Source organism: Antennarius striatus, chromosome 11, assembly GCF_040054535.1.
Source record: "Antennarius striatus isolate MH-2024 chromosome 11, ASM4005453v1, whole genome shotgun sequence".
Classification (NCBI taxonomy): domain Eukaryota; kingdom Metazoa; phylum Chordata; class Actinopteri; order Lophiiformes; family Antennariidae; genus Antennarius; species Antennarius striatus.
Window position 1 is genome coordinate 11,503,359 of NC_090786.1, and position 287,681 is coordinate 11,791,039.

Below are 287,681 nucleotides of genomic sequence, written 5' to 3' on the forward strand. Positions count from 1 at the left end.
CACTTTAATACATTCATTAGGTGCTGAGCTCATTTCCAAGAGATTGAGGAAATTGAGTGTGCTTTTCCTTTTCATCTTTGGATAGGATTAGGGAAGCATGTAAGTGAGGTTTTCTTTGTTATTTACACCTGAGCCCGGGCCCCTAAGTTTATCCTGCCTCATATGGAGCTAGCTTAAGAACCGGTCGGCCCCCGTTAACAATGCCTTTTGGAAGAACCAAAATGACTCCTGTGTTTCATCTGTTGTTATGGTAAAATGTAGCAGCTCTAAATGACTACTTCTATGCATATGTGGATTGGTGTTTGCCTTTGCTCTGGCAGGGAGCCAGTGGTTTATCCTTCTGTTCTCCATATGGTCAGGCATTGTGGTGAAAATGCTGGACAATCGACCCCTCCGTGTGAGAATACCCTGAGAAGAGAAGCTGTTGGTTTCACTTTTTATTAAAACCGCCGCAGGTGACTTGACAGACAGCCTGCAGGCAAACACAGAGGCAGCATGGACTCACGTAGATTCACTGATAAATACATGGATTTGGTGCATCATAACTACGGCTGTGTTGTAGTGAGGGGACATCTGAAGGTGCTAAAAATATAATATGAAAAGAAGAGTTAGATGTTTGAACTATTTGATTAATTACTTCAGTATTTCATGAAGCACTGTTTTTAAAAAAATGCAAGTTTTTGAAGTATCTATTTATTATCCTATCATTCTGTATTAATTTACTGAAGGAGAGATTTGAGTTAAATTCAATCAGTTTATAAGCCACCTCTGTTTTCATGTGAAAAAATCACTAGTTAATTTTCTCAGTGGTTGATTTCAAAATAAAAAAAATAAAAAAATAAAATGTAGTATTAAAAGAGAGTGAGGTCCCTGTTGGAAATACCCACAGGCTCTAAGGGCTCACTTGACTAATTTGGAATGAATTTTAAAAAGTTCATTATTATATGTAAATGCATAACCACAATGAAATCTGCCATATCTGCAAATATGCTGATGATGCAGCGACAGACAATGTAGCCCGTGTTGCTTTATTTTAATGAACAATGCGCTCCCCGCATACGGATAATGTGATTACCCGTTGCGCCTCCTTGTCTCAGTTTGCTGAAGTTATCATGTCCTTGCTGTCACTTCATTCTGTTTGCATGGCTGTCACATCGGCCACCCTTAATGGAGAAATTAATTACCACTGGTGTCATCTCTCATGACACAGGAGTCAATTTGATCATGTTAACCAAATGAAAGGACCATTTGATATCCGAGCTCTTTGTAATCATGCTTTGATGGCAAGGATTAAAATGCATTTAGGCTATTTAACAGTATTCATTATATAAACCTGCTATTATGGGATGTGAACAATTGTTTAAAGAGGTCACATTGTCACTTTTTATCCTTGATAAAAGCACTGGGATTGAGATATCACACATATCAAATACTATGTAAGCATCAGAATGAAATTGAAATATCATCCAATTTATTTTGCAGAATTTGAATTTAGTAATGTGTTATATGGAAATTACACACACACACACACACACACACACACACACACACACACACACACGCACACACACACACACACACACACACACACACACACACACACACACTGTGAAACCATTTTTTTTGGACAATTTACTTTTCTTTTTTCCTCCTTTTCTATTGTTTCACAGCCCCCCCCATATTAATCAGGTGACTCTTTAGAGATGCCTGATCCTCTGGTTTGGAAGCCACTGGACAACTGGTCGGTAAACCTCGATCATCAACAGTAAAAAAATCTTCCTACACATGAATGCATCTGGACTTCTCCCATCACGGTTTCTAGTGTGAACATAACTTGCTATCTACCTCTGTCTAACTAAAGTCACCCCAAACACGCACTAAGGCCATCAGAGGAGTCCTTTGTTTCATCATTCATTTCTTTTCCTACTAAAGTTCAGTCCACTCCTAGCCGAGATTCCCTTTTCCAGATCCATCTGAACGTTGCTTAACTCATCGCTCATAAATGTTGCTGAGGGGATGGACATACTGTACAAGAGAAATGTTGCCACAAACTCTCTAATTGCCCTCAAGGTCAGAAGCATGCCAGAGTTTCAAAAGACAAAATACAGTTATTATCGGAGGATAAAAATATATCTTTCTTCTACTTCCTTGTTTCCAACCAAAACCTCAGCCCCATGTGAGCATCTACATCTATACGCAATCTGTTGTTCATTATGCGAATGCACCTAAATACTCCCCACGCTTCAGAAAGGACCCTCTACACCAACATGCTGGTTTGTGAATTGTTAAAGAGTAACAAAGCTGTTTTGTGCCCAGCAGATAAAGGACCCATGTACCAGCGAGGTCGGCCACTCCATAAATATGTTGGCTCTTCTTATTACAAGCTGTGTCCATGACAAAGGACAAACAGCTGGGGAGAGAAATGCTACATGGCAGGAATGGACAAGGGCCATTTTCAGCCTGGCTGGTCAGACACCAGCCCCAGAGCTGTCCCTGAGAAGGCTGTTTACTTGACCCATAGGAGCGAGAGAGAGAGAGAGAGAAAGAGTTGACACACTAAGCCTCTAGCTCCCCGCCCTTCATCTCATACATGCAGTCTCTCACTTTCTCCCTCTACCTCTCTGATGACAAAGATTAAGTCTTGGAACAATATCCCAATGCTGAGGAAGGGTCATCAATTACCCCATGATACTCTTCATTACCTTCCACCTGTTTCATCCACCACCTCCCTCGATGTGCCGCCTGACTGTACAATGTTAGTCCCCATCATAGGGGGAACTTCAGAGCAGCATGCAGATGTTTATTTACATGCCTCCTTAGCCATCAGCTTTTACATTATAGGGCAAATAAAACAGTGAACTGAGTTGTATCTGTTTAAAGAGTTTCCACTCCACAATTATAAATAAATTACACATGATTGATTTTGAGGGCTGACTCTCTGTCTCTCTAAATCTCTTTAATTATGAATTTATTATTTCTTAATCCTCTTCACAAAATTACGGACTTGGAAGGATTTGAAACATTGAAGTACAAATGAGAAGCTAAGAAAAACGTTTAACAATAACCATGAAACATGAATAGTTTGGTACCTGTTGTTCAATCTTTCTATGGTGTAGAGATGGAAGGAAAATCCTGAAGCTGCGTAAATGGCTGCAATAAGAAAATATTCAATCGCATAAATGAATGAACAGTTACTGTGTGAACGATTTGCGCTGATTTAATATGATAGCAATTTCTTTGTGTTATGTCAAAATATTATGTAAGATGACAGCAGATATAAAATATGTTGTGTAATTTTACGCAGCAAATCATGTTGTATTCTGTATTTCCTTTTCTGCTGTGAATTCTTTGTCTGAATTGGACTATTTCTGCTACGCGGATCAGTCATAGTGGAGAAGTCTGTTTCTATCTGATAAAGAAGATTGGTTTCTGAAAAGGAACAAATAAATTGGCAGTGTGTGAGGTGCATTCAGAAAGGGTAGAAGCAAAGCAGATTTTATTGAACTACACTATTGAAAACTGAGCCATGAGGCGACTAAATAAAATTGATTAGAAAAAACAACTTCCCAAAATGATCTTTACATCATAGGTGACTCTGTTTTTCAATAGTTCATTACTAACTTCTCATCTCTTATACTCTCATACTTTTTTAGGATTGAGAGTATGAGAGGGGGGGAATGAGCTTCAGTGGAAGTTTTATAGTATTATCCTTTTTTTCCCCCCAGAATTTATGCTTTTCACAGGACAGGATTTTTAATTAAACCAAACTACCAACAGATGTCCCCAACATAAAAACCACCCACCAATACATCTTTACATTGGTGGATGCATCTTTGGGTTTTTGCATGGTGCAGGTTCAATTGCAATGGCTAATTAAAAATAATGAACATGACATTATCTCTTTTTTGTAAAGCTTTTTTGTTATACGTTGCCTGTATGAGCAGTACTCCTGCATAGTAACATGCACACTGCACATCCACATTAAGTACACGATCTGCTGTCTGAACTGACCCTGTGTGCTTGCTGTGTGTCAGACTGGGTAGGATGGCATTTGTTAGTGGTAGTATTTGTTTAGTTGATTCTGAGAGAATTGTTCTCATTCTGTTTAGGATGATGTTTAACAGAGCAGTGTACATTTGGACATACCGTAATTTATTATTTAAAAGATGTTAGTTAATTTCAAAGCTCTTTCAAATGTTTGTATCACTGCACTGGAATCACTTTTTCTTATTTCCAATCAAATGAACTTTGTAGGAAGAGATACAGAAAAAAAAAACATCTGTCAACACATTTAATCTATTTATACCTGATTATGAAAGTACACAAGCTAATCTGTAAAACCAATAACTCTCTTGCTCTTATTGTTATTTTTCAAGCAATACAGTAGTGTGTTAATACATATATATTAGAACTTGTTTATCAATTGATTGTATGTATGCTGACACATACTTTAATTATTGAATTACTTTCCATGTGCTCTAATTGTGTCCTTTTCCTTGTCTCCATCTAACATCGATCTGTTTCAAAAGGCCTAATGCAGGATTAATTTAGTGTTAGGTGTGACACAAAACTCCTTAGGGAGGGAGGTTTGTCTAAGTGTATTTAAGAAGCTTGTAATTTATGAGTTTATATTTTTTTAATTAAGTACCACCTGAATATTTAACACCATAGAGTGGCTCTGCAGCAAAATAGACGCGATGCTGTTTGGACTATCAAGTAACTATTGTCTCACAAAATGAGATATTAACTGAATTGAAAACCATCCCCTGTCGCATTTGATAATTTATTTGCATAATTAGGTCTTAATTTTAATTCACTATGCAAATATATGCCCGTTTTAAATTGCATTTAAATGTGAACTGGATCCAATGTCAGGCCTAATGTGAATACATTTAATTTTATTATCTGGAAAGCATGAGAAATTGTTCAGGGCTAAATAGGAAAAGGGAACAGCACTGATAATTTAACAACAAATGAAATAAAATAAAGTCTACTCAAACATTTTATAGGATGTTAGTCATGTCTCAGAAAAAAAAACCCCAACCCAAATGTTTTCTTCTATTATCGTGATGTTTTCACAGAAACGCAAGAACTTTTTGTTGATTATGCAGGATCTGTTTCTATTTGATGTCTCTTCTTTTCCAGGGAGTGTTATCTCTTGTTTCAGTCTTTCTAAAAGGAGTTGTGCTTAGCAGGCATGCATTGCCATCTATTATTCTGTGAATCAAATGGGGGCAGAGACAGGGCAGCTGAGAATGGGTGAGCCTCCGGTCCAGTCCAATGGTGGCCTTTGTGGACTAAAGGAATACAAACTCCAAGACAGGACAAAGTCAGAGGAAATTGACCTGCTTGATCCTTTCCCTGGGAGGGAGGCGGCGCTTGTCCTTTCATCTTTTCCCAAGGGCCCAGATCTTTGGGCTACACTTAACAAACAAAATACTGTCTGCTCCTAACTCAAGGTTGTGCTTGTCTTTGGAGCTGGGAGATGCTGATACCCAGGGTGGCAGTGGGCTGGTAACGAGGAGGAGGGAAGTAACCTGAGACAGACAGGCCTCTGAGGCAGGGAAGTAGCCAAAAGGGACAAATTAGCTTTAGACAATGGGGGACCTTTTCCACCAGGGGGATAATTAAATGTTTCTTCATCAAAGCTGAGACAGTTTGCAAGCTGCTCATTTTGTAATTCTATCATGTTTGCCCCTAAGATATGCTTTCTGTATTTTGCCCACCCCCCGTCACTCAAGCCCCTTGCTCGATACATTGCCAGTGCCATAATTTGGATTAACTCTGTTTGGTGTGTTAATTACACAAAGTCTGCAGCAACTGAGCTCAGAGGAAAAAGAATCTGTTGGAGTAGCAACATGAGCAGCATCCTCTCTCTTAACTAACTGCCCAAGTATTTTTCTTTTGCCCATCTTGATCAATACAAGAATCATTCCCCAACTAAACATTGCAGTCATAAGGTAATGGTTTGGTTTGTTTAGGGTGCTGCTTTTCCACCGTTTAACCAATAAGTATGACAGGAAACAATAAAGAAATAAAAGAGTGTTGTGGACCTACATGCACTTTTGCTTATCCTTGGGTTGTGTGCTAGATCTCCAAATGGGGGTGATGCATAATGTGCATGCCTCTGAATGTCTATGTGGGTAAAAGACATTGTGTGATGGGTCTTTTTCCTTGGCCACTGAGCTGTGGACCACAGGGTTTGTTGTGTGCCTTGGATCACATGGAGGAAGCTGAATGATGTTGCCATGCTTGGCTGGCTCCAGAACAGACTTAACAGGATATCACAGAAGAAACTGTGGCTTTTGTCCAGCTCTCTTTTTAAAAAAAAGCTGTGTCAAAGGGACTTGGAAGGGTGTTTCCTTTACAACAGATGCTCGAATAGTGTGTAGTGACTCTCTGCAAGCCCATATCTACAATGGCTTCTATCTAACCCTGTGACATCATCAAAGAGCAGGCTGTGTGGGTCAGCTGGACTGCCGTGTAGATTCATGCCATTACAACACAAACTACATGCTTTGTATGACACCATTGAACAATGCTGGACACTTCTGCTTTTACCCATGTTGGACAAGATTTTGATTCAAATAAAACATCAGGTTTTGTTTATGTTTTTCTGTAGAGCTGTAGCTAATCATCAATAAAGAAGTCTGGGCATTTCGAGGGATGATCAAAGTCAAGAAATTATCCAACTGTACGGCACAGACAAATTGTCCTCCCTCTTTTATTGTGCAGTATTTTTTCCCCTCAGCATGTATACACCAACATGTGCAATGCAGTATGTTAACAATATGCCTTCATTCACATTGGGAGCATTATAGAATCAGCCAGAGTGTTTCTAGGGCTATAGCCATGCTGTGAGCAGCCCGTCTCTGTGAAAGCTTTAGCCTCAGGGCTATAGACAGACCCCTGGGACCAGCCGGCACTCAAGGGCCTATTTGTTCAACAGAATGTGTTATTCTATCACAGCAAGCCTGTCACAGCAGCAATCATTCAAATACCCATTCATTCCTGGAATTCTGAATCCTCGGGCCTCTAAGGACCATCAAGACCCCGTTTATTTGTTTGGTTTTGTAGTGGGCTTGTCTCTTTGATTCATAGGAGCTGAAGTTAATACCACTCAAGAAGATATTCATAAGCAAGATGTAAAGGCTAATGATGTCCCACTACAGGCATGGAAATGATACCAGCCTCTCTCTGTGTAGAAGAATAAAAAGGAATAAGGGCATTCATAATTGAGCCACAGAATAGCAAAATTCAATCATAAGTATGGGTAATGTAATTCAACTTACTGTGACCAGGTCAATTGTCTATGATCATTTAATTTTAGAATGCTGGTATTTTAGAAACTTATTTCAATACAAAAATCTATAATAATTCTGAATTCCTCACATACAAACATTTTGATGCTTCCTTCCTGCATTGTTTCCTGCCCAATGCTTAAAATAGGCTTTGTCTTATTTAAACCAGAACAGGGTGAGCGGTGCACGGATGAATTGATCAGACAAGCATCTTTTGAAATTATATATCTTTCCTCATAACTGTAAGTTATCCATGTCCACTGTATATATTTTGAGACAAAGTAACAAGTGGGAATATTGTTATCCGTCTTACTCTTTATCTTTTGTGGATGCAAAAATCTTCATGTGCCTCCTGTGAGTTGCAGCATTCATTTTAAATCCTCCTCCACTCCGGCTCATGAATGATTTTCTAATTGAAAACAATATCTTGGTGCAAGTTGTTGGTCAGAGCCTGTGAAGAGTGGTGGCACAATAGACCTGTCAGGGTTGATGGATCTCCAACACAGCTGGGATATGGGTCCTCAGATTGAAGCCAATAAGAGCAGGACTGGTATGTAGAAACAGAGCCTCAGAGCTGTCCATCCTCACCTCACACAAACGTACATAAAACACACACAGGGCCAGATCAATAGCATGTTTTTCCTGAGTTAGAGGGGGTGTGCTGAAATACATAAATGGGATTAAAGTCCAAGTGATGTGAAAGAGAAGAAAAGGAGGCTGAGAAAAACAGTTTCTCATCATCACTTGATTGTGGTGTCCAGCTGTTTTGTTTTTTCTTTAACTTTAGGTATAATCAATGACAGAGTCCATTTTGGTCTCGTCTGGTTGATGATAGTCGGTCATTACAGATTAGCCAGAGTGAGTGATGGAAACCCATGGTGCCATGTAATGCAGTTCAATAACCATGCTTGTAGGAAGGTGAGCAGTTTGTTAATCTGGCTAAACCCGCCAAAATTCACCAAAAAAAATCCACATTCAGTGCAGTGATCTATGAATAATTATAATATACATGGACAACATTACATTTATAATGTGTTTTAATTATATAACTTCAAACTGTAATACTTTATACTCTCCCTACTGCAGGCAATGATCTCTGGTCTATTTTGTTGATGTAAAATTGAAAAAGAAAACAAAGAACCCCTCCGATGCCAATTAATTAAGAGCATATGAATATTTCATTGCTCTGATACAATGGTGGCTGCATCGATATTCACAACAGTTCCTAATGGAATATTAATATTACATGACATGTCCATTTTCTCAGCTTTCACTGAAAGTGTGCATGTGGGGACAGGTCATACACTGGTCGTAGATATAGGAGTTAGCAGCTAATTTTTATGGTTTGTTTGAGGTTTATTTGTGTTACTGACACCAACATACATCCATGACTAGAACCTTTTGTCAGAAATAAGAGCTTTAACACCATTTTGTGACAAACTAGGTGGAGATTCACACATTAAATTAAAATCCTTATACCACAAAAAGTAGTTCCTCAGTAGAGGTACAGTAAGTTACCACATATTTGAACAAGCATCATAATAACCAATACACCAGTTCACTATATTAGCTAGAGAATCGCAGTATACTTGAAATTGTGAAATCCTATGTCAAAAATGGTTTATTGGCTTGTTTTTTTTTAGAAATAAAGTTACATCCCGTGATGCTGCCTCAGTTCCGCCTGTCCTGACTTAATACATACCCACATGGGAAATGTTCAAAAAAATAAACATATAACATTATTTGGTATACCTGCAGTGTTACCCTCCACTAACATTATCCTTGTACGTCTCACTTGCCCATATGAGAATAGTGGTTCTTTGGGTTTTATAATTAATGTACAATTGAACATGTAGCACGCATGTCAAAAATATGCAGTATATACATCGGTTTCCTATTTTATTCTGTCATGTAGTTATCTGTCATTTCTAGATACTCACTAACTTTTGCGTGAAGCTGCTCACAGACACCACAGGGGAAATATGTGGGAGTCGAAAAGCCTTTTCATGCCAAGAAAACATTTCAAAGCTGTTGTTTTACATTTATTCATTTAATTATTCTTCACTTTGTTGCCAAAACTGTAATTATTTTCATATTGTCACCTGCTGCATCACCACTTCTCATTCGTATGTATGTCTGTCTGTTCTATCATCCTAATCTTCATCATTAGGTGTGATAGCCTGGGCTACAGACTGGTGTCTGATAGAGTACAAAGTCAGTATCATATAGTATCGTCTGGAAAAGTGTTGCAGCATCACGATAAACTTGTAGTTATGATAACAAAGAGATGTATATTTAGTTTCCCTCCTTCGTTCTGGCAAGGATCACATTGGCAAGCTCATGATATTCATACACAGACTTCTTTCCTGCAGCAGCAGCAGCATCACGGTTCGATGGCAAAGCTGTAAAACAGTTTCAGCTAGCCATAAACACAATTGATGAAAACAAATTAGGAGCGAGAAATATAACTGACGGAAAACATAACAGCCAGCAATGGAATCACATTAGAGGGAACGCTGGATGCCGCTGCAAATAAATGTACATTTAATAAATGGATAAATACAACACATATTGCCAAAGCTCATTCATCATTTAAATGTCTCCCTCTTTTTTCCATTAAACCTCATATTAAAACACCTCACAAATAAATGTGAGGCTTTAAAAACCTGACAGATCACCCTGCAGTAACCTGTTGACACTCCTGTAACATCTCTTCAGGGGAACTTAACACCTTTCAGATAAAATCACTAATGGTAATAATGTTTTGACAACATCAGATGAAAGTTTTTCTGATTTGTTGCCATGATGTAGTACTATTCTTGTTAATGAATTTTTAATATCCTTAATGACAGGAGAGGAACGATGTAATTAAAAGAGCAAGTCAGGAAAAACGCTGACTCCAACTCTTTATGGGGCCCGTTTTAATGTTAATTTAATTGGAACTAACACATTATCTTAATGAACAGATTGCCTTCAAGGAGGCCATTTCCCCTCCCCTATAGCAAACTAAAACTAGCCAATATATAGAGAAATATATATTTCTATCAATGAAAAAAACAAAGATGAAGACACTGAAGAAAAGTTGGACTGAATTTTTTTTCCAGATGAATTTTGTCCGGTGTGGTATAATTTGTTTTCAAACTCCCACAATGCAATGCATGAATGAGAATGTTTCAGGTGGTGAGGTTTGGTGCAGGCCCAGTTGCTGCAGAAGCCTCGGGGCATGAAATACATTCATAAGGCCAAACGTGACCAACAAGCAGCCAAATTGACCACTCCAAAGCCCTGACACTGTTGACACCTGGACACCTTTCAGCATTGTGGGGTTTTTTTACAAGCTGAGCGACTGAGAGGAAGAAGACATGGGGAAGCAGGATTGGGGCGAAGGTGTTTTTTTACGCTAGGAAGCTTTGGGTAGTTGAGTTTAATTTGGGATTTACAAGTGACATTGTGCCCCCATAGCTGTCTTCTTACTGGGGCCAGGTTTATGGAGTGAGACAGTAGGGTCTTTTCCTTGTGATTAGCAGGCCTGTGACCAACCATGCACAAAGTATTATAGCCCACAGCATTATGTATCAGAGTTTACAGACCCCTCCATCACCTCAGACTTCATCAACCAATGATCGAACCCTTACTTCCACTCACACCTCTGGAAGGTCAAGCCTCTCAAACAAGTCAATAAGTAATGAAGATGTGCAATGGCTCAACCAAGGATGAGAAAAATTAAATTTTCGGAGAAAATTTGGAAGTGTAAAAACGGGACACACTTGAAATTAAAAAAACAAAAACAAAATAACAACAGATTAATATTATTAAATCATCCGGGGTTTCCAACCAAGGGAGTGAGGGAGGAGTATGAACTGTGAACAGCCACATGACGACTCGGAGGCTTATCTCACAGAGGCTGGTTGGCTTAAGCCAAGGCATTAATACACTGATAGCCTACGGAATAGCCAAGCATAAAATGAATGTGAAAGGATGAAGAAACAACAAGAAAGGGGAGGAAGAAAAAGGATGAAAGTGGTTAGGCCTCCATCTTTAACAGACCAGAAATATAGAACTACTAGAAGCATTACAGGGAGGCCCTCATTGATACGAGTGTTATTTCTGAGACATGTCTTTGTCGCTGCGTTGAAAACAAAACATTCAAAGAGTATTAGAAATAACTCTTTTAGAAAGTTCAACAGAAGTCACAACATACACAAATATATTTTTTAAAAATCAAAATAGATGAAAAGATAATAAACTTGGACACATTTATCAACAAGACAGAATAATGAGATGTTCCAAGATTGATAATTGAATTTGAACATAAGTTAAGATCTAGGAAAACACAAGAATTAAAGGAAACATATTCTACATCCTTTATACATTGGCTGTGGTGCTGAAGCTTTTATCCCTTTATTCTATTGATTAAAAAAATCCCAGAGGCACTAAAACGTACAGTCAATGATTAATGTCCCTCTCAGAAAAAGAAATTATATGGAATAAATTAAACTACTGCAGCAGCAAATTGAAAAATAAGAATGTAAATGAGCTTTGAATACTTAATATCATAGAGAAAAATAGGCAATGAGGCCCAAAAATGATGAGGGATTAGCACAGAAACATGACATTAGCTCTAATGGCAAAGAGTAGATTTTCTCGACTGTCAAAATATAACTGTCGCATCTGATTTTCTGCCAGTTAAATGAAAAATGAATAAAAACAGCAGCAATAGAAATCTCAAAGCTTATTCACCAGGTGATAAAATATGGACTCGAGCACTAACAGTCTGAAATAAGAGAAAAGAGAAATAATATGTGTTTTGAAATGCAATTATAGAGATTAAGCAGCTGCTTCATCACCAAAAATTGTGCAGGTTTTTAAAAGCGGACAGTCCTTTTCACAGGACTGTGGGCGTTTATCTCTTTGGTAATGTAGCATGTGTGTTGGAGAAAGTGTCCCTTTAATTAATGTCCACCCTTATCAATGTCAGTATTCAGTATTTAGCCAAAGACTTATAGTAGCTACTAACATTATATAAATTGGGCTTGTATGCTCTTCCTATTTCATCAGATCAGACTATTCAAAGCCCAGATCCAGACGTGGGTGGCGGGGAGGGTTTACTATGTTTGTGGAAAAAGTTGCAGCATAGTTAGGACTAATGTTAGTTAAATTAGCTTAAGAGGGAAACACGTAACAATGTCATTTGCATTAGATTTTCTAGTTGGTTAAATTAGTCTCTCTTTTTTTGAACACATATAAATTACAATAATAGAATTTTTATTTATTGAGGACGTACCATAAAACTTAACTTTTAAGTAGCTGCCTTACTAAGTAGCTGACAGCAAGTTTAAAGTGGATTTCACTGTCAAACCATTTTGCAGGGGAAACAATCTATAACGGACCTCATACAGAGAAACATTTGTAGGCCTATAGTAAAAAAGAATAGACCTGTTGTAGCTTTATGTTTTCTTTCCAGTGCCGTACTCTCATCTGCATGGGGACAAACAAGCACTTAGACAGTACTTAAAATGCAGTTTTGGCTGCTATCCTGCCTCCCACATTACTCCTCTAGTTATCCAGCAGGAGAGGGGAAAGGTGTGAACTGCATCAAGCGAGGTTCTCTCAGTTGGAACCTTTAATTATAACTTCACAGTATCACTTACAGCAACCTTGCACAGATGCTAAAACCCTCAGAGGCTTGGCTACTCTACCTTACTTAATCTGAGCGGGAGGCAGGGAGAAGCTGTACCATCAGCCAATTCAATCAGAACCCAGGACAGCACTGCATTCAGCATCAGGGTCCAATCACGGCACCAAACATTTGAAGTCACATGACCTAGCTACTTAGCATCCTTCATCAACACCTGTTTTTCTTTTTTGTGTGTGCAATATTGTTATTTGTCTCTCCCTCTCTGCCTCTAGCGAGCTGTCTCTTTCCAGAGGATATGACTGTGCGTGCAGAGCTAAAGATGCTATAAAAATTGCTGAGGTATAAAATCGAAAGTGCTCAAGCTGTCTGCGACTGGAATTGCTGGCTGGCTCAGGCCTGTTGGAGGTGGTGAAGGATCCTCGGCCAAGACCCGCTAATGTTGTAAATCACAGAAAGTTTGGGCTTGTTTGTTTACATATTACAGGCTTTACAGTGGCCTACAACAGCACACAAGGAGCTGTGCTTGGACCAGACTATTGTATGGGTCATAAAACTAAAGAATATAATGGCTGTGTGCAGCTTGACTCGCCCACTCCTGCGCTTGTTCACAAGTAATGTATTTTGTTCAGATGAGGGAAAACTTCTGTTACAAGAACAATTATTGGAGATAGAATTGCAGTGTCTTCTTTTGAATATATTGTGGATAAAAATGTTTTATTCAGAATATCTTCAGTGATTTTCTTTTTACCCTTTAAAAGTCAGAATAAAACAATATAGATGATCCAAGCCTTTTTGAAGATTTATTTTTATCCTTGTGTCACATTTCCTTTTATTAAAAGTACAAGTCTTATTATTATTATTATTATTATCATTATTATAATTATTATCATCATTATTATTATTATTATTATGATTGTTGTTGTTATTATTATTATTATTACTATTATTATTCCCATTTTTGTCTGCGAGAGAATATTTTATACAACTATGGGAAATTTTATTTCTAAGTTGCAAAAATAAATATGGGGCGAATTATTATTATGGGGAAACATTCCTTACATCATTAAAAAATCTGCACCAAACATTTCTGTGAAATAGAGAAATAACAATTTAAAAAAACATTTTTTAAACTACAATAAAGAAGTCAAAGTGCTTTCGTTGCGTAAAGACAGAATAAACCCTCGGCTTGATAAAACCATTTCTTCTGGTGGAAGGGTCGTACACTAAACATACATGTATTTATACTGTAGCAAATACTTTTTAATATTTAATATAAATATTATTTTTCTGGAAACAAAGTCGTTACTGGTAAATGTTAATTCTTTTTCCTATTAAACATAATTGTTATTTTTATTTTTCACCTTATAAATGACGTTTGGTAATGAATAATGAATGTGGAATTAACACAAACTGTTTGGTGCAGCATGCAAAAAAGTTGTGTGGCACTATTTTCTGCTGCAGCATGGTATGCAGTGCATTTTAACAACATCCAGTCAGGTGTTACTCTGTCTTTCCAAGTGCACGGTGAGCCAAAACACTTATCCTTAAGAGAGATCAAGCCTGCATGTTATCTTATCAGTGCTTACAGTTGCAAACATACAGTAGAAGTACACTCAGTTACTCATGCAGACCCTGCTTACAGGAGATCAAACGCAGGTCAGAGACTGCAACATACACTTGCTTATAATCCACACAGGTGCCTCTCTGTAAGAATGTTTCTCACTGTTTGTGTGTGTGTGTGTGTGTGTGTGTGTGTGTGTGTGTGTGTGTGTGTGTGTGTGTGTGTGTGTGTGTGTGTGTGTGTGTGTGTGTGTGTGTGTGTGTGTGTGTGTGTGTGCGTGTGTGTGTGTGTCAGAAAAAGAGAAAGAGGAAAAAGAAGCGTAAGGAGAGAGCTTTTTGGTGTGTGTCAACAGCAGCGGACTGGTTGTTTTGTGACAGTCATAGGCACAGCACAGGAAATGTACCACGATGTGGCCAGTCACAGTTGAATTTCTCCAGTGATAAGAATAGAATTTTTCTTTTTTTATCTGAGAGTCCTGACAGTCCATCCATACAGTACCATAATGCATTTCTTGAGGTTTGATCAGTACAGCAAAATACGTGAGAAAATTTAGGATATTATCTCTGGACACAGAACACAACTGATTTTAACTATACTAGGATTGTTTCCTAAGTCTAATTTATTATTCTCTTTCTTCTGGTTGGATTTAAAAGGGACCATACGTCAAAGCCTGACCTCTCAGACATGCACTCACACACACAAAGACGTGCACACAAAACGGGCAGAAAAATGAAGGATGGAGGAAGGTGACAGGTAAACAAATTCACTGTCATATTCTCCTGCTGTCTTCACTGTGCCACTTGGCATTTTAATGGAAGGGAATCTGATGTAACATATAGTGGTAACTACAACAGCAGCCACGTACCAGAGGGGAAAACTTAACTCCTCAGACCTATGCATTAAACATATTGTAGAATAGAGTGTAACATTTATCACTGTCATTCCTAGAGAGTTTGTGTAAATTTAAATGCGCTCAAGCGTGCTGATTCTCTTCCCCCCCTACCCCACACACACAATGTATGCGTACAATGCCACCCCAAAGCCCATTTTCCTGAAATCCTTCTCATTGTTCTGCACGACCATACCACCAAACAGCTATTCATCTTTGGGGAATATGCTGTGCACAAATGTCTTTGTATTTGGGGCTTTTTGCTGTTGCTCAGTTTCACATAGCACAATCTGTCTGCCTTTTTTTCATAGTATAGTAAAATAAAAAAGCACTATTGAAAGAAAATACATCCAACACAATTGCATATTTATTTCATTTCAAATCACATTTATAGTCTGATTTCAGGCATTTGTGGTTTAAAACAACTGTACAGAGAGTGTGTGTAAAATTTTTATTTAATTTTTTATAAGCAGATCTTAAATTGCTAAAATTGATGTTTCTTTGTTTTCGCTCTCATCCAAAGAAGAGAAAATCAAGCACAAAAAGAATAAAGACAATTAAATAAGACTTTTTAGATTATTTATGACAAGTACTTTTCCAGGATTATGAGCCAGAGTAAAATGGAACAATAATGCCCTTAAGTGTGGAATATATCGGGACAGTAGTGCATGGCAATACCAGCTGACACATTAAACATTAAAATAAATTACCTAACCTTTACAACTCGCAGTGCCAATAACAGGAAAAATGACAGATCATGGGTTATTATTCACTGTAAGATCCTATACATAGTAATGATGTCATCAATAATGTCCATGATATCAGAGATTTTGCACCTTTTAAAAAACATTTAAAGGAATTACTTTATTTTATACGATCAGTCCAAACTCACTCAACCAGGGAAAAAGGCCAGTCTTTATAGAACTGCAGAAGAGACAGAAAGAGAGAATGAATGGTGTAGTGTGAGGAAGACAGAAAAATGTGCCACATTATGTTTTGTTACCAAACAGCACTCATGAGTCAATTTACCAAATAATGCAAGCAGAACTTGACTGAAGAGGCGCATCGGTACTATTAAAGTGTAAGATCGTCAGTGTCCAGCAGATGATGAATATATCTAATCTGACAAATAACAGAATTATCCTGAAAGGGCTTTCCGTCAGCGGTGAGCTGTTGTGCCAGTACATATGTCATTTTGATTAAATCCAGGACATTAAGTCCAGTGAATGTGTGTGAACATGATGCTTTGATGCTTGTCACCTCCATGTTCCGCAGACAAAGGTTGCAAACCTTGACAAACTAAATGTTGGCCATCGACAGCGCTGCATGCAAAGTGTGCACATGCTGTGCTTAAGAAATGATTTGGGGAAAAAAAAGTTGTGACAGATCTGGTGGGGTTTTTTATATTATGTGATATGATATGATATGATATGATATGATATGATATGATAATTACATTTACTTTATTCCTTTGCATTTTGTGTCATTGCTAAATCAGTATCTGCTAGCTTGCCATTCTGGTCTACGCAGGGCAGAGCTGTTCATCCTCATAATCAGGGATCATCAAATTCCAGGAGTGATCGAGATAAAGGTGGATCACTTTTGTGAGATACACATTTGTCCCTCTTTTGTCCTTCACTGTGTAGGACAACTGCATCTCATATGAATGTGAAACACAAGAGTATGTTGTTTACTTTTTGATGATGGCTCCTGATTGATACCTTCTGCTCACACTGATCAAACATTATAGAACACATTACAGCATATTGTGCATTTCAGTAAGGGTCATTTCGAGAAAGCCGTTTACTCTGCCTCTGCAGAAAATCTTAAATAAATTTAATTGCCTGTATCCACCATCAGAAATGACTTTATGCATTTTGCTTCATAATTAAGAGCTTTCACATCCATAAACTTAAATCACTGTGCACAGCTGTTGAGGTGTAATTAAAGCATTAAATATGTGAACGATCAACTCCCACTAAACAAGATGACACCAACAGCACAGAACTTAGAGGTGAACTGCAAACTGGCTGGGCTTTTTCCTTAACTAAAACCTGGAGTGTTTCTTTCTTTCCTGTTTTCCAACTCAGATATCAGTCCCATAAATCTCACCGGTTCACCACAGCATTCGTAGCTGAACTGATGTTAACACCATTAGCTGATGATTTAATGACACTGCAGATGAGGACAGTCATCGTCTTTCTATCATTCCCTCTTTTTTCATCCCTGTCTGCTGGCTGAGGATACAGGGAATCTGTGTGTTTTTGAGGACGAGGGTGGTGGTGCTCGTATCTCATCACCTCCATTACACCAAGGTCACTCCATTGCTTTTCTTAATGTGATCAGGAAAAGTGTCACTTTTGCAGTTCTGTGGCAGTAAATAAGAACTGGCTCTAATTTGAATGTAGTGTACCAGAGGCCCTTTATGGGTTGTTAATTTAGTGTTTAAATACATTTAACAGTTGAGAGAGAGTACTGATTAGACCGGCTCTCCATGTGAAGGCTATTTTTCTCTCCACTATTTCCACTGACTTGCTGCAGCTTATTATTGTTATGATGTGACAGATGAATGCCATGCTTATTTTGAATTAAGGAGAACTTCAAAGGCAAAGAGGGCAATAAAATGTGTCATTTTCTTAAATCATTTCTCCTTTATTTCTCCTTTACCATCCTTATTTATTGATTTCCATTAAAAACGAAATGGTTTCGTGATATATAACAAAAACGCAAAATATTGAAACGAAGCAGCTACTCCATATACAACAACCCTTGGTTTTAAAGTCAGTCATACCTCTAACATTCAACTTTTAGCTAAAAATAAAGATTAAACCATCGAGCCATTGAATGTAACATCAGTTTAAATGTGTGTTTTCATCACTATGAATCATCTTTTAAACTGCAGTTCATTTAATTTTTATATAATATTAACTTGTATCAACTATACCACAGTATGAAGTACTGCATTCTGTTTAGGTACTCAAAGATACATATGGTTAATTAAGTATACATTGTAGTCCTGGTTAAACACATAAAACAACATTTACTCTGAAAGCTAAAAATATTATGCACAATTTACATTTCACCACAATGTAGTTGCTTAAACCTTAGAATGACCTAAGATATGAATACTGTTACCGTAGCAGCACCACTCCAGGAATCTTGCTACTCATTTTAAAGTAAGACATTTTATTCACTAAACCTTATTTGGAATGACTAATAGTGATGCATTTTCTAGAATCTAGATGATATGGGTTTTCATGAATACCATCATGACATTAGCAATATTTTAATAATAAAGAAAAAGATGTACGTTTTTAGTTTTTTGATCAAGATCCTTCTTAATGAACATCATGTGGCTACTCTGACATAAAATGTGATGCAATGGATGACCCAGTGTGCGATGCCGGGGGTGACCCTGAGGAACATGCTTTTTTTGCCTCACTAGAATAAAGTGTAATTGCACATCCACTACAGTAGTTGTCAGTGGCGCTCTCATTGTCAGGTGTGCGCAGGGAGTATTTGCTCAAGGAACTACAAAGAAGTGTCTGTAGCACTGGGCTTCACTGTGACTACAGACCGATGTGTTTACTGTGTCTAAAAATGCAGACAGCATGAAGCCTAAGAAATGAAGGCACCGCTTAAAGACATTACACCCAAATTACGCTGATAAGTCACTGGAGTTTTTTCAGGGAAAACAAGCCGAATATTGCCCGCAATCATCCCACTTTGTGAATGCTACTTCAGTAAACCAGCGAGCTCTGTTAGCATCATATAAGGTGGCGTACCAAATAGCTCAGTGCAAAAAACTCCCACCATAGCAGAGGAGCTGAAACATTGAGCAGGAGCTGAGAGTTCAGTATCCCTGCCTAAACGGGCTCATTGTAACCATTAATCCTGACTTCTTCATCACAAATGAGGAATCACAAATTGTTTTATTCAATTTTGCTTTGTAAGTTAAGGTGTTATATATATTATGCTCCTCAGTTAATGTTGCTGAACTGATATTGAATTTTTTTAAAATTTATTTATTGATTTCATTTAATTTTGTTTTTCAGTATTAAATGGTCCAATAATTTGGTCAAAATGTGTATAGTTTAAAAAAGGTTTTTTTAATTTCAGGCAAATTGATGCACTTAAAACTTTTCTGTTGTACACTAAAAAATGATGTTAATAAAATTATTCTTTGTTATAAATTGAACTATATTTCTTTTTTCCTTTTTTGTTTTTTTTATGTTAATAATACAATGTTATGCAGCGGTGTACTGAACAATTTTATAGACAATTGATATTATTTACAGTTGCTGTGAAGAGTGGAGGGCGCAAATTGTTTTCTTCTTGCCTGGGGGTGGGGTGGGGGTGCAACAGAAAATAGTTGAGAAGCACTGGTTCAACCGAAAATAGAAAACTCATTGAAATACTGTACTTTGAAATTCAAAAAATCAACCTCAGCATGTCATTGGAGGTCATAAAAGAAACTTTTCTTCTGTTGTAACATTTTTTAAAAAAAAATTCAATGTCATGTAGAAAATCAGATTACTAAAAATAGCCACTGTAGATTAAACGTACATGGCTTCACCACTGAGCTCAGCAGAGAGGGCAGACAGCGCTCATTGTTGCTCAATCTGAGCCCAGTAGTGATAACTGATCAAGTCCATGACTTCTTTTATTATATTTTTGTTACTCACTACTTTCATCCACTTCCTCCACCAGCTGAGAGTGCACGGTGGCCATGAAAACCAATAAGGCCCAACCAGTCACCACCACACTACAGATTTCTCCTGACACCTAATGCCAGTTATGAAATTGGAGGATAAGTTAATGTGTCACAGTAGCATTGATTTTTCATTTGCTTCTCACTGCCCCCAGTCCCACAGCCAGCCTGGGCCTTTCCTTCATGCTTCAGGATGGATTACTGTGGCCCCCGTTGAAACAGAGCATTGTGGGGTGACAAGAGAACCAGCGCGGGTGTTCATGAGAGGTGCCACACCTGATTACAGGTGCCACCATACCACAGTCATCTGCTGTGCCAAGAAAACTCAAAACATAAAAATCAACTCCTTTCAGTACAATTTTATTGGAGTGCATCGATACCTGTCAGTGAATATTGTCATTTTAAAGAATTCCTCAACATTACCTCCATTAAATATGTATTTGTGTTTATATTTTCTTTATAAATGTGATTTTTTTCTTTTTCCTGATCTATAAATTCTTAAATTTTTTTAATCCATTTATATAACTGATATATAGAAGAATAAGGAGACCTCCACAGTGGGAATAAAATAAGTGGTACAAGAAATCTGTGCATGGCCCCTATGAAAGGAAAAATACGCTCACGTAACAACAACACAGTGCTCAATGAGCTATGTCCTCAGTTCCATATGAGATTGGTTAATACAAAAGCTTGCTGGTGAAAAACATTGTCCTGCTCCCAGTGACAAAGACAAAGTGCCTGTGTTTGGCGTACGCGAGTCAAAGGGACAGGTGACGGCAGGGAGGGAGACCAGGGAGTGAATTTGAATTTCACATCTAGGAGGAGGCAGCATGTCATTAAAAACCCTAATTTCAGTGTCAGGTAGACTTACAGGTGATCCATCATCTTGTCAGAAGAATTTTATTTTATTTTCAAAGAAGTTCAACACAGGCTTTCCAGACTTTTTGCCTCATTTCCAATTAGATTTAAACACAATTAACAGAAAAGTCTTATCCCACGGGTACGGACAAGTGATACCTGCCCGCTCAAGCAGATCTGAGGGAAAACAACTTATAATAAAAATGAACATCAAACATTCTGATTAGATTTCTAAAAACTGCAGCTGAACTCTTCTCCTGTATAATGAAGCTACATCATGATAAACAGCTAATAGCTACTTGGAAGTTAATAAACCAATGTTACACATATAGCCTCTGTGCTGCTCTTCATATTCCAGCAGTAAACTGAATATTAGCAGCCATGAATGCCACTTATTTTTACATTTCTGAATGTTAAGGCCTGTCAACTCTAATCTGTCCAATGGAGGTGCTCTGGAAATAAAATGCATCAGAGGGGACCTGAGAGGAGGACACACGTTAACCCAGATAGGCTGTGACAAAACACCATTACCTTCTCCTGTTCACACAGCGAGGTACAGGACAGCTAGTGGTCCCCTGTCTCTAGGAGGAATCCATCTAAATGAAACACACACACACACACACACACACACACACACACACACACACACACACACACACACACACACACACACACACACACACACACACACACACACACCATCTTCTCACTATGAACAAGGACTTTAGACTTCTTGTGTATTACTATCATGAACTTACACGACTGTAAATATGCTAAAAAAAAACCATAATTAACAATGATTTATTGTTGTTTAATTTTATTTCACTCCATTTGTAGATTCACGTAGAATACAGCACTGTGAGAATCAATTTGTATTCAAATATTATTAATAAAGATAATCATTCAGACCTAGACAGTTTGAGAATAACGGACATTTTATTATTGAATTAACATGCTTGATGTTTTATTATGTTTAATTTTGCATCTGATCAATTTGGATCAATTTATCTGTTGGTAACTTGAATTCATCTTTCCAGATCATTATTTATTGTCAATACAGAGTAACTACAAAACTTATGATACTGAAATTAGTAATTAAACACTGTAAAATTGTTAACTATCACAAATGGAGACGCTAATCACCTCAAAGTGCATCACAATTGTACAAGATGGGGTTTTTTTTAAGGAAATTGGCTTTCACTACACAGTATCAACTTATACTATCAGTATTAACACCAATATGTCAAAAATATCACATACTATTAACCAATCACACCCAAGTTAAACAATATATTATCATAAAATTAACTTAAAGTATCAAAAGTAAAAATGTAGTGTCATTATGTGATGGATGCATAGCAGTATTTTTGTGTTTTAGCGGCATTAAAGCAGAGATGTTGGACTAACGGGTAATTTAACTGATGGTGGAAGAAGCATTTTCAACAATTTACATCAGAAACTAATCTTGTATACTGCTGTGTTCATCAGCACAATTTTGTTCTCATTGTTTGTTTATTTTCTTCTTCTTTTTTTATTATTTATTGTAGATGCGGTCATATCAATCTTACCGCTTTCTGTTTGTTACTTTTACATCTGTGGTTTTTTTGGAATTGCACAAATAGCCTTCATTCTTTTGAGATGTTGGGGTGCACCAGACACAATTATTTGGTTTTCTATTGCCAGCTAATATCAACTATTAAAAATATATAAATAAGAAAATAAATAAATAATATTAATTAATTAATTCATACATTAATTCATTCATTCTTTCATTCATTCATTTTCCATACTGCTTCCTCCGCTGTCACTTGTCACAGGGGTAATTTATAACAAAACATTAGTAAGTCAGTCATCTTCAGATTATCACTGCTATATCCGCCGCAACGGGTCACGGGGAGCTGGAGCCTATCTCAGCGGCATAGGGCATGAGGCGGGGGACACTCCGGGCACAATGCCAGTGCACCGCGGTAACAAAACATTAATTTAATTTAATTTACTCTTCTGATATTTTCCTTATTTGTAAAATATTTGCAAAAAACCGTGTTAATGCAGCCTGTAAAACTTAAACACTTGCTGCACCAATACTGTTTGCAGGAAATGGAAGCTGGCTTGGCAACATTTGTGTATCTTAGCAACATCAACATGATCAGTCTCTGCACCTTTCCCCCCCAAACATATACTACATGTCATCCTTAGCTCATATTAACCTTATCCTAACTGCAGCTCTCATTCACGGTATTACCTTATATGTTTGGCCGACTGTAACTTAATATTCTGAGTACAATGAAAATCTTCATTAAGTCAGTTTATTTGATTGTTTGGTCAGTTACACTTGTCTGGCATGAGTACTCTTGGTAACATAATGGTTAAATAACTATCAAAACCACAAATTAATCATATACATGCATCCCCACCTATATATTTGAATAAGCTCACTTGAAAACCTCACCCTGTGACGCTTCCGGCGTCTACCCGGAAGTTCGGGCCCCTAGCCGAGTTAGCTCCAGTCTTCACATTTGTCCTTGTCTCTCACTTATGGAGCCGTTTTTGCTTCTTCAAACATAGCGGTTTATGTTCTTTGATTGTGACGGACCTCACAGTGTCGTGTGGGGACCCCTGATGCTTTTTTCACCGGGACCGAACTCATGAAGCCAGCATCTACCCGGAAGGCCGGACCATAACGCTGAAGCGGCCTTCATATTAGCGTTCGTCCATCCCACGCACAGGGAGCCGTTATGGCTTCGGCAGACACAGCGGCTTGTTTTCACGTGACGGCAAAGAAAAAAAAGAAAACAAACATAGTCTGATGTTATTGTTTTATTGTGGAATTTCGACAGGTTCCCACTAGTATATATTTATATATATGTGTGTGTGTGTGTGTGTGTGTGTGTGTGTGTGTGTGTGTGTGTGTGTATATATATATATATATATATATATACACACACACACACACACACACTGAATGAATGAATGAATGAATGAATGAATGAATGAATGAATGAATGAATGAATGAATGAATGAATGAACAAATGAATGAAATCAATATTAATTCCCCGTATGGGAAATTATTTGTCCACTCTAGTACATTGGTTGTTGTTAGTCATACATGTATATATGTGGGTACAGACCCGTAACACACACACACACACGCACACACGCACGCACACGCACACACACACACACACACACACACACACATACACACACACACACACACACACACACACACACACACACACACATAGACACACAAGGGGCCTGCAAATAATCGGGAGGTAGAGCGGCGGGCAGCTCCTTCGTGGTGTGCCCAGTGAGCAACTTGTAGGCGGAAGGTGCCTCAAGAGTACCTCGGTAGTGCTTAGGAGGTGAACCAGCACCTCCCATCGCCAATTCCCACTCTAAATATTATGGCCCGCACAGGTCTCGAGCAGCACGTGTGTCATAGGTTCACGTCAGAACCAAAAACTCACTAAACTCCACTGAGTGGACACTTGTAGTTCCTGATTCTTAAGAGATCCTTTAATGTTATATCTAGAGATTAAGTTTCACTTTAAGAGCCCATTAACTACTGAGAGTTTAATTTATATAAATGTTTTATAAACTCTCATTGAATTTAGCTTGATAACTTTATCACATTTCACATGTAAAAAGTGACAAGAGCTATGAAATAATATTATGGAATATAAAAAGATCTCTCTATGAAATATGGTAAAAATTAAGATAATGCTGAGAAGAGAATGTGAGAAAGCGAGACCCCCCCCCACACACACACACACAAAAAGAACGTGAGACTTCGTGAATCCGTGCTTTGTGTGTAGCATACAAGCTAACTGTTTAATCTCATCCTTTTAGAGAAAAAAAACACACGGTACAAGAAAAAGACAAATCATTTACACCCTTTGCTCTGTGGGTATTGGATGGTGACAGACCTCAGATGGATGTGACACCAGCAGTCCAACCACAATGAGCTCCTGCTGGTGTCATAACGTGGATATATAACTACCGCCGTCCTTACATCAAGCTGCCTAAATGGACAAAAATGCCCCGGCAGCAGAAAATGGCGACAAAACCCTGGGCTTTATTAGCTGAACATTCCCAGCATGCTTTGCGATGACAAATGATTGACTTGGAACAATATCTAAGGTGATCAGGATAAAGTACCCGCCATTTCAAGGCTCAGCAAAATTCTAATTCTAATTAGACCTTGCACCACATTCCAAATAAAAATGGGTCCCTAGGTGGTTCAGCCTATCAGGTGTCTCTCCCAGACCACTGAAACAAAACGAATAAAGAAAATGATTAAAGCGATAACAAAGGCATAAAATTCAAATTATAGCAGCATCACATCTGGGATCTGTATGTATATATGTTTCACCACACTTACCATTCCTGCTCTCCCTCTCCTCTCTGACTCTCACTATGCTGTTGCCCCACACACACACACACACACACACACACACACACACACACACACACACACACACACACACACACAGACACACACACACACACACACACACACACACACACACACACACACACACACACACACACACACACACACACACACGGCATTCCTTTCCATCTGTATGAAGACAATCAAAGAACAGAAAAAAGACAGAGAGAAGGAGAGAGAGAGAGTGACAAATCAGGGAAATTAAAAGGTAGAGAGCGAGAACGCAAATAGGCTCTCAGCTTTAAGGTTATTAATGACTCCTCAAAAATGTGCGACTTTTCCAATCTCTCTGAGAAGCGCTTGAAGGAGCCTGCAGATGAAGCTGACCTTCACAATGTTCTTTGGTCTTTAGTTAAGAAATTCACTCACCATTATGGCATCATTAGGGAAACAAGGATAAAATTACTCCATGGTTAATGACCTATAGGATCCCCACCAAAATTTGTTTCAGATCTAATAAAACTGAGCTTAACACACTCGAATGAATTATGAGGACTGCTACGCTGGATATTAAAATGTGAGGAAATAGATTTTCTGAAGCTAGGAGGACTGGACTTTTCAAATCAGATAGTAGAATGGAATTTTCTGGGCAATAAATTCTACCATGTCTCAATTTATTTTTTTTCTTTAACTTCACAGAATTTTTCAGGCAATGATGGAATCTGAGAATGGGATGGCCTCTAAAAATTCATTTCCAATTGCGTTCTCCTCTATCCCTTTAAGGTAGATAGATTGATGGATGAATGCTTAAATTGGCGAATAAGTGGAAAAAAGTATTGACAAAAGAAAACTGAACGTACAATGGAAATAAATGATGAGTTACATACATCAGGAAATCCTAGAAGGTACATGAAAAATTACAAAAAAAGCCCCTTCAAAAGTGTCAGTAACTGTATTGATGCTGATTATCTTAGTTATAAACAAAAAACAGAGTAACAGGACAACATGAAGCTGCAGGGGACAGAGACCCTGCAGCACACCTATGAAACTTTGCATGTAACATGAGAGTATTTTAAAAAAGCCATTTTAACAGCAGCAATGGTTTGGCATGGTTTGGTAGCAGCCCCAGAGAAGAGGTTTGTGAGCTAATGGCATTTGCTCTCTTTAAACTTTAATCTTTCCTATTAATTCCCTGCAACTGGAGAATGTGCGAGAGTTAATGTTCCATGAACGTGTTTCTCACTCTGCAATCTCTTCAAGCTAATTACCTTCAGGTGCTAAATGGGGGGAAATTGCAATCCATTTGAAAGGGAGAATTTTCACCTCCCCTTTGCCTATCTAACACTGTGGGTGCAGTTAAAAAGAAAGAAAATCAAACATAAGAAGCTGGGACCGGAGTACATTTAATCAAAAATGGACACTCTGCGCTGAGCTCTGATTGGCTCTCCCTTTACAAGGTGGCTTTGGGAGAGTAAATTGCTTCCTGTAGTTTCCCGCCTCACTGCTTATTTTGCAGGTCATTTGGAGGTCAGCAGGTGCAACACCGGACAACACTGAACAGATGTTTGATTGACATGGAATTGCATATACTGGCAATCAAACTTTTCTGATGTGAAAGGAGAGGCTCACCAAATGGCCATTCTGAAGGGTGAACACAGGGGGAGACAGACAAGAATTGGAAATACAAATTAAAAGCAGATTAAGTCAACGTGACAGATTCGCGGTTGCTTGTACGGAACATTAAATCTCGGGGAGTGACACGGTATTCATCAATGACAGAATCAAGTTGCTGGTATACAAATGGTTCCCCCAGTCAATCGCTAATCAGTAACGCAGGATGGACAGGCTCATTGCAGACAAATAGCTTGGATAAGTTTTACCTTTAAAGGGCTAGCCTGTGGAGGAGGGTCATGTGAAAAGGAAGTGGAAACCTATCGGGTCAGGGTGAGTGAACAGCAGGGGTTCACCACTCCTCAGAGGAGTCTGGAGCGTGGAGAGTCACTGTGTCCCCTGTTTGATCTTTGTCTTCACATGACACGGCAGGAAATTAAAGATGAAAGGAGGTTATAACTACTGTCTAATAAACATGCATGGTGACAATTTGCCACCATGTATGCAGCTGAATCTGTGGTTGATACGGTCATGATCCTGGATTAGCTCCTCTGTACCCTGTGTCCATGTAAAAATACGCTTATAGCACTTTTAGATTTGGTTTCCCATTAATATTATTTCATTTGAATCACACAAATACTGCAATGTGAGCATTTAAATATTTCTAACTTGTTGTTAGTCGTTTAACAGCAATTCCCTGTAAACATTCCTTTTCCAGTTAAAATTAGATTTGGAGGCTATATTTCATTTGTAAGTAAACATTTTTTTGTGAACATGCTCACATGATTAAAAAAATTAGATTCTAATACATCTAACTAATTTTATAAGTTCAGAATGTAGGGGAGGTGCTATTTTGCCTTACAAGAAAAAACAAACAGGATCGCACATTTTTTCCCGGGGCCATATTTCTTGTGTGTAATAATAAATGAATTAGTAGTGAGGAGTACTGCAAACAGTCCATATCTTAGACAAACACTCGTAGTGACGGCGCAAAGCTCCCACTGTGTTGAGGAATCTCCTACCAACAGCACTCCCTCCCATTTATCTTACGTGGTTGAGACCAGGAGAAAGAGCTCAGGCTGGGAGGCTGAGGGAACATCAAAAGAGGAGCATCCCAGATAAGTGCCGCTCTGCTTTTTCTGGCGCCTTATGAAAATCACCTCGCTGGTAACTAAAACCCAAGGAGCAAGATGGCTTACTCGATAGCACTCTGTGTGGCCTTTTTGCTTGATCATTTCATGCAGATTGCCTGGGGGGCATAAGTAAACCTCAAACAGCCACTAATGTTTTATTGTATTTTTATTTATTTTTTTAACCCTGTTACTCTTCTTCAGTTTTTCCTTTGTTCCCTAAAATGCCAAAGCTATTTGGCTAAATCATTAGCTGTGTTATGGCCGTACAATGGCTCAGGCGAGTAGCATCCCTGTGTAGTACTGAAAGGTTATTTTCTTCATGAACACTTGAGGGTCCACTGATCCCTTGTAAGTGTCTGTTGGAAAATGCATTGACATTTTACATGAATGGAAAACCCTCCTCAATAGACTCGCTTTCATTGCTCTTCAAGTTTCAGGTCATTATACCTGCAATGGGGACCATTCAACCTTGTTTGGTATTACCTCTGAGAAAACCCTAATACTACCTCACAAATTGAGTTTGAAAGTGAGAGATATAACCCTTGGACCTGGAGAGAGATTTTTGACATGTAAAAGTGTTTGTCCGATGCACATCAATGAAAGGAAACGTCTTGACTGTGGGTTGTAGTAGTTTTTTTTTAGCCATCAAGTAAAATATTACATTTTATAATTCATTCATCAGTTGTTGCAAACTAACTTTGCTGAAACACTAAACTGGAATAAATATTTAATGTTAAAAAGAAGAATCATTTCAAAGGCCTGGGTGAGATACTGCTTCAAAATAAACATGCATGTATCCAAGCATCTCTTTATCCAAGCATACAAAGATGCTTGGATACAAATCATCTTTGTGCGAGTGTGTGCGTGCATGCGTGCATTCGCGTGTGTGTATATATGTGTGTGTGTGTGTATATATATATATATATATATATATATATATATATATATATATATATATATATGTGTGTGTGTGTGTGTGTGTGTGTGTGTGTGTGTATACACATATTTTATGTTACAAATTGGAAATATTTAATTATTAAAATATCTTGCTAAAATGCACTGTACTTTCTTAAATATATGAAGAAATTTAAATAAATGTCACACAGCTGCTGCTATGACGTTTTGAGCATATTTAATAAGTATGTTTCTAATTCAATAATTCAAATAATTACCAGTTAATTTTTAAGGTAATACATTGTGTTATTGGTGTGCTGACTTGCAATATGCCCCTGATATTTTTAAGAACTCCAATATTACCTTCACAAAGTGTGTTGAGGTTATTTTTTGTTGTTACTTGAGATGGTTACATGTAATAGTTTACATGCTTTGTCCTGTTCATACCAATCCTCCATGTCTCACAGGCAACAAATGTTAAAGAAAATGTTCTCTCTTCAAGCAGGATTCAGGTGTATTCATGGACACCAATCTCCATAGACAAGTACATTCAATGCAAATGCTATACCTGCCATGAGTTGTAAAAGCTTTTGCAATTTCAGTAGAAACAGGGCTCACATCATTTGGAAACGCAGACTTGCCATTTCACGCACCAGTATCCCAGCAATCCGTAAAGACCAAGAGACATTCCTCAACAGGATTAGAATTTTACGATCACCAGGAAAAAGCCCTCAGCCCCCAAAAAGTTACCCTTTCCCTTTGAGCTTGCCATACTTTGTTCCCTAAATTTTGATGTTAACTTCCTACATATTCACAGCGGGAGTAAAATGTGTCTGAGAGCAAATCCTCTAATAAATTACTGATAATTAAATAAAATAAACTGCAGCTAAATCCCAAACCACGGCAGAAGTACAGTACTGTAATGGTCAGAGACTATACAACAGTAGTTGCCCAGTCTTCCTAGTCCAGTAAGGCTGAGTGGGTTCACACTGATAACGTAGGTAATGGCGTTTCTGGAAGAGTGAGGCCAGATGAAATACACCACACGGACAGATACCACAGGCATACTGGCCCCTTCTGTTGGAAAATTTCATTTTTTCCGGCAGGAAGCCATGAATACTGAGGTTGAATCCAAATCCGGTTTTCCGCATTTTATCAGCGTGTGGCCCACCAAGTGGTGAGATGGCAGGGGAAGTGGAGGGCTGAGGAGGGGGTGTGGAGGGGATGATCCACTCAGCCGAGACCCTCCACTTTAATCCAATTTACAGCCTCCCCCAGCAAAAGATAATTACAACCCTTAAACCAGCTAGGAGAGGGGTAGAAAGAAAAAGCCTCACTCACCCAAACTGTGCCCCCAGCCCCTGAAGTCTCCACCTAGAGAAAGAGAAGGGAGGGGAGGGGGTGCTCTGTTAGCAGGACTTAAGCAAAGGCATTGTGACTAACTAAGAGTGTGTGTAGCTAATGAGGCAAAGTGATTTTTCTCCAGCATATGGTTGCCCACTGGGCAGCAGCAGAATGCACCCCAGGACTTCTTTGCTCACTGATGTTCACCTCTGATGTAGGGGAGTTGTATTTTCGGGTTGGTTTTTCAATAAGTGCTCTTGTTCCCCATTAGTCAGCGCACATCAGTTATTTGTGAAGAACTTAAGATCACATTTGAGTAAATATTTAGTGTTGTCCTGTCTATTTTGCAGCATATTTCTTACCTTAGTTGTATACGGCTTTAACTTTTTGGTTCTGTAAAATCAGGGGCAAATTTCTCAACAATGATCACCTTGGAATGCATCATAGTCAGAGGCCTTTGAAGTGAGAGGGAAGGAATGAGGTTAACTTTTGCAAAAGAATGTGGAAAAAATAATAATGAAGGGGCTCACTGGGGAGCGGAAACGCTGGCCAGTCCTAATTAATAGAAGGAGAGACACTCCCAAAGTCTCCTATTCACCAGCTCACAATGGAGATCTAAACCAAGCAGAACCTGGAATTGAATATGGTAGGAGTGAATGGAGATGGAGGTTTTTTTAAAAAGAGAGAGAGAGAGAGAGAGAAAGAGAGAGAGACACTCTGGCACATACTCTCTTTGCACCCATCTCTTTTATTGTGTTTGTATTTTACAGCATTGATCTGTGGACCAAGCTCTATTCTGACAAGAGATGCTGTGTTCAAAGAATCCCACTGGTCACTTTTAGTAAAATGGGGACAAGCAGCTCGCATTAAATTTCCATTTCCAGAACTTATCCAATGGTGGCCTCTTCCCTTTCCCTCCTTCCATCACTGTCTTCCTCACACCATCTCTCTATGTTTCAGGTGCATTAGCAGTGATCGGAGTCAAGAGCAGTGGAAGTGGGGGTGGTGTGGGGGGGGTATTTTGCCACAAGTCGAGTCAAGAGGGGAGGGGTTTGTAAGGCAACAGGAGAAGTGTGGACCCACCTGCCACTGATTATCCTCCCAGTTAGAGGGTTTATTCTTGACCTATGAACTTCAGAGCTGCCCCACACCACTAATCTGTTAATTAACCGAGAAATACCCTGGAAAAACTTTGAGCAGTCTTTGTGTGTGCGTGTGCATGTGTGCATGTAAGTGTGTAAAAGGAAGAGACAACAAGAGCAACAGTGAAAGAGAGAGAGAGAGAAAGAGAATGAGAGAGAGACAGTGTATAGAGGTTACACACTGTGGCATGTGGTTACTCTGTGTATCGCTGGCACATTCTCCCAGTACTGTTGCTGGATAAGTAGGGCAGTGCAGTCATAATTTTACACATTCAGCACTCCTCTTTGTTGCAAATGCTAGGATAAGTGGTGCCTCCATCCCAACGCCATGACGACACTTTCAACTTCTGTCCTCCTCCAAATGCATCAAAAACCTCAGAGGAAAAACTGTGTAAATGTTCTTTTATTTATCTTTTGTTAGAAACAAATTGAATTTCTTCCACTATTCTATATAATGTCCTTGAAATTTAGAAACAAAATATAATTTTAGACCTTGCTGCTATGAAAGTCACATGTCAGACTTTTTTTGATCTGATGCCATAATAAACCAATCCACTGATGTTACACCGCTGTTGGTTTCTATGTGGTTAGATAAAGGCACAGGGAAAGACTTTAGACTAACATTGTCCTACTTTCAATGTCAAGGCTGGAGACACAGAACACAGTAGCCTCTTGTGTACTTATTCGCTGACTTATCCATTCCAACTACATGATAATGTGACCTAACCTCCTCCTTTTCTCCCAACAAAATTATTAGTGGGTTTGTCACGGCGCAAAACTTTTTTTGAGCACTGTTTGGAGGACAATGATCCCTGTTTTTGTTTTGTTTGGTTTTTTTTTGGTTTTTTTAACAAATTAATACATGTTTACAGGACTTAACAAAAAAAAAAAAAAGAAAATTACTACATGTTACATAACTTAAAAATGATGATCTTTGCTTTTCGATTGTCATCATCTTCTGCCCATCATTTAAAAACATCAGTGGACATTCACCGAGTTACTTTGAAAATAACCCACATCTCCACATCACCTTAAGAAAATGCCTGTGCTGTTCATTTCATCACTCATTATAATTTTTTCTGACACACCATTCTCCAGCATAATGACCTCACAGCGCTAATATAATAAGCTATATTTTTCCTGGCTGATCAGACACACCTGGTAGTCCTGCTGTAAACAAACAAAAATCTCTGAGGTTGCTTTCAGTAGCGAGGCAGCTGATAAGTGGCGCAACAAAGTCAATTAGTTCTGTGTTTATTAGTATGTGACAGGTGCTGGGTCATGCAGATTAACTCACAACCCTTGGAGGGATGGGACAACAGTAATGGTGAAACATGTCCGTCCGACCAGAAAGTAAAGGTAGCAAAAGGAACATAGTGAAGCCTGCTCAATTAATTATGTGGATTAATGAAGTTCTGCTTGATTAAATGTTGATGCCATTAAAAACGCCTATTTTTTTTTCTCCCCAACGTGACATAATGGACACTCTTACATAAATAATCGAATCCTTCATGGTTACGGAAACCAACTCATTATATGTTATAAACCGCTCCTCCTCCTAAACCCTCCATTGATTAATTAAGGCCATTGCCCTTGATTATCCAATCAAATGTTTCATTCACGTACAACCCTTAACCTTCAACCTTCAAGATATTGATTGAGAGGCATGGTTTATTTTCAGCTTCTGGACTAACCCCACCTTTAAAAAGAGTTGCTGACAAAGTGTCCTTTCATTGACCCCCCCGGGAGCTGTTGTAGCTATTGTTTTTGCACACTTCAAGTTGAATGACCTGCTCAGACATCGAGTTGAGCCCATTTAGACAACTATTACATTAAATAATTGTCAAAATGAAAGGAGAAATCAATAACACTCACTGTTCTCTGAAAGCTACTGATGCAAAAAGTGTCCGGTCCTGTAATTCAAACACAATAATACCCTGTTTGTTTGCTTCAATACAACAAATGAATTATTTCCACTATTTTACAGTGTGTGGGTGCATGTGATTTGATTAATTTGACAGAACTGATTGTTGCATTGCTTCTGGGTAAACCCACTTCATCAAAATGTTTTATATTTCACATTTTACTTATGATGGAGGATTGTTCTCCTCTTGAAACAAATTAAGCATGAAATGTACAATTACAATGCAACCTATGCCTATGCAAATAAGGAATGCATCGAAATGATGCACTAGATCAATAGTTGACATTATTCTGACCTGAAGCTGAGCACCGATCAGTGAAGCAAAACCATGAAAGAGTAATGAGTTATAGTGTGGTCAAACTATGGTTGGCCCCAGGATGTCCCCTTCATCACAACACACTGACCTTATTAATAATCAGCCCTGAACTCATCCTGACTGTTCACTTCAGTCTGTTTAATCTCCAAGGGGTGCAAGACTGGGTTTGAACAGGAAATCTTCCTTTGCAGAGGGTTCGTCAGTGACGTTAAGGTGAGATATAAATACACAAAAAGTATTTTCAGAATTAGCTCTGCAACAGAGTATAATGAGGGTCAGACAGGACTCATGTACAATCATTATTATTACATGAAAAATTGTTATTGTTTCTGTTTGTTTGTTAAGAAGATAGACAGCTCCCACAGTGAGTCCTTTTCTTTTTCATTCTGGAGACCAACGGCATTAAGACTCTGTTAATACTTAAACACGAATGACAGTATGACACGAACAAAGTTAACTAGAACTCGCCCTCCAAATATCAGTGTTGGGTAAATTATTAACCAAAGGTTACGTTTCTTTTTGTTTGTTAAGATTAAATTTGACAAGGTGACAAAATTTAGTTCTACCTCACTTTCCCCCCACGTGGATTTGAACTGCAAGGATTCACAATTGCTCCTTGTGGCACGATTCGAACCCCATTGATGTGTCAAACTATCAAATAACCGTTGTGAAATGCCACCCCGGCGTTCCTTGTTTTGGTGCTTGCTGAACAAGGTTGCGTGGGATTGCTCTCCTCACCCTGTGGTCTGTCCTCTAGGGTGCAAGGAAGGAATCTCAGTCACTCACTGCACATCAGGTTTTCCCCCAGGGGCCCTGGCACCGGCAGAGGCAGGTTAACAAACTGTAAAAGGCTTCAACTGAGCAGCACACAAACTGTTTTCTCTCTCCACAAAGGGATTGGCTTCAACAAATGTCATAAGCCTATAATGAGATAGCTGATCTTGGTGGCAAAGAAGAAAAGAAAGGAAAAATGCTTCCCCTCTCCAGTCAGTGGCTATTAGAGTCAGCAAGAGTAAAAAGGGGGAAGCTTCCCCGTTTTCTAAAAAGCCCACAGAGGTTGGCCAACATGACAATGCTAGTCAATTAATTGGTGAAAAAGTGAAAATCCAATTAATGTGTATCAAGCTGGCACTTTTGCATGATGATGGCTCATTAGGAGTCCGAGCTGAGGGTGGAGGAGTAGATGGGTGGAGGGGCTTAAACCCCACTCATTAAAGCTCTGTCTCTCTCAGTGGGGTTTTAGGGACCGGCTTATTTATTCAACAGGTTCTAAACAAAACCTCAATGTAACGCTCATTTAGTAGATTTGAGACTGATGAATTCTTCAATGTTGTGGGTGGAAAAAAACCCAAAAAACTACACTACAGCTTCAGCCACACTCCCAAGACAAATGTCAGTTTTCCTTATGTAACAACATTTATCTGCAATTTCCCTGTTAAATAAATACATAAATAAATAAATATTCTCATAGCTGTCAGTTCCAACATGAACGATTTGCAATCCACCTTCTCTTCACATACATGCATGTGGTCTAAAGCTGGTCAGTAATAATTCTGCAGGTAAATGCATCAATCAAGGAATATATAATATAAACAAAATGAACATCAGAGATCATTTGTTTCATTATGTAACATTTATACATGAGATTGTGACTGAAATAGATTTTTAAAAGGATGGATAATGGTCAGATCAGTGCTGTACAAAATGAGATGATGTTGCTCCCTCGGCCACTTTTGAACCTCAGCATCTACTGACACAATAACGAATGTGCTCCCATACGGTTGCAGCCGGCCTGTGTTTGTCTAGCCCCTGCCTCTATGTGTAAGATTAATACTCTTGCCACACTCTCATAGAATAATGTCACTTTAATCTTGTTTGGGGCGAAATTCGAAGTGGAGTGTGTCTACTTGTTTCCTGAGATTACTTCATCTTTCTTTCGGCAGCGGTGTGTGACTCTGCCGCCTGCTGTCCCCTGGCATTGGATGTCCCATTACCCTTCACACGCCGCAACTTTCTGCTGTTTGCACAGCACTGGCCACAGGACCAAACAGGAGGCCGGTACACTATTGATGTTTTTAGTTTTTCGTTACCACTGCCAAACACATTCTGATTGTGTGCAACCCACTATAGAGGACAATCGCCAGCGGCTGAGGCATTGTGAGTGTTTTAGATGCTTTAAAATGTATCATCCAACAGAGGATGTGACTGCTTTGTGTGTTGCACTTGTTGTCTGCATGGAACAGAAAATGTGTTTTCCTGTTTGCTTTGTCTAAAAGCTGTGAGGTTTGATTGCTTCACACATCCAAGGAATATAAACACATATTATACTTTAATCAATGACATTTACTCCATTCCTTCCCAAGAGGAAGGAACCAGCATATTTTGGGGTATTCATCAATAAGGACTCAATTCAAATATGCACATTTTCTGATATAAAAACGGTTATTGCATATTTTACTACTTAGTTCATCTTTTCAGAGTTGGAGTGTATTTTTACTGTTATTGTAATTTAAGTTCCTTCCTCCTGCGTTGACCACACAATTTCTGCCTGAAAAAGCTCTAAACATCTATTTAAGCTTTATGTAAACACAACAATATAAAAATATAAGCACAAGGCAACATAAACTAAAGCACACATTCCTTTTATGACATTTAATTATTAATGTTCAGTTGAAAAACATACAAGTCCAAACCTTTGACTTAAGAGCTGCAATTGAAAATATGTTTGTTCTTTCTTAATCCTTGTCCTTTTTGTGTGTGCTGTTTGCATGCTCTTAAAATACAGCAAATAAGTCATTTGACTTGACTCAGAGTAAATTTTGATGTATATTTTTATGTTTAATATTCCTGTTAGTGAATATGAATTACAATTTATGCCTGCAAATAACTTGTGTTGCTGTTTCTATAGGGTTCCTTGATGTCTGAAGTAGACAAACACACTTTACATGGAAAGCTTTGTGCTGTTTGGAGAAGTGTTTTTCCCCTCACTTCCTAATAATCTATTCTGTTCAGCCAGCTGCATACATTGACAAATGTTTCCAGCATTAGGTATTTACGCGGTGAAAGGTAATAGATGCAAGGGCTTAAAAATGCCTGCTGCAAGAAACAGCAAACACACAGGGAAAAAAAATATTACAATGGGAACATTTGTCTCTTTTTCGCAGCAGGAAAATTGTCTATTTGTGGCAAATTTCTATCCACAATAACAAGGAAAAAATCTTTGCTATGAAAAGAAACGGGGGCATTTTGTTAGATACATCAACTCGAGGAGTTTTAAACCTCTTTGCACACACTTCGGAATTTTCCAATCGAGTCTTCACTATTTATAATTTGACAGCTCTGTAAAAATGATCCAAAAGTAAATATGGAATTATTTCATTCTTGTTGTATCCCATCAGTGACAAAACCAGCTCACAGGGAGTCAGTGAGTAGGCGGTTTAGTTTGTGTACTTTCACTCTTATCTTTCTGGAGACATTCTGGCAGTTCTCAAAAGAGACTCCAATTATTTTTAAGATACAGGCTAAATCACCACCACTCCTACCGTAAAATACACCCACATAAGATCCAGAGATTCGTGTTTCACTTTGTTTAACCTCATCATTGTCTTTTGGTTAGTTTGGTGTAATTCCTACATCTCTTTCTTTGTGATTTATATGGGTGCAGCTTGTTCTTGGAGGCTAATGAAAGCTGTGACTGTGCATTAATGAGGCTGCTTATTTCATCTGAACTCCAGTTCCTCCATTTACCTCTTGCTTATCTCGCACTTCTCTGAAATACCTTTCTTATTAAGTGACTGTTTTCATGTTCGATTCTTGAACATTAAACAATGTTGCTGAGATTAGCATCAAAATTATGTCGCGCAAACAAAGTAAAACTGTGTGTGAAACATTACACTTGTTAATGTGTGTTTTCTTGCACGAGTTCTCTTTTCTGATCATAGTAGATGTAGCAGCAATGTCTTCAACCACAATGAGGGATTTGCTATTGATTGATTTGCTGTTGATGAATGACCTGAAAATGAAAATAAAATGTAGACAAAATTTGTCTTATTTGTATGAAAATAATCAGAAAATATTTTTTAAAAATGTATTTATTAATCAGTAAGGTCAAAGTAAAATGCGCAAAGAGGACTAATACCAAAAGATACTACTGGCCCTATGATTGAAAAGATGAAAGCACGATTAAAGCAGCGTTAAGAATGAAGGAATATGTTGGTGTTGTACTGAGCCTGCTGGGATTAATGGATAACTCCTCTGAGAGACGCCTCTGTTCTTAGGCAAGACAAAATGACCACAGGCAGCTAAAGAATTCGGTGGTCAGTAACTGTAGCTGTTTCCCATACATATATTATTATAGCAATAGCAGCGGTGGTGATTGAATTTCTGACCTTTTGTTGAAATGGTAGAGAGGAGGGGTGCATTTCAATTTTTGTTGTGTCATTCATGTCTTAAAATAACTACGGGGATGAAAGATCACGGCTTGATTCAATTACAGTGTTGTGTAAAGGCTAAAGATTACTGTATTCAACATGGAATCTCACTTGTACATATCACCGTTAAATAAAGGTGCTGGTTTTACACACTCTTGATTGAAATAGGTTAACATTCTTGGATTTGTTCTTTGGAGTCTAAAAGGATTATTTTACATTGAACTTCAATTGTACAACAAAAAAAAAGAAAACAACACAGATATACTAGACAGGAATAAATCCAACTCACGGCTCAGTCAGTGAAATGAGAGCAAGATTAGTAGAGCCATTACTCCAGTTTCAGTTTAAGAATAATCTCAAGATGACAAACCTGATACCAGACTCCTCATACCACACAGTCCAATTCGAAATGCATGAAACTAGAAGTGTTCGGTGGTAGGACCTGGTCGGCTCTGCCAATCAGTAGCAAAGTTTGCATTAAAAACTGCTGACAGCTGTGGGAGAGAGTTCCCACTTTCATCTAGCGCTGTCTGGCCCTCCAGCTAACCTCATCGTCACCCTCTCCCTTTGCAGACCTGCTCTCTTTATTAATCTTTGTCGCATCCCACAGCCTGACCCAGAGAACTGCTCCAACTATATTTTCACTCATTGCTAAACTTTTGCCTCATTTCATTATTTTTTTTCTTTTACTTTTTTTTTAAATTTTTTATCAAAGAACACTTCACTTGATAGCCTTGAACTGAGGGCCTTCCACTCCTGCGGAGCAGCCCACCCAGCAGTTCGTTCTCACCGTATCAACCTGTTTGCTGAAAGGAGGAAAGTGAGCTCACAGAAGGAAGTGTGTGTCCGTGTATGTGTGTGTATGTGTGTGTGTGTGTGTGTGTGTGTATGTCCGAGAGAAAGAGGGTTGGTTTTTGCTTTAAAAACTTACCTTTTTGTTCCTTCTGCAAAGAAAAAATAAAAACAAGTGAAATAACAGAAAAAGAAAAGTTCTACAGGGCATTGATAAAGATTATAGCAGGGGATGTAAGCATACTTTGATTTTTAGTTGGTGTGTCCGGTGAACTCTTGCCTTTTTTTCCTTGCTGCTGCTTTATTGGTTACAGAGACTAAAGGGTCCCACTTGACAGGCATCGCTCAGATGGTCCTACTCTTGGAAATGCAGGCCTCTGCTGCCTCTTAGGGGCAGAATCAAGAAGAGGATGAGGGGAAAAAGTCATCTCAGTAGTTGAGGTGAGACTTAATGCTGCAAATTTACAAACTACTTTTGTGACCAAAGACCAAATGAAACTTTCATGAGTTTTAATTTGAGCACAATTACATACTATTATGGTGTGAGTTTTTGTATGAGTCAAACTTTTCTCAGCCCACAGTCTGGTGTTTGGTATGTGCATGGCTAGTTTAATCCTGTTAGTGCTGCTGATCCTGGACCTCAGGATCAGTTGTATCTCTATCAAACCTGCGTTAATTCTTTGTCCAGTGAGTCTTGTTGTGGAAGTAAACAATCTTGTGTAACGGTTGTACATTAAAAAAAACTGCAGCAAGATCTTCTTATATTGTTACACATCTCTTCCCCGTTCAGCTTTTTTTTTTAGTCAACATCAACCTGAAACTTTTTGGTATAGCTGTTGATAAAATATTTTTAAAGTATTAATATTTTCTTCTTTAGAAGTTAAAATACTATAATGTTTTAATATGCAGGAATGTTTTTTTAGTTTGATAATGTACAGACAACACTGCCCCCTGGGCATCACAAGGCTTATCTAATTTCCTTTTCTAATTTAAACATTGCATTTCAAAAATTTGAATTGTGTATACAACACTTATATTAAAAATTATCAGTGGTATTGCAACTATAAAATTAATTTCATTAATAAGGGAAATCAGGAGTTCTGTGAACAAAATAGTATAGTTTTGAATTACAATTAAATAATCAAAATTTGAAATCATTATATCATATTAATACTTGAATGGGTCTAAAACCTAAGGGGTTACATTTTCCGCTTAAGTTATTCAATGCCAATATAAACAATATTATGTAATGAGTTTTAATGCATTCAGATAAAATGAGGTACTTGTGATGCAGGATTTTTTTATTTTTTTTTACAACATGTGAAGATAAACAGGAAGCAGTGCAGTGAGGACTTGGAGCAAACTGATGATTCTGAGTGATGATCAAAATGCACAGCACATTTAATCAAATCTGCAGAACAGAGCATGAAATCTTTGCTGGGGTGGTCCATTGATGTCTTACATGAAAGTTAATTTATTAGTATCCTTGACTGGTTGCTGATAGAGTTGCATTTTGTCAGGTGTATGCAATGGGCAGTGGGGTTTACTGACCCCATGGTCTGTAGGGCAATAAAGCTACCTTCCAGATCTGAACTCAAGCTGTGCATCATAACAAGCTGTGTGTTTCTGCACAATAGGGAACATTAGAAACCCGATTTCATTCAAGTAAAGGAATGAATAGATGCACAATGGCTCCTGGTAGTTAGGAGCTGTAGAGTACCTACAGATTATAAAGGTCAAAGAGGGTTCACAGATGGTCAACCGTGCTCTTCTGTTTCTGAATGATGACGTACTTTTTATTCAATCTGATATGCATGACCTCAGATGTCTGCTGGGACAATATGCAGCCAAATTAGGAATGGTTGAACCCATGGTACGGTTATCTCCTGTTGAAGAGGTGTCCAGTCCAATTAAGATGAGGGGAGGGCAATTGGAGGAGTGGGAGTTCAGGTATCTGAATGAATAATTTATGAGACAGGTTAAAGGATATTAACCTCCAATTAGGTGCTTTAGCTCCATCAATACCAGAGATACAATTGATTCAAAAGAAGTCTGCCCTGTGGATCGCTCACATTTCTCTTGAAGTAGTTGTTTAAAATTATTAATAAAATTTACAAAATAAAAATGTAGTTAGGAAAATATAGGGGTATATTGATAGGGACAATAATTATTTATTATTTGTTTCTATAATCAAATATTCAAACAACTTTTTACTTTTTCAATCTCAGAATTTAATCCGTCTATTCCCTCCTCATCTTTTGTAACAAGGATAATATGACAGCATTTTGATTGAAAGGAAGATATGTTAACAAATGGAAGGCCAAGAGGAAATGTATGCAGTGTCATTGTATCCGAAGGTGTTAAGTTCTTTTTTGTGAGTATCAGTGCATGCACTTAACCTTCAATCCCCCGCTACAGGCCCCTGGGCTTTTGTACCTAAGAAATATGTCTCCTCTTTTCTCTCCCCGGTGAGCTTTTCCTAAAACTTGTCAGTGAGACAATGCGGAAGGAAGTGAGAGATAAAGTTGCCAGGCTCTCTTTCTTGCAGTGTTTATTTGCTGTGTCAAGGATTGAGAGATTACACTGTTTCTACGCGGTAAGGCAGGAATCTGGTCAAGCATTTCCTCGGGCTAAAAACATCACTTGAAGAGGCAAAGGAGGATTACTGACACCTGCATTAAGGATGAAAATCCTGACTTGGGCCCATTTAGAGTGAGGAGGGAGTCGTCATCAATCATTTGTGTAGTGATGCTGGAGGAGTTTTATTTTGAGCTGAAGACACTGCAAACATTGCTTGTAAAGTATTAAATAACTTTTTTCTGTCTCAAATAAATGGATGAGAGAGAATCTAATCTCTCAGACAAACATTTTTGTTTTTAGGTGAATATTACCTTCAAACTTATTTACAGCAAATCCTTTGAAATCTAAAGATGTATTTCATATTCACAGTGGAGTCAAAATGATCCATTAACTCACTTTTTCCATTAAATGCAACATTCAAGATAGTTTTTGTTCTTTTTTGAAGATCTGTCATGCTTTCAAGTTTATCTCCAAATCTTTGTTACTTTAATACATAAATAGTGAAATACTTAAAAACACAATTTACTTCAATCCACCACATGTCTTCTCATTGGCTATCAGCTATCCTTAGTAATCAATCAGACACTCATAGGCAGTAGGGATGGTAACAATAACCCTCATGCTGTCAGCATTGTGATTGATCACCAGCAGATACACATCAGATCAGCGACAGGCAACAGGACAGACATCGATCCCGAGAGGAAAAAGGACTTGTCACACAACAGCATACACAAACCTGAGAGAAACATCTGTCAAAATATCAGAGAGAACTGTATCTCTGTGACTAAAACGGGAACCCACAGACAGCTGTCAGCTGTGTTGGATGCTGGTTTCTGGCCAGAGAGTACAGATCACTCCCATTAGGATACCTATACGGTGTCCAAATAAAAGAAAGGTTGAAATAGTGCATAAACTGATTATAGAGCTTTACTGATCTGCATAATAAATTCCGAATATCCTCTTGAAATGATGATTTATCTGACAAATAGAAAATCAGTTATTTACTGCAGCACAACAGAGGTGAGCTCCTCCTGCCCTGAGGCACACCAAACAATAGAAGAGGGTGAAGGATTCCCTGTTGTTCGTTTTGGCCGCCGTGAAGAACCCCCCTGTGGCTGTTCTGTCAGAAACAGAGCGGAAAACAAAGTAAGAAATGTGTGTATGTTTTCGCCAAATGTCAATCCCAGCTGGTCACATGAAACTCTCACCTGGATGGGCGCTGAATATGTTTTTTCCTGTCATTAGCTACAGACCTCGTTCAATGCAACACTTAAAAAGAGAAGAAAGAAGAATGAAGGAAGGAGAACTGAATGGTCAGTCTGACAAAAAGGGGGCCAGTCTCGCATCAAAAAGGAAGAAAGGCTTTAGTGCTTTTTTTATGTGCATGGTGGCGGATTTCCGTGTGCTACACTGTCAGTGTGTTTTCTCTTTAATTGAAACAGTCACAAGTTTCATTAAGTGGCGCATCAAAGGGTGTGTGTGTGTGTGTGTGTGTGTGTGTGTGTGTGTGTGTGTGTGTGTGTGTGTGTGTGTGTGTGTGTGTGTGTTGGGGAGGGAATCAAGCACACACAGGGATGGAGGGGATTTAAGCTGAGTCCATTCCCATGGTTGGTCACTCAGAATTGTTCATTACTTTCCTGCTGGGAGATGAAAACACACCGTTAAAAAATTAGCAGGAGGAAACGTGGTCATTTCTCAACTTCCGCCCCAGAAGCCTAACCTCGTCAAAAAACTGTAACCGGTTTTTAATTCCCTTTTGTTTGTTTTTTTTGTGTTTTTTCCATTTGCAGTTTGTCACCGAAATTATAAAATTAAAGTCTGCTGGAAATGATCTCAAGCAGAAATTGTGTTAAATAAAATAATAATAATGATTAGACAGCAAGTCTCTGATCGCAAGTTGCTTCCCACAAGCCAATCACGCTTTTTTAATTTACCAAAAACAGATTGGCATGTTAATTTATCCCACAGCGAACCAGAGCAGGCTTCTCCAATGACAAACCATCATCATCTCTCAGCAGAATACCACAACCGGACAAAAGCAGGCTCGACCGAGGGATGGGAGAATGCTTCCTCCACTTCGGAGAGTGTATGGAATCTCTTCTCTGCTGCTTTTGTCATACTTGATCTGAGGCTCAGGAGCGCACCCGATCCCTAACAGCCTAATGACCCAACACTTTCCACATCATTTGATTTCCTTGAAGGTGGATGGACAAACCTGCACCTCCACTCATCAATTATGAAACATTCAATGTTTGGATAATTAAAAATGCAACATTATTTTTTTTTTCACTTGTACCACATGACATGCCTTCTGTGTTTTGTTGAAGAAGGGTGGGATTCCCCTCTCATGTTCCCTCCAAGAACGGAGGCCATGAAATATGTAGGGAGGATACATAATGGTAGAAATTGCTAATCGTAGCTCATGGAAGTTGAGAAGGCCGGACGAGGAGACTGACAGCGGGGTGCAGAGGAGTCAACGTATGATAAGGTAACAGTGATGTCAACTGGGTCTTATGTGGGGGCGGTTGCTGTGGAAACACTGCAAGTGGGCAAATCCATCATGTAATACTGTTGCTGTATTCTTATATTAGTCTGAAACTTCAATAGAGGCTTGGGCAAGTGAAAACAGTCAACTGTATGAAATCTGATAGCTGAGCCATTTCCCAAATCGTGTCTCGATGAGGTCACAATAGCAACTTGTTTGAGGTGGGATGGTAACATAATGTGGACGGCGGAGGCAGCAGCAAAAGGATTGTGTTGTCTGACAAAGCTACTATTCCCAGATTGAGTTTAATCCCCTCCTGTGGAACGTCAGATAGACTTTTCCTGTGGGTTGCAGCCTCACTTGCACACAGTTACCTTTTGTTAGGTGTTAGTCTAACATAACCTGGGCGCCTCTGCGAAGTTCAATAGGAGATTAGGGAGAGAATAGGAGGGTTTATTGTTTGTTAGGGGCGGCGCAGTGGCACAGTGGGTAGCGCTGTCTCCTCACAGCAAGAAGGGCAAGAAGGTTCCGGGTTCAATACCCTTGTTTGCAGAATTTGTATGTTCTCCCCGTGTCTGCATGGGTGTTCTCCGGTTTCTTCTACCTCCAAAAACATGCAACTTAGGTGAAATGGTCATTCCAAATTGTCCAAAGGTGTGAACCTGAGTGTTTGTTTGTCTTTTGTGTGGCCCAGCAATGAATTGGCATCTTATCTGGGATGTACCCCACCTTTCACCGGTAGCCAGCTGGGATAGGCTGCAGCAGACGCATGACCTGCAAGGCAGAAAAGCGGCTGTAGAAAATGGATAAATGTATGGATAATTAGTGAATGGAATGATATTTTATGTTATCAAATGGATTAACAATCAGTTTGCCTGCATCCTTTACAGTTTTTTTGTTTCTTTTATTTTTGGTGTCTTCAATGTTGACAAAATACAAATTTTAAGGAAATGTAATATATCTACTTCTTCTCCTTTTGGCTTTTCCCTTCAGAGAATGTAATGTATGCAGATATAAATGTTAACAAAGCACTGAATATTTAAAATCCATTCTGATTTAAGAGAAATATATTCTTCATTTGATACTGCTGAAGTGGTATGTATGCAAATATGCAATATGTGTGTGTGTGTGTGTGTTGTATATACATCTTTAGTTTATATGTCAGTTATACACACACACACACATACACACACACACACATATATATATATATATATATATATATTCATTCATCCGCCATATCGGGTCACGGGGAGCTGGAGCCTAACTCAACGGACGTAGGGCGTGAGGTGGGGGACACCCCGGGCTTGACGCCAGTGCACCGCGGAGCCACACAAAGATGGACAACCACGCACACACTCACTCCTCCGGGCAATTTGGGACCAGCCAATCAACCTGAAACGCATGTTTTTGGAGGTGGGAGGAAGCCGGAGAACCCGGAGAGAACCCACGCAGACACGGGGAGAGCATGGAAACTCCGCACAGAGCGGGACTCGAACCCGGACCCACCATGTTGTGAGGTGACAGCGCTACCCACTGCACCACCGTGCCGCCCATATATATAAATATATATACATCATTTTTATGTTCAACATAACAAATTAAACTAATAAAAAGAATCTTGATTCAGTTATTCTAATCTTTTAACGTGCAAATATATCTCAGAACTAAATTATTTATTATTATGATGCTTAGTTTTGTTTTTTGCACACAGCAATCTCAGAATTAAGGGAGCATGCTTTGCAACATCACAGCCACGCAGAGAAGAAAAATACTACATATGAAGTTAGAATGAGCAAAAGAAGAAACATTTCAAGAACATTAAATTGGAAAACTGAGACCCATAAACAATTTTCTGTGTAATGGCACCAACACAGAAGATGTGAGTAAATAGTAGTGAGCGCTTGTGCCGTTTGCTGTCACTCGTCTCTCTGTCAGAATGACAGAGTATCTGTGTGATGGGTGCTGTGATTTCCTTGACCCACCACTGTATTCAGACATCACAGGGTCCTCACACAGGAAGAGAAGAGAAAACAATGGTACAGGTGAGTGTGGGAGAGAATTCCCTCAATGGCTGCCCACCTAATAGTTACTGTCTAGGATTTGTGTGGTCGCATGTGGCGAGGCCGCAGTGAGGTTCATGGGATGTAATCGATGTGCAAAGAGACCGTCGCTCCCCACTAGATGGTGTCCACTGCTCAGGGCAGAAAACTTGTGAAATGAAGTGTCCTTAAATTCCTACTTTTGCTCCTCCCTCTGCAAAACATGTAACAAATCAAACTGTCTGTGGACATTCAGTCATTTTGTCCCACGATAAATCTTACATATCCGGATCCAGACTATGCTCTTCAGATCACGATGTTTCTATACCATCCACAGTTACAAAGTAAACGGTCTTGTGTGATAAGTTGACCTGTAATTTAGAAAGATAAGATAATAATTTCAAGGCTGTGACCCATCACCTGAGGGCCTTCAGACACACATGCAAACCCATGTACTGTATATATACTTTAATACAGAGCAAAAATCTACATTATGCATTTCATCACCACATTGTATACACACACACACACACACACACACACACACACACACACACACACACACACACACACACACACACACACACACAACAAACATAAAGAAAACAATCACAAATCAGAACCTGTAACGCCAACGATCCTGTGGTTTCTACTGCCCTCTGGCGGACAAACGGATAACAGACGCAGCATCTGACAGAATGACATTGACAGTCATACAGCAAGCGGCTTTTAAAATTGTCATGAAAGCAAAAGTAACATTATTTAACCTACTGCTGTCATAGAAGGTATCTATACAAAAGCAACATGTTTTGATGCATAAGATGAAGTTTAAGTGTTAATCCGTGTTTTTCGGAGCCAGCTCCTCTGTGGGTGTTCAACAGAGCAGCCTATCTGTGCATGGCCAGCTTCCACCTGAATGGATCCGCCTCACAGCACCAAACACAAGGACTCTTTCAGGGAGAGCAGAGGCATATGAGGGTACTCAGTGTTCCACCCCGACCACAGGATTTATTTACCTTGCAGTGAGGGGCGGCCTGTCAGAGGAGGTGGAGTGTGCTTAGAGAAAGGTGGGGATCCAGAGTGTGTGTGTGTGTGTGTGTGTGTGTGTGTGTGTGTGTGTGTGTGTGTGTGTGTGTGTGTGTGTGTGTGTGTGTGTGTGTGTGTGTGTGTGTGTGTGTGTGTGTGTGTGTGTGTGTGTGCTTGTATGTTTGCTTGATGGGTGGAGAGCTGGACTTTGATAGCATAGACAGTCCATCCTACTGAATCATCCCCAAAGAAAAGCATCACTACCTAGAGGTGCACCCCTAAAAAGTACACAGATATATCCCATTTCAGTTACACACCAATCAAGACAGCTTTGGGGACGGCAGTGGCTCAGTGGTAGAGCAGGTCATCCAATGATTTAAGATCGGCGGTTCAATTCCCACTCCTGCCGAGTCATTTGATGTTGTGTCCTTGGGTAAGACACTTTACCCTTCTTGCCTCCAGTGGGGCACTCACTGGTGTGTGAATGTGTGTGATTGTTCCGGTGGTGGTCGGAGGGGCCATAGGCACAGATTGGCAGCCACGTCTCCGTCAGTCTGCCCCAGGGCAGCTGTGGCTACACACGTAGTCTACCATCACCAAGTATGAATGAGGAGTGAATGAATAATGGATCCAATGTAAAAGCAACTTTGAGTGTCCAGAAAAGCATTATATGAATTTAATCCCTTATTATTATTATTTATTTACCTTTCCCTCACTGACCATCACCCAGTGTGAAGAGACTCAAGCTGGGCAGGGGATGTTTAAGACAGAAAGAAAAGGTCGATCCAGGTAGATCCAAGTAAAGGTCGATAAGGGCGCAGGCTGGGTTTCCTGTTTCCTTAGCTCGCTGCCTTCCCTCCCATTTCACAGCACAAGTAGAGTCATTCAGTATGTCTCACGAGACCATGGGCATCTGCAGGCTACTGTAATTTAAAGTCAGTGTCAACCTTTGGTGCCAAACCATATGGTATGTGTGTTCTGGTGAAGGCGAGCATTGGTGTATTGAATGTAGTTTTTAAATCATGGTGGTGAGACACTACTAAAATGGTCAATAGAATGACTGCAGTTCATGCCGGTGGAGTCTGATGCCACATAGACAACCTGCTTCAGATATCTTTTAAAGCACCTTATGAAGCATGTACAAAACTGGAATGTAGAAAACGGCAGCCAGTTTCACCATGTGGGCAGGGCCAGTGGCTTCTTTAATCATTTTTTTGTTACATAGCCACTTTAGTGGGTCTGGTGGATCCACTTTTTTTTTGCATTTTTAAAATAATACAATCAATTTTTTGTAGCAGCACAAAGTATTGCTACAATATTTATTTTATCTTCATTACAAGCAGTGTAAATAACCTTTGTGGTTGATATTTACTTTTTACCTTTTTTAAAAAATTACATTTATTAATTTAAATGCTACTCAGTTTTTTTGTCTGATTTTAAAGAAAGCATAAAAAAGAAAATTAAGATATGGGTGATACTAAATGAATACATTTGTAATCAAAGCAAGGTTTGTCTTAACTTTTGACTTAATTTAAGTATGAAAGCTGAAGGAGGAGATAGACACAGACCTCTCTCTTTCTGACTGGCTGACTTGTCTCACCAGACAAGTCGGCACTGATCATTTAAAAATTGAGACTTTCTTGCTGCATTTTTTTCCCCCTAAAATACAAGATTGATATTACGAGGTTATCAAAATATACATCTGGTTAACCTGGGCTTTAAATAGCGTTTGACTTGTGGCTAAAGGAAGCACAAAGGTAACTTATTCCATCCAACATGCACTGAATTTAGTCAAATCACCTTCTCAGGACAACTTAACACCACATATTTGAGACACCTCATCACCCTCCTTAGTAACACCACACCAAGTGCAGGGTGCACCCCAGAACAGAATCCAAACTGTATGTGTGTATGCTAAATATACAGTATAGTATATTTGTTTATGCTAAATATATACTGTACTTATACTGGTTATCCTTCAGTTATACTATTGAAACATATGATCTATTACATAAATGTCACATAACAACATCTTAATATGCTACTTTTTTTTTTTTTACCTGTGTATGAAAAGTTTTGATTAATTAAAAGACTATGTTCAGTATTACCAACCAGCAACTGTACCGTTTCAGTGTATAAACCACCATATGGAGCATGTCTCAGTCAACATCAACACTGTTTATCCTGGTCTCAATAGGCTTCTTAGATCTTCAGCAGAAAGGAACGGCACAGCCCTTTTCTCTTCTCATCCACCACCTCTTGGGCAAATGTTCTTTTTTGAAAACATCATGCAGGGTTGTATGTGAGTGGTTTGACGGTAATGTTGTGGACAGAGTGACCCACGGTGAGAGTGGGGTGACACATGGGATGATATAAGCCACAGACAAAAAAACACACGCTGCAACAGGAAAATGTTGGTGCATTTGTGTCTTATGAATGTCTTTTTTTTAAAAACACTGTATGGTTTGTCAGCCATAGGCATGCCTGTACAGTAATGACCTTGTTACATCAGCTCCTCCTTGTATATCAAGCATATCAAGACTGATAAAGATATAACCTTCTTTAAAATTTGCAACATCTGTGGAAATATAGGAACATCAGCGAAAGTGTTGGGATTCTATTTTATTGAGTAGGCTGTTCATCAAATATTTCAGGTTTGTGAAACAAAAATAGTTTCTTATATGTGAATCTTCTATCCTGACAGATCATATCCACATGTGTCAATGTCCTGAACAGAATGACCTCCCAGTGTTATGATTCATCCAGAGGAATAAAGTCAGATGAGGTTAGTTTTACTTTCTGAATGCCAAGGATTCGTGTCAGGCTTTAAGACAAACACATACTATTGTTACATAAGAGTTAATAGAATTTTTTTATTGTTTTTTTGTAATTGCTCATTTATCTGAACTAAATCACAAATGTTTTAATGTTTTTGCTTTACCTTAAAGAGTGAGTGAATATTTCTATACTTGCTAGATGATGAAGTGCTGGTGATACAGCTCACTGATCTGGTGTCATGCCCGTATGAACCAGTCTGTATCTCCCTTCCTGGATTCCACACTGCTTTCCGTTTTGGATTAAGTTTTGTTTTTTTTCCTTAATCATAATTTCTTTTTAATTATGTAAACAAATAAACCTTATTTTCAATCAATTCTAGCCATTACCACAGCAACGGCAATGGCATTTCTAGGAAATGACCAGTCAGGGTTAAAGTAATCTATTTCCTATATTCTTTATGCAACAAGGGAAGCTATCTGTCCGATAGGGAACTCTGCATTTCTCAGAAAGTTAAGGCAGCTGATGCATATCAAAAGAAAGCCAGTAAACCATTTCACCCTGAAGTACAGTCCTGTTTTTCCCATATGCTGGTGGCTCGTTATGTGTAATGCCGTAAAGTGAAGGCATTCCTTGCAGGAGGGAAAACTAAATTACAACGGCAGCAGCCACAAAGACACTATTGTCCTGTTTTAGTGATTTCTTTTCTTTCCTTGATTAGCCTCTGGTGGCTTTTAACAAACACCCAGTAAAGGCTCACAGAAATCAAACTATGACAGAGTCAAACTCTCCTTTAAACAGCAGAAATGTAACATGCAAGTCCTTCATATGAGGAGTTCAAACTCAGGGCAACAATGTCTCCCACTATCAATTTTTAAAACCTCACGTTAGGTTTCCCTACGGGGCTGTGATGCGTCTGATTAGTTATTAATTTAGCATATGATCACATATCATTATCCTCCAACAGAAACCATTACAGACAATCCTGACTCCACGAACCTTTGTCTTTGTTTCCAATCTAGGGAGTATTTTGGACATATTTTTTTATCAACCAACACTCTGGGCTTTGTGCAGCAAAATGGCCTTGACTTCTGTATCTTCATCTTCATGTGTTGCCATCTGATCACATTACAGTTATCTAGGTCATTTTAACACTGTACTGTACTGACAAAAGTTGTAATATTGCGTGATTCAAGTGTTTTCCAATTTACTCAAACTCAGTCAGATATACTGTACTTTGACTCTATGATCTGCTTTATTTTTTGTTTTCTGGTGCTCTAAATTTTGGCTTCATGGCTACGTAGTTATTCTAACCTGAGGATGGTATATTATTTTGATGGCTCAATTTCCTCGTTCAATTAAGGCAAAAAAGATTAAATAAGTGCAAGGTAAGAGGTGATTAGAGCTCATCACTTGTATTTTCAATTATTTGAGAGTTTATATAAAGAGGCAATCGGGGAATCTGTCTTCAGGGTCAAAAACATCATTGCAAGTAGAATCAGTCAACTTTATTTCATAAATTCCAAAATACCTTCATTTAAGCTTATTCAGTAATAACAGTTTGAATAATCCAGCAGATGTCAGACTTTATAGTTGTTTATCCATTCATCCAGTTCTCTATTCGTTAAGTAAGGGCGTTTCTTTTGCATGGTTGTACAGTGATGGTTACAGATTCTCTCTCTCTCTTGTCTCTCCACCCTCATGGTCACTCTGAGCATGAGTCATTTGTCACAAATGAGCCAAAGTGTAGAGAAGTTTCACTGAGAGCATTGCTGACTTTCTCAGATTTTCTATGGATATCAGTATTCTGAAATTTTTTTGTCACAATAACTTTAGTTACCAGCTGCTACTTGGTCGGTGTGATGAGACATATATACGAAGCTGGAACTCTGGCTGGTGCTACTGTATGTTCTATATGTATGTAAGTTAGTGTGTCCACTAACTTCATGATTGGCCATGTTTCCCTTTTGCAGGACAGTAACAGCTGCTGTATTGCTTTGACAATATTCATCATCAGGGCAACTATCTAGGGTAACATTAGCTTGAATAACAGCTGTGAACTCTAAAGTGCATTCTCTCATCTCTTTCTCCGTCTCTCAGCTGGGGCACGAAATGGAAAGAAAGAAAGAATGCAGACTTGAATGGGCTCCCTGTTTCTGAGTTTTTTTCCCCTTCTGTATTCCCATCCCTTTTAGGGATCCCTGGCAACAGCATGCATATGGATGTGAAGCTGGAAGGAATACAACCAAGGATATGATCCACCTTTAATTCTCATGTTATCCATGTCATCTTTAGTCTCCGTGCTATTAAAAGCAAAACCATACAGGCCAAGTCATTTAATACATAACAAACAATAAACCATACTATTAACTCAATGCCTGCATTTGTGCCACAAAAACCAGTTTGAAGGCTTTACAGTTGATGGGATTTCATATTGCTCATATACCTTGATGAATTATATTACCACTGTATTTTGGAATGTTCCAATGTTACAGTTTTATTCCTGCTGAAAAAACAATTACGTCTGACAGAAACGTTTTTTTCCTCATAAAAATCAAACTGACCTTAAAATAAACTTTTAACAGCAAATGAATCCTTTTAATCACATTTACCTGTGTTACATATTTTTTCCTTTGGCAATTTGTTTTCTTTGCAAGAAAATGTGATAAAATAAAGTTTATTCATCTAGTTGTCGAGGAAATGACCCCTAAAATCAAATATCACTTCCAAAGCAATATGTAGCTCCTTAAACAGACCTTCCACTCAACATTCCATTTGTAATTCTTCACAGAGAACAGCACATGTTCACAACTTGAACACAGTTCCTATGGTGACAGGTATTTACAATGCAACCTCCAAAATAATCCTTCAAACTCTATTATCACTGTGTATTTTGGTAAAATGTGACTAACTGCTGCAGAATTACCTGAATGTGACTTGAATATTACCTTGAGATCTGAATGTCTTAAAACCTATGATAACAATGTGCTAATTTAGTTCAGCATGGATGGGCAGAATTGTTCCTGCCTGTCAAACCTGCAACCACATTTGAATCCTGAAAAATAAGCATGCGAGCCTTGACTCCCTGAAGTCTTGATCTTTTCATAGTATAATATTCATGTTTCAGGTTTTGGTGTTAAAAATCAAGCACTGTTTTGCTACACTACTTAAAAATATGATTATTACCCATATGCTAGAAAGAATTATTAACAGTGCTACAGAAATGACTACTGATGCATATACTGTATATCATATAGCATGACAATAATAGTCAGCGTGAAAGAAATAACTGATAAAGAGTTGTGACGTAACTTGAAATATTTCTCAAGGATCTGAGACTTGAACATGCTCTAAAAGATTTAAAAGCAGCTCTGCTTCTGATGTGAGAGCTTTTAATTCACCTTGACATTAGTATCAAATCCATGAAGGCTGAACCATTAACCTTTCTGTCTTTGCATCAGATGAATAAAACTAAAGCTGTATTGCTACACTATCTGCATGATTCTAAACTCATTTCTTTGATAGACTTGGTATTTCACAGTATTCCTCAAATACTTCAGTAGTGACTCCAGTTGATCCAAACAACAACCAGTTGTAATGCAATAATATTTATATTTAAAAACACACAGTTAGCATAAGCACTCTGCTAAATGTGTTTCGATGCATATCTCATTCCAGGTGCAGCAGTTTCAGGGGTGCCTTCTCTAAGATGAACACAATGCTGCCATTGAACTAGAGTCACAGTGAATGCCTTTATATACCATCAAGTCAGCACCTGGGTTCTACTTAAAGTGACAGTGAAGCTACAAAGGTACATCTTATGTAATAGTTATCAACAGCCATTAACATGCACACGTCTCACAAATAAAAACTTTGATGGGTTTTAGGTTTTCAAATCTCTATCGATTTTTCCGTCTTTAAAGAAGAACAAGGATTTTTGTTTGTGCCTCCGTTAGCAAAGCTAACAGGTTAGAAGCACAGAGGTCACTTTGGTAAAATGAAACTAACAGCAAAGTCTATGCATTTCATTCTAACAACTATGACGGTGAGCACACATTCCGCTACTTATGCTACTACTTTTATGGTATACAGTATTGTAGTAACTCCTGAATTACATTACTAGAGAGTGTCTTTACATAGAATTTGGTTGAATGCATGGAAGAGTTTTCGTTGTTTTTTTCTGATATGGAGATAAAGTAAACACCTGATTAAGACACCATAAAAATGCAATGCAAATTCCCGTTACCTGAGTCGGACACGTCGCGTTTAAACAATTCTTTTCTGTCTCATCTAGTGCAGATCTATGAAGATACCAACCAGGATGAAAAGGCAGAATGAATTTTAACACATTTACACATTAACAGAAAGAAAAACGTTTTCACTTTCACTATTTATCCCTGAAAATCTAAACATTATAACATCTCAATGTAATGTTATATGATGGTCTCTGTTAAGTTAGGCTTGACATCTATCCTGTTTCCATTTGAAATTCAATGCAGAGTGTAACAAATTTTAAATGCCAGGCTTCTCATTGAAAACATTTTGCAAATAAATATTTCATGAAGAAACTCTTCATCGTCACAATGAGGCACTGGTGAGTATGAATATTTTTTTGGCCCAAGTCTTTGCTAGTGATAGATTTTTTGTCTTTTAAGTTAACTTTGCTTCTTAGTATTAGTATGTGCAGCATTGGCCTCTCCTCTCTCTGACTCATGGTGTGCAGGGTGTTACAGATTCACAGCTACTTTTTGACATCTCTGTTAGTGAAATGGTTTCTCTTCAAGCAAACTGACGGACTTATTGGTTAGTGTCTTTTCATCATTCACAAATCTGTACCCAAACAGCTTCATAGTGGGTCCACACACTCTCTGCACTACCTGAGCAATTGTAAATGGAATGCTATATCTCCATTTTTGTGCCTGCTCTGATGAATTCTTTTGCGTGGAGTAAATCCCACTTGCTTTTCTAGTGGTCTGTGTGTTTTTCAGAATCCACTTCCTTGCTTGGGGACTAAACGGTATCCCTGTGAACCTGTACATCTCTTCTGCCTTCTCCATTGGATAATGAGCAATATCCTCATAACGCACCAACATGTAGCGGTTCCTCAGCCAACGAGGTCGACTCAGTCCCACCTCAGCAGACATCCTAATGTGATCACAGTTTCCTTTGAGTCTCTTCACCTCCTCATCATCTTCAGGCACCTGGCCATCCTGAGCCCAGGCCTTCCACGTCTGGTACTGAGAGGAAAAAGCTACCATGCGAGATGCTAAAATGGCCCGTGGATCTCGGACTAGCTGGATCACTCTCACATCCAAGCGGAGATCCTCCAACAATGGCTGCAAAGTGTCCAGCCTGCTCACACGGACAGTCTTAATGGCATGGTGTTGTTTAGAAAGGCAGGATTCAGATGCAAGCGTCAGGTTCAGGGGCCCACAGCGACGAGTCTTACAGTGATACCTAAAACAAGAGCCGTATGGTTATTCTAAATGTCCTTCAACAATGTGCAAAGTGAGAGGACTAATTTGAAGCCTCTATGGTTTCACATTAAGATGTTCAATTTGTTTGGAGAGGTGGAAATGCTGTTGAATTTGCAAAGTTAATACAAAACTGAATTAGAAGTTCACAACATGAACTTGTTTTTTTTTAAACAAGTTTGAAGGTAAAGTTGAATATTAAAAAAATAAGAAAGGGCATTAATCATGATCTAAGGACATTTGGTAAAAACCAAAGTCGAGTTCAGTTTTAGTTCCTTTACTCACATTCAAACAACATGCCATTGGTCAGCCTGACCAAAAACACCAACATTCAGGAGAATTTACAGTACCTCTCAAAGACATCTTTGATAACGGGAGTGCAGACGGGTTCTTCACAGAGTGACAAACTAGACTCCCTACGAAAAAGAGCCGGAGTAACGTGGTTCTGAGGTCGGGGAGAAATGAACTTCTCAAGAGGAGAAAAATTGCACAAAAAGAGCCCCTTGAGTACATCCCGGTAGATTTCTGCCAACAGTGTCCCATTGCTTGCCTCTGCTTCCATGGTCAACATACGCTCAACATGCCACAAAGGCTCAAACAGGTAGAACATGTTCCCACCATGCTGGTTAAAAAATTCCCCCACAAACGAGGAACCCGTTCGGGTAGTGGCCAGGAGTAAAATGTGCTTACGGCCATCGTTGTAGCTGTACGTCCGTGAGTCCTCTAGTTCTTCATCCTCTTGCTCCTCTTCAGAGAGACTTGAGTAGTTCCCTGTCGTACCAGAGGGATTAGATAGCATCACTTTGAGCAACGTTTGGGACCCATTTTGTGTTCTGTTTCTGTAATCCAGCACAGTGTGAGGAGTCATCTGTGGGGTCTGCCTCTGGATCAGCTTGTTAGAGACCCTACAAGATACAGAGCACTGATAAATAAACATAAACGGACAACAGATGGAGTGTAAATAATTTGTTCATAGAGTGACAGCAGACTATTTCTTAAGTGCAGAAGGAAGCAGTTGTCCTGGTTCTTTCGGACAGTATGTACAGTATGTGTGAGGATTAAGTAGCAGAATCTCTACCCCAGCCTCCAATGTTTTTGCTAAGCTAAGCAGCTGCTGGACACAACTTCATCATGGTAAAGACATGGAAATGGTATCAATTTTCTCCCTATTTCTCAATACTTGTCGTTCATAAAATACTGCTGCATTCAAGACAGTCGTCTGCAGACTCCTCCATATCTGAACATCAGCATCAGATACCGAGGTAGAAGCTAGAGATAACAACAAAAACTACACAATGCTGACTGGCACTTCCTGATTCTTTTGTCTTATCTTTTTAAAAGATTATTTAGGTAACTTCCACCACTAATATATTTTACAAAAAGGCATGACGGAACAAGTGAGTACCGGTAAGTCAGGTTGTGGCTCAGCAAAGGGCACGGAGGTTTTCTGTATCTTCTACTGTAAAGTCAAGTTATAGTTTGGTCTGTGCTTTCTTACCTTGATAAGATGTTGCTTTCTTTCTCGATAATGACCAGAGCCACGATACAGATGAAGACAATTGCATACTTGGTTTTCATTCTTGAGCCGGGCTTTGTGATTGGACATCTAGGGTCTAGTGTTGGTCATAGCGTGTCATGCAGAGGTTAAAGCTTCATTCTGTATTCAGAGAGATACTTCACTAAAGACAATCAACACCACATAATGACAAAAAAATTTTAATAACTAGGTGCATACTGTACATCATAATTATGAAGAAACTGGGATTAGTATTGGGAACACGCTGATCAAATAAAATGCTATGTGATGTAATGTGGTAACCTTAGTGGAATGGAGCTATTGTATAGGCATTAATAATAGGCATAGGCATTAATAATATTTTAATATTATAGAATCAGAATGGAGAGCCATTAAGAACTGTGACAGTATGACAGGATGAAAAAGAGAATCAGAATAGTTGAATTCCAGACAACACTGAAGACACTCCGCAAATGAAAAAATAAATAATGAGAAGTAAATGATGTGACAACTTCACGCTCACAAGCCAACATGCAGTCAAAGCTGCAAAGATATGAAGACTCAGAAGTATTCGGCAGTTTGTTCAGCCACAAATTTTGTTAACGCTTTTTGCCCTGTTTCTCAGAATCCCAGAAAAAGACAGTGTTGCTTTTTGTGGATTAGGGTCAGTGACGAAGAGCACTGATGGGAGGGAGGGGGTTTATGTACACAAGAATGGTTTTCAAAGTCGGTGGAACACTTCCACATGGCACATGGGACACAGCTGGTACTCAGCAACCCGGTCTCTTTAAGGTGAAGCCTCTTTGACTCAATAGGTGAGTCTGTTGCTGCGTTTGGCCATCACACTCGTGTACTCTGAGCTTCAAGCCTCGGCGTGTAGATAGTCACGTGATCTTTGCTGCTGTTTCACCACATAAAGAACAGACAAGTCAGAACGTGGTTGTGCTGAAATCTCACTTGATTAGCTGTTATTTTATCATTACATAGTCTTGGGTGTGTTGCATTCACTACCCTTTTTCCAGAAAGTGGGAGATTTTCCACATTTATTCAACCAAAACAGCACACACAGTTCTTCTGAAAGGTGACTGGACAAACCACTATGACACATTATTTCATTTTAAATTATTGAGGGCAAAAAAAACAACAACAAAAATCCTGAATAAACTGCCTGTGGCCTCACTCTCACACATGGTAAATAACCTCTACAAAGCTTATTAAACAAAAAAGAGACACCGTTTTCAAGTCGACATGGAGTGATTGTTGGCTCTGTAAGTAAATACCACCCAATTATCTGAGCTTAATTCTCTATAGCTGTCTATCTGTCAGGCTGACGCACTTGAGCTGAGCACTTTTACATATTCAAGAGCCACTGGAGCGTTTGGCAAATCTGACTGCTCAAGCAGAAACGCACATCAGTCTGTTTATCATCTCACTACAAATTACATTAATGGCTGCCGTCACATCCTTGAAGCAGCATAGAGACGCTGAAAGCTGAATTCTCACTGCAGGCTCTGCCGTTCATCCAGGGGTAGAAGTAATTACCTCTTAGTGGCAAACATTTAAAATAGAATTGAACTTGTCTGTGTGGCTCTTCGTTTATTTCCATGCCACAGTTTGGGCATCCTGTGTGCCATTTGTAAAGAAAGCGCATACCCCCCCCTCCCCCCTGTGTGTGAGTGTGTGGTATCCGTTTAATGCTATAGCAGTATTTGGGGGGGGGGAGGGGGCATTCAATTCAGGAACCTTTCCAACATCCCCGCTGCTGAACCAGAGGGAATACACATTCATGAATACATCTGCATATCATTAACGCCTGGCGCACCCCGATAAGGGTGTGATGGTTTCAATGGCTCAAAGTTCAATCTGGGGGGGGGGGGGGGAATGCATAAGCAATCTGGTTGAACGAATTATTGATCACAGTGACTACATGCCATATAAAGCTCTTTACACTGACATCAGTTATACCCGCACCAAATGAAGTAACACGTCGACGCGCGTCGTTTTAAGGTGATGGAACCGGTGCGATGGATGAACGCTCTTCACCCCGGATGGCGTGTGACGCGCAGGGCAGAGGGATGTTCAGCAGCTCCGCCGTGCGCCCGAGGATCTGCGCGATACTTACAGCGTTCAGTCGATTCGTGAGCGCAAACATGCGATGTGCGGATGTTACCGGTCCACGTTACAAACCTGTGGCTGCTTTCTCTCTCTCTCTCTTCGCGATCCGGGGAAACGTCCGTGGTTCTGTCAGAGAAATTTGCGTGTCTTTGCCGCATCTCGCTGAGTCGCGTCGGTCCAGGGCAGACTGCTTCATTGTGTCCCCGGACGCGGGTTCCTGTCTTCCACCGGATGAATGGGAGGCAGCGCGGAGGCAGAGACGTCGGGCTCAAACATGACGATCGACAAGGGGGAAAAAATAAATGAGGTGAGGGGAAATAAAGTCTACAGGAATTTATGTAACTGTAGAAAGTCGGTGAGCGGAGGGACTGGTTTCCTTTGATGTCAGTTGGGTGTCAGGATGTTGTTGGTTCAAAACTTTGTCTCCAACTTTCTCCATGTGCTAGAACCCCCCCCAAGCTTCACGTCATCGCCCCCTTCCTTTGAATAAAGAAAACAGGTTTTCGCCCAACCCACGTTGAGCACGGTCTTTTTTTTTCTTTTTTTGAGAGAGAGATTTTTTGATTTTTGCAAAAACACTTTAATCACATTCAAACATTTTACAATTTGACATTAGATGAAAGCACTAAAGTGCTTCAGAAGAAGAAGAAGATTTTTTGCACAAAAAAAAACTTCAATCACATTCAGAACATTTAGAACATTTTACAATTATTCATTAGATGAAACTTCAAAAGCACTAAACACTCAAGAACACTAAACACCAATAAACAAAAGGAAATAAAAAATAAAAATTAGTGCATTATAACAGGAAGTTTGCAAAAATGAGGTGGTCATCAACTAAAGTGCATAGGACATTTTTGTAACACCAGATGTTCCTAAAGTTATTCAGGTCTTTTGTCATTTTATAGAAACCAAATTGTAGTTTTAAACCATATCTGATGTTACAGCAAAAAAACAGTAGCTGCTTCTTGAACAGTGTTGTTTTCAATTCTCCTCTTCCTGGTCACATAAATTGCGAGTTTTGCCTCTCCAGAGATAAAATGTAAAAGCTGCCACTTTCTCTACAGTAAAAATACAGTAAAAAAAAAAAAAACAACAACTGAAAGTTACAACTACAGGATATTGTCTTGGGTAAAATATACCCAACGTTAGTGATGGTGTTATTTATTTTAACGTTAGTGTTCTAGGGTTAAACTCTATTAGCTTCTGCTTTTATGATACCGGTGAACACAAAACAATAATGACTTATAATACAAACATGAACAATAAAAAGTAACGGGAGTTACTTTGTCGTTTTTCAGGTTTTTGTGCAATCCCGTTTTTCACCACTCGGGGGCAGCAGTGTAAAAGGATGCGGAACAACACCCCAGGACCCAGGAGCTTAACCACAGTGGTCAACGATGTTTCATGCAGTTTAAATTGTAAATTGCATTGCTAGTTTCTCAATTTTCCATTTTGAATGGAAAAACCAATTACAAAGTATTTAAAGAATCCTTCAATTATGTTTAACATGCATGTTGTTATTTTGCTTTATTTAACAGAATGTATGGTGTTGTGTTTGCAATAGATATGAGTAATAATTACAGATATAGGAGCCTTTATGCACACTATTGTGTTTGTCAATCATCTTACCTAATAAACAAAAGGCTGCTTGGGTAATTACAGCCAATGATTGTACTGCAGATCTAGAATTTGTCAGGAACAGGTTCAAACATTCTACAGGAGGGTCAGGACAGAAGACAGAACAAATGCACTCAAAACTGGTCCGATGCTTACACTGCTGAGAATGTTAACACTGCATGCTATTATTATTTCATTGGCCAAACAATCTTACCCGGATTCTACTTTTATGTTAAAAATAGGAAGATAGAGGACATGAATGAGGTTGCTAATAAATTCAATTAATTCTTTGTGTGAGCTGGCAGAAAACATTCCTGTCTTTCCCTTGCATTGGGATCACTTTGATATGCTGTACAGTAAATGGAATGAGAAAAACCCGCTCTAAGCTTTAAGCGCCAGTGAAGGACACAGAGATAAGACACCTCTGTGTCTCCATTCACATCTAATAACATGAATGGATTTGATAGGATATTAATAAAGGACATACTGGGTGGACTCTTGTTATCTTTGACACACATTTGTAATCTGTCATTTCAAACTGGGGTGTTTCCTAACAGAATGAAAATTGCCAAAGTTGTACCTTTGTGGGGATGCATGTGATTTTACAAATTATAGATCTGTCTCAATTCTGACACAGTTATCAAACTTTTACAGAAACTGTTTAATAATAGACTGGATAAATTCATAACAAAACATCATCTTCTCAATAGCAGACAGTACGTCTTCAGGAAGAATCATTCCACTGCATTAGCACTAACAGAAACAAAGGAAATTATCACTGATGCCATAGATCAAAAGATGCATAGGAATCTTTATTGAAGCTTTTGAAACAATTGACTATGAAAATTTAATTAAGAAATTGGGAAGATTTGGATTTAGGGGTACAGTACTAGAATGGATAAAGAGCTACTTACATAAGATCACAATATGTCACACTGGGGGGGAGGACATCAAAAACACTAGACATCATGTGTGGGGTACCACAGGGGTTTGTCCTGGGTCTGAAATTGTTAATACTTTACATAAATGACTTATGTAAGGTTTCAAAGGTCCTAAAAATGATACAGTACTTTTTGCTGATGACACAACTATTCTATGCAAAGGAGATGATATACGTACATAAATTAGCCCAAACAGTTCATAAAGAATTGTCCAAGCTGCAATTATGGTTCAACATAAATAAATTATTGCTGAATCTGAGTAAAACCAAATACATGTTATTTGGGAAAAGAAGCTGCCAACAAGCATAAATATCATGGTGAATGAGATAAGTATGGAACAGGTTACTGAATACAAAGTGCTAGGGGTGATCATTGATGAGATCTTAACCTGGAAACCTCACGTACAACTGCAAAATAAACTAGCCAGAAGTGCGTCCATAATGTGGAAAACTTAGAAACTACTAAATCAGAAGGAGCTTCATATAATTTATTGTGCATTAGTCCTGCCCTATCTGAACTACTGTGCTGAGGTGTGGGTAAGCACATATAAAGATGGTATACAACCTCTATTTTTGATCCACAAAAGAACCATAATAATTATCCACAATGCACATTATAGAGCTCATACAAATCAATTATTCATTACATCTAAATTACTGGAAATACATGACATCATAAGCTATGGGACCATTAAACTCATGTACAGTATAAGGCAGCCAATAATTGTTTAGCTAGAAATATACTAGCAAAACTTCAGAATAGTGAGTCCAACTACCAATTGAGAAGAAACACAGCATTTTTACAGAAGAAAGCAAGAACTACATTAAAAACATTTTCTTTGTCTTATACTGGTGTCAAACTTTGGAACCATTTGGACAAGGAAGTTAGGAGTCTAGGAACCCTGTCTGCCATTTTAAAAGTTTATAAGAACTTGGCATTGCAAGGTAACAGTTCCAATGGAAATGTTGGTTAATGTTTCAGATTGTTATTGCTTATTATAATCATAAAACTGTGTACACAGACTGTAAGAACACTGTAAGAACTTCTGTCTTGATCTGTCTTGATGATCTATAATGTAAACAACACTTATGCCTGGGGGAAATGTTATTGTGAGCATGTTCAGGGTAACATCTGAGAAGAGAGACAATATTTAGAATAGCAGTCAATACATGGATTATTAAAGGTCATTAGCAAGACAAGTCACTCCAGGAATTGATGAAGACGTGTGCAAACATACTGTTCATGTCTATTGGGACTGAATCGGTGGTTTAAAACAGCAATGTGCCAAAATGAATTAAATGTTAAATTTATTGTATTAATTTGGTTGACAACATATTGTAATGAGAGAAATGCTGCTGATTCTGGGGCCAGGAATTTTACACGCCAAATGGCTTCTACCCGTCAGCCCTTTTTTGAGGGTTGTTGCTGTTGATGTTGCAAATGTGATGAAGTATGTTATAATAACATTTCCAGAAAGAAAAATAAACTGAATAAATAAAATAAAATAGAATGTCATACCCTTTTAGAATTTTGTATAATTCTTGTGTTTGTATAAATTCTGCTCGATGTTTTGGAATGAAGAGGTTGTTAACCTACAGCATACTCGACATGGAGAGATTAAAGGGCTGACCTAGTTTTACAGTGGACCTGGACGAGAAGCAAACCTCTGCCCTTGGCAAACCATACTCCAGATTATTAATAATAATCCAAAATGGCAGAGCTGACTTGGGTATCTTGATAACAGGTGCTCTTGAGCACAGAGGTTTTGTAGTGACCCAAGTGTTATAGGTTAAAATTCTCCCTTGTTGTTGATCTTGTCAACAAGGGAGACGTTCTCAAGGATTTATTAAAGGTCCCATATTATACTCTTAAACTAAAATATAGATTCCTGTGTTGATGAGGCTCAATAGAGCCAACCTGACTCAGGCAAGGGTCCCCCTACCTCTCTTTTCATTCCTGGCTGTATACGTTCCGAGGTCCTTCATTGACTCATACCAATGGACTTACTTGTCACCCCTGTGTGGGTTGTATCTTGGCTTTCCTCCATCAGTGTTTTTGGGTGCCGGCTATGGATAGGGACACTAGAGATTTTATGACCGCTTGCTCAGTCTGCACTACGAATAAGTCCTCCACACCAGTGGCCCCCAACCTTCTGTGCACTATGGATCGGCCTTTAAGGTGTGGCAGATAAATACAACAAAATAAAATCATTCGAGCAACATAAAACCTGGCATTTTGCAGCTTTCTGTCATTTTGAAGTCATAGGCTCATCACTGGCTGTAATAACCAGTTAAAAGAAACTTTCCAAAGATGTTTGTTTTTTGTTTTGTTATTTTGGGAGTTTTAATCTAGCAGTAATGTATTCTGTTACTGACCAGAGTGTCCCCTTTAAAAAAGTAGCCATGTGACAAAGGCAAGCACGGACCAGCACTGTTTCGGTACCTGGGGGTAGGAACCACTGGCCTACAAAACCCCCCATGGACCACCTGCGCTCGCTTCGTGTACCCAGTTTTTCCAGTCGTGGTCACATATTACCTTGAACTGCCCCCTTCTAACGGCAACATGACTATCTTGACAGTCTTAAACATATTTTCCAAGGCAGCCCATTTCACTCCCCTGCCCAAGCTCCCTTCCTCCAGGAAGATTGCAGACCTCTTGGTGTCAAATGTTTTCCAGCTATACGGTATTCCAACTGATGTCGTGCCCAACAGAGAACCCCAGGTCTCTAGGGTATGGACAGCCTTCTGCACAGCTCTCGGTTGTTCTGTTTCTCTCTCCTCTGGCTTCCACCCGCAGACCAACGGCCAGACCAAGCAAGTCAACCAGGCAGGAACCGAAGGCGGCTCCACGCTGTGTGACATGGGTAAATAACTCCCAGTGGAGAACTGAGCTGCCACGGGTGGAATGGGCTAATAACACCCTGGGTATGACACAATTTGACACAATCAGTGTTGGTTACCAACCCCTTGTTCCCAGACCAGACCAGACCAGGTTCTCACCTGGCCTACTGCTGCCACCCCTGGCCCCTGGATATACATTTCAGAGACCAGGGGTGGTAGTACTTGGTATACTGGGAGGGTTATAGGCCTGAATAGCACTCCTGGGTGCCTAGTGAATTCATCTTGGGCCCCACCTTCATTTGAGAGTTCCATGACCGCGGAGTTTGCCGGGCACCACCTGGCATGCGTCAGGGGTGGAGTACTGTCACATCTGCTGTTTGGGTGTGGTGTGCCGAGTAATTCCAGATGTGCTTTATACAGAGCAGAGTTCCATCAGCTGCATCTAATCCAGTTATCAGCCTGCCTAGTTGAACTCCAGTTCTATCTGCATTTGGTTTGAAATACAGGCACTCCTTAACACACAGCACATTTTATCAACAGCATACTGCTAAGTGCTGAGACACTGAGATAAAAACGTTAAACAAAGGAACAAATATAAAAGTAATTAGTGGCCAGAAAATATGTTTTATTCCAGTTTAATATTATTGTTGATGAAGTGGCAGAGGACACAGAGAATTCCGTGCTGCTGCTGATTAATTGAATTTATTCTGTTTTTGTGTGGACGCCAAATCTTCTAAGTATCCTATCCTTTTAAAGCAGGACTGAGACTTGCATAGGTCATCTGCTTGAAGCACAGCGTGTTTTAATGCATTTCACTGTCATGTATGGCTGATTTGAAGTGAAACAAATATTTTAGGAAACAGGATCAAATGATGCACAAGCATTAGCCTGAAATGTCCTTATGTGCGGCCCCTACTAGGAACAAAGAGGTCAGCATGTGCTGCTGTGCTTGAAGGCACGGATTAGAAACTAAGACGATGACAACAGATGAGCAGTGAGCTTTTATCCGTATGATTTTTTAATGCAGTGATCATTGTGTGCACACTTGTACATATAAGCTTCAGTGCTGGGTTTTCATAGTAGGAAGTATGCACTGACACACATATGACGGTTTAAACATTGGTCAGGTTTGCTATGACAGATGATGACGGATCATCTGTTGGCAAACTCGTGCGATGCTTGTTGCACACAACGTGGTCATCACTTGACTGTCTGGCTGCTTGCAGCAGCATTGTGTGTGCTAATTGTGTTTTAGCATTTTATGTTTGATGGAGCCTGTGAAACCACAGACGGGCTCTGTGCATTACAAGATGAAGGGAGATTAGAACACAGTGGGTTAATCTTTAGGCCTGCCATCTGCCAGGACTATGAGAATTAAAGCTGAAACCCCTGCCTTGACCACAACAAACAGAGTAACCTGACAGGTGAACTTGTTTTGAGGGAGGATGTTATTTAACCACTGTGCGAAAGTGTTATGTTTTATGCTTCAAAGACCAAAAAGTTGATATAGCATTGAATATTACCAACCAGACTCATTAGCGTTCATCATCATATGCTGATGATCTTAAAAGATGAATGATATTAAAGCTACCGACCCCCCCCCACACACACACACACACACTCACACACACTCACACACACTCACACACACACACACACACACACACACACACACACCCGCACATGCAAGTATCATAAGATTAAAAATCAGAATTCATTCCCTTGCATGCAATATGTTCTAATAGTATACAAGGGATCTATTCACATGTTTGAACAGCATGCAAATGCATTTTGACTGAATTATTACTTCACAAGGAATGGCATATTACAATTGTATTGATTATATTTTAGCAGCACATTCATCCTGAATTGATTTTTAAGGAGACAAAGAGTGATTTTTTTTTCATGAGCTGGTTGAAAGACTGTTCCATTGGAATGAAGGACCATTAGGTTGATATTTCAAAATAATTTTTTACCATTCAAAAATATCCCAAACAGACATTCTTTAATCAGTTTTTTTTTAATTAAAGACACACAGCTTACAAGTGAATGTAGAAATAAAAAAAGGACATCCATCCATTCATCCATCCATCCATCCATCCATCCATCCATCCATCCATCCATCCATCCATCCATCCATGCATCTATCCATTCATTTTCTTGTAGATAAGGCCACTGTAATCGTCTCATCCACAGACACTTCTCCACTTTGCAGGTCACAGTTGTGCTGGAGCCAATCCCAACTGACTACAGACGAGAGGCGGGGTACACCTCAGACGTGTCGCCAGTTTAAGGTGAATCCTAACAATGTAAAATAAAATATGATAAAATGTCAGAGCTCCATCTTTGCCTTCATCACTCATTTACACTTGCCAGCCCAAAACAAAGTCACACACTAATATTTCGTAGCTTTGATTGCGTTGCGCATTTGCCGCGGCATTGTTTCGACAACCTCGTACAAAGTCACAGCATTTATTTCTGTCCAGAATTACATTAATTTTTGGCTGAGTTCTTGTATTGACGATAGGACTCAAACCACTCTGCAAGGTCTGTTCCAGCACATCCCATAGACTTTGAATGGGGTTCATCTCAGGACTGTGGGGGCCAATTGATGTCTCAAAATGATTCCTCATGCTCCCTGGACCACTCTTTCACAATTAGAGTCCGATAAATTTTGGCATTGTTGTCCTGGAATATGATCATGCCATCCGGGAGAAAAAAATCCATTTATGGGATAGCCTGGTCATTCAGTACATTCAGATACTCAGCTGACTTAATTTTTTTGCTGAATAATATTGCTGAGCCTAGACTTGACCAACCGAAGCAACCCCTGATCATAACACTGCAATTTGCTTATTGAAACCCAAACGGTGACTTTTTTTTTTTTGGCTGGGCAGCCTAATAAGTGTCCTGCAGTGTAGATTCCTCATTTTATATCATCAGTCCCACTTCATGATAGCTATCATAACATCCAGACAGGGAATATAAGCTCATCACTTTCACCTTTGTCATTTAAACCGTCCTCCGTTGTATGATTATCCTATTAATTGTGTAATTAGTGGACTTTTTCCTCTTTTTCCAAACATAACAGATGGTTGTGTTCATAGCAGATGGCATTGGATAGAGTATAAACAGTACAGATTCTGCAGTATTTTAATCCTTTTACTCAGAGCTGATCACAGCATTTAACAGGAAATAGATAAAAAGGGCAGACCATGAAAGTTACAGTCTAAAAAAGAATTCATAAAGCAGGAACACATTTTATTTTCATGATATTTCCGGGGACTTTTTTTTAAACACAAGCCATGTAAACATTTTACCGTAAGATTGTGATAATTTAAAAAAGTTTCTGCATTTTTAAAAGACTACATCGGGAAAATAAGACTTAAAGTAAAATTATAGTATTTACTTCAAATAAAACATTTTTATCAAGATGACGGAAAGTGCTCACCACACAATAACTGACAAGCAGAATTAGAAATTTGAAAAACAAGAAAACTTTTACAGTTTATCATTCTTACCCTCCTTGTACTGCATGTCGTTTATGAATTGTGGACAATTTATACCTCAGAAAATTGTATATTAATTATTTAATTCTCACAAAAACAAGGAGCTGATTTACTTAAATAACACAAATATTTGTCCATGAAAGGTGAAATATGCCTGTCCATCATGTGCAAAATATGTCTTTGTTGTGTCCGTCCTGCAGACAGTGCCATCCCTGTGGATTGGTGCTAAGGCCCGGTTGGACTGAAGGGGCCCGGCAGTAACTCTTAAGATGTGTCATTGGATTAGAATGTGAGCACCTGCCTTCAGCCTTCGGCGATCAAACACCTTTAGAGCTGCTTCTCATGTGCAGGACTGTTGACGGAGTCGTGTTCATGGTGCAGTTTCGTGATTTCACTCTTTAGGATGAAGAATGTGAAGATATTTTATTTGCCATTGATTTTTGTGTTTGTTCACACCTGCATTGGTAAGTTCTACTTTTTGGTTTGCCGCTTGTATTTGACTTCGCTGAAATCAGATTGTTGTTCTTTTTATACACAAGGAAGTGTTGGGTTGGTGCTTTATTTACTCAATAATTTCTTTGTGTATTTAATTCATTCATCTTTTGAACAGTTTCTAGTTTCTCCAGCAGTTTACTCTACAATTCACATAGATATTTCAAAAATTATTTTGGTGCTAAAGGTAACGTAAAATTAATCTTGGCCTCAAAAAGGTCAAATTTTCTAACTGTCATATTATAAATATATGCATTGTTTCCACAACGAGGGATCTCATGTCTATGTTTAGAGAAGGTATCTTAAGAGGTTGACGTAACTAACCTTTAATCCTAGTACAGCTACAGGTTACAGGAAAAGCAAGGCGCACAAGTGTTTGCATAGTCAATTTGGTATATACTACTCTATGAAGAACAGAGAGCATTGTTGCCAGTGATTAAAAAATCAACTAAAATTATCTGAACTGGGGAATGTGTAATCAGCAAAACAGCCACATTTATATAATTTTTGCTAAGACTGGTCATAAAAAGTAAAATAAGACTTTGAGGGGTTTTTATGGTGTTTAGGTTGCATTCTTTATTAACTGTTCACAACATTTCTCCTTTTAAATGATTGTCAGTTTTAGATGAATGATTTTTTTTTAAAATTAGCATTCAATAATGTATTTTTGATTTTGTATTTTTGTCATTGCCCGCAGCACATGCAGACTATGCTCCCTATTTCTTTGACAATGGACCCTACAGCCACAACGGGAACCTGGCACTATTCAGCCTTTCAGAGGACACAGCTGTCGGTGAGATTTACCTCTGTCATGCACACCTTTCATTGTGGGCACCTAATAAGCTGTTGCAGCAATGTTCGAGTCTAGTATGTTAAATATTGTTTGATGGATGAGCAGATGTATGGCATGTACACACTCACACTAACATTGTCATCTGCTGGTGCCACCTGTTGACTGGAGCGACAGTTTACTGGTGGTGAATGCTGTGCAGCTGTCGCTTTGCACCTTCCATCAGTCAGGACACTTATTAGGCTGTTTCCTGCTGTCTTAATATGTTAACTGTTACTACCTGCATTTGGAACTCAGGTTTCATTTTACTATTATATATATATATATATGTATACAGTATATATTTTTTAGCGCACATAAATATTTAGTATATAATACATATATTTTGGGATAAAATAGCCATTTAACCATCCAAATATGTTTGAATCAATCAAAACAAGAGACTGATTGGCTAAATGCTGATGTCTTTTTGTCAGGTACACAGATATATCGTCTCAATGGCACAGACCCTGAGGGACAGGAGGTGAGGTATGGTCTTTCATTTGATCCAGGCTCAAAGGAATACTTCAAGGTGGACCCCGTCTCCGGAAACATCACATTAGTGGAACAGCTTGACAGAGAGGTAAACATAAAAGACGGCCTTGGAGTTAGGAGAGAGTGATTGATGTGAATTCCACTAAATGTTTAACATATTATTTGTTTTGTTCATCATCGGTGCCTGAATACGAATTTTTTTTCACCTCTTGTCAGAAACAAGATTCTATTGACGTCCTTGTCAGCATCACGGATGGGCAAAGCAAGGTATAAACATCTAGTTCAGTGTGTACTTGTGTTTTAAAGTGTTACACCTTAGCATGAAGTAGCCTGTTTCATGTGTTTTTAGGAAAAATCTTTTATTTTTTAGGTTGTGGAAAGAGTTACAATATTTGTAATGGATGCAAACGATGAAAGACCTGAATTCCAAAACTTACCTGCAATCGTAGATGTAGTAGAGGTAAGTTAAAATGCAACATATCCTTTGCGCAATTTTTAAAGTTGAATTAAAATAGAAATCAGTCTCACATCACACAATAATGACTGTATATTATTGTAGATTTATGAAAATAAAGGAGTGATGCATCATTTCTTCTTTCCTTCAACTGAATTGTTTTCTTTGCTGCACATTTTAGACAACTGAATCTGGGAGCAGCATTCATAAAGTGGAGACAGTGGACCGTGACACGGGCTCAGGTGGCTCTGTTACCTACTACCTTCAGGTATCACGCAACAGTGAGAGAAATTGAACATTCATGTGACACAGACATAGAAAACATACTCCAAAAAATTCATCGCCTATGAAACTCTACTGGTTCCAATTAACATCTCCAGTGTAAATAATGAGATGTAACGGTAACAAGGTCATCACCTGTTAGATTTATTAATACTCATGTATGTATTTGTACGTGTGCCATAATATGCTCATGCAGAATGGGGATTAAACCACAATTACATTTGTGTCAGGTACTCCAGGCTTAGAAAGCTGCTTTGGCTGGCTGGGTGGGGGGTGAGTGGTGGTGTGTGTGTGTGTGTGTGTGTGTGTGTGTGTGTGTGTGTGTGTGTGTGTGTGTGTGTGTGTGTGTGTGTGTGTGTGTGTGTTGGGAGGGGGTCCGTGTTAGCTTGCACTTTGGACTATTAGTCCCAGAGAACAGCTGGTCTTGGGCGCTAGCGAGTGAGGCAGTGCACATCTGGACCCAGCAGCTTTCACCTGCCTGACTTGCCCTTGAGCATACGGGCTTTGAGTATCCAGATGGACATACTGATAGATTCTATCCAAGATGTGGCATAATTAAAGGGGCACTGAGTGGAGTGGTTTTTTTATGCTGTCGACTGACCACATGTCACAATATCTCACGTGAGTGGTTGTATATGGGGTTTAGAGGTTTCAACGACAGTTTTATTCGCGTGACCTAAAATGTGTTTAACATCCAGCTGTTTTCTCTATCACAGAATCCTCAACCTGCTTTGTTTGCCATCGACAGACACAGCGGTGTCCTTCGTATAAAAGCTGGTGAAATGTTGGACTTTGAGAAAACAAAGACACACTTAGTCACTGTCATTGCCAAGGTAACAGATGTGTCAGAATACACTGAATGTCACAACCCGTGGACTGTTTGACTTTCACTAGCAGGAGATGGTTTTGTTCCCAGAAATGCAGAAAAACAGGCACAAAAGCAGACTGCTCATAAATACAGTATATATATATGTATCAATGCATATTGTAGAAGGCATGGGGTTTCCTATTAACAGTCGTTTGGTTGACCTCAGAAGCAGTGATCATAAACAGAAGCACACTAAACATGTTTTGGTAAAAAAAAAAAAAAACATTGAATGAAAACTGAAAACTCAAAAACTGATGAGCTGCTGCTCATAAACTTTGTCTCCTCTTTCCAGGATGGTGGTGGAAATTTTAATGGCAAGGAGCAGTTCATGTCATCATCCGCTACTCTGACAATCAACGTTGTCGATGCACAGGACACGCCCCCATCTTTTATTGGGACCCCATATTTTGGTTATGTTTATGAAATCTCAGAGCCAGTGAGTATGAAATGTTTTCCTGTAGCTGCGTTTGTATTGTTGGTATTGATCTCATTAATGTTGTTTGTATAATGATAAATAATGCATTTACAGCACTTCCCTGGATTTTCACAGCATGGCAAGAGGGAAGCGAAGTTGATTTCTCTATTAACAGAAAGAAAAAAAAAAAGAAAAGAACCAATAAGAGAGCGCAGAGCAGAATTATTTCTTATCAGATAATTTCAATTGGTGGCATTTAGAATGATAATGACCCTGTTATGTTCACAGCTTTTATCACAGGAGATAAAAGCAACTATTTCATTAGTCACAAAATGTCCCTGCAGCATCACATCACAGGAGAGATCATGTGTCTCGCTTTCATCCAAATGACATAATTATGGCAGTGACATTTTAGCCTTTGAAGACAGTTTGTGTTTTATCCTCACGAGTTGTGTACCAGCCACAGGGGGACCCACTCAGTCCATCCGTTTTTTTGGTGTTCTTTTGGAAAACTTTAAACCATATTTTTCATTTTTTTTGAAAATGTGATGCAGCTATATCTGAGTTATATCATATAAAAAAGAAATACAAATATTCAAAGTTCAATTTACATGGCCGGTATGACTGCCTTATCTTTAATTTGCACAAATAATCATTAATTGATATTTGGTTTTAACAGCAGATGATCTTTTACCATAGGGATCTGAAATATTCACTGTTGTAGCCAAAGATGGTGACCTAGGAAATCCGAATCCTATCATATATTCCTTTGACAGTGGTAAGAATTTCACTCAACGAAAATCAGAATAATTTCTAACACCAAGACAAAATGTTCATACAGTTCTGTTCTGCTTCATCAGGTGACGATGGGGTTTTTTACATCAATAAAACAAGTGGCTGTATCATCCTACAAACTCTGCCCATTCATCTGAAGAGAGAAATATTTAACATTCAAGTTAGGGTAAGCTGTGGTTCATTTAATTACTTTATTTAATTGAAAAAAGCCACCTTTACAATTCATTATATAATTTAGTAAATTTGAGATCAAAGTGGGCTGATGGACTTAAATGTTACTCCCAGGCATCAGAAGTGAGTCCTGAAGGCAGACTGATGGACTACGGGGTAACCACAGTGGTGATTCGTGTGCTGGACCTCAATAATAACCCACCTACCTTCTACGGAGAACATGGCCCCCAGACCATGTTTGAGTTGACCATGTATGAGCATCCACCGGAGGGAGAGATACTGAGGGGGCTCAAAATCACAGTCAATGACTCTGATCAGGTTGGGCCAATTATTTTTGCTACTTATCTGACTTTGAATTGAATAAAATGAGAAAAGCTGCTATTTAGAGTGACTTTGGAAAGAATCATGATGAACCATGAGAGAGGAACTGTGATTATTATTGTATAATAGCAAAAATTCCCTGACTAAAATCTAATGTATTCTAACAAGAACATTTCTTTATTAATTATGTTGCATCGTCGTGTTCACGCTGGTCTCTCCCTTTCTATCCATGACAAGTTCGTAGGCGTTCTATTAACAGAGAAATCTTCATATAGTATTGAAAGTCAGCATAAGTGAAAAGTTACTTTCTTTTTTGCCATTTGTCATCTTATGCAACTTTCAGCTCCTTAAATCATCCAAATAAGTGATGATCAACAAGCCTGCTCTCTGATAATACCGTTACACCATCAGGCCAAGCGCGCTCTGTCTATTTATATTGGATTTCACCATGAATGTTGCAACTGCAACTGTTATCCTCTAGATTCCCCTGCAATAATGAAAATATATAGCTTTTACACTGATTGAATGGGCTGTATAGCAGATGGATTATGCCACGACAGACACGGGTCTACAGCAACAAAGGCAGATCACAAAATAAAGCAATTACTGTTGCCAATAAGGAGATTCTGAATGTGTGATGTGTGTTTGCAGGGTGCAAACGCTAAATTCAATCTGAAATTGATTGGACCAGGAAGGATGCTGAGAGTTGTCCCTCAGACTGTTCTCAACGAGGCCCAAGTCACAATCTTAGTCGACGACTCTGCAGCCATGGACTATGAGAAACACCATTTTCTTACATACAAGGTTAAATCACTATACATCATACTACAAAAGAAAGGGACCCAAAAACATAATTGCAGAAACGTTCTGAATAGATGCTCAAGTTGACTCCAACAGTATGTTATTTCTCTATTTCTGACCTTTAGCTACTCGCTGTTGAGATTGACACCCCTGAAAGATTCAGCGCCACCGCAGACATTGTCATTCATCTCCTCGACACCAACGACAACGCTCCCAGGTTCTCCTCTGATTACTACATCGCCAGAATTCCAGAAAACTCACCTGGTGGCTCCAATGTGGTGTCAGTCACAGTAAGCACTCTGTCATCCTGTCTAAAAATACTCACCATCGTCGTTGTACGTCACTCTTAGCTGAAGACAAATGCTGATTTGAACAAAAAAACCCAGAGGGCCGTTAATTCTCTAAATGTAGACTTTTTGGGCAGCGGGGGGGATAATATGAGAAAACATGTAGATAAAAGCCAGAGGAGGTAAGCTGCCAGATGGCTATCACTTTCATTTCGTTGTGTAACATCAATTTTTTTTTCCCAATGCCTGGTTGTACAAGGAAGATAGATAGACGGACAGACAGACCAGACAGATGGATGGATGGATGGATGGATGGATGGATGGATGGATGGATGGATGATGGATAGATGGATGGATGGATGGATGGATGGATGGATGGATGGATGGATGGATGGATGGATAGATAGATAGATAGATAGATAGATAGATAGATAGATAGATAGATAGATAGATAGATAGATAGATAGATAGATAGATAGATAGATAGATAGATAGATAGATAGATAGATAGATAGATAGATAGATAGATAGATAAATAGATGGATGGATGGATAATCCCTCCACCCAACCATACCCACCCTGCAGAGGCTCAGAACAGCAGGGAGGCTTGCTAATAAATCCTGTCCTTGCGTGAACACAGCAGAGGCTCATTTTCTTGATCCCAGGCAATTTCAATCAGATGAAAGAGCAGCCAGCAAGTGACCTTGGACACATGGAGACAGCAAACAGACATCTCTGCGGTGACCATCTAGGATGAGCTCACTCCCATGTTGATGATGACAGTGGTGGTCCTTTGACATCAAAAATACGTCTTTGTATAGATGGCCCCTGCACAGATGTATTCGGTTTACTGGGTTCATGTGGCAGACAAAGCTCTTTTTCTCATTCCTGCAAAGACATGCTATCGGATCTAGCATCTGTAATTTCAGAGTTTTTAGATGTATGGGGGGGGGGGTAAGAAATCTCACTATTTCCTGCATTACCAAAGTAATGCAAGAAATAGTGAGATAAATTGTAATAACGCCGTGAGATAGGAATCAAGGATCGACCTGTAAATATTGTGATCAACTGACCTAATTTGTGTAACAGCAACACCACAACATATTTTCTGTCTATCTACAGGCTACAGACCCTGACTCAGGACCATGGGGTGATGTGAAATACTCCATCTATGGATCAGGGGTTGACTTGTAAGTATATGAATGTAACATAATGTGGTTTTATCCAGGGACAAAACGAATACTTTTCCAAAGGAAATGAATGATGTTCCCCTTCAAATTCCTCTATGTAGCTATTATGGTGTAATATCACAATAATATATTTAGTGACATTTATTTTCCAATTCTTGAATTTGTCTGGCTATTGAAATAAGTAGTTTTGTTTTTGTTTATTCAACTGTATCCGTACACAAGAAAAAAATGAATATATTTTGCACAAACCATGTGCTATACAATATATACTTGGTGTACTGCGAATATGTATAAAGTCACATACTAACAACTGACCAAATGAGAATGAAAATACTTTCAAAAATGATCAACAACTCATGATCAGCTGAAATAGGTTTTGGGCAGTAGAAAATGCTTGCTGTCAAAAGAAAGGCATGTATGTATGATTATTTAAAAGAAATAGCCTAACTGCTCACATTGGAGCACGGTTATCCAATGCAGGTAAACACAACAGCACCTTTGGAGATTTCCTGTTATTTTCTCTAAATTATTTTTTTATTTAAAAGTTTAACTTATGAAACATTTCTGTTGTGTGGAGATTATACTATAGACTGTTAGAATGCCAGTCTTCTTTCATTGCTGCAGACAACGATCAACTACAATCAGCACAAAGTCAGAGTCTAAAACAGCCTCAATTTTACACTAAATTGCTAATACTAGTAATATGTTTTTTAATCGATGCTTTCGTTTCAGTTATGGCAATCTGAATTTTTTTCCCCAATAAACCATATGGGTTCACATCATTTTTGTGTGTCTCAGTCCAGATTTTTAACTCGGGTTGTGATGTCACATGATACTCCAGGAGTCCCTCAATAAATTGGGGATAAAGATTTGTCGATACTTGTATGACCAATGCCTTTTTAAAACGATGTTACCTCAGGCTATTCCAAAAATTACTCTTTTGCTATGGTTTTTTTGGCAGCATGGACGGGGTCATGCGGTCTGATCTTTGCCTTGATTTCCTCCGTCTTGTTTAATCCTCTAATTGGATTGGAGGAGAAAATAGACTGTTTGTTTCTGACTACCTTCACTGTAGAGTCACTACAGGGTAATATAAGACCAGTCAGTCATTGATAGATTCTCTTTCCATTTTGGCTCTGAAGTTCATGTGAACAGGGGAACACATTAACTGTTTATCCTAGCCTAGTTTCAGAATTTTGAAAGAGAAATGCAATTTTTACAAGGTGTGTTTTGTTTTTTTTGTAGTATTTTTGTAGTATTTTATCCATAAGTCAACATCTGTACAGTGTCCCCACATGCTGCTAACAATTTCAAGCCATAACTCCACATTATCGTTTCTCCAGCCTTTATTTTCCAGCTTATAAGTTCTCATTTCTGTTTCATAACAGATAAAATACAACATGTACCTCAGTAAGTTTTAAACATTCTGATGGGTTGATTGTTGAATTTTGAAGCTAGCTAAGCCGATCTCCCCTCTGTTTATAGTGTATGTGCCAAGTTAAGGTAAGGGCTTCCTGACATCCTCAAACTGCCAACTAATGTGTGAACTTATAGGTTTTTGATCCAGCCTACATCTGGGATCATCTACACCCAGCCATGGGCAAGCCTGGATGCAGAAGTGAGATCCAAATATAACTTCTATGTGAAGGCAGAGGACGCAGAGGGGAAGTACAGCCTGGCTGAAGTCTTTGTGACAGTCTTGGACCTGAACGATCATCCACCTGCATTCAATGACAACTTTGTTGAAACGACTATGGTGATTGGAGCACCAGTGAAAGTAGAGGTATGTGTCCTTTCCCCATTTACATTTACAAATAAATCCAACCCTAATTTGTAACTTAATACATCTGCTTCAATGCAGGCTGTAGACGACGATGCAGAAATACCCAACAATGTCATCGAATACGCCATCATGAAAGCTGAGCCAGATAACAACATCTTCGACATCAACGCTGACACGGGGGAGATTGTGCTGAAGTCCTACATCAAGTCGATGGCCATCATTCAAAACATTACCAAGCAGACAGACTGCACCTGGTCCCTGGTGGTGCAGGCCCGGGACCGGGGCCAGCCGTCCTTCAGCACCACCGCTGTCGTCAAGATCGACATCACTGAAGCGGTAAGTGGCAGCAAATATGATGTAATGTCTCTCCACTGCTTGATTTCTATTCAACAGTATTTTACCATGAGTACAAATAAATGGAAATGGATTGTTCTTCTAGCAAATGGAATTCATGTAGTGGGGGGATATTCTGGTAAAATATCGTAAATGTCCAAACTGACGTTTGTTTATTTAATTGCCTACTGATGCCTTCTATTCTACGTACGGGAGCCATTTTTCTGCCGACTATATCAATTGTTTGCTTAAGTAGCAATTATCCATTTGTAATCCTAAAACTATCTTACACAAATGCAACTGTCATGTTTTCAGATCAAGTCCAGATTTGTCTCATACTTCTTGGGCCTAAGAAAACGTCCTGGGGCAGTGTTTGGGATTTGTTTGACTCTTGGCACCTTCGCCATTTCACTGACAATCTTCATTTCAACTCTTATGTACTGGAACTCTGTGAAAAGGTCCCGCATACAAGCTCAGGGCAAGATCAGAAAGATTATAAGGAGGCCTATGGCATAGAGGAAGCTTGCCTTGAGACCATCAACACAACAGAACTATTGGTACCAGGAATTTGTAATATTTCACCTTCAAGGGTTTTTGTAGTAGGACAAGGCTGTGTCTGTAAAAGAGTACAGGAGAACAATACCTCTTATCAATAATACTTAACATTATTAATGTTTTTTTTTTTGTTTTCACAAAAATTCAGATATCTGTTTGCACTTTAACTGTCACACCTCTCTGATCGTGTCTTGATGAAATTAACAGTAGAAAAATGTAAAAACATCTTCTTACTTGATGTCTCCAGCCAAATGATGAATGCATGCAGTACTACAGGACATACACACGACCATCATATGAAGTAAATTGTTGTGTGACAGACTATGGCTTCAGTCCTTTAGATGTGAATTCTCCTTGTGCTCTTTTACAGACCCAAATCAATGGGGGGCCTTTGGGATCATTTTTGATGCAGAGTAGAAACAAGCCTTTGCATATCCTTGGGATGCTTGCTGGTGTCATTAGTCTCATGGTCGTTGTCACAGTCTTCATCTCCACTGCAATATTCATGCGCAACAAAAAGTCCAACCGGATTTTGCCAAACCGTCGCATCAGGAGAAGGAAGCAGAAAGCCTGGAACTTCAAAAACCCTTTCAATAAACCTGAAAATCCTGGAGAAAAATTCAGAGTGGAGGAGGAAGAACAGGAGCCGGACATTGCTGTAGAGAATGTCAACTATAACAACAATGTCAACAATGTTGTGAGACAGTGGCCTCCACCTCCGCCACCTTGTGCCCCATGTCTACCCCCTCCACCGCCTGCCTACATCCCAGGGGAGAGGCAGTGGGCGGTACCCACTGTCTCAGCAACAGTTGCAGTGAAACCCAAAAAGAAGCCAGTGATGAACAGACAAGACACTGTAAACAGAGCAATGGTTTCAGAGCTGAAGATGAGACTGGAACAGAAGAGGATGCTGAAACATCACTAGTGCTTAACAAACAATCTCAGCTTGAGGTCCATCGATGAGCTCCAGTAGCTGTTGTGCAGCTGCTATTGGAAAAATCAATGTTCAAATGTCCATTCTCTTAGAGAATTTCATGTTTTTCCTGTTGCCATGTGGACCAATTGGAAATAGAAAAATGGAATGGAAAATATCCACATATAATTTAATTCATTTGACAATGATGAAGACCATCTTGGACCTTAAGTTGCGGCTGTTCTGTTGGCTTATGTTTCTAAGATCAACAATGAACTTTGAAAGTCAGTCCTCAATAGTTCTTCATCTGTGCATTTGTGCATGTGTGTGTGTGTGTGTGTGTGTGTGTTTTCAAAAAGATTAAAATTGTTACAACGAAAAGCTTAATTCCTCCTTTATCAATGACGTCATTTTCATGTTTCCTTATTTACAATAGATCCTGATTGTAATTGCTTGTTGTTGGTTTCTGAGTCATTTTTTTTACTAGCTGAAGTCCACATTTTAAACCATTTGTTGACACATCAGTGGCTTAAAGTTTTACACTTCTCTCAGGAATGAAGTGGTTCAGTTTTCAAAAAGCAGGTCTGATAATTTGGGATGCAGCCAATCTTCTTACAGGAGATTTCATGACAGTTGAAGTGACTTAAGACTCAAGAGATTGGTCTGGAGGAAGGAAAGCAAAGTGATCACATTAGGAAGACCTTTAATCCTACTGAGTAGGTGGAAAACACTGTTTAATGTCACAATATGTTTATTTTCTGATTTAAAAAAACATTTTTATTTGTTTACTATTGTACCTGGTGGTTTCTCTGGTGTGATTTTAGAAAAGAAACCTGTCAAATAATCCTCTTGGGATTTTACACACAATATAAGATTATTTTGAATTTGAACGGGGGTGCAAGAAATATTAATAGTACCCTAACAAAAATACTGATACCACACTATGAAATTACTTCATTTCAAATAAGAGCACTGCATTTGTATTTTTTACTCTGTTAAAAGTACAGAAGTGTAAAAAATGGAGATACCTCAAGTAATAATGTTACCCTATGAATGATTACAGGCGCATGAGTCTGTCAGCAGTACTTCATTATTCAATCTTATTTACTTTCAGATAATTTAACCTATATTGGTACATTAGTATTGCTAAACTGATTGGGTTTTGTATGTAAAGCTTAATCAGATACATATTCACTACCTAAAGGGCATTAATATTTTGAATAAATATATTACAGTAAAAGTAAAGATTTCTCCCTGAAATTTAATGCAGAAGAAATGTAAAAAGAAAATGAATATGTAAGGTCTTTATTTTATTCATATACCGTATATTCAGTTGGGTTATTGACAACAACTCTTTTTAATAGCTATTTCAGATTTAAGTCGCTGTGTAGATTCTGCAGATACACATGACAGACCACCGGTCGGTGACTGTGACTGATCTGGTCTCAACCAGCTACGACTATCCAGGATTAGAATCACTGAATCCAAGACACTCACATCATTAGACTGCATCATTAGGTCAACACTTCCTCAATGAGCCTCCAAAGACACTCTGCAGCCCTCTTCAGGAGACTGGTGTCGATTCTTCACCTCAATGCTCAAATGGGAAACAAAGAGGGTAACGGTCCCCATATCCTCAAACAAAATGACCATAACTTTCATTGGCAAACAACAAACAAAGCAGTGCATCAACCACCAAAAACTGCAGAACATTACTGTATTGCCTATTATGGGAGGTGGAATAGCAAAATAAAATAATGGTCTTACACAACAATTTTTTTATTTTTATTTTTAGGAAAAGCTTACCAGATGGTCTGCAAATATGTAATATATTATCCCAATTCAAACTCCATTCCTCTCCTTAGCTCTAATATCAATGTGAACCCCATCAGTTATGAAGTTACACTGAACCACTCACTGGATATTTTTGTAGACAACATGACCAAACATACACATGTTTTCAAAGTTACATAAAACACAAAATTTGCAGATTAAACTCACTAATCCAAGGACCAACTTGTTTATTTTTGTGCAATATTGCATCCTTGGCTAAAAACCAAAAAATCCTTCAGCCTTGATCTAGATTGACCCAGAAACATGTGACAGACACAGAACTTTCTGCCGCCTCATCTGGCACATTTCACTGGGTTGTGATGATGCAGAGCGAGGTCTGGGGATAAAATAAAAACTGTTTCGTCCGATTACACCATTCATACATGTTGTAGGCTTTATCATGAATGTGCAACATGTCACATTTTCCAGGGCAGTCCAGTCATGAAGATATTTTAGGTACCAGAATAAAATTTTAGTTTGAAATCACAGCACACATTAACGCAAAAACTTGTCAGTGTTAGCGTGCTGTTAATGCCCCAAAATGAAATGAGGGAATATGAGCGGAGCCCAAATGATCATGCATTATGCCATGTTAAGAGGCAGCCAGGATTACTGGGCTATTTGACAGAGGATTACAGAGTTAAAAGTTACAAAAAGAACTGATGCTCTAGAATGAAAGACAGGCTCAAAATTGTGGTTTCTGATGTAACCGTGGTTATGACGTTAAATAAAAATTCTTGCTTATCAGAAAAAAATAATAAAGAAGGCCTGATGGGCTCGTGCTTACCTCCTGATCTTTGAATAGTGTTACTCATAAGGTTAGCAGCTGCTGTGCTTTGATGCAACATTAGGTACATAATGAGAAAAATATTTATCCAAATAAAGATGCACCTCATTCATGTTCTGTGCTGGAAAAAAATGTAACTGGGTGTTTACAGAATTCATATTGTATCATAAACACTTGATAAGGATTACAACAAATAGCAACATCAAATCCCCCTATCATAAAATATCAAATCATAAAACACATCTGAACAATCAAAACAGCAGATGTTTCTGAGCTCCAGAAAATAAGAGATGTCAATCTCAAGCCTCTCATGTAACAACCTGATCTTAAATCGATGTAAACCAGCGTCAGCAGCAACACAGGAGACAACGCTTGCGGTTGGAGTAGGAGGCTGCTGTGATCTGATCATAAAGTGATGGCATGAAGGGATATTGGAGAGGATGCCAGTGTTTGGGTATTATGTCAAATGAACAATACCATTGGCTGAGGCATATCCAGTGTGCCATCTGTCTGGGTCGGGCAGCACAGATCATGTATGACGCAGGGCTGGCGTGTGTTGTGTTCGCAGAAGTCTGGGACAAGGAACTGTGACGTACATGTACAGTGAGCAGCAGAGAGGATTAAGCATATGTCATTGAAACTTTACGTTTCATGGAAATTCTGTTCTTGTTTGTCCTGTGTCTTATGTAATCCAAACTACTACTGCATCAGATTATGAATGAGGCTGGAGGACATTTCGCAAATATGACTGTGGACGTTGTCATTGATAACCTCAGTGGAGGAGCAAGATGAAGAAACTTCTTAAAGACTATTAGAAATGTGAACTACATAAAATGGATTATTATTTGTAACTTCATTTCTCTCTGGTTTCTCACTCTGCACCCAATGCACTTTGATTCACAATTAAATTTAATTTACTTTTCATGTGAACTCTGGAACTATTTCACTGTGCACAATCATATGTTCCATCATGTTTAAGGGATTTTCAGATCCATGATGGCGTAACAAAAATAAGGTCAGTTTAATTTCACCATTCGAGTTTTCACCACAATAAGAAATACATTTTGAAAACCAAACCGCTCACAAGGGTCTTTTCTCCGAAATAAAGCATAAACAACAAATCTACTTTTTTTTAAAAATGGATCTAAGTTCAGTATTTTCCCTTCGCAAATAGTCATTTAATAGAGTTCAGCGGTGAGTCTGCTGTGATCAGGCTTTCCCTTATGCAGTCTGTCTTCTGACCGCCTCCTCACCTTTCTGTCTTCACTGGATTCTTTATTAACCAGGCCTTCATCGCTGGCGGCCTGCAGGCTGTCAAAGGTGCCTTGCCTCTCACGCTCCATTCCTGATGAGCTGTTTTCTCTCCGTCTGTTTTTCCAAGAATCCATGATGCCCTCCAGGCAGGCAAACTTGGTGTCAGTGGTGCAGGCATACATGCCTATAGGCACAGCCAGCACCATGGCTAAAACAATCACCACAATATGAATCAGCTTCTCTCGCTGTTCCATCTGGGTGACATCACTCCCTGTTACAAACACAATGCACTGGCCGTGGCGTGGCATCTGGTTCTTGAGGGTTACACAGATTTTATATTTGGTAGCTGGCATCAAATCAGAGACTGAATAAGTATTGATCCCGGGACCGATGTAGGTCATTTCTTTCTTAGCAGCATCTGCGCGGCCAAAATGGATGGTAAACCATGTTTCAGCCGGGCGATCTAAGGCTGCATACCACTCAATGGAGATTCCACGTACTGTCTGCTTGGCAATACGGATGTCAATATATACGTTTTCATCACCAAAAGTAGGTGGAGCTGGAATGCCGGGCAGCTGGAATGACTGTGAGCCTGCAGGAGATTGAACATCCAGGAGGACGCCAGCAGAGGAGTTTCCAATGAAGTTAACGGCAGTGCAGGTGTAGACACCACCGTCAGCTGCACGGAGGGAAGGGATCACCAGCATTGATATGATGGTGTCCTGATCAACTCGTTCCTTAGATTCTGAAAAGAAAATGTGATTTTCTTATGTTATTTAAAGGAACAAAAAAATCATAAATATTTTAAGATGGCATTCCACGTGTCATAAAGTAAAACAAAACTTTTACCATATTTAGACAAGTATCCTGTTCCATTTCATCAAATAAATGTTATTATTATCTATTTGTTTGTAATTATTGAGAAGCATTCATTCTTTTTGTGTGAATCTGAGGTGAAGAGGTTCTGTGAGAACGTGGATAATTAAACAATTTGAAAAATAGTGACCAAAAATTCTTGTTGAAAATTGACCAATAAATATGTTGAAAATGTTCAAAGATAAGTCATGCAGCATGTTACTATATATGGATAACAGTTACATGGTATTTAGTGTTCAAATCCCAGGCAAGGTATTCTGTTTCTTATGTAGATTTTTTATATTTGAGTTGTATTATAGGACAGAAGTGTTTTTGTCTTTTCTTGTTTTTTTTATTCTTTTCCTTGTCATGTTATTCAAGTAACTCATAGAGAGTTTATAATGTCTGTCCATGACTTAATCTATTCTTAAAGAAAATTTTATTGGAACTAAAGGTCCCTAAATAAAATTAAACCAAATTCAGTACTTTGTGGATCATTATTAATATAAGAAGAACTCTTTGAGGCCAGATTTTATACAGATCTTCAGTTTATCTGCAGCACATCCAAAGCAAAACAAAAAGTCTCAACTAAATGAATTACTTTACCAATCTTTTCTATAATTCCACTTTAAACATCACAATTTACTGGCTAATTTTCAATTACAGATGCCAAGTTGGTGACAAAGAGGCAGTTTTGACACACACTGCTCTTTATTAATGATTTTAATCATGACATGACTTTTATTTGCAGTCATGATCACAACAAAGACGCTACTCTAATACGGATGTTTACTGAATTACTACAGTTCACCATTAGGTATAGATTAAACCATGCAGATAAATCCAGAGAATCCATGGTTTACAATGTGTGATTAGAATGTATTTAAATATCTAATTAAGCACAAGATATCCCTCGAGTTGAGTGTGTGGACTACATACTCTAGACATCAATCTCTTACCACGAAATCCTCTTATGACCTTCATCCCATATGTCCAGTACACCGCCGGCTCCGGCCTGGCCTTGGCGGTGCAGCGCAGGGTGACGTTTGCACCCAGGGGCAGACTGAAGTTAGAGGCCGGAATGGTGACAACTGGCTTCATGCACTCCAGCAGCTCTGCTTCGTAGAAGAACTTGCCCTCTCTAAAGCCCGGCCCTGAGCAGATCAGGTAGGAGTTCATCAGTATGATGGGAGGCCTTAGGGCCCTTATGAACTCCACGAAGCCCCTCAAGCGACAGTCACAGAGCCAGGCGTTGTCGTGAAGCGCCAGGACAACATTCTGACCCGAAGCGATCGCCTCTCGCTCCTCCATGTTCTGCAGTTTTTGGTAGAGAGGCCAGTTTTGGAAGACATCCTTCGATATTACTGTAAGCCGATTGAAGGATAAGTCTAAATAAGTCAGACCTGGTAAAAATTTTAACGCATGCTCCGGTAGGACGTCCAGTTGGTTGTGCTTCAGGTCCAGAATCTTGAGTCCTGGCGTGTCCTCAAACGCTGTCCACGGGACCGATCGCAGCCGGTTCCCTTGCAGACGCAGCTCAGTCAGGTTCCCCAAACCCTCCAAACCCTTTGAGCTTATCACTGTGATGTCATTGAAGTTCAACCACAAGTTCTCCAAAGCTGGTGTTCGTGAGAATGCCCGTCTGGGTATTTCAGTGAAGTGAGATTTCTCTATGCGTATTTTGGTCATATCGTGTGGAAGGTTAGTTGGTATGGCCCCAAATGCGTTCTCCCCCATACACACCAGGGACCTATGATTCAAGAAGAGTATGAATGATCATCTGGTTGGAGTGGAACCTGATGAGGTGTAAATACAGATAACCAGGACCTCAAATTATAACCACTTTGTAAAACTATTTTTAAACATTATAAACTTTCCCGTGACCATGTGTTTTTAATCCATCACCCAGTGACACAGTTACAAAGCGTGGAAATAGTCCAGCCTCGGTGAGGACCGGACGGCTGACAAACAGGTCTTACCTTCCATGGCGGTCTTGTACGCAGCTACATCCACTCAAACATTGAGAATATGTTTCATACGATTGAATGATGAGCAAGACTAAAACTAGCAGGTGATAAATTATGTCCATAGTCCGCGAAAGGTTCTGAAGTTGAAGGCTACATTCGTGCTCAAGACGAGCAGGGTGCGTCAGACGAGAGAAGCCTATTAAACTTAATCCCTGATGTAACAGTGGGGGACAAGCGGCGTCTTATTCTGGACACGCATGGGCAACACCAACCTCCACTCAGTATAACGGGTCGGTACCCTGTTCTCATAAGGTGACCATGATGAGATCATCTACTTTTATACATGGAGGAGTTCTTGCTCAAACGCTTGGGTTTAAATACCAGGTTGGGTTGCCAGTTAGACAAAAAAAATCTCTAATTATTACTTAGAACAAGAAAGGGAAATCTGTGTGAATTTGGAATTAATTATTATAATTTGTTTTTTAAATTGTTTTGTTTTTTCCAAAAAAGTGGTTTATTAAAGAGTTTTTCCTGTATTAAAAAGCTACGAAAGATAAACCTGCAGCTGCTAGAATTATCATAAAACAGTATCACTGGTGGAACCGTTTGGAATTTAGAGAATCTGAGAGATTTGCATTGCTTCAGTTAAGTATTTATTTAAATTAATAACTCAGTTTATTTATAAAGTATTTACTGTTTAAATCTTGGACCACTTTAAATAATGAGAATCGTGAGTTGACAAATCATCATGAATAAATTACAGAGATGTGCTTACTTTTTTCCAGATCCTTGATGATTAGAAACCCAGCCTGAAAATTCATCAGCATTAATCCTCTGCATTCATTCTGTTCAGATACCTACCTTCAAGCCCTTTGGTTTTGGTCCCAGGTGACAATGTGTCAAAGGTCACATGTGCAAGAACACATAGTACTACTAGCCAGTCGCGTATGTAAAAAGTTAATTTATTTATGATTGCTGAAAAGAATAGAGCTACATTTAATGGGGTAATGATGCCAGGTGGCACAGAACAGGTACATGGAGATATTTTAATGTATTTCTCATTGCTGGGAACAGAAATAATTTAACATTTCATTTTGCATCATTTCCATCATATTTACAAAGTGTCATAGTTCAGTCCCTCCTGTACTTCTCTCCAGCTCCAGCTATAAACAATTCCAATGTGTATATGTTCTCTGATAACAGGTTTATACACAGAGGCACAGACTTAACTGTATGCAAGTATATACAAATCATATCATACATATATTATAACAATGGAGTATCGACCATTGAGTTCCCTTTCAGTCACACCACGTTTAGAGGATGTTTTGCTGGGCAACAAATTAAATTTAAATTGCAATTGATCGTTTCAGTATTTGATATCTTGTTTTTTTCAAGTGAAGTGATAAAGACCTTCTTAACATAAAAGCATGAGCATATTAGCAATATGCTTCATTAATACTGTACTTCATTAATACTGATACTTGAAGGACTGTCCAGTCAGTTTCAGATTGTCTACAAGATATGTATTCTACACAGCTGGAAAAAAAAAGTTTATTAAAATGTGAAGTATTGCCTAAACTGATATTTCCATTATAGTGCAGCGTGCAAAAGTCCTTTGACAGAAGTTGGCTCTCTGTGGTGGTGGAGTTGGTGGCATGATCCAACGAGGAGGAACAGGTGGCGGGGAATCCCACTGCGTGGGCGTACGGGAGCGAGTGGGAGGGGGACTGATGCCAGGATGCTGATGCTGAGAGTATGCATAGTGATGTAGGTAGGGATGTGGGTGCAGATGGGGATGGGGATTGGGATGAGGATGAGGATGGGGATTGGGATGGGGATGGGGATGGGGATGGGAGTGGGGGTGGGGATGGGAATATGATTGCGTGTAAGGGTTTGGACCAGGTTGTGGATACGGATGATTGTAAAGGAGGTGTCGTGGAGCAGGAGCCGGAGCTGGAGCATGATGTCAGCAGAAGTACTCGTTCGGCTGTCCCTCTATCTTAGCAGTGGCCTCAGAGTCCAGGCTGGAGCGAGCCGACAGCAATCTGTTGGATTCCTCTGGATTCACTCTGTTCAGGTACTCACCTTCAAGCCCTTTGGCTTTGGTCCCAGGTGACAACGTTTCAAAGGTCACATAGGAATCTTGAATGTCCTTGGATTTTTTTCCCCAGTACTTCTGGATTCGTCTCTTCAGCGCGCCACAGCACACAATGACAGTAAGTGGGACGGCGATGATGCAAGCCACTGTGATCACAATGACATTAATCAGTTTCTGGGTGCCGGTGGCACTGGCTGCTTCATCAGTGGAAAATATGACACACTGCTCCTTCTTGGGGATCAGCCCCCTCACACAGACACAGGCAATGTATTTGGTCCTGGGCACCAGCCCTTCGATGGTGATGCGGTTCTGGCCCGCCCCGACATTAATTTTTCTCATGTCCCTCTCTCCAAACACAGCATACAGCACACTAAATGCTGTTGTGTTCTTGGCTTTAGGGGCTCTCCAGTTCAGAGAAATTGTATTGTCTGTGTCACCCACCACCTTAACTGAGCGGACCACCCTGTCTGGGTCCTGCTGCAGTGATGAGGTGTTGGCTGCCAGGTTGCTTAGATTAGTCTTTTCCAGATCTAGCAGTGCCTCTGGATTGGAGGAGGTGGCAGGTTCCAGTGCGCCTCCTTCAGACAAGTTGTAATTGGGTATTCCAGGACTGGGAGCAACAGGTGGAAAACTTGGATCCAAAGCAGGAACAACTGAGGAGCTGGAGGTTGGAACCACATACCTTGCTACTAGTTTCTCCTGGTAGGCAGCTTTGCCCATTCGGTTGGGTTTCTTGCCTTTAACTTTCTTTTCATTACTGGTCTGGTTCCCCTCTAGTTTTGGTGAGTTAGAGACAATGAGGGAAATTGCAGCTTCAGCATTCCCCTCATAGTTACTGGCCTTGCAAATGTATTTTCCTGAATCACTGTAGGATACAGCTGGGACACTGAGGATAGACCAGGTGATTCCCTCCTTAGAGGTTTCTTGCTGGACTGTGGTGACAGAAAGGGAAAAATTTGATCATTAAAAAATAAAGAACAACCCATAAAAATATAATTTAAATACATTGTGACCTCTAAGAAACATCATAAAGACATAGAGAGGGGTGATTATGGTTTTATGCTGGTCATCACTAGTAGTGGTTACATAACTGCTGCATTTCAGGTTTACGACCTTACTGTCTCCACTGGTAGCTGTCTGTTTAATTAGCAGCAGCACTAGAGTGCAGACAAAAGCACCTTAACTCAAGCACAACGCGAGGAATCTGCTTTTCAAAGTTCTGCTGAATCACCTGTTCCATTAAGAAGCTGTCCATCTGCCCTGCGCCATGTCAAATCTGGGATGGGGACTCCTATGGTCCCACAGCGGAGCAGCACATTGTTTCCCACAGCACTCCGGACTCGTGCTACTGCTGTGTGGATGCGTGGGAGCTGACAACGTCGCAGTTCCGTGTCACTGAAAATGACACCCGATACGCTCTCTGGAGCCGAACACCGCAGCCTGGTGTCAATGAACGCCACTGAAAGGGTTGGAAACTTTTGGAATTGGACCAGGTCGTAAAGTCGACAGTCACACACCCAAGGGTTGTCATGGAGACCTGAGGGTGAGAGTACAAGTAAGGCTACAGGAGTGTCCAGCTGTGTGCAAAGTACCAGCCTGCAGATGGCCAATGTCGATGTTAGGATGTTAATCCTGTAAGAGGATTAGCATTTAATTCATAAACTACATCATAACCATGACTATGGCAATGATGATGATGATGATGATGATGATGATGATGATGATGATGATGATGATGATGATGACGATGACGATGACGATGACGATGACGATAATGATGACGTTGATCGTGATCAAATGCTCAAGGTCATGACTGGTCTTTTTTCATCCCTCCTCTCACAATGAACCTGAAACATGTTCAGAATGAGCAGTGTGAGGAAGGTCCCATCAGGAAGATGAACAAATCTAAAAATAATTTTTCCACTTGGATCACAAACAAGGAGCAGGGTTTGAGGTGCAGTTGCCTACAGACATTTTTAAAGGTGAAAAGACCTGACTTATTATACATAAACAAATTGTACCAAAATTAGAATCAGACTTTTCAAGATAAAATCAAGTTTTCTCATAAAAGAGGAAAAACGAAAGAAGCATGTGATTACCTTTTGTTTAAAAAATCAAAATGTCATTAAATGAAACAATTTTAGTCACAACAAAAACATGACCGATCATATTTCTGCATTCACTTACGCATGCCCTCAGAAGGACTTTAAATGATTAGTAAATGCACAAATAAGCGTTCGTATCTGCTCAGAACTGTTTATAAACATGCTCATGTTAAATGGAGATATCGCGTAAAATCAGCCAACACCTTTTACGCGCACCGTTTCGTCGTGCGCCGTGTCTTACCGAGAATCATTTTGGAGCTTTCTGGGCCTTGCAGAGGTTTTGCAGCCAGCCATGTGGACAGCACCTGTGTCGGCAGGGTCTGTAGGCTGTTGCTGGAGAGATCCAGGTAAGTGAGGTTCTTGATGTAAGTAGTGGCCTCCGCTGGCAGTGAGGTGAGCTGGTTGTTGTGCAAATCAAGAAGTCTGAGGCTGGGCATATCCATGAGAGATTCCCAGGGAAAGGCGGTGAGGGCATTCCCGTCCAGGCGAAGTTCTTCCAGGTTGATCAATCCCCGGAAACTATCCGGATTCAAGACGGACAGTGTGTTGAAAGACATCCACAGAAATTCCAGACTGGAGAGGTAGTTGAAGGCTTCGCTTGGTATCCGCTGGATGGCTGTCTTTTCAATCCGTAGTTTGGATGTGTCAACAGGAAACCCGACAGGCACAAGCGATATCTCGGGATCATTACAAATCACGCTCCTAAAAGGAAAAGAAGTCAATGAATATAGAATTCCATGCCATGCTTCACAAAATTACGCATTTAATAACGATTTACATCTTAAATGCTAAAAACAATTGACATGCTTTTAATTAATACAAAAATACTTTTAATTTTATTCATGTTTGACAAATAGACGTGCAAAACATTAGGTAAATACGTCAACTTTGTTAATTCTAAAAACAAAAAATACCCAACTCATATAAAACGCACATATGGGCGTTGAAAGTGCCTTTGAAGATAAACCTGCATTCAATCAAGAATGCAATCCCAATATTATCATATGCACATGTGGTCCCCTCTGTGCAAACAGCAGTCCTCAGATGAGAACAAGAAGTGTTCTTCTTAAAATGTTTCCATGCACGTATTTAAGAATATTTAAGTTTTTCAATTTTTATTTTGGACATCCTCCTTACCTGGCCTTTGATCCATCGCTCAGGTTGTGATAAAAACAGCTGCACTGCGACGGGCAGGAGCTCACTGGGGAGACAAATTCACCTGTGGCCACACAGAGCCCAAGGATCATGACGAGGAACATTTTGGTCCACTTTTACGCATACGCACCCTGCCTACATGCGCCCGTTTTGCGCTCACTGAACGAAATCAGACTTGCCTTTATCTTTCATTTACAAGAATATCATCCGCATGGCTATGTCCCACTGCTTCGCTGTCCCATAGTGATCCCACTGCTATGGGTCCCGAGATAAAAAGGATAGACAAGGATTAGAAAAAGGACTGGCGTTCTTTTCATTTGGATGCGTATTGCATCCCAGAATCCGATAGGCTGCGCAGAGACGTTCCTATTTATTATCACAGAAATACACATCCGAAGTGGTCATAATCCACTGTGATGTTTGGATTTTTTTTTTTCTTTGCCTCAAATGTAGTTTGCTCATTTGAGCCCTGCCGTGACGGTTAATCTGCAAGTGGACAACGCTGTGTTTGACCACGAGGTGGCTCCTGTATTTTCTACCAGGGGGCCTACTTTAGTGTCTTCTCCACACAACAGTGTTCATTCTTTATGTTCTTTACCCAGCATTCATTTTAGGCTTATAATAATCACAAACAACCATGACAGCAGTTACAAAGCAAAGAGTCTCTGATTGCAAATTTTCGGAGAAAAAAGTGAACTCATTGTCAGATCTAAATGATTCCTTTTTCACTCTTACTTCCCCTTCGTATTTATAAACCAAAACACAAGTTATTCAGGCAAACTAGTAACAATAACAAACCACAAAGTATTTCCATTCTAAGCGAACAGAAAAGACTCTAAAAAGTCAAATATATTGCATGCTTTTTTTCTAAATGAAAAAGACTCACAGTGGACTTCAAGGTCCTCCCCAGCAATCCATCTGGACAGATTTCTTCACTGCTAGAGGAAATTGCATGCGGTTGTAAAGCTTTTGTTTATGCGTTGTTCCACTGGGCACCTGTTCATCTCGTTCCCCCCTCATTTCCTCACAAAGGAATTTCACTGTTATACTCAGCTTGGATTGCAATGTGTGCCAAGTGTGACTTGAAAAGGCCTTTAATGTGTTTGAACAACTTGGCAGCAAGAACACCTTTATATTTGACCTACTCTGTATTCACCACAGAGCCAAGACAGAAACAACAGAAGTTACTGTAAGAAATCAAACACATCAATCCTGTGGTGACGGCTAAATCTAATAAACGTGACCACATCGAGAAACTGTGAGTGTGATAGTTCTTCATCACATACATTATAGGCGCGTGCTACTGATATATTGAAGTTATAATTCTTCCATCCTGAGTTGCTCTTCATTTTAGAGTAATATAATTTTTTACCTTGAGTATCAAGACCTCTTTGTGTCACAGGCCTTTCAGCGTGTATGGTTTTAAAACTGTACAGGTCCTAAACACATTGAGCAATCAATACCACCTCGTGTTGACAACTTTAAACATTCCATATTACACCGCGAGCAGTTAATCTCATTTACTGAAGGCAATAAAGCTGTCCTTTACGATTGTTTGACCCAGAGTCCAGGACTTAATTTGAGATGCAGTGTCATTGTTAGTTTGCAAAAATAAAAGATCTTACAGAACTATTCTTATGATGAAAGTTTTTCTTTGATTGTTTACTGCATCACATGACTAAATTTAAGATTTTACTTCAGTGCACAACCAAATTCAGTGGAAATTTAAAAGAAAATAACAACACCCAAACATGATTAGCATATCCTCATTTCATCCCGCTTCATATGTTTCTCCCGTAAAATGTTTGAAAATCTAAATTTGTTGACCTATGAAAATATTTTAATATTTTACTGTAACAATCAAATAAAATGAGAGACTTGGTGCCTCAGCTTCTGCTAAAATGGCCGCTTGGATTTATTTTGGAGTCAACAAGAAGGGATTTTTTTTTTCTTTGCTCACCATAATGAAAATGATGAAAAGGAATTCATCTGACCACCACATTATTATGCTCTAACATAATCCAACATATAAAGTTTACTGGTAAGATTCATTTTGTTATGGACACATCAATAATCTGATGGAATTAGTTGTTGATTTTAGGAAGAAAGTGGGGGGGGAATGAAATCAATGTTGTCTTGACAATTTCCAAACGACTGAGCTCCTAACAAATTTCAACTATATCTCCTTTGATTCCTGATCTTATAATCCTCAGAATGAAATAGATTTCAGCAGCACAATGTCAGGTCTGTCCCCCTGGAGCCGTTTGGCACGAAAATCCTGCAAATGATGTCGCAACTCCAAAATGTTGAATCCGTTGTGGGTGATGGCTGGATTCCACGACATTTACACACTTGTTGATCAGCTAAACCCGATTTAGAGCGTTTATCCACAGCCCCTCCCCTCCATACTGACCCACGGTGCTTCTGCAGACTCTAAAAGTGCTTTTACTCTTCTGTTTTCGTACAGATGCTCCAGATGGTTTTAATCCCCTGAGGTCAGAGTGCCTAACAAGTGTTTTTAGTCTCTACTATAACAATGATGCATGGACAAACGCTGAGGCGTCTGCAGTCACACCCAGTATTCAAAACACACAACCCTGACCAATAGGATGGAGGATGGATAAAGATAGAGCTGTACCTGCATTCATATGGATCCAGACTCTGTTTACTAGATAATAGTGGTAGTAAATACGTCAGGTTTATTTGTATTAGCGATAAATTTGGTTGTTGTGGAATGAATGAGTAGGGAATGAGCATATTTTGTGAACATAGATATCTCTCTTGAGGATAACAACATATTTATCAAAGAAAAAAAATAGAAGACAAAGATGTTTTTTTCCCCCTCTTATTTATGGAGGGTTTTGTTCTCAGACGTGTGGTTTTGATTGGCAGCAGCCTGACACCCCACGGACACCTGTTGTGTCTCCTTACAGAACAGATCCGTGCTGCGTGGGCAGCATCCACGGCGTTGGACAGAAGCAGCGGCTGACGCGCAGACACAAAGGCTTCTTGTGTAACTAATTGAGGGTTTTACTGTTTCTGTGAGCAAATACGCATTAAAGGTTGCGTTTGTGTGGTTGTGTTCATTAAGACATTCCTATACGGATTGGGGCGACGGAGAGTGCAGGGATTTACATAATAAAGTGCATGCTTTTTCACGTGGAATGCCCCTTTAAAAACCGTCTCCCTATGGTCAGCTGGAGACGCATCGGAGAGGATCGGATAGAGAGGACTGAAAACTCTGTGATAGCTGCACTTTGTTGAGTCCAATCGGTTCCAGGATGGTCTCGTCTTACCCTTTGCCGGAGGGTTTCTCCGACTTTGATGTGTTCTCTCTGGGGTCTTGTCTACTGGTGGAGGGTGAGTGTTCTCTCTTTTTTTTTTTTTTTTGTGCTGGGATTTGAGCCAAGCGCTGACTAGGGCGATGAGGGTTGAGCCCTCTGTGATACATTAACCTACAGCAGGACCTGGCGCCACCCTGGTCACTGGGAGAAAATGATTCGCATCTTTCTTTACAGTCATTCATAATCTGGATATAAATATGAAAACGTGATTGTGTGATTTCGCTCATAACGCGTTCGAAATGCGTTGCCTGCTGCGCACTGAGCATCGCGGTGCGCACCGATGCGCCTTCACCATCACATGCTGCATGCTTTCACATGTTTTCCTCTCCCCTGTGAAGGTCTCCTGGGCTTCTTTTTAAATGCCGTCACAATCGTGGCTTTCCTCAAAGTGAGAGAGCTGAGGACCCCCAGTAATTTCCTGGTGTTCAGCTTAGCCATGGCTGATATTGGCATCTGCATGAACGCCACCGTCGCCGCTTTCTCCAGCTTCCTGAGGTGAGTGATGTGACAATTAATAATGAATGTCGAGGTAAGAACATCTGCGGCCCAAACCATAATATAACGAGCGAATAATAGCGCGCAGCCTAATAAGAATACCGGCAAGCTGTCCTCGATGCGAAAATCGATACAGGGGAGGAACAATCAGGAGTGGAGGGAGAGTAATCAATAATCTTCTGAAGCCTATTTTATAACGTACGGATGTAATCAGGAGAGAACAGGCGCTGGTCAGCACGCATTATTTATTTATTTATTCCATAAATTTGTTGATTGGCTGCAGGTTTTAACTGGTTTCAGGTTATGCATATCATGTGTTCATTTGACTTTTTTCTATTAACAATTACATTAATTTTCCGTCTGTCTCCAGGTATTGGCCCTATGGCTCTGACGGATGCCAGACTCACGGTTTCCAGGGCTTCGTGACAGCTCTAGCCAGCATCCACTTCATAGCCGCCATTGCGTGGGACAGATACCACCAGTACTGCACCAGTAAGTCAACACCCACCTGACTGGGATGGAGGGAAAAGTGGATCAGAAACATAAATACATTCCATTTCCACGTGTAGTCTCTCTCTCTCTCTTTCTCTTTCCCTCCCTCTGTCTCTCTCGCTTTCTCTCTCTCTCTCCCTCTCACACACACACATACACACTCACACACAGCAGTAGGGTTTGTTTACAGTGCTCAGCTGATCTAAAGACCTTTTGCCAGAGTCTAGCTGGTCAACAGAGATAACTCTGGCTTGTATCCTGTTGAAATAATGAGCAGAGTTCACAAGATTAGTTTATAGCAGTTGATATACACCTTTATTTAATTAAAGAACGGAAATATAAAATAATCTCTGTTACATTTAGCCATAATCAACAGTAGGAAAAGAGGACAACTCTTAACACATAGGTTTTTACACCATCATCAGTCCTCATCAAATCACAAGGTAAACTGGAACAGTCATGTTAAAGGATGTTTTCATGAGTCGCATTAAACTCATAGAGATATCGTATTTGCGGAGGTGTTATAACATTATGGTCAATGAACCACGCTGTTCTTGTCAGGGACGAAGCTGCAGTGGAGCAGTGCCATCACTCTGTCTGTGTTTATCTGGCTCTTCACTGCCTTCTGGTCGGCCATGCCCCTCATTGGATGGGGAGAGTACGACTACGAGCCCCTCAGAACCTGCTGCACTCTGGACTACACCAAGGGAGACAGGTAGGGTACACACACATGGACCACTGCTACCGAGATGTACAAGGACTTCTTTGCATTTTCCATCCCTCAGTGGGATTTGTTTTTCCCGAGCCTTTAATTTCTCTCCACAGAAACTATGTGTCCTTCTTGATCCCCATGAGCATCTTCAACATGGCCATCCAGGTGTTTGTTGTCATGTCCTCTTATCAATCCATTGCACAGAAATTCAAGAAGACTGGAAACCCCAGAGTAAGTAAAAAGAGATTTCATGCACAAATTAATGCAGCCTCTGGGCTACATTTACAATGTGATTCTCTCATCTTACCCATCACTCAAAGCTTGTTTCAATGTGAGCCGTCCATCAAACACTGGAGGCAGAGGCTGCCATATAAGGGTCCACCTGGCCTCCTGTCCCACACACAGAAGAGTGTGTGCCAAAGCAATTTATAGTTCAGTAGTTTGTCCAAGGTCATTATAATATGTGGACTGCAGCAACTATGATGGTACCACCCACCCTCTGGATAATGGACCTCCTGGGTCCAAACCATAACAGGTTTATCTTTAAATATCAGAAATAAGAAGAATGGATTTACTTGCTGCAATCCTTCTTATGTTGACATGGATCCTCCTAAAAAGAATTTCCTGACAGTAACATTTACAATATCAACACAAGACTTGACAGGTACTTCCAATACTATAGAATTAACAACATGGAGTTATGCAATTGAAGTACGTTAACAGTATTGGACCATATATTTAGCTTGATACATTATTCATGTTTGCTGCTTTTTCAAGCTTACTCCATCATTCAACCATATTTTTCTCACGTCGTCCATGAAAACAGAAGGGATGAAAACAGGGAGCATGAAGACTGTAGCATATATGGGTCATTGCCACATGGTGAAGGCCAGAGATTCTATTAGGAATGCGGAGAGTAGCTGGGGCACGAAGAAAAGATCATTGTATTTCTGGTCAGCTAGTTCAATAGCGGAGTTCCTCAGGGGCTAAATCAGGTTGCCTCCATTTATATTGCATAAGCCAATTACTTCCAGTCCTCTGAGCAGGATAGGGACACTTTCATTAAAGCATAAGCGATGCACAGAACAGACAACAAGCTCTTCAGAGCAATGCAATCACGTAATGTATTTAATGTAGTGTATAGTTAAAAATTGCTCATGACGTCATGAAGAATGCTATAAAAGCCTGAAGGGACATATTATCTAGATTAAAATGATGAGCGGTTTTGTCTGATTTTGCTTCAGGACCATCTTAAAATACTTCTGCACCCAGCTTCATAGATCGAAAGGTCTCACACTGAGCCAAACCAATATAAAATCACGTTTCCAAACTTCAGATCCACAGAGCTTTATTTGAAAATGTGTTGGAGATCCTAAGGTGTTCAAAGATATCAAGTATGTGAGGCTTAGTTTGGGAGACGTGGGAATAAAATGATGCATCAGATAGATCTGGGATGATAAAGAATAAAGATGCTCTCATAAAAGTAATGTAAATTTAATAATAGCAACCCTAAAACAACTGAATGGATGAAAAAAAAAATTACTATCTGAAATCTGGTTCTCAAACATTATGTCTACACTGACTATGCATTATTGTAACCTGCTCTTTTCTAGTCTGCTTTGCAGCGGAGAGTGAACATTCTTAACATAGATGATTTTTTTCTTTCTGGCACATGATCCAAAGCGTGTGACTTTCCCCTGAATTTGAAAAAAAAAAAGAAGTCCTCATGACTCGTTCTCATTCTGTAATTAGGGTTGATCAGTGACTAATCATTCTTGTTCTTTGTCCCTCTGTTTTCATTCCTTTGCTGGTTTATCCCTCCCACTCTATCTATTGCTATCCACCACACACTGTAGTTCAACCCCAACACTCCTCTTAAGACTATGCTGCTCTGCTGGGGCCCATATGGAGTTCTGGCTTTCTACGCCGCTGTGGAGAATGCCACCTTGGTCTCCCCTAAGCTGAGGATGGTAAGAACAGCCAGTACATTTAAAAAAAAAAAAAACTCCAGTACAATTCAAATGTAATCATGTGCATATTTTTAAATGTGGCTTAGATAAGTTGCTCAGAGTTAACCATTAGGCTTCCATACATATACAGTAGACACAGTGGCTTTCATTAATAAGCAGGTCAAGCTTGGTAACTGTCTTTTGAAGTAATGATAATCTGTGATGCTGTCTAAGCATTAACATCCTCATTGTTCTTGGATCTATCTCTGCAGATGGCTCCAATCCTGGCTAAGACCTCTCCCATCTTCAATGTGTTCCTCTACGCTTTGGGAAATGAGAACTACAGAGGAGGCATATGGCAATTCCTCACTGGGGAAAAGATTGAGGTGCCACAAATCGAAAACAAGTCCAAATAAATAAACTAAGCATTAAATAATTCCAGTGTCACTGTCCTGGTGGTTTCTTACAGTGATGTGCTTGTGTTGTGTCTTGAAGCGTGGCATCTTTGGCCCCTTGTAAACATCTGTCCTGAATTTGTAAGCTGCATGTAAAGGCTGTAACTTCAAAGCTATTGAAAGAAAAAAACTAATGTTGAAAATGTTCATAGGCTTCCTCTTGAGAAGGCCTGTTCAGTGGTTCACTATACTATCTAAGTGGAACACACAGAACACAAAAAACAATGGGTTTGAATACAGTAACATCAAGATTGTGTGACCTAATTTATTCCACGTATGAGGAGACACAGAAGTGCTGGTATTTATTTTTAGAGAGCATCAGCTGTTGACATCGTTCTTCCTTGGAGCATTACTTTCCTTATAGCTCATAAATGAACAACATCTGCCACAAGGAGGCAGCCACCTGAGGTATGCTAATTATCATTAAACATGAAAATCAATCAGAAGTTTCTGTAAAACAAGAAAAGCATAAAAATATATTAAGAAGAAATGGTTAAAGACATCACTAAAAAGGTTGAATTCATTGGACTCAGTGACCTTTGTGACCTCTCAGGACAATTTATGTGCCTGTTAATGCCCTGGTGCTGCGCAAGTGCAAGATTTTCTACATCCAGAATAGAAGTGCACTAATCCTCAGAACAGAAAGGCCATTCTTCGATACACAGCCCCCACGACAAGTTAGAGATTAGTCTGGAGCTGTGGATTACTGGACGTGCTGCTCTCCTCTAGATATGCTCATGAAATGACAGAGATACGATTGAAGTCACCTGAATACGAGATGTAAGAATGAATTTGTGCTGTCAAATTAGCAGCACTTTAAATGGTATAGACACACTTTAGATTAGGCTTTAGAACAAGCTGTGTCGTCTTTGCTGTGTCATTAATATATTTAACAGTCCCAACCATCTAAATAACATTTTGTCTCTTCAGCTGGGATGTTGCTGCCCCTAAATGTAACCTTTACAATAGCATATTGTTTATCTGTAGCAGAGACGATACAATATAACATACTACACATCAAATTATCAGTAATCTTTTCAAAAACCAAGTAGACAAGGTGTTGTTTGAAATTTATAAATCATATGAATTAGTGAAGAAGAAGAAGAGAATAGAGACTTAAGATTTGGATAATTTAGAATGTTCCACATTTGTTAAACATATGAGTGACATATAATTAATATCTGAATAAACAGCACAAACAACCATATTTACCCCTCTTGTGTGTGAATTGTGCTTGTAGTGTGAATTATGTTAGTGCTTGAAATCTGGTCTATAACTGTTAGGGGTCAGCCGATGGTTATCATATTGTACTGTGCAATGTGGTTTTATATATATATATATATATATATATATATATATATATATATATATATATATATATATATATATATATATATATATATATATATATATATATATATATACAGCATACATATATCACATGTATGCTGTATAACATATTAACACACATGATTTCAAATATGATTTCAAATATGATTCATCTAAAGTAAATACCTTTTAAGAAATCCAGCATTTCTAACATTTTTAGATTATTAGATTTTTGACTCATTACAATTCAGTTGGTTGTTTCATATTAAAAAAGAGGCAATAATATTAAAAAAATATGTAAAATGACTGAGATGATTCAAATATAATAAAATGTTTATTATCTTAAACTTAAAATAATAAGTGATTTCATTCTACTTCATACACATACATACATATGTGCATACATACATACATACATACATACATACATACATACATACATAAGAGGAAAATTCAGATTTTTCAACTGCAGTTGTTTGGCAGCATAGTTTCTATTACTTTGTAATTATTAACCAAAGCAGAAAACAAATGATGTTGTATTATTCTACATTACACTACATGCAATACATAAATGACTTAAAATGACCACGTTTACTAACAATATTAAATTAATGTGTACATTAATCCATCTAAAGCATGTTTGGTCCTGGCACTTTTATTTTAATTTTAAAAAATGATAAAATAAATAAACATCTGTGGTGTCTGTGGTTATGTTGGTTTTATTTAAGTAAATATTGAACCTTGTTCACCACTAGATGTGTGTTTCTGTAATCAGAGGTAGACGTTCAACCCCCATGACACAGATAACACCCAGAGGTTACAACATAAGGCAGAAGCACCCAGTTGGTGTTTCTAAGCTGATTAATAGATGACAGTCTGTCAGTGGAGCGGGATGTTGCATAATTACATGGTAATGTGCAGCAGGCAAAGCCATCCCCCTCCGACATTCTCCTTATTTCCAGCTAATTCACTTATGGACTCAACTGTTCAGGCGTCACTTGAAATTATTTACACTTTCTTTTTCTGGATTTTCAGTCCTGGTCAGATTATTTTCAACATAAATCTACCGAAACTTTGTGGTATGAACAATAAAGTCCCAGGATGCTGGTGGACATATGGACAAATCATCTGGTGGAAAGATTCACTTTGACCCTGCTTCCTAAACCGCAGCAGGCCGACATGATGAACTGCCAATTAAAGGGGATTTTTATAATTTCAAATATTATGCAAGAATAACTTTAATACCTAATGAAACATTAAAAATAAATGAAACTTCAAAGACTACCATTATCTATTATTATTTTTCAGCCATTATCACTTTCTAAAATCAGAATAGCAAAGCATAATTGAAACAACTATAGATTAGCGGTTAAGGTTCATTAAGTAAGTTTACTGCACTATACAACTGCGTAATACAATAAATTGTTGTGTTGTGTATTATTATTCATATTTATCTTCCAATTATAGTAATGGATTTATACATAACCCTTCATTACCTATTTGTTTGTAATGTAAAAATGATTCAGGTTCACCTGAATAATGACTTAACAACCAGGTTGAGAATGGTGTTTTGAAAGCATGTAAGTTAATTAAAATACTTTATCAGTGTCTGATAATAACTTGAAGTTATGTCGACAGACAAATGGTTTAAACAACACTGGCCAGAAATATACATGTTATAGCTTTGTGAACGTGTTATAGTTGTTTTGCCAGGAGACCATAGTTTTGCATTTTTTTCATCAGCTTTCCCTGCCTTACAATCACACATATTCAGGTACTTAGAGTTCATCGAGGATTATGTCTGGTCAGCCAGTAAAATTTCATATGGGCTTTTTGAGAGGATTACCCAGCAACATGATCAGAAGTGCAGCAGACAGAGTCGAAGGGAGAACGGCTTTTTTGTAGAAAGAGGAAGTTCTGTGAATCAACACTTTCTTGACAGTAAAAAATGTAGAGTCCACCTGGAATTGTTGTAACACCAGACAGGTTTAAGATAGTGTGTTCAACTTTGTAGTGGGAAAGTTGATTTTCAATATTAAATGTGGAACATCCTCTGATTCTTGAAATAAAAACATGCAGTTAACTTGTGATGTAATGTTCCATTATCCAACTGTTGCCATCTGAATGACTGTTCAAACTAGGTGTGGTTGACTAAAATGAAGATCAGTCGATAAAGGGTGTGACCAAAAAAATAGAACTTGTAAAAACAATACATACAAAGACATACAAGGTAAAAACAAGTGCATGCAATGATACAGAAATGTCTGCACCAGTTCACTAGAATGGATGGGAGTCATTGAAATTAAAGGGGTTTGAAGCATTGGTAAACAGTGCCGTTGTGGGGTTTTAAAGTTTTTAATGGTTGTCATTTCTAAACATGCCAATCTGACCGGTTCTTTTTCATGGTCTCTCCCCTGTTGGTGAGTTCCTGACTGCTTCATTTCAAAAGATGCTACATAAACAAGCAAATTTTAAAAAATGTTGCAGCTTTTCTCAATTTTCTCAACCAGCCATTTCTCAACCTTGATATTGAACCATTTTGCTACAATATAAAGAGTGGAACAAAGAGTCTGTCCTCAAACATAGTCTTTAATAGAATCTGACAAAAACAAACCTCTAGCTTGACCTCAGGATGCAAGAATAACAAACTGTCAGTCTGGTGACGTATATCCACACACTTCACTCAATTAGTGGTGTTGACTGTTAGATGCAGCCTGTTATACAACCCCCACTCCGTAAGGCTGCACATACACACAGCAACACACACTCCTGTTTAGCAGCTACATGACAGTCAATGATAATGCTGAACACAGCTGCTCTTTGAATCAATTCATTGAATGTGAGAAGTCACACCGTTTGTGCACAGATTGGTCTGAATGAAACAAAAGCTTATGTAACATCATTGCACACACATTCAAGCTTAAGATGACAATCAAAAGGTCACAACTAATATGTCACACTAAAAGAAACATATTTGTTTAGAAGAAATAGTTTTTCTTTATAGGATTAGTGTTTCAATATAATCTGGATTAAAATTGAGTTTTGCGTCACGGCTCTTCGGAAATCGCTCTTTTAATTCATTAAACCGCTCTTTACTTTGAACAGTATAGGATGGACAATATCTGACACTGTTCACACCCTGCATTGATAAAAATCAGGCAATGCGGTATTTATTATACACTGGTTACATTTCAGTCAACACTGGAAACATGGTGAAGTATTGTTTCATTAGACTTACTGCCAATGCTAAGCATCTATACTACTGTTTCAGACCTGTTATCTGGTTCCCACATGTGGTATTGAGACCGATTAAGGAATTACATTTCCACAGAACCCTTTTTTATCAGATCACCAATTCATCACTTTTAGACTTTTTTTATTGGATGACACAACATCAGGCAAACTGCCTTGACTAGATGTCTGCCTGATGGTGCTGTGGCTAAGGAAGCGATTCTATCAGCACTAAATTCATTGATTTTTAACATTACTGAAGCATTGTGTGGTAACCTTAGTCTCTCACAAATTAATTCAGTTGGTGTTGGAGGATCTGAACCCCACATGAATGGAGTTGTTGGGTTTCCATACAAGGAAATAAACACATCTACCTATGGAATGTAGGTCCATAAAAAGACAGCTGTGAAATGTAATCTGTTTCCCAATAGCCACAGTTTAGTGACAGATTCTGCGAGGATCACTGTAAGTGGCAGAAATATGACACAAAGCTGTGCATTAATAATAATTAATTTATTACATTTATCTGGTTTCAAAAACTTGTGAAACATTCTGTCACTATTGTCAAGTAATTGTAAGTGTATTGTAAGTCTGCAGCAATGCATAACCGTTGAGGGAAAAGCAGCACACATTAGTACGCATGCACACAGGACCAACATCAGCGAGCCAACACGCACATGTTAACATGCTATCATGCACAATGTTAGCACACAACGTTAATTTCAACTTGTTAACATGCACTCAATAACAATAATAATATGCTAATGATCACACAATGTGTAGCATGTTCACCATTTCTAATCTACCAGGCCAACATTTGTAAATTACTACTCAATATAAATTTATTGTTGAAGGTCACAGTCTGGTATAGATATTGGGACAGACACAAAAACACATAGAACGATATTAAAATTAGGCCTGGAGATTGCGCTAAATGAGCGATTAATGCACCAACAAAAGGCAAACATGAATGTGTGAACAACCCTAAGTTCCTGAGGCAGTTCATCAAAAAGCCAAAGAGAGAAGGAGAAGTTTACAACAATTCATCTGCACTCATTAAGATATTTCAATCTGGACCAAAATGATGGACTATCAATGCTGCCATCCCTTGAGCTATGACACTAGCACATCTTAGAAATCTGAGTCAAATTGTTTTTCCTCAATTTTGTTCCCCATCATTTCCTGATTTCTTTCTCCAATGTCCTCCTCATCTCCATCTTCTCTATTTTGCCCTTTTCTTCCTGACTTTTTCAACTGATTCAGAGAATTAAATTTTCCCAATACTGTAAGATAAAAAAAAAAACAGGAACTTCTCTGTCTTTTATTTCCTGACTGAAAACCCACTCTGTTTCACAGTGACTGACTACTTTTACTGTGTGCTGTAAACATTGGTTTGCTTTCACAGAAATCGCTTTTCTGAATCATTGTTAAAGTCATTGTGGTATTACTGCATGAAAGGACTTCATCACATTCTTTGTCCCAATCTCTGTGAGCTTTGTTAGTTCATGAATGGAATAATGTACATTTAATCATCATTAGTGTATAGTTCCTGTACATATATCTTCTCTTTTTGTCTGTGGTGTAGTTCATTTACAATTTCTTACAGAATTCCTACAAAAAGCTAACACTTCTTGCAAAAAAAATAACATATATTGTAATTATTGTGGTTCCACACGATTATCTTTTTTGTGCATCTGGCTGTTGAAGCTTGGGATTTTATTTGGCTGTTAGAAATTAATACTTTGGCAATTGCACAAGATTACGTGGTCATCTTGAATGTCCTGAGCTACTTTCAAATCAGATCAGAGCAAAAGCACTGGGAGTAAAGCAGCAAAAAATGTTTATCCTCTCACACAACCAATCCTGTTATGAGGACAGTGCTGACTCTGCCCTCTTCAGGGGGACAGTTAACCATAAAGAAAAAAAATACAGAGTTGTTGTCTGTTGTCTCAACAACAAGAGGGATGACTGGGATTAAAATAAGCAATGCCTGACATGTGTTAACATTGACTATTTCTGTGCTATAACTGGTCTTTTTTTCACTGCCTGTGTATGTGTGTGTGGGTGTGTATGTGTGTGTGTGTGTGTGGTTGTGTATGTGTGTGTGTGTGTGTGTGTGTGTGTGTGTGTGTGTGTGTGTGTGTGTGTGTGTGTGTGTGTGTGTGTGGGTGGGTGGGTGGGTCAGAGACAGAGAGAGAGAGGCTGAGAGAGAAAGAGAGAGCACAGCGGTCTCTTGGGTGAACCAGAATCCAGCTCAGAGCTCTGGCTTTCATGACTCCTTATAAGCTTTCCTGCTCAAGAATGCTCACTGTGAAATAAATGTGACTATCAAAGTTGCTCTGTTCCTAATGTGGTGTAATATTCCATCTAAAAATACAACAGCAACATTTGAGAGCACTTTTGGCCACATTCCTGACATAAATTGCCTGGATTTTCCCCATCTCAAAAATCCAAACTCCAGAGGGAAATTGTTTTTCTGATTTATTTCTATGGCACTGTAAATAATCAATGTCTTTTAGGATTCAAAGCTCAATTCATGGGACGCAGATTAAGATCTTTTTAGTAACATTTGATCTGACATTTATATATCATGCAGCATGACACTGGCTTGATTTAAAACGACTCCATCAAGAAATAGAATCATATTGTTAGTTTTAATGTTTTTTCAATCAATAAAACCTTCATGCTTAATAGTACAAAGAATTATCCTCACACAGTATACATTAATTCATTACTGTCATCTGAAATGAACAAAGATTAAGAATCTCTCTCAGGCATCTCTGATTCAACTCAGGAGAGAAGACCACTACTGTGGTTTAACATCTGCACATAATGTAAAAGAAACCTGACAGACCTGAACAACATTCTGGTGAAAACACACAGTGTGTGTTCTATTGTGATCATTTTGCACACCTCAGAAAATACATACACACTGATCAAACCAAGGTTTATTCTATATCCATTTCCCAAAAATAAACAGTGTCTAATGATAATAGAATCTGGTCTGACTATAAATCTCAGTGTGAACCTTTGTCTGGACTGTAACTGTGACTTGATTTGATTTGATTTGATTTGACTGTGATTTGGTGTTTTTAATAATTGTCTTGAATGGTGACTCTTCTGCCTGTGATTGAACCATAAAATATATTATTAATAGTACTAAAAGAAGAAAGATGGATGAATGAAGTCAAAGTAAGAGATTTTTATGACAAGCATATAAAGTTGTAACGAGCGCTGTCTGGATGAGGACGTGGTGACATCTACAGGCTGAACGTTGACATGACAACCACAGAGAAAACCAAAGAAATGATTTTCTTTTTTCAGAAATGAACGGGACCAAAAGCAAAATTTCAAGATAAAAATAAAATTTATTCATCCATCAATATTTTTAACTTGTTGTACTTTTATTGCATTCACAAAACATCACATTCGCATCTTTAAACCATTTTAATTTCTTCTTTCTGCCACATGTCTTCTTTTTGAGACGAGGCAGAAAGAAATGGGGACCGGATGGTGTGTTCCAACTATAGGGGGTCACACTCCTTACCCTCCCGGGGAAAGTCTATTCCAGGGTACTGGAGAGGAAGATAAGACTGATAGTCAACCCTCACTTTAAATTATTTTTGTGCATCATAGAATGACTGGTTTGTGCAGCAAATGCTGTCGATGGTTGCTGTAGCTTTCCTTAAACGCTAGATGGCAGTGTCCCGCTTTTTAATCGCACAGATCGCTCATCATCATCGTTTATTGGTGGAAAAAGGAACAAACCGTCAGTGGTGTTAGTCGGCGCAAATTTCCGCCTCATTTATTTTCAAATTTCAGTCTAACCTTTGTGACGAAACATATTTGCTCCAAAGAACAAATAAAAGACTATGTAACAGTAAAAAGAAATTTAGACCTTAACGCTTTGATTGTGAGAAAACATTATTATTACGCATGAAGGGAATACGTTTGAGAGCCTTTAGAGACCAACTTTTTCGTGTTATTTCAGTACGTTTGGGGACTATTGATCCAAAAGTGACAATAGTTTCACGTGATGTCCAATAAAATGACAACTTTGCCAACGCGCAGGTCCAAGATGAAGTGAAAGGTTCATTTTGTGCCAAAATTACCCGAAGAATTTAAAGGTTAAACTCACAAATTATTCGCTTCAACTTCCGCGTATTCTGTGGAACTGTCCACTGAAGTGTGGTTCTTAAAAGCTTTGGTTTTGAAATGTTCTGCATGCAAACTGTTGTGTCATCTAGATTGTCGTGCAGGATTTTTAGAGACTTATACCCAACTTTTAAATAATCAAATTGTACCGACTGTAATTCCAAATTGTGGAAGTGAGACACAAGTGAAACGAGTTGAAGCAGTGACAGCAGTGCGCACTTTGGAATTTCTTTTTTTTAATTAGCATAAAAGGTCTTGGGGAGAACAGAAGTGTGCGTCAGTGGTTGGTAGAATGGGAGGGGGAAGGGGACACCTATTGGAGTCAACAAACTGCAGTATGTCCTCCTTCCACGACCGACAAAACCCAGTCCGGGTGATGTGAACTGATGACTGTGTTCCAGGTGACTGGATAGAGCCGGGAGCCGGAGGGGCGCAGCAGGCGGACCTGAAACACAGAGGAGCCTCGCAGTTTGATCTGAAGGTGAATTCCCCGTCCGCGGGTTCAGTCCGGGACCAGAACGTCACCCGAATGACGGGATAGGAGACGATGAAGCCTCTACAGACGCAGGAGATAAAACCATTTGGAGTCACGGGGGTGGAAAAGCGCCTGCAATGACAGACGGGGGACGGAACGGAGAAGAGGAAAGCGGAGAAAAGTTATCCTGGTGCGCAAGAGGGGCTCCCGGCGTTGGAAAAGACAACGAAGTAAAAGACGGACAGATGTACCACGCCTGCGTAATTTAATAAACATATCAACCGGAAGACGACTTTCTTTCTCAGAATACGAATCAGAAAGTGGAGAACTATGGAGCCGGAGGGAACTACTGAGGCACAAGCCCCAAATTTGGCACAATCTGCCGCCTCCAAACTGTCCCGGATAGGGGAAAGAACTAAACAATTGGGCAATGCAATGCAAGACCCAAACCGCCAGAAACGGATTATTCTAGTAATAGTATGTACAGCACTTTTGTTAGACAATATGCTTTACATGGTAATTGTGCCAATCATACCCGATTACCTAGAGGGGCTACAGAAGCAAGCGGATCGTGTCCAAGTTGATGCCCCACACGACAACTTCACAAACAGCACCACTCACAAAGCAGCCAAGGGGAACTTCGACCTACAGATTGGCATTCTGTTTGCCTCCAAAGCCATCCTGCAGCTCCTGGTTAACCCACTGAGTGGCACGTTTATAGACCGGGTAGGATATGACATTCCGCTCTTCATCGGTCTAAATGTAATGTTTCTCTCCACTCTGACTTTTGCCTTTGCCGAAACCTACGCGACCATGTTCTTGGCGCGCAGCATGCAGGGCCTGGGTTCGGCTTTCGCTGACACTGCAGGGATCGCCATGATCGCAGACAAGTACACAGTGGAGGCTGAAAGGAGCAAAGCGTTGGGGATCGCCTTGGCATTCATTTCTTTTGGGTCTCTTGTGGCGCCCCCGTTTGGAGGGTTCCTGTATGAGTTTGCAGGAAAGCAGGTGCCCTTCCTGGTGTTGGCCTGCATCTGTCTCACTGATGGGGTTCTGTGTCTGGTGTTTCTTAAACCCTTCTCCAACCGAGAGCGAGAAAACATGCCGGTGGGCACTCCCATATATAAACTGATGCTTGACCCCTATATAGCTGTAGTGGCTGGCGCTCTAACTATCTGCAATATCCCCCTTGCGTTCCTCGAACCCACTATCGCCAAATGGATGGAAGAGACTATGCACACCAGTCAGTGGGAGATCGGCATGACATGGTTCCCTGCCTTCTTCCCTCATGTCTTTGGTGTATATCTCACAGTCAAATTAGCAGCCAAATACCCTCACCTCCAGTGGTTTTACGGAGCAATAGGCATGGTGTTCATAGGCGCAAGCTCATGCACAGTCCCAGCCTGTAAAAACTTTGGAGAGCTCATGATCCCACTGTGCGGAATCTGTTTCGGCATCGCCTTTGTGGACACGGCGCTCCTGCCAACACTGGGTTTCCTGGTGGATGTGCGTCACGTGTCGGTGTATGGAAGCGTTTACGCCATCGCAGACATATCGTACTGCCTGGCCTATGCGATGGGGCCTGTGGTGGCTGGACAGATTGTGCATGACCTGGGATTTGTTCAACTCAATTTAGGAATGGGCCTCGCCAACGTGCTTTACGCGCCGGTGCTCCTTCTGCTGAAGAATGTGTCACAGCTGAAGCCTTCTTTCTCAGAGAGAAATATGCTCCTGGAGGACGGTCCCACAGGCCTGTATGACACCATTAAGATGGAGCAAAGAGAGAAGAAGAGAAAAGGGTTGTGTACAACGATCGACGAGAACGGCATTGAAACATTTGCGCAGCGGTCGTATTCAGAGGAAGAATCATCGGGAGGAGAGTTTGCATAAAAGTGCGTAAAAGACCAGCGTAACTCAGTGTAAAACTAATTAAGTGCCCGCGTGGATTTGTGTACATCCCGTCCGATCGAATCAACCACATAAAACGATCAGGACGTGTAAAAACATGAATTATTTACTCCTTCTGATGACAATACCCGAGGGTATTGTTTAATAAAGTATAACTTCAAGCTTTTGCAGTAGAAAGACGATCGCTATTGGTTTTGTTCATTCTAATACGAGAGTATAGTGAAGATTTGTTAAGATAAATGTTTCCTTGTTAACAGTATTTATCATTCTGTTAGAAAGTGATTCATATCATATTCAGGGACGATGCATAAGTGTGTTTTAACAAAAAGATGAGATGTTGAATGTATAAAAGCATCTTTCAGTGTGATCCGTAAGCCTGTTCATTTTGCCAGAGTTGTGCCGCTAAACTTAATATGCAATACTGTTTGTCAACAGCTGGACGCGTCATTCTGTCTGTTTATTTTGCTTACTTGGGATGATGTATGTCTGGAATGCCTAGCCTCGTTGTTTGATTTTCAACTGTACAGAAATGTATATTCATGTACATAATTAAAATAGTACTATGCGAATGATAGACTGTTTATTGGAATTCTTTGTTAAAACAGTTAATGTGATGCATTACTTATTGCGGACTACTGATTTTCTAATTTGCTTTTAAATACTGTACATTTGAACCTACTTAAACACAATCATCATTATGGTACAGCTTATATTTATACTTGTGAAGTATGCATTGGTTTTCGACGCAAATTTATGTCCGGCATTAGGAAGAAAAAAAACTGCAGTAGATTGATTATATAATCTATTATAGATGTAACTTTTCTGAATTTTAAAAAAAATGGAATAAGTAGCTCCCATTGGATGGTGAGGATTTTATTTTTGACAATCAGCAATTTGTCAAAGCTTAATTAATAAAGATGACGCCAATGAAATCAGTCAGATGTAATAAGACAAAAATAAATTCCGTAGATTTTTGGAGAAAGGAGTAAAAAAACCAAATTAATAATCAGAAAATCAGAGTAGGAAACCCACAGAAAATAGGCTTAGGCTCTCAACCGCAGCCTAAATAAGGTAGGCTGAAGATGAGAAGAGCCAAATAAACTTCTAGGCGAATAGCAGCACGTCTGGGAGGAGCTTGGCTGCCAGGAGGTTGAGGTACCACTCAGCATCTCTTCCGAGCCAGCGAGGGACTTGTGCTCTTGCCATGTTGGGGATTGAAATATCCTGTAATTGATAAAGGATCAAAGGTAGTCCAATTTAAAAGAAACCCTACCAGAAATGGATTTACATCTACACGGATAAAGCCTGGACAAGCCTGTCTTTTCTTACTGGTGAGTAAAAAAACACCCCATTATTCTTGATTGTTTTATTTCAGTTTGATGGATTTATTAGGTTTTTTTTCTGTGATATCAGATTATTAAATAATCTTACATTACTTCAAAATGAGCGTTTTCATTTTTATGACAGATATGTTTTTTTCTGAATTGTGTACTGCTTAAATAGAAATGCTAATAGACTGTCATGGTGAATGCCTCACTGGAACTTGATTCGGATGTTATTTTATTTGTGGATGCAGATTGTTTCAGTGGGGACCAACCTGCTTGGCTGCTGCTCTCCATCATCAGCATCCGTCAAAATGCCAGTGCTAGACCAAGAACCCTCCAAAGATTTAGGGGGAAAAGATGTAAATATTTTATATATCACATCTATGTATGGATCTATTTCACAGAACACACATGACCATATGAAGTTTTACAATTAAATAGGAATGTCATGTATAAAACTAATTGTATTAATGAGACAAAAAGTGACTTTTTATTAGGATTTCATGGACCATTATCTCTCATCGGAATCATTGATAGGCTATGATATTTTAATTGGTAGTATCTTAGTCTGAGTCAGAGGTCCAATTTCTTGTGATTATAAGTTTTTGTGAAAAAAAAGTGCAACTAATATTTGAAAATTATTTTTATAAATCCTTTCTTTCAACATTAGTTGGTGATAAGCTGATATCTTGCACATGTCAAAGGAGACAAGTGTTATTTGTTGAAATAATTCTGGAAACCTGGGTGAAAGGAGTTTACTGAGATTTCTTCCCCCACACGACTCAGGGTCTTCCGAAGTTGCCGCTGCCGGCCTTGAAAGACACACTGGATATGTACCTGAAGATTACAAAGCATCTACTTACAGAAGAACAATTCAGCAAGACGCAAACTGTAGTGAAGCAGTTTGGATTCCCGGGAGGAGTCGGAGAACTACTGCAGAGCAAACTCAAGGAGAGAAGAGAGAATAAAGCAAACTGGGTAAAAAAGATGATCAGACTCAGATGATGCATGTGACCGTTTCAAAGTCAAAAGTAATAAGTTTTGAAGTAGCATCATTGGTGAGTAGCCCACACCTTCATTTATCGTTAAGTTCAAACTAATTCTTCAGCCAATAAAAATCAGATAAGGATGCAAGATTACATAAAAGTAAATTTGGAAATGTTGGCCATCAACAAATTTTAGCAGGATTGGGAAAGACTTACAGACTCATGAAATTAGTTTATGCATGTTTTTCAAAAATCTCTGAAGTGCATGCAATTATTTGAATATATTGGTGTTTCCCAGTTATGCCTCAGTGGGTGAAATATTAGTATAAGCCATGAAATTTCTGTGTGGTAGATTGTGAGGAATGGTTAAGGCATTACTAATAATACCAGTAATACTAGTACTCTTATAAATACTGATGATTTATAATAACCTGGACTTTGGGATTACTTAGATGGTTTTGAAGGAAATTCACTGCACCTGTGGGAATCAGTGGGGATTCCTTAGCAGTGAACATTGGTGCTTCACTGACCCTAGACAAAAGAACAGAAGATGGCTATTAATGATAAACTCATCAAGAAAAATAGGTAGAAGAAGAGCAGGTTGTCATGAACTATTCATCTGTTGTTTGGATTGGCCTACGGGGGGTATAAAGTAGGACTCTTGTAGTTGTCAGAGAACACTCTGCAACTCTCATGCTGCATGCATTAAAGCAATCTGAGTCATCAAACTCAGTCTGTAATCCTTCACAGAATTAGCAACTCTCCACATTGACCAAGGAAGAATTTCCCTGACACCCTTTAACTGAATGCCTTTGTTTCCTATTGGAGGTGTATGACTACTGGCTGAATGACATGTACCTGAACAACAGACTGGCTCTGCCCATCAACTCTAGTCCTGCAATGGTCTTCCCACAGCAGAACTTCAGGGCTCCCATTGACTCTTTACGGTAGGAGAAACTACACAACTGACTCGCTCATAGGAGAAACCACTCATGTGAGGCACTAGGACACGACAGTCAAACCATCATTAGTCGTCATCTACTATAACAAATATTTTGGGAAACAAGCAGACATTCTTCTTGTAAAAATCTGTCATCACCACATAATAAATTTCTGATTATTACATCTCTAAAAACATGAGAAGTGGTAGTGAGAATGAGATTTCTATGTTGCATAAAGTCAACTGGATTTGTAGAAAAGCTTTTGATGGACAAATTTCAACATTACTGTATAAATCCAGTTGACTTTATTCAATACTGAGATCTCCACAGACAAATGGAAGACTTCTTAATTATTGACAGACTGGCTTTCATAGATTATAGAGAAACATTTCCTATCTATATACTGATTGATTAGGTCATTACCCAGGAGACCTTGGGGCCGAGAGGCCACTCTACTCATGTCAAGGTTAATAGGAAATGAAGGCTGTAGTTTGGTTAATGTGGTGTTGATTTGGGATTGGCTATTTAACCAGATCATTTGCATTTATCATTAACTCTGTTAAATCTTATACAACCGCCAAAGGGCAACTACAGCATAAGGAGAGCAAGGTGGTGAAAAAGTGCACAGGTACAATGTGTGTATGGTTGGTGAAGAAATGAAAGTTTTTCTCTCCTAGGTTTGCTGCACATTTAATTTCTGGAGTTTTGGAGTACAAGATGCTTCTTGATGCGTAAGTTAATGTACACTGAGAGCCTGAACCTGAGAGGAATTTCTCCATCTGAATGGTTCATGTGTAAATGAAAGGTTGTGTGTGTCTGTATGTAGACATGCTTTGCCTATAGACTACGCTCGGGGCCAGCTGGCTGGGACTCCTTTGTGCATGGAGCAGTACTATCGGCTGTTCTCTTCTTACCGCCTACCGGGGCTGGAGAGGGACACGCTGGTGGCCCAGGAGAGCAGCGTGATGCCAGAACCTGAACACATCATTGTAGCTTGTAAAAACCAGGTCAGGCACAGTGACAAACATGTTCAGAGGTGCGTCAGACCAGATGTTTCCCGGAGCTTTCAGTCATTCCATAGAGATAGATCAGTAGCTCTGTGTTTTCAGAAGTCCTCATGTTGGGTTATTAGTATGAAATTTGAAAACAGTATCAACACGAGGCCATCTTAAGCCTTTAATTGAGATTTCTAAAAACACTGGCCTTATCAGATCATGAGAAGACAAAAAATGCCATGGATGAATCCCAGATAAATGAGCCTACAATGAACTCTGAGCCGTGTGTGCTGTACTGTTAACAGGCTCCGTGGCCACCGTGCTGAGACGCCCCCTGAAGAGTGATAGCAGCCACGGACGCTGCTCCATGTCAAGTTGATTATCTATTATATGGGTGACATTTGGGCATCAGCCAGCAACATGCATCACCATTAGATCCACAGAAAATAAATTGAAAGATACACAATTACAGAAGTTCTCATACCATCACACCACCCATACTGTCAGTACGTCCTACAGTAAGACCAGTAGTGGACCAGTCCTGTCACTGGAGACTAGATTACCTTAAAGGAATTGATCTTACTAATGAATTGGTTTGTAAATAACATCTTTTCCCACTTACTTTAACAACAGCAGCTCCAGATTCATTCAGACTTTCATTTGACTTTAATAAAAATCTGATGCAAACCCTCCTGAAGAAATATTTGTGTCAAATCTATTTATATTCCACACGATTCCATTTTATTTTTCTAGTGTTGCAATATTCACAGATGTTATCAGTGTAATTAGAGGTCAGCCATGTATGAAAGCAAAAACAAAGGGAATTAAAAAGTTCTCTCAAAAGATTAGAAAACATTAACCAGTATAGGGAGCTTCGTTTGTGGTTGAGTTTCAGCTGATGATTTCTGAGAGATTATTATCAATAGTGCGGTTTCTTCACTTTCAGCTTCACTTTCAACTAAAGTGATTAAAAAACATTTGCCTAATCTGAATTGCCACACCATCTCCATCTCAGTCATGCTTCTTGTCTTGATCGACCATATTTGTTTTTGAATATCAGCACGTATACTCACTTTGGTGAACATGATACCACCAAAGCTGACAAAAGTTACAGTCCACTGTTGTCACATGTCTCTAAAAGATTGACGTGAGCTTCGGCCCACAGTAGATTTCTTCTGAAAAATAAAACTTTACCTCAGTGGCACTGAAACTTGTTTCCAATCTGAACTTCTGTCCAGTTCTTTGTGCTGGATGTAGTGATCAACTTCCGCCGACTCAATGAAAGAGACTTGCTGACACAACTGACCAAGATCACCAGGATGGCTGACAGTGTGGAGGAACAGCTTCCGCCCATTGGTCTACTCACCTCAGATGGACGAACAGAGTGGGCAAAGTCTCGTAGTGTCCTGATGAGAGGTACAGTTTGAAGCCAGGTGGATGTCAGTGTGTCCAATCTACCAGCCACATTTATCTGACTTTTTTCTAAACGTATTTTCCTCCAGAGTCTACAAACAGGGATTGTCTGGACATGATTGAACGTTGTCTGTGTGTGGTCTGTCTTGATGAAACAAATGGGACTCAACTAAGCGACACCACACGGGCCATTTTCATGCTACACGGCGGAGGACTAGGCAACAACGGAGGCAACCGCTGGTACGACAAGCCCATGCAGGTTAGGAACCGAACGTGGCCAGAGAGCTATATCACTGTTCTCCTCCTTCAGCATGAGAGGAATATAGGTGGATTATGGAAAGTCATACGATAAAACTAATTAAATTTACCAGTTACTGTGGAAAACAATGGAACTTAGCAGATTCACTTCAAATTCATGTCACAGAGTGCCAGTGGATGTAATTAGCCATAGCCATGACAAATTAAGAATTCATGTAATAACAGGGAGTGGAGGGAGGTTCCCATTGAATTACATGCCTGAACTCATTAATGGGAAATTTGATGGAGATGTTTGATGAAGGCTACTTTAATGGTTCAAACCACTAATATTCGCCAACTAGAGAATTACTCTAATCATCTTTTTTTGAATTAGTTCCCCAGGTAACGTGAGCGAAATGCATTTAGAGGAACACATGATGAAGTGAAATTAATCTACTCAATCCAAGTGAGAAAATCCCATTGAAAATAGCGTAACCATGTCAGTTTGTCATAGGAGCTGATGGCTGCTGCGGGGTCGTGTGTGAACACTCACCATTTGAAGGAATCGTCCTTGTACAGTGCACAGAGTTCCTCCTCAAGTACATGTAAGGCATTGTTTTTTCAGAAATGCAAGTACAGTATGTGAATCATGTTTGAAATGTCTACAAGACTGTCCGAATTAATTTGTTTTCCCATATGACGACAGGATCGGCAGCCCTTCCAAACTGGTCAGGGCTGCGAGTGTGAGCGAGCTGCCAGCACCACGAAGACTTCGTTGGAAGTGTACTCCAGAGATCCACAAACTCATCTCTAATTCTGCTGACAAATTACAGAGGTTTGTCATTTTTCTTTTTTTATTTTCTTTGTCTGGAGAAAAAAACTTGAAAAGTATTCATCATACAGCAGGAATTATTCTTACCTCCTCAGGCTGGTAAAAAATCTGGACATGAATGTACACAAATTTAATGACTATGGGAAAGAGTTCATCAAGGAGCAGAAAATGAGTCCGGATGCTTACATCCAGGTGTCCCTTCAGTTAGCCTACTACCGGTAAGAAAAAGAACAATATCCTCATACAACTCATGACCCGTGGCACTGCTAGCAGCTATAGCAGGTGTTTTCTTTGTACATTGTACTAGATGTCATGGCAGACCAGTGTCAACCTATGAAAGTGCTTCTATAAGAAGATTTCAGCAAGGCAGAGTGGACAACATCCGTTCAGCCACACCAGAAGCCTTTGCCTTCGTCAAAGCAATGACTGATGGGAAACTGAGCACCAGTGTAAGATGTAGTAGAGCAATTAAAGTAAATGCTTCTCTAATGTTTATGTAATTTCATTACATTTGTTGGCTACATTTCTTCTTTATTTGGCAGTCTGTGCTAATCTGTTTCATCATGAAAAACTCTGCCGATTGTAATTAAAGGGATTTAATTCACTGGCATTGACTCTTTATTGTTTGCTTGTTTCTCCAGGATACAGAAAAGATGGAGATGCTACAAGCAGCCATAGCAGCGCAGACAAAGTTTACTATTATGGTTAATGTCACTCTAACCTCACTCATATTTCTATTCAAATAATGACTTTGCTTTTCCAAGAAAATATAAAAATGTGTTTTCATTCCTCTTTCAGGCTATTACAGGAATGGCAATAGACAATCACTTGCTGGGACTACGTGAACTTGCTCGGGAGCTGAAAATAGATAAACCAGAAATATTCAAAGATGAAGCTTATGTCATCAGTAATCAGTTCATTCTCTCTACAAGTCAGGTACAGTTATCATTTACCTACAGCTACCAAAAATGTATTGAAGGGAAACATTAAGTACAATTTATTCATCATAAGGGTTGCTGCCCCAGTTGGTACAGACAGATGTTTTATTTACACTCTGGCTCTGCTAGGAAATTTCTAAAGTTTGAAATAATTGCATAAGTTAATCACAATATCCTAAAACAAGCAGTCATGTAATTTCAGTAAAATATGACTCAGGTATTTTTATGAAAAACTGCAATGTCATAATTTGTCTTTCATAATTGTATTAGCAGATATCAGATTTCTGTTCTGCGTAGTATTTATAGTCTGGTCTAACTATTTTTGCTCAACCTGTAGTATTTTAACACACTAGTGAAAGTGTCAGTACTTTAGCACTGAAGGATTCACTCTTCCCTTAGGTTCCAACTACTGTTGAGATGTTCTGCTGCTATGGACCAGTGCTTCCCAATGGATATGGAGCATGCTACAATCCTCAGTCAGACCACATTATCTTCTCCGTGTCCAGTTTCCACGAGAGCCCCCAGACATGCTCGGCAGAATTTGTCAAGTGTCTAGTGCAGGGACTCCTGGACATGAGGGATTTGTGCAATAAATGTAACTCCAGCTCCAATATGAATATGGAAAGACGAGCTAAGACACTGGAGACACACACGCAAACAGACACAAACTGGCAAAACAAAACACTGCAGAGACCATTTGACCAGACCAAGAGTCAGAAAACCCCACCTCAGGTTCTGATAAAGACACCAAACCAGACTAAAATGGAGGCTCAAACTCAGACGTCATCACAAGAAGAGGCACAGGCCTTAAAAAAGATTAGTAAATCATAGAAAGGGTAATCACCAATAAATATAGTGAAACGGTGGTTCTAAATGTGAGTTTTTGTGTTGCAACAAAATATAAAATATAACTGACACAAAATGTTGTGTCAAGCCGTTTTGTTGTTTATTGTAAAATGTATACTGTTGAGTGTGAAAAAGAAATACTGGTGGTTTAAAAAATGTGTTTTCTGTCACTAAAAATATTAATTATATTCAAATGTCTTTCAATATTGTCCCTATACACACAGAAAAAAAAGATCAAGCCAATTTTGTTTTTGATTTTGTATTCTTTTGCACTGAACTGAGACAAATCAGCCAACGAATGGAGAAATATTTAACTTTTAGTAATGACCTATGCTGAACGTAAGGCTAATTGGAATTTGGAATGTACTTTAGATTCATGCTCCCATTTTCATTTCTTATTATGTCCATGAAGCCTGTCAGGGTGTTTGACAGAGAGGATGTCTGTGAGTTATGATAAATGGCTGATTGGCTCCTTATTTGTTGCATGCTGCTATATTTTTTTCTTTTTATAGATTGTACATGACGGACTAGAATCTTCTATGCAATTTCCTTGTATGTTGTGCCTACAATATCAAACTTACATCTTCTCTCCTTAAAGCTTCTGTAACCTTTTTTATGAGATATTTGGGTGTTTTGTTTATATTCATACTCCACATGGTGGGCCGTCACTATGTTTGTGTTCAGGAGATGGCCACATTTTAAAGGATGCCATTTAATTTATCACCGAATGTTGAGTATTTGTGAGTAAAATATCACATATTATATTTATTATATCATTATATTTATTTTTTTAAGATATAACATACAGGGTTGAAATGTAAAATATAATAACAAGAGAATATCACTGTGTTCATGGTTGTACTGAAATACTGTTGGATATTAAAATAACCTTATCTCAAACTAAGGTTTGTGTTCTTTTAGCTGTTTACAAATGCACAGTATATATAATATGTTATTTTAAAAAAACAGATTGTTTTATGGAAAATGTCATCTGCATTTCTAGTTGTGCTGTGCAGGTCGGTTGGAGCAAAGAATGGAGCCAAATCTTAATGGGATCAAGAAATGTCAATTTGCTCAAAAATAGCTACAAAAATATGTCAGTGTTTACCAAAAGGGTAATGCGACAGAATTCTGACATATAATTAGACATTTGTATTAATAAAATCATTACTGTATTATATTATAGTGGTGTGGGTCATACTATAGTATCTAACTAATAACACCATGTATCAAGCCAGATTTTTAGTCAGTATCTGACAGTGAATGCCGAAAAAAACAAATTTAAATCGCATATTGCATAGAATTGCTGTAGTAAGATAAAGTAAAATATCTGTTATTGTTTTGATTTAACGTGTAATTTTTTGTACACCCTTCAGAGCCTGACATTTAAATTCTAAAAGGTAATATAATATGTTTGTATACTGTATGTAATATGGTGTGTTAGAAGAAACAACCTGTAGTCAAATGGAATCAATTGGATTTCCGGTCAGCTTTCAGCGGAAGTGGCGTTGGCAACAGCTGACCTGTTTATCCGTGACCATGGCGACCGCAGTAAAAAAAAATGCCGAAGAACGCGCGGGTGACCATATTCTACGGGCCTTATGAATCCAGCGGAGCCGTCGAACACAGGACGTTCCGCCTGCGGGGTCTCCAGGGTAAGGTAGAGTCAAACCCTGACCCCTGACGTGTCGTGTGTCTTTAATTAATGCTGAGGTGACGTCAGACATAAATCATTGACGTGTCCACAGCCGCGCTGAGCGCGCGCGGGCATCAGTGCGTCTTGGTGGAATCGCGCGAGCGGAACGTGGTAGAGCTCGTGGTCCACGAGGAGCTCGTGTTCCGCTGTCATATAAAACAGCTGCAGTTTGGTGGGTGTGTGACGTCACAGTGACGTGCGGTCGACGTTGAAACAAAGTGCGCTCACCTGGTGTGCTCTTCTCCCTGCAGGTGGAGATGGAAACCTGGACCCTGTTTGTGAAGAAGCGGTCACTGCTGTAGAAGCAGCTTACTGACTTATCAAAAAAAAATTTTTTTTAAATAAAAAATTATTCATTTTTGTAAAGATTTATTTGTATTTGTTACATTTCAGATTAGGTTGGTCTCACATGGTCCACATTACAAGTTTATGTCTGTGTTATAATCATAACGAAAGCTACACTGCAGCTATGTAGGAAGTTATCATTTCAAGGAGGCTGTCTCAACACAGCCCTATCTGCTACTTCTGTTGAGCACAGGGGGATTTTAAATGTGACAGCAAAGCGTCAATATTGCTTATGTGTGGTGTTGATGTGTGCGGGTCCCTCGGCCTCCGAAGAGGAAGCTGAGCCTTATGTCCTAAGTAGAAAACATGACTGTAAGTCTCTGTGCCAGCTGGCACATGTCTCCTGGTGAAGTGAGGTGTGACAATAAATACAGACTCCTTCAGTAGCCAAAGGAAATGCAGGTACTAAACCCACTGATGTGTTAAATTTCAGAGCAGTCTTCGTACCTGACACTCTTGATTTGCATTCATTGCTCAAGTAAACAGTGTGTGAATATCCAAGAGTTTTTATTAGTCATCTACAAAAAAAGAAAAATTAAAAATATTAAAACTGCTTATATACAACAATGTTGAGTAGCACTGATTCTGACAAATCTGGGCATTAAGTTGATTATTATTGTGTTACTGTTCATATACTCTCATGCCTTTATATAATACAAGCACATCAAGACTAACCTATTCTGCTCATAAATTTTATGTTACAAAGTAGTACCATTGTAAAATGTGTCCATTTGTGAAGTTTTGTTATTATGAAATGAAATTTTCATGTGATGACATATTGCTTTGCTGCTATGATGTGAACCTCCTGCTTAAATGAGGAAAAGAACCACAGATGATTTGTGACCACATGAAATCACCTGATAGCTAGAGTAAAAGGATTAAACATGATGAGTTGTGGGTAACTTGACCTGATTTCACTTGACACACAGGAGTATTCTTGTCCTGTGTCCAATCATAGGTGTTACAGGTCACAAAAGACCGCATGCTAATATTTGATTCAATGTGTACTTGACATGTCTCCATGTCACAGGTTAACATACTTCTACATTTGAAATGGGACAATAATAATGATCCAGGCCTAAGATAGTCAGTACTGACTGACATTTCAAGTAAATCTAGGTTAAAAATATGCCAAAAAGAGGATATGTTCCACACTGTCACAAAAACAGATTGTTTGCAACATCACAATGATAAATAAAACAGTGTCTAACAGTGAAACTGCATCTCCAGTCAGACTCTTGTTCTAGTTTTCAGTCACAAGTCCTTCCCCAGGAAAGCACTCAGGTTGAAAGCTGTGTCCATGAACCTGTTCAGTTCATTGAGGTGGGTGGATTTGTTTCCTGTGGCAGGAGCAGCTGCTGGGTCCCGTCCCACATACCTAAAACGATCACATCACCAGTGACAATGTAAGTCCTTGATCGAATTCTCTACAGTCACATTGAACAAATCAAAGTAAACAGAAACCCTTACCAAATAGGTTTCTTGTTGGCTAATACTGTGAGGAAACGTGGCCTGACGTAGTCATAGTAGCCCATGTTTTTGTGCTCCTCCTGACACCAGACCAGCTCAGCGTTGGAATATTTCTCTGTCTCCACTCTCACCAAGTCAAATGGAAATGGAGAGATCTAAAGAGGAATTTACAAATTGGATCACTTCCATTACTGTACACATCAGTAGTTTATATATTGCCCAGACAGCATGGAAGGACTTAACACCTGCTCAAGTCTGATGATGGCTATATCATTTTCCAGTTTTCGCTGTTTCCTCTCTTTAGCCAGTTCATAGTAGACTTTGCCGGTGCAGAAGATTGCCCTCTTCACTTGTGCTGGGTCTCCACTCACAGGGCCTTTATCTGGGATCAACCTCTTGAATTTAGTTCCTGCAGACATTGAACATGATGTTACCCATCACAATCAAAATCCAGTGTCATCTCTAACAGAAATAAAACAAAATCACACCTTCGGTGAGGTCATCGAACGTAGACCTTGCATCTGGGTGTCTCAGCAGAGACTTTGGAGTGAAAATGATAAGCTGAGAAAAAAAAGGGAAAAATCAGTGACAAACCACAGATTGACTGCATCATCCAAATATTCACTGTGCACTTACAAAAAAACACTCCAGAAGTAGAAGTCTTCATCTTTTTTCACATTAATTTGTTGCCACCATATAGTATGCAACAACAAGGCAGCCAAAACAAAACATTTCATTAAAAATCAAATAAATAAAAGCTTCAGAGTTTTTCATAAAAAACAAACAATATTATCCCCTGTTGGCCTCCTCACTAATTTGCTCAGGAAATAATTTTCTCATGCTTCATGAAGCACTGCATTTACGTGCAACTGGGGAACAGTTAGACTATCACTGTTGCTGAAAACCATGAAAAAAGAGCTGTACAGACACAAAAAAGAAGCAGAGCTTCACACACCAAAACTTTTCCAAAGTAGTTCTACTGTTAGAGATTCAAAGTACAAATAAAGAAAATTCTCAAAATATCGAAAGAGATGTATACATAATGTTTTGCAAAAAACTATCCGAAAGTTACAACCTTGAAAACTCTCATGAGAGTAAAGATGAAAATGGAAAGAAAAATAAATGACAAAAATGCTTTGGTGAACCTTAATCTGTCCAAAATTTTGAATGAATTAAATACAAAAAGGTTTTGAGTTATGCTTCAAAAAGTCACCCATTCTTATATCTCCCTTCTTATCATATTTTATGTAGAGGATCAAAAAACAAAATGAAGATGATGTCTCACTGTACCGGTTTCCTGAATGGCAGCAGAATCTGCCGTCTGAGCACATGACAGTAGTTGGCAGGTGTGGAGCAGTTTACCACCATCCAGTTACAATCATACAGCTGCTGGACCTCAAAGTCTCCACTGAACACCTTTAGAAGAAAAAAATACAATTAACTACAAAGCAATTAAAAAGGTGACCAACACCAAGAAATCACATTGAGAAAAACGGTGTCACAGTGTAATATTATTTTCCTCTTGTGATTAGATGGAAGATGTAGTGTATGAATTATCGCTGCACCAAATCTCTCTCTCTCTCACACAAACACACACACACAAACACATACACACACGCACACACACACACACAGGAGGGAGATTGTTAATCCTTTACTATCCTCACACTAATAGTTTGATCAATATCCCATTTGAAGATGAATCTAGGAAGCTTCTGCTGATACAGCCTGCTGAGGGTCCTTTGCACCAACGAACCCCTGGGACCTGAGCTGCTGAATACTAATGCTTCAGAGACCGTAATGAAGAGACTTCTCAGCTCCAGAGAAACTGGCAAATACCCCTTAAGTGGTCATGACATTAGCATAGCTCGTAAAACAGGATGCTATTGAATTTTAGCCATAGCATAGGGAACTTCCTCTGACATATAACATTAAGTACATCACATTCCTCAAGTAAGCAAGCCTTTCAGCCAGCATGTAAGAGGTGAACATACAGGGAAGTGATCTGGATCATCTTTGCTCATTTGCAGGAAGCGTTCAGGGCGAGCTGAGGAATGTTCTGGGCCCTGAGGACAAAAAGAAAGAAGACTGAGAAAATCGACAGCAAAATAAAAGTTAAATCCCATTAAAACATATACAGTAATCCAAGGTAATATGTAGATATGTAGAACGACACAATATAACCTGGTTTATTTTCTCACCATTCCCTCCATCCCATGTGGCAGCAGTAGGACTATACCATTGTTACGGACCCACTTGGCCTGACCTGGGCTGATGAACTGGTCAATGATACACTGGGCTGTGTTGTGAAAGTCACCGAACTGAGCCTCCCAGAGGATCAGAGCATTTGGGCTGGCCATGGCAAAGCCAAGCTCAAAACCTGAAGTTACAGTCATCAAGACGCAGATGTTCAAGAAGACTCTTTGTAACAAAGTGAGGCCACCGATGGCCTCACTTTGACATGTATCCTAGCCTACATCTATGCTATCCAAGGGCCGCAGAGAGTCTTACCTAGCACCCCGTACTCTGATAAGGAACTGTTGCAGACAGTGTAAGGGGCTTGACCGGCCCACAGGTGATTCATGGGAACACAGATATGTTTGTCCACTTTTTGGTCATGCAGGACATGATGACGGTGACTGTAAAACATAAACAACATGGAGACATTGAGATCTGAAACAGTCAAACAATAACGCTGCTAAAGCAAAGATAACTCCTTTCTGAAGCCGTGTTAACAGAGTTCTGATTTGGGATTATGTTTTATGGATGGATGGGTGGATGGATGGATGGATCAGACAGACCGACATTGCTGTCCTTTCACTGACATTGTGGTACCAATACTGTGACACATCAGTACATGAAAAGATGGGGAAACAGGAGAATAAATCACTGAATAAGTATTAACAGAAGTAATGGATCACATTTATTTCCAATCACACAAATCCAACATGAAAAGAAAAGGGGTTTAATTATTGTTGTTAACCCAGAAGATGTACAGCAAACACATCCACGCACACACACAAGCTACAACCCCTGTTCCAGCCCATGTAAACATTCCATGATGAAAACCCTCCCCTCTCCTCTTCCTCAGTCAGTGAAAAGCCCAACAGGAGTTGATGGGAGCAAAGACCCGAGCATTAACAAGCTCTGCCAGTCCGCTCACTCCCACTGTACTGATCAGCCTAGAAAACCAGCACGATGAGACAATCACTTAGACCCATTTAACATCACTTTAATGACATGAGCACACACACACGCACGCACGCACGCACGCACGCACACGCACTCACATACACACAACACAACAACACACACACACACACACACACACACACACACATGCAGTCACTTGCAGTGCTTAAGGTTACATAACATTCAGCTCAAAAAACTGAAGCAAATCACCAAAATTTCTCATTTCCATTTTAAATTTCCTCCTAAATGACAAGATCATAATTTGAGTCCTTCAAATAATATCATCAATAGTTATAAATTGAAGAAAATTCATAACACAATTCATATAACATAATTGATCATTTTTTACAGTGTAATTGTTTTTGTGAATCCTTGCTCCACATTGCAGGATATATATTTTCTCATCCAGAACTCCTGGACTAAAGAGTTCAATTTAGAGCAGCCAGCCGTATTTGAAGCTTAAACACACTTTAATCCAATTTTCATTATTTCAACCCTCTTTCACACCATTCAAAGGGGACGCTCATCAGAATGAACTCTTTTCCTAGGATTGTCACATAAACTGAATGCCCACCTTTTTTATCCTCATTTTAAAACATCTGTCCGTTCTGTCTGTCCATCCATCCATCCATCCATCCATCCATCCATCCATCCATACATCCATCCATCCATACATACATCCATACATCCACTTTTTATAGACGAGACAATCACAATCAGTTTTGCTGGAGCTGATCCCAGCTGGCTGCAGAAGAATGGCAGGGTTCACCCTGGATGAGACCCCAGGTCATTGCAGGTCAAATGAAAAATAATCACACACATTCCCATAGACACAGATAGACAATTTGGTGTTATTAATTCACCTATGCTGCATGTTTTTGGAAGTGTGTGAGAGAACCCAGAGAGAGCCCACACAGACACGGAGAACATACAAACTCCACACAGAAAGGGGACAAAACCGGGAACCTTCTTACTGTGAAACAACAGCGCTACCCACTGCACCACCGCGCCACCTGTTCTATAACATGCACACACAATAACACACAAACACACTTCTTCTGCCTAGGGGCCCCATTAGTCAGGGAAAGGGGTGCACAACGCATGCAACCCAAACAAACAAGACAAACTGAATCCATTAGTCCACGCTGTAACGTACAGCACAGATACGCTAGACGGACCACTCGACTGTGACGCGCCAATATGCTCAGTTCCTAAGAACTTTGAAGGGAAACACTAGTGAAGGATGTTAATGAAGGAGGTATAAATGAAAAACCTTTATACAAACAACAGGTGATACAGAGACAAAGGCTGGATGTATTTTCTAAACTAAACCTGATAATGGAGGCAGCAGATATGGAGAGGGAGTCTGAGTTAAATGTGAGGCAAAATAAAAGGCCCCTTAGTTACTTCAGGTTGGTTAGCATGAAGTATGTAGCTGAGAGGGGCGGAGGGGGGGACATTAGACAGGCACAGGCTCCCTTCATACCATGAAAGCACCATGAGAACTTCTCATTTCCCAAGAGACTGTGCTGACATCATCAGTCTGTGAGATGCCCTATGCCGACACCCATACTACCCCAACGAAGTGCATCATCATTTACATCATACACTAGCACAAGGTGGCGTTTTGTTACCCTTTACCTCTGGCCAAACAGGCAGTTTACAAGGAAGAAAATTATTATCACCTTATTAAACACAGACTTTAAATAAATACACCTTTACAAAATGTCAAATGTGAACATTAACTTCATATGATTTATCAAGGAGTATTAATACAGTACAGTGCGTCCTCGCGCATTTGCGCATCAACGCTCGCGACTCCACCTCACTGTGGATTTTAGATAGTCAGTCATGTGATACCGTATGTGCATTCTATTGGCTGACGGCATCCAGAAGTGCGCTCTGTTTCGTGAGTCTCGGACTTACATGAGATATAAAAGTGCTTTAAACAGTCTATAAGAGTGTGGGAAAAGGTATTACAGATAGAAGGTGGTTTAATATCAGTATGGGGAGGGTCATAAACGTTTTGATTTTGATGACCCAGACATACATAATCGTCAGGAATGAAGAAAAAAAAGATGATTTGGATCTTTTTGTAGGTCTGAGTTTCCTACTGGACAAAAATAGGAGACTGTAGTGACAGTGGGACTGCTGGGATATGCTCCAGCGATCCCCCCAACCCGCGACAGTGCAAGAAGCAGGTACTGGAGATTAATGAACAAATTGAAGTGGTAGTGGGAACATTAACAAGAGAAGGTTGAGATCTGTAATCTTTGTTGAGCTAACACTGAGAATTCAATTGTGTTGAAATGGTGTCACCTAAAGGTGCCCCGCTCCACATCCTGCCCACTGAGTCGTACATGGATGCCATCCTTAAGGAGAGAACCAAAGGCCATGTACTCTGCCAGAGCCCAGTCCACCTGCCGGTTCTTCACCAGGTCGGCTCGACCACGCAGGATACGAGTCACGCCTGGAGATCACACATAAAACACACACATAGGAGCAAAAATTAAAACTAAGACTACATATAAGAGCAAAGAAAGGAGTCTTAATTAAAATGACATTAAACCCTCTTGTGGCTGTCTACAGTACCGCTACACAAACATCTATTAGTATCACATCTAGTAGCAGTATTTTGTGATTCTGCTCTACAACAGAAAGCACCCAAACTCACCAGGATGGATGTTAAAATCTTCCAGAGGCACTGAGCTGGCTGCCAGGCCAATGTGCTGCAGGACCTCCTCATCCAGTCCTGTAGGAGCACAGCTCATTTTTTTGGGCTCTCCCTCCTCTGTGAAGAAATCTACAGAGAGAGAAACTCATAGTCATAGAAATGCAAAGAATTTGCATAAAGTGTGGTCAATAAACAAACACCCCCCCAAAAAATTTTTAGCCACTGGCTTGTAAAGGGGCAACTGACCACGCCAGGGGGAGTCGAGCCAGTGTCGAATGTGTAAGATCTTTTCATCCTTGGAGCTGGTATATGCCTCTTCACATATCTTGTCATACTTTGCAACTTCTTCCTGCCAACACATTTAGTTACCGGGATAATGAAAAATGTTCTATAAATAACAATTTGTTAATATCAATTAAAGGACTACAAATGCTTGACTGAAGAGACTGTGTGTTGCTGAGGAAGAAAAAGATATGAGACCAGCGGTCAAGTTTAATTCAGCATTAATGGTTCTATCATGCTTTATTATAAATGGGGCTTTTCCAAGAGTCTAAAGGTCACAAAGGAGAGCTATGTCCATCAGAGAGGAGCTGCAGGATTTCTCTGACATGTGGTAGAAAAAATTTAAAATGAATTTTACAGTCAACATTCTGTTCTAGATGAAGAACCAAGCAATTTCATTCAATGGCTCCACAATCTGTGGGTCGCTTAAACTCGGAGCAAAATATACTCTATGTGAGGGATTGTGAGGCTCGATGATTTAACTGAGGGAGTAAATTGAAATTCGAATAAAGCAGTGCAAGTACAATTTACTGGAAGGGAAGGTCATGCTACAGTATTTGATTTAATGCACATATTTCAGGTAATGGTGAGACCAGATTAAACAGAATACAGTAGCAGATACTGAGATTCAGTTTATTTAACAACGGCATCTGGGATTAGATCACAAACCTCATATTCCTGCAGTGTCACCACTCCCTCAGCAATGAGCTTGTCAGAGTACTTTTTCAGCACATGCACCTGTCGGCGAATCTGCTTGTACATCAGCGGCTGGGTGAACATGGGTTCATCCATCTCGTTGTGTCCGAAGCGCCTGTAACTAACCTGTAAATACCAAGTGTGAGCTGAAGCTTAGAATTGTGTTTTCCTGTTAATTCCCTCAAGATTCTGCTGTGGCTAACCAGGTCAATGACGACGTCCTTGTTGAAGGTGGACCTCCACTCTGCAGCCACTCGGCACACATACATGACAGCCTCAGGGTCATCAGCATTCACATGAAAGATGGGTGCATTGACAACCCGAGCCACATCAGTGGGGTAAGGCGAGGAGCGGGCCACCCGAGGGTCAGTGGTGAAGCCAATCTGAGATCCAATAATCAAACACACTACTGCTGACATCACTTAAAGGGTAAAATCACGCAAAAAAAGTGTTGTACTGTTAAGTATAACATCACAAAATACAATGTTCCTGTAATATTTTCATAAAATAGGTTTCCATTCCTATAGCCCCCTCCTCCATTCATTCATGGAGGAATAGTGAAGTAAAAATAGTGTATAATGTACTAACAATATTAGTATTAACAATAACATCTGCCATATTTGGCAGATGCATTCTGCTGACAGCTACAACACACAATACCTGGTTGTTGACCACCACATGGATCGTACCATGTGTGGTGTAGGAGGGGAGTTCACTGAGATGGAAAGTTTCATACACAACTCCTTGTCCAGCAAAAGCAGCATCCCCATGTATCAAGATGGACATCACCTAGACAGATCACACCATGTTCTAAGTCAAATAGAATTTACTACAGCAAACACAAAATAAGTTGCCGTGTACCTGCTGCAGCAACTGTTACCTGCTTTCCCTGAGAGTCTCCTCTGTAAAACTGCTCAGCTTTGGCCTTTCCCTGAACCACTGGATCCACTGCCTCCAGGTGGGAGGGGTTCGCCATGAGTGACAATGTGATGTTCCTGTCTGTTTCACGGTTGATCCTCTTGTGGTACATTCCAAGATGGTATTTAACATCACCTGAACCCTAAAGATTTTTAAAAAAAAAAGATTATAAAACAAGGCATCAGTTGTATCCCCAGAATGCCTTTTTCTCCATCAATGAGAGGGTCCCTCACCTCATCAGCAGCCTCTAACTTGGGGTCAAACTGACAGAAGATCTGATCGAGGTCCTTGCGGATCACGTTGGCCAAGACGTTCAGTCGACCCCTGGAAGGAGCAGTCACATGGTCTGCATAGACAAGAATGGACTGAGAAGTGAGGAAAATGTGGAACACACAGTACCGATGAGGCATCCCCATGATCACACTGTCGATGCCTGAAGCACTCGACTTGTCGATGATGGTTTTCAGGGCAGGGATGAGAACTTCACAGCCCTCCAGACCAAAGCGTTTCTCTGACGACCACTTTCTAGCCAGGAAGTCCTCAAATCTGGACATAGAAAAATTTACTTTATAGCAGCTCAAGCTAATGGATGTGCATTACATAATAGATGTGGAGTAACACCTTGGAGGACTGCTATAATGTTTTTAGTGAATATGAGCTCAAACTTTGTACAGATTTATTTCTAGGTAATGTTTGATTATAGCTGTGGCCATTTATCACAAGCTCACACAAAATATAGGGTGTTTATCCTCCTGAATATATGCATGTACAAGAGTTTTTTTAAGTTGTGTGAGTCCCTGGTGTTAGCTAAATCTAAAAGTGAGATATTGCGCTGTCACCAAAGTGTAAGTCAGTATATTTAATGCTGACCTTGTGGATCGGATCAGGCGGGCCAGCAGAGTTCTCTTCTCATTATTAGTGAACTGCATGATTCCAGGAGTCTCGAATTTCTGACGAATCCATTGACACTGGTCCATATTGTTAATGAACATAAACTCCACACCTATGTGACCACAGTAGGATTTCTGAAAGGGATTAGCAAATATTATAGTCCTGTTTCCACCCATCATGAGACATATTGTTGGATATAAACAAATTACCTCCAGTCTTCGTATGATTTCTCTCAGAGGAAGAGTTGTGTCCTTCCCTCCAATGAAGGTAGTAGCAGGCAGCTGAAAGCTCCTGTCTAAGTCAGACTCATCAAGACTGTAAAATCCTACAAAGAGACACACAAGGTTATTTAATGCCTACCAAGTAGTATGTCTGTCCACACAATATATTATGTCTCTCAATTTAATATAAGAACATATCCCCTCCACAGATGCATACATCTGTGGAGGGGATTGGCTTACAGATGATCTGTGATGTCACAATAAATAATATCCTTCATAATATCCTTCATGTCACAAGAGTTTAACTAATCAACCGAAACTTTAATATGTATTTAATTTATTTTGAGAGTCCACCCGTCTTAGATTCTTCCATTTATTTTGATATAATATGAAAACATGAACAATTATAGCTAAGACTGTTCACTACATGATAAATAAATGTTTCAGAATGACTGCTAAAACGTAGCGCTGTAATAAATCTGGTGCTGATTAGCTTAAACATAAGTGTGATAGGAGGTCATTTATCAACTATAAATGTCAAACAATTATTGGTCCTAGCTTCTCTAAAGTGAAGGTTTTGCCGGTTTAATGAGTTTCATTTAATTGAGATTGAACAACTATGAGTTTTAGATTTTAAAAAACTGGGACAGTGCATCGGTTGTTTCACTGAGATATTATAAACAAATTCATATTGCATGTGCTACAAAAGAAAAACATTAACTAGCCTAAAAAAAAATTTTTTTTAAAGTTTCCCAACAGTATTAACTGAGATAGAAATTTTATGATCAGCTATAATCTCTTTTTGGGTTGAATTTTATTTTATTTTTTTGACGAATAACATTGACGTATATTGACTTCTGGTCCAAGAAAAATATTTTTTGTTGGCAAAACTTAAACTTGTCATTGATGTGTTTAGATACGTGTAAATAAACATTGATGGTTCCAGAGAAGTTTTGGTGCTGACAAAGGCCACCTGAGGGAGCTGGTCAAGCTCAAGATCATTGCCAACATGAGAGGAGACAGGTGAAAATCATATTAGGAAAACAGCAAAGACTAAGGGGGCCCAGAATAGCCTCTTGTATCAACTGACCACATAAGGTTCTAGAGAGGCTGTCATTAGTTTTCATTAGGGAGTTATAATGCTACGTCCTGAAAGACACTGATCACTGATAACAGCAGCCAACAGAAATAACGTCTCTCTCTCCCTGTCCTCTTTACTAGCTATTACCATAGACTTCGATTGCTTTCTGTGGATGTCCTGCATGCCCCGATCCTCTCTCCACTAAATGAAATGGATAATGACAGCAGCTGGGCCTGAGATTAATAACAGCATTAGACTGACCAACCCTCATATGGACTTGGCAGAGAATGTACTGAGGTCTTTTTTTGCTGAAATACCACTTACACTCTGGAATCTTATGTGTTATGCACCCCTGAACCAGAGATACACGTATTAAGTATGTACAGATGCACATGTGGTGTACATACTATGCAACTCTCAAAGGGATGCAGACATGAGAAATTAATATGAGACAGTTTAACTGAAAGGCAATTTAAGCTTTTGAAGAAATGGTGCTTCTATGTTTATGACTGTGATCCTTACACACATCAAGTATCCTGAAGTCATTCAAAAGGACATCCATAGGAGGAATCTAATAAGCATATACGCTGCCTATGGGTTAACTCCATATACATATAGTTAAAAAGGGGATAAAATATGGAACACTTTACCTCTTGTGTAAAATAAATGTACACATGTCTGTACTAGCATTAATGAAGATACACAGCCTGCTTAACTTGAACCAAAGTGAAAAGACCGATGAAGACAATCAACAGAAGGCAATACCATGACAAAAATAGTCTTGTCATGTCAAGTGTCTAAGACTGTCTAAGAGTCATGAGACTCACCTAACTTATCGATGGTGGTGATCAGGTCAGAGGGAACGAAGGAGTCCAGGTCAGCCTCCAGAATTCCCAAAGGGTCTAACTGGGCTACATGATGACCACGAATCTCCAAAGAGTACCGGAAGGACATTTGAATCAGGATTTGGCAGATAGGTAGACAACATGACAATTAGATGGAAGAAGAAGAAAAATGTATCAGGAGGAATAGACTTAGATGTGGCAAGAGGCTGAGTATAAACAGCTGGAGAATAAATAAAAATCTACTGTAGTTATAGACCGAAGTCTCAGAGAGAAGAGCCTCATGGGAGTGCTTTTATGTCTATTTATGTTTTTGTACACACACACACACACACACACACACACACACACACACACACACACACACACACGCATTCCCAGCAGAATTGCGACAAGCTGTGAATAAAAGTGACACCTCTGCCAAAAGATCGATTTTAATAAATCCCTCGGATAGTTCTTCGAATTAATTTGAGGGCGAAGGAAAATGTTACCACCTGTTTTCTTTAAGTAGTCTCTTTGATTTTCCTGTTTTCAAAAAGCCGCTGGTATAAGTAGGTTATAGTTAATCTCAAGATTTGCATAACCTCTCACAGTGACAAACAAATTGTATATTCCTTTTAATAAAAGGAAAAAAAACATTCCAAAACATCTAGCAGCCGCATCTGTTTTGTCAAATGAATTTAGTTTGATAGATTTTCCACACTGACATTTTGGACAGAAAAACAGTGAGTTGGTGATTGTTCAAGAAGATGACATTTTAATTCTGCATTAAGATCTAAACAGATGCCCATGAGATACACGATTAATCTTATCACTTAAATAACATAAATCCATATCGTACAAGCTGGTAATTACTGTTTGAGTGTTTGTACTGCAGTCGTAGCGGGTGAGTGTGGGTACCTGGTAGGCTCTAATGAGAGTGTGCACGGCCAGGTGGTCCTCCACCACTTTCTGTTCCATGTGTGGTGAACGGGACAGCGCCCGGCCCTGGAGCAGAGAGGAGGGGCGTCTGTCACCTGCCTCACCAGATGGACTGGAGGCTTGGATGTTATAGAAGTACGCATCCCAAGACTAGAACACAGAGAAATACAGAGCAGATTCAGCACAAGTATCCCTGCAGCTTGTTTGAGAAATGGGAGAAAGCCAGACAGGAAACCAAGTCACAGCAACTACAGCAGCTAGATAATCTGCATCGGCCCCCAGAGACTGAGGTACCAACACTGGCTTTTAAACTGGAGTCCTCTGGGGGTCACCAGATAATAGCAGAATGATTTATTTCACTATATTAACGTTAATATGAGACAGGGGGCTGTCCCCCCAAATAAATAGTCACCACCACAAAAAAAAAGTCACACACTCTCATATTTTGTTGAACCGCCTTTAGCTTTTATGACAGCATGCGTTTCCTGTGACATTCTCTTAATAAACTACTACAATCTCGCAAGATTTATTTCAGTCAAGTGATGCATTTTTTTTCCCATCAAAATCTTGCATTGATGATGGTGGGATATGATCGCTGGGTAAAGCCCTCCAGCACATCCCAAAGATTCTCAGGTCTGGACTCTGTGGTGGCCAATCAGTGTGGGAAAATGATATCTCGTGCTTCCGAACCACTCTTGAAATATACCCGATCTGGTCAGGTTTAGCAACAGTATGTATTCAAAGAATGAGGTTAGTTGATTACTTGTATATGCTGAACGACCAGGTTATTCCATTAATGGATTTTTTTCTTCCCAGATGGCATGGGCATATTCCAGAAAATAATGCATCGCTGAATGGAAATATTTCTTGTGATAAATCAGTAGCTTATTGAAACGATGTCACAGGGAGGTCCAACAAAATATGAGTGTGTGACATTTTTTTTTGGTGACAGGCAGTGTATTTTGAAACAAGCAAATAAATTCAAACACTCAAATGGGAGAAATGAAACGTAATCACATGGTGGTGTAGTTTGTGTTTGTAAGGGGTCTTTAAGGTGAAAAAGTTTCACATTATGTGTACACATGTCACCTGCCCTTTGACCCCTTGTGCTGAACTGTCAATCAATGGCAGTTGATGATCAGCTGACATGGTTCATTCATTCATTCATTCATTCATTCATTCATTCATTCATTCATTCATTCATTCATTCATTCATTCATTCATTCATTCATTCATTCATCATCTTCACATCCCCTTTGGCATTCCGGGGTCACAGGGTTGCGGGATCCTAAACTGTTCAAATTATTTATGCACCAATGTAAAAAATAAATAATAAAAAAAAACATTACCTCGTGGACGTTTTTACGATCTTCCAGCCAGGCAAAGTACATCTCCTCCACATACCCGGAGCTGCTGACCACCGCTGAGGGAATAGGAGCCGCCCCGGAGGAGCAGCCCCTCGCCGGGTCCAGCCGGCGACAGGCTGGGCCTCCCAGCAGCCACTGCCTCCCTCCTCCACGTCCACGCATCAGAACCCCCGCAAACACCCGAAACCGACTCATGACTGCCAGAGACACGGGACACACTTAAAGGACGGTTAACAATCACACATGGACGTGGATCTGTTTGCGTAAACAATCACCTATAACACACACTGAACGTTACTTTACAGACTGCGGACGGAAAATGTCATGTAATAAGTTTCCACAAAGAGCGCATAGCGCAGAGCGCAACAGCGCACAGGATACTATTGGTGGAGCATTTAGAATCGTATTTTAATCATTGTTTTGTCAAGCTATATTTAATATATGCACGATTACGGATCGTAGCGATCTGTGTCCGTTTTTGAACGAGGTCTATGCAGCTGCACAAGGTGCGTAACCGTGATCTATTTGGGTCTAGTGGTTCACCCGTGTGATTCTCACCTTTTCCTGCACGACGCGTTCTTTACGCGCTCCACACAGAGTCAACGCTCAACACTGCCTAAAGTCTGCTATGCTTTGGTTTGAATCTCTAATCCCTGAACAGAAATCTTCATAATCCCCCCCCCCGCCCCCCGACTGATCCAGTGACAAATCACGGCATGAGTGGAAATCACACAGTGCTTTAAAACCATCTATTCTTTATTTCCACACGTCTACATTTACCTTAGAAGAAGAAGAAGAAGTACACTTTATTAATCCCACAAAAGGAAATTACAATGCCATCACATCACCTTAGACTTCACCGCTGTCCCATCAACGTCATTCCAGTAAATTTGTAGGACAGTTTTCATTGTCACCCCCCCTCCCCCCCAGTGGTGCGTCAGGCGGCGCGTCCTCCACCCAAAGGTGCCGGTGAAACCTATAGGTAACAGCCGAACTCAAGAACAGAGAGAAGGAAAACTAACGATCTGACATATTTTCCTTAAAATTGATTGAAGGCATAAGAAATGAATCAATTTATGTATTTAGGGCGTCTGTTTTATAAAGCAATTAGTTTTTATAACAAGAGTGTTTTCTTTAATCCTGTCATCTCAAATCTATGAACCCCTTCATATCCAGACAGGTCATTTTTCGCCTCTGTCACATCAACACGTTTGTTCCCTCACTATTAATTATATGAGCCAATTAAACTTTTATAATGGCTGAACATGAGTCATTTGAGCAAGTGGTTCCAGATTGATTGTCTTCCACCTTGAGAGGGTTAAACAAGAAGATAGTTAGTAACCCCCACCGCCTCCTCTCCTCTCCTCTCCTCCAGATTTTCATCAGTCATACTTGTTGGCACAGAAGGAGCAACATTATCAATCATGGCAAACACACCACTGAAAACTGGGGAAATCGAGTGGGCACAAGTTACAGAGTGTCCACCAGACAGAACAGAGCAGGCCTACATACCAGACAATTACTCTGATCATTAAGTGGGTTGTAAACTTCTTTATTGTGAACCAGTTGCAGGTGACAGTATCTCTTTTCAAATAATCTAAATAACTATTGAGATTTATTCACATGAACCACATCTTGTTTGTGAGGACAAAATTAAAGCATACATAAATATGTTTACAGTATATATAATACAGATGTGACATATCCCCACTTATATATTTGAATAAGCTCACTTGAAAATCTCATGCTGTCACGCTTGTCTTCTACCTGGAAGTTGGGGCCGCTAGCCGAGTTAGCTCTGGTCGTCACATTTGTCATGTCTCTCACTCACGGAGCCGTTTTGGCTTCTTCAAACATAGCGGTTTATGTTCTGTGATTGTGACAGACCTCATGTTATCGTGTGGGGGACCCCAAAGCTTTATTCACCAGGACCGAACTCACGTCTACCGGGATGGCCGGACCATAATGCCTAAGCGGCCTTCGTCTTCATGTTCGTCCGTCGCACACACACACACACACGGAGCAGTTACGGTTTCCCCGGACACAGCGGTTTGTTTTCTTGTGATGGCAAAGAAAAACAAGAAAACAAATGAAGTCTGATATTATTGTTTTATTGTAGCATTTCCATGGTTTCCCACTAGTGTATGTATACACACACAGAGGGTGTGTATATATAAACCCTACACACCATGGAGGGTATTATTTGTTATGCCCTGTGTTGATCTTATATCCCAGCATCTCGAGGATTACTGTTGCTGTACTGTGGATCAGCTTGTTGGTCTCAGTTATGTTCCCTGTGGGGATGGTTCTTATTGCAGCATTCACATCTTCTAGCAGATCTTCTGAAGGTACTTGACAACTCAGCTTCGGTATTTGTCAGAGGCTCTAGGTTTCCATTTGGGTTAGGGCAGATCTTGCATTGAGGCTGTCTATGTCTCTTGAAATCCCCTAGCTGACCTAGCGTCCTGGCTTCCACTTACCGTAGGATTGTTTCATCGGTCTGGAGTTATGATAGCGGTTTTTGGTTACGGATGTTGGAACACTGGGCTAACAGCTGTTTCTTTGTTAGCCTTGATTGTGGGTTTCGAAGCATCCATTGGTCCCATATCCGCCCCATATATCCCCTCTCTCTGGGATTACTCGTGTAGTAGCATTCCAACAACTCCGTATTCTCCGCCCTTGTCCGTGTGTGTCTTGTTCCAGTAACCCATTTCTCATCAGATTGCCTGGTTCCCTAGCAACTGACGCGGACCTTGTTGACCCGGGTGACGTCCGAGCCGGTATGACTCTGTCTTTATTGTGTTCGGTCATAACTGAGGTAGGCTGGTATATGACTCGACTCTTGTCTAAGGACCCTCACTGGATAGTGTTCGCCATGACTGAGGTTTGAAACCATGACCTCCTGCACTAAAGTAGTTGACTTAACCACTGTACTATTCAGCTGCTGTGTGTGTGTGTGTGTGTGTGTGTGTGTGTGTGTGTGTATATATATATATAATGTATGTACACCGTATATATTCATCTTTCATTCATTTCAAACTGACCTGGAGAACAAAAGGTCAAGCAATTATGAACTTAAATGCCATTTTGTTGCAGTGATTTTACAGCCTGACAAAGATGGAGTGAAGATCAGTTGGTTTCTGGCATTTTATTAATAGTGTTCATTGATGAAAAGACCTGTGCCGCTGGCTAACATTGTGAGCTTAGTATTAAATTACATCCTGTTTAGAGTAATTACGTCACTAGGCAGGACAGTTGAGCAGCTGTTTGAAACATTATTTTGAGAAAGGGAAAATTAAACAAGCCAGTTATCTAATCACATTGTTCCTGGTGTCAAACTGGTGATGAAATGTGAAAACAAGTCAAAATATGTCATCAATCCTGTCGGCTTTGGTAATTCTCTTGTAGGTACATTTTTTCAATATGTCCAAATAATTCACTGAACCCAGGAGGCACCAGTAACCTTTATAACGTTCATGACAGTGTTACCTTTGCTAAACAACAAGCCATCAACAGTGAGATCTGCCAAACCAAACTGACCTTGAGTCCCCAGCTCTTCTGGTCAATGCCGGGCTGAGTACAAAGAGCAGGAGAAGCAGATAATGTGTAATCCACTTACCATAGCCAAGCCCACACACCATTTATGGAAGTCCACGTCATGGGGTTATTTATGAGCTCTAATTCATCTAATAAAGCATGTTTGGAGAAAGAATCACATTTGTCTGAAAGCCCTTGGTACATGTGCTATCACAGAAATCAATCCCATTTCAAATGATTAAATAATGTATGATTTATCAAATAAAATGAGGAATTTATGGTGCCAAAGTGTGGTCATAAAAATATAAATTTATATTATTGATGAATACAAAATACACTCTGAAATAAAATATTTAGAGATGCTTTGGGAACAATTTCATAATGCCAACAAGAAAACAGTATATTTAAAAAAATGTAGGGTATCTTCTGGAATTAACATTTAAATATGAGTTAACAAAAGTAATGCTTCACCGACTATAAATAACCGGTCCTCAATACATTGAAGTTGTTACTATGGAAATATGAGCAGAGAAATAATATTTATGGTTATTACAGGTTATACTTTAATTAAGAAACTATAATAAAATAAAAAGTATTACAGTCAAAAAACTATAAGTACAGTACAATGCAATACATGTATTTTTCAAGCTATCTATGAACCCACTATTAAATAAAACCCACACCCACATACAGTAAATAATCGACTAAACAATTTTAAAATTAAATGTTGATTGGCAGCAAAAATATTTAGTGTGCAATTCTTTATCTGCTCCTCACTTTATTTGTATGTACAGTAGTAATACTGTGTTTAACAATGAATATACTTGAAATTGTGATTACGTTAGTCAGAACTGATCTTCATCTGAGATGCCTTCCACACCAGTGGTCATTGTACCAATGGGTTTGATTCCAAATAAGGGCCATGTGTTTTCTGAGCATCAACAGAGTATGAAAAAAGCAGCATATATTTATAGGATACAGTATCAGATAAAGAAATGTCACCCATGCTTTGACTACAGTATGGTCTCATCGCTCTGCATTCACAAACCTACAACAGCTTGAGTATGGTAAATAGATAAAACAACTCATCCATAAAAGTAGCAAACACAACGTAAGTAGGGAGGGATTTTCGTGTTCAAGATAATCAATAATGAGAAATGTTCACATACATGCATATGAGGAATATTTGGCCATAATTGTCTTTAGTTTGTCAGAAACATTATAATTTAGGACAGGCCCAGGAGTAACAAAGACTTTACTATTGCTCTACATCTTTCAAACATTTCACCAAATTTGGTGACAAACTACAAGACTCCCGTAAATACATCCAAACAGAAAGGCAAAACTGTGTTCTGACAGTTTGTGTGTTGTGATCACAAACATAAAGGGAGTGAATGTGATGTTTGACTGTATGTGAGAAAAACAAATGATTGTAAGAACAAATCGAATGCACATAGAGTTCTCTTGATGTTGAGTTTCTTTTCCATGAAGGAATAGAGAAGGGAAGTCAATGCGAGTCCAATGTTACAGAGGACATCCCAGAATTTTTTGAAGGATCTGCAGGATGATCCGTCCCATGGGAAGAGACTTTCTTATAGATGAAACCATAGAGATTGATGTCAGGTCGAGTCGTGCGGCAATTCTTGCAAACCAAACTGGAGTACTGGTTCAAAAGGCTGTAGAGCCTCCCTGGGAGAGGGAAGGAGGGCGGAGAAAAGAGGGAGGGGGATGGTTGAGTGGTCAAGAGAAGGAGAAATATGGAGGGAAATAAAACAAGATTTGAGAGGAATACAATGCGCTCTTGTTCCTCGCGGTTAATGTGTTCCAGGAACCACACGCGATAAACGAATTCAGTGATATAGCGACAGACTATTTATCTTATCATTTACGGTAATTTAAACGTTTATGAACCCTCCCCGTACTGATATTAAACCACCTTCTATATGTATTACTTTTTCGCACACTCTTACTGACTGTTTAAAGCACTTTTGTGTCTAACGTAAGTCCGAGACTCACGGAACATAGTGCCAATAGAATGCGCGTATAGTATCACGGGACTGCCTTCCAATAATCTGAGATGAGGTGAAGTCGCGAGCGTTGATGCGCGAATGTGCGAGAGCGCACTGTACACAAAAAAGAACAAACAGATTGAGAGTCAAAGAAAAAGCAGGAGAAACAAAAATTGTAACAGAAAAAAAAAGAAAAATGAAACCATATAGGGTTTAATAAATCACACACAAGCCTTATTCTCTAGTTCCACTTTAGGGAATGGATGGCTGGAGGGGAATTTCTCTGAGAGGCTTCAATAAATGTCAGCGCAAGAAAAATTAAAAGGGGGTAGGGAGACGCTGGGGTCAGTTCAGGCAGTAATACACTTTGCAGCTATGGCTGAAAGGATGGGCTGAAGAGCCGAGATGGCCCATAAGGTGGAATAACTTAACACACAGATGAATTGCACCCTCTTTTATGTGAGTACAGACGCTGTAATGGCTCCAAGGACAACGTCTTACACTACACGAGACTCAAGTGCCCTGAAATCCCACCAGAGGCTGATATCACCATTCCTGCTCATTACGTAATTTACAGTAAGAGCTCAACAGGAGCATGGCTGACAATATTACACCCTCGTGACTGCAGAGTAGACGGAAATGTCTGCAACAGCAATGAAACATATATGATTTGTGGTCGAGTCTTACCAACAGTGACTTGTCTCTCAGTGAGAAAAGTGTGTATTTCATGGACATCTCTCATGAGCTGAGCATCTCCGAATGTGAAGTACGCCACGTCTCTCCCGGCCTCTGCTGCAGCCATCAACTGAATTAGTGCTACAAAAAAAAAGTACATTAAATATAATTCATCATATTCATTCGTATTAGTATATTAGTATCATTTGTATCCTTCAGCTTCAGGAGGAAATCAGGAATATGTAATTGGCCAATGCAAATAAGTTTAGGAAATAGTCAGTGGTTAATAAACTGGATGGGGTACGGCCTATGGCAGAAAAGAACAAAAGTGACAGGGGCAATTTGTATCAGAAGAGTAAATAATCTGCTATCGGTAGCGCAGCCTCATGAGCAGCATTCAATCTTTTAGTCCTTATAAATAAAGTCCGAGGGCTTTTAAATATTTAACAGAATGCATATTGATTCCAGATTAATAAACACAGAAAAACCATCAGTAACAAAAGGATCTGTAATTTTTACAACAGCATGAGGACTCAGATTCCTGTTGAGCACCACGTCTGAAGTCAGCTCAAGGTCAATAATGTAAAAAGCAGCTATTTCCTTCTGAGAACACAGTCTATGCTAATACCAGTGCTAACAGGAACGGATCCCTGGAAAATAAAAACACCCCCTGCAATTAACAGCACCGCTTAGAAATGAAACGGAACACAATCACACCCAAATTACTACATTCTCGTCTGTGTTTAACACTCCGTTTGTGTGATGATTTATTTTTTTCACGTGAATTAAACCGCAAAACAGATGAGGTTGATTAGTTACTGCTACTCTGATGAGTAAGACTCAAAATTAAAGTTAAACATGTCAGACATTGACCAGAAATGCAAATTGTCAAAATTCACAATGTGGTGTGTTCAAGTGCACAGTAAAGAACCCCGCTTATAAAGACTGATGGTGTGGAATCACACGGAGACAATGGTTAGCCTAGATTTATGGTGCCTCCTGCTGTAATCAATTGTCCTTTTAATGGAAAACATAAATGTGTGTCAGATGATCAATAAAGGGAGGGATGAAACAGGTGAGTGACACTCTGGGGGAGCTCCTAACTGAACGGTGGGGTCTGAGAGGAGCTAGAAAAAAAGAAAAAAAAACGGAGCTTGAACGACAGGGGAAAAAAATTGCAGTTAAATTCCTGTATTAAATTTTATTGAAGTTTATTAGGAGTTCCTTTTAACATCTTGAAGGCAGATAAACAGACTGCATGTATATATTTTAACCAATGATACCTTTGAGCCGAGTATCTCCCCCAAAAGCGCCACAGCCCCAGTTGCCCGTAGCGACAGCAGAGAGGTGCTTTCTGTTGGTGTTACTTCGGAAGAATCCACAGTAGGCCTGAGATAAATGCACAAGGAGGAGCAACGGGAGAGTGGGAAGGAAAAAAGTGTTTTATATAAGTTGGACATCAAACGTACAAGCATCAATGGTTCATGTGTACGGCCTCAAAATCTCGAATTTTTTAAATCAATTCTGAAATGAATGAGACTCCCAAGAAGTGAAGTAAACATTGAATGTGTTTGTCTATCCATCACTGAATAATAATTACATGTTTTGAAAGGTACCAAGAGACAGATTTCTCAATGATCAGTGTTCAGTGAAAACACAGACACAGATGTACATCTCTCTCACCTTGTTAAGTTCTCTAACAATCTTCTCAGGGAGAAACTGCTCCAGGTAGTGTCTGAATTTAAGAGCATCGATGGCCACAATCTCTGTACATCTCCTCTGCCAGTCATCCCTGGATTTACAAGAAAATCTTTGAACTGTTTTTTTTCTGGCAGTATTAGAAGTACTTGGGTTTAAAATATCAGAATGCACAAACTATGCACAAACAAATAATTGCATTATGTGAGGGAAACATACCTGGGAGTCTCATCCTTGTGGCTGTCCTTCCATTTGTAACTCTCAGCATAGCCAGAATATTTACTGAATTGTTCTGTGCCTGAAGAGGTAGAAAAGTAAAAAGAACACATGAAAATACATCATGACTAAATATGAAGCAGCCAGGGCACAGAGTGCCAAAAATGTTTCAGTGCCTTGGTTATTGAATCAAACTCAGTGGTTTCTGTGCTCCCCATGTGACTACATAGTGTCGTCTTCGATTGGATTGTCATAAATAGAGGCCCTTGATTCAATAAGTAATCCTCTTTGGGGTTTGAAATGAAAAGCTTTCCCTATAATAGGAAGAAACAGTTAGCGCAGAAGGACCCTTACCGTGAACATGTTGAAGAAATTAAAATGCCTGAATAAAACATGAAGCATCTTTACATCATTCATTAACTTACACGGGAGCACACCTCTTACCAAGTAATGAATGGCTTTTTATAATGTGAACTTATATGTGCTCAGGGTTTGAAAGATTTCATCATTTGTCATTACAAATACAGCTAAACTATTCTGGAAATGATGTCTATTAAAGGAGCCATGCATTATGCAGTATTCTCCAAGACCGGCAGTTCGACTCTGGCAGGGAAAAGGGCTCTTGGTAATAATAAAAACCCTACTTCTAGAAGGTTCTAAGTCAAGTTTCTTTAACTTGATCCACTCGCACCACCCCTCCTCTTACTCTGTATCACTGAGCTATTATCTTTCTTGATCAGAAGTTTAAAACTATCATCTACAAATTAAACAAATTTGAAATGAATAATGCCTTGTTTTATGGCAAAGAACAACAATGACAGTACAACTGAGCACATAAGAAATGTGCCTCTGTGTACAGGAAAGACATGGACGACCGAAGAAACAAATTTAGTCGTGACCATCTTGCAGCATAGCCAGTCCAGCCAATCAAGTTGTGTCCATTGTAGAATTCTAGCCACTCCCAATGATCATCAGGCTGGCTGCGTCACTTCGTCTGACAGCGTTCTCCTCCTTCACCTTGATCCTGCATATCCTGGCAACAGCCAATGATATCCTCCAAGTTTGCAGACTTCATCATAAAATTACATCACAACCCTTTAATTCTGATCCAGGAACAAGCACAGACAAAAAAAACTGATGTGACATAAAAGCTCCAAATGCACTGAAAGACTTGTTTAAAAGCACCTCTCAAGGAAAAATATATAATCAATTATACAGAAGAGAACAACAAAGACAGACAAGAAGCAAGGCTAGACCGAAAGAAAAAACGATGCATGTGTGCAAGGAATATTTTGAAAGGTTTTAATGAAGCTGTGGCGTAACTGGCCCATTCCATTAGTGGAGCGATGACCTTAGTTGGGCTATAAATTCCTTTCTGTCCAAATTTAATAAAGTTAAGTGGAGATGGGGAGGGGTAAATGGGAGGGTAGCAGAGTGATGGGAGGTGGGGGCAGCCAATGAAGGTGACTTATAAGAGATGTGATTTTCGAAGAAGACAACACGGCGCCAGGACAGACATTGCTTGGCGGACTAAAGCATAAGATATTAAACGAGACAGATTCTAATAATGGCTGGTTGGGTGTGTTGTCATTATGATTTTAGGCCAATCCTCTTGACGATGGCGAACCAGCACCTTCGTGATTTCAATCCATGCTTGTCCTTACTTTCACCATCGATAGGGTCAAGCTGACTGAAGAAAAACTCGATAGAAATGGAAAATAACCAGACGGTACCAAGTGAATCGATGAAAGCATTTTGAAAGGTAAATTGGGAAAAAAAAGAAAAGGACCCTGATAAACACAGTCCATAGTAAACAAGACCAGGAAATGTTACTCCATCTCCATCATTAATAAGGAACAAAGTTTAAAGTTGTAACTGATGACCTGCCTGTATTTGCATCTCTTACTAGTCCTCGTTATCTACTGTATATACTGTATGCATTCACAGTTTTGTCTACTCGTTTATAAATCTCAATACATTTGTAAATCTTCATATTTGGAAACTTTGTGGTTGTGTGGGACCCCGTACCTGTGATGATGAGGCATTCATTGGCTTCCAACGCTTCAGTAAAGAGGCGAGAGACAATGAGTTCAGGGTTGATGACGAACCGAATCTCTTCCTGGACCAGTCCGTGTCCAGTCACTCCTCCACCTACAAGTCTGTTTGCAAAGTCGACCTAATCAAATATAAGACAAAAAACAGAAGAATTAACACTCACTCATACTCACAATCCATCCATTCTTGGGAGAAACTGTTCATGTTCTTGTCTTTATCAGCTTCACTCTACCCTCTTGAATTCACAAAGTGGACTGGTATCCTAATTGAAAGCAATTTCTGAATGATATACAGGTTATAATGCGATTAGATACACCGATTTATTCAAAACAAAATAACTGATTCAGTGCAATGTAATTATTCTGCTGTTTGTCCTGCCCATTCAGTGAAGAACTGTGAGGTTTAGCTAGCGTCACTGACATTATTTGAACCGATGAATGTTTTAGTGTCTCCTTATTATCTGTCACTGCAGTGGTCATTTAATAGAGATGAATGTCTAAGGATCGCTGCACTGCTTCCTGCTTGTAAATAATCAAATCAGGAAACCGCAGCAAAACAACAGATGAAATCTAAAGACATTTTTTCAAACAACAATAAATCTGCAATTAATGGCGTGCAGAGCAGCGATACCAAATCTGCATAATTGTGTCAAACTACTCTATTTTTAATGAATATTTTACATAGTTTAAAAACAGGTGGGTAAGTCACCCTCAATATTTGTCACTCTTTGTCTGACTATGGAAACTTAACAAGAATTTCAAATAGAGATGTAAGGGACCAACTTATGGCTTTGCCATAAACAGTGTTTCTCCATCAAGTATCAAGTCAGCTGGGACGATGTATTGGAGATACAGTATATGGTACCATCAGACTTGAATTTAAACTGCAAAATATAAACTTATACATATATTGTGCCTTGAAATTTTTGTTCTCAGTTAAGAGAACACATTCCGATTTAGTTTATTAATTATTACTTTCGCTTTAAGGATAAGGGGTTCTATGACGTGGGAACAGGAACACACAAACAGTTGGTCTACATATTATTTCAAGGAAGCTTTACAAAACACCCCAGCACTGAACTGAGGATGTGAATACGATAGAAGGCAAAATTACAGATGAGGAAACCAAATATATTATGTGGCTTGCATACATTTCTTCTTATTTTGACAATAGGAAATATTTTGTTGCAATAATCCGGCTTCTTGCTATGCAAGCCCACTCCTTGTTTTTGTGGCAGCCCATCCAGTCACAGCGCTGCTATTTAAACTGTCTGTCAGGGGTGAAGGTTCTGCTCACTGGTCCACAGCTACGTCAGTCTGTGTGACAGTGAGGCTGTTTGTATGTGCATTGGTGTATGTTGTCCAACCAGTCGCTCAACTCCTTTTCTCCTTTACTGGTTCACCCCCTCACCTCACCCGCCAACCCTTCATTCACACCCCCTGACAGAATGACAGCCCGCTCCACCCTCTCGTCACACAGCCATGTGCCCAGCGTTCGGAGGTAGTCATCATCCTCCTGCAGGACTCCTGGCCCATTTGGTCATCCCAGTGAGATGACACCCTCGTCATGTTTTCCTTCATGCTCCTCCTCCTCCCTCATCCCCCACCCCAGGGCCCTCTCCTCGATTTCTGCCTCTCTAAAGTTACTCAAGTGTATAAATCAGCTGTCATGACAGAAATAAAAAATAAACTGCATCAAGCAACCTGGAACATGAAGCAGAGTGAGGGGATGTAGGAATAAATGCAAAAAAAGGAGCCTGGCCTGTTACAATCTATGCATTAGAAAGAAATACTGTGATCACGTGGTGCCTAACGCAGGGCTGAGCTCACTTCCAGCATAATCACAATTTTTACACGTTATTGCCACAGCCTTAATATTTCCTAAATATGTGCAATTTATGTAAAGTGGTCACTGCAAATTGACCATAGGTATGAGTGTATGCATGAGATTTTTTTTGTCTGTGTGCTGCCCTGCAATGAGCTGGAGTCTCATCTAGGGTGTACCCCGCCTCTGGACTGTAGTCACCAGAGCCAGGCTCCACCAACACCCACAACCCCTACTTTGGATAAGCAGCTGAAGATGAGATGATTATACTAATCTCAGTCTTTGGGAAGATGGAATATTGAATAAATGTACAAGAAATATAAAGCAGATTTGTATTTCATGCACATAGTAGACAATGAGTAAGACAAGCAGTTTAGTCTCACTGATATTTGATGATGATCATGATGAGTGACAATGGATCAAACCCACCAAGACAGCAAAACAAAAACTGAATAGTCATGACAGAAGAATTCAAAAGATTGATTGATGGAAAGATCTGATCAGGATTTGGAGGATGTCCTACAGGAATTTACCCAGGAATAATTATTTCATGTACAGTATAACAGTTACAGATGGTTTTATCTTTAACCTGACTTTGAGAAAAATAACAAGTACATTTTTCTCTGTTCATCCTGAGGCACCAGATTACGTGCTTAAGATAGATAACATAGTAGCTGTTTAAACACAACACAGCTTTCTGCTTGAGGTTTTTGACCCACCTGTACTCTACTATCTGATAAACAACAAAGAATGACTAACTGATGTCAGTGGTATGTTCATATGTGCAAGAATCCATCCTGTGCAGGTCCCAGTGAATTTCACAATATGGGAATTTTCTTCAAAAATGAGTGCTGGATCAATCAATCAAGTTTTATTTATAAAGCGCTTAATCATGGCAACAGACATTCCAAAGCGCTTTAACAGACAGAAAAACCCAACTGAACCCAGAAGAAGCAGAAGCGACAGCAGCAGGGAAAAACTCCTTCATTAAGGAAGAAACTCCGGGCAGCACCCACACTCTTGACCGGTTGGGTGGAAATAAATAAAATGAAGATAAGGACAGGGTAGGAGAAAGAGACAGAGAGAGAGAGAGAGTACAGATAGGCCAGATGGACTCATTGTCTATACAGTTAAGAGTTAGACAATTTGATTCAGGTACTGAATTGGGGACAGGAAAGTCAGGCTGTGTTCACCGACTCCTGGGTTGTTGCCTTCAATACATGTTCCCCATCATGTAGTTGGCTCATTCAAGGCAAAATTACAGCTGCATGAATAGATGCATTACACAGGCTTTAGAATTGTGAAAATAAGGGTTAGGAGACAAAACTAATCATGTAATCCCAATATAAAGCGGTTTATGGTTCAATAACTACTTTCATTTGGCATGTTGAAGCAAAAGCATAAAAGGAATTCTTACCTGGAGCATCCCATATCCATCATCCTCAATCGTCCCTTCACAAGTGATGTGTAGACGTGTCAGCTGGGTCTGGGAACTTAACCAGAAGACTTTTCGTTATTCTCTCACCAAACAGAAATTGATTGCATCAATACTACATTTGCGCTTGTCGACAAGATTCACCTGGGGATAAAATTACCCCAAACTATTGTTGCACTAATACATGGGTATATGAAAATCCTCCGTTCCTTTAGTGATACCAGAGTACTGGGCATTTCTATTCAATGGGGTTGATTACCAACAATCAGTCACCTCCAAAAAAAACCAATGCTGTAAAGATAACAGATTTCATTTGCAGAAAATTCAACATATCAAAAGGCAAAATTGATACCTCTGACTCTGTGAGCCAATTTCTTGAAGGTTAAAAGATTTGTTGCATAATAAAGTGGGCACGTTGTAAAAGTCTTAAATGTCTGATAAATGAGCGCAAATGTTAGTCCTCAGTATGGAGACATTGAACAGCGGACAGTTCAAAGGACAAAGGAGGATACATTTCTTTAGGATATATTTCAGGAGCGTTAAAAAGGGCAATGCTTATTTTTCACAAGTGAAATTAAACATCAATATACTTATCATAAAATCATGTCATTAAACCATGACATTTATACTGTAGCAGAGTGTATTCATACCTTTCCCAGTCAGGAGGATTGTTCAGCGTTTGTCTTGTAAATGTAACAAGACCCTTGGGTCCTGGAGCAAGAAGAAAATCAAAATTAAAAAAAACGTATCTTCACCTGGAAAAACAAGAACATCATCACATTGGACAACTTTGATGCTTACTGGTCTGTGTAACTCTCCTGAAGTAACAAAACAGAGTTTTCAGTTTCTCAATCTTTCTCGATGAAGAACCTTCAAACAACCTGAAACACAAAGACAAGCTTGAGTTTAGATAAAATTGGAATCGCATTTTGTTAGACAGTATTATTAAAAGTCTTCAGACTGACTAAAACAAACACCAGCATTTAATTAAAACTAGAGCTCTTTTATTGAGTAAGATGTTGTGTTTCACCACAAAGACATATGGTGTTTTATTTAGTGATTATTTACAACTCGCTGCACAACCTTGCTGCTGAATGTCGAGAGTGAGGTCAAGCTTTGAAAAAGCTCTACCTCCACCCTTCATACAATGGCAGTGCCCAAGGCAGACTTCTGGTTATCATAAAAACTATGGTGGAGAAAGGGTTAAAGGGAAAGAGAGAAAAAAGAAAAAGAAGAGGAAGAGAGGGAGAAAGAAAGAGAGAGAGCGAGCATTGGGTGTTTAAATCACCCCATAACGGTACTCTTCCACCATTAAAGGCGACGTAAGCTGATGACTAATCAGAGCTCTACATTAATCTTTTCCACCCACCTTTTTCTGTCCAGACCGGTAAAAAAAATAAAAACAGAGGAGACAAATGAATCAAAATGCTACTGCACTAAAGGGCTATCACTGACGAAAAAATGTGTATACAGTAGTTGGAGTTTTCACCCTTTCCCTTTAATGATAAATGTAAGTGGACAAGGTTACATTTCCAGTCTGCCCACACATCATACCCGATGAAGACAAACGCCAACTAATTATGAGGGATTCAGTCAGTCACCAATTACTTAGTTCTTTTGTAACTGTAACTTTATTTTCTGCAATAAATACACCAAGAGATTTCTGGCAGTTTCACCATATTTCTTGCAAATAATGTTAAGGCCATTTCATGCTCTCTCTGGAAACAAATACATTTATGAGATTTCATTATTGACTAACCTGTTAAACAGGTTTCAAATGTCACTTTCTTCTCAAACAGAGGAAAACACAATCCCAAGAGAAAAATGCCCCACCCACCCCCACCCCCTAAAACTATCCATCACTTCTTGGAGGACAAACCTTGACAGTTCTGCCAAAACAGCAATCAGCAGATTGCTTGCTGCTCTGCTCGTCCAAGACAGAGTGCTACTGTAGACGATAAGCAAATTGAAGGACACTCCCTCAATTACAGGGGAAGAAGAGGGCCAGTAACGATCCGGGACCCGTTTTAGACTGCGCTGGTTGTCTTGTCTTATCTAATCTCCTCTGAAACACAGAGCCCTCCCCTCCCCTTGCTCCTTCCTGTATTTTTCTTCCAGCAGGAATGCTGATAGTGAAGGCAGGCGAGTGTCTGTGATCAAGTGGTGGCACGGGTCTGAAACGGCCATCCCCTACTCCTGAAATCAATGCTTACAATATTACTGAGGCCTGTTCAGTGGGGCCTGCCACAATGTTTGGTGTTGAGGTAGCAAGTATCAGTATCTCTGAGGATTCATAAAATAATACTATTCAATCAAACTCTAGCCAGCAGGTTGATGTAGATTAATGGAAACATCAAATAAAAAATACACTGTAATAAACCTACCATTAATGTTTAATTTAGAATTAAAGCAATATTATAACAAGATATTACCAAACTCATAATTTTTGGGATATCAGCTACACTGAAGTTAGTGCGTGCATTGGGAAAATTGCATCGAGGTGCTATCTGGACTGTGTCCAGTGCGCAGTGAGGAGTCGACAGTCTATAACCACAGGAATAGAGCAGGAAAGTCAATCTCATTTCAACTCTAACACACTCGCACAACTCAATTTACCAACTACCATTAGTTATGGAAAAATACATGAGCATGTTAGTACCACAAATTTCCATTAGATTCAGTTAGGTGTTTGCTCAAAGTCATCAAATCAAATGTCTTCTGCAGAAAGAAGCTGGTCCTCATTAAGGGAGACAGACTCCAGAAAATTATATCAACAAATAAACTAAATGTAACTTTGCCACACCTTCTGTGGTCATCTGCAGCTCTACTGTCATTCCCGTGTGTACAGCATAGGTTGTGTAGTTCTTACGCTAGATAGATGGATAGATGGACAGATAGATAAATTGGGGTAGAATAGAATTAAGAGTACAGTAATATGTTTATATTAAATAGGAGGAGGATATACTCTAGTACAAACATTACAGAAACACAAAAAGTATGTACAGCAAATTATACAGATAGAAGTTATTCATAAATGTGTAATACTGTATAGAGGACTTATTGTCAAACACATCAACAGAGCAGACTGTGGTGGGACTCTGTCTGAAACGCTTGAGCTGTTGTACAGCGCGATCACTCGTGGAAGAGGCCTGACGGCATTCAGTGATCACTCCCATTACTCATCATTGCCAGCCTTGCATAACAGTACTCCTCAAGGTATGAGGAGCAATGGTGTGCAATTACCATTCCAGCATTATCTGTTCATTGTCCCATCACTTCAATAGTCATTCAAGTTGACCAGGTACCAACTAAACAAATAAAAGCTGAGTAATATCGTTCAATGAATGCACAAGGGTTTTCAAGGCAGTAGTGCCCCCTTATGGAAATCAGTTTATTGTCCCCTGAAGGTTCTGATCACTAAAAAACAAGCTACTCAACAAAAGAAAAACTGGATTGTCAAACACAGATGTAATGAATAATGAAAATAATAAATGTTTTTGAAGGTGTAGCATGCCCAGCCCCAATAATCTGTAAATACTTGATCCTGCTAATAATATAGCAAGAATAATATACTGTACAACTGGGAATTTTCACCAGCAATACAAAAAGGTAACAATAAAAATGAGTAAAATAATGCGCCTGTCAGATGGAATTGTGAAGCTTCTTCCTCAAGTGTAAAGACCAATGACACTGACACAGGATCAATATTTGGTTTACTCAGACTCGGGCTTGAACAAATGGCTTAGAAAGGGATTCATCGAAAGGGACAAGCATCGTTTTGTAAATAAAACACAGTGAATCCCGGGTCACTCCTTTGTTCTTGTGAGCTACAGAGCACCTTCAATGTCTCCCTGTTTTTTTGAAAGGGATGGTGTTACCTGTAGAAGTTTATCTCAGGGTAATTGCAGTACTCTGACTTGCGGGAGTTGCGTCGGGGGAACGTGCAGAAGAATGCATTGGCCAGAAGACAGGATATCTGTTCCTGAGAGAGAGTCAGGGAGTGGTTCATCCTTGATTTTAGTAGGGGAATTGGCTGGAAAGAGAAGGCGAGAAAAATATTTCGAAATATCAGAATCAAAATGGGGAAAAGTTGAACTGGCAAATGGAGATGCGGCAGAAACACACAGCTCTGTGGGTACAGCACTGCATGTACTGACGCTGAGTGGGGGTTACATAATTAGTTTAACAAGCAAGAGACAAGGCGAGTTCCATTAGGTAAATGGGGTGGTAGTAATTAAGGTCCTGGTTTTCTTCCTCTCTCCTTGGTTTGTTCAGTCAGACACACGGGGCTCATCTATCTTCCCTGATTAGGGCTAAAGAGCCTCCCAAGGCTGCCCAGTTAGCAGATCAATACCATCTCTAACAACACACACATAAACAACAACCCTGATGCTTAATACTGCAAAACAAAGCATAGAGTCAGAAAGCTTCATTATTCTAGTGTTATTAAAGATGGTTGATTGGTGTCTCTGTCCAGTAAAACCAGTGGGGTTTTCCTGCCCTGCGCATCGTGGTAGTCGAAAAGATTTAATTACATTAAACGGAGGACTATGGAAAGAATAAGTGAATTACAAAAATACCAACCCTAGAATTCTCACATTAATTGATGGCAGAGAAGGGAACATGAAGACAGATGGGGATGGCATTTAAAAGATCTGTGACATGGATCAGCCCCATTTACCGCGGCGGTCTCAGAGATTTAAAGGGGGAGATTTTGAACCGTTTCCTAAAATACATTGCTCAAAGGAGGGATGGGTACAGTGAAAATCAAAGGGAACGGACTGAATTCTGGGTTCTATAAGCATAAGGCATCAGATGGATGACTGGACAAGAGCCAGACCTCTCCAATCTCAGACCTCTCTTCTAATGAAGCAGTTCTGGATGTCGACCAAAAAAAAAAAGTGTTCGTTATCAAGAAGTTGTGACTCATGAGCTGATCTTGTCCAGCATCTAGTCTGTCCTCACCACTGACCGCACACAATCGCACATTCTCCCTACACATTGAAAGACGGCTGATCTTCTGATGGTTTCTTTTAACCTGCATACACTGCATCATAATAGCCCATCTTTAAACTGAACTTACCATTGTGCAGAGGCGAGGAGCACTGAGTGCTAACGTGACCATTGCTGGAAGTACGATCTCAAAAAGTTGTTGTGCCTCACAATGCTCAAGACACTGAAGGAGAGATAAAATGACACATTCGGGCAGAAGTTGTTAAATCAGAAGAAAAAAAACATCTTTTGGCACTTGCTGCTTACTTGGACACATATTAACACTGGTCACATATTAAACACCTTGGAATAAGAAGGACAGCAGTAAAACTGTGTCAGCTTCACTGAATCTTTAAATGTAAGTACAGATTTGAAAGTTATTTCAAATGTCTCACAATTAAAATATTATACAGTATATGAAAGAGGCGTCTTCAAATTGATCAGTCTTTACCGAGCTAGGATGGGGAGAGGTTCACTGCAGAGTGAGACACTTCACTGGATATAAAGGGTGTTCCAACAAGCTTTTTATGAAACATCACCAATAAGCACAGCTATTTTTTTCTTAATCAAGGTTGTGGTAAAAATCAACAATACCTGATCACTACTTGTATTTTACTTGTATATAGAAAAAAACCCAGAATTCTCAGCATGCAATGTTTTTCCTTGTTTTGGGGTTCAGTGTCATTTTAAGAGAAACACACAGACTTGGGCAAAAAAACAAAAAATAAAATGAACCAACAACTAAGAACCCCAACCTGAGATAATCTATATTAAAACAATGATGCTCACTTCTTTCATAACTTGATGAGAAAAGGTTGTCAGAGAGAGCAATGGATCCCAACACCACAGTCATGAAAGAAGAAACAGAAAAGAAGCAGAACTACTTCCTATAAAGAAACCATTACAGAATAAACTACTACAGAGAGAGAGAGAGAGAGAGAGAGAGAGAGAGAGAGAGAGAGAGATAGAGAGAGATGTGGTTGAGGCATCTAAAACACTTACACAACATATAGCTTAGCTCAGCATCCATGTGTAATTCCCTCTAAAATAAACACCCAGTCAGTCCATCATAGACTGATTTACAACATAATCAATTATGAGCATATTGGCATCCAATACCACTGTCATCAATCACTTGTCTTATTCTGTCAAGGTGACCAAGGGAGCTTGCACTGATTAAATGGACCTGCTAGCACAAATGCAAATGACCAAGTGAGGGCAGAGTGTTTTGATTTCCAACTGTAAGTCTTTGGGCTGTGATTTACCAGGGGGGGCATTGATATGACCACAGACGAGCTCTGACTAAATGCTGTCAGGAGAAACGAGCTGGTAGACATCATAAAGTGCTCCCGTAGGACCGATAGATAGCAGTAGGTGATGCAGCAGGGGCGGGGTAGAAAGATGATCTCTCAGCCTTCCCACAGCTACAACAGCGAGCCCAGGAGTTACACACACTCAGTCTGCAAACACAAACTATACCTTTAAAATCAAATCACATTGCATGACTGCTACAGTCTGATCTGTCAATCATTCTTGGGTCCAACAAGGTACTTTAATTTAATCAGTCTACCCAAGTCATAATTCCAAATGATTATTTAGAAATCTTTAAAGAATGGATTTACAGAGATTTAAATCAATATTTCAGACATGGGGAAAAACAACAGACCAAGCACAGAAGTGAGAGGGGTTATGGTGTTGCCAATGGTGTGTATACACACACACAGACACACACACACACTTGTGGAAGTGTGGAAGATGTGGAAAGTGGAAGAAAGTTGACATTTCCAAATAATTTTTTAGGTTTTAAATCTTTATCAGAGAGCAGAAGTGCCTTATTTTGGGTTCTTAAGCACTAAAAATAGTATGCAAGACAATATAAACAGATAAAATGCCATACCTATTTATCTACATTCCCTTACAGATAGCACACATGTAATTCTTGTGTAGGTTAAATAGTTCATACAGCATCAGCATCTTCCTCTCCACTTTCCTTGCTCACTCGGTTTGTATGAAATAAAAACAAAAACACCTATTGTTACCTCGAAAAGTCCTACTTCATAATCTTTACAACATGCTTTACGCATTAAACGCTAAAAATCGGTAACTCTGCACAGGACTTTCCTTCCACTGGCAGACGTTGGGAGTTATTGTAACTTGAAGTCTCCAAACATAAAATCCCACCCCGTGGGGAATGCTATTCGGTTTTCACCAGATGTAATAGGAACACTGTCTCTGAAGCAGCTCTGGTCGTATCGGCCAAAAGAATATTCTCCTTAAAACTCCGGCGCAGCTTTTGTGTCCCCCATCTCCCATGGACACCATTTTTTTCTTTTGAGCAGTGGAGACCTTTAACACCAACCTTTGTCAGTTAAAACTTGTATGTTCTGTTCACTCAAGTTTATTTCACAGGAACACAAAGATCTATTACAAATTACTACTAAAAACACAAAAAAACAGGAAAGAGTTCAATACTTGTTCATGGCACTGAACAAGTAATGTTTGCGGTGCAGCGTTTTTATTTCCATAGAGTCACTTTTAACTCAGTAAAGGCTGAACATTTCACTACTTGCTGTGCCTGCAGGTGAATGTTTATGTATTGGAATATCAGCTCTTCTTCATCTCGGTCTGTTTTTCCTGTCAGCTTTCAGAGAATCAAAAAGTGACATAGTGACAGTTTCATTTGGCAGGGGAGAAACTCGAAGACAATTTACTGACAAGCCCTCTTCTCTCCTCAACCCCTACCCCATGGCTATTACACATTGAGCGGAGTGTCAATCATTGCCTCAGGGGCAATGCATCTCTTGATAATTACCATAATGCAGCACAAATGTTGCTCAAAATTTATTTTGGTGGTTTTTGGGGAAGACATTTGGGCTTCAAACTTAGAATTCAAACTACTGCACTTATATTTCCATTTTTTTTAAAAAGGAAGCAGCAGAAAAAGGAAGAACCCCACAGCCACCACAAACCACAAAAAAATAGAATCAAAATATAGTGAATGCTATCTGAGGATTGCTTTAGAAACCAGATGATTGCACATGGACGGAAGGACGACCATGTTGATTGTTCTGGGCTCCCACACTAAAGAAAGGGTGAGCAGAGAAGCAGTTAAATGTATTCTGTTGATTATTAATGACAAGGGCTGCCCAAGATTCTTTATTGTTCAATTCATTACTCTGCACATGACAGATAAATTTCTTCAGATGGTGCATGTCTGCTATGAAATGACAGCTGTTAATCATTCCTGCTCAATGTGTTGGTGGAACGCTGTGATTGTATCGTCTTCTTGCATCCATCCACTGATAGAAATGTACAGTAACTGACAGATAGCAGTCACCAGGTATTTCATATCTTTGCAAATATATTAATTCCTGTTTCAAAAATTCTAAATTACTATGAACTTCTGATTTAAGCACTGTCTTGTCCTTCCACAGTGAACATAACCCCCTCTTGCTAAATGCTGCAGACAAAATAAATGTTAAAATATGGGGAAGTTCTGTGGTTGGGATGATAAGTGGATCTGCCGAGGCAATAGACTCCTGCAAGGGTAAGTCTTACTGGCTACTCAGCATCCTTACAGATTTAATAGGACCTTTTAATTAAATTGGATTAAGCTATAAAAAGGCTTGGGCGGCTATTGATTTTTCGTGTTCTCTGCTTTACTCTGAGAAATGATTTTGAGAGGAAGGGAAATTGTCTCAATTTAGCTGAGTAGTCAATTATGAGAATGTATGAACACTGGCACAAGTATCAATCCGGATGGATTGGAACAAACATTCAGATTTATTTGTAAAAGCTTCATTAGAATACTCATCTTGTTCCTAGTGGCCACAACAAATACCTGAACTCACAAAAAAAAAAAAAAAGTGCGACATGCAATTCTAATTGTAGGTAAATTAGGTCTTTAGCTAAAATTAGTTCGGGTTAATTGCTGGAGGCAATATAGCCAATATGTAAAGTCGGTTTAAAATAAATCTACTGCTTGTACACAAACAACAATGAACTGTATCATCCTCCAGGATTTCAGGAGAGCATTCTGCTAAATGACTGATATTGACCCTCATGTCCAGTGAATATAAGATTTATTCCATCACAATGAAAAGCAGATAAATATTCATCCTGCATGGGAAAAAAAAGTTTCTCCAACAACAACAATTTAATTAGTCCCTAACTGTCTGAACAGAGGTTGAGAAGTCTTAGAAGAAAGAAAAGGCAGACAGGAAAAAGAACACATTCCCATGGTTCACCTGGAACAGCTGCTGTTGTCATGCTCAGTGCTAATCTGTCCTAACTTTATGATGCGCACTTGTTCTCGTGAGACTCCCAGGTACTGGGAGGTGTTGATGCACGCTGATGGACTTCCAAACAGAGAAAAAAAAGCTCCGTCTGCGAAACCAAATCTATTTTAGTATAAACTTCAGCTTCACTTGTCATTAAGGTTAAGTTTAAAGAAGAAATAAATCGGATTGAGTTACATAAATACTTCCAGTTCGGAGGGGCTGTCAGAGCAGAGACACATGTGACTGGATGCATCTCATTGATAAATCTATGCATCTTTCAAATTCCCAAACTGCAATTATAGGACATATACTAAAGATCATATTATGAAAATTAAATTATATTTTCAGAGATTTTCTCCTCCCCTGTGTTGGGGCACAAAGAAAAATATGTGTGCCTGACATGCTGTTTGGCAGGATAAAAAAAAAAAAAAAAGGAGAGTCAAACATTTACATCTTGTTTATTTAAAAAATGCAGAACCTCTTATGAAAATAATTTGAGGTTCACATATTTAACAGCAAGTCACAAGATTTTTATACATAAGGCCTCATGATTCCACATTCCAGTAGATTTGCTATTAGCAATATCACAAATCATGATTGTGATATGAGAGAATTTACGCTAGTACAATGAATACAATTATATCGGCAAAAAAAACTTTTTTATGAGATTTCCCACCCAAAGAAGTGGACTCAAATGCCACATGTTCAGAAAAGAAGCACACCCTTATTTTAGCAATTCAGTTTGGCCAGTATGTTTTAAAAATGCCATTTTAGAATTGATATTTTTATTTTGAACCTCACAAGTCAATAAAAAAGTAGATAGAGTCATGGAGAACTTACCTCAGTACAAAGAAGGTTCAAGGCAGTGAAGTCCCATTTCTTTGCATGGGCTGTGTTGTATATCAAAATTGCTTCCTGAATAAAATGAGATATGAGAAATATTTTTAGCAATGAAGGACTATCTCAAACAGATGTCTGTGTACAATAAAACATTTAGAACTGCAATTAGCAGGTCTCTTAACACAGTCCCAACCTTTATTTGTTGCCAATGCTGCCACCCTGTGGTCATTTTTGAAACACGTTTAGCACGTTTGATAGTTCAATAAAAATAAAGTGAACTGATATTCTCTAGTATCAAAGGCACGTGGACTAAAAGAAACAACCCTCTAACTGTATTAAAAATATACAGATTTGAAAGTTAATTTATAAAAGTCATTATCACTTTTTAAACGATGGCAGAAATTATAACAAATGATGCCTTGACTGTTCAAAACAAACAAAAGTAGAAGATGAAATATGCAATTTTGCTGTTTCCTGAAATAAAGAGGGAAGCAAAAACAACTAGGACTTTCTTTGTTTTTGATGTTTCAGCGAGGGTGAAACATGTCTATATAAAGGTTTCACTTCTGTCAAGAAGGTGTTGTTTTCACTTGTGAGGTTGACCTGTTTACTGTCTTTTATCAATATTGCAGAAATTATCAGAATTATCAGACAACTATTTGGAACTTGGTGAGACAGACAAGGATATGATAGGGAGGGGCCGATTCAGTTTTGAAGTAGATTTCTTTAAAATTGCAACATCTCTAGACTCACATGGAGGATTTTGACAAAACTTGGGAATAGGGTTGGCATTTAGTCAAGAAGAACAAATTATATTTTTGAGAAAATCCCAATAAGACGTGATAGGAGTTACCTTCTTTTTGTCACATTCAAGTTTTTTTGAGAATGTTTTATAACAGTTATATATGACACCACTAGAGAGATAACTACAGTGCGCCCTCGTTACTCGCGGTTAATGCGTTCCAGGAACCACACACGATTAACGAATTCCAGGATATAGCGACAAACTATTTATCTTATTACTTACAGTAATTTAAACGTTAATGTTTTTCACTACGATAACTTAACATAAATTCATTGCCTTGGTGGAATTTTTGCTCTCTGGATATAGTCTAACATGTACTAGTCTGTCAATTATTTATTACTGTTGGGACTCAAAGTAGAATCTGCCGAAGTTACCAGAGTTCAGCCTGGCACAACATTCTTACCCTTACGTCCAGTGAACTCTTGAACCCTCCCTGCAAAGCAGTATGGATCAGCTCCCACCGACTTTGGACACCACCTCCATCCTACATTGTGCAATTCAAAGACATCTGGCAATTACTGCAATGTTCATAAAGCCACCACTGTCAGCACGTTCTCACAAGCTTTCAAAGTGATTAATTAATTCACCTCAGTCTCCACTGGAAATAGATTCTTCTCTGAGCAGGGCATCTTCACAGACACGTCGTCCCAAGCATCTTTGAACTTGGTGGGGTAAGAGACGGGGGATTCTCCCTCTCTGAGGAGATCTGTCTGTAGCAGGGAAAAGGTGATGTATCTATAGGTTACTGTATGTGGAACGACAGGATTGAAAAACATTGTAACTCTCAAGCTTTAAAACAATTGAGACTCACAGGGTGGTATAGTAGATATCAGGGATTTTAGAATTCAGTCCCTTTGTATGCAATCATAACTTCTAAAGAAAATTACAAGACAAAAATATATCTAATACAAACCTTATCTTAAAAGTCAATACACAAATCTAGAGTGCACAAACTTAACAGCATCTTCTGTAGAGATTGTATTTTTTCCATCAGTAATCAAATATCCAGTATTCTTGTGATTTGTGTGCTGATAGAAACAATTGAGGACAGACTGCACCACTGTCATCGTTCCTGTGGAACTATTTGTGGGAAACGATGCTGGGAGCTGTACTGACTAGAAGGGTAGTACCAAGGATAGATTCACTCTGCCATAATTGTTTCCCTTTCCTCATTGGAATTTTCTGGATTGAAACATTCCTATTCACTTACTTTTTCCAGGTTTGTTCCCTCATATTAAAGGAACAAGTGTCGACTGAGTGTGCGACGCACAACCATATTCACAAATACTGACTTACCCTGACCGTAACAGTGTGGTTAGGCGCTGCTTTCAGGTGTGACAAAGGGGGAGCACACTGAGGCATTCTATTCAGCTCATCTATGGGCGTACCAAGTGATCTTCTGTCCACAGTATGCAATGCAAGTGAAATGCTGCACAGGAAAACAGAATGGAATACTATTAGCTAAACACACTCGGTAAAAAGTAGATTTGACACAAAGGGAAAAGTCATTCACTGAACACAAAAAAAAATGGTACACAGGAGTCAAAATGTTGACATGTACCTTTCATAAATTCCACTTGACTGGCCTTCAATTAAGTCCTGGGTCATTTTAGATGATCCACTGCACTCTGCTATCTCAGCATCTTTGGGGCATATGGCACCCGAATGGACTGTGTCTTTGGCCGAACATCCAGAATCAGAGTCTTTGACTGACTGTTGTGATTCCACTACCTGAGCATTTGCAGCACCATAATCCTCTTCACAAGCACTACCATCATAATCTTTGTCTATAGAGTTGATAAGCATTGATTTAGAGACGGGGCTGTCTGGACTTAACATTTCCACATCACCAGGCACACCAGCATCCTTCCGGGGACTATTTCGAAGATGCAGGCTGAGCTTAGGATTTAGACATGGTGCCGCAACACAGGTTGCTTTAACGGGCAGAGGACCAGGTGAACTGGACCTCTTAGATTTTTGCCCATTAGAACAGTGTGTTTGAAAGGAGTTAGTTCTGCAGTCTGCAAGTAGAGATTCATCGAGTTCACCTGCAGACCCACAGTCCATTGACTTCTGTGATGCTATATCCTCTTGTGTGTTCTCCATTAATGCAAAGTCTTTTGTGGTGTTATGCTTTTTGAATCCAAAGACTTGATCTTTTCCTTCTGTCAAGTTTGTTATTGGATCGCCATGTTTCACATCCTCTGGGTGGACTTCGGCAGACAAACTGCACCAAGACAGAGGACACATTAAAGAAGCTTGTCATGAGGCAAACTATAATGTAGACTGTAAACTCTTGTGAAAGAGTATATTCTATATATGAGTGTTAATGTGTGTTGATTGGAAGAACTGCTTTACCTGCCTTGTGAATCCATCACTTCATCCATTATTCATAGGTCAGTAAGATGAATCATCAATAGTGACTTGAGAAAGAAAAAAATTGACATTTTCAAAATCTTCATCTTTTTGGATATTGTAAACATACTTGAGATCACTGTGATATAGCTGTCGTCCATTTACAGGTATCAGTACATTTAATACTTTTCTTTCTTTCTTTTTTTGGTGACTTAGACTCCACGCACACCCTTTGTCAGAGGAGCCACTGAGGCTGAAAGAAGTGTTTTTAGACTTAGTTTGCTTCCCTTTCAGGGATCATGTTGATGTACAGCTCGCCTTGCTGAACTGAGTTCAGGTTTTTGGCCATCCTTTGCTTGTTTTTTGCTACACAAACCCACACCATTGGTAGCAAAAAACAAAGAAACCAAAACACAAAGTAAAGCTGCTGATTGCAACAATGAGCTGTATACCTCCAGCAACCCAATGTTATCCACGTTCACCGTTATATTATGGGTAAAAAGAAAAAAAGTCCTCAACTGTTGGTGGAACGATTTGCATGTTAGCTTTCTAATATAATGCAAGCACATATTACAATGAGGGAAACCAGGTGACCTGCAGCTAACTTGGCTATAAATAACACAAATGTAAATGTTAGCATCTAAGTGCTAGCTCTGATTCCTGTAGATAGCGCAAACGTAATTCTACCCGACCCAAGCTAGCAGTGCCGTATTAACACAAATAGATATAACTTACAAACATGTCCCTCTTTGTGTAACACTTCTGAGTTAGATGTCGTAATAACTTATTTATTTCATGAACGAAAATCCCCCCCGTTATGAAACCCCAAAGGTTATCTTGATTATTAGTTAAAGGTTTCTTTCACTTCGTTGTTGTAAGCAGACGCTGCACATTGACGTCAGCAAATCTGACGAATCACAGCTGGTTTGTTAAAAAGAAGGGCGGGATTTTAAATTGTATCCTAGCAACTGGGTCACAAACGGGTTTAGTGTCGTGAAAATATTAAAGAGGAACGACTGATAAAAATCCGATTAAATATCCGATTATTAAAAGTGAGTGCATTTTATCTTCAGGTGAATCAAGGTAAATCAGAAAAACGTCTCTAATTATATTGTAAATATATAAAGCACCCATAAACCTTAAAAATAAAATCTAATCTATTAGTTCATTCAAAGTCAAGTCACAGTCAGCTTTATTGTCAAGTGTACCATAGACTGTATGCACGACATACAGTCAGTCATTCATCGTCAGATTGGCACCGCTGTATCCGCCGCAGCGGGTCACGGGGAGCCGGAGCCTATCTCAGAGTTGATATTGCACTTTTGTTTGTAATTCCATTAATTATTCTATAACTATTTTTCTTGTAGTTATGTGAGTTATCATGTAATAAACAACTGAAATGTAATGAATTTTTGAGTTAAAATGTCATCATTTCAATTATTGTTTATGTTAGTATTTCTTTGGATAGATTCAAATTATGTGGCAAAGCATGCAAAATAGCAACTTTTTGACGATTTTTGACAAAGTTTTATTAAAATAAATCATTCTTGACATTTTCATTTTGTTTCCTACAACAAACACAACTGAACATCCAAGACATTTTCTACACAAAATACAAACAGTTGAAAGCAAAATATAAATCGCACAGGTTCGACAATGTGAGAAGAAAATGCTGCATATACAGTATATGAATATACTATGGCATTACCACAAGAATGTATTATTTATTTCTGAGGGAAGAAAGACTGAAGAAAACTGGATTCTGCAGCAGGACAACAGATGGAATTTCAACAGTGCTTCTTAAGAGAAGGGCTTCACAATCTTCATTGAGATGTAGTTCTGTGGATATGGAATTGAGATTAGACTTCATTCAGTATTATAAAAAAAAATTGATGGGTAAAATGTTAATGTGGTAGTTGCTGTCACATTCAAATAATCAAATTAAGAGAATATTTGTTTTACCGGCAGTGAATAAAACAGGATCCCAAGGAACAAGATAACCAGCAGGAGGACAACTGCTATAATGAAAATCCATTTGAATCTCCGCCAAATTATGAACTTCATGGTCTTACAAGGGTTTGTAAACCAGAAGAAGGACGTGTCAGGGCGGCTGTTAAGTAGAGAAAGACAGAAGCATTCATATTATCTAAGTTTACATCGAGCAATTTATAGGACAAAAAGAGGGAAAAAATAAGGACAATATATTGATTAAATGACAGATTTATTACTTGGGATAGTCCAGTTTTGGATTCATGTTTGGCTCATCTCTGCCTTTCCCAGCAGGTCTCTCATCAAACTCCTTCTCTTCCACTATTTCCAGAGTCATCTCCACTTTGCCCTGTGACATATCGAAACAAAGAATGAAACAGTAACCATGCCACAAATAGACGTAACTAGGAACTGTTATGTGGAGACAAACATACACCAAGCACGTGTTTCCCATCCTGCTGGATTGTACATGGCCACCATCCTCGTACAGACTTCTGGAAGAAGAGTGAGTTGGGCAGTGGTTTCTTTGTGGAGGATGAGCCTGCAACTCCTGGCAACATCTTTATGTTGCACTTTTCTGGGCTCTTAGCAGGAGGGATCAGGTTGAGTAGATCCAGCTCAACCGAACCTATATCACACAGACAGATGAAAAATGCTTTTATAATTTTAATAATACTTTCCTGGAGTTTATTTTCACAGCTGTAAAAGGCATGTATGTATGGCATGCTGTAAAAGGGGGTTAATTAAAATTCTGCTTTACCTAAGTAATCATCCAAAGAGAATTTGTCATTGTCCCATATCTGGATGATCAGTTTTGGGGGAGTCCTATATTCAGTTTTATCCAGATTCCAAAAGTGCTCCTGAGAAAATACATTACTGTAACTTTGTTGAGCTCATTACCTGTCGTCACATCGCAAAAATTCTATTCCTATAAATATTAATATTTTGATGATTTTTTTCCCTCCTCCATGATTTCCCTCACTTTTCTCGAGACAACACACAGCTGTTCTGCAGGCAGGAAGTCGAACCCAAAGATGAACCTCCAGTTGAAATTTCCATCGCCATCCAGGGATCTGTAATGGACGTCAGTCTTCTGCTTCTGCTCCTCCATACCTGGCATCCATCTAGGAAATGTTGACTCCTGATTAGCTACTAGCTAGTGAATTAACTCTCCAGGTAGAAATACAGGTAGTCATTCATTACAGTATATTGTCAACATGTCAGCCAAGAGTGATGTACCCTTTCACATAGATGTCACTCATGTTTTCCCCAGTGATGCTTGTTTCATCCAGAGTGACATCTGTTGTGTTCCATACAATGGCTCGCAAGAAGTATCTGTTATAAATAAACTGTTAGTTGTTATCCATAAATACATCATGATTAAAAAGAACTATACAGTATTTACTCAAGCCGCTCTTACTTCTTGGCTTTGCGTGGAGTGATGTCACATGGATGCCCAGGTAAACCAAGACTCTTTGGGAAAATGTCAACCCACATTTGAATTTTTCCCTGCATTTTTGGAAAAGACTCTTTAATAAAAGTTTAACTTCACACAAAATTATGTTCACAAGTTATTTCTGATAAACAAGTGCAGTGTTACTGCTGCAGTTTTAACCTGCGACAGGTTGGGTTGATGAGAGCTGCACAAGGTTCGGGTCTCAACATGCTCTGGCACCAGGCCCTGGTTTCTGAGGACATGCAGGGCCAGTCTCTCACTGGCTGGGCCCAGCTGTGAGTGAACCACAGTATTGGCCTCTGAGAAAGACACGGAGGACCACAACAGTCAAGTTAATATCAACAGATATCCAAAGCACTGTTGTTGTAGCAGATGTATGTAATAATGCTACTAGAATAAAGATCATTTTTGGTAATCAAGAATAGCAGTACCAAATTCGTGCAGATGGTATTGTTTCCCCGACAAGGTCAGTGAGCGCCCGTCGCCTTCTATGCGTGGAGGAGGGATGCCCCTCACCTTAGCCACATGCTGGAGGATCTGAGAAGGCTTCAGCTGGTCTCTCCATTGATTCACCCCTGAACTGCAACAAAATTATAATGTTGTATGTTTGTTATTAAAAAACTAAAATACATTATAAAGAGAAGCCCCTGACCTACTATGTAGAACGTGGACAATGTTCTTTAGATGTGGTATTTACAGAATGCATGAATTAGGAAGAAATACTTACACACAGTAAGTCTGTGGCAGGCCACAGGAGGACCTGAAACGAGACAGGAGTCTGTTCTCCAAATCGATGACGGTCTCACCCACTTTTTCATCTTTGCTCAGTAAGTCATAGTCATACACAGCAATCTTCAGGTCCTTGTCTTGAGGAATGAAGCAGGACAGCTCAAACATCCTGTACAAAAAGGGAGATTATCATTTAGCTGTTATGTGTGTTATGCGTCTTTATGTTTCTATGCTATGTGAGGTGTTTCTGTCTCACCTCCCAAACTCTGGATTGAGGGTGTTTGGTTTGTAGTGATCTCTGTCGTCCAGTGTTTTCCTACCCAGTGAAATCTTAATGTATGGGTCACACTGAAAAAAAAAGAGGGCAAAGGAATGATCTCAGCTTCAGTAGCTCCATATTTTTTGTGTGAAAAATCTAGATCATGATTGTTACACAGATCTATATCATAAGTACTGTATATCTATAGCCAGAGTGGTTGTCCTGTTGCACCTTAAGACAAAACTCACCATACCATTTGTGTCCTTAGGCTGCAGATCAAGACAGCGCACCACATAAATCCTGACCAGACACTCCTGAGGTCCGCTCTCAGGAATTTCTATGAATTGACGGGGTGGAGCTGGTACCCCTGGGTCATCGGACAGTGGGTAAATCTTGAATGCACCCTGAATATCATAGAACAGCACTTTTACACATACAACATCCATAAGCTAGTAATTTAATTTAATAAATCAATTAACTGTCATTTAAATATATAAATCACATTCAGGCAGCAGATTAAAAAAAAAAATCCATCCATGCAACAGCAAATTGATCATGTTACAATACATTTCAGGTATAATGGGAAGCTGACTGGCAGGGATACTTCTTTAAAAACCGGTGTGTTCACCTTGAACTCTCCCACGACGGAGGGGTCGTCTTCCTCATCTTCAGTTTTCCCTCGCTGAAGTTTAAAAGTACTGCAGAAATCACTGAGACCCTGGAACTGTGCAATCTCCTCTAGTTCGGTGTTATATACCTAAAAAAACACATGACACAATACACAATACACAACACACACCCTAAAAAGTTTCAACTTTCATTAATCTCAGATTTAAACATAACAGCCTACTTGTACGGTTTCCAAAATTTGTTCTGATGTTTTCATACTAAGAACTAATAAATCTATTAAATGTTTGACTGCTCTTATCAGTAACTGAGAAAGCTGCACCTTTACAGCAGACATCAGCAAAGACTGCTCACAACCCTGTCAAACCTAGTTACAGGATTTACGTGTAACTTATAACATCAATTTGAAGCCATAAGATTGATGAAATTAGTTCTTGTGTACTGGTAATGTGGGAGGACATGGTCTCACCTCTAATTTGTCATATCCTTTTTTCAGATAGGGCTGGCACTTCTCCTGTTCTCCAATTGAGGCATAAAACTTACTCCACCAGTCTACTGCTTCATCCTCCTGTGAAATGGAAAACATCAATTAATTATTTTCAGAAAAGCCATGAAATAACAAACTTTGAAAAGAGAAACTCTCACCTTTTCTGTTGTAAACTACAAATGGGAGACAAGAAAGAATGCTTAGTAAAATAAGAACATGTTGATTTGAAACTATTCTCTCCTCCCCTTTGTTTGTTTGCATTATTATTTACCTCGGGGATCTCCTCCATGTTGATGACAACATCGCCCTGGGAGGCAGCTATCATTGCCACTGCAAAACAGGCAGAAACAGCTTAATATAAGACAATAAAAGTGTGTCTTCTTTACTCTGTACGTGTGTGTGTGTGTGTGTGTGTGTGTCTATATATACCTCTAGCAGACATGCAGACATCGCTGTTAATACGATATGGATCACAGCGGAACGCCTCCAGGCAGTCGATGGTACACTGACCCACGACAGGTTTCCTACCAAATGGTCGGTGGTCAATCACCTTCAGCACGATGGGTGGAGTGTACATCTCCTCTTTGGGGAGAAGCTAGGTGGAAAAACACATACACGTCAAATATAGACATGCAGAATCTAGAAGTGTCTAAAAGTTATGTACATAAATGTTTTAATGTTTGTACCACTTTGAGTAACAGAACTGATCCAGAGAAATTGGGATTCTTCTTGAAGTTCCTGATTACAGCAGTTTGAATAATCTCACCACCGCATTCCACTATCAAACTGGGAGAGGAAACTGTGGCCAGCTGGTAGGTCTTCATGTTCCTCAAGCCCCAAGTCAAGACCTGGGTAAAAACACAGAGCAAAAAAAAAACCCAACACATCAAGACATGTATGAAAACTAGTATGTGCAAATTGAGGAGTTGGCGTAGTGGATGAGTGGAAGGAAGGATGGAGTAACAGGAAAGAAACAGTAACAAAAATGTTAGGGTTGGGTTGGTCTTGTCCAATCATGTCATGTGTGCTGAGGGAGATTATAACAAAAACTGCAAGATGGTTTGATTGTTTACCTCAATGGCAGTGAGCTGCACTACCGGCCTGATTCCCTGTGGAACCATGTAGAGCTTCTCCCCCCGCCGAGGTGGTACCAGGGGCAGATCTCCATCATTTGCCTGTGGGGCAATGCACGGCATCACTTCCTTAGTACAGCTCAATGAAGTGAAGTTGGGGCATTTAAATTATCAGTGTCTGCTTCACCTTGTCTTTCAGCAGGAGTTCAGCAGCCAGCAGCATCTCCCCAGCGTTGCGACCCTTTTTCGTGACTGGGAACCACAGCAGTTTAGGGCTGACAGCTACACTGGGATTGAGTTTTACAACTGGGGGGCATGTACAGCGACCCATGGCCTCATCTTTACCCTTTTAAATCAAATGAAGCCACACACTGAAACTGATGCAATTCAGGAGCTACAAGTCGACTTGACGCATAAAACTGTGTGAACAAGTTTGGCAGAATAAATAAACAACGTACTACTTGGTCACTGTCATACAGCTCCAGCACCACATCAGGAGGATTATGAGCAATAGTTTTTGGGTCTCCGTAGATTTCAATGTCCTCAAAGATGAGAGTCTGATCCCATGTTGGGTTCAAGGTGGCCCTTATGATTTCTGTGGTTTTGCTGACATGCAGGAATGATACATGGACGTAGGGATCTGGAAAAGGGCATATAGTGTTATTTGATGTTGGCTGTTTTTTTACTTGTACACCCTGGATAATTCATTCCTCTTGGTTTGGGCTTTTAGATTGTCTGATTTCCCTGAATCAAAAATTCTTTACTTCATTTTTACCTGAGAAGCTGTCTTTGTCCATGGCACAAAGATTCCTTGCCTGATAGACGTACACTCTCAGGTGGTACATGGAAGCCCCTGAAGGGAGACATTTATTAGTGTTTAAAAACAGGATCCCTGATATGGCACTGATTTGGCATGTACTTATGCAGCTTTCAATGTTATCTTACATTAAAGCCTGTCAGGAAATTTCAAGAATGCTGACTAACAGGGACTGAACTTAATCTGATCGCGCTACTTACGGCTAAAGTGGCAGGAAACGGTGGGTGTGTTGGCACCAAATACTTTGGCTCTCTCCGTTTTACTGGTTTTCTCATCAACATCAACCCCCTGTTAGAAAAATAATATTCCCAGGTTATTCAAACCTGACAAACACACGTAAGATAATGAAAGGATATAATTCATTAACGACAATAAATATACCAACAAATAACATCAGAATTTTCCAGGGAACTAAAGTAAGACTCACTAATGCTCCTTCCAGTCTGAAAATGGCAGAGGCCCCGATGCAGTCTGACGGGACCATTCTTCTTCTCCAGCGGCGACGGCGAAATGTGTCAGAAGTGCGCTCCTTCCTGTGGAACTTCCAGCCAATCAGGGAAGAATACTCCCAGCCTTCTCCTGGTTCTCTCCTCTATAGAAGATACAAGGACAAAGTCAGGATCAAACGCTAACATAACTTCTTGTATTTATTTTTTGTCATCTACAGCTTCCTCTTCCTCACCTCAGTGGCAGGCTTTTGATCAGATATCTTCCTGCGTGGTCTTACGAGTCTCTTCCTACGATGGACGTGGTACATCTTCTCTGCTGCAACCCAGGATCTGGGCTTATCATCAGGAGGAATGGTGAGCCCGTATTCCCAACCTAATGCCAAAGCCCACAGACAGACCAGTTTAGGATTGACTCAAACATGAAACACTCAAAGAAGAACACTGTTTATATTTCAGTTTTAGTGTTCACTTGACCTCTTTCATCCACAGCCCTGTTGATATCAAAACTCCACTCGTCCTCCCATGTCCATCCTGGTGGGCAGTCAAACTCTGATGGGCTTTGAGTCTTTTCTCCATTCTACAGAGCACAGAAAATATTCACTTAGAAGACGTATACTACTATTTGAAAAATGTAGCTGTTTATTTAAATTCTAAAATATTTTTGATTCTATTTTAAGAAACAAATGTATAAATTACCATTAGGAATTAAAAATGAATATTTTTTTGGAAACAGGTACAACTATTAAAGGAATAGAGCTTCAAAAGTTTTACTTTACTGTTTGAGTTTTATATTTGACTAATGTGGGGCATGATGAAGTTCACTCTCCACGAACGCATAAATATCTGTTTTCAAAGAACCCAATGATGTTAAACTGCTGTTTAGCCAAGTCGTTACATATCATTGTGGATTTAACAGTATATAAGCAAACAACATGATCCACTGAAAATGTACTTAATATTGAAGAACATTTCATAACCAGAATCAATCAGAGTCACATCTAAAAAGTTCATGTTTGTTTTTAGAAATGTTTCCATTTAAGGCAGATCATCCCACCTGTTTAATATGATAACAGTAATGCTGATAACATTTAGTATGGATAGACGGACTTTTATTCTGTAATCCTCCACATTTTTTCTCATAGCCAAAAAGTTCAGAGTGTGTGTGTGTGTGTGTGTGTGTGTGTGTGTGTGTGTGTTGTACCACATCGGTATAAGGCTCGTCAGCGGGCTTCCACTCCCCTCCAGGAAATCGCGTTTCATTTTGAAAAACTTCATCTGTGAATTCTGTGTGACCTGCATCTGCTTCAGTCAACAGGCTGTAGAATAAAGCACCAGGTAGTTGATGAGAAGCTTTGACTCAGATGGTGGAGGAGTAAGGGGAGCAGAACAGCTCAAAATGAGCACAGAGATCTAAGATTATTTACACGAGCCTCTGAGGGAGAATGTAGGCACTTCAGACACTTAAGAGGCCGGCAGACATTTTTAAACCAAAACACTAGCTGACATTGAAATTCCTTTTCATTTCCTGTTATTGTGTTCCTAAAATGGTTCTGTGCTGCAGCTGGCACAAGCGCTGACTTCAGACAGCTCCTAATTAATGGTGGATGGAGTTGAAACATGAACAGTATTCTGGAACACGCTCAAATGTAAAGTGATAACAGGATGTTTGCACATGAGTCATGAACCACTGTGTGCTTTTGTGAAAATGCATGAGCACACGAGTGAATTAAACGTACCATCGCTCTGGGTCAACAAACCAGTCTTCCTCCCATTCCCATCCACGGGGTGGCAGAAAGCGCTCTCGTTTGAGTTTCACTTTTCCGGTCACATCTGAGAACTTATGGCGACCGACCAGGCCAGTGGTTCCCCACTTTCCAAGCACGTGTGCCTGGTTTTCATACTGTGAAAATGAAGCAAGTGTGTATCGGAGATCAACACACTGCACACACCGATTCCAGATATATAATAGCTACCATACCATTTCTGCGTAAACACTGAAGTTTCCCTCTGAGAAGCTGTTAAACTTCTTTTCATGGGCAGAGAGACCGAGCCACATGTTGACTCGAAGCTGGACGGGGATCTTAACACCTTTATTTTTGTCCATGGGGTACTGATGAACAAACAGGCATGAGTGAGATCTATGACATTTAACAATAAAATATATAATTTAGTGACTGTAAAAGCTTTGTACCTGCATGAAGATGGTCTGGGTCTGCCCACAGTGTTTGCCGTGTCCCTGTTCACTGAAGCTGGAGTACAGAATTTCATTGGCTGGGACCCTGGCATAGGCCACCCGCTTTTCTCCTCTTAACATCCAGATGATCACATCCGGCATGCTGTTCTGAGGCTGGTGGTGACACACAACTTTATAGTTACAATGTCAGCTGGCATTCTTTGAGCTACATATATCTTTGATAAATGATTAGAATCTATTTCCTCCGGGATTAATTAATTAATTAATAAAGTACAGTATTTTATAAGGCGCACCTAAAAGGATATAATTTTCTCATAAACCTACAGTGCGCCTTATAATCCGATGCACTTTATATATTGATTAATATTAATACTGGTTAAAAACAAGTACAGCCACAATTTTTTTCAATTTACTTTATTTTTTTATGATATGCACCTTATAATCCAGTGCGCCATATAGTGCAGAAAATACTGTACATGTCTATCTATCTATCTAGTTGAACACAAACCCAATCCAGTTTCATTTGTGCTGACCTCTTCTGCCAACTGCTTGATTCGGTCCAACCAGTCTTCAATGTCACCAACAGTCTCCTTGACATCTGTGGCTTCCTGCCTCATGGAAACGGCCATCTGCATGATGCTGTTCAGGGCAGCATCACGCAGTTTTTTCATCTGAAGATCCAGAGCTGTCACATTGGGCTTTCCCTCCACTGCTGGAAGCTGGAAACTGTTTGTCAATGAAAGTAAGGCTCAATGGAAACAGCACAAGGTGAAAAGAAAATCAAAGGACTGAAAGCAGTGATTTATACATAAGTTACATCACCCCATTGCTTCATACAACAACAAACCAGAGCGGCGTGTCATTGGTCCTTACTTGTTCAGGTCTTCTATCATGTGGTTGATGAGCTTGAGCCAAATCTCTGCTAGACGTGTCTCAGGTACTTTGGCTAAGACTGCGGTTTTTAAAGAAGTGAGGTGGAACTCCTGCAATGAATCAAACATAAACAAATAGAAGAACAATTAGAACATTACTTAACATTGCTACATGTACAGATGCAGAAAATATCAGGGCATAGATTCATTCTCACCAATCTCTCAGCAATGAAGAGTAGAATGTTGACAGTATCTAGACGGTGGCTGATATCCTCCCAATATGACGTAAGAATCACTACGGGCTTAGTGTCAGCCCAGGGCAGGTAATAATAGTGATTACCTGTGAGATACAAAAGGAATAATTCATTACAAACACTGACTATAGGCCAAACTGTTTGCTCTACTCTTTGGCTTCATGCCATCTTGAACTCATAATTACAGCATAATAAACTAAAGAATTCGATGTCAGCTGCTGATATTTCACCAATACCTGTCATCAATTTGATATGACCTTCAATACAATTATATTTAAAGGTAAAATTCCTTGTAATGCATTTGGTGCAGATATCCTATTTGCTCGTAACATTTTAGAGCCCTTCTAAGTAGCTTCCATACCATCAAAAACAGCAAAGCTGAACTGGGTGGTGGACGACAGGGGCTTGCAGGTGGAGTCCAGCTTGTTACCATAATTACCGATGCTGACCTCAAACTGGATAGGCTCGCCCGGTTCCTGCAGCATGCACGCGCTGTGGAACACAGCGCACAGAGAGTACTTCCTCCTCCGCTGATATTTCTGAATCAGAAGGCATGCAGCACTGTTAGAGGTTACGTTCTGACATTTCCCCCTTTCAGTTAAAACATCCCGTCTGAGTTCTTTCCCAGAAATCTATTTGACATTGAACTGCTAATGTTATCTGCAGCGACAAACTGACAAGGAAGAATGTATCCAAACAGGTTACAATAATTTATAGGTTAAATTCTGGGGCCCTCTGTACAGCAGAGAGAGCAGAGGGTTATAGAACAGGGTGTACCTGCGACACCAGGATGTCATCACTGGAAATATCATCTACATTCTTATCAGTCTTCCCATCCAGCTGCGTCGACAACTCAACAAGGATTCTTCCCCTGTAGGCAACCCCTTCACCCTGAAACCAAATGAAAGGCAAAATACTGTATAAATACTATCCTGCATAAATACAAACGAAATCCTCTTCTTCAAGGTAAAAAGCTAATCTTACCTTTCCAAAGTTGAGTTCATCGTATGGGTCAGGAAGGCCGGTAAATTCTCTTGGGCTTCCGTAAAGGTTGACGTAGCAAGGCCCAAACACAGGGAGGAAACCAATCTCTGAGCCTGCAGTACTCACTGTGACACACGCACGCACACACACACACACACACACACACGCACACACACACACACGCACGCACACACACACACGCACACACACACACACACACACACACACACACACACACACACACACACACACACACACACACACACACACACACACACAACAAATGGAAGCAGAGAGTTATGGAGACTGGAGAAATTGTGAAATGGCAAAAACAGATATTTCTTTTCTTTTTAACATCCAAAGCAAGAGTCACTTATTTCAATCAAACGATGAAACATAACACATGCAGGTTATTATTTGTTACGTACATTCAGACACTGTGTTGAAAGTTTCTGCTCGAGGAACTGTTTCCAAAGGTGAAAGAACACATAAAACATTAAATAACAATATCAAAAAAAACAAGCTACAATCACCACATAAATACAAAACCACAATTACCTTCAATTTCTCCACCAGAGGAAGATATTGTGCTCAGATTTAAAAAGGTTGTTCCTATAGCGTCATCCTTGGTTAAACGATCCCTGCAGGGAGAAAAGTGACACATCACACGGTGGCTGATGATACCGTCAGAAGTGCGTCTGTGTACGAGTTAATTTTTGCTCTTACCAGTCATACAGGGTCAACTTAACGCGTTCACACATGGATGGGAACTACAGAAAGAGACCGATGCGTGCTTTAATTTGTGATGGTTGTATTTAAAGTTGGTATCTTAATAAGTATCTTTAATACCTTGACTTGAAGGTTGATGAGTTGATTCCACTCTGGGTTGGCATTTTTCTCAATGATTTTGGTGCAAAGCTACAGCAAAGATAAAGCAGTTGAGCAAAAACAACCATCATACATTAATAACATTAAAACTACTTTTAGAATTGTACCCTCTTGCCAGCAAAGCTGATTTCTAGATATGGATCCACCAAGTTCTTCTTATCTCCATGGCCTCCAAAAACCTGTTTGACCGTCTGAACGAAGGCATCGTCCACTGCAGAGTAGAGCCGGATATAAACAGGGGCCTTCAATAAGAGCTGATAACTTCTAACAACAGTGATTACAGAACTACATGGGTGACTTACTCTGAGGCACATCCTCAGCTCGGTAAACCCTGAGACTGAGCGTGGCGCATCGCATGGCAACCCCAGCCGGCACCAACAGATTGCTCTCTATGTCATCCTGCTCCTCATTTTTCTCTCTCCTCTCCGTCTGGACCGACACCGAAACAGAAGAAAGTGAAGATTTTTTTATAAGCTGTTTTTTTAGACGGATTTCTCAACTAGAAAGAAATTTTAATGGTAAGTTATAAGAATGTCCACACACCGGTGGCTCATCCCCAGTGGCCATGACAAAGATGCTGACTTTCAGGTATCCTCTGGCTCCCGAGCTGGAGTCATCAGGATCACTCAAAAGGAGCCATTTCCTCATTATGGCATGACCTGGACACAGTAAAATATGAAAATGTACATGTATATGTAAATCATACAATCTACAAAAGCATATCTGAATGCTTACCTGGTTCATCGTAGACAAAGCCAACATCTACCTGTGACAACAAGAAACATAAGACATTATGTAAAATTTGAAATCCCTCAACCTGCTGGGGACAAAAACAGGAATTCTGTGAATAATAAAATACTGCTTATCAAAAAGCAAAGATTGTAAAACGATAAAGACTGGCCTACCTTGAACTCCCCCATTAGACTGTCAGCTCTGAGGGAGTAGGAGTCATAAACCTGTTGACAAAAACACAACATCACAGCTTCAGCAGACACAGAAAAACCCCTGATTTTAAAAGAACATGTATTTGGAATGAAAAGAATTATCTACGCACCCGGAGACTAATGCTGTCATCGAATAGTTCTGAAGGTAGCATGTTAACGTTGTAGAAAAATATCTGTTTGACACAAAAGAAGAAGAGATGGACAAATGGACGAGTATTTATTTTTCTTGTGATCCCAGACTTGCTGTGACAAACCTTATAGACTTACAGTTTATTAAGCTGAGAATGTTTGGCAGAAACCGAGAAAAAAAAATGTGAGAAGAATGAGAAACAAAGAATTAAAAAGCTAAAGACGCTACCTTCAAGCTCCAATGTGATCCGCTGCAGCAGATAGGGAGATAGATAAGCAAGAGGGTTAGAAAAGCAACAGATTAAGTGGCAAAGATTGAAGACAAGAGAATGTTAAAAATAGACTAGAAGATGAAAATCAAAAATTAACCATCTCTGATGAATTTTTGAAAAGTAGTTTATTTTGTTTTTGGTGATGGATTTTCTACCTCATCGAAGTACGGGTTATTTCCTCTTCTGATTCTAGTCCTGTGGGTCTGCCCACATGCATTCACCTTCACCACTGGCTTGATGTTGTTTCCGGGCAGCTGTCGGCCCTCAATGACCCGAACACGGATCTGGACATTACAGCGAGACAGTTTATCTGGGTGTTTTTTAAAGATGTATCGGCCTTTAATGTACAGAATTCATGACGCAAGATGCCATTCATGTGATCACAAAAGATATTTATGCCCTAAATAGCACATTTGGGATTATCCAGGAGGTGGGAAATCAAAAATGAGACAATACCTGGAAATCCTGAGGCTTATTGGCCAGGGCTCTCTGTCTTTTTCGGCTGAGACGGACAGGCTTGTGACTGGGTTTACCAGGTGGGGTTGGTGCAGCAGGAGCTTCAGGATTCCCACTCTGACCTCCTCCCTCGACATTCGCCTCCCCCCCATCATCATCATCATCACTTCCTCCTTTCACAAAAACCAAAAGAATCACAACGTTCTTCAAAATCAAAATTCCAAACACATTTTGTGTTCTTTTTTCTACACTCTGTATAATGTGTCAACCATCCACCAACACTGCAAATAGTACATTTTTTAAAAATATGGTTGAAGCCAATAATCACTAAGAATACACACATGGTTTCAATTAGAGCCAAACTTTGTTATATGAATATTTATGTTCATCTATTCATATGTCACAAGAAAATATGAGGTTTATTACACATACATTTAAAAAAAAACAGTGTTGTAATCTGTGCACCATCAATTTTATGTCCCATTGTTTCATTAATTTATGATGAAGTTTAGAATTTAATGGTAGAAAAACAAACATTGCATTCACACTTCATAGTTCTTAACTGGTATCTTACCAGCATCCACATGAGACGTATCTCCATCGTGCTGAACATTTAGGTTTGGGGCGGCGCTGGCAGGAGGTTCATATCTAATAATCAAATCTATTGTTGCCTGAAAGAATTAAAGTTCTCTCAGTTAGCATCATCTGCTCTTACTGTTTCATTCTCACACGATATTAACAATTCAGCCACTTCCTGCAGATATAAAGAGATACTTAGCAGACATAAAGTAGCAGCCCTGTGACTGTCTCAGTTGGCTTTCCATGTCATAAATTAGTGCCATATACAGTATAAGACATGAGGTCTGTTGTTTGTTAGATGTATTCACCCCAACAGCTTGTTGTTTTTCATTCATCAAGGGTACATTCTTGGATAAGAGTGACTTCACTTGACCACTGGCCAAATCTCTCAGAAGGATTGTAGCTGATCCAATGAACCTGAAAAGCAAACATAGAAATGCTCCTTAAATCAGTTCATCACACCTAGTGAACATCAGCAGATGTGTAACGCAATGTGTGAAACAACAGTTTGTTTGAAAAGAAAAGGTGAGTAGCTCACTGTTTCCACTTCCCAATTTTACTTCTTCACATTTCATGACAAACCAAGCAACAACATCAATGCTGTTGCTGTTTCCATGAAAGAGAGGTCATGTGGCAATAGTGATTAAGAACAAAAAATATTGTAATATGTCACATTGTCTATATTTATCTCAAACTATATCCACAGTCCTTCACATTTCAAAGAACTAATCAAACAGTACAAATATTTTTCCCCCTGTAACAAATAATCCAATCACTCGAAAAATTCAGCAGCGGAACCATTCAGAAACAGAGAGACCATCTATTGAGAGAGCAAATAGCATTCTTTACTGTGTGACAAGGACCTGTTGCTTTTATGGACCGGCCCCCAAGATGACGAATAAGATACCAAAAAAAAGCAGAAGACTGGAAACAATTAACCTCGACCACAGGCATGCGTTGGTCGCTCAGTGCCCCTTTTCAGAGTGGATAAATAAAGAGCCAAGAAGGCGGGGGAATAAGCAGACTTGAGTGAGTAACATGAGAACAGTGCGAGCACAATCATGACCTCAGGCTCTTTTTCTTCTCTCTTTTTCTTCAATATTTTTTTTTTATAATTGGCCAGCATTTAAAAACAGAGAGATTGCTGGAAACAAGGTTAGCTGTGAAGGACACAACAGAGAGGAAATCTGGACCTTCAGTTATCTGTGTTTATAACTGTGGAGGACACATGAAGGGACTTGTTAACATAGACTGGGCGTTGCATACAGTACCCTCTAATGAATGAGGAAAGGAAACTTTAAAAAATACTATTCTAAAAAACAGAAAACTTACTTTTTAACCACAGACAATGGTTTACCTGACAAAGTAATATATTGTTTACTATTTACATGTTACTTTTAACCAAAGGTCATTTAGGATTAAAAAAAAAAAAACCCAAAGAGCCGTCTGCACCGGTGCTGCCTCAGACGGCTTATCTTGATAGCGCCAGAGATTTATACCAGGCATGATTTAGCAAAGTTGGAGTGGCTGGGCTCAGCTGTGAGTCATCACAGATGTGCCAATGACAAGCCAGCACAAGCTCCCTCTCCTGCATGAGTTGCAGGCAGTAATCATGGAAAAATATCTAAGTGCCTATCTGGAGGAGGCAGAAACCCCTACACCCTCATCCCACCCTTTTCTGTCTGGCATACAAATATATATTCTATACACAATTAGTCATTAGAATGACTCAGTGGAAGGGCTATTGCTAGATTTGCTCTCTGTCCTGCACTTCAGAAAGACAAACAGCCAGTTTAGAAAATGCATGAATAAGCCTAAAAAAAAACAGAGGGATCAATCAAATGTTTTGTAGACGGAGTGTAGATAAGATAAGTAGAAAAGAAGTGACTTTCTTCCCTTTTAAGGCAATATTCCTGGTAACAGCTATGCGTTAGTGTGGAGGAGACAAGGCATCATCTTTACTGACACTGCAAGTCTTAACATGGTCACAGTGAGTTCACAATTATCACAGTTATAGCATGATACTTTGCTCCTTAAGAAAATGTTAAATCAATAACTAATCTAACCACATTATTTACGAAACAATCACTTTGACAGATTATAATCTCATAATTTGTCAACAATTTCTCTCTTCAACCATTACTTCAACCACCATGCTCTTGTAACATGAGTGTCTTTCAGGGGGGTGGAGACTTCTTTATAGACTGACTACAGAAGCAGAGATTTTCATTCTGATACCATCGTCTCCAAAGCCACGAATATGTCTACATGATCAGTCTTCTGTTATACAGGGAGGAGGGCTGAATGTTGTGCGTTCATCCACTCTTTGCATATACAGTATATACAAATATTGAGGCTAAGAAAAAAAGGCACAATATCACCATTTGATGTTTTTAACATACTTGTCTTTCCCAATTGTTTCATAGTCCTTTACAACCACATTGATGAATGAAGATCCATCCAAAGGAGAGCCTTTCAGATCAAATTCAAGTACCTGTAGGTATCAGGAGGAGAAGGTTGCAATTAGTCACCAACGCATAGTTTAAACTGTGCCAGCAACTTTCAGGCCAGAAAGTAATTCCCAAATAAATAAAAAGCTCTTTACAAGCACACAATTCATTTAAATTCCTTGCTTACTTCATTCCAAACGGGATTCAATTCATTGTCAACTGCTTTCGTTTTCTTTTTTTCACCTGTAAGATGATCAAAATACAGGATATGCAGTGATATGATACATATGTGAAGAATAAATGCACTTATTGGCAAAAAAAAAAAAAAAATCTTAGTTGACTTTTACCATTAAAAAGAAACAGGAGGTTTTGAATCAACTTCAGCCTTTCATTAATTTAAAAAAAAAAACAGTGAAGTCGAACCCATGCGGCCAAAAACGTCTCTGGTGACAATCTGACCTTATAAGGATGCATTCTGCGTTTTGTATATGAATGACTGTCATAATTTTCACATGAAAGCTCTATTATGGTGTAATTCACCACTACATTTGAAGATAATGTCCTAAAACTTTGAGTGAAACTAAAACACTGTCTACATGATTAAACCAAACCAGTAAAAAGTTAAAGCACATGCAGTATTTTCCCTTGTTAAAAAAAAAGGAAAAAAAGAAAGAAGTAGAAATAGCCTCGTAAAATGTACCTCTAAAGATGATTGCAGTTATTGGATCAGGGTTTCCGAGTTTCTTTCTGGGGATCCCACTTGCAGACTCGACAATGACCCGCAGCATTTTGATAAAGTCCAAATTTATTCAGAGATTGGAGTCATATCCCTTTGAAAGTACGGGAGCCAACACCGAGTGAAAACACAGATGTGTAGAGGAGAGGGTTGGATTCCGGAGGACAGCCTCTCTCTTAGGTCACGGACGTGAAACACAACAAACAGCATCAGGGAGGTGGGGACATAGTGGGTTTTCTTGTGACTTTTGAAATATTCATGTTTAGGAAAAAAAAACTGAAGACTACCATCGATCAGGTAGAGCGAATTCCTTCAGCATCCATTCAAACGAGCAGTGGGTCCATTCTTTTCGCTTGAGAACAGCGCCCCCTGGTGTTATAATGAGTATGAACATCCAGCACTCTGCAACACGTCACTCTGCAGTATATTTTTAGTTTTATCTACCTGATATCCATTAATTTGGTATGAAAAAAAATTATATATATATATATAATAATGCCTCATTACTCGTTAATATTTGACTTACAGCGGGGAATTATTCAAACTTTATATACATTTAGGTATTTTTTACAAGACGTTTAGACTAGTACAGGGGTTGATTATGCTGCGTTCACAATACCAGTAAAATCGTAAGAATTACCGCCAAACACACAAATGTGTGTTCAAATGAGCAAAAAAATATTAAAATACTGATAACCATGATCATAGCAGTGAATAATTTTGTTCAAGTCAATAAATTTCATATCAATAAAGTTCACATCAATAAAGTTTGTTTTCCCTAAAAGCATTAAAACCAACAGCAACATAAAGTCTAAGTCATTAAGGCAGTGTTAGAGCGCTTTTTAGCCATTTCCGATGTATTTTAACACATCATTTTGCCATTTGGACTTCAATACCGACGGTTTCCCCTTTCCACCGCGATAAAGTCAGGTTAACGTCATAGCATCGAAAACTTATGACAATAATGTATTGTTATTATTGTTGTTGTTGTTGTTTTTATTGCATTATATTATATTATTATTATTGAACGAAACTGTCTTTAGGTTCAGTGGATTAATTCATTAATTTAAACAGCTATGGTTAACCATGACCTGGATAACTGAGAACCTACACAGACATATTATTTTTGTTATAATGTTTTTAAACAACAAGGTAATTAAAAGTTAGTTATAAGGAACAGTAACCATTTAATTAACTACCTAGCTACTCGGCACAACCCTTGTGTGGTTGTGGGTGAATAAAGTTCATTTCCTTTCATTATAAGGAATTTTCAGTTACTACCATTGTCTATTATAATGAAACCAATACCGTTTTAGACCATCAATAGTAAATAATGATATTTTACCTAGCAGAATGGCAGTACATATGAGGCCATTTTCAATGGAGACATCATGATTTAGCTCAGGTATTGATAGTAATATTAACAATAGATCTAAAATGCTTTAATATTCCAGTGAGCTATGATATTTTATCTGGGTTCACAACATGAGCTTCCTGAAACAAATGGGGGGAAAAATCTCATCTCAACTCCAGTTGTTGGCAAAAAAAAAAAACAATCTAATTGAATTGTTGTGATGCCAGTATTCATCACTAGATGGCAGCAGTTTGTTTTGCAAGTTCTCTTCAATGACTCATGCAGTTAGATTGGCCTCCTTAATCAATCAGTCAATCAATCAAACAATCAATCAGTCGATCCACTTTTATTTATAAAGCGCTTAATCACATCAGCAGACATTTCAAAGTGATCCTACGGACAGAATCCCAACAGAACTTTCCAGATAAGGGGCAGAGGAAAACTAAGAAACTCCAGGCAGGACCCAGGATGTGGAGGGCGGCCATCTGCCTTGACCGGTTGGGTGGAAAAGCAATACAGTACAGTGTAGATAGGGACAGGACAAGAAGGAGAGAGAAAGACATAGAGTGGAAGATAGGCGGTAATTATTTATTTTATTTCTTTATCTCCCGTTGAGATGAATTCCAATTGAATTCCTGAGTTGTGCTGTCTTGAGTTGCTCATTCATGAATATACCTGTCAAGCATATTTTGTTTACTGACCACAATTATGAATTGTTTTTTTGTATTGACTTCTATACAGTTGATTGATATATAGCATTATGATGATTATGAACGTAAAGAAGAGTTCAAAGCACAGTTGAAGCAGAATTATTTTTTTATTTTTAGGGTGTTTCATGTCTCTGAGATGCTCAGTCTGTTTTTGAAGTATTATTTGAAAACATGAAGGCCTTCAATTTTAGGGATAAACTTGTGGCACTGGTATACAATATGGCTGCTGCCATGTTTCATCCCCCAATAGCCTGCAGGCCAAAGTGAATACAAATGCCCCCAGTGCAGTGTTTGTGCTTTGCTATGCACTCAGACTTAGTCTGGTTCTGTCAAAAGGGGCTAAAGGCTTTTTCTGAATGTAGAAAATGTTTTGCATAACTCTTTGGGTTCACCACATTTTTCTCCAAATCCACAAAGAGCACATCTGTTCTTCAGTCTGCAGGCTGTTCAAGGATTCACACATATTCTCCTACTCTATGGAATTTCACATCATGGATAACTAGCACTGTGTCAAGCAACAATGATGGCCTTCTGCAGACTTTTGATAGACTCCTTGCAGATAAGACATTGGATGATAAACACTAGATTGTGATTTTTTAGTTTGTGTTCATGCTGTACACGCACGAACACATCTTCTGAGAGACTAATGCAGGCTATCATCGAGCATGAGGCCATGGATGTAAGAAAGAAGAAAGGAATTTAGTTCTTACTTTTGTCAAAGAGAAGAAGTCCAAGAGGTGTTCTAAACTGACTGTGCTAAAACAGCGGATCTCACACACAAGATGAGCCCATGAGAAAGTGCCATCCCTAGCTATTCCAGGATCCCCACAAGCACTACAGAAATGTGTACGTGATGATCCTTGATGATCTGATGGAGCTTATTCCACAGCATTTTTGGAAAGTGTGTGCTTCTTCGAATTAGTCAATCCAGGGAAGTTTTATGGCATGAAAGAAGTGTTTCCTCAGGAGGTTTTCTTGCTGTCATGGCCTATTCTTTTAATCATGCAACAAATCTATTATTATTATTATTGTAATTGTTTTTGTTATTATTATGTTTTATATTAATGTTATTTATTATTGTTGTTGTTGTTGTTGTTGTTGTTATTTTCATCATCTTTAACATTATCATTATGATAAGAACTATTAAAAATAAGAATACCAGTCATAGATTTTCTATAAATCCTCCAGTTTACAATGAGCTGAAGATGCAGGCAGCTCACGAGAGCTGACAAACAACCATTCACCTTCACATTCATGCCTTTAGATAATTTAGACTCGCTAGTTCACCCATATTTAACAAGGGAAACTTGTGCAAACTGAAGGGACTCAGGTCTGTATTTGAACCCAGGAATTTTTTGATGTCTGTAACTGCATCACTGTTCTGCTAAGAGCATTTCAAATAAGAAATCTATGTATTAATGTACTTTATTTTGACATGTTTAATAAATTTCTGTTATTTATGTTATATTTATGCATATATCATCAACATCTGTTCTACCTCTGAGGGCTGAGACCTTATCCTAGAACCAACACTAACATCCATCTAAAATTTAAAGATCTTGGTCATACTGTACTTTGTTTTTAGCATATCACAATACCAAATGTGTGGGTTATTCATCCAAAGATAAATCTGTACTGTGTTTCTTTTGTCATATTGGACTGCAGAAGGCTGCCCCTCACCATGTATAGAGGAGCTACATAATTCCCACATCACTGTAAAAGCTCTTCACTGTGTTTTCTGTTACTTTAGTGGACTTCTGACTTTGTATTTCTACTGTTTATGTGCAGTTGCTTCTAAGTGAAGATGTGTGGCTTTGTACAGTAGTCTAGTTGGCTAGCAGTTATTTCTTGGCGTAACGTCTTTTCTGTCTTCCTCCATTATATCCTTCTCACTCTTTAATTCAATTCCCAGAAGCAGTGGCTGGAATATGACCAGCTGAGGGAGGCCAAAGTGAGGGCAACTCTGGCCAGAAAGTTATGGCTGGAAGAACAACAACAGCAGCACAATGAGGACCATTCAAATGGTGAGGCATGGGGCCAGTGAGCAGTATGTACTCGCCACTGGGGCAACAAGTGGCAATAAACTGACACAACACGGTTTTTAAGATATTAAGAGTGCCCTTATACAGCCAACTACTGCAAAATCTCACAGTGGAGCTTTTCCCTCTTTTTGTTTGATTATTTTGAACGACAATATTTACTTTTATCTAACTTAAATCTCATGTTCTGCTCCTCTCTATACAAAAAGTCAGGAGGGGAGCATGACGGAAGATCACAATCTAGGACTCTTAGAGAAAGCCACAGACCAGCAAAAGCTGCTCACAGAGCAGGCCAACATGAAACAGAACAGCCAGAGATTGAACACTAGATGGTATGTTTGTTACTTGAATATAATGAATACAGTGTTGAAAAATGAGAAATTTATTGTGTTTCTCAGCTACTGTACATGACAGAGTAGTTAATGTGTAGGTGGAATGAAATGCTGAACCAAATGAAGCAGTTTAAGGAGCAGATGCAGGCTGAAGAAATGAGGAGAAAGTGAAACAAACTATCATCAAGGACTTCAGGAAGAGAAGAGATGGAGATCCATCAGCAGTGACTTGTAGGTATATTTTCAGTGAGGCATCTCAGTCGATAATATAACAATCTTAATATCAAGATAATTTTTTTTCAAAAGTCTCAGTGAATGCCTGTCAGGAGTCAGGAGTGGATATAATATTGTCATCTTGCTGACCGGACACGTATTCTAGATCTGAAGCGACACTCACTTGTTATCTGAGTTGTCTGCAACAGTTCTCCTTAGTATTAACTTGAAAGGTGGTAATGTTGCTTAACCAACCTTCTTAACAGCAATGCAGATTTAAGAAGAACAAGCAACTCAAACATTGTCTGAGTTGATAAAGACTTGACTCATTCAGAGCAGTGAACATGTTGCACTGCCTGACCTCTTTGTTCGCCATCCAGATAGAAATGTTCAGGCCTCATTCACTCAACAAAACAGGTGATTCTTGACATGTGAAAAGTCTCATTCCTTCACTCTACCATGCATTTCATTGTAATGAAGACCGTGCTAGATATAACTAATGGATGACTTCCTTTGTGTTAGAGAGTAGTTGGACTGCAGCTCTCACCATGGCTCAACCACCTTGTGCCGTTTCCAGGGTTACTCTGTTCCTGTTCCTCCTGTCAACCTTTGCATTCTACCATCACAATTCTGTCTCCTCTGGAATGTGGATTTTAACCAGAAGTGGGTTTTTTATGTGCAAGTTACATGATTAAAGGAGCTTGTTGATTTTTTGAGGGTGTTCTTCTTAATATTTAAATTTAACCCACAAAGTTAAAAAAAAAACCACACCCATACTCCAGAAAATAGTGGATTTTAGCCATGCTTTCAACCATCTTTCTTAGATTAAGTTTACATGACTGCTTTTAACTAAAATGTCTTGGCAACTAATACATGGGCTGGTGTGAATTTATTTAACATATTGAAGACCCTAAATATAAATTCTGCTGACTCTTGAAGGTCCATGAATTCTTATATTACAGAATAGGGTAAGAAATTGCTTACATACTGTGGTCTGGTCAGGTAGTGTGATAGAGTGTCAAAACATGTTTCTGTAGGTGTCGACTGCTGCCGTGCCTCCCACTGTTCAAACCAGATGAATAGCTCAAAACAGCTTGTGTAACTTAATCCTTTGCCTGTACTACTTAAGGTCATGGATCAGTATTGCTCACCAACAATATTGTGAATCATATGAATCATTTGATGGTGATTTTACTTGTTTTGATCATCTACATTTTCAGGACCAGGATATTTGGACCTCCTGTAATTTAAAAGAAATTGCAGGGTTTGATCTAAAATGCTAAATACTGTAGATCGTTATTAGATTATTAATAATAAAAAACATAGTAAATCACCCCAAGAATAGCAGATTTTTCATTTGCACAGTATTTCTGCAATGACATACTGAGCAGTGGGATCAGGTTTCGATTGAAGATCAAAATCTGAACCCATTCAGAATTTATCAGTCTAAATCCACAACACACCATAGTGTGTTGCAATTAGAGCACTTAAAAATTTATACAAAAGACTTTTCAAGAATTAATGTTGCACATATAAAAATGTTCGACTAGAAGGACATTCGGTGGGCTGAATACCTCTGCAAGACACCGTACAGTCCTGATTCTGGTTCCCTGTGCAGCTCATAGTCCAGGTTCTACAACTCAGATTTACCTGTGATGGGATTGGTCAAACTAAAATGACAAGTGTTTGGATTTACAAGTTAAGAAAGCTCAGAGGCTTTATGACTCTTGCGTCACAGTTATTAGTGACCTCTGGGATCCCCTTACTCTGTAAGCCACTACCTTCTGTTGTGGAGGAGGTCGCAGGTGCAGAACTGGTCTGGTGTTCGCAGAGCATTTTTGGACATGTCTCAATAGTTTTTGCCCTGCCACGTCTTCTGGAGGACATCTTTACTCCTCTGCTCTTGCCTCGCCTCGCTTCACCCATCTGAAAGGAGCATCTTTGTGCAGCTACAGAAGGGACTGTTAATTCATACTTGGACAACATGGCAGACAAAGACACTGTTGAGAAGTTCCTTGACAATAACCCGCAATTTGCCAAGGAGTACTATGAAAAGAAAGTCAAGGCAGATGTGATCACTGCTGCCTTCAACAACCAGGTCCAGGTTAAAGACCCATCTTCCTACAAGGATGTCACTGCCATCCAGGAAGCTGAGTTCATATTTGAAATCATAAAGGAGATTAACAGTGCCAGCCCAATGGAAAAGGTCATGCATAAAATTCTCCAGAGGATTGGTCTGATGATCCAGGCTGATCGTTGCAGTTACTTTGGATACAGAGCTCGTAACGGAACGCCTGAGCTATCCACAATCCTCTTCGATGTGACACACAACTCTCCGTTTGAAAAAAATCTTGTGAACCCCAATCTAGAAATAGTTTTTCCCACTGACATGGGAATTGTTGGATGGACCGCTCACTCCAAGAAGCCTCAGAATATCCCTGACGTTAAGAAGGTGAGCTGATAACTGATAAAGAATTCAGAAATAAACTAGCAAGTCAAAGAATCAAACCAAGTTGATTACAGATGAGACATTTGAGAGAATATGTTTGGACTAATCATTAATCATCTTTTTAAACAAAAGACACAAATTATTTGACATTTAATCAAAATTGAGGACGTTTGTTTTCAGAATCATTAATCTACGTAGCTAAAGATAATTACATAATAATGGCTTAAACTATCATGTGCGCCTCAATGTCTCTTTTGTTATATTGATTTTAAACTATATGTACAGTGTTAATCTGCAGTGGACATGTCATATTCCTCATGTCAGGGCATTCAAACTCAACCTTTAACTGTTCACATTATTTTCAGGACTCTCATTTTAGCGACTTTGTGGACAAACAGACCAAATACACAACCAAATGCATGATTACTGCTCCCATCATGAACGACAAGGAACCCATTGGTGTTGTCATGGCACTCAACAAACAAGGCGCTGATCAATTCTCCAAGAGTGATCAGGAGGTGAGTGGGTAGAGTGTTCATTTTTAAAAACAGCCTCACAAAGAAAAACTCAAAGAAGTTAACCCCTTGACGACAAGTACAGAAGCAGCGGGGATGACATCTTCATCTTGACCCATGAGGGGAAATTTCCCATTTTAGCTCACTAACTTCCTGTCTGACCTGTATATTTAGAGGTCTGACTTAGTTCGTAAGGTCGCTGTTATGACAGCTCAACTTATAATCCTTTTAAGGAGCTGAAGCTCAGACACGTCTTCTTGTCTTGTTTCATGGCCTCTTTACGATGTTGAGGTTATCCACGTGAAGAGAAAGTGATGGCAATGTGTGGAAAATGTGAATCCAATTTTTATTTTTTTTTAAATCTTTCCTCTTTTAATACAGCTCTTCAATAAATATGTCAACTTTGCTGCTGTGGCCTCGATCCAAGCTTATACCTCTGTCATGTGGGACGTAGAGTCCAGGAGAAGTCAGGTAAAAATTAGAAAAGAATTCAAACAAGAATTCCTTTTTTTTTTTCTTCCCAGATGAATTCTTTTCACAGCTACACGAGAAAAGAAACCACATGCCAATTAAAGGCCCCTACTAAAACAGAGATTCTTGTCATTGCTATAGGTCTTGCTCTGGTCTGCCAGCAAAGTGTTTGAGGAGTTGACAGACATTGAGAGGCAGTTTCACAAGGCCTTGTACACAGTGAGGACGTACATCAAGTGTGAGCGATACTCTGTTGGACTGCTGGACATGACCAAAGAAAAGGTGTGTGGGAAAAAGTCTAGACCTTCATGTTTAACTTAAATTTCTACTTTCCCTTCAGTGATGTCTGCAGCAATATATACTGCTGTCTACATGACAATAAGGAAATATGAAAAAAAAGTGATTTTGGTCTTTCCCTTTCCAGGAGTTTTTTGATGAGTGGCAAGTCAAACTAGGGGAGCAGGAGCCATACAAAGGCCCCAAGACTCCTGATGGCAGAGTAAGTCTAAAGCTGAGCGTCATATTGTTTAACTGAGGATTTGAAAATATCAAAAAACACTCTTTATGTTAAAACAATTCAGGAAATCAACTTTTACAAGATTATTGACTACTTGCTGGAAGACAAAGAGGAGATTAAAGTTATCCCGTAAGTAAGATGATGCACTACAGACCAAATCTGGCCTAATTATACAGATCTACATGCTTATTTTTAGCTGATAGACAAATAAAATGTTGCTCTGAATTTACAGGGGTCCTCCTGCTGACCACTGGGCTCTAGTCAGCGGACTCCCCTCATATGTGGCTGAGAATGGATTTGTAAGTTCAACTTTTGTGGCATTTTAATGCAAAATTTAGTTGACTAATTAATCTCACTGATTTACTAATAACAAACCCAAATGTCATAATGGTTTTATTTGCAGATCTGCAACATGATGAATGCTGTAGCAGATGATTACTTTACATTTCAGGTAAGACATTCATCCCTGATGTTCATCACTAAAAGTGCTCAGAGGATCTTGATTTTCTGTTTCATTTGTTTGACAGAAAGAAGCAGTGGATGAGACTGGATGGAAGATTAAGAACGTCCTTTCCCTACCTATTGTCAACAAAAAGGAAGAAATCGTTGGGGTTGCTACTTTCTTCAACAGGAGGGATGGCAAACCCTTTGATGAGAACGATGAGCAGATTACTGAAGTATGTAAAAATAAGTTGAGCTGTTTCAGCATATGTGTTTTCCAATACAGTTATAATACACTCTAGATACTTCAGTATGATTTATATTAGTTGTACTAAATGCACAATTTATAAAATTTAACATACTAAAAATAGTTTTTGAATGACATGTATGGCTTTGAATTTATTTAATCATCTATGTTTGATGTCAACATTAGCAGTTGTGCATTAGGTAATATTACATATTTTTTGACGGATGTACAGAATTAATTTGATAACTTTGTATGCACCCGCGTCTCCAGGCTCTAACCCAGTTCCTCGGCTGGTCCACCCTGAACAGCGACACATATGACAAACTGAACAGAACAGAGTGGAAGAAAGAAATCGCCCAAGAAATGCTCATGTATCAGACAAAAGCCACACTGGATGATGTTCAGACTATTCTGGTAAGCTGCTGATCCAGCCGTACTGAAAAGACATTTGTCAATCGAACCCACTTTTATCTTTTACATATCCTCACAGAACACTCAAGAAAAGCTTGGCAGTGCACCAGAAGACTGTGACCAGAAGGAGATGTACAAACTACTGGTGAGCACTGTGAAGTGTAGACTTCTGTGTTCTTCATGAAATTATCTTCTTACAGTGTAAAACTGATTTCCTGTGCCATGTTTTCTGTTGTGCAGAAAGCTAACATCCCTGACCCCAAGAAAGTGGAGCTGCATGAGTTCCGCTTCAGTGACTTCCCCTTGTCAGAGTTTGAGCTCATCAAATGTGGTATCCGCTGCTTCTTTGAACTGGGGGTGGTGGAGAAATTCAAAGTCCAAGCAGAGGTCAGTCGTCAGGAAACCTGCACCTACCTACTAGTTTCATCATATCTAAAACATTCAACACACACTTTTTTTAGTGAATAAACTGTGGCTTGAGTGAATTTTTCTCACTTCTCGTGCGCAGACCTTGACACGATGGATGTACACTGTCCGCCGGGGGTACCGAGACATCACCTACCACAACTGGAGACATGGTTTCAATGTTGGACAGACCATGTTCACGCTGCTGCTTGTGAGTCTGATCTCTAATAATACTACAGTATTTTATATATTTACTCTACTTTTTGGTATAAAAAGAGCTGCCTTTGCTCTTCCTTAACAGACAGGCAAACTGAAGAAGTATTATTCCGATCTTGATGCCTTTGCCATGGTTGCTGCAGGATTCTGCCATGATATCGACCACAGAGGAACCAACAATCTTTATCAGACAAAGTAAGATTCTGTTTTGATCATTTTCTAGAAATATTAATGATTAATTGAGAAATTCAAAATGTTTTCCTAAAAATCTGGTTCTTTTGGACTACCGTAGGAGTTTATCTCCGCTGGCAAAACTCCACAGCTCCTCAGTAATGGAGCGACATCACCTGGAGTACAGTAAGACACTGATGGAGGATGAGGTGAGACTCTTTTTTTCTCACTGGAATGTCATCGGCTACATTTTACAGTAGAAACTCACTGAAACACTGGTTGCTGTTTAACATCAATCTATCATCTGTTCTCAGAACTTGAATATCTTCCAAAACCTCCAGAAGCGTCAGTTTGAAACGGTGCAGCATCTGTTTGAAGTTTGCATTATCGCCACTGATCTGGCCCTCTACTTTAAGTAAGGATGCTCCAGAATATTTTGTAATTGTGTCGTACATTCAACAATTGAGCTCAAATATTTGATGGCGTAGTTTCAAGGATTAATAATTAGAAAGACCCGACAACTTTCTCCATCTTTCAGGAAGAGAACAATGTTCCAGAAAATTGTGGATTCTATTGAGGCAATTCCAGATGAAAAGGAGAGGATTGGCTACATCTCCAATAATCCAACAAGGAAGGAAATTATCATGTACATGCCTTTTTCGTATCTATACTTAACACTATTTTCATGTTAATGTTCTGTCAGTCAATAAAGTGCTGCCATGTTTTTTTGCAGGGCAATGATGATGACTGCTTGTGATCTGTCAGCCATCACAAAACCATGGGAGGTTCAAAGCAAGGTGTGTTCCTTTCTTCAGACTGGTCACTAAGGCACTCATTCTTAGCCAATCTTTCTCATTCTTGTATCTGTTCTTGTGGTTCTAGGTTGCTTTGATGGTGGCAGCAGAATTTTGGGAGCAGGGAGACCTTGAAAGGACAGTTCTTGAGCAACAGCCTATTGTAAGAGCATTAAACTGGGATTTTTGGCACAATTTTGGTGTTTGTGTGGTTTGACAGAGTCACACTTTCACTCACCATCTCTTGAATCCTCTTGTTTAGCCAATGATGGACAGAAATCACGCTGATGAGCTGCCCAAGATGCAGTGTGGCTTTATCGACTTTGTCTGTTCCTTTGTGTACAAGGTGCGGAGACACATGTGAACATTTTTCACTATTTGTTCACATATCTTTCTTTGTCATTATCTGAATGTTTATATCTGCTTTTATACTCAATTTTGCATGCCTGCAGGAGTTTGCCCGATTCCATACTGAGATCCAACCCATGTTTAGTGGTATGACTAACAACAGGGGAGAGTGGAAAGCTCTCGCCGATGTCCATGAAGCTAAGATGAAGGCGATTGAAGACGAAAAGAAAAGGCTGGAAGGAGGAGACGGGCAAGGTGAGAGTGAATTTTCAAATCACATCCATCCTTCTCATTCAGCATCATCACTCCTCTTCTCCTGTGACAATCGTTATTTGTCCCTTTTTCAGGTCAAGATGGTGGGAAGTCAAAGACGTGCGTCATCTGTTAGACCCCTCCGACTGTCTGTCAGAGCAGTCATGAATGTTTGTTTGTGTATTTATGCAACGTGCATGAGCATGTGTTCAGATGACATGAATACAATGTGAAAAATTGATGATAAATTTTTATATACTGCAGGCTTTAGTTCTTATATCATCTGATATAGAAAGCTATTTTAATCATTAATCCAACATTATACTTGTGTATACTAGAAGCATGATGAGAATCATTAAAAACATCTTGTATTTTAACATAAGTATAAATACTACATATAATATAAGGATATTTAACTCACTTATTCTTTGGTTTCTCATAATATTAGCCTGCTAGTGTAATGAATTCAAGCCCTTATATCTGACCGTTTTTGAAATATCAGTACTGTAATAACGTGCACATATTGTGTTGAGAAAGAGCTTGTTTTAAAGAAAAACATTACTGCTTAATTATTTATATTATTTGCAAGTGACACTTTTAGAATATAAAACATATGTCCCTGGGTAAAACATGTAAGAAGATTTGACCCAATTGGATTTGGTTATAAGCCAACGTGAGTCAGTAGGCTTTCCTTTTTAAGTCCCCTGATTATGAAACGTAAAAATACTGCTACCTGCTCATAAGTCGACCTGTCCAGAGTACATGTGGTGCACAGGACACAAGAAGATGCCATGTTGAAACACTGCAGCAGTCAGATTCAGTCTGTAAAAACAATGTCATTCCCTGAAATGTTTTGAGTAATTCTTGTAATGCCTAAAACAGTTCGTGACATGGATAGCCTACAGTAAAACAATGTCAATTCATTGTGTTTCTTCTCTAATGAAATTGTTAATTTGTTTTTAACATAATAACTTTGAATCATGGGAAATGTAATGATTGAAAAAAAAAGTAAGTCATGTATGGCATTAAATGCAAAGCTATACAGTATGTGCAATAGCATCATGTATAAAATGTGAATTAATTATCAATAAAGTCTATTTATTTTCAATGCTTGCAAGCTTGGTCATGATTGTATGAACGTAGCAGCCTGTGCTTCAGTTCAATAGCAGCAGTGCTATTAATGGCAGGGTATACTATATCAGCGATCGCTGAGTGGTAACAGTTTCCTGATGGTAACTTCAAGTGTCATTAAGTCCCTGAGCGACCCTCATGCCTCTTTGAGCACTACGGTAAGTGCTTAGATCTCACTAATCCTGGCTTTAGAGGAGCAGGGCTGTATAAACATCACCATTTAATCAAATGCAAACAAGCTTAAATGGAACCTGTGACACATGAGTGAAATGTAACCAGGCTCTGTCTAAGATTTGATACGCATTCAAAGAGTGTTGCTCTCCCGTATGCACTATGCCACACATTGCAAGACAAATCCCCCCCCCCTCATATGCTGTTTCTAAAAGGCACACATATGTTTGACTTTGGTTGTTTAACGTGTGCAAACATACAGTAGCCATGACCTTTGACTCTTTGGCATGTTGGCTGACCTCAGCTGAGACAAGTGTCAGATGTTGTATTGCGTCAAATGAGAATATCCCCGGCAGATCCCATCCAGGCAGGTATTACTGACTCCCGCTGCACCATACACAAAACAATTAACAATAAATGTTAGGAATGTTTTTGTTGTGGCTTTTTGGTTTGATTTTCCCTTTGACTGAGTTTTTGAAATTTATTATTAGTATATTGAATTTAGTTAATTAACAATGGTCAACTAACGTGCCAGACAATTACTTAGCTAAGTGTGCGGGATTATTTGTCCCTTGTCGCTGCCTGAAACAATCATCCCTGTCTCAGGTGGGTGACTGGCACGTGCTAACCTTCATAGATCATACTGAAACCAGAATGTATCTCAGTTACACAATCCTGGTGTTCACGTCATAGGAGGTAAGCCAGCTTTGTGAACTCACCAACTCCTTAAGACAGCATATGGGACCAGAGGTCAAACAGCATAACTACAAAACTACTCTTAATGTTCAGCTTTCACTGCTAAGAGGCAGGTGAAGGGGTAGGGAAGGCAGCCACTTCTAATTTTTTAAATATTTTGGGGCATAATATGGTTTGTAGACAGGAGGAATTATACAAACATTGACAATATCAGTAAGTAAAATTAAATAATTAATAAAATTGAAATAGAGAATTAGAAGACGAACAATCTCTGCCTCTCGTGAGAACACAAAAGCCTCAGGAATATTTGTTGAGCAAAGAAATTATTTTTAAGGTGGATTGCTGGAAATTATTTTGAAGATTTGAATATATATTTTACCTTTGGCCCTACCTTAGTTCTACATTTCCCTCTGGTAGGGGTGGTAAGTCCATCAGAGACAAAGGCTTCATGCATTTTCATGTACTTCACTCCACTGAGGATACAAATGTTGGAAGGTGGTAGTTTGAGTATTGGATTGTATTTAAAAGTATACCACTGACTGATTCTTTGGGTAAACAGAAGTATTTTAAACTTTTATCATTATTATTTTACACCTTTTTTTCTAATGCCTTGAGAGCCGTCATTGACTCGATCATTTTTTTGCCACTTTCTAGATTGGAAAACCAGCATGAACTTGGTTTTGTCTTTTTTTCGTCTTTTCATTAAATTAATAACTTTTGGACCACAACAACTGCCTCCTGCAAGGATTCATTAGCCAAGATTTGATCCACAGTAGTAACTCACCGTGTCATCAGTGTAGACCCAGAGTATACTGTAAATAATAAATATTCCTCTTGCACTTATGTGATGATACATTGCTGCTTTGCCATGAAGATTCCAATAGTAAAGATACAAATACACCTGCACCTGCAAAGTCAGCACCCCAGACAACACCGTGGCTTTCTGAAGGCACAGACTTTAGATATTTTAGGGTCATGTTTAAGATGGATTAACAAGGGGATTTCTACAATTTATCAAAAAGTGTTTGATTTGAAATGTTTTTTGTTTTTTTAATTCTAAGAAAGGATTGTTTAGTTACAGAGGCTTATCTATGCTTCCTGTTAAGAGGAAAAAAGGTCCTAAGTGAATTGTCAGAAATGACATTATCATCCGTACAGACAGCAGCAGATGTCACTGCTGGGAATATTGCTGGACAGTGTGCGTTCTGTCCTGGTGATGAATGATGACATTTATGAAGCACAAAACTTCAAATCATCGAAGGCACAACAATAATCTACTGTTCTCTACTTAGTCCCAAACCTTTCTATCAAAAAGGGATTTGTTACTTCCTGTTCCTTCCAGATTCTCCTCGGCCACAATTCCTTTGTTCATGTCACCTCTCAAGAAACAAGATTCGTCCTTTCAAGTGTTCTCCTTATAGGTGATACTGTGCCTTAAATCTTCATCTGATCATCTCAAAAAAAGCAAAGAAGAACACAAACATTCCAAGGCATGACCCTCCTTCATTCTAGGGCTTGCTTACATTTACAGCCAAAGTCTTAAACTAAACAGACTGGATATTAAATAATGGAATCACATTAACCACAGAAAAAAAGAAAGGCTTCAACCTTTTAAATCAACTGCACGCCTCTCTTCCCAGAAAGGTCTGATGCAAGCGGCCTCGTGAACAGTGAGTAAACATATTAATCTTCCAACTCTGGAGGGATCTGAGAAAACAGATGAGCCCAAACAGCAAAGGGTGACGTTTTAATATAGCTGTGAGTACAATATTTGCAGCAATTAAACAAAAACTGGAAAAGAGTTTTTTTTTTAAAAAATCTTTTCATTGTTTTTACAGGTATAATAATAATAATAATAATTGTTATTGTTATTGTTATTATTATTATTATTATTATTATTATTATTATTATTATTATTATTATTATTATTATTATTATTATTATTATTATTATTATTATTATTATTATTATTATTATTATTGAAGGGAGACTAAACATGCAGAAAAGGAGGATGGGAGCAAAAACCTGCCCTTTGTTTGTGAGGGGTATGAGGGGGATGGGGTCCGTTTGATTAAGGCACAGCAGATGTCAGGATGACAGAAGGGATTCCCCACACCCCTCCATCACAAGGCAGCCACATTTTGCGTCAACCAGTCGCCATAGAAACCGAGTGCAGACCAGGGAGAAAATGCCTCAATGGGAATTAATATTCAGAAGAAAACGCAACGTCAAAATGACATTAATAATTCAAAATATGTGATTATATGATGTTGATGATATGATGCTGCAGCTTTAATGACATTATTACAATTAATCTGTCGGGTTTCCCACCCGCTCCCCGCATAGAAAGCCTGTGTGCGTCTGCGCCGCAGGCAGCAACCCGCTGGCTCATGTCAGGGCCCTCATTCGGAGCTGATTCGACATTTATTACACAATTCCGTCGCCTGTGGGTGGAATCCTCGACGCGGATAGCGGATAGAGTGTGGCTTTCTGCTGAGATCATAGGTGTGGTTTCTGCTTGGAGATGAACCGTGTGCGCCCGCTGGGATCCCCGCCTGCCGTCACACCGAGACAGCTGCTGGTTTGCTGAGCTGGAGTCAACCGGAGAGAGAATTTCATGACATTATATTCTTGTCGCAGAGGATGTTTGGTGTGTATTTCTCGGTGCGTTGCGTTAATTGAGCGCCGTTGGGGGAAAAAAAAAAAAAAAAGGGGGGGGTGCGCCTGGATTTGATCATCCTCACAACCGGAGGCGGTGGCGCGTAAAAAAAGAGAGCTCGTCGTTTGGCCTCCAGGAGACCCTGGTTCATGTTTTGACGCGGAGGTCTTGGTTCACTCACAAGGATGGAGAATAGACGCAAGATGCGCATGAGATCGCCCTGGCTCGGTTTACTTGTGTTGGCGTGTGTTTTGCTGGTGGCGGACAGCAGGAGAGCCAAGCAGCCCCGGTGCCCCCCGTCATGTACCTGCACCAAAGATAACGCGCTGTGCGAAAGAGCGGCGCTCATTCCTCGCACCTTCCCACCAGATGTCATATCGCTGTAAGTCACAGATTCTTTTTTATTCCTTTTAATAATGAAATCCCAAATAGCTATTTTATAAGAGAGAAATCTACATTTATACCATCGGATGATGACGCAAAAAATGAATTCTCTCTTGCTGCAGAGTCATGCTTATATTCCAAGAAACGGACTGGGATGTGTTAAAGCTGATCAGTATGTGTGTGTTTGTCCTTCAATCCTCCCCCCCCCCCACACACACACACACACACTGCAGATCATTCGTCAAGTCTGAATTCACTGAAATCCCGAAGGAGAGCTTCATCCACACTCCTGCCCTGCACCTCCTGTGAGAATCTTTTTCTTCTTCTTGCTCAGTCTTGATGAGGTGGTGGTGTCCGTTCCCACTGAGGCGATCAACGCCATGTTTAGTGTTCAGACATCTCCCCCTCCACTAATGCTGCACATTGTTAGAGAATGGATTTAGCCTGTGAATAGAAAATGATCCTTGCCTCTCATATCAGGGTAGAATTAGTCGTTTGCTGTGTGTCAGATGTTTGTTTGGGTTTTTTTAAATAGGGATTCCCTCCTTTTGAAGAGGGAGTCCCCTGTCTGGTCTCATGAGGATCTGTGAACTGAGTAGGAATGAGGACAACAACAATCCTTCTGTTTGACATATTTATGTTACTGTTAAGAAGAGAGGCGTAAGGTGTATATCACATGCCATTAATATCAGAATAAATAGTTTCTGATATTAAGATTGGTGAGATTTATGAATTGGAATAGTGAAGTGTTGTGAATCTCTCCTTACAGCCTCTTCACAGCCAACAACTTGGAGGCTATAAATGAGGATGCTTTCCTTGGTCTTCCTCACCTGGAGTACCTGTGAGTAGATGACTCCAGAAAATACTGGGAACTGTCTGAATAATATCAGCTATAATCCTTCCATCACCAATTTATTCAACGCCTTTTTCAGGTTCATCGAAAACAACCAGATCAGGTCGATCTCTCCAAATGCTTTCCGTGGACTGAAGACCTTAGTGCATCTGTGAGTAACAGCTGACAGCTGGATGATGCGATGTCTTAGGAATCTCCGTCTTAGGGCATTTAAGAAAATGGTCTGAGAAAACAAACAAACACTAATTTACAGCAGCATCCTGACATGTACATTTTCTCTAATTTTTTTTCCTACAGGCAAAGACATAATCTGGCTGAGGAAGTAGAAAGAAAAGTAGTTCAATGCTTTTTCAGTCTCGCAATGAAAAATGTTCCTGCCTTCAGTCTCAGGGGTGCTGTTATGGGGGCCGAGCTCTTAACCACATGTCCTCATGTTGTGCTGTAAGACAAAAACAGCATTGTAACATCCACACTTAGGTTTTATGAAGCACTGGAACCTGAGATTCAAAGTTGATACACAAACAGTGGAAAAGGAGTTTGAAAAGGAGGGGAGGAATATTTTTGTTGATGAAACGAGAACAATAAGTACTATATCTGTCCGACTGTCACAAATTTTTTTCTCTCCCTTCTTTTTTAGGAGTTTGGCGTACAATAATCTGGAGACTCTGCCAAAGGATTTGTTCAAGGGTCTTGAGGCCTTGACAAAAGTGTAAGCATGATTTCTCACATGCTTCATTTTTAATCTGTTTCTCTATTTAGAACACCGTACCATTATTCCTCTGCAGTCTTGGCTTGAAAAATGTGTGGGTGATGCTTCTAATTCTATTAAAATTACATGTGGCAGTGCAGAAAAGATAATGTGCTATCTATCAGACACTGAAGAGAATGGGTTCTGCTTTATATTTCCTCTGAATGAGAAAACAGAAGCTGAGAGGGACAGAGATCCAAGCTGGCATTTCTCACGTCAGTCTGATTTTATTCATTCAAAGAGCTGGGGCGATTCCTTGTAGTTTTGTTGGGGTTTTGAAGTCAGCTTTTTTGTTTTCTCCTGTCAGTGACCTGCGAGGGAATCAGTTCACCTGTGACTGCAAACTGAAGTGGTTGGTGGAGTGGATGTACAGCACCAACGCTACGGTGGATCAGATTTACTGCAAAGGTCCGGCCTTACAGCAAGACAAGAGAATCAATGATCTGGTGCCGCAGTCCTTCGACTGCATCACCACAGGTGGAGTACAGGCGGCGGTGGCGATTGAGTTCTTCAAGGTCATCCTGACTTTTTAATCTCATTTAAAGTGTTTTCATTTCTCCCACAGAGTTTGCTTCCTACCAGTCTCTAAAGTTTGAGTCTATATCGGTGGAGGCCTTTTCCTTTGGGACTGATCAGTATGTGGTGTTTGCCCAGCCTTTCATCGGGAAATGCAGCTTCTTAGAGTGGGATCATGTGGAGATGGTCTTCAGAAATTATGATGACATTGACAGTAAGTACGAGATGGTTCAGAATAAAGCGTTTGTGACTGAGCTGCTTTATTTTGAATTACAGTCCGCCCTCGTTACTCGCGATTAATGTCTTCCAGAACCACAAGCAATTAACGAATTCCGCAATATAGCAACAAACTTTTTATTCATTATTTATGGTAATTTAGACGTTTATGAACCCTCCCCATACTGATATTAAACCACCTTCTACCTGTATTACCTTTTTTCTAGACTGTTTAATGCACTTTTGTGTCTCACGGAAGTTCGAGACTCACAGAAAGTAGCGAACTTCCAGATGCCGTCAGCCAATAGAATGCGTTTATGGTATCACATGACTACCTACCACGATGAGGTGAAGTCGCGAAGTGTTGATGCGCGAATGCGCGAGGGATTACTGGATATTGAGGTTTCAAGAAGAAAGTTTGAATGTATTTTTTGTCTTCATCAGGTACTTCCACAGTGATTTGCAAACCTTTAGTGATTGACAGTCAACTCTTCATCATTGTGGCTCAGCTGTTTGGTGGCTCGCACATTTATAAGCGTGACAACTCTGCCAACAAGTTCATCAAGCTTCAAGGCATAGATATCCTCAAAATCCGCAAGCCAAACGACGTGGAGACATTTCGTATCGACGGAGAATCCTTTTTTGTCATAGCGGACAGCTCCAAGGCCGGTTCCACCACCATCTACAAGTGGAACGGCAACGGTTTTTACTCTCACCAGTCGCTCCACCCATGGTACCGGGACACTGATGTGGAGTACATGGAGATATCCTCCAAACCACACCTGATCTTGTCCAGCAGCTCCCAGAGGCCTGTCATCTACCAGTGGAACAAAAACACCAAGCTCTTTGACAGACGCACCGACATCCCAGAGATGGAGGACGTCTACGCCGTGAAGCATTTCCAGGTCAAATCAGACCTCTTCATCTGTCTGACGCGCTTCATCGGTGACTCCAAAGTGATGCGCTGGGATGGAGCCCTGTTCAGAGAGCTGCAAACCATGCCATCTCGTGGCTCCATGGTGTTCCAGCCCTTCACTTTGGGTAGCTGGCAGTACGCCATCCTGGGCAGCGATTACTCTTTCACCCAGGTGTACCGCTGGGATGCCAAGAAGGGGGAGTTTGTTCATTTTCAGGAAGTCAACATCCAGGCACCGAGGGCCTTCACTCCTGTTTCCATAGACAACCGACAGTTCCTGCTGGCCTCAAGCTTCAAAGGGAAAACTCAGATTTATGAGCACCTGGTCATCGATCTGAGCAACTGAGTGATCGTTTTCTTGAAAGGACGGATGGTAGTTTGACTTTTTCAGAGGTGGTTGTTGTTGTTCTAAAGCTCCAAAGGGAACTATCAGGTGACCTAACTTGAGGAAGGCAGGAAATGCTTTTTTTTTTTTTTACATTGCAATAGGTGCATGATTAATGCATGTATCTCGACCAGCTGTAGTTGGCTGAGATACATGTGGGATTCAATGCATGTCAGTCAAGGTGGAGTTAGATCCAATATGTTGTTAATACACTAATGCATGACCAGGGCCTCACACAGGCTCGCCCAACCTGACGAATGAAGCATCCATGCACATTAATTCATTAGGATTTATTTGTGTGGGGTGTGTGTGTGTGTATGTGTGTGTGTATTTGGCTTTCACGTGACACAGCGATGTTTATATCTTTGTAATGTCATATATTTATCTACACAAAGTAATAATGAAATGGTACATTATTTCCTATTAACACATGTAACTGAACAAATCTGCCAAAAAGAAATGTTTACAAATTTTTGTCTTTCCATATGGACACTTCAAGATTTGTAAAAAAAAGTTTTTGTAAGTACGTTGAAGAGGGACCACACCAGTTAAACACATATTTGCTAAGGAGACTGACATGTTTGTTATTTGGAAACCATCAAAAGAAATGTTGTGTGAGAATCTACATGTAAATTCTTGTGACTTACATTTTTATTGTTAATAGTTTATAATGTTTGAAGAATTGAAAATACAGTTTTTTTCATAAGAAGTATGGAAAACATTTTGGGCAAACTATTTTCGCACACTTTAAAAGAATTGCAATGAAAACTGAGGATACTGTACATAATGCTTGACCTTTAACAGACATGTATGCAAAATACTTCAGTCACACCATGATTAGGATTATGTTAATGACTAATGCCAATCCATTAGAGCCAATAAAGATATGTATAATTAAAAGCTACATCTCATTTGAGCTCCTGCTCTGGCGCCGCTGTGCATAGCATGACATAGCTTCACTGTAAAATGCCAACATGTGCTCCTCCAATGGAAAAAAACACATACTACTAACACATCTACTTCATTGCTTGAGGGGAAATATCTTGAAGTTAGTTATGTGATTCAGAAAATAAATAAAATAAGTACAAACAAATAAAATCCTTTTTATTTTCAACAAAGTGCACGCCTCAACTCTACAAAGCAGCACATTACAATGTAATGGAATAAATACAGTAAAATCGGGTGAATTTAAAAATAAGAAAAAATAAACAAGGAGATACACAAGTACCTGCATAATCGATCTGATGACAGGACTAAATCAGGCTCTTGAAAGAAGCTCCACCAAACAAATGGCTTCCGTCATGGTGATTGTTTGACTTTTCATGAATCTTCTGTCCTTTGGGTAAAGATGGCCTCTCTTCTGCTTTCTAACGTAAACCGATTCAACCCTGCTTCTTCTGTGATCGAGGACTACCAAATGAACACTAAAGGAATACAGGTGCATACTCTCATGTTCATACACATCACCCCAGAAAAAACTTGTGCAATTGCAGCAGGACCTCCAAATCACCAACTCACTGCTGAGAGAAAATAAAGTGAACACATTTTCAGTCTTAACTGAAGTTACTACTCAAGTGTGTGTGGCGCAACTTAGTGTTTTTTTCCACAGGCAAATGAAGTATAACATAAAAGGCAAGGGAGCTCATCCCTTAATTTTCAGCAAAATAACTTAGTACTCTTTAATAAAATTAAAAACACTATTTTCATATGGTGGCTCTTATAAAAAAAAAGAAAAAGAAAACACTCACAGACTGAAAGGATAATGCTTTAAGAGACGTCAATTATATTAGGAAAGAACTTAAATCCCATGAAAAAAGACATTATTGACAATAAAACTGTACAGAACATAAAATCAATGTACAATACAGTACCTGCAGATGTTATGCATACAGTACAATTCTCTTTTTACATAGTTTTAGTATGGGCTCCAGCCTGATCTATATACTGACTTAACATAGGTGGAAAAGCGGCTATTTTAGTTTCAATAATTCTAATGGTTATTAGTGAGGAGAGTAGATCTTGTAGTAGGTTTAAAAGAAACAGACTGAAAATATTATTGCAGGATGATCACCTTCAGTTGCATACTGCATGTGTTACGTGAAAGTGTCCTATAATGGGGAGCAGCGGGCTGATGACAGAAATAAAGGGCAGGACGGAAGAAAAACAAGGGGAGAAGCTGTTTTTTTTTTCTATCTCTCCATCACAGAGGTGGAACCTTGTGATATTTCTCTGATCCACTACCCTGTACATTACATTCATGGCCAGCATTGCACTTACCAGCCAAGTCCACCCTGACTGCATGGCTAGGACCTTCAGTGCTGAATTTTGTCCTGAAAGTCAACACTAATCCAGTGGTGAGATGAGACCGACACTAGAGCTCACCAGAGACAAACTGGAACTCTGCTGTCACAGTTTAAGCTCATTGGCAATTTTGCAGGCGATATTCTTAAAGGCGATAGACGTGCCCGATATCCTCTTGAATCGCACGCCATTGAGCGAAAGACGGGGGAGCTTGCAGACCTCCATCTCCCACTGTACTAAATTGTCCTGACGAGCATCGCCATGGACACAAAACAGCAGGAAGCGTTCGCGCTGCTCGTAATCGCAGCTGTTGGCATCCAGAACCTTTCGGATCTCCCTCATCATCTCAGCAGGCTCCATGGAGGAAGTGGTCTTCATGCTCCAGGTAAAACGGAGCGAGCGAGGTTTGGAATCCCGACCGCCTTCGTCCTTGGTGTCACCTGACGCACTTCTACTGCAATGGAGGAGACAGGAAGAGCACAGACAGGAAGTGGAGACAGACATTTAAAGGAAGTGTCTTCAAGCATCTTTTGTGTGAGCTGCATCCCAATGTCTCACCTTGGTGTTTCTGTTCTGGCGCTGGCCTCGCCCTCACTAGGCACCCTGGATCAAAACAGGAATACACTGTTACTCCCACCTGGTGATGTCAGCATTGGTTCCCCCCACCCACTACCGGCATCACCATCACTGGACACACACAGGAGTGTCAGGCATCATGCCAGGAAAAACTCCACAATCCTGGGTATCAGGGTTCCACACAATGAAGTGACTATGATTTACCATAGTGGCTCCTTCATAATGACCGAACGCAGCATCCTGCCTACTGTATGCTACCTTTCCTTAATCTCCACTCATCTATAAGGAGTGGCGAAGTTCTTTTAAATCTTAGACATGGCCTCCGTAATTTGTCTGATCTTCTCTCTTAAGCTCTGCAGGAAGATGGGGGAGAGTAAGGAGAGGAAAAGCTCTAAAAGCAGTTACTGTGGCTGAGCGTACAGGAAAAATTGGAGAACCTTGAGGTTCGTTTTTGAGGGCTCAAAGTAAGGAAATACATGGCATAACAAGGGTGTCATTAGGCAAGGACTTTGGTGTAGTGGACAAGAATGTAAGGGGTTAAGATCACATGGGCCAAGGTTAAAGTGAACACAGAGAGGTTTTGTTTTGGGGGTTTCGTGAATGGGGGAACAGGTACAGCAAGCGTCGTGTTATCCTACCTCCGTGTAGACCTGAAAGACAGAGTTCTATGCAGGGAGAAAAGGAGAGAAAGCTGTGAGCCTGGACCAAACAGGCTAGCATCAACGTGACACAAGGCGCTAATGCTGTACGGATGGGGCTTTATCCTCTGAGGATGCGTAACGAATGGCAGAGGATGTGTCACTATTCCAAAGAAGAATCAGCGGTTAAAATAATTTCACATATCCCAAACAAAGAATGTTATATAACTTTGTTCTTTGTTTCTTGTCTTTCTTTCTTTTTAACTTCTTTTATTTTTCGCATAACCAGATAAAAAAAAATGCATGTATGAATTTTATCTTTGATTAAAATGAATAGCAAAAATCTTAAAATAAAAACGTGGTCGACATCAGTAACTTTTTTTATTGCATAGCCAAAATTACAATTTTGATTTATAAATTAATACATTTGAAATTATTCCATCCACATTTGCCACTTGCCACTAATTACCAAATGCGAGCAAGATGCCATGATAATTAGGCTACTCTGTGGAACGCTGAATCTGCATGACTCTTATTCCGAACTGCTTGGATACATAAGCAAATTAAGGCTATCAAAGATATGAAATACATGGTAGTTTAAGTACAGGACTCATTGAGTGCAATATAACAAATGATTTTTGCAGCTCTTGCATGGAGGGAGCCATCGATGTATCATAACTATCTGAAAATATATGTGACGAGGGGTGAAACCGTATCTCAACACAGAGAGAAGGTCAGAGAGGTTAGGGTCCACTAAACATGAGTTTAGAGGTTCTTTCATGTTCCATGTGTGTTCCAGCTGGTGTCCCAGTTCCATCTTGGAACGAAAACATTACATGAGGGTTAAAACTTCCATTTATCTCGGCTATGACAGAGATTCTATGACAGGCACTGCAGGGAGCTGAAAATAACTGAGATGTGTTTCCTGTTGCTCAATCCCATGGTACCATGGGGCAAATGCAGACAGTTTTCAGATGTCTGCAATCCCCCTTTGAACCTGAATTTAATTACACTTACTGTATACCACAGAAAAGATGTAAAACTAGTCACTTTAAAATACAAATGCATGTGAAACCTAATATCCACAATAACACGTACATAAATGTGTGCACACATTTACAAATCTAAAACAGATTTGAATGTCGTCAAATCTCATTAAACACACACTGATGAGTGCAGACTGAACACACGTTTACAGATTCTTGTACACATTAAAAAATGTCAGGTATTTTCTTGTAAAATTCTTTTCTCAGCTTGAGATACTATTACTCAAAGTTTTAGGCACATTTACAAATAAAAAATTTTCCGCACTGTAAGGCGCACTGTTGGTTTTTGTGAAAATTGAAAGCTTTTACGTGCACCTTATAGTGCGGAAAATACTGTAGTTGTACTTCAATGATGTCCGATATCCTTTACTGACCTGCGGACAAACTTTGAGGTGATCTTGCTGATGATCCCAGTGGAGGTGCCCCTGCGTTGCTGAGCAAGGGCCCCTGTATCGTGGGACAGTGTGGGCGAAGCTGGGGGGCCGTTGTAGGTAGCGCTACGCCGGTCTCGAAGCTGAGCGCCATGAAAGGTGCTGCGACTGGTGGTACCGCGGGGGAAACGGTTCTTCTCTGGGGTGCTAATACTGTGTGCAGACGGAGAGGTGGAGGGACCACGTGGAGAGGAGCTGCAACGTTTAAATAAATCCGTCAGCGCCACAAAGACATTCGTGAACGTCCAACAGCTGAAGCCACTCCAGATGACATCGAATGAAGATGCTCACCTGGCTTTTAGCTCTGTATTGTCATCAATCGGGGGCAGTGTGCTTTTCGAGGGATGCCCTGATGATGACATGGACTTGGTGTGACGAGGTCTTGTAGAACTCATTGCAGTAGATGGAGTGCTACCTGACACCTCTGTTAAACTAGAGACCAAGGAGGGAGATGTGCTCATTATTAAAAGGAGTTTTTTTTAAATATCATAAAATTACAGAGAAAAATGATGCCGATAAATAAATCAGAGAATAAATATGAAGCTGGATCTATACGGTACCTGCAATGTGAATGTGCTTGTATTTACCTGCTGTCTTTGCCATTGGGAATAGCTGAATAGCGGTCAGTTGAGGATCTTTCACATACGTATGTGTTCCTGCGAGTCATCGATCCATTCGTCTGTTTAGGAAAAAAGAAACCGAGAAACATGTTTTAGGACATATTGACAGAATTAGTGAAAATTTCCCGCAAGGAAGAGTCACAAAAAAATAGAACTCCAGCTTGTTTTGTTTTTTTTACTCATGCGCACATGTGTGAGTAATTTTCTCTGCTGCTTCCTCACCCCCACAGCAGTTGAAGTTTTCTTCCTCTCCTGCACGGCCAGTGGTGAAGCTGGAACGTCTCCCTTAGAAGTGCTGAGCTCCAGTCGGCGCGCTCCGTCCCACTCCTCCCTGTGATCGCTTTCCACGCTCAGGGCCTGGCCACGCTTCGTATACGACACCGCCGGCGGCACGGACGGACCCACTGGCAGACGAAACAACACTTAGACTCATTCAATCAACACAACAAGACATCAACGGCTCCGGCAAACAGAATACACTGTTTTTGATACGGTAGCATCAAGCAGAGCAACTCAAAGCCAGGATTTAGGCTTCTTCCAATTCATCAAATATAACGTTACAACATTTATTCCTTCAATTGCAATGGAAGCTGAGGTAAGCGAGTACAAAGCAAAGCTGTTCCCTCCTCATGCTTTGAGGTGCTGCTCTGACGGGTGCTGCAGGAAGGCAGCCAGCCAGCAGATGGCAATAGACACAACGGCCCGACCTGACATAGGAGGAAGCTGCTGAATTACCGGTGCAATGTTGAGGGTGAGCCTCATTTTGCATATTAAAATAAACTAGTCTGAGCTTGATTAACATTTTTTAAATAATTGTAAAGGCATGAAATGTTCCAAGAGAGACTTTGCATCCGTGGAGCTCGTGTTGCTCAGAGACACATCAGCACCGCAGCAATGGAATCCTAACATAGGTTGCCGTGAGCGAGAGCAACTTCCCCCTACACAACATGGAGCCGCCAGCACTCTCAGAGCTGGAAAGGACGAGGTTACTTTACTTGGCTTTTCTACGACCACACCACCACCACCATCATCATCATCATCCCCACCATGATCACTGTAGCGGCGCTGCTTCTGATTGGCCGAGATGCTGCGTGTGACCTTGGGATGGGCGGGGGAAATGCTGGAGCTGTTGTTGATGTCACTGGTAGGTCGCTGCCGCTGCCCCAGGATGCTGTTAGTCAGCGGCTCACTCCCCTCAAACTGGAGATAGAGTCACAGGATGGAGGACGTGATCACATGACCTCACGCATGACCTCGCTGCTGGTGATAATGTGAAGATGACGAACGAACGCACCTCTGGAGCTTTTCTTCCCAGCAGCAAGTAGGTGGCCATGACATCATCGTACTTCTGGCCATGAAGGGACTCTGTAATTTCATCTTTAGGGAAACCCATCGTCACCATGAGCTCTGGGGAGGAATCCAGGACAACATAAACCAGAGAGGCATTGCCAATAAAAGTGTTTTCTCTAATGAATTCAGCCAAACATACCTATTCTGGATGAATCACTGAAGTCTGCCTCCGGCTCCATGTAAGGCTTTAGCTCCTCCTCCTCGTGACCCACATTCATCCAATGGTCTTTCATTATTTGCTAACCAAGAAACAAAGCAATTGTGCTCGTGTATGTCTGATGTAATTGTTTCAACTGCAACCCTACATCAATTATAAAACCTGACACCCAAACGTAAGGAAAAGGGCAAAACAATGGGAAGATCATGAAGTCTTTTTTGATGGTGAGTTCCGTGGTGGGGGGCCAACAATGTCACCAATTGCTATGATTGTGGGAGAAATCTTTACTATTGAACTTCAGCCTGGTGCTAATCACTGGGGGTATTGACTCTGAGCAGACTGAGTGTGAACTGAACTGACAGCCATAATCTGTTCACACAGGAGAAACATCTCACCAACAACACTAATTATATGGACACTGTGATAAAATGAAATATTTCAGTAGTTTACAAACGGCAGCAGCAATGATGTGTTTTCAACAACAACACACACTGATCAATACGATCAAATCATTAGAACAGACAGAACAACATTTGTGACGATGCCACACTGTAAAAGCTGCTTCTACCTCCAGACTGCCTCGTTTGACGGGGTTGAGCACCAGAAGTTTCTTCAGCAGGTTTTCACAGTCTGTGGACATGTAGAAAGGAATACGGTACTTTCCCCGTAGAACCCTCTCCCTCAGCTCCTACAGAGGAGACAAGGAAAAAAAAAAAAATAGATGAGAAATTTCAGCAAAAGAACACTGGTGGACCAAAAATAACCTCAACCTTAATCCAGCACAATATCATAGAGTCGATATGAAAAACTGCACGGAGATCAAGCTGAAGATGGAGGGTCACAACAGGGTTGAGGGTTCATGTTCTGTCTATTAAACTCCACTAGAAACCCCCTTTATATAAAACATTATCATAGTATCAATTATCCATACAAAAGTACTAATTAGAACAGACTAATAAAAATCTACAGATCATAAAACCCTGATCTCAGATTCTCAACATTCACTGTAGCTTGAATATTCAATATTTCAACAGGGCTGCATTATGAAGGAGGGGTGGACAAATCCGTACAGCTTTTTACTACAAATGATGGACATGGTTCACCCCACTAAACTTTATTATTTTACACAAAAAACCCCAGTTTTCACATCTGACTTCACACTTGGCTGAGACGCCAGCCTCTAGTACTTCAGTGGGCACATTTCATATACTGTGGTCTTTGCCATCGGTTTGAATAAAGACTACAAGAGAATTATTCATCAATACATATGAATAAAATATCTTAAGAGAAGCATTTATTATTTATTTACTTTTGAGGCTATTGATTAATTCTATTAATTATTCCTTTTTGTAACAGATCCTGTCATATTTTGTGTTGGAGGACGTATCGTAGGTGTCTGTGTGCTACAAACAAGCTGAATTATACGTGTCATCTGAATATGAATGCCAAAAGTCTATTTTTTTTAATATAAAGAACCTGCCATCACCAAGACGGTTGGAGATGTTGCATCAGTCTGTCCTCAGCTTAAAGAAAAATTTAAAACTCATGAGAAATGTTGGTGATTGTGAGCTTGACTGCAAGAGAGAAGTTTTCAATATACGTAAAAGTAGTGTCAAATTTGTTTTCTGTCAAAAAATGTTAAAATATTAAACAAAAAAAGCCAAATAGACATCCAGAACAAGTGCACACCTTTAGATTCTGTCCATCAAAGGGCAGCGATCCGCTGACCAGTGTGTAGAGAATGACCCCGAGGCTCCAGACATCCACCTCTGGTCCGTCATACTTCTTTCCCTGGAACAGCTCAGGAGCAGCATACGGCGGGGAGCCACAGAACGTGTCCAGCTTACTGCCAACAGTGAACTCATTACTGAATCCAAAGTCTGCTATCTTTATGTTCATATCTGCATCTAACAACAAGTTCTCCGCCTGAGGGAGAAAGAGATCAGCAAAGCATCATGGGGACTGTGCAGGCATCACACAAATTTGATAGCGCTCAGGAGAAATGTGATATGTGAGAGTACGAGCTGAGACGTTCACCTTTAGATCCCTATGTACTATCCTCCTCTGATGACAATACTGCACTGCAGACACAATCTGAAAATATACACACACATGCACATATCACAGGAAATGCCTATGCGTTTTAAACATTAAGAAATAAAACTATAACATGCTCAAAAGGGGAGTGAAGAAAATAAAAGAGACAGGATAGAGGTTCAGCAATGATAGTTCTGGTGCACCGTTTGGTCTAACATGTGATTAAAAACTGATAAAAAAGTTCCCTTCAATTTTAAGAAGCTTAACTCAGAATGTTAACTGGCATTTTTGGTTAAGAGAAATCACAGAAACAATAACTTGTGATTAAAATGACGATCTTTTAACTTTTTGTGAACCATAAATAATGTAAAAATAGTCATTCTTGAAAAAGGTTACTCCTCCTACAGCTTTTCTTAAACAGTGTGACCAAAGATGCTTCATCAAAAATCATGTAACACTCTAGGAAGACTGGTAAGACTAAAAATCAAGGAAGAGAAGTTACAACTTTATCTAACAACTTCATCTAAACTGACTGTCAAACTCAGATCCACTGTTGTTGTTTGAGGGTCAGAGTCCGTAAATTAAAGGCTGAGGTTTACCTCACAACATGTAAAGATCTGGCAAACTTTCACTAATATCCTCGGCTGATAAATATTTAATAGTGGCAGATAAAAATTAAATTGGCTCCCAGGATGGTTGTGTTTAAACAGTCCTACTCTAATATTTATCTGAGTTGGCCCAAATGCTCTCATGCCAGAGTCACTAGAACTATGTGGCACACAGTAGGAATAATTTATTACCAACACACAAGAATAGCCACGACACTAAGCAAACTAAACGTACTGTGATGAATGCATCCCGCCAGCCTGCTCTCAGGCACACACACACACACGCACAGTCGCTTTCACCTTCCTGGGTGTGGATCTATCTGTACTGTGACACACAAACACACATGAACTGGCCACACTTTCACACACATCACCTCTTAGTCACCCACTGCTATGAATAATAAATATAAACAGCATGGATGTGAGAAAAAAAAGATGGTTGATCAAGATGACTTTTCTGCACTATGCTGAACAAAAGGGTAATTAGAAGGAAGAGAGAAATGTTATTTGTAGCACGAAAGAGGCCAAGAGCTGCTCTGATCGTGGCTCATTGCTCTCGTAGCACCACTAGATGTCAGCGTGGGATCTGTGAGGTTTTCACTCTCAACCCTCCTGCTCTCTCAGGCCAGACTATCTCCACTCCATCTTTTCTCTGCAGCTGGTGACGAAGCACCGGTGTTGGTGCATGCAGTCTTCCCTCTGAGCAGAAACGAAGCGGTGACAGGTCTGTGCGCTGCGATGCCGATGACTCACCTGTCTGAATTTGGCCCTGGCCTCTTTCTCCTTCATTCTGCCGTGAGCGACTAGATAGTCAAATACTTCTCCTGGGGAAGGAAGAGGAAATATAGACGTATCACATATAATCAGTATGTTATCAGCACTTTATGTGACCAAAATCATGTGTTTATGAGGACTTCTAAATCATCAAATCCTAATGGCATTTTTTATTTGGGATGTGATTTCTCTACTTGTTAAACTTCATTAGAAACATGCATTACTCACCACCACTGGCATACTCCATCACCAAATAAAGTGTCTTCTCTGTCTCAATCACCTCAAATAATTTCACTAGCGGGAAACGTTTTGAGGGGGAGAGAAATGGAGATAAAATAAAGAGTTATTTCAGATTTACTTACTAATGTGTTTTCTTCATTATTGTTCACTGAATTTACTTGTCCATTTGGAGTAAAGTCATATTGTCATATTAATTGTCATCTATTGTGGCAAACGTCAATATTTGCTATTTGCTTTGTAGAACTGGACAGTAAAAATGAGGGAACACAAAATCAGAGGATCCCATTTGAACAATGTCACCAAATAAATTAATTTACTCCAAAAGACCAGCCTTACAAATAAGCTCAACTGGTTAATGTGTTGTTTTGTTAGTGCTTATCCAAACTTAATGGCAATATTATTGCACAGCTATCATGCCCCTGTTTCAGCTCACCTATATTTGGATGATTCAGTAGCTTCATTATCCGGACTTCCCTGAAGAGCTGTGGAGACACAGACGAACGTTTAATACATCCAGGCACATGTTGAATGAAATGTTGCCCCGGCGTCTCACATGTTTCTGCTGGGGAATCACGTGTGAAACTGTTAAATAGGACTGACTCAGAAGGAGGAAAAAACTACCATGAGTGACTTAGCATTGGGAACATAAGGGAACCAGAGAAATATTCATCATTAGACTGCTGTCCTGCATAAAACAATATGAGCAATACAGTGAGAACATCACTCTAAACCCAGACCCACACAAAACCGGAATTATGATCCTATGACCCGCTGCGGTCCAGCCAGCAGACCATCCAAACAGTCAGCAGCATCACAGCCGCCCACCCCAGCACACAGATGTACAGCCAGTCACACATTTGCGTCCTGATATAATCGTCTTAGTATAGACATAAAAAAAGGGGGGCAGCACAATCATATCGCTTATTATTAAATAGGAGGATGGAACCTTGTAGTGATGGTTATTTTTTTCACGTACATCAGAATATGAATGCAACCTTCCCGTCTTACAGCATTGCTGGGGTAGTCTGAGTTTCTAGGTCATCAAATGCAGCTATTATACCAGTGTGAGCAGGTCGGACTCTGCAGAACCTCTCTGTTACAGTCTGGTTCAGCAGCTGCTACTCTCTCTCTCGCTCTCATTCTTTCCTCTCTTCTCTGTCTCTACTTGCTCGCCTGTCTGTCTTCTTCTTTCCCTCTGACACCTCTAACCTCACGAGCGCCAGCGTGCACATCCAGCACATTAGTAGTCGGTACAGAGGCATCCGAGGGTTTGTGTATTTAAGCCCTCCGGAGCGAGGAAAACAATGGTTGTTCCTCCTTAGGTGCCTCATTTGTGTGACTCAGGCCTGGTGGAGCAAGTCACAAAACAATTCAGCGTGCCGAACTGCAGAGCTGGGTGACGTCTTCCATCATTACAATAATCACAGCCGTCGCTTTAGTTTATCTTGAAGCAATCCTACGCACTTTGTCCTACTGCAGTAAATACTCACTGAATCACCAAATGTGTATTAATCTGCAGCTGAAAACAGTCCACAACAACTGCAGTGGCTCACTCCCACGCTGTCAGTCGGTAGATGAGGTTACGTGATCGCTCATGTTTGCTTCATTGGCAATTTGTCCACAGGATCTCTCAAAAGGTTGTCAATGCATTCTGAGCTGATTCTGCCTTGGACTTATCCAGGGTCATGAGACGGTGGGTTAAAGTCTGAGGCAGGATAGGATCATTTTCTTTAACACTGTCAATAATATTGGTCTGAGTCATTCATGAAACATTTCTATTTAAACAAAGTACCGGTAATCCGTAATCTGCCATTGCTTTTTTTTTTTTTAATAGATCACAAATTTCTCAAAACAAGACCAAGATTTTAAATGCTAGGGGCAAGTTTCCAGGGTCAAGCAATCAGGTGGTGTTACTTATTTTGTGATGAAGCAGATCCCAACAGAGACACGTCATCATGGCAACATCTCCATAGTGTGTGCAATGCACCGGCTGCAACAATCTCCTCCCAGTGAAGCGTCACTTGTGCCAACTCACTTTCTTCAATAAATTTTGATGACAATAAGAATGAGAAGACTCAATTTATGCTGATGCGGAGAGACCATAGACTCCGTCAAGCACAGCAGAATGACATAAATGTTGACTCAGCTAAAAAAAACTGTTATGAGATGTAGATCTCACAAATCACAGGTCAAATTACTTGAATTTTGTACAGGTTTTTAAAAAAAAAACTTTTTTACAAATGTTCAGATGGACAACGAAGCTCAATAAGCAGGGGCACATAAAAATATTTCACCAGACTTATTTCTTCAAAAAGACAAATGTGCAAATAACTTAAAATGCTGAGCACATTTCTGTGGGAAATTTAATTTGGACAAAAACAATAATTACATAGAAATGTCATTGTTAAATGTTTTTCTCAAAGTGAATCTTTGCATTTAATTTCAACAGATGAACTATAACTACACTGTCATTTATTCAACAATGAAAATGAAAAAGAGCTCAAGCTTAAATCTGAATTTATTATCAAACCACATTTTGTCTACAAAAAAATCTTCAGTTCACAAATGGCTCCAAAAAAAAAAAAAGGAATATCCTGTTTGGAAAAGCGCACTCCATATTCATCAACTACTCTGTTGGTTTGAGAGATTCCCCACAGTAAGAAAGTCAATTAGACTGGAAACACACTGACACAATAACCGGAAGACATCCTGCAGCGCGCCCAAAAATAAACAGCCTCAGATGTACTTCCATCCATCATGTGACGCAACCATCATGACAGACCGTGTGTCTCATCCTGAATGAGCAGCATTCTACAGTCTGATCACTTATCTCTTATTCTTTATTATTCTTTCCCTCTCCTTTACATCATTGCCCAACAGCCCCTCACATGGGAAGCATGCGTGCAACCGTTTCGAAACAAGAATTAGAGCAAATCCGAGAAGGGCAGTGGAAAACAACAACAACAAACACAGTGTCAATACAAGCTCAATAGAGACGTAGCCACCATGAAGAGAACAGAAGATAATGAGGCTAGTATTAAAATCAATAATACACCAGTTCCAGTAGCATATCAGTCTGGACAAAGAGTCGCAGTGATGGCTTCACAAAAATATGCAAAACAAAATTTGTATCACAAAGAAGAAACACCGTTTTCAATGCAACTAAAATCTCGGATGTCTGCGCCAGTGACCTAGTTCCTGCCACCCAGGGGCGTCCAGGCTGCCAAACTAGCCTTAATTACAACAGTCCTCATGCAGAAGGAGCAGAGCAGTAGATATCAGACTGGGAACACTTACAGAAACTGGCTGGACTATTTCAGTCACAGCAGCACAGCTGCCCCTTCAGCATGGAGATTATTGATAGGGTGAGCTGCTTGGAAGCTTCTATTGTGTGTGTGTGTGTGTGTGTGTGTGTGTGTGTGTGTGTGTGTGTGTGTGTGTGTGTGTGTGTGTGTGTGTGTGTGTGTGTGTGTGTGTGTGTGTTACCATCTATCAGTAAATAGCTACTAGTTTCTGATGCCCTAAAACAGAGACAGACAGAGAAACAGGCAGACAGAGGGACAAACTGTCCTGACTGCTGATCTAGTGAGATACTGGACATCTCTCCATTGCTCTCCGCCCACGCAAATATCTACATCACCGAGAGGGCAGTTCACTTTAAGTGTCACTCACAGCGGGAACGGCGCTGACAAAATGTATCCACGAACATGCAAATCCACGCAGCCTCGACGTTTGATTTGTTTTGTGATTTATCTTGGACAACAATGCTGCCTGTCGAACCACATTCCGCTCATCAGAGCAAGACCGAAGCTCCTCTAGCCCGTGGCCTTGACAAGCGTTTCACTGGCTAACGTGGAGCGACAAGCGCTAGACACATATAAACAGCAGCCATTATGGGAGCTTGACCTCATGATGAGCTTTTGACAACTGCAAGAAAATACAAAAATAAAGTCAGAGAATGTTCTAAACACTTTCTCAACAAGAAAGAAGCGACAGCACTGGAAAGTACATTGCAATATATTTTTTTCTGTTGCGATAACATAATGCATGAAAATCAAAAAGACATCTTCCATACATGTAATCCATGTACAAATAAGCAATAAATCATTACCTTCACCATTTCAAATAGCTTAAAATATGTGCACCCCTCTCAATCCTGTACCATAGTAGTTTAGTGTCACACCAGTCCACTTTCATGGTTCTGACACCAGCATGAGAACAGGTGAGACACTTCGTTCTTTGTTTTGAGTCACAATTGTGTCATTCTATATGTCTGATGATGCTAAAATCTATTCTAACTATGAGCTGGAACATAATATGAGTCGGGGTAGAAAATGTGGACCTTGCGAAGATTACACTAAATCAAACACATCAAGCTACAACTTTTTTTGCTTTATGTGATCGATTTAATTTGACATACTTGACATAGCATGTACTGCAATGTGGTTAGTGCACATGGCAGATGGTTGGTTGATGCTGAAACAATATATTGTGCAGAATGAGTGAGACTAAAGGTTAGTTGTCTGGTTTTGGGTGACCTGTACAAAAAAAACAACTCTGAATTTTAAAGAAGCTGCAAGGCTTTCTGTTGCTTCACTTCTCTGTCTGAAGTTGAACCAAGCAGCTCTACCTGCTAAACAGGAACAGGAAAGGAAATACAAAAGCATCACTCAAGGAATAATATACACAAGGAAAATTCAGTCTCAAGCACAGGTAAAATTTAAAAACAGGAAAGGTTAGAAATAGTAATAACTCAAACTCAAGACAAGGGCTGGCACAAAAGAAGCATAACATAACGAACTGGGCCAGAAGGGTAGAGGAACATGGTAGGAAATACGATAAGAGATGGGGGATAACGAGACGAGGTGATAACAATCAGGGCAAGGAGACAATCTGGGTAGCAGGAGAATAAATGAGAAGCAGGAAGTCTGAAACAAGAGAGAATGAAAGTGACAAAATAAGAAGCAGATGCATGAAAAAGTGACAAAGCAAAAAACTTAATTAGGTTACATGTGTAAAACTATAAGGTGTCATTTTTTTTAACAGCCCAGGTTTTAACTTTAAATATTATATTTGTGTGTGTGTGTGTGTGTGTGTGTGTGTGTGTGTGTGTGTGTGTGTGTGTGTGTGTGTGTGTGCGTGCGTGCGTGCGTGCGTGCGTGCGTGTGTGTGTTACGCATAATATTAAATATTGTCATTTCTGATGCGTTGAGAAGAACTGACTCTCATTTACAGATTAGAAATGGAGCCGGGGCAATGGGATGAGGGGATGAGAGTAAACGTTCGCTCAGTGAAACAGGGGATTAAAGGAGAGGCCTATTTTAGGGCTAAAATGCCTAAAAACCATGACAACGTCAACATCTCTGACCACAGGTCACGTGATGTATTTCCTGTGGCAAAATCTAAGGAGGAGCTTTGGAAGCTTAGCTGACCTCATTTCCTGTAAAACACCACAAAGTCAAACCAGGGTAGAGAGTTCCGAGGTTCATGACGGAAGAGACTAGAGCTTCATTCTAACCTCATGACTCATGCTGAAAAAAAAAAAAAATAATCACAGTGCAACTGGTAAAGATAAGCTCATGCAGTGACAACAGCACAGATTTACAGATTAACTTCCTATCTGTGTGGTGAACCCTTCTCAAAACCCGACTGTGATAAAATTTTGAGTATGCCTGTCGTTGCACATGTGTTGGTCCAACCGACCGTGTGTGTGATTGATGTCAGAACTGAGGACTCAAACCGAAGGATCTCCTGTTGTGTATGTTTATGTGTGTGTGTGTGCGTGTGTGTGCACGTGATGTTTAGGGATCTGCCTGAGTGCTGTCTGTGCATATAATGCCAGCTGGTATGCCCACCATAAAAAAAATAATCAGCATCATTTATGAGGGGTTCTTGCAGAAAAAAAAAAAGCTGCAATTTACACTGACTCCAAATCAATCCACTCAATCACACACAACAAACAAAAAGCGTGAAACTGGAAAAGCGCAATTACGTGAACACAACGATACGAGATTTCAAGATATACAAGAGAATCCTGCAACCTCTGGTGTCCATGCACGCGTAACGTCTGAGTCATTGAATCAATAATTATACCCATCTGTTGTTTATATCCGTCTCTACAAATAGCATAGCTTTACAGCATTTCTCAACCATGAAAGTGTTCTCTGTAAAACGATCAATTTGTTGTCCAACATCCTGGGTTGCAGAACTGCTTTGGCTAACATGTCATGAATGCAACAGAAGAAAATCTACTCCGAAACAGAATGACACGTGAAGTAATTACAGCCGTACGTTCCCTGAGGAAAGGTGGTGAAATCCAGCCGAAGCAAAAAAAAAGCCTCTAAGGGTATAAAGTTAATTGTGTAGTTGTAAACAGTACATAACAAGATTTGCCTTTTTAATTACTTTAACACTTAAATGAAGATTGTATCAAGGTGAAATGCTGCAGCATTTCTGTTAATTGTAAACTCCTGTTGTTTAAATGAGAATGATGTTCAGTTTATGTCTTTTGGATCCAGCCTTTACTTCTTTTTTTTTTGGAGCCATCCAATCCTAAAATTGACATCATTTTTTTGAAATCACCTGATTTACCAGTAGCATTAAACCCCAGAAACCAGGAACGAGAACCACTCTGATATTTTCTTTGTTTCCCATCATTATTTGAGTAGTCCAGGAGTAAACAAGCAAAAAGAAAAAAAATGCATTAAGATGGACGTTCCCTTTAATGCATCTGGAGGACGGTTTTCACGTAGACACCATAGGGCACTCAGTAAGACGATCGATTCAATCCAGGAGATGTCTGCTGCATTATAAGACAAGCTTCTGCATTGCAGATGGGCCTTCTGTATACCATTACAACAATCTAGTTCAGACCAGAGGTCATTTAAATCTTAGTACAGATAAACACCATACAGAGATGCAACTGTCTTCATAGATTCACAATCATAAACCAGACCTAATTCTTGAATGTTCGGCAGCAAAAACACCAAACAGCATACATGCTATTGCACCAACAGTAGCTCCCATAAAAAGACATAAGACCTCTGCATATTGACCCTCTGGTCTACTGCAGCTGACATTTGAAAGGATCAATGAATAATTCATCAGCAGGATCCTGATTGGTCGCCAGCCTCATATGATATGTCTGCTTAGCTGGTGGACAACCAAGCCAATCACATTTTGGGTATGTAACCCATCATGACTCACACAAGACCCAAACCGGTGGGCTCAGAGTATTTCCAAGAACATCGTGGCACACACGCCACGCCTCTAAATATTCATCACATCGCTGTGCGTCGATAAATACCCCGTATGATTGGCTGCTTGACAAATGAGCTCAGATAATGAGCTGCATCTCAGAGACGTTACATGAATGTAGAAGTCAGGGTTTTGAAATTCAGCCAGTGTGATTGGTTGAAGAGCTGCAGTCAGATCCCATTAAGATCCAACTTGATAATAGATTTGCTTTGTTCACTAAGAACAATGCTGGCATTGCAATGATGTGAGAAGCCTCCTATTGGCAGGAAACTGATATGTTTTATGGACTTAAAAGAAGGATTGATATCATGAATCAAATAAGTCATTTGTCCCTTTTTAACGATTCCATCCTTCATCTTATACTTGTTAGAGCCTTTGACCTCACTTCTCCTTGAATGACTGACAGTTTTGGGAGCTAGGCACCAATATTTTGTCACCTTGACACTTTCCAGAGACAAAAACTGAAAAGTCCATGTGGTGGTTATGGTCCATCATTAAAGATTTTCATCCCTCACAAAGTACTAAATTAAAAGCGTAGTGGCGGTGCACCAGGTTTCAATCATGTCACAACCATGAAAAGAATTCCTGGCAGTCAGCTGAACACCTGCATCATTTCTAGACACGCTGGAATGCTAGCTCGCACTAAACTGCAGCAGTGACTGCTTGCCTTCGACAGGGTGTAATCTAACATGAAGACTGTATGTGTGATTATGTATTTGTGTTTGTGTTTGGCAGGAATACCTCGATATGGTCTCGGTAATCAGGAAGAGTCTTTGTTGTAATTGGTTATGACTGCTAGACAAGGTTAAGAGACAGGCAGGAAGGCAGGCGTATTTTTAGCCACTCCTTGCCACAAACGAAGAGTCGAGATTGCAGAGAGAGGATGACTGGAGATTAAACAAGCATAGTGGTCTCTCCTGACTACAACTGATTGTATTATTTAAAACAGCTCATCCTGGGGTCAAAGAACAAAGATATAGCGGCAATAACTCAGGGATGACTAATGGAAAAGCCAGAGCACTTTAATCAAGACGTTAATGTTACCACGTGGTTGTAAAATGGTGACTCACTTTCTGTAGGCTGGTGGGATTCAGCTGGGTTTTGTCTATAATCTTCACCGCCACCTAGAGCGAGAGATAAGACAGCAAGAACAAAAAAAAAAGAGAGAGAGAGAGAGGGGGAGACAAAAGGAAACAGACATGTTAGAAGCCATTTATATCTGTTTTCATTAGGTGCCTTTAGAGTAGCTCAGACAATACACTCACATACATTTAGCCAATAGTTCATGAATCTCAACCAAAGGAACTTCTACCAAAAGAAAATTCATAACTTGGACAGATTTTGGGCAACATTTACATTAGAAGCATCATTGCACGATTGTTACTTTTGCACAGATCAGGTTTGGTTGTCTGGATGATTCACATTCATATTTATGCATGAAAAAGTAGACACTCCACATTCAGTTCCATTTTTACAGAAGTAATCTGCATCCTGAACAACAAATAGAAATTTTGTGAAACAACACATGGTAATCAAACCAAAATAGACACACTACTGTAATAGTGAAAGCATGTTTGACATTTTGCTCTACATGACAGAAAACACAGTTTACAGCTGTTTGGAAACAACGATCTGTGTCACTGTTGTCATCCCTCTGCGCTGGTTGTTTCATCGAACCACGCTCCCGCCACCGGCAGCGCTCATGCATACATGCCAACAGCAACACAAATTACACCACAAATGTCCTGACTTTTGTCATCATGAACTGATTCCGTATCAGATCTAGAACCACATATGACAGGGGCTGAAAATTTTGTTTGAAAAATTGTCATCGCTTCGAGGCAGAATGTATGAAGATGCAAATCCTTAAGTACCTGAACATATTTACAGCTTAGACCTGGTGAGAAATTTTTGCAGGCAGAATAGGAAAAAGAAAAGCATCGGAAATTACAATAACTCATTACCGAGGTGAAGGTTTAAAATAATCAAGCTATTGATTATTAGTCTTATCGCTCAGGTCTGATCTCAGGGCAAACAGACAGAATGTGTTAGCGTGACTCTGCAGATCAGTGATCTATTGTTGGTTTGGCAGGACGTGGTGGGCAGCAGTCTGAACCGTCTATCTCAATAATCACCCCACAGTGCCAACAGAAACAGACCTGCTCCCCTCACTTTCTGCACTCAGCAGCTTTCATGAAGCCATTAGCCAAGTCATACTGCAGACTCACCCGTGGACACACAAGTCCAGCTGGGGGGTAATTTACAAAGCAGTTTTATGATGTAATGTCCTTACTTTGAAATAATACATATTGTTGGACAGTAATCACACAACTTAAGGTGGAATTCGAATGAACGTCAAAGTTGCTGGCCTGTTGAGTCACTTTTGCAGGCAACCCAAGTTGGTCGTTGGTTGGTTCAAAACAACTTCAGGGTTACATACTTCATATGAAACAGAGGTACTAACACTTTTCAACAATGTCCTTTCAGAAAATAACACAATATTTGAGATTTTTTTTTAAATGAACCCCTTAAATGCAGTTACAATGAAATCAGCCATCTTATCAGAAACACCAGCATGAACTCTAAACCTTCTTGATCACTGACTGTAGTTTGGGGCAAAAGGAGATGCTATTTGTGGACACAAACAAGTCTACACACTGAGATGCATACTACAGCATTTTGATGGTCTTTGATGTGTTTTATGTTAAGAATTCAGATACGGGGCAGAGCCAGGATTTCTTTAATTCACTGTCTTAAACAGGATGTTGTTGTGATGTTTCTCCCCTGAAGTAATTTTCATAAAACTTTATTGGTTTGGGGAATGGATTAACAATACTAATAGACACTGGCAGGATTGTTTGGCCTCGTCAGAGCTACGTACTCTGCAGTTTCTTGGACGGCTTGTCAGCAGGATTGCATAAAGTTGGGTAAGACCTGGTATGAGGAAGGGTATTGGACCAGAACGGACCCTGATACCTTCTTGGTGTGAATTCAAATAAAGAAACAGGCCCATCATTTTCTTTTTGCATCATTGTGACATTTGGCATTTTTTCAACATTTTTTTAAATTTCCCTTGGATTTTGATAAAATAAAAAAGAAATGCGGATTTTTCAGGAGTTTGGAAAATATGAATGTGTATGCAATTAGGTGCAGATTCATATAAAAATCCAGATCTACCAGATTTTAACGTGTTTTCATAGACAATATGTTTCTCCCAGCTGCAGTAGGGGAAAGAAATCTGAAGTGTAATATGAGTTTCTACACTTACGATGCTCTAAAGATGGCCTTTGGGCTCTAAGTTTGCACTCTACTTGCTGCCATCAACATGAATCATAACCCATACTCTCCACACAGTATACATTTTGATCTTGAGACAAACATTCAGGTGAATAGTCAGATGTGGAGCAGAGATGTCAAGGAAACGCGTTTTTACATTTCCCCTTACATGACACCACACGGTCATGACAGCACTGTGCTAAAGGGAACTATTTAAACAAAGAGGTATCTAAATACTGTAAAGACAACAAAGGCAGTGTGGGTGTGGGTGTGTGTGGATGGTAAACTGTCGCCTATGGTGACCGCTGCTCTCTTCTTTATGTTTTTTCACTGAATAAATCTTTTTTAGCTGCGAGAAAAGTCTTTGCTGGGCTCCAGCTAAGGTAGAGTCGATTCCTTTCTTTTTCTTTCCACTCGTTCCTTCTCACTGATCTGATCCGTGTCTTTGCATTCTGATGAGTCAGCAAAGGTACTCAGGCACACAGAGCAGTGCTTGACCTTCTCAGCAAACAGTGGGTCACATACACAATATGCTTATTTAACATAAGCTTTACAGGAAAGCAGAAAGGGTCAAATTGTTACAGGTTTGACCTGGGAAAATATTTACAACCTCAGCGCTCTGATACGAGCGAGAACATAATGCGTAATAGAAGTGAGAGGAGATCTGAGGTGTGCTGTCAGTCCTGCTGGGCAGATCACAGGTCATTGTTTTCTCCTGAGGGAAAGAAGGGCTTTAATTACCCACTCTGACAGGGCTACGTGTATGATGCGTCTGTGTGAGATACAGGAGAAAAATTACTCTGAGTAAAGATTAATACTAGATTAATAGTGGATTCCCTTGACAAACAGCTCCCTCCTCCCACAGCACCACATCTTTGACCGCTGTAATAAACTGTAAGTCAGAAAAGCTTTGACTTGATTCAGATGGAGGGCTCTATTGCAGACTTCAACAGTATGGTATAGGGGGCAAAAGTACAGCTTTATTTATAGAGCACATATTTAACCACAGGCCACAAAGGGCTTCACCAAAAGCATGATCTAGTTAAAGGAATGTATGTGTTCAAAACTAAACAGTTCCTCAGGGTTGCAAATTAAATGTGATTTAATAAGTGCTGTTGGATGCCATATTAGCTCCAATGTATATTTGATTTATTGGCAAAATGCATGCTCATTTCATTAGAATCAATTAAACCTTTGTTTAAGAAGGAAATCCCTTGACTATAAATCTAGGGGTGGGAAACCTGAGCAAAACAGCATACTAGCAGGATACACAATAACCAAATCAGTTAAAATAGCTCCTGTACAGCAGATATATCAATCACCTGCTGGAAGCACAATAGACTGAATCCTGAGGAATCAGAACCTATTCCGCATGAGCAACAACCGCAACCAACATCTTCATAGCCCACCACAGATTTTCTGTGGGATTCAGGTCCAAAACTGAAATCAAGCCTTGATGAATTTTTAGGTATACTTCTATACACAGACTTTCAAGCTTCAGCTTCCATAAATATTGTGAGACGTTCTTCTCTCGTGCTTCCTGATACTTGATGGGACCCATCTCACCCTCCAGAGTTTCCAAAGTGAACAAGGAAGCAAAGCTGTCCCTGAACATACCCACATACGCACGTCAGATTAAGTGTTCCTGTCAGCATCAGAGCCATAATTTTTTTCTGCATTCTTCGGCAAACTTCGGTGTCCTATATAGATGAATTTAATCTACTGATGGCAATTTTTCTTGTGTTTTTGGATCAGCAGATACGTTAACAAAAAAAAAAAAAATCCACCAAAGTAAGTCTATAACGGTTGACACAGCACTTTAACAACATCTCATTTGCAAATGTGTGCACTTATGAGCGATGCCACTCAGGGGGTTGAATAATCCTGCAGTAGTCATTAAAAGCAGCATTTTGTGTTGAGTGGTTGTATTGAGATAATTATACTGTTCTTGTGTGATTTGTTAATGCAGACCGCTGATAAACTGTAGAGTCTGCCCATAAATCTGACACAGGCCACAATGGGGGTTGAGTAATTTTGCTCACGACTCGTTTTAAATGAATCTGCTGTTCGGTTGGCCTCTCCCTTCCTTCTTTATGCTGATGACCTTCTTCTCTCTCTAACTACTGAAGGCCTTCAGCCAAGAGCTGGACACTGTTTTTCACTGGGACAACTATGTCCTGACAAGGAATATAAAGACAACTAATAAAACCTTGTTTTCAGTAATTCCCCATATGACTGAAGAACAAATACCAGTTTACCACAAATAAACATATCACTTTGAATTCTACATCTTCAGCAGATGATGGAAACGACTACAGTACGGCTGCTTTTTGAAACATTTTGTTCCCCGGTGGACACTTAAAATTGTGATTCATGGTAGGAGATGTGCAGATGTGATCTGACCTTGAATACACTTTGAGTCTGACACATTTTTCCTTTTAAGTGAATGAAATCAATTTGTCCTTTGACAGAATACAAATTATTTTTTAGAAATTTTAAACATGAACTTGTTCCTGCAGCTTAGATGTGAAAAAAAATCATGTTTTTAGAAGTCTTGATATGTTCGATATTTTAAAGTTGTTTCACACTGGTGGAAAAAATGAGGAGTGTGCTTTGACGGGATTTTAGAGACAAAATAACATTGATTACTCAAGAGAATGTGATTAGTAGATTATTCAGAAATGAAATGTTATGTAAAGTGAAGACCTAATTTGAAGCAATAAGAATGAAGGACGAACACTGCACCCCACGCGGACGCTTCATGTAACATCTTATTGATCTATGAAGTGTAAATATAAAACTCACCTCGCGTCCAGTCAGGACATGTCGCGCCAACTTCACCTTGGCGAAATTCCCCTTCCCAATGGTTTTCAGGAGGCGGTAATTGCCAATGTGAGGGTGTTCCTCTGTGGAGGTGAAAGAGTTGCGACATCTCGGCAGGCTGTGGCGACTTGCAGATTTTGTCGGGGGGACAGGGGGCTCGACAAAGCCGTCCACTGACGAGTGCTGCAGGAAAAAAATCCACATGTCATGATCAGAAACAACCACCTTCCCTTACTGGATGTTTCATCCAAACCGACGCTGATTCTACAAAACAACATCTCGATTTTGGCACCATGTGATTCCAAAAGGAACCTTCTTCCTGCAATAATGCAGAACGATGCTGCAGTGGAGGATTGTGTGTTTGCCAAAGCTACCATATTCGCAGTGCAAACAGGAATGATCCCCTTAACCTGGTCCTAGGAATTTGGGGGATTCCAATGATTTACATGTCCATGTGCTTGTGCGTGTGTTCTACAATGTACTGCATGACTACAGTCACATGACTTACATAATGGTGCTCTGCACACAAGGCCCTGTGTTGGAGAACCAGATTCCATCCTGTGTGACACATTCACCTCCAAACCTCCGGACCTTATCACTCACAGGATAAGACTAAATAAAATAAAATGAACTCCTTCAAATCGGGGTCTTTGAAAATACCTGCACAAAATCAAGTCCTATCATGATGTCACAAGGACAAACCTGATAACAAAATGATTTGACACGTGAAGGTGAACTAATAACAACTTGCATTAAGTGCAGCTTTGGCACAGGCTAGCAGCAGTCTCCGCTGGTCTGTTTCTTCTCTACAACAGCTGCTGATGTCAGTCCAGGTCAGAGATCCCATGATCCTGAGCACCACACCCAAGCAAGAGAATAAAGCCTTAGTCTGGTTTCTCCCCTGCTCCCATTTCACTTAGGGGAAACGCTACACCCTGCAAGGTGCGCATCACGTTAGCTATACTACATCCTGGCAGATTGAGACCAGTGCTGCAGGATTCTAGCATTCTTTACTCTGACATGCTGTGTGTCTGAGTGAGAGAAACACACACAAAGGAAGGCATGGGAAATTTGTTTTCTGGACATGATGTTCAACACTTTTCTCTTTTTTGACCCCAGTGTGTCTGATAGCTCATTACATAGATACAGTACAGCACAATATGCTAGCATACAGAGTGATGATAATCTAAAAAGTTTTGAGGTGTAAAATAAATGTTGGTGAACACAAACTGAAGTGATGGTAAAAGCAGAGTACAAATAATACAAATATTTCACTTACTTACTGCATATTCCATCACTTTTTAATGGACATTGTGGCACAAAGATTTATATTTTTACTTTATAAATATAAATATTGTATAAATTTACATGCTTGCTTAACAATCATTATCGTTATCTGAGAAACCATACTTGCTAAGTCTATAAATCAAACATGGAAATTTAGACATGCTTGATTATTACTCAAAATTTGTTCCACTAGTGAATCTATTAACACCTTAACACTGACGTAATGTCTTGGGAGGCCAGACGTAAAAGCAATAATAACAGATAAAAGTAAAAATAAGAATGCTAGGGAAGTGCTTCTTGTATTTGGCGACTTTAAAAGTCATTTTTCTTCTGGCTCAGCTGCCAGCGGGCCCTGGAGCTGCCTGATGGAATCCTGCAGAGGCGTCCTGACTTCTGCCACTGGTGCAGGGGCAGTTCTCTAACAGCCACCTAGCAGTAAATATCTACGGGGCCTAAATAACATGACTGTCAGACAGTTTTATTACCACTCCTTGCTTATGCATCAGTGAACTCAGTCAGACAGATCAGAGAGCTGATGTAAAGTTAACATGAAGGATGTTTGAGTTACATTATTTAGTTTTAAAGTAGAATGACAAAGATAATCCAGATACATGCATAGTGGAGAGGAAAAACACAGAAAGCCCACTATCTAAATCTGAGAACAATCTAGTGCTTCAAGATATTTAAACTAAATAAGTGTAACATGGGAAAAAAATCATTTCATAGAACTTTATCTCTGTTGACTTTTGTTTTTAATTACAAAAAAAAAAAAAAAATCAGACCAACATGTATCAGAGCCTGTCATGACACACACAGACACACACACACACACACACACACACACACACACACACACAACACACACACACACACACACACACACACTCTTATGACGCTGTGATCGTGTGTATGCACGCGTGTCTCCAGCTGTTAGAATAAAGCGTCTCCTATTAAACACATTTACGTCTGTCCGCCTCTCCGGAGTCGTGGCAGCAGAATATTGAATGATCCTCTCCCTCCTCCTCCTCCTCCTCCTCCTCCTCCTCCTCCTCCTCTTCCTCCTCCTGCAGCCACAACAGGGCCAATAGGTGATGGATGTCACATTGCGATGCCACCAAGCGTTGCCACTGAAAAGTAGGGCAACATCCTCCCCCACCCTCCCTAAATATTGACGATCTGGACCGTGAAACACCCCCTAGTCGCATCAGTGGAATAGATACATAAATATCCATAAATAATAAATAAAAATCCAGTCACATAAGCAGCGTTTTTATGTCTCCACGTTGACGTTAAAGCCTCTCATCTATCACACTGACGCAGTGCGTTGTTTACTCGCCTGTTGTGAACAGAAAGCGGGGAGGACGTCACCCCGACGGCACCTTCATTCTAGGGGCTGCTCCAGCCTCCGAGCTTTTATTCCATTCAGATGGAGAAAGGCAACAAAAATCGAGCCGGGGAGCGCTCTTTTTTTTCCGCGTCGCTCTGCAACACTTAAAAAAAAAAACAATAATCCGGTGCGCAAAACCTGCCATATCCCCCTGTGATTTTTATTTATTTTATTTTTTTTAAATTCCATTCCCACGTCCGGTTTCGCACCGGTGTTCCCCGGATAGCAGCAACTTACGTTCTCGGTGTCACGCTCGTTCACCGTTGGCAATGGCGTTCTGGTCGACATCTTGTGTGCTTCGCAGGCCGCTCAGCGATGCAGCGAGCTGGGCGAGAGAGCAGAGCAGACACGGCGCGGTGCGTCGTGGAGAGGAGCGGCGCCCCCGTCCCTCTCTACATCCCCTGTAAACACCGCAAAACAGCGGCCTATTACCGCAGCATAGCGCACACGGGGGGGGCCTAGCTTTGTGCACTTCCTTCAGATGAACCACAGGCAGAGAGGAAAGGAGGAAAGAGAGAGAGGGAGGGGGCAGGCCAGGAAGATGCGTCGGGAGCGGACGGGTCTGCGTAGCGCATCTCAAACCTCCCACCAGGAAGGATGGAGGGATCTCTCTCTCTCTCTCTCTCTCTCTCTCTCTCTCTCTCTTTCTCGTACACATACACATCCTTTGTCCCTTAATAGCTCATTATTTAAATCACCAGAGAACAGTTAACACAAAGTGGAACTGGTGTACAGTCTTGGTAAAACCGGTCCACATATAATTTGGACGCCCTAATATTTAAACACACATTAAACTGTTTTTTGTTTTTTTGTTTTTGTTTTTTTTGTGTGTTTTTTTGCAGCATGGTTGAAGAAAGATCTTAACACTGGCTGGGGAGTAAAATAATGTCTTGTTTTTACAGTCTGCTGAACCTGTCAACACATTATGGATAGAAATATTGTTTGGTCCCTCAGCGATACTGTATTGAATTGCCCACGGAAGCCCAGTTCCAGGGGGAGCCTGTGACTCACTAAACTGGACAGAGTTCGCCATCTGTTGGACAAACACAGCAGCACACTCCCATTGTTCCTGAGGTGATGTTTGTGGCAACACCAACCTACGAATTCATACTAACACAGAAATCACCTCGATGAGATCAGTACCTAGGTTTCAGATAAGATGATGATGATGATGATGATGATGATGATGATGATGATGATGATGATGATGATGATGATGATGATGATGATGATGATGATGATGATGATGATGAGACGTGAACGTGCAGGTGTACTTGTAGACTCCGTCCACTAGATGTCAGGGTACACCTGGAAAGTGTTGCACATCTGCAGCGTCTAACTTCTGCTTTCATTCCCATCTTCTAAAGCACGTGTCAAACTCAAGTCCCGGGGGCCAAACGTGGCCCGCCACATAATTTTTTTTGGCCCGTGAGACCATAAATGGTTAGAGTTTCTAAAAATGAATAGGTCAAAAGTGTGCTTTGACCAAAAACTACATTTCCCACAATGCACTAATTAAACCCATTTTAACTTTGACAAAAACGTTTTGAACAAAGTTTATGCCCTAACTTGTGTTTGATGTTAGTTTCCTTAATTCTCTTGGATAGTTTGATCCTTCATTGATGGAGTTCTATGGTTTGCATAACCTGACAAATTAAAAGGATTTATGTTATAACAGAGAAACAAGAAAACATAGTTTTTCTTTGCAACTGTAACTTTGTAACTTGAATAAGTAATAAATTCAGAGTTATTTAACTTTCAGGATTAGTTACATTTCTGTTACAATACATTGAGTTACATTTAGTTACATTTATTAGTTACCATATTGGCCCGAATATAAGACGACTGTGATTATATGATGACCCCCTCTCTTTCAAGACTCAAGTTTGAAAGAAGACTTTCTGAACACCAAATTTAAGTTTTATACAGAATTACAGTACATCTGAAACAAATGATTATAACAATATATTCGAGAGAAAAAGCATGCTATTTTGCCTAATTCAAATCATGCAAAAACTGTCTTTGCAATTGTTTGAAGACTCTGCCTCATTTATCACCATCATCTTGAAGTTTGCATCATAACTTCTCAGCTGCCGGTTCACCTGGCCCATCTTTGACCCACTTTTCTCCAGATTTTCGCTACGTTTCTCCATTTTCTGTTATCTCCTCTCTTATTGTCTTCTTTTTTTTTCTTACGGCTATTTTTTTTTCTTCTTCGTGCTACCGCTATTTTTATTTTTCTTCGTGACAGGGATTCGCTTTGCCTGGGGAGTTCAGTTCAGCATTCGCTTTAAAGATATCTGGCGCCATGTAGCGTTGTGAATGGGTATAATGTCTAGACCCCGAATGTAAGACGACCCCCACTTTTTCAGTCTTATTTCAGTGCAAAAAGCACCGTCTTATATTCGGGCAATACGGTACATCTGGCCCTTTGAGGACAGTCGTTGTGCTGATGTCGCCCTCGGTGAAAACGAGTTTGACACCCCTGCTCTAAAGTCATAGGTTTACAAGTGGAAAAGTCAATGCAAAACATGTTAATATCCATTAAGTGAGATGTCAGTTCAGTTGAAGAAAGTTCATATGTGTCTAAAGTCTAAAGTGTATCTTTCATCTCAAAAAAGACGGGAAAGGGAAAATGGAAGACAGTGGAAGTTGGAGCATTCAACAGGTGAGGAAGTTTGTGGTTAACGGATAATGCAGTACATCATTACTGACAGAGCATGACAGGGACATCCAAAGAAAGGTTCACAAGCAAGAATGGGGAAGAGGGTCACCACTTTGTGAAAATCATCAGGGGCAAAAACAAAGAATCTGAGGATTTCATAATTTGTTGTCTATAATGTCATGAAAAGATTCAGAGAATCTGGAAAAAATCTCTTCATGTAAGAAGCGAGAACAAAACCAACAATGAAGAGCATGTGACCTGACCTTCAGCCAGTGCTGTGTGATAAACCAACATGATTCTTTGAAGCATTTTACTACATGGGCTCAGGAACACCTTTTAAAAACTGTCATTATAAGAATGGAGATCATTGCTTTATAACTACAAATTCAGGTTTACAAATATAAATTTACTACAAATACAAGGTGTCACATTTCTGTCAAGATAAAGATATGGTTTCAATTCTTTTGGGCTTGAAGTCATCTAAGATCGACTGCTGTAAGGTGTGAATGAGTACGTTTGTGTGATGGGTCACTGTAGTGTTTTCTGGGTAAAGAATATAAGAAACATTCAGATTGCGACCAGCTCAAAATTCAAAAGTAGCATCTGTGATGTATGAATGGCGTCCAAGTCCATGGCATCACTAACTAGTAGATCTTCAAGGGCACCATTTGAAAAGTAATAAAACAAGATTTGGGACAACATATGCTGCCACCTAGATGACATTGTTTTCAGGGACTTCTGTTTTCTTTCTAGTAAAACAATGAAATGCCACTCTGCCTCCTTACAGCAGTGTAGCTTCAGAGTGAAAGAGTTTGGATACAAGACTGTCTGCTGTCCAAATTTGTCACCCACTGAAAATTTGTAGCACATTACTAAGTGCGAAATATGGCAATGGACACCTCAGACTGTTGAACACCTGAAGTCATACAGTATATCAAGGAAGAATTTGGGCCAAATTTCGGAAATACTGTATGTTGCAGGCATCAGATTCAGAATAAGCATATAGTTATTTTTAAAAAAAATTTTAATGAAGTTTTTCATTTGAACTTTTGTCTGGTCTGCATTGAGGTTAGAGAGGATTTGCAATTCATTGAATCCTGCTTCATGTGACATTTTAAAAATGTCCCAATTTTTTGGAGAATTGGGGTGTTACATGATGCATGGTTAATCTGAGACAGCAGTGAGGCCCCAGTCATAACAATGGACACAGCATGAAATAATGTATCACAATAACTGATGGATATTAAACCTGAAAGCCACTAAGAAGAGCAGCTCTGTTTTTGTATGTTTGAGGAACCTCTAGTTTATTTTTTACCACAACTCCAAACTCCATTCCATAAAATACAGCCTCCTTCATAAGACAGTCAGATTAGTATTGAGATAAATTTCATTGAAAACTGTTTAGTCCTTGTAATATTTCCAGCACAAAATACCAGAACAATATGCAAAGGGATGGTTCAACAAAACATAAGAGGCCCAGCACTGAATCTTGGCATGTAGATGGGCATTTTTGAAATTCTACATCTGATCCCAGCATGGATTGGATCCCGGCATAGCAGATATTATCCTCTCTGATCCCTAACAACTGGGACCAGCTAAGTTATTACCACTAAGACACATCCTGTTGCTACTAATAGTAAGATAGTTTGCTGTGAATTGCTGGTATCTGTTTTAGATTTGATGAAATTTATTGTTTCACATGTATCTCAAGTATACTAGGATATATTTACACTCAAACAATCAATTCAGCTCATTTTTTTTGTCATGCTCTTGTGCTCAGCTGAGGTCATATAAATCCTTGGTTCTAACGTGTCCATGAGTCAGAGTGATCCAGCCTGGGATTTCCATTCTGCACCTGAGTTGTTCTGCTGTGGAATGTAATGGGCACCGACACTACTCTAATGTGTGCATGTACACCCACGGTCATGTGCAATTACATGCTCTCACAGGCAGGCTTCAAAAAAAGGCAGCAGTCCTGTGGTTAACAGACTTCTGCAGGACAGAGGCCGAGAGGAAAGAGACGTATGACAGCGAGGGAGATGGGGGGGGGGGGGTAGAGGCTAAACTAATTATGAGTCAAATAGCGGAGTAGCATCTGTCAGCGTTGGCATTTTACCATAGCTCTTCTTGCCTGACTCAGTTTTACCAGTGAAAGTCAAAACACACTTTTTACAGTCAGTAACAATGTTTGCACACATCCTGCAGCATTGTGGGAAATACCACAAGCAGCCTTTTCAGGAAGAGGGGTGTTTGGTAGAGTTTCTTTTTCTCCAAACACACGTACCTGGAGAGGTTGAGAAATGCCAGGAAGTTAAATTTCACCCATCCTGAATGCAATTTTAGAAAAACAACTTTGAAGGCTTCAAACCATCTGAATAACACGATGTGTAAAATTATAAAGGGTTTCTTTCAATATTTTACTCATGCAGCAAAAATTTTATGTGTCTCTATATTTTTGTGTAGTCCATGAAAATAATGAAGTCTACAAAAATCCATTGATGCAATAGCATGAAAAATTATACCAGGCTAATTCAAATATTAAAAAATATACTGTATATCAGGTGTGGACAGAACATGGTTCTTAACTACTAAGCACATTTGGATCCAGATTATAATTTGGATCTAGGAGAATTAGATCCATATAGCTCTGGAGGTACACAGTATGTGTTGGGTCACAATATAGAGTAATGATGAAGGGGACAGACAGGACACTGACACCATCAGGTTGATAGATAATCTAAATTCAGAGAAATTAAAATGAATTTTTTTGTATCTATGAAAGGTGAGAAGTTCAATCAGATGACAAATACAGCCACATCAGCTGTTCCGGAAAATCATATTTTGTAAAGAGCTCATAAAGTGATAATGAAATCCTCTAAAAAGAAGGTTTTCAAGAATTTGGAATTTGGTGATGGTACTTTATTGGGTGTTGTGGTGACACCACACCATGTGTTGTCCCTGGCTGCACTTGATACAGCAGACAGAATTTTACAAATTATTCTTCCTATTTTAAATTGCACTTCTCTAACAGATATTGAGGGATGTTCTGCTATCCATGGCTGATGTAGCACTGAGCAGTTAACCCCAAGCAGAGATGGAGAAGTTCACAGAGGTCTAATAAACTCAATGCCTTCCTAAGCCTCATAGTTTGTTTAACTGTTCCAACTTGTAGACTTCAATCAATACTAACAACACTTCCAGTGATTTATCAGATACTATGAGGCTACATCTGCTTCCATGAAATCTGCTGTCAAATATTTGACACATAAATACAGTTTCACTCCTCATAATTACGTGTAAATATGCACATTTGGTGAATTCCCCATTAAGTCAAGAATATACAGAATGTAAAATGGCATCTTTTTTTGGTGAGAAAACACAGTCACAGTTTCGCAAAGAGGCTAACAGTCTTTTTTTATTATGTGTATTTCTGTATATACTGGAATATTGTTTCATTTCTCCTTTCTCTAATATTTACATTGGAGAAGAAATGCTGCTTTCCTCTCTGACTGAAATGGTAAGAGACATAAATGATTGGCTAACATTAGATCCATGATCATGTTCAGAAACATGTTGCAACACGATTCAGTCCAGTTTGGATAAATGCAGTTGAAACCTGAATCCTATACTATTGGAATTACTGCTGTCTTGGTTAATTTTTAGTTCTAATGCAAATTATCAATTGTAACTGATAACACATCAACTTCTGACAAACAAAAGAGTCACCATCAAACATTCCTGCCTCAGAAACCTATTAACCACACACCTTACAAGGCAGAGCTTGCACTCCGCTGTATGCTCTGACAAGTCAATAAAACCCACTGGTATGTTGAAAATTTTTGGAAGTCATGATAGATATGAGGCTGTAGAGGAATTTGATCAGGCAGAGAGCCAACCCTTCTGTACATTACAGAGCTTTCCAGCAGGAACACACCCTCCCGGTGAGCACACCTCAACCTGAGGAAAAGTATTACTGACTGGCAGGTTGAGAGGCTGCGCCCACTCTTGGCCTCCCCTTGACTGCCCGTCTTCATCTCTGTCACATATGCATGTGCTTCTTGATTTCTCCACAGTTGTATTTGGAGATTGCAGGGAAGTGGAAAATATGAAAAGGCTTTAAAATCCAGGGCAGATGTGAGCTAACAGGGTGTGAGAAATGGAAATAGACTTGTAGTGAGAACCATAAATGTGAGCTGCAAAAATTTGCAAGTAAACTTTTGAAAACATTTTTATACAGAATGAGGATTTTGTTCCCTTACATTCAAAGTGAAAGCACTTTAGGAATGTATCTGTAAAGGGCCAGTATGGGAAAATCCTATTGTTTAAATGGACCTAAAGAAGTCATGTTGACCTTTAAATGGTGAGATACAACACTGTAAAACATAACAAACTCCAAAACAAAGTGGATATACATATCCCCTAGCATACAATGATCACAAATACGTCACTGGTTGAACAGAGAGAACACTTTACAAAAGATTGGACTCTGGTGCTTGAGAAGACCGCTGAACCGATATCAGTCTCGATAAATTGGTAAATACAAAAGTTCTTACACCACTCCTCAGAATACAAAAAATGATAAAAGCAATTCAACCTGTGATTATGATCTTCTCAACTGCCACACTGCTGTATTGTCTGTTTTAAGCACAATGGAATGCAAAACTATTTTGCTGCTCCTTGACTTCGGACCAATGAGATAACAGCAGGCAAAGTCGACCCCCATCACTCAAGAATCAGTCAATATTACTTTGTAAGTGGTTTTTCAAATGATCTCTAAGCCACATGTAATTGTTTTATACATCAGCACATTTGTTATTTGATTAATTTTTTAAAAAGGCCTGTTTTTATAGAGTATATTCTTTTTAAAACACGCATTAAACATCACAACTCTTAACTTGAAAAATTCAAAGGGAATTCTTCTAACTGTAGAGATAGTCATTTACACCTGTGTGTTCCAGCAGAAAAAGCCCCTCCACTCAGGTGTTTTCTTTTCTTCTCATCACACACCTGCTCTCTGAATGTGAGCGGAGCTGGGTAGAAAATAACGTGAGGTCACTAAACTGTGGAGGCTGTGAACTAGACATGAATCGTCTCACATTAAAGGCGCTAACAGGAGACTGAGAGAGACTTCGGTACCGATGCATCCATGAGAAACACCAGAGAAAACCTCTGTTTGGTTACAACTTTGGGGAGTCTCCTAATATATAAAAGAGTACAAATAAGTCATCTGCTATTTGCAAGGATAGTGTGTTTGTCTTTATTTTCACCTTCTCCGCAACTTATATATGTTGCTTTATAAGTGTGTGTGAATAGGTTTGTCATAATGCAGCATTTTAGTAGAAAAGGCTGGAATATGATGGACCTCTGACCCAAAATATTCCCCATTCTCATCAGCAGTTAAATATAAGCACCATACTGTGTAGCAGCTACCCTCGGAGAAGAAAAATAAACTTTTCGTCTGATATGATCTTCATAAAAGGAAGTACCATTTACTGCTACCATACTTGAGGATAATTATCATCCTTGTATGTCATGTTTTCCCTTGTAATTATATCATAATTCAAAGGCTTCCCTGGCAAGCTAAAAATGATCAGGTATACATCATCATGTAAGAAACTTCTTTGAGAAACAGCACTATTAATTGTCAGGCTATAATTACATTTGCAACACCCGGAGGGTCCGTCTCATTTTGTCATTTGGAGTTGCTGCTCTAAACTATCATTAAGAATATATCATAATGTATAATCAAGAACAACAACCTGAAAATGTTGCTCCTCTTGTGAGGCTCAGTGTTTGGTTGAGTTACAGAGAAAGTGGGTGGGCAGCATTTCTCCTGGGGGTTGAATCATGCCCAGACAGCAAAAACACAGCGCTCCAGCGAACAAGGAGCTGAAGATGGGGTTCGGGAAGCAATGACACATCATGGATCATCTTACATATCCCAACACTGGCTGATTAAAGTTCTAGACAGCAGAATGATTGAGCAACAACTTACCAAAAAACCACTCCCAACCAATGTCAGACCTAAACATGTTGTGTGTGTATGTGTGTGTGTGTGTGTGTGTGTGTGTGTGTGTGTGTGTGTGTGTGTGTGTGTGTGTGTACACAGGCTCCTCATTTGTCCCCAAGCACGTGTTGATCTATATGACTCCATGCTCTCTGGATCTCTTTGTGTAAGATTTAGACATATGATGTGGATGGTGTTGTGTTCACTGCATTTATCATAGTTATATTCAGATGAAATCATCCTCACATGCTCCCAGAAGCATGAGCAGTGGAGCATTTCACACAACCACTGCATTTTCCATCATACAATACATGAAGTCAGGTCTTGTTCACTTTGGTGCAACAACGAAGACCACACTTTCTAAAAGAACTCACACAACAGTGACAGACAAAGGAAAAACAACAAGGCCCGCTTTATCCATTTATCATGTTTTATTAGACAATTTAACTTTTGCTCTTTAGAGTACAATCTATATAAGATACATATGACAAAATATATTTTAAATAGAAAAGAAAGACATTAAGGCATTTCAATGTAAGGATTTAACAATCTTGACAACCAGAATGATAAGACTGTTACCTTTTGTTGTGTTTATACCTCTAAGGCACCGTGGTATGATAATGGTGAAACCACATTTTAGACATTAGATGAGTAACTATTTCACCTTGGAGTGGTGACGACATGATGATTTTCAATGCGGTTTACAGTGCTATGTGTCGACAGTGTACAGTGTTTCAGCAACAAACCAGAAAAGACACTTGTTATCATGACAGGCAAAGCAGGTAGTGAAAGATTTCTCATTCTGACAATAAATGTGGTGGCATTGTATAAACATTTCAGTAATCCACTGCATGTTTGAAAAAGCTGCAGGTCAAAGCGCTAAAATCACGTTTATCACGCGAGCCAGTCTGGTGCCATGATGACTCCTTCACTGGGACCAACATTAGAAAACCCAACAGTTCCTCTGGAGAATCACTGTGGCACCAATAAATGGTCAACTGGCCTGAGCGTGTTATGAAAGCCGTCATTTCCTGCATATGCTCCCGAGTTCAAAAAAATCTCTTGTTATTGCCTCGGTGACCGAGAGCTGAAAGGATGTCATCACAGAAATGCATAAACAGCTCAACCACATCCACCGGACCCCGGGCAGAGAACAAGATTGTCCTCACTCCTTCCCTTTCGCTCCCTCTGTTTCACACTTACACTTGCTTGCGTACAGTAAACAAAGCTAGGCAAGCACACACACACACACACACGCACACACACACACACACACACACACACACACACACACACAGTCACACACAAACAGATTTGTTGTATCGGTATGTACAATCAATAAGCATCAAGCCTGCTGTTATGCAAAGTTTTAGTACTCTCAACTCACATGAAAATTCCCTCCCTTTACACTTTTGAACCTTTCTGAACTTCTCTGGAAATTATTACTCATGAGCAGAACCATACAGAAACTTGAACAAACAGTGAGGCGCAGCAGGGTTAACCACTGCAACGTTTATCAACAGCAAAAAAAAGTCAATGACAAAGTCCTTAAATTCTTTTTGTATCAATAGCTGCACATAATGGATATTTATCATGTACATTTACTGTATATAGAAAAGGATTTTTTTTTCTCTGCTTCCTGTGTTTCACTGGTGCACACACAGGTTGTTCCAAGCAATTCTGGTCAACAAAGTGATAAATGTAGGTACAGCTGCATCACAAATTTATCACAGTTAAGAAGGGTGTCCACTAGGCCTCTTTTCCTCACTATCACTGCTCCATGTCCAACAGTTTGTAGTAAACTGTGTTAAGGCTCATAGCTGGACACCTCAAGAGAAAAAGGTGCCCAGTGGACACATTACAGAATGTGTTGGTTTGAGCGAGCCTACTGTGATTGTCGTGCTGCTGTATGAGTCTCCCACAACCTATGTTATATATTGTATGCTTGTATTGTATGAAAATGTATAGTATGCTATGCTGATGCAGGCATCTTTTCTGTTACACTGCTATGTTTGCTGAGCCATACTCATGTGGGCTGCTGGGAATTGTGGCACTCAGAAGGCGTAGGGCCCAACTATGATGGTGAGCCGCAGCAGTGAGCTGGACCGGTAGTTCATGGTCAGATGGTGAGTGATCATCTCCAGGTCCACAACGTACTCCCTGGGACCAGTAAGGGGCTTGGTCAGCACCAGCATGGCACTCACATTGCTGGAAGGCTGTAAGAAAATAGGATCGGTCAACGTGAACACAGATTTATGACATCTTTTTTCAAAGCAGTTTACCGTTGTTTGGGTGGAGCTGTTTTTAGCCACACTAGCGACATGGCTCTACGGATGGCAGCAGTCAGCCAGTCCTGCGGGACAGCCAGTCCACCACTTTAACCCAGACTAAAATATTTCTACAATTATCAAATGGCTTGTCATGACATGTTGTTATGACATTCATGGTCACCAGTAGAGGAAAAACACTCAACATGACCCTGACCTCTGATGTAGCACACACAGCTGGTTAGAAAAACACTTGGATCCCAGGAAGACCAGCGACCACTGTCACTGACCTGAAGTTTGAGTTTGATTACTTCATGTTTTACTTCGGAGCAGAGTTTCTTGTGCTTTCCTGTCCTATTGGATCCCCTGTTTTAGTCTATGTTCACAGTCCTGGTCATTCTTCTGTGCTCATGTCCTCCCTGTCTTTGTGAGTCTATCGTTGCACCATTCTTGTGTCTTTCTTTCCCTGCAGTTTGATCGTCCGATCGGTTCTGCTCGCCGATTTTGGATTAATTATGTAACTTGTTTAGTCACCTGCTAAATGGATTTCCAGTCTTCAACTGCTTTACCAATACATTTTGGAGCATTTACAGTTTAAAAAGTTGAGACCCAATTCCCTGTCTCTGGCTTCTGTCTCCGTTTGGGTCTGTTAGCTGAAGCGTAACACTAATGAGGGCCCTTATCATGTTATATCCTGTTATGTCTGTTCTGCTTGTTTGTATTCTGACATGCACTTTATGCTAATTTGACAGGATACTTGGATGAATAGTATTTAGCATGTTCTTACAGTGAATTAACCATCCACATGTATGTAATATTGTTTCTATGAGTAAGCAACAAATGGTGACATTTAGTTCAACTAAATGTCCATGCGTGGCTGAAGACCCTAGCATGGCTTTATCTGGTTTGCATGTATTTAAGAAGCGACAAGCACAACTGCAATCACGTTCACATGGTATTTTTCTCACATATCTCAGTAGTGTGAGAGAATTTAGAAATTTTCTGCCAGATGAATGGAGAGTAAAGTGACACAGATCAGTTGACACTAGAAAACATTTTTATATTTTGAAGAAGCTACAAAGGTTGTATTTACGTCAGCATTATTTGTTCAAAAATATCACATCATACATACCTGATAAATAATATAGCCTAATCAATTGAATAATGTAGTTTGTAGTTTAGCTACATAACTACCAGAAGTATGTGCAGACTTCAGTGGTGTTGCTGGATCCTATCCCAGCGGACTACAGGTAAGACACAAACAATATACAGTAATGTAACTTAATACAATGTGTGGTGAACAGGTAAGCTAGTTTATAATTGTGTAATAATAATAATGCAAATGTAATTGGGAAGTTTTTTGCATTAAATAAAATCAATTTACAATTACAATTTGAGCTTGAATTGATAAAATGATTGACACCTGTGTGCATGTCAAAATTTAAAACTGCTGCATGAAATCAGGGAGGTGGGCAGATCTGCAACAGAGGGATGTCTGGCCATATTTCCAGGCAATATCATATGATCTGTTGTGTGACAGGTTACATGCATATAAAAAATCAGGTTCCTTAATTGCAGGAGAAATAGTCATATCACTAATACCGCTATGAAACCGCATCACATCGCTAATATTTGATATTTAATTACAGTTATAACCTCTCAGCATTTCATATAACAAAAAATAAATCAACTTACACGCAGAAAGAATTCTCCTGCTTCATTCCCAGCTTTGATCCTGAAGGTGTTGTGTGTATTAGCGTAGATGTTTGTAGCCTGAATCTGGAAGATGTCTGCTGGGACGGTCCTGTCCGCCTGGATGCTCATGTATTTGTAGACAACTGAAGGTGGGACACCCTGGCACTCAGCCTGAGATCGACAAATACAGCGGCTGCAAACGCACAACAAATATGAAAAACTGTGTGAAACTAACCACACTGAGGATATTGGAACCAAAGGTGGATGATGTTAACTGACTTTTCAGAGGTTTTGGTGTAGGGCGCCTCACAGGGGTTTCTGGGATAGCAGCGGAAGCCTCCATAATAGTTCCAGCACATTTCATGATCTTGGCAGTTATGGGTCCCCATCTCACACTCATTTATGTCTGGTGATTGGCAGAATAACAGACAGAGAGATACACTGAGAGAAAAGTGTTAAATAGACAAAAATAATATTGTTGGATGACAATATTGGTATCCCACACTTCCAAAACACACACAAACTCCATATACTTCATGAAACAAAGCTGTGAAAACACAGTTCATGTTCAGGTCATCTGCAGTCTGACCACGGTGTTGTGGGGGTGTAGATTCAAGAAGCTGAGCAAGAGATGCAAAGTAAGACACGAGGGATCTGCAGACCTGCAGCTCTTCCCTTAACTGCAGATCTGCAGTCGAAGGAAGTTCCCAATGCAACCCCACACAGGCCCACGTGCAGTTCTTTCCTTGCATTACCATTAAAAATAACCCCATCAAACATGCCCCAAACCACAGGGCTATTTCTGGCACAGCAACCTGGATTCATCACCGAAAGGGTCCCTCTGACACAACTGGTTGGATTCATGGCTGCCCCTATAAACCCTACACCTGATCGAGGGGGAAAGGAAAAAATAACAGCTCGCCCTTTGAGCAAGCGCTGGGGCTTCAAATAAATCCACTTCAAGAAACCAACATCACGTATATAAATTCACAGAGGTGGCTAAGCAAGGCAACACAAAGTTGCAGTGTGTTTGTGTTGCCTAACTCTGCATTCTTTCCATGACGGTACTGAATAAGAGTGGCTTTCATTCCCTGTCTTAGAGGTAGAATAGAGGATGATCAAGAGCCTCTCAACACTTATCTTCAAAGAGCTGAGGATGAGGGAGAGAGGACGACTCTTTTAGGAACCTTTTCTTGCGTGAAAACTGAGAGGGTGAGAAGATAGATAAATAAAGAAGTAAGGTAAAAAAGAGGTAGAGGGAAAAGGGGGGGGGGGGGGCTTGTAATACCTTGACATAACCTGTTTCCCTGGAGCTGATATCCCTCTGGGCACTCGCAAGAGTAGCTTCCTGGGCTGTTGATACACTGGTACTGACACATGTAGCTGGAGAATCCGCATTCATCAATGTCTGTACAAAAGATACACACACATAAACATAAATAAATAAGCATTAAACACTCAGGACAATCCTACATAAGTGAATTTCACTGAAGACAGACATGAATGAAACACAGGAAAGATCTCAAGGTTCATCTTAAACATTATGTTTCCATGGAAACAACAAAAATAGAACCTGTGATATCTTGTTTTGTTCATGACATATTCTGCAGATGTGTCTCTGTGTGTGTGTGTGTGTGTGTGTGTGTGTGTGTGTGTGTGTGTGTGTGTGTGTGTGTGTGTGTGTGTGTGTGTGTGTGTGTGTGTGTGTGTGTGTGTGTGTGTGCATGTGTCTATTCACCTTGACATGACACCAGGTCTTGTGCCAGCTCATAGCCCTGTTCACACTGGCAAAGGAAGGAGCCAATCAGGTTGTAGCAATGGTGCTGACAAGGACTCTGAACATCACATTCATTCACATCTGGAAGGACAAATTGATATAACACCAGTAATTCTTCTAAATTATGAACTTGAACTAATTTTTGTAGTTTAGATCAGTAATACATACATAATAACACTATAAATGCTATTTAATTGTTTCACATAGTTTCTTTAGGGAAGTTAAGATGAATGTTTTATGATATAGCACAAGCGGAGGCGGAAATATTCAGACACAAATGCAGAAAGCACACGTTCAAGACATATGCACACACACATTTCAGAATATCTGGGAACTTGTTAGACAGCTGGATTTCTATATATGTTTCAGAAATAAACAGCTGTTGACTCTATTACAGAAACAACTTCCTTTGACTTCAGCAGGAGATTTATTTTTTGGGTTCAGACTGCAAGATGAATCTCATGACAGCTCCGAGCTCCAAGGCATGAAAAAAAGCACAACTGCTTGTGTGTCATTTGTTTATGAAATCATTTATGACCATAAAATATCTGCATTATGAAAAAAACGAAAGGTACATAGAGCTCACATCCTCTGCTGTGAATTATAGTGTTGCTCTTTTGCTCATGTACAAAATGGTAAAACGTGCTGTGAACAAAATAAATGGAATAGTAAGTATTTAAGTTAATCTATTCAAAATCAGCTTGGTGCCTGACAGATTGGGTGGATTTCCACCATAAAAACACAAAATATCCACAAGCTAAATCAGAATAACCAATCATTGATCATTTATTATTCAATTCTGTCCACCCAGGTAAGAGCATATGTCTTTTCAGTGACTTACCAACACAGCTGTTGTTGTTGCTGGCCAGTTTGTGACCCATGTTGCACTCGCAGTAGTATGAGCCCTGAGTGTTAACACATCTGTGCATGCAGTAGTGGGCCATGGCACATTCATCTCTGTCTGCATGGAAGCACCAAGACATGGGTGACAAAAGCAATTCTTTAAAGTTGCTGCAACAATCTTTTTGGAAAGTTTGACAGCAGCTGGAATCAAATCAACAGGAGGGAGCGACTAACCCACGCAGCGATCTCCGTTCCGTTGGTAACCTGCAGGACACTGGCAGCTATAAGAGCCTCTGGTGTTATAGCAGGCTTGTTCAGGGCCACAAGTGTGTTGACCTGTTGTGCATTCATCTATGTCTGCAAACACACAAAAATACACACTAAGAGGACGGTGCACAGAATAAATGACTGCTCAGTGCCCAAATACGTAATTGACAAAGTCGACTGGTAAGTCTGTATCATATCTGAGATCACTGATACATAAACACACAAGTGTCCCTTCACTGTTCTGGTTGACAGGGGGAAACACCAGATCATATTTCCTGCTAACAGGACAGCTATTTGATGGATATATGGAGGAGAGAAAGAACTAGAGTGATAAGTCGTGTGCTTTTAACCATAATGCTTCACCCTCTCTACAGATATCCATCATCTCAAAAGCTCAGACAGAAAGACTTTCCCTTTCTATCATTCATCCCATCATTAATACGGTATATCACAGAAGAAGAGGTTTAGTAGTTTTTTGTTAGGATAAATAGCTGAAATCGCAAGTTCCTTCCAGCAGCAGTCAAATCCAATTTTCTGCAATAATATCTGTACTATAAAAATTTTTTTGAAGGGCTCTAACTAACATCCTAAATGTACTTTACGTATAGAATGGCTTAAATAAATGATACTGTGCTGATCAGCAATGCACAGCCTAACAGTGAGGTGAAGTGAAGGTAAAGTTATGGCTCTGTGTCAGTTTTAACATTTAGATACATTTTAAAGAACATTTTCAATCTTCCAGATTGGGGCTGAGTGCACAACGCAGCAGTGGAAAGATTCTCCTGTTTCTGTTGATCTTACAAAGACATTCTCAATTTTGATTTGCTTGGAGCCACAGCCTTCTCTCCTCAATACCCCCCCCCACACACACACACACATACATACATACACACCTTCTTCTGCACACTACAAATATGCCCATACTGTATAGTCTCATCCCTGTGGGCCCACCAGCAGTCCTCCTGGGTGGTCTGATACAAACCATCATATGAAGACTGCCAGTAGGCATCAGTTTCACAGCATGTGAGTCGGTTATACTCAATACCACACACACAGACACACACACACACACAAACACACACACACACAGGAAAGGAAGGGGGTTCTATCTGCATTGTGATTTGGCATCTGTGTGTCTGAACAGTATCAGAGGAATCTGACTGGAAGGCGGATGGAAAACCTAAAGTTGTCTTCTCTTGCTGAACATACTTGAAAGACATGATTGTGTTATCCCTCCTGTAGGGTTTAGATGCAATCAAGGCACCCGAAACATGGAATTACATGACAACAGAGCTCCTATTCATAGAGATCAAGTATGTAAAAATGACTAATCAAATGAAGTTGGCACAGAAAAGACAAACATTCTGCTGCACACATAGCATGAACTGATCTGGACATAAATGTTTCACCTGATGTCAGAGCTGGTAAGGATCAAGGCCTTCCTTGAGAGCCTAAAATGTCCTACACACCGGTCCCACAGCCTCTGCTGTCCAGTGGGATTTGTTCCTGTGAGAGTTTGGCCAATGAAGCAAAAGCTGAACAGAAAGTAAGTTGTCCTCACTCCTTAAAGGAAGGAAAATGGAGAGACCTGAAATGTGCTTCCCTCCTTGGAGGCAGAGTGATAAGATGGACTGACAACACAAGGGACAAAAGCAAGGCTCAAATAAAGGTGCATCTAAGAGAGAACAGGTGCAAATTGAATGTGGGAAAAACAAAACATGCACCTAGTTTGGCTCCTTGAATACAAGAACTTCCTAGAAACTGGAATCACATTACTATTATTATTATTAATATTATTGCTTCATAAATTAATAGTGGTTTCCTTCTGGGTGTAATTCCTTAACTTGATCCATCCCACTTTCATGATAATCCATCAAATTGTTCAGATTATGGTAAAATATCAGATAAAGGACTTTCTGACACCACTCTTTTATCCAAAAGCACTTTTTGCTTCAGTCCTATAATGTCACAAGACTGCAGCAAAGATGTACAGAAAAACACTCTGCCTAATTGGTGGCTTATACTGTAACTCATTCTCAAGCTCCTGCTCCTTTTGGCCTGTGAGGCAGGCAGGGTGCTGGGGTGCTGCTCTCTAGAGAGGTGGGGGCTCAGCTGCTGTAAATATTTATAAACAGACTGGATCGCAGTTTTTGAAACTACGTCCTTTAAAATGAGTATGTTTATTTGGCCATGGATACCAACCTATCTTCTTTGCATACGACGTAAGTCAGTCTTGCTCTCACTACTGTTAACACAACTAGTTAGATAAAGTAATGGATTGTAAAAAAAACATAATAACATAATGACCCTAATCTGAACTCAAACCCAGTATTTACACACTATATTCTTTAGTATTTAACCCCCCAGGGTCTGACGGCTGCTTGTTTTGATCTACTACAATAAGTTAAAGTGAAGAAATTATTGTCAGCGCACAAAGGAGATGTTGTGCCGAAAATACAGGTATCAAAAATTATGTTGAACAGTATTTAATGTGATACCTATAAAATACCTAAAGGCTTATAAAAACATGACCTTGGACCCCAGAGGGTTAAAATAGAGGTAATGCAATATATTAACAGACAGGAGACAGACACATCAGACTCCATTAATCACCACCACGCCCACCTACTGCAGGTATTTGGTGATTCAGTAAGACTGGAAAAGCCCTGCCCTGTGGCAGCAGATCCAGACTACACAAGTCTGACACTCCTGAGGCTTGAAAAAAAAAACCTGCGTGCTCACATGCTGATATTTAATAAGAACAACACCTGCAATCCCAAACCACTTGAATTTCTAAGCTGTGAATTAATAAGGGTAAAACAACTGGGTGAAGATCCAGCCTCTTCGATCAATTGATTGAATAAGTGTTGAGACATCGCTAACTAACCAACACTGCTACAACTGGAGAGGCACTGCAAGGGCCCCTAAGCAACAAATAGCCTGCTGCTTAGTTATTTATCCCGTCTGCTCAGGCTGGTTTGACAGTGGACGACTCGGTTATGCTGTTGGACAGGATACATGTCAGCACGGTGGGCAGAAGACTTTGACCAGTTTTGGTCGATGCACTTTCCACTTCAGTGTTGCCAGATCTCACAAACTAAGCAACTACTGTACATTTATGGAGATGAACATGCATTCTTTAGAAAGTTTGTTGATCATCTCCAGTGTATCCACCTAAAGAGAGATCTAATTTTGATTCTTAGTTCCAGCAGAAAAGAATTCCAAATCTGAACCAGAGCGGGTCCACAATACTTACACCATGAACCTCATCCTGAGAGCAGAATTTGCTTTAGTATTTGAGTTATTTCTACCATGAAGATTTTTCTGGACTCTAACAATTATGCCATTTTTGGTCATATAGGAGATTACGTGAACCATCCATGAAGGTGTCAACCTTTTATATAAAGTGGAGAATCCATGACTAGTTGGGGAAATAAGTGACTTTGCATGGCTAACGCTGTGGGGATGCTTCCTCGCAACGTGTGTACAGGAAGGCCAGAGTCCTCTTTGCTCCCTTTCAAAAAAAAAAAAAAACTTCGACAGCTCTAAATAAAAGCATATGTGGTGAACGCGATCCAAAAAGTTCATTCATGGGAATATCTGTGGTCATTTCTTCTTGGTCACTAAACCTTTAAAGGGCTGCCAGTGCGTGGTGCCACAAAAGTTTGTCTGTGCATGTGCACAAGGGTGAATGTGGGAGGGCATCCCACACTGGCTGGCTCTGAGGTCTAATAAAGTCACGGCAGCATACAGTTTACACAGGAAAACAGATTTTATTGCAACAAACCATCAAATGTGATGATGTGTTGCGTGTGGAGAGAAGTGACTGTTTTCTGAGGTCAGCTTTCTTTTTTCAAAATTGTATTTAACACAGCTTACAAGTTCCCTGTAACTGAGCCTGCAGTAACATCACAGGGAGAGATAAGACCATCCAGCAGAAGAGTAGAAGGAAAGAATGAGGAAAAAGGGTGTAGCCTTTTTTTTTTTTTAAACAAAAAAGGGATTTTAAAGATTTGAAGTTTGATTTACAGCCGTGTGTGCATATGTGATGTCAAAGTTGAAAAAAAAATCATTGCTTTTCAGGGAGATTAATTCCAAATGCCTTGTGGGAGTTGGGGGAGTAACAGGGATAGCGGCAGCTCAAAGAATGTGAGTGTGTGACACACACACACGTGTGTGTGTCTGTGTGTCTATGTGTGTGTGTGTGTGTGTGTGTGTGCGCGTGAGTAGGTGTGTGTGTGTAATGTAATGTTTTCAGAGCCTGAACATGAAATACTCTTTTTGCAGAATACACATACACTTAGAGGAGATCCATTTTTGTTGTGTGCACATGAATATGGATGGAATAAAAGTCTTTGGGACCAAAAACAGGACAAAAATTTGGCTCGAATTCAGGACAATGTATCACTGACTTCAGAAACACACTGACATGAAAGGGCTTGTTGTATCGTCACTTGGGAGCATTTATTCTTGTTGTCACTGAAAACTGCAACAAAGTAATGGATCTGCTCCGAAGACCAGCTGAAGTCATCCTGCTGCTAAACAGCATCCCTGTGTCCCTCTGGTTACTGGATAATTCAATCTCTGGAAAAGCCAAAAGCAAGATCTGTTTTGTTAATAACTCATAAAACTTCATTTCACATTTGTTAGCATGTCAGACACCAGACCCCTTATAAATGCTTGGCTTTGTTTCATCCCGGACACTTTTATTTCAACCTGCCCCACAGTTGTGGTTTTTTTGTAATAATATGTCATTCCCTGAGCAAAGAGGTGTAAATACAGCCATCACTAGCCTGAGGGTAACCTCAACACCAATGGGAGTGTCAATGTTTCCCTTTTAAAGTAAGGCCAGAAACAATGCATGTATGAAATCAAATGATTCAACAAACTAAACTTAATATCTGTATATTTCCAGCCATATTAAGGCATGAAATCTTTCCAAGCTCTCGCTCTTCACACCACTCCCAAGATTTCCCCGCTCATCACTCTCATTGTTCAAAAGCAACTGGAGTTTTAGTCATACTGACACTTACGAACATATTTGTGGGATTGTTCCACACTCCTATAAAGAACGGGCAGTGTCCGGACATTCTCAAAAATCCGAGCCGTGTGCCTGCAACATTCCTCACTGATAATAATCCTTCCTGTTGCTCTGAAAACTACCAAAAAAAATAAGTGCTGAGCAACTCTCCTGCTTCAATGAGAGGGCAATCAATCACTCCGCCCATCTGACCTGTCAGTAGCAATTTACAGCCTTTAGACTAATATCTGCAGTTGGGAGGAATGAAGCCTTTAAACACAGGCCTTGAAAAAAAAAGATCAAATAACTGTTACAATAAGAGTCAAGAAAAGGAGAAACTGTTCACCCTGCAATCACATGTGACTGTCACCACAGCTCAGCCTGTGAGTGATTTATTGCAGTCTGTGTCCCTTTCCATCGTGAGGTAACTGGAAAGAGCAACATATGTAGGCACATCAGAGGAGGAAGCAGCTGGCCCCCGCTCAGGCACAGCCCTCATAGAGAATAATAGCAACAGCATTAGACACTCACACCAATGAGGTACACCACCTCTGCTCCCCATTTACTCCTCTCTGCCATCATTGATGCGATGATAAAACCATGAGCGCTACGGCAGCACATTAGGGTTACGGTTGGATCATCTATTCAAGGACCCTGAATGAGACCCTTGTCATGTTTGAGAGTGTACAACACATCACATGAAGTTTATTTTAAGTTTCTTTGTGTATTGTGTTGATTTTATGTTGCAATACTTTGATACTTGAATTAAGCAATATCATCAGGAAGTCACGGGTCACACTATGGTGATGTTGCCCTGACGACGATGCTTCCGCTGATCCACTTCCGCTGATCTACCTCTAGCATTCTGGGTAGTGTGTTTATCACCAAAAGTTTATGACTTAAATATGTTCATACATAATTATAGATCCAAATCTCCCTTTGTCTGGATTAAACATTTTACACGTCTCAGACAGAATATCCCAGCTTCGTATTAGTGTCAGTGTCATGTCGGACTGATTATTATATCAGAGATGTGACATCCATCCATGGATGGATGGATGGATGGATGGATGGATGGATTGCCAAAATTCACTTTTCATCCTGTGAGGGCATGGCCATCCGTGCTACGTTCACTGCGACCCATGCTGTGTCAATAATGAAGTAACGTCTGTCGAAGAGACCGGTTACTGCTCCTTTAAAAGACTCAACAATTCAAAAGCTTGATATATGGACACTGGTTGTTGAGTTGAAACCACAGCCTAACAGGTGCAGTGAGTTTGACAGTAAAATCACAGGGCGCAGGACAATCTCCTAGTCATGACATACTGATGCACAACCGTTCAAACCATGAGTCAGAGAGCAGGTGGGAGCCGAGAGCTTAGCTGCTAATGGAAGGGTTCTGCGGATACAAAGGTGAGCCTCAGGTGTCTTTTTGTTTGAGGAACCCTCAACAAAGTCGGTAGGTTTTCATCAAGTAAAGTTTTGTGTTTGATCCCACTTCCTGCTGTTGAGCAACAAAATCACCCTCATGGTGAAGACTGCTCTTCGTCTCCTCTAAACAACAGAATTTTCTCAGTTTTTGTTGCTTGTATTTGATGGATGTTTAGAGGACATAAACACAAACGGATAACATGATGGATTTCCTTAAAAACTCACAACTCTGAACACTGTGGATCAGCAGTGATTGGTAGCTGGGGTTTATTTCTTCAGATGCACACATCAAGATGAGACAAGTGCAGCTGTGAAGCACGAGCTGCAAAGGTCAAACTGAGAAGCAGTGTCACATTGTGCTTTGCAACCATCTCTGCTTGTTCTGCTCTCTGCATTCCTGCTCCCCACAGATCGATCCAACGCTTATCTGTCAAGGTGGTGAGTAATTCCTACCATCACAAAAGATGGGAGCAAACGGAAAAAACAACCATCGCTAACATTCCAGAGATATTCCTCCCAAGTGCATTGCATCTGTGTGGAAAAATGTTATTGCATGCACTCTGCCTTGTTGGAAAAGTACACAAGTTCTCTGTCACACAGGGCTTAACAGTCTTAATAGAACATATTTAGGAAAGATTTCCAGTTACTACAAGTGAAAAGTGTCCAGACATGGCAGAAATTAGTCAGGCATGTCGGGGGTAACGTGGCACATGTGACCTCCGGAAACCAGACGGGGAAACAGGAGTGGCATGTCATTTCATTTCCCATATTGAAGCACAGGAGCATCTGATTTAACAATAAGTACCAGCTATAGTATGTAAAGTCAAGACTTCTGAGGATCAAATATGATATTATCATGTACATGGAGTATATTCAATTAGGTGTGGTGTACTTTTGCAGTGTGTTCAATAAGAATCCTAACATAACAACCTTCATTAGATTTAAGGGACAATCTATTTGATGGACGACGTTCAGTCATGGGAGGAAGTGATCTAACCTCTTCCAAAAATAAGAGTAAATATGCACACACGAGACTACAACAAGGCACTTGTGGATATCTCCCGGTGGTAAGCACAGCGTGTGTTTGTGTGTGTGTGTATGTGTGTGTGTGTGTGTGTGTGTGTGTGGAGGGTGGGAGAGGTCATGGAAATGTGAGGCATCATTAAGCTGTCACATGTACAGTTTTTTTGCGGTCAGGGCCGGGCTAAGGTGCCAGCTTCCCTTATGTGTTACTGCAACAACACATAGTTAGTCTTGCTCTCCGGGCCAAAGGGGCTTTATTACTGATTTGTGACTAGTTATACCCATAGGAGTGAATATAAAATCCGCACTTGAAAAGGAGAGGCCAGGGCAAACTGTGTTATATAATTTGTGGTTTGGTTCATGTTTAATCAACGTTAATCACGGTTAAAGAACAGCAAGAGAAGTTGCTTGTTTTAGGAATGATTTTCCTTCATTGATGCTAGTTGTGCTGTGGAAACATGGCTTCGGTTATTCCAGAATATTTGGCTAATCTCTCCACTGTTTGCCACACACTCAGCAGTAAGTCACCAAAAACAATCCAGCGACAACACAACCATGACGTTGGAACAACCTGGTTCGCTCAGCGATCTACCGCTCCTGTCGGTCTTTAACCCCGTGTCGACCTCACTGTACATCTTCCCCTTTGCCCTACCTGACTCGGCACTTGAGGTTTCCGTCACAGAGTGGTGAGTTAGCACCTGGTGTAAGAGCTATTTTATGCATTCAGGTTTTCCACCATTAAAAGTTAACAGGAATTCCTTCACTAGGAAGATATGTAGCTGTGCAAAACAGGCAGTGTGAAGTAACACCAAAAAAAAGAGAGATGAAGAGAAGGGACATTTTTGTGTCGAAGAACAATCGGCTCATTGTATGTAATGACAGAGTAAGAAGGGACTGATATAAACAAAGATATCGCAAGCTTGAATATACACCCACATAGCAGCATGAGACGCCTTCCAGTTGAAACTCCGTTCATTTCACAGTTATAACACTGACAGATAACGTCCCATCTTTGTTTAGCCTATGCACTGAAGCAGCACAACAGTAAATGAATACGTAAAACATCCATTCCAGCTCGATTACGTGGTAACTTTTATTGATATGCTGCCATGATTTACACTCTAATAAATCCTAACTGGGGCGACACGGTGGTGCAGTGGGTAGCGCTGTCGCCGCGCAGCAAGACAGTTCCGGGTTCGAGTCCTGCTCTGTGCTGACTTTGCATCCCCCCCCCCTCCCCCCGTGTCTGCGTGGGTTCTCTCCGGCTTCCTCCCATCCCCAAAAACATGCACTTCAGGTTAATTGGCCGTTCCAAAATTGCCAGTAGGAGTGAGTGTGTGTGTGTGTGAGAGTTTGTTTGTGTCTCTGTGTGGCTCCACGGTACACTAACGTCGCGCCCGGAGTGTCCCCTGCCTCACGCCCTTAGTCAGCTGGGAAAGGCTCCAGCTCCCCGTGACCCGCTTCAGCAGATAAAAGCAGTAAGAAGATGAATCCTAATTGGGTTACAGTTTAAAGAAATGCATAAAGCACTTCACACATACTGTATCTCTGGCTCTTGTGACCACAACCCTTGTGACACAGCCACAGCTTAACTTTTGATGACACCGTAAAGACTCTACTGTACATGAGCGCAGATGTTGCCACAATACAGTACAACATGTCCTTCATTTTCCTCTGAAGCAGAGGACCTCAACACCCAGCAATTTTTCATATTATAGGAAGAAGCTGATCTCTGGCCAAAAACATCATGCTGCAAGCAACCAAAAGAGAGAGCATGACATCACGGTGAGGAAAAATATGAGAAGCTTGCAACACATCTGGCAGCTACGCACTGTTTAGCTGTTGATGGCTGTCAGAGAGATGGATGAACAGTTCACCTTTGGAACTCTGTTTATTGAGGCTCTGAAGTCATTAACAAGTAATTATCAAATACCTGAGTAGCTCTGCTACAGACACATTGAGACACATTGTTTAGCATCTAGCCAAGTTCTGCATACCATTAATATTCAGGAAACAAAAAAAAATCCCCTTGACATTGATATTCACTTTCCGTAAAGGAGTGTTTTACTCCACAACCACATTTTGAGGATGTAGTCTGCTACATGTCACCTGAAGTCAAATCTTAAGTATTCTGGAAGATTTAAAAAAAATTATGGAGTGTGTCACAGATCCTTTTTCCACTTCTGGGTAATACTTTGTGGTTATAACTCTGCTCCTGCTGACAGAGTCCAATTTCTCTACAGAGAAACTTGTCAGCACCACTTGCTAAGATAAGAGGAGCCGCCTCTGTGTTGGTTTAGAGCAGTAAGAAATGAAAGGCAGGTTTTAAAATGTCCTTCGTTGGTACTGTGTGCCATCTCATCACTGATGTGAGACAAGGAACAAGGTTGGAGTACCAGTGCGTGTGATCTTACCTCTACACAGGTTCTGCTCATCTGCTGTGAAGCCCGCTGCACAGTGGACAGTGTGGCTCGTCTGGGGGGGCCTCAGTGGCACCTGGTCCCCTTCCTTACTAATATAGATCACAGCACTCTTGGGGAGGCAGAGGTAGCCACCAAAGTGGTTGATACACTGCATCCCTCCTTTGCAGGCATCATCCAACAAGGTGCACTCGTCAAGGTCTCAAGAAAGAAAGGAGGAAAGAAAAACAGAAAAGAAGATCTTTCTGAAATCATTTTACCTGGTTAAAGGAACAACTTTTATCAACGTTGGCTGAACACACTTGAGTGACAAAAACATATCCATATTTGACTTATCATGAAGCATGTATGTTCTCACCTCTGCACTGCTTTCTGACACTGTCGTACTCATACCCTTCAGTGCACTGCGAATGAATGTAATTCTCATGAGATGATTAATATTTCCTTTCATCTAACAACATACGAAGACAATTATTAACCTCAAGTTCTGCATTAGAAGATTAAAATACACCAGCACCTCAAAAGTGCATTTTAAACAGACAAAAAAATCGCCATGTTAATAGAGCATCTTACTTACTGTGTATGAAATAGGCTCCTCAACCTCCTGGGAGAGGGCATGTGTTAAAAACGCACAAAGACACACGCAGATCCCCAGCATGTCGACCAAACGTCGGTGCAGCGCTATAACGAGACGTAGAGGAACCAAATGGATAGAGCGTGCAAGATCATTTTTCGCTTGACAAGCCTACATGTTTTAATACCCGTTATTACATCACTGATGGCATTGCTTAACGAGTCCGAACATCTCCCGCTGCTGGCGCGATGTTTATGTTGGCACAGCTCCAGCAAAAAAGCTGCGACTTCAACTGAGTGAAGTGTTTTCTGCTGTTCTTCTCCAAAAGGATTAGTGCGTAATGCGCGTAAAGATCGTGCGTAAACATGCCCTTGTGTGTCAGTCAGCGTCAGGAAAATGAACGACTCAATCAGCCGTGCAAGAGCTCATGATGATCAAAAATTTGCATTAAAACATGTCCAACAAGCAAATTGCATGTGCGTGTTTTTCATTGTCTTCAATGTACTTCCACTTGCTATTGGACAATTATTTGAAAATAGAGATACATCTAAAAAGAATGTTTCCTCATTCGCACTAATTTAAAATCTTCTGATCGCGTTTCTGTCTAATCAGAGTCTTGGATACAGTAGATTTATCATCATGTGGCGCTATGGCGACGTACCTGCAATTACCTGCGGATCTTTCTCCAGGGGTGCTCCACACAACGTTCCCGGTTTGTGTTTTGTTGCAAATCGATCTCGTCTGCAGCAGCAGGCTGATCTCTATACTCTCCAAATGCGCTGCGGATTTTAGATAGATGTCGGATGGTAAGAAGCGGTAGTGATGATGAACATGCAGCTCCTACGACATGACATTCTGGGGCGGTGTACCGGGCAGGTTGAGCTCCGGGTTCCGTCTCTCACCGGAGTGGCCAACCATCAGCCGGCTACAGTGGCTCCCTCTACAGACTGATGACTAATCATTTTGAAAGGTCATCAGAGAAAATGGAAAACGAAGCTTTGAAATCAGCAGCAGCGATCTGATTATGACTCACATATGCACTCATGTCATAACATTTTCATCAGTAGAAATCGGAGTAAACAGAGTTAAGGTTATATCCCAATAAAACAAGAATTTGAATTATTGCAGGGCAGTGTTTCCATGATGACTTTAGAGTATCGGCTCTAGTTTTACACCATGTCAGTTCTTTTGTTATGTTTTTAATGCTATTTTAAGAATGATGTTCCACAACTTTTAATGTTGAAACATGCAGATCCCGTCACGCTGGGACAGACTCAAAAGATTGGGTAGAAGTGTAGAGTATGTGTGAACAGCAGGTGTTAACAAAGTCATGTGTTGAGGACTACTGTCAGCAAGCACTACATTAGCCTCTAATACATTTCATGGTGTTTACAAGATGCCTTTGCTTCAAGAACATCTGTTGGAATTGGCACAGTTTGCTGGCTGTCCCATGGGTGAAGAGGCAGCAAGTGATTGTGCGTGTGTACACACATGTGTGCCAGCAGGAGAAAAAGAGTGGAAAGAGATGGACTTGGCACAAGCTCCTTGAATGCGGACCTTCTGAACTTTTCCTCACAGGGTGTGGATGACAAGATTGCAGTTAGATTCTGCATGGTGCCATGTGGAGTGATATTCAGACTTTTCTTGGAAAAAGATTTTTCTATTCCAAGATACAAATCCAGACTTTAGTCTTTGATGGATGTGCTTGTAATCAGTAAGAGTTAAACAGGTTAACTCATCAAAACATGGAATTAAAAAGTATTTTGGCCATTCATTATAGTAACATTTCTACCGACTGTTTGTGCTTTTAACTGTGGCCCTTTTTTTCCCCATGAAACCCCCCCCCTCCCAAAAAAAAAGGGAGAAAAAAGGGTTTCTCTCATCACTGAAAGTTTATTTGACTTAGTAAACACTTCATCAGTACAGATGCAACAAAAAGAAAAAACAACAAAACACAAACAGAAAAGCAGAGACGCTGAGATGAAGCACTTGATTAATCAAAGACACTTTTTAAACTGTTTATAGAGATTAATAGGAGGTTTCAAACTAATGAAAGAGAATGACTGAACATTCCCTTTGGTCCCAATTCTCACAGGAACCAAAAGCGACGGTTATTCTTGCAAATCACCTGAGGTTGACATGGGTGTGTTGCCCCAGGAGCACCTCTAGGTGTGAGCACGTCTCATAGAAATCTTGCTGAAGTAAAGCGTAAGTCTCCCACACTGATAATACAAAAGCACTTTTCTGATAAAATACGTTTGGACATAGCAGAAGATGGATTAGAATAGTACTGAAGGAAAATGTTTAGCCTGCAAGGAAAACATACTAACATGTGGAACACAAGACAGAACATACACTTTAATATAAGAGTGACAGGCTGGACCTACGGTACGTAAGGCCCCGAGTAGCACCACATTCAAGTTGTTAACATAAAAACACCCCAGGTAAAACACTGGTACATTCATTCTAGAATAATCATTGCTTAGAATTTTAAATGCACTAATGGTGTTTAAACTTTTCACAGGCAAAACTGGAGCAGAACTTTATGCCGCTTCTTACGATGCTGAAGGCAATGCATCAGGTACTGTTGGTTATTGAGCATCAGCCAATCAGTTCCTGATGCAGTACCATCCACATCAGAAAGCTCATCCTTCAAACATCAGTGCAGGGGCGACAAAAGCTGAACAGTTTACAGCTCATTTTGGATGATCTTTAAAGCCTTCTAATTATGAGAGGAGTGATTAAAAAAAATAGCCCAAACTCAAACATGCTATTATTCTTTTCATCCTAATACAATAGCCAACACTGTACAGTACACATCAGTGTAAGTCAAGATGGCAGCAGAAGCATCTGGAAAGTGAATTAATGCAAATTCAAAATGGCCATGCATTATGAAAGAGCTGCAAGAGATGAAGCTGCACTTCAAAAGACTGTCGAAAAGAAATTTTTTAAAAGCGGGGTAGGGGGATGCGAGAGGAGGAAGAGCAGACAGAGAGGGTGTCTGTGAAATGCGTTTGTGTAATTGCAGTGACATCTTCATTGAGAGCACTCCATCTCTTTCCTGTGTGCTCCAAAGGGCGTCGCTGACGCCGGTCGATGGGGAAAGCAGCCGAAGCGCTGTGTTTAGCATAATCCCAGAGGCCATTGTGAGAGTGGCAAGTGAACGACTCACAGTTGCCAGCTGAGATTTTACCAAAACACAGCAGAATACATGGAGAAAGGGAAGAGACAGATAAATCTGTGGTGGAGGAGGGGAACAACTGAGGAAATAGCTCAGGCCAAGACAGGAAGATTGGTGGTAGTAATGAAGAGCAAGATTCACAACTGTCACATATTACATTGCATGGAATCTGAAGGGCAATGGGCTTTTTTATGTATATATAAAGGGCTTGCTGGTGTGTGTGTGCGCGTGTGTGTGTGTGTGTGTGTGTGTGTGTGTGTGTGTGTGTGTGTGTGATGGCGGTGTAGTTATGGGATCAGGATGGTGGTGATTGTGGTTGAGGGTGCAGCTTGCACAGCATCAAAGAAGCAGTACAGAGTGAAACATTTATTTCCAGGTGTGCTGCACCTGTTCATCCTTATTCAGGATTACAGTTCAATAATGTTCCTCTTTTTAGTCTATTTAAATAGTCAACTATTTTGACTTGTAACAATGAGGCATGACTAGACAAATCAAAACTGTCTTATGGCAACATGTCTCCTATTGTGCAACGATCATTAACTTAAGCTGGAGTGTGAAATCCTCTTTGATCGCAGCTTCAGGATGGCAGACGGGAGCCAAACCTTTGGTATACAATTTGGCCTCCTCCTAAAGTGTTGCAGGAAACGTTAAAAATGAAATCATTCAGGCAATAAAAACAATTCTTTAGCGTTCCTATGCTTTATGATAGAGCAGAACAGAGCGAATAAAGACTTATTGATCTGTGTTGGTGATTTTTTTTAAAGGCATATTAGACAAACTGCAGAATCCCTGCAAGTGATTGTGAGAATATTAAACACGATCACAGTTGCCTGCAGAGATTACCCAGTCAGCCCAACATGGGGGGGGGGGTACCTGTGATAGCCACAAAAGTCAACTGGCAGCAGACGGTTAGCACTGATCAGGATAAAGAGAGCTTTGACCCTAACCCCCACCCCTATTGCTCCGAGAGGTGCTGTGTTACCATGGTGACACGGGCCAAGGCACGTGCCTCTCATTGTTGAGCTGTATCCTCCAGGGTCAGCCACACACCCGGTTAGAGGTCAGATGTCATTCAGGCCTCTCACTTGGGGTCACCACTCACCGGACTTCATTCTTTGACCTCAACCACTGAAACAAATTGAGAGATGTGGATGAGAAGGAAGACGAGATGGAATCAAACACATTCACCAACCATTTCTGTGAGACAAATCAGAATACCATAGCAAATCTTTGTATTTGTCGTGCTTCAGGAATCATTCATGCAAGTGCAGACAGTATGGGGGAGAATCACTTACAGTATGTCTCCCTCTTGTGGCGAATATTGCACTTCAATTTAAACTGCAGAATACAGTATATTTTGACATTGTTTAGACTCATTTTATGTGACCAAGTAAACCCTGGTTCAGTTCTGGTCTATAATCTTTCTTCAACTCTTCTTTTATAAAGTATGTCCACATCTATTCTAAAATCTATAATCAATCTGTGCTTCAAGTGTTTTATGTTAAACACAATGCTCCACACTTTTCGGGAAGTTTTACAAAAAGGTGCCATCTTTCCCATTGAGGCACAGTGCATGTCGGGATATTCGGGTCATCGAGTTGCAAAGTGCTGCTCCGGCGTTGACAAAAAAAAAATCTTAAGTTTATTAAACGGAACAGGCTGACAGTCCACACTTTGTTAGGCAGTAAATGAACAGAGTGGTTTTGACAGGCCTAACCTCTTAAGCTTCAGGTCCCACTGAGCTCGGCACAGCTAGAGCTAAATGCCATCTGTCCCAACATCATGAGCCCCCCCAACATATCCCCCAACAGTTTAGCATAAAGCTCACAGACTATAATTTTAATTAACTGATATCAGGTCCTAAAATGAAAAATTGTTTGTCTTTTTTTTAATCTGCTCAAAGCCTTGAAAACAATAGCTTGCAAATCCACATTTGGTTTTCAAAATGAAAACCAAACATTTGGATATACAAATATCCAACAAACTACTTTCTTTTAAGGCAATTAAAAGATGCTTTGGTTTATGTATGTTTTCAATAAGTTTATTAATCTACACAAAACCACATATCTTAAGCTGCTTTAAGGGCAGATGTGTGCTTAACCTTAAACTAGAAATACTAAACAGTGGTCAGACGTGAGAACAGAGAGGGAAGAATCAGTCCATCTAACCAGGTATCGATGATTCAAATAGTCTCATCGGCTTACTAGAACTTTTAACATACTTTGAAAAAATAAGAATGAATGCATTGAATGGGTTCAAAAAGGTGGAATCGGTTCTAACTCGGCGACAACTAGACCCAAGATGTGTGTTGAGTCGGGAAGGTGGAGCTCCTGCTGTAAATTATTGGTCAGACAACAAGCACCCATTCAAACTGCACATCACTGACCATTTCAATTTTATTTTTAAAAACTTCATTTTACGCTTTGCTGACTTCCACATACAACTCTGAACAATCAAGTAATGATATCGCCAGATGAACTTTAGTCTCCATCCTTTCACACGGGTGTCTGCTCCGTTAGCTGTCATCTGAAGTTAAGCGCAAAAGAAGGACCTTTGTGTCCAGTGGCCAATGTGTGTCCTTTAGCACTTCATTAAGGCTCCAGACCTTCGATGTACAAGCAATTGTCTTCCTCTAACAATGAGACCGACGCATTGTATCAGTTGGAGGTAAATTTATCAAAAGGAGGCCGATACAATGGAAAGAGTTACCCAAATTATGAAACAGGTCTGTAAGGCGCCTCCTGTTGAGCCATATTGTAGTGTTTGTTTGGAGTGGATGACGTGGTTTAATTCAGAGGGAGCGCTACACTGTGTGACACCACAGAGAAATGTAGATGTACATGTAAGAGCGTAAACGTGGGTATATGTGTGGCATGATGTGCAAGACATGATGTGGGGTTGAATTTGGTTGGTGGTCATGCTGAGACATACAAGCAGCCCTGAGACCTCTGGGAGGAGCACACTGCCTAAAAACAATTGGGATCTCCGTGAACTGATGTGACATGTGTTTGTGTTCCAGCTCTTCCGTTGGAGAAGCCCTGCTGCAGGGGTGGAAGAAAAGAACTGCAGGGGAAAGAGGGACAGTGGGATGAGGAGGGGACACAATAAGGGGCCTGAGCACAATAAAATAATTCAACTGCAACATTAGAAGCCGAGGGGGCATGCAGTGTACAGATATTCATGGCAAATGCAGATAAAATGTATTAAAACAGAGAAGGCATACTACACAAACCTGAAGTCAGCATGTTTATCTCAGTGATTACACCTGCTATACATTTCCATGATTTTTTTTTTTTTTTTTTTTTTTTTAAAGGGGAGAGGTAAAAATTATTTTCATGTTTTTTCAAAAATAGTAAGCATCCTCTGGTTCTACACTACCCAACAGAGACCTTTCCACCTCAAGGTGCAATCTGCCTTTTGGAAAACAGCCACAAGACAAACATTTTTAAATATCACCTTGGATACAAAACTCATCCGACTCACATTTTAAAGAACACTTTGGGGTTTTTTTTATTTGGGGGAAAAAAAACCTTTAATTACAGTGCTACTAACATGATAGGCTGCATGCCGGCTAACGGTACATCAAGGAAATTTCATACAAGACTCTTCTCTATAGCCCCACGTTTGATTTGCTCCTTCATTCTGTGTGGGACGGGCTGCCATTTAGCCCCTGCACTGCAGTCTCAGATGAAATGGTCCAATCGCACATCACACTACAGACTGCCCCGACTATATTTACATCCCATCTCACTGAATAATTCCACCGCACATCTCTTCAATCATATCACCCACACACACATACGCATCTGAGTACAATCGTACTTTTATATGCCTTAGTGTATCAGCCGCTTGGGCAATTTTCTGCCATTTAAATGTGAATTTATGTTTCATGTAAAGAGTGGGGAGTCAATTTAGACCTGTAGGAGGATTCTGTTATAGACCTCTGGTCATTCTGAGGTCCCCGGTTCATCACCTTGATTGAGCAAATGGCATCAGCGCTAACTGAGGCTTCGGCATCTTCTCCCCATACCTAAATACAATATCACCAACATCAACGTAGCCACACATTTACTGAGGGCTTAATACGACTCTCGCTGAAGGAATTATGCTCTTAAAAATTATTCTGTTTTCAAAACAGTCCCCAGATTTAAATGCAACTATAAAAGTTTTTGGGGTGATACTCAAATTGCAAAAATATTAAGGTTTCTGAACAACCCTTCAGGATTTAACAGTTTATAATCTCTAATCTAAAGAGTCTCCTCTGCCTCTCAAAGACCAAGAAAAACAGCAGAGCTCTACGCACACAGCAGAGGAATCAGTACATGTATATGTCCATGACAATGTTTAGTGCTACGGCACAGGGTTCAAATCAGACTACAGACATGTAGGCTTTTAAAATTGTTTAACTGAAAGATTTTCAAATATCTACCAAATTCTGGTTTTTGGTTTAGTTATCACTGCAGATAATAATTTTATCGTTTGTGACCTATACTTTATATTTTCTTAAATGGCATATTTTAATCCTGAGGACAAAAGGTTGTAATTAGAGCACGTTGTATGGGCTCAGTTATTGGCTGTTTGATTGGTCACATCACAATCTAGCAGTGATATCTGACCTTTACAAAAGGGCATTTCCTGACGAAGAGGCCACCACGCCACTTCAGTAAGACTCCGTGAGAGGGGAGGATTCTTCCTACATTCATTTGGGAAATAAAAACAGTCGCAGATGTCTGAAGGGATCCTTATACTGTATAACAGTGAAACATTTAATTATTAAATAAACCTTTTTTTTTTTTAAAAAGTTCTGATTACTGATTTCACCCAATTCCAGTTGATTTTTCAACAAAAACCACTGAACAAGTTTCCATGAAACGTGGAATGATGGATCTTAACCCAGAGCAGACACCATTACATTTAGGGGCAGCTCAAGCTAAAAGAGTGGCTGTGCCCCCCCCCCCCCCCCCAAATCTTTAACATAGTGATGGGGTGGGTTGGATTTTAAAACTGTATTTCCTTTCACTTATTATGCATAAATCTTCATGAAAACAAAAGGCTTATCTCTGGGTTTGGTATCTATGAGTGTCAGACGCGTGTGGATCTATATACAAAAATGGACTAGGTATAATTAAACAACAGTTCTCATTGTAAGAATACATGGCACCAACATTAAAAGTTTTGGGAAACAGGGGAGTTTTCACCCATTTGTCCAATCCGCTTTTCTTTTTTCCCCCCCATATTAATTGGCGACTGATGTGGTTCAACAGATAAACATGACGTGAACTTTTCAGCTGATCAAACTATACTGGAAAGACAAGACCTTGACCATAAGACAAATCACCTGCTCTTATCACAACAATAACTAGTCCACCTGCTGCTGATCACACGCACAGGATTGCAAAATGCACACGGCCCCCCCAGCGCACACCGCCGCAGGTCTTATCCAAAAATCCAAGGTCTTTCCGCCCAGCTATCAAATACAGCTGCTTTGTGCCCACAACCACGCTGTTAAAGTCAATTTTACTATTTGAAATATTTCCAAAATAGTGAGGATGTTTTTTACGAAAAGAAAATCTCCAGTTGCAAGTGGTAAAAGGTAAAACCCTGACCTACTTCTTAAATATGACTTCAAACCGAGCTTCTTTTCATCTATCCACTTTGTGATTCTTTGCTCAGTTCCTGATTTTTAATTGATTTCTTTATACATGACTAGGGATGGACTGGGGCATTGCTTTCAAATAAAGTGCAATACAATTATGTGCGATTATTGATTAAATCGGTTAAACATATGGATTAAAGCGACAGATGGTTTATATGACTGAGATGAACACAGGTAATAGTATCCATGCTTTTTTAAATAACCTGTTTAAATATCAAATGTACTCAACGGAAATAAAACGCCAACATTCCAATTAATGCACGTAGTACTTTTTATTCTACTATTGCATCAAAGTTAAAAATTAAGCAACAGTGGGGCTCAAATCCTTTAATACTGACATCAGGCTGAGACAGTTGTGATAATAAAAGTATATACAAATTTTTGATGCAGTCATTCTACATAAAAACCTGCAGAGAGAGAAGCCACCATTCGAGTATGAGGCAGCCTAATCCCTTTATACTGTATAGATAGGAACATACAGTTAATTTGAACACATCAGTTCAGCTAGAAAAACTAAAATGCAGAGTATGACTTCGTCCTGGGTGTGTATGAGGCTGGAGTATACATTGTGCTATAATATTTCACCTCTCGTCAGGGTTAATAAGTCATTGCACGGCACAAATGTGTTGCTCGAGTTGCAGTGCACGGTGAAGACGGAGTCCAGAAAAATGCAGTGTTGCAGGTAAAGTGCTGTGTAATTCCAGCGTGGAGATGGTACTTGAGGGACCAGGAAAAGAGCAATGCGGCTCACCATGCATTTGTGATTGATGGTCTCTGTCTCTGCAATAGCTGACAGAGCAACATGTACATCTCTCTTATTCACACACTTAATGGCATACACACATCCCATTGTGCACTCCACTCTAATATATGCACCACAACCCCTACGTGTGATGTACGCGTGGAACCTCCGTTAAGATGATAGCATTCAGTCCTGTCATGGTGACTTTTTGGAAAAGGGACATACCATTTGGAGTTAGGTCTGGGATGTCTTCTTGCTCTCCTTGTTTTTTCATGTGACTGTTGAAACAAAAAGCAAGGAAACTAAATCAAAATGTGCATCATATACATAATAAATATACTTTTGATAATACTGATAAACAATACTGTATATATGTAGGGGCATATTATTCCTCAACCCTTGATCAAGTCACATCTCTGCTGTCTAGTGCCAAGACATGTCTGGTCTGGCTTTTGGCCAGGCTGGGCTGGTCGCCACTACAGCCCTAGCAGCCTGGGCAGGCCTAGCTTAATGCTGACACATCGCTAACATCAGCCAGGGAGAGAAGACCTCTGGGAGATGCTGAAACATCACCACTATTTCAGATTTGCAAGATGGAATACACTTGTTCATCTGCAGTGAATTTCAGTCACGCAGTCATTGTGGCCCTTTACGGATTAGTAATCACAATGCAGGCATACAAAGATCTAGGGTCAGACTGTAAATCAGTACAAAGGCCACACCCCTACAGAAAAATCATACACATAAAACAATTAAAAACAAAAAAATTTAATTCAGTGTGGGAATTACAAACAGTCTACATGTGGGATAACTGGTACAAATCTGATTTAAAGTAATTACATATGACAAAGAAAAAGTGATCAACATTTTTATCATCAAAACATTTAATAGAAAAAAAAAATTAAAACCTGATTTTTACAAATGGAATTTGTGTCTTTGTGTTTTCAGGAAGGTTAGTGGAGCACTATTAGAATTGTTGAAACAACTAGGGTGATATTTAAATGCATGCTTAAAGCCATAAGAAAATAAATAAAAATATATTACTGCACAGCTGGAACAGGCCCAAACCTGACGCTACCAAGACTCTTCACAACTCAGATTTCGGTTTGTTCTTACGTATATGATTATTATCACTGTCTTTTGTGCTCTGCTAGCGATGTAAATGAGATTGGCAGAAACCAGCATGTGTCATCAATATGCACAGATATAACCAGGAGTGCCACTGATTGACGATGCAAACCTTCTCCCAACAGCCTTCTCTTTCATGACCTCTGACTTCTAACCCGTCAAGGGGTTAAACTTATTACCCTTTGACTTGTGTGACCTCTGCTGTGACAGGAGCTAGATTGAAGGATGACCACAGCCTGAGTCCTATTGGCCGGTTTTTGACCAAACTGTGGCCAGAGGACTGACCATCCAAACCCTAGAGGGATGTGACCCTGTCCCTGCCACACGCTCTGTGGATAATATTATTAACAGGTCAATACAAGCCAAAAAATGGGGGGAGAGAACACCGCTTTAAGGATGAGTAGAAGAAAGGGATGAGAGGGAGATATTATGAAAGGAACATATTTGCACGATGGATTTGGACGTAATTTGTCACATCCGTTTGCAAATGGTCACCACTATGATGTCTAAACAGTCATTACCTGCACGAATTTTGTATACTAGAGACAAAAAGTAGGTCTGTCATGAAAACAACATTTTTGATATTATTATGTCCTGAACAAACACACAGTGTGAGCCCGGTGTTGCAAATTTAGGAAATTCTCATCTGGGATAAAACCTCACACACACACAAAAAAAGACAAGAATTTTAGCTTATTCATCACTGTAATAATATAATGTATAATGCAATGGAAAACATCAATTGTTGAATTAAAAAATTTGAAACCGAACTTATTGAAAAACAAGCTGCGTCAAGTAAATATATGAAAGTCGTGTCATTTTCAGCTACTTCTATAGAAGCAGAAGGAGGTTGTATTGGGTGATCGCCAATACAGCACGTTACATGCAGGACATGTGCTCTCTTGGACACACACACACTTTGTTATCATCTCCATTATTTCTCTCTGATAATGCATTTTTACTTGGCTTGGCCTCTGACTGCATTGTTCCATGACAAAAAGCTACTTTTCATGGTAAAAATGCAAACAATAAGCAGCATGGCCACAACTTAAAAAAAAAAAAATGTGTTACTGTTACAAAGGCCTGGCAATGTGACGCCCATGACCCCCACCCTCCCCTCCAAAAAAAATCCCCAATAGTCACTGTTCGTCCCAAACCTTCACACCCACCAGTACCCCCCCTTCCCTTCCCTAAAAAAACCAATACTCCTGCTGCTGTTTGGACGCTGCCCTATATTTTTATCAGACTTGATTCGAATAAAATAGAGTACACACAGCTTTTTCACCCTCCACCTTTAAGAGTTGAGCAACAATGAAAATAAATGCAAGTGTAAATAATTTATTAAGCACCAAGACTCTTTTTTAAAAATAAAAAAAAACAGCTGCTTTCAAAAAGGTTCGCAAGATGATAAAATCACAATGTGAAACATGTGGCCATTAGGCTGTACTTTACTGAAGTTGTTTACCATCTTTGCTGTAGCAGCAGGTCCCACAACTGTGCAACACGCATTCAGAATTATACAAACGCACATGCAATCTCACTCAAACGCATATGTGTGAGAAGCACAGTCTCACAGATTAGTTCGTAAAATTAAGATAGGAAATTACAGGAAGAGCAAAGAAAAATGGAGAAAAAAAAGAAGATTTGGGCTGAATGACAGAGGAGGGAAAGAAACTAACTGGAATAGTACCTCCGAAAGCATCCATGTGATGAGAGAAGGGTGGGACACCTGCAGAAGCTTGCATAGTCTATCCAGAGCTCTTCAGCGACTGCTTCCTCACAGAGCAGAGTGTGTGTGATCCACGCAGAGCGAGTATGTGTGTGAATCAGTGGCTGAGGGAGGGGATCCTACCCCTCCTCCTTAGGACTCTGCCTCCGTTAACAGGATGGAGGGGTACTGTAGGTGGGGCCACTGCAATAAAGCAAACACACACATTTTTCTATGGTTATGTCCTTGTTTCTCTCACTCTTTCCCGCCTCCACACTTCCATCTTTCCAAGACTTGCTCTGCTTCTCTTCTATTGTGCTTCTCTCTGAATCTGTTTGCGAGGCTCCTCGACTCTCCCTCCACCTTGCATCTCCCACCTCCCTACCGCATGTTCCCATTAATTTGGAGAGGACAGGCACATATGCTTTCTCTGGCCGGTGGTCCACAACCTGCTAAACTCCTGGGGTGAGCATGCGTACTCTGTGCATGTCCCATCGTGTTTAGCCTCATAACACCACAACGGTCAGATTAGGCGGGACGGTCAGACAACGTTGTTTGCTTGAGAGATGAAAACAGAAGAGGGACAGAAGGGAGAGAACAGAAGTGATGCCATGATCAAAAGCAGAGACGCACACTTTAACCTTTTGTGGTTCTTCTTCTTACCCTGGGTTGCTGTACCCACCAACCCTCCTCCCCTCCGCAGATTCAGCCACCAAATGCGTATCCCATCTGATTTGGAGAGTAGTCATCCCGACATAAATCATTCTCTTGTTCTATTGGCCACACGTTACATTGAAAGTATTGATTTCCCTCCATTCTACACCCCCCTCCCAGCAGCGATAGCAAGGAAACCCTTCACAATGGTCACAAACAGGAAGTGGAAAAACAAACCACGGGCGCATTTCGATTGACCACAATGGTGAATTCTGAAGCGTCGGTCGCAGCACTGAAGAAGGGGAGATCAATGTCTTGCTGCCCATAATGCACCAGATGCAAACATAGTATGCAAATATGCACAGATAAAGTTTTTTTTTTAAAGGACAAGATTAATCTGTAAAATGCAGCAAGCAGTTCATAATAGTCAAGGACAATACTCTTAGAACACACCAGGAACCATCGGCACAACAGCAGCCATCGTACTGTATGTCTGTATTTTAAGAATTGTCAATGCAAAACAATTCAAACATTTAAAAAAAAGGTGAGGTTCTAAATGAATTGCTATCCTGAGATTAAAGCTGACCATCAGGAGAGCTACAGCTGCTGTTTCCATGACAGCACAGCTGAGGATACTTTGAACTCTGACCTTATACTCCTGTGTTGTGAAGCAATGACCAAGACCAGGGTCAATCAAAATGAAGGTCAGCAGGGGCCAAATGGTAATGACCCTCTCTGGTTACACAATGATGTCACATCTATTCCTCCAAGCAGCATCCTAGCATCATTCATCCTAATCAGAACAGTCCAGCTTGAGATACTGCCGCTGTGTAATGAGATAGGTGAAAGTCTAAGTAATAATGTATGAAAGATTGACGACGGAAAATGGAAAACTGAAATAAGAGAACATTGAAAAAGCTACATAAGAGATGAGTTATCGCAACTGTGGATTTTAGGTCTAATCTTACAACAAATTGATTAATTTCTAGTTCAAACTGATTAATAAATTCATTTAATTTGGTAGGCATTTGATGCTAGATAATTACCTCATGTATTCCTTTAGGAGAATACATGAGGTAATTGGTGCATCATTTCCCTATGATGCACCATAATTTTGGATTCACAAAAAGGCAGCGATATGCAAAATGAAATAACCATTGAAGTTCATCATCACGAGACAGGATGCTCTGAAACCCAGACGACATACTGCAGGGGAGAAGTTACAGAATGGTGCAGCATTCAGTATAGCAGGGGTTTTTTCTCCTCTGTACATTCCATTTGAAGGTTTATTCGAGGCCAACAGCGAGTCAGCACAAAAACAGAATGGGTTAATGACTGAAAGGATGATAATAACCGAGAGCCATCATCGATGATGTATGATGACTGCGAAAAGGTTCGTCCAAATGAGGAAATGCAGTTAAATAAAACATCCTTGGAGAAAGAGTGGGATGATGTTTGAGAAAGGATGATACCGTCTTGAGGAGAGAAAACTGGGATGGCGGAAAAGGAGGAAAAGACAGATGAAGGGGTGGAGGGACTGATCAGAGGGGTGCCAGACACAAAGAGGCCAGGCCATGGCTGGTGGCACGCGATGGGCAGATTAACCAGCGTTTCCTCCCCTAACTGAAGCATTAGGACACCTGACTGAGTCCTACCAATGGCAGCCAGCCAAGGATTTGGTGGGGGGGTGGGGGGTGGGTACAAGCCGGGGCTCGCCTTTCAACACTCAAGCTCTTCAACGACACAAAGACGAGTGGAGTGGGGTAGTGGGGTTTGCAGGGAGAAAAAACTAGGGGCTGATGGGCTGATGGCTTGGACTGGGGAGGGGGGGGGGGGTTTCAAGCCTTACCCCTCACCATCTGCTGCCCAGGCTGAGCGTGGACAGGGGAAGGGCCAGAGTGGTGGGGTGGAGAATTTGAGAGCGTGCACAGAAAACACACACATATATCTGCGTGCACACACCTGTTAGTGTGTCAGTGGGTGGGTGGGCGAGTGTGCTGACAGATGGACAGGGCATACTGGCACTTCCATGATAGTCATCCCATATTAAGGAACATCCCCCTTCCCCCACATTCCCAGTCCTTGCTAACTAATCTGTGGTGCCAGCCAATTCTTTATGTTATGCTCAGTTTGATTAAGACATCCATGATTAGAGCCATTATGGGCTGGATCAGTGTGTGTGTGTGTGTGTGTGTGTGTGTGTGTAAAACGCTTAATCATGTAGTTGTTTACAGTCAGCAGAGCCAAACTGACAGAGTCCATAGTGCCACAGTGTCTTTAAAATCATTTTTATGTTGAGTACAATGAGACGCATTTTCAGTCATGTTTAAAATTCAATTTTAGATATAAAACTCTAAAAGCATAAAATAATTTCAGATAAACCAGGATGAAACAGAACCACTGGTTTACAGACATTTAAGCTGAACACCGATTTCATTGAAAGCAAATTTAGGTGTGATTTCATTTTAATTTTAAAATACCCCATGTACCCCCCAACCCCCCAAAAAAACCCTCTGCAGTTTACAATTTGCTCCTTATTTTCAAAAGACTTTTGTGACTTCATAACTAGGATAATAGCTTATAGTAAAACATTCTACTTTATTTCAAACAAAATCTGGAATTTTTGAGCTTTGTGGTTTTATATTTATATACTTTAGAAAACATTAGAAAACCTGATTTAATTTTCATCCTTATTCTCTTAAATGGAATTTTAGTCTATGAATGCATTTCAAGTCATTTAGATTCACCTATGGTTTGTAAAGCACTTTGAAATTGTGCGATGTAAATAAAGTTGAACGATCAAGTGACTGATCCCATCTTCAATTTACATCTTTTAGAAGTGTGATACACAAAATCAGAACTATACATCTGTGCTTATCTGCACATTATAAGTAATAAGTAGTTACCCCCAGTGGTGGGGTGGGGGTGGTGGGGGGGTTAGAGCAGCAGACAGTTCAGTCTTGCTGAGCAGTAATCTGAAAATGCCTGTAATCCTCCGTACAGATTGTAGTGTGGAGAGGTGTAACCTCGACTCAGTTTAGCAGCCATGTGTCTGATCCAGCGACACACACCCAGAGCCTTACAGCTGCCAAACACACTGAAGCTGCCCCGGTCACTCACTGCAACGATTCTGACATTTTTCACCCTACAATGTACTACAATGTGGAGTGAGGGTAGGTCACTGAGTTTATTCAACAGTGTTACGACCAAGTCAGAAATTTAATACCGGCAAACACTGCTAGGAAAAATATATTTACTTGTCAGCATCAACAGCAGAAATTAGAGCGATCACACACACAAGAGCAACAATTCTTTACAGTTTGTTCATGTTTCCTGAATGATTACTGTGAAAGTGGAACAGCAGGACTCAGGCAAATAGTGACACACACCTGACAGCTTCTAATGATAACCTTTGGTGGTCCACTGAGTGACGACTAACAGAAACTTCAACCAAAATGAGGAATAATACAAAGAGGTAAATAGGGAGAATAAGGATGACTTTAAATATCTCATCCTGTTTGATTCCATAATCAAATGATCCTTAATTCTAATCACCAACATGCCCCTTAGTGAGTCAGGAAACTATTCAGCTCAGCTCGAGTCAAAGTATTTTACATTTTATTGAAAGAAATGAAAGAATGAAATATGAAAGAATGAAATATGCGTACATAGGCCCTAACCCTAACCACTACAGACACCAGGTGTACGGAAGCCCACGCGGCGCGACATTCGCTTGTCCGTCTTTTCTGAGCATCAAACTGTAATCACAGCCAGGAACACCGCAGGTATGAGTTCACCTGTAGACTTTACCTGTAGGGTCGTCCGTTGGTCAGTAAGCAGCGTTTACCACGGCTCGTTAAACACGAACTAACAAACAGAAAACCAACAAGTTATTTCTAATCCGTTCATTAGAGCCTGATTCGCTGGCTTCTCTGACGGACTGCGACGCGCTGCCGACGCGCACCCGTGTCCCGTCTGTCCACAACCACGTGGACGTGACCCTCACGTTTATCATAGTGGTGAACGAGACACTGGTGTGTTTGACGCGGCTCCGCAGATTTTCACCAAAACGAGTGTTTTTAGTGCGGGAAATGACGCTTCAGTCACAGATGGAACATTCCTGTGTGGCACCACCACCATCGATATTAGTGATTATTGTTAGGTAGTTCACATTAGATGTGAAACGCTCATGATCGGTTTTATAAGCTGTGCCATATCAATGACTGTCATGTTTTTTTTATTCTTATGGTGTTGATATCATAGTAATATCATGGCATGCTTAATTTGGTAGTGGGCCACTGCAACACATGCCAGTAGAAACTATTTACTATAAAAATATTTTTAAAATGTAAAGCCTTTCGTAATAGCATCTGTAAAATCAATGTAGTGTGTAAGCATGCAGAAAAAAATATGAATATTAGCAATAAAGCATAAATGCAATTGAAAACAAGGCAGTCAGAGACTAACGTCACGCGACACCCCGGGATTCAAAATTTTACCCAGAACTACTTTCATAGGTCAGGGTCATAAAGACCCATGAACCACCATGTTACTGATGCATTCTATTTTCATGAGATTTCAGAGATGTGTACCTAAAAAGGTATTAAAGTGAAAATGTGACTTTGACCTAGTTTTTCAAGGTCATGGTTGTCATTTAGTTTTTATCCCCTTGCCTACCTGAATATAACGCCTTTTGTTTCGTCTTCCTATCTTATCCGGTTCTTGAGATATGTGGAAAAATCTATCTATCTAAAATATCTCAGGATAGACAATGCAGTCAGAGACTAACATCCCACGACACCCCTGAATTCAAAACTTTACCCTGATCTAATAGGTCAAAGATCAAAACTAGTGCTCTGACCTACTTTCATAGATGAAAGCACTAGCTTTGATCTGTGGTCTTACTCCGACTGGCCTTCTCGTCTTTCTTACGGTTCCTAATTTAAAAAAGTTAAAATGTGACCTTGACCTAGTTTTCTCAAGGTCATCATCTCATTTTCATCCCCTTTGCTGCCTGACTAATGTGCTTTTTATTTCATCTTTCTATCTGCAACGGTTGAGAAGATACAGTATTTGGTGGACTAACGAACGAACACTGACAATTACAATACATCACTGCTTCATTGGATGTAAAAACAAAAAAAGTTAATTGATCAGAGGAACTTGGCACAGTATAATAATTGTCCAAGCATAAAATTTAAAGATAATCAAGTATTTTGAAAATGATGCACAGATGTGCAGGAGAGTTAGAATGAAGAAGCAGTTAAGAGACATGATTACACATCTTATTCTCTAATCAATCACCCTAGAAACTACCTCAGTATTCCATTTTTATCTTCAAGGACACATTAACTGGATCTTGTGGACGCAGCATCAAGAATCATACAAATAAGATGCTTAAATATATGACTGCGTCATGATAGAATTACAGTCATACTGTACCCGATTCCTCCCAATTGACTGAACTGTTTTTTTTAGTTCTTTGTAAATTTTTACATACCAAAAAACAATTTTAAAATCCACATGATTAAGCTAAATAGAGGTGGGCTGTGTGTAATCTGTACAAGTGGTTGTATTTTATTTAAACACTAGTCTGTCTTGACAGGACAAATGGCATTTTGTAAATCACTCAACAACAACAACAAAAATTGTGACACCATGCAAGTATCAAATGATTACATGACAAGGCTACTGATATTTATTAGTCATGGAATGACATAACAAAATTCCCACAGTACAGTACTGAGAAAGTCATTGAACAGTTATAACAAATGACACTGCTGTATTGAACAGACTTTCCCCAGGACATGTTGAGTACCAGTGAGTGGACACTTACAAACCACTACAAGGCCCACTGTAGCCGTGAGGTGTGTCATACTGGATGTACAACACATTAACACAAGCCTGATAAAATGTGAAGCTGTGTGGCAGGACATAGAAGGGACTATTGACTCAATACTTTGTGTAATTTTACAATATTCCTCAAGGACACCACAGATCCACTCATTTGTGCTTAAGACCCCAAATGTAAAAAGAGCAGGAGGCATTTCACCTCCTGAGAAATGTCCACTCAGCGGTTTATTTTTGAAGGTAGTGAATACATTTTATTACCATTCATTCATTTATGTATTTGACTCAGGTTTGTGCGCACTATATTTAAAATCTGACAAGAAATATGTCTCACAAATTCATTACCTTTCAATTTGGGGCATCAGAGAGTAAATTTATATAATACACAGCAAGTTTGTTTTGTGAGGAGAAAAACAGTACTAAAGTCTCCATTTTGCTCTCCAGCCCTAAATTGTAAAGTAACAAATAGACACTCCTTTGTGTTAAGATTGGTTAAATACAATTCTGGGAAGAGGTTTTTCTGGCGTGAGCATAACTTTGAATTTACGTAGTTTGCATAAATACAAATAAATGTTTAGGAGATTGCAGAAAAAACTGCTTGTTTACCACAGTTAAAGTAAAAACACAGATCTCAAACTTACATTTATTTACTCCTGACATATCACACCATCAGTCTTCAGGCTGAGCGGATACGAGCCAAATACGTCAGACTTCAGCCGATAGAACATTTATGGCAGGTAGCAGATTGTGAATGTCTCTTCACTGTCACCACTGATTTGGTGGGTGAACTGGCGTTCAGTAACCTCATGATTGGAATAGTTTTCTGCAGTTCAGTCCAACCTTCATTTCAATACTCCATCCCCTCATGACCCCAGAGTATGAAGCATTATTACCAGAGTACACTGTGCACACTGTACCAGAGTACACTTTTAGTGCAGTTTATTTGGTGACAGGCTTCTGTTTGAAGTTCTCAAACTGGGCAATTCCTTAGGTTTGCATATTTCTGAAATTATCTTGTCATTTTCCAGGTGTGAAGGTTCACTTGCATTATTGTATGTTGTAAGCACCAGCACATAAATTACATTTAAAAATATGTTTTCTTCTCTGAAGCTAATTTGAGTAAAAATTTCCCCCAACGATTTTATGTTTAGTACCAATGAGTGGGCATTTTTGGACCATGACAAGCACTACTGTAGCTCTGAGGTGCATATTAACAGAAGCAAATTAAAAGAATATCTATATGTAGCACTTAAAATTCTTTCTGAACTTTGTTTTGAAGAACAATTATTAATTTTAGGCAAATTGTAATACAGATTGTGACTACTTTTTATTGACAAAAAATAGAAACCACACATTACCTTTCCGTATCTGTACAGAATATTTAGTGTTTGAACTGGCATCTTTAAAAATGGTCACATTTTAACATAAAAATCATCTCAAAAACAAGAGAAATAAATTCATTGAGAAAAATAAATTTTCAGAAATGTTCCAGTTCCTAGGCAAATAAGATGCCAACCAATCCAGAATTTGAAGGATACTGTATACTCAAACACATTTAATAAAATGTAATTGGCTCACTGCAAGCCAAAATCATTAATTTTGGTCTGAATCTACACAACAAAGTTGAAAAAAAAACCCAACTCATTGTCTATCATGACAGTTCAATGATTTCATAATACATCCAAATCATTATTAAACAATCCCTTAAACAACTAAGGAATGTAGTGCTGGTTTATCCTTTTCTAATGGCTAGAAATACCAATAAAAACACAAAAAACACATGAAAAACAGCATCACCAACAGCTACAAAACAAAGACTTGGTTTCAGCTACACATTAGTCGTTAAGTACACATTTAAATAGTCTTTATGAAACTTTTATGTTACAAGGTTTTGCTTCTCACACGCAGTCCTTTGACTACAAGTCACACAAGTACTGTAAGTGTTTTGGCACAAAGGTGGTGGCATTATCATGTGCTCTGCAGTAAATAAACCATTCAGTACTTGGGTCATGTAAGTCGTGCTGAATCTACAACTACCATTCTTTAAAACCACAATGCTGCTGCTTTTTCTTCTGAGGGTATGTTCCCACAGAATATCTTCAGTTCATTAGCACATCCTTAAAGATCAGAAAATGCATTCAAGCTTGTCCAGTCAATACAAATTACAGTAAACGGAGTAATGTGTGCATGTATGTGGCCTAGATTTCTCTTCTTTACCGTGGATGTAACAGTGCAGAGGTCACACAACATATCTGCTAACACAAAACTAAAAAATAGAAAAATGTTTTCAGTACACGCCTGTCAGCAAGAGACATTCTCTTTTTTATTCAGTATGGGTACTGGGTGTACTGGATTGCTTGTTTGAACCTGATTTTAATTTTCATGCTGAATATCCAACTACACCTGCTCCTATAATTCCAAAGCTTCATGACATGCTTGGTCTGCTGGTCCATACCTGTCCAATAAAATGAAAAACCCTCCAAGTCAAGTCTGAGACTCTATTTGAAGGTATAAAATCTCTGCTGTATCTTAACATCAACTCAACACAGTCAAACCATTCTTTTATAGAAATACATTTCAAATTTCAAAAGCCCATTACTGGCATTTTCAAGGAATGGAGAAGTGTGAGGCTGGACTTGAAAAATGATCTTGTGACGATACTTGCTAGTACATAAGACTAGTGGAAAGATATTTCATCTGGCTGGAAGTGATGCTGTAAAGGTAAAAATGAAGGATTTAAAATAAGTGTGGACAGTTATGTCAGGTGACACTGCATTGTGCCCAGCTGGGTGATGATGACGATGAAGGAAACTCTTTCCTTGTACACATAACTCTGTCTTCAGTCAGCATTAAATTCATTTAAACTACTTTTTTCCTACAGGCTTTTGCTCTCTGGGGAAAAGAGAGCTGCCAGGCCCAACTCTTCACTGTTCACTATATCCTTGTCTGGCTTCGGCTTTTTGAAGAGCGATGGAAGATTCCGGATATGAACCTCCTTCCTGAACTGCTGGCACAGAGCTTTCTGTTGGGAGGGGACAGAGAGAAGAGCTTAAACGGAGCGATCCGAAGATCTACCAGAAAGAATTTCATTAGGTTGTTTGGCTCTGTTGAGCTGCTGCACATTTTTTGCTGGCTAGCACAAGATTTACAACACAGCGAGAATTGCACTGCTGAGTAATGACTTGCATTAGGCCAGTGTCCCGCCACTTGAGCAGCTGCTGCCCGTGAGCTATAATAGTGAAGTACTGCGCCCTAGTGGTTAAATGGTGTTACCTCAACAGTTCCTGCGATCAGCTTCTTGAACTGGTCTTTTCTCTTCTTATCTCCAACCTTCTGGGCACTAGGATCTATGAGTCTGTGATCATATTGGTCCAGAGCTTCCACATTGATGTTTGGGATCTGTGTCATCACAGCTCTCAGCTCCATGTAACGAGGCCGCTAAGACAGATGGATAGACAGTTTAAGGATGTTTTTACACCTGCAATAACCTCAGTGCAATGAGTTTGGATTTAAAACAATTAGCTGATAGTCGTTGCTCAGTGATTAATCATTATTACAGTTATTGGTCATTTAAAAATTCAACATGTTCACAGACAAAGTTTGATTTGGGGCTTTTTTTTATTTTATTTTTTAAATGCAAGTTGGATAAAACATTCTCTTTGAATGAGTGGCATGGGTACTTTTGAATTAACTGACATTTCATAGGCAAATTCTAGAAAAAGCAAATGATAATTGTTATTTGCAATCAGGTCTTCGATATAAGAGTGAAAAATAAAGAGTAGAGATACAGTGCTCCCTTGTTACTCGTAGTTAATATGTTCCAGGACCACCCGTGAAAAATGAAATTCTGAGATATAGCGACAAACTTTTACTATTTTTGGTAATTTAAAGGTTTATGAACCCTCCTCATACTGATATTAAACCACCTTATATCTGTATTACCTTTTCCCACACTCTTATAGACTGTTAAAAGCACTTTTGTATTAAAGACATTTTTTTCTTTAATACAAGGAAGTGTGCTGCGTTCCACGAGTCTCAAAACGCAGCGCACACACGAATGCATGCGCGTACGGTATCACGTGACTAGCCATTAAAAAAATCTACGATGTAGGGAAGCCTCGCATCTTCCCGCATAAATAAGCAAGGGATTACTGTACTTCCATTAGTCTTACCAGGTTTTCGTAGATCAGCATTGCGAGTTGAGAGAGACTGGCGTTGCAGACCTCATGCTGCCCGTGGACCTGAAGACCCTTAAGAACACTACCAAAGATCCACGTGACTGCCTCCGGAAGGAGGTTACCCCCCACGACCTGAAAAACAGAAGATATGAGAGGCAAACATAGACATATTAGAATTAAAAATACTTTTTTCAATTGCCACCAGTGATGTAGAGTAACATTAGGTCTGGTGATTTTGTCTCCTCTTTTAAACACACCAATATATGTGTATTTTGTATGTGAAACACAAAAATAAGCCACGTTCTTGTACAGGATGCATACATACTGTACACATCCTACTGCTGAAGTTATCACTGGAGCATAAATCTGATGCTGAACTGTGTCCCCGTTAAAAATGTGCGCTAAAATTTAGTCTGACAGTTTCAGGAGTTTATAAAGATTTTTAAAAAGACAAGTCAGGAGGTGACATCTTTTACAGAACTGCAAACTGTAGATGGGCTTCACGCTTAGAGCCACACAACAGGGCAGGGAATCGAAGACTGCTTTTGAGGGTATCATGGGAATTGTAGACAAAAATGCAGAAATATCCAGAATCTAAGATAAAATAATAAAAAAGATCCAACAGTATGCTGAACATTTGTTATGTGTTCAACCTGTCGTAGGAGGCTCCAGCAGACCGTAGAAGCAGCGCGGTTACAGCTAGTAGTGTCCTTCCATGATAGTGAGGTGAATGACAGGGTCAATAAAGTCATAAAGATATTCTGGGAAATAAAACAAATAGAAAAGAAAATTAGTTGCGGACACCATTTATTTATCAACTAAAATGTTGTGTGAAACTGACCTCCTGCTTCATCAGGCATTTTCCCAGTTCGGTCAGCTCGTCTGTAGGCTGGGCAGGAGAAGCGGTCTGTGCTGCATCCATCATCATATCTTCATCTGTGAGGGTATTATAAAATGATGAGACCCTCTCCGAGAGGAAAAAAGTCTACTCATTTATTCATTATTTTTTACCGTCAACTTCCTCCTTATTTGCTGATGGTTCAGGCATTTTTTTGGAAATACAGCTTACAGCTAAAAGGGAAGGAGAAAAAAAGAAATAAGCCAAGCTGTCATCCTTATCCTGAAGTGTATATTTTTTGTTCGTGACATCTGGAAATGCTGGAACCAACTACACTCCATAAACTGCCTTCAAAAGGTCAAGTCTACTGGGTAACATAATGTAGCTGTTAAATCTGTCCTCTGGATGTGCAAATGTGAGACCAAATGACACACCGGTGCACTCTGTCATTGTTGTCATTTAGGTCAACATCGGATCATTCAGAAGTCATCAGAGAACTTCTGGAGTCGTTTAGCTGAGCTGAGAGAACGGGGGACCAATATTTTTGCACATCCTACTTTTCAGTTTTTTATTTGTAAACACAATATAAAATGTTGAATACATTTGGTTCCATTTCCATTTCACAATTGTGTCTCACATGTTGTTGATTCTTGAAAAATATTTTCAATTTGTTATCTTTAAGTTTGAAGGCTGAAATGTGGCAAAATTTCAAAAAGTTCTTGTGGGGGGGCAAATACTTTCGCAAGGCACTGTAAAGGTCTCAGTTGAAGTATATACATGTTTACACCGTACTTTCCAATTCAGGATTGAGAACAGTGAAATTTCACAGATACTGGTATCAACTGCAAGATACACCAATCAGTGTCTTCTCTTAGAATATCAGCATCTGGCAGATGTTTCTTAATTTGTTCTGAAACCGCTTTGACTTAGTGTGGCAGGCGGGGAAAAAACTTCTATAGACTGAAGTGTGTTAGTAGGACCAAAAATCAAATGAACTTTCCTTCACACCTCGCTTCAAAGTGACTTTAAAGAGGGACATTACACTGGTGTCTAGCATCTATTCTTGCATCTGATTGCATTAGCAGTACTTCATTGAAAATATGAAACTTGATTTACAGACGAGATCCAGAACGTCTCTGGTGAGCAGGCGGACCAGCTGCTCCTCCAACATCTCCTGTGTCACTTGGCTTCCCTGACAGACTACCTCCTCCTCCTCATCATCATCACTGAAAACACAAGATAAGTGTAAGTTCAAAAGTTCAAAGTAAAAAACAGTAATTAAAGTATATATATAATCTCAATAAATTCACTCAAAGAAAAAAAGGTTTCTGGAGAAAATTAAATGCATGGAAAGCATCTCAACACAAGGGACAAAGATTAGTGTAGCTTCATGAACAATGGAATATTGATTTTCATCTTTGAAATAACAGAGCAATCATCCCAGAGTATATGTCATAAATTGCCATGACAAGAATCAAAAGATACTGCCTGATTTTTAAAAAATCATTAAAAATGTCATTCCTTAAACTTGTCTCATAATTGACAAACACCAGGAAATAAAAAAACACTACAACTTACTTCATGGATGTCCGCTGGCTGATAATCTGCCACTTGGCATTGAGTCTCTGCAACACAAAGCAAGCAGTAAGTCTGAGAAATAGGGAAATGAATTACAGACAAAACAGGGAGTGTGTAGGTCCTGACCTGCAGCATGTAGGAGAACAGAGGGCCCAGCAGGGGGCACAGCACACGATCATAGTGCTCCTGAGGACACGATTGCACCAACTGCTTCAGGAACAGTCGTAGCACTTGTTAAGGAAATTTCAGCAGCAGCAATGGCTCACCTTAATTCATGCAGGGTATGAAAATAAAACTCTGTACACAAAACAGACTAAAACAGGACAATAGAAAATATTTGGCAAGTTACATGAAGCAAAAGCAAATGGATAAGGATATGAATCATAGGACGAAGTCTGTGGTCGGGTACATGGTCGAGGGATGTGAAAGCAGAGCCAGCTATTTCTTCAGCCAACCTCTCAATGCTGTAGAATTCCTGTTGCAGCGACAGGCCTGCATTTCCCAAGACGTGTAAGCTATATAGGTGGAGAGCGGAAGAATACAATACAATCTGTATCAGCATGTGAGATACAAACATAAAAATAAAAGCGTACAACAGTCACAGCAAAGTTCTCACCAGTTTTCATAAAGTGAGGTGAAGAATCCCTGCATTCGCTCCAGGTTGGTTCTGCACACAGGAGCGTCATAGATATCGAGAGGATGCTGAGGGAGTCCTGGAGAAAGCACATAGAGAAGCTTTAACGGTCTTTTCATCTGGTGCCAATGAGACCAATGCTTGTTTGGAAACCTCGTACCAAGAGATACATTTTTATCTGCATCCATCAAATCATGGGCCCTGGAGAAGGTCTCGCTCAGACGAGCCGTATTCTCTGGCAGGAACAGACTGTTGAGAGTCCTGCAGCGAGAGGACAAGAGACTGGTCTCAGATCAGTTTAAAGTCAGGAATAATTACACCTAAAAATGATTCGGTAAATGTTTCATATACAAATACCCTAATATGGGAATATAATGCTCATCAGACCTTTTGTTGGAAATAAATCTGAACACACTGATCAGAAGTGTTAACCCTACCTGATAGCCGTAAATAGGTTTGGTAGCAAAACCAGAAAGTGGGCGGTGCAGGGGTTTCTGTAGATGGGAGCACCCGCAGGAGTGTAGCCGACCACAAAATTGCCAGCCTTAGCTTCCTCCAGGTCTGCGGGCCAGTGTGCTCGCTTTACTACCCCCAACATGGCATACAAGCAGAAACTCACCTGGAGAAAAGAGGAAGAGAACTGTTTAATGAATGTTACTGTGTTATATCAACGACAGCATGAAACATCTCAGATGTTCATGCTGGTAAACCATCATGTTAGCAATGTTAGCTTTAAGCTCAAACTTACGTTGAGCCTAGTGATCCTCAAAGTTTCGAGCACTGCTCTTGACTCGTCTTTTTACTTAACTGATAAAACATTAACAAACCCCTCCAAAAAATTCAAACACAATTGATTGGGTGGTTGGAAGTAAGATGGCATCACCCGCAGGAGGGTAGCCGACCACATATTGCATCACAGAATATGTAATGTTTTTGTTATTCAGTGATAAATCTGTCTGTATCTTACATTTTCTGGTAAGTCACACCTGCAATGCTTTGACAACCACACATTACAGTGACTTTTCATCAATCTGCAAGTGAACAAAAACTAACTAGGTACCTCTACACTGACTAATTTGTTAACATCCTCTTTGATAACCCATATACAGAAATTGTCATTCAGTTTGCACTGACACACTTACCCTCCCCCTATTAAGGCCCGCTGCGTCTACATCTTTGCTTTGCTCTGTGAGAACTTGGTCTGCTCCTACAAAGGCCAGGAACACAGCAGGGTCCGAAAGGACACTGGCAGAAAAAAACAGTTAAGGTTCAAACTTACAGGATATATTTAAATATTGCAAAAAATTATGTAAGAGAAATAAGAAAAATGTAAAACACACTGCTTCATCTCTTCCGAGGTCCATTCTTTGATCACTGACTCCATCAGCTCATCTAGAAAAGCCTTCTGCTTTGCAAAGTCTTTGAACTGGTTGCTGATGAGCACCAGAGCCTCCATCAGTGAGCACTTCTCCAGGTGGGTCGGCATGCTGTCGCCAGAGAACAGCTTCTTCACTTCATCGTAAAACATGTCGAAACAAGGCTGCAGAGGCAAAAAACCAACGGAGTCAAACATATACTCCTGCCTTCTCACCAGTACTGTGTTATAGGAGCTGTACTTTATACTACACTTGAACAGAGACACGAAGATATTCACCAAGATGAATTGTGGGTAATCTCTGCAAATTTTGATTATGGAAGAACAGGCGTGCCTCCTTATGTTTTTCACAGCTCGGGTCCGAGGCGCCTGGAGTTGAAGAGAAAGAACTTCAGTACAGGAATATATTTTGGATTAGGGAAAAAAAATGTTTTGTGTTCGGAAGCTCACCTTGTTTAACTGCTCAACCTCAAATGTGACCGCTTTAAACAGCTATAACAACAAACAAATACCTGACCGTTAATGATGAACACACAAGACTTATTAACAGCATTTGAGGTGAAGCAGTTGGGAATCGTATCAGCCACTATTTTGTTTTGTGACTTAAACTTAAAAGTACTGGTGTTCACGTAATGAATTTCCAGGGGTTACACAAATAATATATGTAAATGCATTAAAATCACTGACATGCAGTAATCAAGGACAACTTATCTGACCTTGTACAGGAATTGTGGTAGGAAGTGTTGCCTTCGTATGACAAACGGGAATAGGGCAGAGATGTTAGTGAGCACACAGGAGAGGATGAGCGGGTCTTTGGTGCTGTACTCCAACAAGGCCTGCAGCAGCTCCACGCCCTGATTTATAGGCAATACCTACACAGTAAGATGCCAAAAAAAAACTTTCAAATGACTAATCGGACAACAGATTTATGGTCCTTGTCGTTGCTCCTGTTACCTCCTCCTCCACATTTTTAAACATCTGTGCGACCACACATTCCATGAAGACGGTCATTGCATCCCACTGGACGACTGACGGAGACAGGAAAGAGCACAGGCCCTCGGCAGCTCTAGCTGGTGCAGCACAATGAGAGAAACGTTAACATCATTAAAAGGTGCATAAAATACAGTTAAACATCAACATGCAGATAAAAAAAATGAACATTTTTTTCATATTGGATCTCAAGTGTTGCTCTATTAAGTCTAAGTTCAGACAAGAAATGTATTTGTTTGGTTGCAGCTTCCTTTTAACGGCGCTCATCATTCAACCTCTAGCTTCCTCGCACACCATTACTTTCTCAAACTGGGGAGGATTCCAATAAAAACCTAAATCCACTCCTAAAAACGGTGAGTTCTTGTCATCTTATAAGCAAATGCACCACATGTTTCAGGGATGGCAACAAGAAAATTATAAAGCTGAGAGCTTTTCAGTAATTTAAAACCATAATTATAATTATAATTATGCTATAATTAAATTATTTTAAAAATAGATTTAGTCACTTCTTTTTTTCAATGCTCTTTTTTCAACTCTCTTCAGTTTAAGAATACATTTCTAGCCATAGGTTATGTTCACATTTACACTATTTATAGTTGATAATTTGTCCTTTTATTTGAAACTTCTTTGCAGTAACTTCTGCACTGCCCTCATCTTTAATTCCATCTTGCCAGCTTGCCGTGAATTTGTGAAGTGAAATGCTTTGAGCGTTCTTATTTGTCTATATTGATTCATATTCATCCAACAGATTTACAGGATTTACAGAACTGATCAATGTGTATTAAAATTAGTGGAATTCCACTGTTCAACAGAAAATTGCTGTCTATAAGATTTGCAAAAACAAAAAAAACCCATCCCCAACAGCAACCCAAATTATCTCTCACAGCTAATATGTGACAATGTACAAAGATCGAGCACAAACACTTACATGTCGTATTCCCAGTATCAATAGGGCTGGTGATCTGATACTTTAACCACTCTGCTGCTATCTGGAAAGCCTCCAGAGGAACAATGCGACATGCACACCTCAAAACATCTCCTTGCTGCGCCCGAAAAGCTGTTAAGCAAGAAAACACACCATGGACAAAAATTAATAAAGAGAACTGATCATAAGCATAGTGAGATTGAAGCCATAACACTGACAGTTAAAGAACGAATTGAAGTCCTCGTCGCTGTCAAAGTCCACACGAGAGTACTCGCAGCTGGGGTTATCGTCTCTAGAAGGGAATCCAGTCTGGAGAGAAAGCAAACAAAACTTGAACAACTCTGGCATCCATAAGCCTTAAGAAAGGTAGCACAGACAATACCGCCTCACTTTGACTAGGTTGGTCATACACGCTCTGAGGTATTTGATGGCCATCTTCACAACAACGGCTTCCTTTGATAGAGTCTCGTGTCGGAACAAAAATGCCCAAGTAGGCAGAGTGGAAGCCTTTAGAAACTGCAAATAAAGAAAGATAAAAAGACTAAAAGACTCAAGTATCGACTTCAGTATATGAAAGTACAAGATGTCACACAAAGTGTTAACAGCAGAAGGTGTTACTTCAGTTTCAAAGCACTGGGTGGTTTCTGATACACCCATCATTAATTAAAAAAAGCCAGTTTTCTTTCAGATTATGTCAACATTATTTATGGAAATTCAAGAAAACATTTATGACTCCCAAAATATAAGCACCCCTCCTTTATTTGGCTGAGATAATACTCTGTCTCTCACTCACACACACACACACACACACACACACACACACACACACACACACACACACACACACACACACACACACACACACACACACACACACACACACACACACACACACACACACACACACACACACACACACACACACACACACACACACACACACTCTCTCTCTCACCTGACTGGAATGTGTGGTGAAGGCTAACAAGGCCTCCACGTACTTGTTGAGATTTGCAGGTATTTCAGCCTCAACTTCTGAACCCTGTGGGAAGAACATGAAATTGAAACTTCTGAACACCCCCAACATGGGATATTACATCATGTGAGCCAGAACCCGACAACACAGAGCCAAACTCACCACTAAAGAACAGAGCTGGACTCCCAGTGCACACAAGACCTGACACAGCCTCTTCAAGAAGACGTATCGCCGCTCCACCACTTCCACCGCTCTAAGATGTAGTTTACAGCGAGAATAGGAGGTTAAGTCAAAACCAGATGAAGACACTTTGTCCACTGACAACTATCTGTGAGCTCCTGATTATGCAGACGTGTTAAATCACTCACGGGGATTCAGAGGATTTCCTACATATTGCCAGTCCATCTGCTGACCTGTAACCAACAGACCATAACCATAAGTGAAATTGGTTCAAGTCTTTAAAGAGGGTTGTTGGATGGAAACGGTTGAACTCACTGTGCTGCAGACAGGATGTAGTGGATGGCCTCGTCATCAAACAGCAGCATGAATGGCTTCCTGTCCTCCAGTTTGCCCTGAAGTGAGATAAAACTGATCATCCACAGCTTATTACTGTTATTCTAACATGAACATCCACTGTGTGCGTTTTAACTGAACATAGAGGTGAACAACTCCTCCAATAAGACATTCTGACATGAATGACAATGCTTTCATATTCCATTAGCAAAAAAAATAAAATAATAATAAAAGACAATGTTACAAAGTTATACTGCTCTACAATTGGCGGATTTTACAGAGACGATTTCATTTCTGTCTAGGATTCTTATTTTTTGTTATTATTATTACAAACCACTCAATGATCATTAAGTATGCAAATTAACTTTATGACTTGCTGAAATCCAAATCATTTCGGGACATCTATGAATACACAGTGAAGCATGCTCTGGATCTGTTTGGTCTTTTCATGACTCATGGTCAAAGCTTCAAAAAAATACTTTTGAATTACAGTGCGCCTTCGTTCCTCGCGATTAATGCATTCCAGGAACCACACGCGATTAATGAATTCCGCATGTAACAAACTATCTTATTATTTACGGAAATTTAAACATTTATGACCCCCCCATACTGTTTAAAGCACTTTTGTGTCTCACGGAAGTCCGAGACTAACGGAACCGAACGCACTTCCAGATGCCATCAGCCAATAGTATGCGCGTACGGTATCACATGACTGCCTACCAAAAATCTGTGATGACGTGAAGTTGCGAGCTTTGATGCACGAATGAGTGAGGGCGCACTGTATCTTGAGGTGTTTTCACGAAACTATGCAGTGGTTCTGTCACTATGTAAAAAAAAGGGACTGAAACAATCTCTTTAGGCAAGTATTATGTTCATGTAGTTCCCTGTGACTCACTTTGCGGCTAATGGCGATGAGCAGACATTCTGCTGCTTCCAGCTGCAGCTCCGGTTCACTCAGGAGCAAACACAAAATCTCCAGTAGATGACAGTTTCTGGAGGTAATGTGCACCAGAGACACCCAATCTATGTAGCCTGCAAGTGTATTCAGAGTAGCAACAGCGACTCGACAGTGACCTCTGGCCTAAATGTACAAAAGTAAAATAAATTAAGGAGGGAAGACAGAAATCAGTAATGCACAACTAATCAAAGTCATTCGTAATTGATTAGGTACAGCTATGTAGCAAAGTTTTCTTACCTGCAGTTCATGCCCAAACAACTTGTTCTGGATTTGAAAATAATAATAAACAAAAAAAAACCACATCTTATCATCGCTTCACTTAAAAGTTTTCTTTGTGAATAATTGTGCATCAACAGTTGAAAACCATCATAATAATATAAAAAGTGAATTTGATAATGCATTTTCCCACAAAACTAAAGTGACGGCCACACCGACCAGTTTGCGGTAGTCCTCGACATTAATTTGCAGAATGGCCATCATGAAACTGAAGAGGCTGTCCATGTTTTGAGTGAGTGTTTGTTGGATGTCTCTGCGTCGTTGGATTGGCAGCGTCTGGAAGGTGATAACATCTTCAGCCAGCCTCAGCAGGATCAGCATCACCAGCTCCGTTTGTGCCGCCTGTTAAAGGCACAAGAGAATTTAGTTCACTTTCATTCTCATTCGCTATTTGGGGGAGAAAGCTCCAATCGCCAAAGAAAAGAGTTTGATCTCTTAAATTAACAAGAGGAGATATATTTTGTTAATGTTCATAGAAACTGAACGCTGACACAACCAACCACTGGACAAACTGCCCAATATCAAACACAAGATGAAAGTGACCAAAAGTTGCTGGTCCTTAGTTGCAAGATCCGTAACTCCATAAACCTATTTAAACATCACACGACCTGGCAAAGAGAAGCACCGCTATGCAGTGACAGATCACCCAAAAATAAAATGCCTTAAAACATTTACAACCTCTTAACAACTTAATCTTATTTGATGTTGCCAGTGTGCTCACTCAATAAACACACACAGACTTCATCTTCTTGAATCCTTTTAGAAACACAAAGATGTGACCTCAGTCCAAACTTCCTTAAACATAAAATCATGATTCATTACCTGTAAGCTGAAGATGACTGCTGTCCTGTTTTAAAATAATGTCACTCAGCTCTATGAACTACTACCCCTAGCAAAAAGTATGGAATCACCAGTCTTGGACGAGCACTCACTCCTACATTTTATTATGTAGAACAAACTCAGATAAAGAGCATGAAAAGATTATGGTTTGTTTGTTTTTTACAAAAGTGCAACTCCTTTGCATTCAGAAACACTAAAAGAAATGAAGACAAAACATTGTGATGGTCAGTAAATGTTACTTTTCTACAGTAAGTGCAGGGAAATAAATATGGAAACACTCAATTCTGAGGAAAAAAATATGGAATCATGAAAAACAGACAAAGAAATAACAATCAAAACACATCACTAGTATTTAGTTGCACCACCTCTGGCTTTTATGACAGCTTGCAGTCTCTGAGGCATGGGCTTGATGAGTGACAAACAGTATTCTTCATCAATCTGGTGCCAACTCTCTTTGATTGCAGTTGCCAGATCATCCTTGCAGGTTGGAGCCTTGCTGTGGACCATTATTCCACCACAACTTTTCAATTGGGTTGAGATCTGGGCTATTTTCAGGCCATGACGTTGACTGGATGTCTCTTTCTCCAAAGAATGCTTTCACAGTTTTTGCTCTGTGGCATGATGTATTGTCACCTTGGAAAGTGATTTCTTCATTCCCAAACATTTTGTCAATTGAAGCGATAAGAAAGTTGTCCAAAGTGTCAATGTAAACTCGTGCATTTATTGAAAATTCAAAGATCTCCCCAGTGACTTTGCCTGACATGCAGCCCCATATCATCAAGGACTGTAGGAATTTTGGTGTTTTCTTTAGGCAGTCCTCTTTGTAAATCTCACTGGAACGGAACCAAATAACAGTTCCAGCATCTTCACCTTGTCCAATGCAGATTTGTGACTCATCACTGAAGATAACCTCCATCCAGTCATCCACAGTCCATGATTGCCTCTCCTTAGCCCATTGCAGTCTTGTTCTTTTCTGTTTAAGAATCATTGACGGTTTCCTTTTAGCTTTCCTGTATGAAAATCCCATTTCCTTTAGGCGATTTTGCACAATTCTGTCACATACACTGACTCCAGCTTCCTCTCATTTCTTCTTCATTTGTCTTGGTGTGCATTTTCTGTTTTCAAGACGTATGGCCTTTAGTTGTTTGTCTTGACTTGTAGATGTCTTCCTTGGTTTACAAGTATGCTGGTCTTTAACAACCTTCTCATGCTGTTTGTACTTGGTCCAGATCTTCGATACAGCTGACTGTGAACAGTCTACATCTTTGGCAACCATTCGTGTAGTTACTTTCTTCAAGAAGTTTGATAATCCTGTCTTTGGTCTCAAGAGATATCTGTCTTGTTGGAGCCATGATTCTTGCCAATCCACTTGATCCAGCAGCCCTCCAAGGTGAGATAACTGC

The 287,681-nt window shown here is 39.8% G+C and overlaps 16 protein-coding genes and 1 long non-coding RNA gene across 33 annotated transcripts in view; 7 read left to right on the forward strand and 10 right to left on the reverse strand.

Moving 5' to 3' along the window:
- Positions 1 to 52,101: 52,101 nt before the first annotated feature.
- chst3a (carbohydrate (chondroitin 6) sulfotransferase 3a) lies at positions 52,102 to 59,378 on the reverse strand. Its single transcript, XM_068328312.1, has 4 exons — positions 59,027 to 59,378; positions 56,822 to 56,980; positions 55,674 to 56,228; positions 52,102 to 55,306 (listed from the first exon to the last, which is right to left on the reverse strand). The coding sequence occupies exons 2-4, from the start codon at positions 56,899 to 56,901 to the stop codon at positions 54,610 to 54,612; spliced, it is 1,332 nt and encodes a 443-aa protein (XP_068184413.1). The 5' UTR covers positions 56,902 to 56,980; positions 59,027 to 59,378; the 3' UTR covers positions 52,102 to 54,609.
- An 8,880-nt stretch (positions 59,379 to 68,258) lies between these two features.
- On the forward strand, positions 68,259 to 79,180 carry cdhr1a (cadherin-related family member 1a). Its single transcript, XM_068327891.1, has 17 exons — positions 68,259 to 68,328; positions 69,054 to 69,149; positions 69,623 to 69,768; positions 69,897 to 69,947; positions 70,051 to 70,140; positions 70,316 to 70,402; positions 71,133 to 71,249; positions 71,577 to 71,720; positions 72,399 to 72,477; positions 72,560 to 72,660; positions 72,780 to 72,983; positions 73,638 to 73,790; positions 73,913 to 74,077; positions 75,197 to 75,264; positions 76,819 to 77,047; positions 77,126 to 77,383; positions 78,306 to 79,180. The coding sequence occupies exons 1-17, from the start codon at positions 68,268 to 68,270 to the stop codon at positions 78,858 to 78,860; spliced, it is 2,604 nt and encodes an 867-aa protein (XP_068183992.1). The 5' UTR covers positions 68,259 to 68,267; the 3' UTR covers positions 78,861 to 79,180.
- Positions 79,181 to 82,646: 3,466 nt separating this feature from the next.
- Positions 82,647 to 85,666, reverse strand: lrit2 (leucine-rich repeat, immunoglobulin-like and transmembrane domains 2). Its single transcript, XM_068328106.1, has 3 exons — positions 85,557 to 85,666; positions 84,537 to 85,327; positions 82,647 to 83,467 (listed from the first exon to the last, which is right to left on the reverse strand). The coding sequence occupies exons 1-3, from the start codon at positions 85,664 to 85,666 to the stop codon at positions 82,647 to 82,649; spliced, it is 1,722 nt and encodes a 573-aa protein (XP_068184207.1).
- Positions 85,667 to 86,495: 829 nt separating this feature from the next.
- On the reverse strand, positions 86,496 to 91,852 carry lrit1a (leucine-rich repeat, immunoglobulin-like and transmembrane domains 1a). Of its 2 annotated transcripts, none has more exons than XM_068327628.1 (4): positions 91,792 to 91,852; positions 89,992 to 90,452; positions 88,877 to 89,182; positions 86,496 to 88,577 (listed from the first exon to the last, which is right to left on the reverse strand). In XM_068327628.1, the coding sequence occupies exons 2-4, from the start codon at positions 90,305 to 90,307 to the stop codon at positions 87,514 to 87,516; spliced, it is 1,686 nt and encodes a 561-aa protein (XP_068183729.1). In that variant the 5' UTR covers positions 90,308 to 90,452; positions 91,792 to 91,852; the 3' UTR covers positions 86,496 to 87,513. The 2 variants fall into 2 exon arrangements, with proteins under 2 accessions (XP_068183729.1, XP_068183727.1); XM_068327626.1 differs by lacking the exon at positions 91,792 to 91,852 and adding an exon at positions 90,888 to 91,289.
- Positions 91,853 to 94,074: 2,222 nt separating this feature from the next.
- rgra (retinal G protein coupled receptor a) lies at positions 94,075 to 98,344 on the forward strand. Its single transcript, XM_068327654.1, has 7 exons — positions 94,075 to 94,265; positions 94,588 to 94,744; positions 95,115 to 95,236; positions 95,798 to 95,951; positions 96,062 to 96,179; positions 97,805 to 97,918; positions 98,170 to 98,344. The coding sequence occupies exons 1-7, from the start codon at positions 94,187 to 94,189 to the stop codon at positions 98,311 to 98,313; spliced, it is 888 nt and encodes a 295-aa protein (XP_068183755.1). The 5' UTR covers positions 94,075 to 94,186; the 3' UTR covers positions 98,314 to 98,344.
- A 9,066-nt stretch (positions 98,345 to 107,410) lies between these two features.
- On the forward strand, positions 107,411 to 109,969 carry slc18a3a (solute carrier family 18 member 3a). The gene has a single exon (XM_068327825.1). It carries the CDS (start codon positions 107,873 to 107,875, stop codon positions 109,430 to 109,432), a length of 1,560 nt encoding a protein of 519 aa, XP_068183926.1. The 5' UTR covers positions 107,411 to 107,872; the 3' UTR covers positions 109,433 to 109,969.
- Positions 109,970 to 110,582: 613 nt separating this feature from the next.
- LOC137603911 (uncharacterized) lies at positions 110,583 to 111,773 on the reverse strand. Its single transcript, XR_011037347.1, has 3 exons — positions 111,639 to 111,773; positions 111,048 to 111,109; positions 110,583 to 110,674 (listed from the first exon to the last, which is right to left on the reverse strand). It is a non-coding gene; the product is annotated as an uncharacterized lncRNA (long non-coding RNA).
- Positions 110,629 to 118,729, forward strand: chata (choline O-acetyltransferase a). The gene is made up of 15 exons (XM_068327761.1): positions 110,629 to 110,781; positions 111,027 to 111,134; positions 111,562 to 111,753; positions 112,590 to 112,708; positions 113,380 to 113,433; positions 113,529 to 113,709; positions 114,936 to 115,113; positions 115,200 to 115,369; positions 115,852 to 115,952; positions 116,054 to 116,182; positions 116,275 to 116,397; positions 116,487 to 116,628; positions 116,821 to 116,883; positions 116,978 to 117,115; positions 117,517 to 118,729. Exons 2-15 carry the CDS (start codon positions 111,087 to 111,089, stop codon positions 117,946 to 117,948), a joined length of 2,070 nt encoding a protein of 689 aa, XP_068183862.1. The 5' UTR covers positions 110,629 to 110,781; positions 111,027 to 111,086; the 3' UTR covers positions 117,949 to 118,729.
- Positions 118,730 to 119,524: 795 nt separating this feature from the next.
- On the forward strand, positions 119,525 to 119,975 carry c11h10orf53 (chromosome 11 C10orf53 homolog). Its single transcript, XM_068326525.1, has 3 exons — positions 119,525 to 119,618; positions 119,712 to 119,831; positions 119,911 to 119,975. The coding sequence occupies exons 1-3, from the start codon at positions 119,525 to 119,527 to the stop codon at positions 119,973 to 119,975; spliced, it is 279 nt and encodes a 92-aa protein (XP_068182626.1).
- A 519-nt stretch (positions 119,976 to 120,494) lies between these two features.
- ogdhl (oxoglutarate dehydrogenase L) lies at positions 120,495 to 135,185 on the reverse strand. Its single transcript, XM_068327279.1, has 23 exons — positions 135,118 to 135,185; positions 134,542 to 134,756; positions 133,172 to 133,342; positions 132,257 to 132,359; positions 130,337 to 130,452; positions 130,107 to 130,261; positions 129,636 to 129,782; positions 129,470 to 129,560; positions 129,199 to 129,378; positions 128,979 to 129,107; positions 128,522 to 128,701; positions 128,292 to 128,444; positions 127,587 to 127,689; positions 127,341 to 127,469; positions 126,986 to 127,136; positions 123,986 to 124,113; positions 123,676 to 123,854; positions 123,469 to 123,540; positions 122,765 to 122,890; positions 121,963 to 122,035; positions 121,720 to 121,883; positions 121,475 to 121,629; positions 120,495 to 121,382 (listed from the first exon to the last, which is right to left on the reverse strand). Exons 2-23 carry the CDS (start codon positions 134,752 to 134,754, stop codon positions 121,259 to 121,261), a joined length of 3,042 nt encoding a protein of 1,013 aa, XP_068183380.1. The 5' UTR covers positions 134,755 to 134,756; positions 135,118 to 135,185; the 3' UTR covers positions 120,495 to 121,258.
- Positions 135,186 to 138,497: 3,312 nt separating this feature from the next.
- parga (poly (ADP-ribose) glycohydrolase a) lies at positions 138,498 to 162,164 on the reverse strand. 2 transcript variants are annotated; one of them, XM_068328109.1, is made up of 18 exons: positions 162,016 to 162,164; positions 161,288 to 161,348; positions 160,487 to 161,152; positions 160,222 to 160,354; positions 159,513 to 159,635; positions 159,329 to 159,409; positions 158,121 to 158,195; positions 153,092 to 153,184; positions 151,887 to 152,041; positions 148,810 to 148,889; positions 148,659 to 148,719; positions 147,991 to 148,066; positions 144,723 to 144,870; positions 142,698 to 142,776; positions 142,464 to 142,572; positions 142,064 to 142,169; positions 140,793 to 140,921; positions 138,498 to 139,785 (listed from the first exon to the last, which is right to left on the reverse strand). In XM_068328109.1, exons 3-18 carry the CDS (start codon positions 161,029 to 161,031, stop codon positions 139,604 to 139,606), a joined length of 2,175 nt encoding a protein of 724 aa, XP_068184210.1. In that variant the 5' UTR covers positions 161,032 to 161,152; positions 161,288 to 161,348; positions 162,016 to 162,164; the 3' UTR covers positions 138,498 to 139,603. The 2 variants fall into 2 exon arrangements, with proteins under 2 accessions (XP_068184210.1, XP_068184209.1); XM_068328108.1 differs by having other exon boundaries at positions 161,284 to 161,348.
- A 675-nt stretch (positions 162,165 to 162,839) lies between these two features.
- Positions 162,840 to 180,060, reverse strand: myofl (myoferlin like). The gene is made up of 54 exons (XM_068328107.1): positions 179,889 to 180,060; positions 179,376 to 179,431; positions 179,141 to 179,232; positions 177,047 to 177,155; positions 176,734 to 176,830; positions 176,160 to 176,332; positions 175,859 to 175,987; positions 175,413 to 175,475; positions 175,264 to 175,314; positions 175,094 to 175,124; positions 174,902 to 175,017; positions 174,661 to 174,787; positions 174,466 to 174,569; positions 174,320 to 174,388; positions 174,197 to 174,240; positions 174,029 to 174,111; positions 173,899 to 173,934; positions 173,471 to 173,595; positions 173,264 to 173,377; positions 172,848 to 173,025; positions 172,448 to 172,572; positions 172,234 to 172,343; positions 171,894 to 172,086; positions 171,358 to 171,513; positions 171,145 to 171,276; positions 170,903 to 171,066; positions 170,368 to 170,482; positions 169,641 to 169,743; positions 169,400 to 169,539; positions 169,145 to 169,309; positions 168,918 to 169,005; positions 168,676 to 168,753; positions 168,359 to 168,540; positions 168,088 to 168,246; positions 167,901 to 168,002; positions 167,514 to 167,675; positions 167,257 to 167,422; positions 167,099 to 167,157; positions 166,986 to 167,000; positions 166,810 to 166,908; positions 166,342 to 166,470; positions 165,962 to 166,117; positions 165,711 to 165,802; positions 165,453 to 165,623; positions 165,157 to 165,305; positions 164,885 to 165,024; positions 164,690 to 164,778; positions 164,509 to 164,604; positions 164,252 to 164,393; positions 164,030 to 164,129; positions 163,704 to 163,897; positions 163,509 to 163,618; positions 163,243 to 163,390; positions 162,840 to 163,119 (listed from the first exon to the last, which is right to left on the reverse strand). Exons 1-54 carry the CDS (start codon positions 179,974 to 179,976, stop codon positions 163,081 to 163,083), a joined length of 6,153 nt encoding a protein of 2,050 aa, XP_068184208.1. The 5' UTR covers positions 179,977 to 180,060; the 3' UTR covers positions 162,840 to 163,080.
- Positions 180,061 to 186,556: 6,496 nt separating this feature from the next.
- On the forward strand, positions 186,557 to 191,965 carry LOC137603891 (cone cGMP-specific 3',5'-cyclic phosphodiesterase subunit alpha'-like). Its single transcript, XM_068327730.1, has 22 exons — positions 186,557 to 187,024; positions 187,387 to 187,539; positions 187,918 to 188,007; positions 188,149 to 188,289; positions 188,432 to 188,506; positions 188,589 to 188,653; positions 188,757 to 188,823; positions 188,928 to 188,975; positions 189,052 to 189,201; positions 189,483 to 189,626; positions 189,703 to 189,768; positions 189,864 to 190,010; positions 190,132 to 190,239; positions 190,330 to 190,439; positions 190,537 to 190,624; positions 190,730 to 190,830; positions 190,954 to 191,061; positions 191,149 to 191,212; positions 191,298 to 191,372; positions 191,472 to 191,555; positions 191,662 to 191,812; positions 191,905 to 191,965. Exons 1-22 carry the CDS (start codon positions 186,557 to 186,559, stop codon positions 191,943 to 191,945), a joined length of 2,544 nt encoding a protein of 847 aa, XP_068183831.1. The 3' UTR covers positions 191,946 to 191,965.
- Positions 191,966 to 195,342: 3,377 nt separating this feature from the next.
- On the forward strand, positions 195,343 to 201,196 carry LOC137603386 (leucine-rich glioma-inactivated protein 1-like). 4 transcript variants are annotated; one of them, XM_068326791.1, is made up of 9 exons: positions 195,343 to 195,477; positions 196,651 to 196,848; positions 197,084 to 197,155; positions 197,620 to 197,691; positions 197,783 to 197,854; positions 198,341 to 198,412; positions 198,759 to 198,928; positions 199,017 to 199,181; positions 199,628 to 201,196. In XM_068326791.1, exons 2-9 carry the CDS (start codon positions 196,652 to 196,654, stop codon positions 200,443 to 200,445), a joined length of 1,638 nt encoding a protein of 545 aa, XP_068182892.1. In that variant the 5' UTR covers positions 195,343 to 195,477; position 196,651; the 3' UTR covers positions 200,446 to 201,196. The 4 variants fall into 4 exon arrangements, with proteins under 4 accessions (XP_068182892.1, XP_068182889.1, XP_068182891.1 ...); XM_068326788.1 differs by lacking the exon at positions 195,343 to 195,477 and adding an exon at positions 196,158 to 196,471; XM_068326790.1 differs by lacking the exon at positions 195,343 to 195,477 and adding an exon at positions 196,158 to 196,457.
- Positions 201,197 to 201,567: 371 nt separating this feature from the next.
- On the reverse strand, positions 201,568 to 227,811 carry mark1 (MAP/microtubule affinity-regulating kinase 1). Of its 8 annotated transcripts, none has more exons than XM_068326785.1 (19): positions 227,530 to 227,811; positions 224,601 to 224,801; positions 219,590 to 219,643; positions 211,696 to 211,744; positions 211,251 to 211,316; positions 211,002 to 211,072; positions 209,641 to 209,697; positions 209,293 to 209,529; positions 208,172 to 208,291; positions 207,586 to 207,685; positions 207,391 to 207,503; positions 207,143 to 207,296; positions 206,319 to 206,500; positions 206,064 to 206,155; positions 205,768 to 205,908; positions 205,420 to 205,671; positions 204,000 to 204,026; positions 203,344 to 203,388; positions 201,568 to 203,236 (listed from the first exon to the last, which is right to left on the reverse strand). In XM_068326785.1, exons 1-19 carry the CDS (start codon positions 227,578 to 227,580, stop codon positions 202,891 to 202,893), a joined length of 2,358 nt encoding a protein of 785 aa, XP_068182886.1. In that variant the 5' UTR covers positions 227,581 to 227,811; the 3' UTR covers positions 201,568 to 202,890. The 8 variants fall into 8 exon arrangements, with proteins under 8 accessions (XP_068182886.1, XP_068182885.1, XP_068182882.1 ...); XM_068326784.1 differs by having other exon boundaries at positions 201,568 to 203,239; XM_068326781.1 differs by having other exon boundaries at positions 207,092 to 207,296.
- Positions 227,812 to 236,378: 8,567 nt separating this feature from the next.
- On the reverse strand, positions 236,379 to 254,235 carry efemp1 (EGF containing fibulin extracellular matrix protein 1). Of its 5 annotated transcripts, none has more exons than XM_068328078.1 (12): positions 254,151 to 254,227; positions 253,953 to 254,060; positions 253,285 to 253,388; positions 253,066 to 253,111; positions 252,702 to 252,908; positions 242,781 to 242,903; positions 242,545 to 242,664; positions 241,665 to 241,784; positions 241,215 to 241,334; positions 240,206 to 240,332; positions 239,927 to 240,119; positions 236,379 to 238,180 (listed from the first exon to the last, which is right to left on the reverse strand). In XM_068328078.1, exons 1-12 carry the CDS (start codon positions 254,197 to 254,199, stop codon positions 238,019 to 238,021), a joined length of 1,479 nt encoding a protein of 492 aa, XP_068184179.1. In that variant the 5' UTR covers positions 254,200 to 254,227; the 3' UTR covers positions 236,379 to 238,018. The 5 variants fall into 5 exon arrangements, with proteins under 5 accessions (XP_068184179.1, XP_068184181.1, XP_068184182.1 ...); XM_068328080.1 differs by having other exon boundaries at positions 253,943 to 254,060; positions 254,151 to 254,169; XM_068328081.1 differs by having other exon boundaries at positions 253,953 to 254,235.
- A 17,842-nt stretch (positions 254,236 to 272,077) lies between these two features.
- Positions 272,078 to 287,681, reverse strand: part of LOC137603525 (exportin-5) — a 17,773-nt gene continuing 2,169 nt past the window's right edge. The window contains exons 5-33 of the mRNA XM_068327077.1: positions 285,598 to 285,780; positions 285,400 to 285,426; positions 285,100 to 285,285; positions 284,187 to 284,263; positions 284,060 to 284,104; positions 283,854 to 283,944; positions 283,674 to 283,757; positions 283,109 to 283,234; positions 282,937 to 283,027; positions 282,722 to 282,850; positions 281,758 to 281,873; positions 281,520 to 281,675; positions 281,254 to 281,295; positions 281,083 to 281,172; positions 280,769 to 280,968; positions 280,571 to 280,673; positions 279,866 to 280,047; positions 279,589 to 279,689; positions 279,411 to 279,507; positions 279,173 to 279,309; positions 278,921 to 279,018; positions 278,795 to 278,841; positions 278,333 to 278,442; positions 277,390 to 277,449; positions 277,220 to 277,314; positions 277,032 to 277,139; positions 276,373 to 276,510; positions 275,474 to 275,638; positions 272,078 to 275,222 (exon numbers count right to left, since the gene is read on the reverse strand). Of these exons, the coding sequence (XP_068183178.1) occupies positions 275,076 to 275,222; positions 275,474 to 275,638; positions 276,373 to 276,510; positions 277,032 to 277,139; positions 277,220 to 277,314; positions 277,390 to 277,449; positions 278,333 to 278,442; positions 278,795 to 278,841; positions 278,921 to 279,018; positions 279,173 to 279,309; positions 279,411 to 279,507; positions 279,589 to 279,689; positions 279,866 to 280,047; positions 280,571 to 280,673; positions 280,769 to 280,968; positions 281,083 to 281,172; positions 281,254 to 281,295; positions 281,520 to 281,675; positions 281,758 to 281,873; positions 282,722 to 282,850; positions 282,937 to 283,027; positions 283,109 to 283,234; positions 283,674 to 283,757; positions 283,854 to 283,944; positions 284,060 to 284,104; positions 284,187 to 284,263; positions 285,100 to 285,285; positions 285,400 to 285,426; positions 285,598 to 285,780 (3,231 nt within the window). The 3' untranslated portion in view covers positions 272,078 to 275,075. The remainder of the gene's footprint in view (positions 275,223 to 275,473; positions 275,639 to 276,372; positions 276,511 to 277,031; positions 277,140 to 277,219; positions 277,315 to 277,389; positions 277,450 to 278,332; positions 278,443 to 278,794; positions 278,842 to 278,920; positions 279,019 to 279,172; positions 279,310 to 279,410; positions 279,508 to 279,588; positions 279,690 to 279,865; positions 280,048 to 280,570; positions 280,674 to 280,768; positions 280,969 to 281,082; positions 281,173 to 281,253; positions 281,296 to 281,519; positions 281,676 to 281,757; positions 281,874 to 282,721; positions 282,851 to 282,936; positions 283,028 to 283,108; positions 283,235 to 283,673; positions 283,758 to 283,853; positions 283,945 to 284,059; positions 284,105 to 284,186; positions 284,264 to 285,099; positions 285,286 to 285,399; positions 285,427 to 285,597; positions 285,781 to 287,681) is intronic.

Excerpts from the sequence above, each read along its gene's own strand:
- chst3a (XM_068328312.1), bottom strand. The coding sequence starts at position 56,901 with ATGAAAACCAAGTATGCAATTGTCTTCATCTGTATCGTGGCTCTGGTC. Across the intron at positions 56,229-56,821 it reads GAAAGCAACATCTTATCAAG|GGTCTCTAACAAGCTGATCC; the intron begins GTAAGAAAGCAC and ends TGTATCTTGTAG. Across the intron at positions 55,307-55,673 it reads ATCAAAGATGTCTTTGAGAG|GTATCACTGTAAGACTCGTC; the intron begins GTACTGTAAATT and ends CTCTTGTTTTAG.
- cdhr1a (XM_068327891.1), top strand. The coding sequence starts at position 68,268 with ATGAAGAATGTGAAGATATTTTATTTGCCATTGATTTTTGTGTTTGTT. Across the intron at positions 71,721-72,398 it reads TTTATGAAATCTCAGAGCCA|GGATCTGAAATATTCACTGT; the intron begins GTGAGTATGAAA and ends CTTTTACCATAG. Across the intron at positions 72,984-73,637 it reads CAGTCAATGACTCTGATCAG|GGTGCAAACGCTAAATTCAA; the intron begins GTTGGGCCAATT and ends GTGTGTTTGCAG.
- lrit2 (XM_068328106.1), bottom strand. The coding sequence starts at position 85,666 with ATGGACATAATTTATCACCTGCTAGTTTTAGTCTTGCTCATCATTCAA. Across the intron at positions 85,328-85,556 it reads GTACAAGACCGCCATGGAAG|GTCCCTGGTGTGTATGGGGG; the intron begins GTAAGACCTGTT and ends CTTGAATCATAG. Across the intron at positions 83,468-84,536 it reads GGTCATAAGAGGATTTCGTG|AATCTAAGGAACGAGTTGAT; the intron begins GTAAGAGATTGA and ends TTTTCTTTTCAG.
- lrit1a (XM_068327626.1), bottom strand. The coding sequence starts at position 91,009 with ATGTTCCTCGTCATGATCCTTGGGCTCTGTGTGGCCACAGGTGAATTT. Across the intron at positions 90,453-90,887 it reads AGCGATGGATCAAAGGCCAG|GAGCGTGATTTGTAATGATC; the intron begins GTAAGGAGGATG and ends TTTTCCTTTTAG. Across the intron at positions 89,183-89,991 it reads AAGCTCCAAAATGATTCTCG|GTCTCCATGACAACCCTTGG; the intron begins GTAAGACACGGC and ends TCTCACCCTCAG.
- rgra (XM_068327654.1), top strand. The coding sequence starts at position 94,187 with ATGGTCTCGTCTTACCCTTTGCCGGAGGGTTTCTCCGACTTTGATGTG. Across the intron at positions 95,952-96,061 it reads GACTACACCAAGGGAGACAG|AAACTATGTGTCCTTCTTGA; the intron begins GTAGGGTACACA and ends TTCTCTCCACAG. Across the intron at positions 96,180-97,804 it reads AGAAGACTGGAAACCCCAGA|TTCAACCCCAACACTCCTCT; the intron begins GTAAGTAAAAAG and ends CACACACTGTAG.
- slc18a3a (XM_068327825.1), top strand. The coding sequence starts at position 107,873 with ATGGAGCCGGAGGGAACTACTGAGGCACAAGCCCCAAATTTGGCACAA.
- chata (XM_068327761.1), top strand. The coding sequence starts at position 111,087 with ATGCCAGTGCTAGACCAAGAACCCTCCAAAGATTTAGGGGGAAAAGAT. Across the intron at positions 115,953-116,053 it reads GAGTTCCTCCTCAAGTACAT|GATCGGCAGCCCTTCCAAAC; the intron begins GTAAGGCATTGT and ends ATATGACGACAG. Across the intron at positions 116,629-116,820 it reads ATGGGAAACTGAGCACCAGT|GATACAGAAAAGATGGAGAT; the intron begins GTAAGATGTAGT and ends TTGTTTCTCCAG.
- c11h10orf53 (XM_068326525.1), top strand. The coding sequence starts at position 119,525 with ATGCCGAAGAACGCGCGGGTGACCATATTCTACGGGCCTTATGAATCC. Across the intron at positions 119,619-119,711 it reads CCGCCTGCGGGGTCTCCAGG|CCGCGCTGAGCGCGCGCGGG; the intron begins GTAAGGTAGAGT and ends ACGTGTCCACAG. Across the intron at positions 119,832-119,910 it reads TATAAAACAGCTGCAGTTTG|GTGGAGATGGAAACCTGGAC; the intron begins GTGGGTGTGTGA and ends TTCTCCCTGCAG.
- ogdhl (XM_068327279.1), bottom strand. The coding sequence starts at position 134,754 with ATGAGTCGGTTTCGGGTGTTTGCGGGGGTTCTGATGCGTGGACGTGGA. Across the intron at positions 133,343-134,541 it reads ATCGTAAAAACGTCCACGAG|TCTTGGGATGCGTACTTCTA; the intron begins GTAATGTTTTTT and ends TCTGTGTTCTAG. Across the intron at positions 129,379-129,469 it reads AGTTAGAGGCTGCTGATGAG|GGTTCAGGTGATGTTAAATA; the intron begins GTGAGGGACCCT and ends AAAAATCTTTAG.
- parga (XM_068328108.1), bottom strand. The coding sequence starts at position 161,312 with ATGGATGAAGTGATGGATTCACAAGGCAG. Across the intron at positions 159,636-160,221 it reads ACCACACTGTTACGGTCAGG|ACAGATCTCCTCAGAGAGGG; the intron begins GTAAGTCAGTAT and ends TCCCTGCTACAG. Across the intron at positions 144,871-147,990 it reads ATGGATATGGGATGCTCCAG|GTCGACTTTGCAAACAGACT; the intron begins GTAAGAATTCCT and ends ATATTTGATTAG.
- myofl (XM_068328107.1), bottom strand. The coding sequence starts at position 179,976 with ATGCTGCGGGTCATTGTCGAGTCTGCAAGTGGGATCCCCAGAAAGAAA. Across the intron at positions 164,130-164,251 it reads TGTGTGTTGTCTCGAGAAAA|GAGCACTTTTGGAATCTGGA; the intron begins GTGAGGGAAATC and ends GTATTTTCTCAG. Across the intron at positions 163,898-164,029 it reads CTCTTTGGATGATTACTTAG|GTTCGGTTGAGCTGGATCTA; the intron begins GTAAAGCAGAAT and ends TGTGTGATATAG.
- LOC137603891 (XM_068327730.1), top strand. The coding sequence starts at position 186,557 with ATGGCAGACAAAGACACTGTTGAGAAGTTCCTTGACAATAACCCGCAA. Across the intron at positions 190,240-190,329 it reads CCATGTTCACGCTGCTGCTT|ACAGGCAAACTGAAGAAGTA; the intron begins GTGAGTCTGATC and ends CTTCCTTAACAG. Across the intron at positions 191,062-191,148 it reads ACAAGGAAGGAAATTATCAT|GGCAATGATGATGACTGCTT; the intron begins GTACATGCCTTT and ends GTTTTTTTGCAG.
- LOC137603386 (XM_068326788.1), top strand. The coding sequence starts at position 196,425 with ATGACATTATATTCTTGTCGCAGAGGATGTTTGGTGTGTATTTCTCG. Across the intron at positions 198,413-198,758 it reads CTTGAGGCCTTGACAAAAGT|TGACCTGCGAGGGAATCAGT; the intron begins GTAAGCATGATT and ends TTCTCCTGTCAG. Across the intron at positions 198,929-199,016 it reads CTTCGACTGCATCACCACAG|AGTTTGCTTCCTACCAGTCT; the intron begins GTGGAGTACAGG and ends TTTCTCCCACAG.
- mark1 (XM_068326780.1), bottom strand. The coding sequence starts at position 227,580 with ATGTCGACCAGAACGCCATTGCCAACGGTGAACGAGCGTGACACCGAG. Across the intron at positions 219,644-224,600 it reads ATGTCCTGACTGGACGCGAG|GTGGCGGTGAAGATTATAGA; the intron begins GTGAGTTTTATA and ends CTCTCGCTCTAG. Across the intron at positions 203,240-203,343 it reads GCCAGAACAGAAACACCAAG|TAGAAGTGCGTCAGGTGACA; the intron begins GTGAGACATTGG and ends CCTCCATTGCAG.
- efemp1 (XM_068328078.1), bottom strand. The coding sequence starts at position 254,199 with ATGGTTGGCCACTCCGGTGAGAGACGGAACCCGGAGCTCAACCTGCCC. Across the intron at positions 254,061-254,150 it reads CCCGGAGCTCAACCTGCCCG|CGCATTTGGAGAGTATAGAG; the intron begins GTACACCGCCCC and ends TAAAATCCGCAG. Across the intron at positions 241,785-242,544 it reads CAACAACAACAGCTGTGTTG|ATGTGAATGAATGTGATGTT; the intron begins GTAAGTCACTGA and ends TTGTCCTTCCAG.